The following is a 268,120-nucleotide window of genomic DNA, read 5'->3' on the forward strand; positions in this document are numbered from 1 at the left end:
TCTTTGTGACATCTTACATGCATCAAACTTCCTGCCAGCAGCCCTAAAGCTGCAGCTTTATGTCTTCCAAGTGTTTATCCCTGCATTATGGCAGCATGAGTCACTCTGTCAAGCACTTGTTTGGAATGCAAGAGACGTAGGGCTCTTTTCTTTTGTCTCAAATCTATTTGCAGTATGGAGCTGGGCACTGCCGGGGCAGGTCAGCCTGGCCAGCAGGGTTGTTTGGTCCCTGCAGAGTCTCAGCCAACAAAAAGCATCCTGTGAAGGGCAGCAGAGGCTTTTGCTGGGAGCTGCTGACCTCTTAAATTATGTTTTTTCAGGCAATTTATGAGTTTCAGCAAAAAGTCTGTTCAGAAGCAAACAGTCCAGAGAAAAAAGGCTGGGAGTAGAAAATGAGCAAATAAATGGTTTGAGATTTGTGCAACCAGTTCATAGGTTTATCTTTAGTTCGTACATTTATTTTGTTTGCATGCATGGACTTTGCATAACTAATGCCTTTTAAACTGCTAAAAAAATATATGCTCAGTCAATTCATTCAATTATGAACAGCTTTGAATTTTTTTACTTTTCATTCTATGCCACCCACATTACAGATGTCATCCTAAAAAACATAAATAGCTCTTGATTTTTCTGCTTTATTTCTACTATTTACATGACAAGCTTTAATGTCATTGATCCTATTTTAAAGACAGCAAAAAATCCCACATCCATCTGTCAATGCTGTGACATTGATTGACTGGCAGCAAACCAAGAAGGATGCATATGTACATTTTTTAAGGGATAGTAGATAGAAACAACCATTAGGAGGCCTGACAGCATTTACCTTGATTCATTAAAAATAATACAAGTTATCCACTTCAAATAGTGGAAGCTGTGAAATTAACTGTACAGGGCAGTGGGAAAAACCTTAAATAATCTGTGAATTACCCCTGATTCTAGAAACTACTACTGAGATGCTGATGAAGCAGGGGCCCTGCTGTTCTTCCATGTGGATAAATTAAGCTGAAAAAATGAAGTTTTTTAGGCGCGACCAGTGTGTTTCCAGAGCCTGAGCCTGTCCTGCCCTTCCTTTCTGAAGCAGTTTGCAAACCCTTAAAAATGTGACCATCTTTGGATCAGTGAAAGGAAAAAAGGAAAAGGGCCCATATGGAAGACAGAAATACAGGGGTAAGCTCCATTTAGAGACCTCCTTGTGGAGACATCACTGAACTGGGGGCAGGCAATTAAATTTTTTTCCTCTAAAAACATTTATTCAAACTGGGTTTTATTTGACCTTTGATAGACATTAAATCAGAAGCAAAAACTCAAGTGCTGTGGAAACCATAGTGTCTCAAGATAGAGCAGGGGCCTTGCCTGGGCAGCTCCCTCCTCCCCCTGCAGAATAGGATCATAAATATGATCCTTCACCTCTAATAACTTATAGTAGGAGATATTTTCTACTATACCTCATTCCAGACCAAACATTTTGCTTGAAATGTGTTTAAATATCACCAAATGGCTGGCTGGGGAGAGAAGGGAGTTTGAACTTTCGTTTTTTGCAGGAGAGAAATATGACCGTAATTGGTTATCTCCCTTTAATGCAAACTCTGTCAACTGCATGGAGGGTTAGTTTAATTTTTTTTTAAGTATCTTAGTAAAATATTTCCTCTGCATGAAGCTTTTGAATGCCAGATGTGCACTGAGAGGTGCTCAACCATACCTGGGGGAAGCTGCTGCACCCTCTGCCCTGCGGGTGTCAGGGCAGCATTTACTGTGGCTCTTGCACACACACTGGGCAAGCCAACAAGACTTGAGAAATCCAGTGATTGTTTTAGATAAGACACCCATGCCCACCCCATTATCACTCTATTTATTTGTGCTCTTTTGGGGAATATGCAGTTTTGAAAAGCAATGGCAGCACTCAGAACTTTTAACTATGATTGTTGACCATCCATCACAGATCATCCATCTGGCTGGAAGCTTTCCTGGCAATGGCTGAAGAGAAAATCAGGTTTTAGCTCCTTTCCTTAGTGGTTTTGATGTCTCTTTCAGTGCAAGAGTTGAGAGAAGCTGCATTCCTTGGGAGCTTTCTTGCATTAGCATCTACAAATCCAAACCACAACTCTTAAATCAATGTTCAAGCTTCCTGCAGAATTAATACAGAAACTTGGGATAAACTTCTAAAATCTTATTTGAAGCCTTAGACAATCAAAAAGACAACATAAATAAATAAACCAAAAATATTGATCTAAATATGTTGGGCAAGAATGTTTCTCTGAGATTAGGGGATAAGGTTTTTGAAGGCTGAAGTGTTTACATGGACTTGAGGTGGTCCTAAGAAAAATTCTCTCAAATATGGTATTTTTCTCTCTACACAAAACCCCCAGTCAGTATAGACCACATCTCCTAAAATGAGATATATGTTGATTTCTAGCATGGAGAACGAATTGCCTCTTCTGTTGTTGATAAAATCATCCAAAGGTCTCTTTTGAAGTCCCTGCCAAACTAAGCTTGTTTTTTACTGATTTTATAGTCTGCATGTGAAAGACTTGATCTGGAATGGAACCCCAGCCTGGATCCTGATTATATTCCCCCAGGTCTAAAAGCAGAAAACTTGTGCATGCAGGGTCTGATTCTATACTGGCTAAGGAAGGTGCAACAATGAATCTAGTGGAATTCTTCCAAACTGGCATTTACTGCTGGGTCCACAAATTTAGTCCACATTTTTGTGTGGAAAACAACTGTGAACAAGAAATGTCAATTTAATCAATTTTCAGTTATTCTTACTCATAAAACTCAGAAACCATACACTCTTCAATTAATGTAATTTAGATTTTAAATTGGGATGAAGGAATCTCTTTCTTGACTCAGCTAGGACCACATTTTTAGCTAATTGAAGAGTTTTTTCTCCAAAGGTTACATCCTGAGTTCTCACCCCCATCAGAAAGACATCCCAGTGGTAAGTTGGTTTTGTTACAAAATATTTAATTTCGAATCAGCCCATTAGAATGCAGCTTCTCAACCTCCCCACCAGTACTGTGAGAATGAGGGGCCAGCAGCAGGGACAATGGAGTGGGAGATGCCAAGGAACAAATCAGATATTTGGGGTTACAGCCCCCCTGGCAGGGCAGCTCAGGAGCTGGCAGCACCCCCTGGCCACCTCCATCCCCCCGAGGTGCTGGAGATCTCTGCACAGTGTCTGAGTCCCTGGGCTGGTCCACAGAGCCCATTAGCCTGCTCTAGCATCCCCTGAGCCTCCTCCTCCACAGGCTGTGCAGTCCTGCTCTGTGGGGTTTCCTGCATGGGCAAGATCTTCCCCGTCCCTGCTCTTGCCTGAACATCTCCTTGTGGCCACATTTCTCTTCACAGAGAAAAGCAAGGCACAATTCCCAAGGATATTTCCTGGGAATTGCAGTGAGGAACCTCAGAGAAAGAAAAAACAATTCTTATCTCATGTGCTGCTCCTCTTGTTGTGCTCATGTGGAATGTGTTCTGGAGATTGCTTACCTGAGGTGACCAGTTGGATCAGCTGACAGTCACGGGTTTTTCAGAAGTTAGAAGGAAGGTAGAAGTTAGAAGTAAGCATGATATGATAGAGTATAGTTTAGTATCTCTCTTTAATGTAATTTAGTATTATTACAATATAGTATAGCTCTAATAAAGTGAGTGTTCAGCATTCTGAAGCAATGGAGTCAGATGCCAATCAATTCCCTGTGTCAGGAATTTTTACAATATTTCCTTCCTAGAGGGAAGGCACCAAAGGGCACACAGTGCTCAGTACATGGTTGATACAGCAACAAAACAATGTTTTCTATTGAAATCTAGAATTGTTCCCAATTCACCCCTAACACTTGCTTTTTGCTTTTCTGCCTCTTTTAAAAGCAGAGGCTGGACTTCTCCAGGGTTGCAAAGACCCAGGCAGGTTTTAGGCTCATGTCAAGCAATGTTTAAATTTGCTATTCCTTGTGAGAAGATGTTAAAGTTTATTTTAAAACTTTATGGTATTTTTCTCTCTACACAAAACCTCCAGTCAGTATAATATGTGTTAATTTCCATGTGTTCACTTCAGCTCAAAACAAACTAACTGGAATTTTAATATCTGCATATATGCAATAGTATGAATGCAAAACAAAATCCCAAATTCTGCATCTGTTTCTCATTCTGAACTGATTCAAGCACATATACATAATATTGTGGTCTGAACAACAATAGTTGTTTCCAGCTGTCTTAAAAAGAAAAAAAATGTCCCTGTCATTATCAAGGACAAAAACTTGGCCACTTTGAAGCTGATGACAAAAATTCTTAACCAGCTTCACTGGCTCAGGATTTCATTTCAGAGATAACCATCCCTATTTTAACTCAAGGTTACCAATGATATCCTGAAATAAAATCAGTAACTGGAATGTGTACTGTGTCTTCCAAACAGAGTTCCCAAAAGGACTAAGTAATCTGTTAAAGTGATTCCATAGACTGTGTCATTGCAGTGCAAGGACAATTTGGGCAGCATAAAGTAACTGCCCAAGAGCTAATAGCCATGCTGGCATTCACTAATTACTCTAATCACAATTAATAATAATTATTAATCTTGTTTTTATACATTTTCCTACCCAGCTGCTTTACTGTGGCAAACAGAACCATAATTTTGAGCTCCAAGGTGCCACTGAGCACCAGCAGTTCCACATCTAAAAATGCCCTGCTCCACAGAAATCCCTCTCCTTGCAGAGGCTGCTGCTCCAGCAAGCCCCAACAGGCTCTGCCAGCCCCACACTGCATTCAGCACCCAGTGCTGGATTAAATTTTCACCATTACTCTGAACTGCAGAAGACACAGTGCTGGCTAAAACAAAAGGCTTCTCTGAGGCTTTCCTTCTTTTTCTCTTTTTAGCTTGTTCCTTTTTGGGAAAAAAATAAAAAAGACAACAAACAAAAAACCAACAGTTAAATCCAAGAATGAAATTCCTGGATTCTTGATTCAATTATATCATCACCACACAGTTTGAAGAAGTGCCATTAGCTTAGAAGAAGGTAAATTTTACACAAATACATTTGTTTCAAAAGCTGCGGACAACTTGGAAGACTGCAGCAATTTAAATACTGTTTTCTAAAAGATTTATAAAATGTATAAGATTTATGAAATCCCTGCAAAGACCCAGGGCAGATCTGCCCTAACACAGTTGCTGCTCCAAGGAGCCATCAATAACGTGCCATACCACAGGAGATGGGAACTGTCTTGGAGCTCTGGAGCCCAAACCATCCAACCTGAAATTCCCACGGGCTGGAGCAAAGCCAGGTGTGCCCAGGGGACCCCAGATCCACCTCTGCCCAAACTGCAGAGCCAGCCCATACCTGCCATCAGCTCAAACATTTCTGTGGATAGCACATCTGTGGGGATCTCTTTGTGCTGTTCAAGTTTAGCTGTTGGAGGAGATGCACCTGCTGGACATGCCCTCACAATTTCAAATGGTCCCTCATTATTTCTTAACAAAAGCTTGTAATGCAGTTGTAATGCAGGGATGTGCTGAAAACACATTATGGAAAAGACATGGATGGGAACAACAAGAAATCATTCCCATCAGAAATTATGCATCACCCCCAGGTTTAAGCCCTCATCCTTTTATTGCCAATAAAATTTGGCATGAGACTGACACCAGCCAGAGTGTGTCTGTGCTTGGGGCTGCAGGTGAACACTGTGTGAGGAGGAGAAGCTGAGACCTTAACCCTGGAGAAAAGAGGTGAGTGGTCAGCAAAGGTCTGTCCTTCAGACATTTCTCATTTCCTGAGCCAATTGAAACAGGACAGTATTTAGCAGATTGAACACAATAAAGGTTTTACTGGTAGGAGAGTGGTGTCAAACATTGCATCTACTTCTGCATCTTTCTTATTACATACATTAAGAGATTAACATATTTTTATATGATTGTGACTGATGTAGAATTGCTCATAATTGTAATCCATTTTCTCTTTTTCAGCTCCCTGAAATGGCTATTTTCAAATATTATTGAAAGTGAATGTTCCTTTCAGTACTGAATGCAACAGACCAACATGCAATAGCTTTTACAGAAGTTCCAATACAGAAAAGGTAGAAAAGCACTTTAATTATAAATTATTCAGAAATACTTTATATGAAATAAAATGTCAACGTGAAGAAAGCAGATGATGCAGCATCCTATTATGCAATGATGGGGCATAAAAATAAGACATCTTTTGCCACCCATCAAAAGTGAAAAACACTTATTGTATAAGAACACAGACTTTCTGGGGAATTAAACTACCTTAACATGACATTATTGCTGCAGGGGTGTATGTCAATATGTCCCTTATGAAAAACAGGAGGATTCTTCTATGAGCTTTTGGGCTTGACTCATTGATTTGTTAATTTATACTGTTACAACTCTTCTTAGACCAAATCTTGCACCAGCATGAAACTGGCACACTGCACGGGATAAATTAGGCCTGATATTTACCACACTAAAAATCAATTCTTACCAGCTGCAGATTAAGTGGAAAAATGTGTCTTTTGTAAGGGTTGTTTGCCACTTTTGCACTGAATTTCTAACGCAACTTCTGCTGAATAACATCTAAAGTCTTCTGTAGTGTTTCAGACAAAAGTCAGCCCTCAGAATCAGCTCAGACACATTCTGGGGCTTTCTTACAATAACTAATACATGTTTCCCACTAAAAAACAGTCCCTACAACCTGACAATCCAAAAAATAAACATTCATTGTCATTAAAGTGACTAAAAGAGATAATATATCTGGATCTCTGTAAATATGGCAACTTTTCCAAAAATCTGAAAAAATATTTCATCTCTTCAATTCGCTGCCTAGGAAGTCTTCAAATTCAGCACAGAGCTATTTCCCAGTACTCATGGCCCAGCTCCTCTGCTTGTGAAGGGTCACAGGGTCAGTCACCTGAAGGATCCAGGTAAGAAGCCACCTTTAATTGCAGGCTGGGCGCCCTCCCTGTCCAAGGGACTGAGGAGCCAGGGCAGCAGCGGGCACAGGGAGCAGATGGGAACCCAGAGCCTCCCAAAGAGACACAGGGGGACTCTGTCCTGCAGAGATAGGGCTGCCAGGGGCTGCCAAGCCTGCCTCTGACCCAGCTGTAACACACACATGACAGGATGCTGGACTGGGACAGGAGGGCTGAAATCATTCATGGCTTGGTTCCATGGTAAGGTAAATGTATGTAATTCAGCCGTGCTGTGGTCCCACCTCATTTCCTCTCCTGACCACACAGTCTCTGGCATTTTTCCTCCCACTGGCTGCAGACCTCATGCACCCAGGCAACAACCTGCTTCCCTGAGCTGTTCCAGCAGAAAAAACTTACTTAAAAAGTAAAAAGCATTCAGCTGGATTGTCTCCAAGAGCTGACTGGCCGTGTCATCACACGAGTTCCTGTGCTAGCAGAAGCACAAGGACAGAACCTGCAAGTGCCACTAGAGAAACAAAGAGGTGAAGAGGGGTTGTGCTGGTCCAGAACAAAGCAGCATCTCACCAGGAGTGAGGCCCATGCACTTTACATGCTGTGCTAAACAACATTCTCTAGGGACTGCACAGCACAAGATAACCTTGCTTGAGTGGGACTGAGTTATCCAGCACTGTGCTCACAGGGGTGATGGGGAACCAGGATGTTTCTGTGACCACTCACCAGTTTCCCCCATTCTTAGATTTAGCACAGAAAAGAGTAAATTTAATCCTAATTTTGCATTTAGCTGTTTTTAATGATTATTATTTTTTCAGTTATGCTCAACTTCCCCATCTATCCTGTGCAGTTTTCATGCCTGAATTACAGGAAGCTTTTCCAGTGCTGACTTTCACATACTTATTAGATGGAGTTTCAGTTGACCTCAAGGCAGATATCCATCAGATAAGAAAACTCAGAACACAAAAGGCAGGGGTGAAGCACTCTGAAACAGAAATGCAGCTGATGTATCTGGACCCTATTAAAGCATTTGATACAGTGCCTCAAAAAAAAGTACTTGAAATGTTAATTCATATTTGTGTGGATCTGAGGACTTTCACATGTTTTGAAAATTGTTGGAGGCTGTAGAGTTGTGAAAGTGGCAGTAATATTAAAGAAAAGGGCAGTGCCTGGGATAATCTGACATCTTTTAACAGTGAACTAATTAAATGGGAAGATGATGCTAACTGGGAAAGAGTAGCAAGCAAAAAAACCAAACCAAATCAAATCAAAATAAAAACCCAAAAAAAAAACAAAAAAAAAAAAAAACAAAAAAAAAAAAAACAAACAAAACCAAAACAGACAAACTACCAGAAACATACATTTTAGAATATAAGGATGTATGACTAAATACAAAGAGATTTCCTTTTAGAAAAGGAAGATACCAGAGGTAGATGAAAAAGTCCAAGTTCATCAGACAGATTAGCTCTGAGGTTGCAAACCAATGTGGGCCTTTAAACAAGGGTAATTTTTGACTGCACAGGCCAAGCAGCACTATGGACAGTAACAACAAAAGTCACCTTTCTTTTTTTTAGAGGCACAACCAACATTTTTAAAGGATTTTAAGACATCTCTTAGTCTTACATATAGATAAATTATAAAACAATGTCTCTCTGTACAGAGAACATTCCTACTTTTCACTGTTTGACTTTAGCCCATGATTTCAGTTTATGCTAAGCTGAGATATGCTCCCCCTTTGGCCAGGACAATCATCACATCTGTCATCACAGTTTACAAATACATTGCTTTTTATCTTTCCAACAAGTCAGTCTTTCTAAACAATGATTCCCCTGCTTTTCAAGAACGCTCAGAGCTCAAGAACAAAGCCCTAGCACAGACAGCACTGAGGAGGAGAGAGCTTTCAGAGCATTTGCTGTGAAGCACCCCTGATCCAGCATGTCCCACGGCAGAGGAGGGCAGAAGCATCCAAGATGACACAGCTCTCAGGCCAGAGTGGATTTGCCCAAGATGCAGCTTTAGCCAGACAGCAAGGCAAGGCAGAGTACCTGAAACACGGGCCTTACTTGCCTAGAGCTATCCTCGGAACTGCAGAGAGAAATAATCACTGTTATGGCCTCTGCTACACCTGAGATAAAAGAGTTTCTCCAGAGAGTTCCCTGAGGAGACAGCGCAGGCTTTGATGTAGTGAAATCTATCAGGTTGTTTAACATATAACATTACAGCTGTGGGCATCTCACTGTTTGGATGTTTTCCCTTAAACTGAGTGAAAGCTCTCAATTGTACAGTGATGTCAGGATGTAAATAACAACACCAGCAGCTCCTTCGGCCTCCAGCTTCCGGAATAAAATACCTCTTATTTCTCAGCGTGCACCATGAACGAGAATCACAGTGCACAAAATGTTCTTTCCGAAAAGCAGTAAAATATCAGTTAGCCTGTGAGCTGCGGTGTATGAAAGAGATGTCACCCTGCCTTCCAATATTAACCCTTCACCTGCCGTGTTCGTGCCTAACGAGCGTCATGACATTGTAACTGCGGGTCTCAAAGCATACTGACAGCGGGGAATCCTCGTCAGCTCTTAAAACCCGCAGAACGCTTTAACAACACGCGCTCCAGGATTAAAGGGCTGCCCGGCACCCAGGCGCGTTCCCCGCAGCGCTGCAGGGCGGAGGGACTGCGGGAGAGCACCGAGCCCCGCCGGGTCGGGCTGCGGGGGCGGCTCCCGCCGGCGAGCCAGCAGCGAGGCCGTGCTGTGCCGTGTGCCGTGTGCCGTGTGCCGTGCCGAGCCGTGCCCCGCACGCCGGGCGGGCAGCACAGAGGCACCGCAGCCTCCGCCGCGCACCGGCGGCCGCTCCCGGGGGCGGGCGGCGCCGATCCCGCCCCCCGCCCGCGGCAGCCGCCGGCAGCCCCCGGCACCGCCAGCGCGGCGGGCGACGCAGGCAGGCGGCCGGGCCCTCCCTCCGTCCCCCGCCCTCCCCGCCGGGCCCCGCCGCAGCCCGCGGGCGCGGCCAGGAGGCGGCGGGGTCGCGGCTGCCGCGGCTCCCCGCGGGCCGGCCCGGCGCTCCCCGCCTTTCCGCGGCTCTCTCCGTCCCCCTCCGGCGAGATGTTATGGCCGAGCCGGCGCAGACGGGCGGCGTAGGGCAGGGCGGGCGGCGGGAGGATGAGGCGGCGGTGGCGGCGGCGCCGGCGGCCGCCGCCGCCCCCAGCTCGGAGGACTACGAGTGCAAGATCTGCTACAACTACTTCGACCTGGAGCGGCGGGCGCCCAAGCTGCTGGAGTGCCTGCACACCTTCTGCCAGGAGTGCCTGAGCCAGCTGCACCTGCGCGCCGCGCAGCATCCGCCCGCCGCCGGCGCCGAGCCGGGCCCGGGGCGCTCGCCCGGCGGCTCCCTGGCCTGCCCGCTCTGCCGCCACCGCACGGCGCTGCCCGACCACCGCGTCCACGGCCTCCCGGTCAACACCAAGCTGGCCGCCGCCTGCCCGCCGCAGCTGCGGGCCCGCGACCCGGTGCCGCAGGACCGCCTGCCGCCGCTGCCGCCCCGCCGCCCGCCCCGCGCCCGGGAGGCGGCGGCCGCGCTCGCCCCGCCGTCCCCCGCCCCCGCCGGGCCGCGCTCCTCGGGCGGCGGCTACGAGAGCTGCCAGAGCTGCAAGCGGGCGGCGCTGAGCGCCGGCTGCGTGTGCGTCGTCGTCTCCTTCCTCTCCATGGTGGTGCTGCTCTTCACCGGCCTCATCTTCGTCAACCAGTACGGCGGGGAGGCCGCGCCCGGCGCCGCGGCATCGCCCTCGCCGGTGGGGCCCATCTGCCTGTCGGTCGCCAGCATCCTCGCCCTCTTCTCCGTGGTCGTCACATGGCTCATCTGCTGGCTCAAGTACCGGCCCGAGGCGGGCACCGGCGGGGCCACGGCCAACGGCTCGGCGCGGGGCCGGGCCGCCCGCAGGAGCGACACGTAACCACGGCGGGGCCCAGCGGGGCCGGGCCGAGCTCCGGGAGCCCCGGGCGGGGGTGAGCGCACGGGCGGGGCGGGGTGACAGGTGCCGGCCCCGCCGCGGCCCCGCTGTCACGGTGGCCGTGCGGACGGGCCGCAGGGTGAGCGGGCCGCTCGGCAGGGAGGGCAGGGCGCGCCTTGCCCGCAGAGATGCTGGAAGGGCCTCCCCGGGGAGCTGGAGCTCGGGGTGTGCGCGGTGCCCGCCTCTGCGGGAGCGCATCCCCGCGTGCTGAGCTCCCGATGCAGAAGGACACGGCCGCGATTACACAAAACTGGCTTACTGTTGCCCCCACCTGGAAGATAATTGGAGAGGTTCGCTGTGGTTAGGAGCAGAACAGGAACACGGTGTTGAATGCGCTTTGTATTTTCCCTTTTATGACGTTACCAAGTTAACATATAGAAGAAGCTGTAACTGAAGTGTATTATCTTAAAAGAGACTGAGCCAAAGTTTCCTACAGTGTACTGAGTATGGTTTCATTATAATTTTATTAGAAGGCTGTTGAGCCCTCTGATGGTTGCTTAAAATAAGCTGTATTATTTAATTCTTTAAAATTCTAATTTAATGTGGGAGACTGAAACACTACATTGAGCACTTAAAACAATTTGTGGAAGATTATTTAATTAATGGAGCTCTAAATTGGAGCTAAGAGCCTCCTGTCACAGGGATTAATATTTCACTGATTTCAATTTGTATGCGGTGAGAGGAGCCCACATTAAAGTATGGACTTTCAGCATCACTGTAAAAGTGGAATGCAGTAGTGTAATTTGTGATGGAAAATTCGGTCGAGGTAGCTGCAGTAAGACAATGGGTTTCCCTCTTGGCAAGTTTATCTTTGTTGGGAGTTTCTGTAACAGACAATAGAAAACGGTTTTGTTCTGTGAGGCTGGAACATCAAAGGTGTCATTGAAATGTGACAAGATGTTCATAGTATGAAATGGAAAAACATTGCCATACAGCTGGTTTTGTAGTATATTAAGGAGAGCACTCTATATAGATACTGTTCTATGTTGCAGGATAATTCATTTGGTGCCTGAATTTTTTAAACTTAATTAGTTGTTATAATCTATTCTATTGGGAATAAGATAATGCTGCTTATTCCGTGTTTCTACACAGTACTGTAATGGAATGAGGTAATTATTTTCGTGCTTAACAATTCAAGAATTTTAAAAGTGATCTTTTAGTATGTGTATTTTGCAAGCTGTCTGCATGATATTCTGACAAGTATCCTCTTAATAGACCTTTACTTGACCACTTTTGTTTATCACAAGTGCAAGGAAATTGACTCTGTAGAAATGTAAAGACAGCAGGTGAAGATGTGTGATGTGTTTCATGACTGCACAAGTGGTGTGTGCTGTGCAATGTCTTGATTATCACAGATGTGTGAAAAACAACCCCCTGACACCCAAGAAACCCCACGAACCAAGCAGTATTTGTACAGACTCTGATGAAGGACGCAGTTTGTGGAGACAGTAGACGATTTTTGTGTCACTTATGTCTATTGAAAAAGATCCACACCAGCCTTTTAAAGTTGTATACCATAATATAAAGGCCCTGAGGAGATAAATTACTGGGATCAACTGTGGCTCTGACTGAGATTTGTGTATTTAGACCAGTGTTTTCCAACTTGGAGTTGCTTGTTAGCTGTCTAAAAGGTTATGCCTCCTAAAATCAGGCCTGACCGTTAGCCCCTGTTGACTTCAGCAGTAGTTGTAGATATTCTGCACCAAAGAAAATCACAAGACTTTTATTTAAGCATCTAAATGAGAATTTAGGTGCTTGACTTCAGGTACAAATATTTGAAAATTTGGGCCTTAACCTCTCTGTTCTTCAGTTAATGCATCTGTAAAGTTTGATAATAGCATTGACCTACCTCACAGGCAAGATGTGAGGCTTTATTTATTAATGTTTTTAAGCAATTGGAGATCCTTGAAGAGGAGGTGCTATAGAAGTGAAAGTATTATTGTAAATGATACTGTAGTAGGAATAAATATATGTAAATTAATGGACATAAACAGCAGCAATGTTTTCTAAGAAAAATAAATATAGAAAATATGTACATGTGTACATCATATGCACCAATATCTGATTTCCCTTGTTGTGCTTCTCCTGCAAGTGCAGCGTGTGTGTCTGCAGCTCTGTTCAGCCGGGCCAGCTGCAGTACCTGGCGGTCCACGTGAGCCCAGCCAGTGTCACCACTGTGATTCAGGGACATCAGGGGTGGCTCTGAGTGCTCCTGGAGCTCAGCCTGAGCTCCCTGCACAGCTCTGCTCTTTGCTTTGCCTCGGTCCTGCAGGCAGCTGCTGGGTGTGCCGGGGTGCTGCAGCACTGTGGGCACACCAGGGGCTCCTCCCAGGTGGCAATGTGTGTGTGTGGGAGCTGCTGGCCCACTGAAGGTGTTATGGAGCTGAAATACTGATTACAGCAAGGAGTGTATACTCCATCTGTTTCTTTACTTCCCACATCATAGCTTTATTCTTGCCTTTTCTCTGTAAACAGTATTTGCCATTTTGTCTAAACCAATGGTTTCAACTGGGATCCATGGACTACTTAAAGAGCTGCAAAAGGTAAGTAAGAAAAGCAAATTGATCATCAGAAACTTAAATCTTTTGTGTGAGGGTCAACTTTAAAGAATTTAGAGGTTGGCACGTTACAAAAAGTTGAAGATCGCAGGCCTAAACAGGATTTTCAGGCTTATTCACATTGAATGATCATATTACATATCAGGTTCTTACTCATATATTTAAAAATGTATCAGAGCCAAATGAAAATGGACAGTCTGATCTTATGCCAAATCCTTCTCTCTGCTTACACAAATTTTGGGAAACTCCACAGGTTTCAGGAGCGTTAGTCTGGATCCACATCACAGTACCAGTCAGAAAAAATCATGCATTGTATAAATCTCTGGCTACTGTAGACTCCCAGTATTATATTTGTATTTTGGGTACCTTTGAGTGTACAGATTGCTTGTCCAAAGCCAAACTGTGCTCAAGTTTCAGTAAAAAAAAAGTTAAGTAAAAATACAGAAAGATAAAATCTGCGTGGCTGGTGGTGTTTCATTGTTGTAGCTATTTCAGTCACAACACTTGTGTGTTCTGGTTGTTTAAAACCACACAGACAAATGCAGCAGGAGTGTGCATCAGTCACACAATCCACACATCTTGCAGGAGGTGCCACTTTGGGGCATTCTGTGGGAAAGCAGGGTAGACAGGGTAATCCTCAACACCATGGGAGAAATCATGGGAAATACAAGCTACAGCCTGGGGGTTTTACTTTTGCCAGTTTTTTGGTTTTTTTTTTTTCCTACTGTGCAGTATTTTCCTGTGTTACTCAGTCTGAGGCACAAGAAATGCAAACACCAAGAAAAGAAACAAAGGTCTGATGCTTTGTCAAAAAATTTTTGACCTCTCCATGATCACAGTTTGAGTGAACTGTGAAAGATAGGTAGTTTCCCATTGTGCCTAAAGATCTTAACATTTTTGTGGCAATAATCCCCAGTTCCTCTGCCTAACTGAAGCGTACTGGACTCCAAATGGGAAGATCAAATGTGAAGTTTGAGATTTGGAATAGGCTGCCAGATGTCAGTCATGTTAGAGCAAGAGAAGAAGAGACATACAGGAGGGCAGAACCCAGTTAATCAGCACAGCCTGGGTGAGTAATAGTGTGCTGCAAATTGGGGTTTTCTGTCTCACCTGGGACAGGGGGCAACTTCTGCTGGACCAAACAGCAGCTGCAGGAGAAATATCAATATGTGCTATTTGTGGGCAGCTCCTGCCTTTGACAATATGTGGGGATGCATTAGGGCAATCACTACCACAGCTTCTTTAATGTTGCACTTCTGTGTAACTTGTGCTTGAGAGTTCAATTTTTTAAAAACAATTATGGTTTTAATATTAATCCTGTACCTTCAGTGACACAGTTATTTCTGCTCTCTCTTTTGAAAGTGTCTCTAATAAATCCCGTGGTTGCAGACAAGAAATTGTATTCCTTTTTTTACTACTAGCCCACAAGGAGTAAAGAATTACACAATGTTCATTTATAAAATGGTAGTTATTCATCTTGGAAAGACAGGTTTGACAGAAAAACACTGAAGTGTTTCATAAATGGAAGGAATATTGTCTAGCTGAATGGTTAAAAGGCCTATTTATGGATAGAATTTTCTGTTTTATGTATAAAGCAACATAGCAGTTACTCTCATGTTTATGATAATTTGAAAATTAGCACAAATCCAAATAATAAAAAAGTAGCTAACAGCAGTGGATATTGGGTTGTACATCCCTCCAATTAGAGCAATGTCCTGTATTTCCTGAAGTGACTGGTAGCTTGCCTCCCATCTAGTTTTGTCTGGGTTGAGACAGCATTTTGGACATATATTTTGAAAATCATAATTAATCATAGTACTGTGGGCTGAGAATTTCAACCTTATTACTCTGAAAAGTAAGTTTCTGTTGGCATTTATACTTCAAATAGCAGAAAAGAATAAATTTCTATTATTTTTTCCTTGTATTGTAAAAAAAATTAAATATGGTGAAGGACAAGTGCAAAGGAAATATTGTTGCTTCTTACCTTAATGCTCTTTCTTTGTAGCTCAAATCATCATTCACAGGGTGTATTTTCAAGGCTTGCATCCCAAGGTAGCTCACTGTGTGAGCTATCTATTTTATACAAAGTGTTACCACATGTAACACCTTTTATGTGTGATAGGAGAGTTTCTGCCCACAGCCACCACGGGCTGAGAGGTACAGGAATAATTGAAGGGTTAATGTGGATTCCCTGTTTCAGTCCTGCCTCTGAAGTGGGAGAACTCCTCCAGCTGGCTGTAGTGGTTGTGCAAACACACAAAAGCCACTGAGTGGGGATTGAGGTGAGTGTGAAGTGCAGTTTCTGTGTATGTGTGCATCCACCCCTGGGCTCACAGCTTTGCTCAGCTCTTGGTGGATCCCAAGGGAAGGGGCTGTTCTGCACCCTTGCTCAGGCTCATGATTGGTTCAATCCCATCTATTTCCCTTAACAGTGTATTCTCTGCATCACTCAAAATTTTAGCAGCTGCTGGGGAAGCCCATATTTAAACATGAATGTGTACAAGGGAATGGTTTTTAACCATCTCTGACCCACCAGTTTACGCATAAACAGTGCAGTTATTCATATGGTGAAATATGTTTCTGGACACAAAATTGAGAGCCTAAAATTCAGTGAAATTAAATGTGTCTGACTTTGTCAGAGCTCCTTGTGTGCACTTAAACCCTCCTGAGCTCAGTGACCCTTTTCCCTGTGTTATGGATGTTTTGTATCTCTTCTGTCCTTGTCTGTTCTACCGATCCAGAGGAGAAGCTTTTCGGACTGGAGATTAGTTATTTTCTTTATCATGCTGCCAAAGAGTCTAAAAAATAAAGAAAATATAAAGAAAAAAGATAAGAAAAAGAAAAATGTTGTATTTGCTTGTGATCATCTCTTCTCCTTTAAACCACATCAGAGGCAGCTCCCTGTCAGTTGTCCCTTGGTGCAAAATCTTCACACAAACAGTACAAGTGTTTCCTTCACATTACAAACAGGTCAAGGAAACAATGGGTTTTTCATGGCAATTATTCCTAATATTTCTGAAGGATATTTAAATTTGGTGCCTCACTTTTATTAAAGCTAGAAATTCCTGCAACTTAGCCTGCTTTCACATTTCATCCAGGTGCTTGCAGAAATGGAGATAGCTGGAAGAAATGCCTCAACTGCATTGACAAAATATGGTTTGTGTCATGGGGGAGTCATACATTCATACTAGACACATTCAACTAGGCTGATCTTTGATCAGTGCAGCATAAAATACTCCTGCTTGTGTTCAGGGAAGGAGCAGGGTTGGCCTTCTGCCTGTGTCTGGTCTTACTGAAAACACCTGGGTCTGAACCGGCTCCTCAGCCCCGCGCCTGAGCTGTCCCAGCGTGCTGCTCACATGTCATGCAGATTGAGAGATTTGGCATCAAGGTGATCGTAATCTCTTACAAATAGCTTCAAATGAGAAATATTTCAGCTGTTTTAAGAAGATTTTTACAGTAATCAAATACCATGAGGTTGATTAGTCTCATTGGATTATGAAATTTGAGGGGAATAATTTGAATTATTCTTATTCTTTTTTCTACCACAAAGCTACTTCTGATTCGTCAGGAAACCTAAATTTTAGACTTCAGCTCATTACAAATCTCGATGTAAACTACATTTCCCCATCGTTCCTCTAAACTGTTTGAGAGTTTAGCAAAATCTAACAAATCCATTGTAGTTATTATTTTGTGATATTTTTATTAGTAATAAATAGCAACAACAGCATTTGGGTTTTGGTTGAGGTTTTGTTTGTTTGTTTTTGTTTTTGTTTTTGTTTTCATGAGTGAAATTTGAGGAGTAAAGAGAGAGATAAAGATCAAAATTTGCTTTCCCTTAAAATGGGAAGAATGAAGCTTTTTATGACTTAGAAAAAGTGATAGTGAACAATATGACTTAGAAAAAGTGATAGTGAACAATAATGCCAGCTTGGTTTCCATGTGGAAAATAAGGACTCGTTAGTTGGACAGTTAATATTAGGAGAAAGAAAGTATTCCTCCGTGAAAAAAAAAAAATCTGAAACTTTTGAAAACTCTGAAGTAAATTAAACGACACCATAAAATAGAAAACACACTTTCTTCTAGTTAGGTGGCAAACCTTTCTATGTGACAATAAATTTTAGATCTCCCTGCATTATATAAGTGTCAACATTGCTCGGAAAATAGGTGACATTCTAGTTTGGAACTTCCTTCTGCTTTCTTTCTGAAGGGGAGGGAAAAGTCTATCTTTGGTGATGATTACTAATAAATTAGTCCAGATATTAATTAGGTGTGTTGCCCCCGGAAAGAAAAAAAAAAAAAAAATCAAACAGAAAAAAAGAAAAAAAAAAGAAAACACCAACAAACGAACACCCTAAGTTCTTTATTTTTCGTGGACAGTTGTTTAATTTGGCCCGAGGCTTCGGGACCTGTGACGGGGGGGTGCCCCCAGGGTGCCCCGAAGCCCCGCAGCTCTCGCTGTGCTCTGCTCAGCCCGGTGATGCTGTGGCGCTGGAACTGAGCGCTGGGCACTGACGGGAGCTGGGAAGCGGGATCCCTGTATTCCAGGGATGGGTGGCGGAGAAGAAAAAGGCAAAACAGCGGAATCAGCCAGGTCCCGGCCCCACTCGGGGATGGGCAGTGCCCGCTGCGGGAGCGGGGCATGGAGCCGGGGGATGGAGCCGGGGATGGAGCCGGGGCATGGAGCCGGGGATGGAGCGGGGGCTGGAGCCGGGGATGGAGCCGGGGCATGGAGCCGGGGCATGGAGCCGGGGATGGAGCCAGGGCTGGAGCCGGGGGATGGAGCGGGGGCTGGAGCCGGGGATGGAGCCGGGGATGGAGCCGGGGATGGAGCCGGGGATGGAGCCGGGGGATGGAGCCGGGGGATGGAGCGGGGGCTGGAGCCGGGGCTGGAGCCGGGGCTGGAGCTGGAGCTGGCCGCCCCCTGCCCGCTCCCCCAGCTCCAGGATTCGCCCGCTCCTACGGCGGAGGGCACGGCCGCAGCCCCGGCACCGGCAAGACCCTTCTCCGGTCCTTTCCTCTCCTTTCTGTTTCTTTTCTCCTTTCCTTCCTTCTTCTTTCCTTCTTTCTTCTTTCATTATTTCCTTCTTTCCTTGTTTCTTCTGCTCTTTCTCATTTTCTCTCTTTTTCACTCTCTTTATCATTGTCCTTTCCCAAATTTTAATTCGGTTCGTCTTTGAAAGAATAAGCGGTGAAATCATATAGCTGTGGGCGAAATACCGATTAATGAATTCAATGTCTGTGCTAGAAGGGCCGCTTCTCCCTTAATATCGTTAATTCCTGGCTCAATCGTATTGGACGGAGGGCGAGGAAGCAGGGAGGGAAGTAAGAATGTTCCAGGAGACATTTGGGACCTTTGGGACGGCGTGCTGGGTGCTGTCTGTTGGCAGCCCCGGAGTGGGTCGCGCAGGGCCGCGGGTGTCCCTCGTTTCTCCAGCCGCTGCGCAAACCCCTTGTTCCGCAGGCAAATATCTGATGGTCTGCAGGAGCTTCACGTTCCTGCAGCCTCATGGTTTCTGCTGCAGTGAAACTCCCGGTGGAAATCCATGGTGACACTGCTTGGATTAATAATCTCTGATGTTTTTACAGGTAATTAACGAGGATTGGAAATGGGGCCGTTAATTGCGGAGGAGGTGCGGAAGGCAGACCCGCGATTCCCGCCCGTGTGGGACGCGGCCCTGCCCGCCCGGGGGGACACAGCGCTGCCGCCGCTCTGCGACACGGACCCGAGCCCGATGGTAACCCCATAAATAAATGAGTTACACCGCCTTTCCTCCCGTGTGCTGGCAGGGAAGGACGGTCCCTTCCCAGCCCGCTGACGGAGCCCCCGGCTCTGCGGTCCGGGCCCGCAGCCGCTGCCAGGAGCGCAGATGTGTCCCTGTCCTGGCTCGGAGGGCACGTGGCAGCGCGGAGTGGCAGCTGTGCTATCGCTTACTGCAGGGTCTGGTAGTAGTCAGAAAGGTGAGGAGTTGGTGAAATACATGTTGTATTTATTGCAGTTTACAGGGAGACAGAGGGCGGCCTTCGCCACGGGCAGCCTTGACGGGGGGATGGATTCCGTCCCTTCCCGGGGCCACCTCTCACCCGCTGGGTGTTTGCTCCCTCTCACGGCTCCCTTCGGGGCCCCTGGGATGAGCTCTGCCTCGGATCTTCCCAACACAGAGATATTTATCCGTTCTCCTCCAGATTTCTCTTCCGTCCGTGGTGCTGGCACAGGCGATGCCCGAGGATGTAGCCCTCGGAGGAAACTCTTCCCAAGGAGTGACAGGGGCAGGGTGTTCTGTCCCCTATTCCTGGCCTTCCACAGACCCTCCTTCCGTACTGAGCTGCCCCTTCTCCGACTGCCCGGCGTACTGTGGCTGTAAATTAATGAAAACGTAACAACTCAAAAAAAAAAAAAAAAAAAGATGGTGCTGAAACGTGCGGATGGGACATAAAAGCGATGGAAAAAGGTTCAAAGCTTTCAGTGATGACTTTTCAACCTTTATTTATGTGCCTATTAATGCAATATCCATCATGGAGATACGCATCTTTATCCTTTCAACTGATATGCTGGGAATCAATTGGATATGCAGATTACATTTCATAAGTTTCCAAATGTTAATCTCCCCGGTCCTTTGCTGGTAATTTCTTTCTTTTTTTTTTTTTTTTTTTTTTTTTTGCCAAATAGTGTTATGTTTCTGCCACCAAAAAAAATCCCCCAAATTAAACAAAACAAAATTTTAAAAAATAATAAAACAACAAAACAAAACAAAACGTCAGTAAAAATAATTAATCTTTAGGCTACTTGTCTCTATTTATTGCTAAGGTTGGGCCCCGGTGCCGGCCCAGGAGCCGGCCCCTCCTGCTCGCTCCCATCTCAGGCTTTCCCAGGGCATCGCCCCCGGTCCGGGCTTCTCCGGGGCTCTGGGGCCCCTCTGCCCTCGCAGCGCGGGGCTCTGGGGGCCGGGGAAAGTGTCCGAGCGGGTGCTTCCCCCTCCTAAACTAGGGCTTCTTCCCTCCAGCCTGGCGACCGGGGAAGGGTCCCCGTCCCGCCGGTCCCATCGCTTCCCGGGTGGCTGCCCCAGCGCACGGCGCGGGGCTCCGTCCCTCACAGCCCCGGCTCCATGAGCGATGTCCCCGGACACCTCTGGGTCTATAAACGGGAGGGGTGATGTGCCATAACAGGGCACAGAGCGGCTTCCCTCGGAGGGCTCCGTGGCGGAGCAGGTTTCTGAGGTTGGCACTGGGCTGTGCGGCGCTGCCTGTCGCTGTGGCCGTGGCTGTCGTGCCGCGGGATGCCACCACCTGCTGCCTCCCTACCTGCTCCGCTTCTCCGTCCCACCGCCCCCGACACTGCCCATCGCGTCCCCTCTCCAAGCAGAGTATTCAATAATCGTTCATACTGCACTGACGCCAAATTTCTTGAACAGTACTGAAGTTTCTCTTCTGTGGCATTTTACAACTCGCCGTCCTACGGGGGTCACTCTGGTCCGAGCAGGTCCGTAGCGGTTTGCCCTAACGTGCCTCGGGTCCGGGGCAGCGCTCGCGTGTCCCCACGCCTGGCTTGCGGTGGGCAAGGACCCCCCTAACGCGGAGCACACGGCCGGGGCTGGACAGCGGTCCCTGGAAGCCGCAGCCCCGCAAGCCCCGCTGCCCATCCCGCCGGGCACACGCTCCCCTCCGGCGGGCAGCGGCTCCCGGCTCTGCCCCGTCCGGGAAGCCGTGAGCGGGCGGCGGAGGGTCCCCCAAACACACACACATCCCCTCGCTCTGAGGGAGGGGGAAAGAGGAAAACCTCTGTGAAGGGAAAGCCGTGAGGCAGAGGGAAGCTGAACCGAGCAGCCCCGAGGGTGTCCTCGGCCGGAGACCCAAACCCAGAGGGGGTATTTTTAGGTGTTTATTGCGAGGACAGCGTGGAGACCAAACAGCAGTTACAGGCGTCCATATTCAATAGTTATGTCAGTCATGACTTCCTTCGTTCTTTCTTAGGGATTTTTGTGTTGGTGTTTTTCAGTTTTCTTTCTTTCTTTCCTTTTCTCTTTTTTCCTCTCTTTCTCTCCTACTCCCTCCTCCGCTTTCTCCCTTTCCTTTCCTTTCCTTTCCTTTCCTTTCCTTTCCTTTCCTTTCCTTTCCTTTCCTTTCCTTTCCTTTCCTTTCCTTTCCTTTCCTTTCCTTTCCTTTCCTTTCCTTTCCTTTCCTTTCCTTCTCCAAGCACACTTTTTATGTATCAAACTGTGCAGTCTCCTCTCCACCTCCCTTGGAAATTGCCGGTGACTTCGCTTCGAAACCCGTATGAGAAATGAATTTGTGCACGCAAACCCGGAAACAGTGTAATTGATTTATTTCTAATAGAGGGGAGACCAACACTGTTTATCGTTCAGAAATGATTGCCTGTGTTCTTAATAGCTCTAATTTTCACTGTCCATTTGATGTGCTGCAGGTTTAATATAGAGCACTCACTAATCCAATTAAAAGTGCACCTGGCCTGGAAGAGCTCTGTAATTAGCAGGAGCGTTTTTAGCTATTTCCACTGGAAAACCGTGAAATCATCTCTGCTGGCCTAAAGGACTGTAATATGGGGGTGGGGGCGAGGAGGGGAGGGAGGAGCGGGGCCAGGCATTCGTGCCTAATCTTTTTGCCTTGAATTTTTCACAGTTCCCGTGCGGGAAGATGAGGCTGTTTCATCGCGGGGCACTGGTGTCTGGTAGCGCAGGACCGCGAGGGCGAGACTAGGTGGGTTTCACACGGCTTCTCCTGCCGTCCAGGCGAGCCCGGGCCGGGATCCTGTCCTGGGGAAGCGCGGCTCGGCTTTGGGGCTGCGGGTATGCGCTGGGTTGCGGGGCCCACGGCAGCCCCACGGGGCCGGGCGCGGAACGGGAACCGGAGCTGCGGAAGCCGCCAGCCCTGTCGGGGGAAGCGTCCAGGCCCTGCTCCAGCCCCGAACGATCGCGGGGGGCGGCTCCGGAGCTGCCGAGAGGGTTTGCGGCAGAGCTGGCGCGGGATGGGCCTGGGGCGGCCCCGGGCGCGACACCGGCTCCACGCAAAAACACGCGGCACGCACACGGAGGCGCGGCGTTAAAGGAGGGGGGAGCAGCTGGAAAACACTGCCCAGGCTGGCTCTCCTGCCGGGATGAGGGGCTCCGCTCCTCCTCCGAGGGTGAGGGGTCGAGACAGTCCCACTCCGCACCCCTCCTCGCGCGGACGAGGATTGCTGCCCACAGCATCACGGTGGCTACCAAGGGCTTCTGCTCCCGTGCTCGGGGCCGCAGCGGTGCCAGTGGGCAGTGAAGTGGCGCGGGGATGCTCTTAGCGCCGGGTGCACTTCGTGCGGCCCTGCTCCCCGTCGGGGGTTCCCGAGCGAGAATTAAACCCTGAGGAGTTTAATCTCTTTTTAAAACAACACTTCTACCGACTTCCTCCCTCCAGCTAAAGGCGCGTGGAGAGTGGCGCGGCGTGGTCCGTGGAACGAGGGCTCGGCCCGGCCGGCTCCTGCCGCGCCACGGGCCCGGCCGCTCCCCGGCAGTGCGGGCGCTCCGCCTCCCGGCTCGGCCCGGCTCTCACCGCACTGGGCTCCCTAACGGGTTTCCCAGAGCTCCGGCCACCGGGGGGTTTGTAGGACACAACCGCTTTGTGAGATACACGCTGATTTTCACTGAGCGTGAACTTTTCCTGCCGGCCTCTTCCTCGGGGTGCGGGAGCGTTCCCGGGCAGCAGCCGGTGTTTGGGAGTGTTTGTGTGCGTTTGAAAGCAATGGAAACCACTCGGTTTGGTGGCCGGCGCTTGGGGCTTGGGAGAGAGCGGGATCACGGGCCAGAGGCACCCACCCGTGCTGTGGGTGCCGCTCCTTCTGCGGAACCCTCGTCCCGCACTGCGGAGCGGAGTCCGACGCAAACCCCGAGTTTCCCTGGGGGCCGCGCCGTGCGCTGCCGGTCCCTTGACGGCCGGTTCGCTTATTATTAGGGCTCCGGATTTCTGCCTAAATAACGCGAACCCCCGCCCACCCTGGGGCCGGCTCCGGCCCCGCAACCATCGTCCGGCTCGTAAAGGGAACGCGGACTGGGAGCCCAGAAAACATTTTTCCCCTTCATTTCAAAGGAGGAAACCTGAGCGATTCTCATCCTTTTGATTGATTAAGGTCTTGAATAACTTGAAGCTCGGGAGTGACAGTTCCTGAATAGACGATTGCAAATAAAGAGCCCTGTGGAAAGCCGGGCTGGCACTTCGGAGTGTAAAGGAGGCGAGTTTGCTGGCACTTACCAAGTTATAAATAAAAGGCCGTGCACAATGGTACCTTCTCTAAGGACAGACAGTCTTTACAACACTCCTGGCGTCATATCCTGCTGTGGGCACTCCAGCTCCGAGGCAGACTTTACCTCTTTTATTTTTCCAGCAGTTTAGTTTGAATACTACAATAAATTCCTGGGAACAAACGCTTGTTAGTAAGACTTTAACATGCACCGCCTCGCACCCATACACATATAAACGCTCACGCACACGCGTGAAACGCAGGAACACCCTTGTCCCATCGGTTTTTAAACGCAGACATCCCCACGGAGATCTCACTTGCAGCTCTTCCTCTCGAAACCGTGAGCACCATTTGTTCCAGAGATGTTTCTTCTGGACGGAGAGAGATTTCGGATCAAAGTAAATAAGTAAAAGGAAAGAATAAAACAAGAAGTATGTTTTTTCTTTAGAATTAAAAATGTTGTTGCCCCGACCCCGCCGCTGATGCTCGGGGAGCGGAGCCAGGAGACAAAACGCTTCGTGGCAGCCAGGCGGGTGCTGTCCCGCGGAGTCCCGCAGTGACACGGGGTCCTGAGGGGTGCGGTGTCCAGGCCGGCCCGGTCGGTGCTTCTCTCCCGGGGCTGGGGCGGCCGTCGGGGAACCGAGTAGATCCCCATCGCCGGCCGCCCTCCGCTTGTGAAGAAAGGGTCCAGCGCGGCTGCGCCCGCGGGGTCAGCGCGGGGCCGTGCCGTGTCCTGCCGAGCCGTGCCGAGCCGTGCCGTGCCGTGCCGAGCCGCGCGGTGCCGGTGCCGTTCGGGCCGCGCCGCCGTCGCGCCGGCCGGGCCGATGGGCGAGAGCCGCCGCTCGCCCAATCAGCGGGGGCGGCGCGGCCGGGCCGGACGGCGGTGGCCAATCGCGGCGGCGCCGCCGCCGAGCCGCGCCGGGCACGGAGCCGATAAATGCTCCCGGCCCCCCGGCCGCCGCTCCCCGCCGCACCGGGGACACCGCCGCCGCCCCCCGCCCCGCGCCCGCCCGCCCTCCCCGCGCCCAGCCCGGCGGGGCTCCGGCCCGGCCCCTGCCCTCCCGGTGCGGGGCAGCGCGGGTCACTGACAAAGGGGCAGCGGCGGAGCTGCCTCCTCCCCGCCCCTCGGCGGCATCCCCCACCCCCTCCGGGACCGCTCCTGATTCGGCGGGGCCCGCTGACAGCGCGGGTCTCCCCTAGATCAGCCCTCACCTGGATATAACCCTGCCGGCCGCTGCCGCTGCGATGACAACTTTGGCCGGAGCTGTCCCCAGGATGATGCGCCCCGGGGCCGGGCAGAACTATCCCCGCAGCGGGTTCCCGCTGGAAGGTAAGGCCGCGCCCGTGCCGCTCCCGGTCGGGAAAGGGATAATCGTTCCGTGCCGGGACGCCGGGACAAAGCGGCCCCCCCCGGCCCGCCAGAACCGGCGCATGGAGTCCTCCAGGACAGCCGCTCGGCTTCCCCCTGCGCTGTCAGAGCAGGGCTTGCCCCAGGACAGGCTCGGACCGCTGAGGCTCCGGCCTCGCACCCCCGAGCGGCCTGGCCCGCGAGCGGGAGTTCGGCAGCGCAGCCGGCCCCGGTTATTTTGGTGGAGTGATCTGGGGAGCCCAAAGTTGGGGGAAAAGTTAGGAAAAAAATAAATTCGGGTAAAAGTGATGCGAATCGAAAGGAAGTTGAGAGCCGTGGGTCGGGCCGCTGCGACTGCCGCTCTGAAGGCAGCGGCGGCGTGAGGGCCCCAGGGCCGGCACTGCCAGGCCCGTGCCCGACGGAGGGCGGGCGGCGGCCGCGGCTCCCACCGCCGCTCCCGGGGCACTGCGGCCTTCCCGCAGCGCTTCCCCGTTATCCGCCGGGGTCGGGCGGGCTCTGGGAGCCGGCTCCGGCTGAGTGCAACAGGTGAAGCCGCGGCCGCCTCCCTGCGCTGCCCGCCGGGAGCTGCGGGCCGCGGGTGCGCGGCGGGGTGGGCGGGGGTAAGTTGCTTCACAGAAAAGCAACGACAAAAAAATAGTAACAACAACAAAAAAAGACGCAGCAGGATCCGAAGGAGACGTTAACGCCATTTACCCCCCTGCCTCCCTTCCCTCCTTTTCTAGTCTCTACCCCTCTAGGCCAGGGCAGAGTCAATCAGCTCGGAGGAGTGTTTATCAATGGCAGGCCTTTACCCAACCATATCCGGCACAAGATAGTGGAGATGGCCCACCATGGCATAAGGCCCTGTGTCATCTCCCGCCAGCTGCGAGTGTCCCACGGCTGCGTCTCCAAAATTCTCTGCAGGTACCAGGAGACGGGCTCCATCCGGCCGGGGGCCATCGGCGGCAGCAAGCCCAAGGTGAGCCTCTCCCGCCAGCCCAGAGCCGGGCAAACACCGGGCGCGGTGGCGGGGAGCGAGTTCCCATCGGGACACGGCCCAGGCTGGTCGGCACCGGGGTTTACAGCGGGGACGGCGGCCCCGGGAGGGCCGGGGGGACCGTGCGAGGCCGGGGGTGGGCGCAGATACACATGGGGCACAGCAACCCCGCCGTGTCCCCGCCTGTTGCTCTCAAACTTCCCGAGGTTTTAGAAAATATTGTTGGAGTTCTTGGAAATAATATTATTTTAATTAAGGAAATTCTATTAAAAAAAAAAAAAAAAAAAAAAAACACAAAAAAACCCCGAAAATAGGGCGAAAATGGCGGTTTTTTGAGCGCTTGGCTTCCCGGAGCCCCGGGTGCCCCACGCTCGTTTTCCCCGCAGGAGCGCGGGCGGGCTCGGGGCTGCGGGACGGACCGGGACGCGGTCGGTCGGTGCTGGAGCTGACCCAGCACGGCTGGACCGGGCCCTCCCCGCTTTCGTTGAAAGCGCAACAAAACGAACTGTATTTCTGTCCGTCTCTTTACTGCTCCTTCTGCTTTGTTTACTTTTTCTCTCTGCTCTAGGGCTGCGTGAATTTATAGCTACGCCTCCGAAAAGTTTGCGCTAACAATAACGGAGATCAAATTTACCCCCAAGATTAGGCTTGTCCTTCTCTGGCTTTTCTTTCCCACTAAAGCAAACTAAAAGCTTGCGTTTTAATTGGAAGTTGTTGCTAGATTCTCCCCCCCCTCCCTCTTTGATTCTTCTAAAGTAACGAAGCGATGCCCGAACTTTTCCTTTCCGTGTTAGGAGTAATTTTTTATAAGCGTGCTACTCAAACGTAAGGCTATTGCCAGCCGGGAGATCGTTCTTTTTGTTTGGTTTTTAGATTTTTTTTTTAAATCACGAGGCTACCGAAGAAAAATGCCGGTACTCGAACTTCTCCGCGTTTTTATTACGCTGGTTTTTGTTCGGAACTGCAAACTTTGTTCAACCGAAACTTTACTGACCTGGAGCTTCGTTGCCCGGAGTCCTCCGCTGGTCGCAGCCCGGTATTTTCACGGCCGCACGGCAACCGGTGCTGCCTAATTCGGGGTTTTGCGTGCCGAAGGCTGTGTCCCACCTTCCCGGTAACCCCGGAGGATTTTCTGGGACGTTTCGTTTACCGCGGGGTGTGTTCGTTTTATGCGGCCCGTTATTGCCTTCTGTGTCCCCCTCTCTTTACCCTGCCCGCTTTCTGGTGTTTGTGTCGGCGTTTCCGAGCGGGGCCGGTGTCGGCTCTCGCTGACGACGGCGCGGGCGGCCCCGAGCGCCCCGGGGCTGTGGCGGCGGCAGCCCCCGCTCCCCGGCCCCACAGACTGTGCCCGCTCGCCTTGTCTTTACTGAAGCAGGTGACGACGCCGGACGTTGAGAAGAAAATAGAGGAATACAAGCGGGAAAACGCGGGCATGTTCAGCTGGGAGATCCGGGACAAGCTGCTGAAGGACGGCGTGTGTGACCGCAACTCGGTGCCGTCAGGTACGGAGCGGTTCGGGGTGTCCGGGAGGGTCGGGGGCGGCCCGGGGAGGGCAGCGCGGTGTCCGGGCGAGCCCCGTGCCCTCGGGATCGGAGCCCCGGGCAGCCCGGAGCGGTGCCCAAGGAGCGGCCGCCGTTACCGCGCGGTGCCTCCCTCCCGGGAGGATTCCTGCTCTCGGCGGGGTGTTTTCAATTAAATCGCAACTGCCTCCCCCTCCCCTCCTCCTCCCGGCGTTTCCCCGCCGTCCCCTACGGGCTGCTGCCGCAGGAGGGCTTGGAGCCCGCCGGAGACGGAGCTGGGGAGAAGGAGATGGGGAGCAGCTCCCTGTGCCGGCGGGGTGTTTGCGGGATGAGGCAGGGGGCACACGGAGCCGGAGCAGTGTTTTTGAGGGCTCCGGGGGTCTTTATCACCCACCATGCGGGCTCGGGGGAAAGAAACATTCCCGGGAGCCGCTGTGTCCGCGCTGGAGTGCGGTGCGGGACGGTGAAACCCCCACGGGGACGGGAGTGACAGGCTGCCTGCCCTAAGTCCCGACTGGCAGTGGCCGAGGGACACAGGCCAGTGGCTCTGAGGGGGAACTCGGCTTCCCGGGCTGGCCCGAGAGCCGCGGGGGGCTGCTGGGGACGAGCCGGTCACAGCTCTGCACTCCCCCCTGAAGTGAGCTCCATCAGCCGCATCCTGCGGAGCAAGTTTGGGAAAGGCGAGGAAGAGGAGGCTGAGCTGGAAAGAAAAGAGGTGGAGGAAGGCGACAAGAAGGCCAAGCACAGCATTGATGGCATCCTCAGCGAAAGAGGTAAAGTCCCGCTTGCCCCTGCCCTCCGTGGAGCCCTGCGATGGCCAGTGCCAGTGGCTATCATTGCCCATCTCCCCGGTGCCAGTGGCTATCACTGCCCATCTCCCCGGTGCCCGGAGCTGGTGGCTGTCACTGCCCGTCTCCCAGAGGCTGTCCTGGGCCAGCCCAGCGGGAGGTGCAGGGCGAATGAGCCCTGCCAGCCTGGCTGCCACGTCCCATCGTGTCCCACTCCCCAGCAGAGCGACCCTGCAGCGTGTGGGAATGGCGCAGGGGCTGGAACAAAGATGGGAGGCACTGCTGATTTTGCCTTCCAGTAACCAGGGAGGGTTGGGGCCACCACAGAGCCCCTCACCACAGCCACAGAGCCCCTCACCACGGCCGTGCAGGGGCTCCTCTCCCAATCCCAGCAAAAGGCTGCAGCTGCACAGAACGGGCAGTTGCAGCAAAAGCCTGCGGAGCCTCAAGTCTCTGCAGTGTGAACGGGGCAGGGAGACACATGTTTTGTTTTTTTCTGCTCTTAAAACTGCTGGGGAGAGCATGTGCCGGTGTCTGGCCGGGCCTGCGAGGAGGGTGCGCCCTGCCCGAGGCGGAGGTGAGGGGCTGCTGCGGGCACAGCTGCCGCTCCCGCCCCGCAGCCTGGCTCCCGGCCGGCCGGGGTGCAGCGCCAGGCCAGGGCCCGGCCCGGCCGCCTCTGCGGGGAACTCGCTGCCCAGCACATGCACAGGCGCTGGAGAAGGCGAGACAAAAGTACCAAATGAGCTGGTCAAACATTTGTACAACTTTTCCAGCTTTTACAAAGAAGGCCTTCTATACACAATCTACACTTGGAGATGAACTTGGAAAACAAAGAGGGGGTAGTCCATTGAAACTCACACTTTGGCTTTGCACAGACAAAGCTTCAGCTAGCAGCAGCTTGATGTGAACAAAAGAAGGCAACCTTTTTATAATTCAAGGAGAAAAGAAGAGAAAACAGTCCCACAAAAGGCTGAGAAAAGACATTATGGGCTTGCAATGAGGGATGAATTATTCAATGAGCCCCTAATAGCTGATGCTCCACGCAGTTTTATGGACTCTCAAACGTGGAAAAAAATAGTTGTTTTTAGAGAGAAAATGTTTATAGCATTTCTAGGCATCAAGGGATGCTGGTGCTGTGCAAGGACAACAGAAATCCGTTCTTTGTCAGTAGGACATGTCCTTGTTTTGTTAGAACAAACCACTAAACCCTCCTAAAACTTAGTTTTCAACTGTTATTAAAACTTTCAGGGAAGCCTCATCTTCTGTGTGTTTGTGTTTGCAAGGAGGTGTGTAATACAGACATGCAGAAGACGCTAAAAAAATTAGAGATTTTAAGGCACAAGGCACAGTTTGATTGCCTGGTCGAGTTGCCCCCATATGATGGGTCCAGAGTTCCTTCCAGAATCTCCTTCAACAGGATTTTTCAAGAGGGATGTGCATCAAGGGAAAAATAGCTGAATTCAGTGCCCTAGTTGTCTAGCTTTGCTGCCTTCTTCAATTTCTTGACAGAGATTAGAAACAGGACATAAGTGAGCCTTGATAATATCGCTGCTTTATGGAAGAAAGAGTGGTTAATAGTGACAGCAAGAGAAAAAAATACTGTTATCGATACAACCCATCCTTCTGTTTCTCTTTCAAACAGTCTTCCTGTTCTTTGACTGTCTTCCCTTTAAAGTGAGGCTTCTGATTTATTATAAATCAGTGTCTGGGTGCATGGCTGCCTCCCACCAGCCCAGGGGAGCCCCAGAACTCCTGCAGGAAAGCCACTGGGGCTGGTGATGCCTTGCTGCAAGAGCGGCTCGCTCGTGCCTCCCAGCACAGTCATAGGAGGAGGCTGCAACGTACCCTTTCTTTCACTTTCTGTGGATGTGAATGTCTAACTTTATTTGTTTTTAGTTCAATCAGTAGCAATTTTCCCCTTGATTACATGGGGTAGTGCAGTCCTCTCCTGCCCTAGGCATGCAGGTTTTTGCTGCGTGAACGTGACCGGACAGTTGTGTGGAAACGGCAGCTTTGGTAATCCCATCTGTTCTGTGACAGTGGCTGGGAAGGCTTGGCAGTGTGAGGGAGAGTGTGCTCTTCCCCACAGCAACGCTGCTCCCCCTCCCTGACTAGCAAGCTGTTGCTTAATCTCATTACTGGAGTGCTGGGATACTGCAGTGCGAGCGTGCTGCTGCTCCAGAGAACATTGGTTGCCACCCTCGTGCCCTGCATGGAGTGTGGTTCTGTAGCCAGAGCACACCAGTGACACCATTACAAGAAAAGAATCACCATAAAAGAAGTCCACCACTACTTTCTGTATCTGACCAACAAAAAAAAGGTTCTGCCTCAACTCCATTGCCAGCCGAGGAGCTTTGATTTCACTCCATCTGTAAAAACAATCCTGGTCTGTTACTAAAATAACTGGCAGCACTCCTGAGGAGTTTGATGCTGCAGGATCATATTTGCCAGCACCCACCAGCTTGGCTACAAGGCTGTGGCAGAGGGTGCCTGCTGGCAATGCATCTCAGATGCCCTTCTGACACTCGGGTTGTTTACAGAATGTCCAAGGGTGTCCATGTGCTGGGCAGCAAACCCCTCGGTGCCAGCTCAGCGCTGAGTGCTCTGTGTTACAGAGGGGAAAAAAGTGCAGGGTTTTGTGCAATATGAGGAGTTTTTGTAGCTCTGTTCTTGGGGACTTGAGGTATCCTGGAGCTTGGGTGCCAGGGACGGCTGTGGGATAGGTCAGAAAGTGACTGCTGAGGCTGTTCACGATGGCTATTCTGCTCGGGAGCACACATTAGTGCTGGACTTTGGCTGGCGCTGCCTGAAATCCCCTCCTTACCATGGGCCTTTGGGTGGCTCAAGGAGTGGCATTTTTTCCAAGAACAAGGACAAGAGTTGTCGTTTTAATGTAGCTATTTCAAGATTTAGGGAGTATTTACAGCAGAGTGGGATTAGAGAGAATAGAAACATGATATTTTTAAAAAATGTGTGACAGAAACAGTGAATCATTGGAATCTCTCCCACCACATATATGGGTGTAGGTAAACTTTTGCATGGCTGGTGTGATTGCGTTTCATCCTCTCCTCTTGGACACTTACATGTGATTCTCACACCGTTTACAGATGCCACATGTGCAGCCCTGTAAGTGCTGCATTTCGGTGTTTCTGCCAGTGTCACCCTCAGCTCTGCTTCTGGGGATATATTTAAAGAAAACTTGATTGTCAGAGTGTGTATCAGGAGGCTGATAGTTCTATAACAGCATATCTGTATTTCTGCACATGTGATAATTTTTTTCTGAAAGGCACAAGCCATAAATATAGAACACCAGAAATTTTTGTGCCTTTATGTGGCACATCAGGGCTTATTTTTAGCATGACCACTACGGAAGAGGGACTCGCTTGTACCTTTGGGGGCAGTTCTGTGCAGCATGGTTTGCTGACTAATCCGATCGCTCCCCCCTCCATAAGATAGCTGTTGTTTGCTGGCAGCACCCAGCGGCTTTCAGCACCGCAGGGATGGGGCAGAGCTGCTCCCCAGGCTGCTGTGAGCGGGCTGGGGAGGGGGCTGGGGCCGGGACCCCCCCTCCTGGCTTCAAAAGGGGCCTCTGTTCCCAGCCAGCGGAATTGGCCCCCGGGCCCTGTCCCGCGGATCCTCCCCCAGTCATGCGCACCCTTCCAAAAAGGGCCCTACTCATCCCGAGCCTCTACCCTTGGCTCTACTGAGAGCAATTCAGGCTACAGCCGACTAAATTGCCTCCTTTATTTTCTTCTTACTTTCATCTTGGACCAAACCCTTCCCCCTTTCCCTCCCCTTCCTCTTTTCTTTTTTTCTGTGTGCCTGAGGCTCACATTAATACAATTTCGGCACCACCCCTATTTTAGTGTGTGTATGTGGGGAGTTTGAGGGGGTAGGAAAAAAAAGGACCTTAGCACAAAAGCCCTGCTCAGCAGCTCGAAAGTTCAAGCTGCTGCTGCCTCTCTAGCTGTGTGATGCTTTTCCTGTTTGTGAGTTTTTGGAAACATTTTTGCTTTGTACTCTAATGGAATTAGAGGACAGATGCTGACTGTAAATGGGACACGCGACTACCAGCCCCTAGCTTAAATATTTAGATGCAATGTTACAATTACTGACTTGATGCAGGAGGCTTTGAAGTGGTGCCACATGATCTAAAGGGTAGCTCGAGCTAGATGGGCTGGCAGATGTTTTGATTAGGGCTGGTCAGTATCATGCAGCCAGTTATTTTTGGATTGCTAAAGTAATAAAGACACTTTATTAAGGGAGAAGATTAACATGTAGGCACCAGATATCAGTTTGAGTCATTCATTTCTACATAGTAGACTGTTGGATTAGCGGCTGGAGCATGGGATGAGTCAGACGCTGAGTTAGAATTTGGTTGCAGGGGCTGTCTTGGTTTTATTCTGGTGTCCTGTCCCAAAGTGCAGTGGTAGGAGGAGCACTTAAGTGCTGTGTGAAGTGCTGCTGTGGGCAGGGAAGAACAGTTCATGGAAAAGATTCACTGATGGAGTGAGACGTGATGGCTGTGGCTACAGGCAGTTATCTCCTTGATAACTGAAATTTCTGATAATAACTGATGTCTCCTTGAGCCTGAGGTATCGTGCAGTACTTGATATATTTGATCTCTAGCAGGTCTAAGAAATCAACTCATGTCACTAGAACAGTGTTGTTTCTGGGGCTCTCAGAGCTGACAAGAAAATAGTACTTAATTAAGAAAAACTCCCTAGTGAGTCCAGAATCTGGCTCAAGGGAGACAGTGCCAACTATATTTTCTTCTGTCTGTCTTTTCCCCTTCTCTTTCCTCATATCTTAATAATGAGAGTCCAGGCCTGGGTAGAAGAGCCAGGTGTTGTGCAGGTGATTCCGTGCAAACCCAACACAGCTTTGTTTCTTCTGCCTGACCCATCATCACTGTGGGGCTCTGGGACAGGCTGCTTCTTCCAAATGATTATTCTGAAGAAATAATAACAATAACAACAACAACAATATTAATAATAATAATATTGCAAACAACAATAATAGTAATAATAACAACTGATGACCTCAGCGGTGAATAATGACCTCACCATCAAGTGAGAGTGTGATGTCCCAGCATGCTGAGCATTTTTAGAAAGGTGCTAAATGTTTGACTTTAGGGTGACTTCAAAGTGGAGTTTGCTCTTCCAGAGCTGCCGGGGGCAGCCCATTCCCTCCTGTCTTGAAGTGGGGGATTTTGAGGAGAGTGCTAATTGTCAGACTAACTGCAGGCTAATCGTCTGACAAAAGCACCAGTAATATTTCCAGCTGTGGGAAGAAAGGGTGTTAATCTAGCAGCGACTCTCTGAAGTAATACATGTACACATCATATCCTTGGCTTGAAATCATGATTATATTAGTGGCTTTGAATGTTTTGCCATCTGAGGGACGCTTTCTTCAACTTAGGAGTCAGCGCCTGTTCAAGCAGATTTGCTGTGGGCATCCTTTCCAGTTTTCCTAATTGCATATATCTAGAACAAAGCTGAATGTTATTTCAGGAAATGTCAGGATTGCTTCACACACAGCAGTCAATTATCTTCAATTTGTACCCGAGTTAGCACCTTATTTAGTTGCTTTGAAGATCTTCATCTATTAGACTAAAAGGGTGTCGTTCCAGAAAGGCAGAGGCAACAAACACTTGGTTGACTTCGGTGTGGCTAGGACTTCCTCTGAGAGTGTGATTTATGTATTTGGTTTCCAGATCCTCCTGTGATTGCAGGATCTGTGATGTCAGTAGGAATTTACCCTAACAGACATCAGGCTTTTCTTGGCACCAGCTCTGTGGTGTGCTGAGGAGCTGCAGCTCTGGGGGAACGCTCAGGTTTGGGATGTGATGTGATGTGATGTGATGTGATGTGAGAGGGGTTTGCTCACTGCAGCCCTGCAGATGCTGTGCCGAGGGGTCCCCTCAAAGGGCCTATTCATGTGTGCAGCGCTGCTCACGTGGGCTGCGCCAGCCTGCAATGGGGCCCAAATTTGTTCTCTCAGTAAAAGTACCCACTGCACAGAGTGGGACTTAAATCCCGAGTGAAACCCGGGCAAAACTCTCACTGAGGGCAGGGATCTTTGTGTCTCAGTTTACACAGAGGTAGCAGTGGAATCAGAAGACAGACAGAGGTTTTAATTAGATAAATAGCTAATTAGAAATTAATGCTTTAAGTAGTAGCCAATACCGATAAAATTCTTAAAACAAACAATTTCCTGTGTCTGAGTTTGAATAGTGATTCTCTGTTACATTACAACACTTTTATCTAACACTTATTTGGGGATCGTTTAGTTTGGTTTGGGTTTACTTATTGATAAGGGTTGGAACAGGGTTTAGGAGCGGGAAGCCAATAAAGCTGATAGTGATAAATTATCATGAGTCCCGAGAGCTGTGTAATAAAACTGTATTGGGAAATGAAGCAGAACTACAAAGTGCTCTCTGGTTAATTTAAGAAGAAATTGAGTGAAACACAAAGCAATAAATCAGAGCAAGCCACTCAATGTGAATTTCTCGATGTAAATGTCACTTAAAATCCTCTGTAGCAAACGTATATGGCCAGAGAAAGAACAAAATATAGAAATAAAAATGCAGGATACTTTCAAGTGGTCCCTGAACGCTGAGCTTTCTGGCTAATAAAAATGATGTACAGTAATGTAATTCACCACAAGACCTTGTTCAGCCTAGTGTGAATGTGGCATTTTACTTTACTTGCCCTGGAGTACTCCTGCCCCATGCTGTTAAACTAATTCAGTTTAAATCACTCTGCCTAGAAAAAAGTGAAGCCTAATGAAATTAAAACTCACTGAGGACACATTAGAGTTAAAGTGTGTCATGTGTTGAGATTATTTAGTTAGGGGAGTTTGATGTAATTGTTGACAGGTCGTTTATTCATCCTAGTAAATAAAGATTCACGAACTATTAAGAATGTGCATATATAACTAGTAAGACAGTAAAAGGCAATTAAGCAGTCAGTTTAATGTCTTATCTTGCTGGTTGCCCTACAGTTGTTTTACAACTAGGAATTAAAATTTGAAAAGAAAGTTTTCAGTGTTCCTGGCCAAATATTGATTAAGTAGTTGTTTGCTGATGCCATTGTGGCACATAAAAAGGCCAGTGGTTCTGCCCCTTGTTGTTCATCTTCCATTGTTGCTGATTCTTAACCTCGGAGATCAAAGGAGGATCATTTCAGTTTATCTGTCCTGGAAAATCCTCCTTTGCTCCTAAACCCGTATGGATTAATGGCCAAATTGTCTTTAATGAGATGTGAAATTTGAATGGAATCCTTATTTTGCATGGTCTGTTGAATGTATACACTGTATGCTCTTACAGTTTTGTGTTTTGTTTTTTTTTTTTTTTTTTCTTTAGCATTACTGGATTTGATTTTGTTTTAATCACTTTAGTATACAGTGCGTTGAAATGTTAGTATTGTAGCAGGTAAAATACAATGTACTTAACTGAATTTTACTAAAGCTATTTTTATTGCATATAATCTTTTTGATAAGCGTAGCCTAAAGGGGAAAAAAAAAAAGTTGTCTTCATATACCAAATCACACAGGAGATAAATAGTCCAGGGCTGCCAATAAAAGAAAGGGAGCTTGAGAAGCCAGCCCGTTCTCCCGACTGGGCTCTCAGAATACAGGGGACACAAGCAAGCTTGCAACATTTGTTTGGTGATTTTCTTCAGTTTGGATTTTATGGCCCCTACTTGCCTCAGCTAGAATAGTTGTGCTGTGCCTTCTCCCAAAAAAAGGGAAGTTGGATTGACGAGGCTGCGCAGAAAAACAAGCAAGAGCCCTTGAGAACAATCAGTTCCTTGTGCATGGCAGAAAGCTATATTTATTTCAGAGACAGTAAAATGAATCCCACCACATCCTCAGCAGAAGAGGCTGTGCAATCTGGATGAGTTTTCTTGTCATTATGACACAAGTTTTCATCTGAACTGTGAGGTGTGGGAGTGTTAGATCCAGGTCCCACTGCGTCCACCAGACGCAGTTTGTGAATTTAGCTTCACACACAGTAGTAAGAAGCCTGGTGAAACCAGAAAGCCTCTCCTGGTGTTGCATTTTTGTTGTGAAAAACAGCAGAGTAAAGGATAAGACAAAATTTTTAATCGTTTCACATTCCTTTTCTTAAATACATTCTGCTTCTATTCTGTCTGGTTACTGCTGATTAAAATATCAGTCCGTGCATGCTTTGCAGGTGCTCAGCTACTTTAGCAGACATTTTGTCCCAGGGTAAGAGCTACCACTCTTTGAAAGCATTTTAGATACAAATTTCCTCAAAGTCTGTGCACTCATCTTTTTTGTTCCCATAGAGAGCTGTGGTGAACACAGTGATATCCATGCTACTTTTGATTCTATTTTAACAGATTTTTGCCTGGTTATAGACTTTCTGGCAAACACAATCAATGTTTATATCATGCACAAGCCCATATAAGGACCAGTCTTAAGGATTTTTATATTTATGATATGCCTCGTGTTGGATGTCTGATCTAAAAATGACTATGCAGTAATTTCTTTATCAGATATATTGTCACATAGATGGCTGTGCTTTGAATAGTATGAGGAATAAACTGTCTGTGGCTGACAATTCTGCAAGCAGACAGCTTATTCAGCCCCTGTCAAATCTTATTCACCTTACTTAAATGAGCAGGACTGTTCATGCCAATATAATCAGAATCTCTTCCACGTACTAGCCTGGAAAAGCAATAGCAACCGCAGCTCTTTTGGCAAAATTACCCTGCACTTTGTTAAAAATGTAACCCATCTACCCCCTGCGAGGCAGTAGCACCAGCCGTACTCAGTGTAACCAAATTGTACTTAAAACTGGTTTTCATCTCTGTTTTTAACTGTCCCAGGGAGGGTGGAGATGAGTACAGACTGGCTTCACAGAAAACAGGCTAGCAAGTAGAAGGGGATGTTTCCACAGAAAATGGGTTTTTACTGAAGATGGTGTGGCAGGACTTCCCTTTCATTCTGACCTCAGGGCTGGCTGTTTGAGCCGGTGTGAAGTGCTGAAGGGTCAGAGCGTGGGGTGGGAGGATCTATGCCCCAGTAAATGCTCTGACACCTACCCAGCCCCTCCTGGCAGGCTGAGTGCTGAGAAAACCTCGCACGGAACTAGCTGGAATTCAGGACTCGGCTAGTTTCACAAACAGAAAAATAAGTTCTTTTCAGAAGGAAGGTGCTTTAAAAAAACCAAAAGGAAGTGGAAATTATTCAGCTAAAGAAAATGGGAAGTGAAATACACTGTTTCACAATGAAATCCTGAAAAGTACAGATTTTGAAAAAAAATCTCTGGAATTCCATTTACCAAGGGATAAATCAAGTAACTCCACTGCAGATGGGGAACTGATGCTGTTGTGTGAGTGAATGCTGAATTAAATTATCAGTATTTACATAGAAGAGAAACTTCCAAACAACTGCTAGCTAAGGAGTGATGGTATAAGTGAGCAGTGATCCAATCTTTATGGTGTGATGTTATAGATGAAGATCTACAAAACTTTTCATGTAGAATTTTAACACATGTGGTGCAGAGAAAGGCATCGTGTGTACCTCCCTTGCTGTGCGTGGTGGCTATTCCCTGTATGGTGTGTGACTTCACTGTGTTCTTTGTCTGTGGAACTGGAAAATAATAGAAGAAAACATTCAGGAATCTATTTAGAAGATTATACAATAGATGTCATAGTTAGGAAAAAGCCCTGTGGGTTCATCCTTGCTTTAGCACAGTTGATTTGACCTGCTTTCTTTTAAATCAACAGGCTCAAGCAAAAATGCTCGAACATTTGGCAGCTGCATAGAAAACCACACAAACCCCTGTTGCTTTAGTACCCACAACTTGTTTTCCAACAAATACAGTGTTGTCTTTTGAAAACCGCTTAAAGCTAACTGCTTGTCCACCTCTTCTGAGCAGCTCTGAGGCTGGTGTGAGCTGTGTGTGTGTACTGGGGCACGGGCTGAGGCAGCCTGGAGCATTGCAGGGTCTCAGGATGCTCACATGTCCTGGTGGAAATGCAAAATGGCTGCATACAGCAGGCATATTTTCAGGCTTTTTGTTATTTCCATCTCTATGTTTTAAAAGTTTCTTGAAACCAAATGGCATTGGCGTTTATATCAGAACAGCCCTGTGCTCTCAGCAGGGCTGTGCAGGGTATTTAGCATTGAATTTGGCCCTGCATGAAAGTTTAATCACATTCCAGATTTGAGGGAATGCCTTCACTTTCTCAGACTTAGCAAGACCTTACAGTGCTAAACATCTATTTTTGCTGGTAAAGACCTGACACAGCCAGTAAGTGTAGTTAAAATGCTGCAAGCAGAGCAAATTAAAAAAAGCTGCTTTAGAGAATGGCACTTAATTTTTCTAACATATGATTTAGCAAAAAAAAAAAAAAAAAAAAAAAAAAAAGCAAACAACCCCCCCAGCTCTCTGCTGTAAGGAGCTCTGTAACCAATCTGCTCCACCAGTCCTGGCAGGGTGGGAGGCAGTGCTGCTCCCTCTGATTTCTGGCTCCTCCCTGGCTGAAGGGTATCAGGAGGGGAGGCACACTCTGTCCCCATATGCAACATTCCTGTCCTTGGTCCCAGTCAATACAACAAATTAAATTTTTGGAAGGACACCATGTAATTTGAATGGTTGTCAAATCTTATACTATGATGGGTGTAAAGAGGGTTGGTCCCCAGGCTGTATGAGGCCACTTAGCCAAAGAAGAACTTAAATCAGAATTCAATGTTACTGTGCTTCTCCTGTACTGGCAGTCAAAAAGATGGAGTGATGATGATTGATGACATAAATACTTCTGTTAATCTGATATCAGAAACAGAATTTTCAGTTCTGGAAGACAGAAATTAAAAGTGAATATTAAAAAAAAATCATGACTATAGCCACCAGTATCTGAATCCTGGTAATGATAGTTATAAATAAAACACCCTAGCAAAATGTTATGAGGGGGAAAAAAGGTCCTCCAGGTGATGAAAGTGTTGAGGGGACTCACCTGCTCCTATTCTTGAGTGTTCCCATGCAGAAAAGTGACCCCTATTAAAGAAACAGGCCAGCTGGTGCTGAGTGCTTGGCTGCTGGCAGCACAGAGTGTCTGTGCAGCAGTGGCTCCCCAGGATGGCAAAGGGGGAACCCCTTTGGATGCACCTCTGTGCTGCTGCTCCTGTTTCAGCCTCGGGGTTTCTGTGAGTGCCGTGCCCTTGGGGTGCCTTGGGCCCCTTCTGAGGGCCAGGTCCTTTGGCTGAAAGAGCCATTGTGCCCCTCTGAGTGTCAGCTGGAGCAGTGAGCAGAGTGCCTGCAACTGAGGGCTGGGTGCTGGGCGGGCTCCCAGCCCAGGTGGGAGCTGGGGCTGCCCTGTTTGTAGCCCAGGCAGCTCCTCACTCTGCCCTTTCCTTCTGGGAGGCTTGCAAGTGATTTCTTTGTATTTATTGTGAGGTTTAAAGCTTGCACAGGACCGTTGTGCTCTCGAGGTGTAGCCAGGGGGGTCACAGTGGTGCTTTGCTCTTGGTGACATTCAGCTGTTGCAGTGGGCGCCTCAGGCCCCTGGGGTTTGGGCTGAAGGGCTTGCTCCCACCCTTGCACAGCTGCTGCTGGTTTGCTGCTGTAGAAAAGGGGCTGCCCAGCCCATCTTTCCATAGGCTTTGGCTTTCTTCTGACTGGGCTCTGGTGAGTGTGGTTCTGTGTCTTTGAATTGGGCTAAGGGATCTTGTTTAATACCCCTTTTGAGTAGCAAGGAGTGATCTTAGTGACTAATGTGTTTATAAGTAAGTGATACCCCCTATACAAACAAACAACAAAAATGTGGTTATAGCAAAATTGGTGCTGGAAGAGTTGGCTTTAGTTTGAGGGAGAACTGGTTGGAATTGGAATTTGCTCTGTGTTTCTTGCAGTGACTTTCTGCAGTGCTTGTGCCTGGAGCCAGCTGAGATAGGACTGCTTGCTCCTCCTTCCCTCTTACTGGTCTCTTGCTCCCCTGTGCTTAAATTTGCTACTTGTATCTGTGGTGGTTTTTCTTTTAGTGGTTTCTTTTTTGTGTTTTGGTTTGCTTTTTTTTTTTTTTTTTTTTTTAAGAAATGGGACCAATGATATTTTCCTCCCTCAATGGTATTTCCAAATGTCTGGTGTCCAGGAATCAAAAGTGTTCCATAGGTTCAGCTGTCATCATTCATCTGCTGAAACTGCAAATCCAGATGGAATGATACTTTAGAGTGAATGTTTGTGGCTAGAGAGGATTGCAGCCTGTCCTTGGAAGAGCAATTGGGCTTTCAGCTTTGGGGTTTGCAGAGCTGGGGAACACCAGGGGTTGTTTGTCGAGGGGACAGGGCTACCCTCAGGTCCAGTGGCCCATGGCATGAACCACTTAACTCACCAGATGCACAGAGCAGCAGGGGTGTGCTTTGGTGAAGTGGTAAACACTCTGCACCTTTAGTTTTAGTAGTTTTATGACTATTTTTTAAAGCTAAAGCAGATCAGTAGCTACTGTGGGCTGGGATTAAGTCCAAGAATCTGGAGGTGTCACCTCAATTTACACTGAGGCTCTGAGCCACCATGTATTTACTGGAGTACAGCAGGAATTGATACATATTTTTTGCTGAGTCTCCCATGAATACCCTGCAATTCTCTCAAATATGTGGTGTGAAAAATCTATTCAATAATACGTATAAATAATCATTGGTTCTAAGAAAGTATTCAATGCTTGAAATTTATGTAGTTGTGACTGGGTACGCAGGTCTTGCAGTGATTTCTCTTCTACAACTGCTCTTGCATATATTAAAAATGTGTATTTCCTGGACAACTGTTAAAACCTTTTTCTTCTTTTAAAATTATATTTATTTTTTACTGTTGTACTTGTTAAAACAGAAGCATGTACTGAGCAGAAAAAGGAGACAAAAATCATGCCTTGAGCATTCTTTTGTTGTACATTGCCACTATTTATAGTTTAAAACTCTAGCTTTCCATCCTTATGCAAGAGAACACATTCTCAGTGGTGGGATTTTTGTGTTACACAGGCTGACTAGAGATAAACTACTTTGGTTTGATTTTAAACTTTTATTAAATGAAATCTGTAATTTATTTTCTAAGCATTATTCTTGACAAAGAGAAATAGTCCAGCAACTTGGACATGAAGTTATGAGACAAAAATACAGGGAGCCAGTTGCAATTGATAGACTGGCTTAAACTTGTCAACAGGTCTTAAACAAAGAAAAGTTTTAAATCTCAAAGCTGCAGTACAACTTGCAGTAAGGCGAGCTTTGATTTCTAGAGTTGGTGAAACAAATATTTTTTACTGATTTCTAAAATTTCCAGGAAAATTGTATTGTTATAGTCTATCCTTAAACAGTAAATTTATAGGTTGGCTTTGTGTGTTTTTCTTCTTTCTTAGCACCACTAATTCCTCTAATTAATAGTGTCAAGCATGTGAGATTGCTCATAAATCTGAAAAAAGGCCTATTGAATTTAATAGTGAGACTTGCATTGTCTTTAAAGAAATTTGGTCAGATCCTAAACAGAAAGGTTTTTTTTCCCGTCTCTCTCTTTGTTTTTTCTTCCCCCCCCTTCCCCCTCTCCTTTCCTTGAGGCAGAAAAAGTTCTGAGTTTTTCTGAGGAAACTGAGGAATTCTAGCATTCCTGGGCATGAGAGGAGAATACTGATTAGAATCAGGCAGAGAGCAAGCAGGTGCTGAGCATGTTCATTGCTTAACCCCCTGCCCTGCTCCTGCATCCCGGCCTGACCCAGCGCTCAGACCCTGCAAATAGCAGCAAGTTGCCAGATGTTGGAGATGTTTTCAGTAGGGTGATTATTCACCAAGTCTTGTCTGAAACCAGGGAGTTCCTACAATGCCTGTATTTCATGTTTAAAGCTGGCCTGGGTGAGCCATGGGGGAGACAGTGCTGAGAAAAATACTGTATTTCTGGGAATGGGAACTGGCTGTTCTGTTGCTGGCTGCTCTGTGGCATCCTTTTGCAATAAACTAACAAGAAAAGTAGATTGCCTGAGGGGGAGAAAACTGTCTATTTCTGTTTTGTTTTTTGTTTTATTCTTTTTTAAGAACAGAAAAAGATTTTATGGGTTAGAAGCAGTGCACCCTAAAGAGAGGTGTGTTTAAAAGTTAAGACTCGAAAGCTTTTGTCTGGAGAATAATACACTCGGAGTAAAGAGCTGCACAATGGAAGTCTTTTCTTCCAGTTATGTATGGATGAGCATCAGTCAGCCAAGGAAGAACTTCAAAGGCCAATGTGAACACTTGCTAGGCTCTTTCTTTCCTGACAGGTTCTTCTTGAGGTAAGATGGGGAGAGCTGTTTGTGCTGGGAGCTGGAGCTCTCCTCCTGCAATAAATCATGTGCAAACTGAGGTACCAGCCACAGCCATCTCTGTCTCCAGATTTGTCTTTTTGGAAGTTGCTAAACCATCCCATTTCACAAGTCTTTTATTGCTTATTCATAAAGAAGTCTCAAATTCCACTTCTGCCTTGCTGGAAAGGCACCATGCCAGATGGAGGGGGAAGATGATCCATTTCTCTGCCTCCAAAAAGTCTCATTATTGATACACTGTAATTTGCTTTTAAGGTGGAAAAACCAGCCCCAATGTGTTTTAATATAAGTGGTCCAAGGGTATAATTGCTGTGCATTAAAACAGCAACCAAACTTCATGTCTGCAAGAAGACATGGAGGCATGTCTAGGGAGAGGGTCAGGGTTGGTAAAGGAGATGCTTCTCTAATGTAGGAAAGAGAAACTCCAAGTAGCATCCAGAGAAATCTCTTCAAGTTGACCTAATAATTTCATTTTATCAATTTTAAAATATTTTATTTTGGTTGGAATTTTTTTTTAATGTTAAATACTGCAGTCTAGAGTGATTTATCTCATTTTACAGTGGGTTTAAGGAGCAGTTTTAGTGTTACCTGTGAGGCTGTGCTCAGAGGCACTACTTTAGAGGACTCTGTGTGTCACATCAGTCTTTGTTAAAGGCAGACACAACAGAGAAACCAGAGGATGTCTGATGGAGAGAGCAGCTCTTGTGAGTTCCCAGGAGCACAAAGCAGAGCAGTCTGTGCTGCCAGCCCAAACAGGGCTGATGCTCCTGCTGATGTACACAGTGCCATTCACTTTTTGGGCAGTGGGGTAGGGAAGGCCAGGCCCCTTCTGTGACAAAAGAAACCCTGCAGCACCTTGTCTCTAATATCTGAGAAATGCTTGCCCAGGTGAGTGGGTGGCCCCTCTGCCAGGCCATGGCCATGAGCAGTGTGTGAGCATCCCTGGGTGCCCCTTGTGCTGCCACAGAGCAGGGGCCAAGCAAAGCTGTGGGAGCAGAGGGCTGGCTGTCCTTGCTCAGGAAATTTGTAGCAGTTCTCCTGAGGTTCAGGGAAGGGCCACGTAGGATGTTCTCAAAGTGTTTGTGGTGCAAGCTGGGATTTGGGAGCTGACTGCTGCAAAGACGAGGCTCTGGGTTTTTTTTGTGCTTTCTCTGTGTTCCTATCCTGATCATCCAGCTCTGCCAGACTTAACATTTGAGTCCCTTTCCATGACAGCCCTCATTCATTTAGCTATGCATTAGGCAGGGAAGAAGAACCAGTAATTATGAGCAAGTTGGCAGTGCTGTGTTCCAGTAACTGTTTCATGGTGTGTTTGAGTTGATGGCTGCAAGAATGGAAAATAAGTCTTTGGGATGATGTGGGAGATCTCTGTTTGCATGCTCTGACTCTTGGCTCGAGCCTGCCCTACGTGCTCAGGCACCCTTGGCTTCAGTCAACCTGTTTGAAGGAAGTGGGGTTTCTCTGAAAGTTGGGTTCAGAATAAATGATTTGCCCACAGCAGCAGTTGTGATATTCTCTAGGAGTGCATTGCATGACTTATCTAGACACAGCCTGTGAGCTGCTTTGAAGCCAGCCATGGAAGGTGGCAGAAAAGCCAGATTAGTACTGGCTGGCTTAAATTTTCTGTATAAGTCTTTGCATTCTTTAAGTGAAAAAAAGTTGGGTTCCCTCTGCATTAATGATTTCAGGTGAGTTCAGCCTCCCTGCTAAGAAAATTTCATTTAGTAAAGCAAAGGGTGTTTCACGAAACGAAGACCTGCAATTGTGGAAAAAGGTCATTTGAAACTATGATACTTTGTAATAAATTTCGAAATGTGCGATCCTGCAACCGATCTCTTTTTTTTTTTTTTTTTTTTTTTTTTTACTTTCAGTGTAACCCACTGCCACCTAACTCCCAGAAAATCAAGTATATGAACATTCACTTAAATTGAATTTTATCTTTCATTTCAGGAAAAGGGTGAAAGAATAAATAAGATTTAGAACTGAAAACAGGACAATAGAATTGAATTTGGTAGGGTGTTGTCAGCAGGATTTTAATTTTTCATAAGTAAGGGAAAGAGGAGCATTTTGGATTTTTGTGTTGTGGGCTGACAGTCCTAGACCATTAGTAGAAATCAGGTAGTAGTCCTTGTTTTGTATCTGTAGAGAGCTTGAAATATATTTGGGAAATTAAAGAATTTGGTTCTTGCTTTCCTGAAACAATTTTAGGCTCTTGCAATGTAAATGGAACATTTTTGACCATGATAATGTCTCTGTAGTCTCATCTTCAAAGTGCTTGTTTTTATAAAATAATAAATGTCCTTTGACTTCACTGCTGGAAAAATTCTAGATAAATTCAGGGTGTTATTTTTACCCTATTCCTTCTCCAAATTTAAAGCAGTCTCTGTTTGCTAGAGATTGAGATAGGGAAAGTTAAGAACCAGGAGTAATTCTTATTTTGCTGCCACTTTTCATCAGATGTTCATCAGTCATGGAGTGCCACAGGCACTTGTAGAATGAATCTTTAAAGATACCAAAATAGAATACAAACTTGAAAATTTGTCTAACAGGTTTCTGTCATGCAAATATTCAGGAGATGTTTGGGCATTTATCTGTCTCTGCCCTTGTTGCATGTGGAGGAGAGCTGAGTAAGGAGCTCAGCATCAGCTTCAGTCCGTGTAGATTCAGGCATTATCTGTTTTTTCCTGTATATTTCTGTAGTTGCTGTGTGTGTCCCTGATTTGAATTTTAGTAAAAGAAAAAAATTTAATGTCCTCTTGTTTATTTTGATGGGTTACAAAGAATAAACCAACAAAATCTGAGGTATTGTCTTAATGACTCTTGTGGAATGAGCAATAGTGGACTGAGGAATTACAAATTTGTATTTTCAGGTAGATTTTCCAATAAACTGTCAGGAAATAGTGCTACAGTATAGAATATGTATTAGACTAGATCCTGGACCATGCATCAAATCAGAGTGGTTCCTTTGTTGAAGTTCCTTGATTTCCAGGAATATAAGAGATCTCAACCTGGCTAATGGAACATTTTGTAGTTTGAATAACTGAGGACTCTTTCCTGAGTAAGGGCATGTAGAATGCACAGCCAGATATTGGATTGTCTGTTGTGAGGTTAAGTTGCTTTTTTAATTTTTCTTTTGGGATAATAGCTGTAGAACGAGAGAATCTTGTTCTAATTAATAATGTAAAACAAGTTATGGAACCAACAATATTCTATTTTGGGGAGAATCTGAAAGATTTCTGATCCCTTTCAATGCAGTTTCTGTAAAAAGATGGTAAAGCACACTTCAGTGTGATGTATGTGCCTACTGGTATGAGTCTCCTGAATGTATTGTTAAGGAATATTGCAGATTTTGAGGAATGATGCTCAGTAACTTCTGCTTGTTCTATGTGTGTCACATTTCACACACATTCTGCAGATACACACAAACTCTGAAGCTGGGTTTCAGAGCTAGGTCTGGCCAGGCACATTGTTTGTGCAGCCAGGAGAAATTCATGTACTTGGTACAAAAGATGAGTTTGTAACTATTTAAGCAAAGCTGTACCTCTTTTTATTAGTAAAAGAATGCAAATGGAGGATTTTATGCAGATTAAGAAACATTTATTTTACTGCTCAGAGGGCAGGCTGTCAGCACCCATTAAAGTCTCCAAATTAAATTAAAACAAACAGAGCAACAAACAACCCCCTCCAACCCTCGAATTTCAAACAAAACCAATCCTATGGATATGCTCTGTGTGGTAGATAATTTAGGAAAGTAGGTTATATCCTCAAGACATTGCTCTGGCACCCCTCCATGTGAACACTGCTAATATCCTTTGAGTTACTTGGTGCTATTGTCTTTCTAAATACTCTTTGGAGGTTGTGCTGCTCTGGAGATCTCAGAACTGTTTTTTTTCTGCTGGGAAGATACAAGTCCATTGAATGTGAAGCTCTGTCAAATCATGACAGTTATGGCAACATTTTGTTCTAAAGAAAACAAAAGGAAGAATTCAGGCTACATAAAATCACTCTTTTCAACATTTGGCAGAACAAAATATTTTTGTTCGTTAATTTTAAAATTTTGTTTGTAATTTAAAAAATTTTATTCTTAGAAAATGAAGATTAAAGACCTGATTATTATTCTGAATCCCTTTAAAAAACAGTTTTCCTCTGCAGTTTTCTACTGTTGAGACATATTTAGATTTCTCTTAGCCAGAAGGAAAACAAATGCTGAGACACAAACTCTTTAGGGACAGTTTCTCACTCCACAAAGTGTCCTTCAGAGGGCTGGCTGAGAAGAAGTGTCAGAAACAATCTTTTCACTTTTCCTTGCCCCAGCACTCAGACTCTGCTTTGCCCAGGTCACTCGGCCCGAGGGATGAGCAGAAGCCGGCAGCCCCTGGCAGGGTGGGGAGCAGGAGGGATTTTTGTGGTGCTGCTGAGCACAGGAGAGCAGCCCCGAGCGGGAGCTCTGCCTTCCCCAGCTGGGACGGCCCCTCGGAGGGAAAAAGAGGCTGTCACAGCAAACTGTAGGAGTACTCGTTTGCACCAGAGCAGCAGATTTTCCCCTCCCGTGCCGTGTTAGTATTGAGCTAATTTGGTGTGCACTTAGCTTAGAAAGAAGCGATTTATGCAATAACTGTAATGGCTTTTAAAGTTTGTTTTGCAGAGTTTTATTAATTTAAAATCATAGGAGCTGTTGAGGGAAATAGCAGATAACTTAGCAGCAAGGAAGTTAATTATGACTGTGCAGTGTTTTGGAATAGAGACATGAATATTAATTCTTTTAAAGCTGCTTGACGTATAAGCTGAGTTTGATTGGGGCTGCTTCTTTCTCTCTCTCCCTTTAGCATTCCTTCATTTTTTCATTCTTTTGTCCACTTGACACACAGCCTTTCTAAAGTGGTTTTGCAGAAACTGTTGGCATGATCCCTGAACAATTTTTCCATGGAGTAAATTGCTCCCCCAATGTATAGCCCGATTTTAATTAAAAGATCTTTCTACACTGTTTCAAACAGATGAAGAAATGTCTCTTGGTGTGAAGGTGTGAGTGGAAGGATGGTCTGATACTGGCAGTACTGAGCACCTCCGTGGCTTTTGGATGTTGGGGGTAAAAAGGTTTGTGGTGAAAAAGATGTGGAGTTTTTTTGCTTTTGGAAGATTTCTGGGGCTGCCAGAAGCTTTCTGTGAGGCTATATTCAGTGCCTTTGAAATTTAAATACAGGTTGAGAAATGAGTTTGTTTATTAACTCAAGTTATGGGTGCTGCCAGTCTCCTGCAGGGGGGGAAAAAAAGGAAAGAAAGGTGTAACTTTAAGCACACACTGATTTGTTCTTATTACATAACAAAAGTCTATTTCTTTATCATGTTATCATTCAGTTAATAAAAATTAGCTACAATAACAGCATCAACTTAGAAACCCCTCAAAGTCCAGGGGATTTTCTTTCACAATGAACATGAATACTGTTCAGAAATACAAACAGTCAAAGGATAACTTTAGGTCTGAAAGAGAAACCTGGCAAGGGTAATTGAATAAGCCTGGATCTCCTGAATATGTCATGGTGAGTGCAGTCAACATGTCATAATTAGGTTTATTGAGGGCCATTCCAACAATCTGCTTCTATTCTTCCTGCCTTATTGTCCACAGCTAGGCAAATAGCCAGGGGACAAAAGGAATCAAGTGCTGACAAAACATGAAAGAGGAAAAAGATTTAGCTGCTTTTATCAAAGAAACTGAGAAGGACTTTGTGTAAATAAAGTAAGTAACTGGCCATCCTGCATTTAGGCAATGCCGTTTTCATTAGAATTAATTCTTGACATATTGGAAGGGTTCCAAGGGAAGGATTTCTACTTCTGACAAGTTTAATTTGTAAATTAAAAACAGTTGGTTAAACATGAGCTGCCATCAACAAAACTTAACTAAAGCCATACATGGTCAAGTCCTAAGCAGGTGAAAAAGAGAATTACTTTGAAAACAAAGTATTCTCCAAAATTATGCAAATTCTTAGAATCTCATAACAAATGTTTTCTATTGAGACCTTCAGCAGATAGCTGTTTGGAAATCTTTGGATCCTGCTTATTTTGCTATTTAAATCCTGTTAGATTGCACAGTACCTGCTGCTTGCTCTTTATGGTGGGTAAGAAAAAGTGACCTCAAGGTTTTGGGATCTGCTGGGGTCTAATAGTGGAAGAAAAAAGTAGGGTTGATGCAAAATGCCAGTGCTTTGGGTAGGAAGTGGAGGGGAGCTTTTCAGGTGGGTTTCTCCTGCCTCTCCTTTACCTCTTCAAATGGTGGTGATTCAAATGATGGCTTTGTTTGGGCACAGGGACAAATGAAGTGTTCTCTGGATTCACACAGGGTGAAAGAGCATCTCAGCACAGCCCTCCTTGTCTGGGAGCTGCTCCTGGAGAATCCTCCTCTTACTGAGGTCAATGTGAGCTTCTTGCTGCCGTGGTGGGAGTGGGATTGGTCCCTCTGGGCTGAGCACGGGACAGATCATGTCAGAGCATGTGCTTTGGGGCCATACCAGTGGCCCCAAAGATTAAAGAATTAACATATGGTCACATTTTTGTTCTACTGTACAGCTTTTAATTTTCCTTTAAGAAAATTAGGTTGTGTTGTATGTGTGAAAGCTAGACACTGCTGTTCTGTAACTGTCTGAAGTGTTTGTTTTCTGAAAAGTTTGCCACTGAACATTTCCAGACCAAAAACCTCCAAACCCTTTTGTTAATTTAGTCTTAAGGTTAAGCAGATGTAGTATGAAACTTGTATGGGGAAAAAAAAAAATAAACACATGTAAGTCCCTTTCTTCAGAACTTTAGAATGTCTTGAAATTAAATAGGAAGACTGAAATTTATGAAATAAAAATTCAGTACAGAAAACTTTGTAAAATATGTCCAAAGTCTTTTGGTGCTTCCTAGGACTCTGTGAAGTTAGAACTAGCAGCTTTAGGAGAGCAGCTGTCCTGCAGAGGAGCTGGAATGCCACTGCACAGATCAGTTTATCTGGGTGCTTTCCCATGGATTGGAGTTTTGCTGGAATTTCAAACTTGTCTCTGGGTTTATATGTTTTCTGAGATTCAATTTAATTTTCAGCTTCAGTAATCTTTCAAGATTTTTCTTTTTGTTTTTTTCTTAAAAAAAAAAAATCCAGACACGGTTTCATTGATTTTCTGTCCAGAAACATCCTGAGCTGTTAAAGACAACCTAAAAGTTTTGATAAAATGTCTGGCAGCAGGTAGGGAAGCAGGATGAAGGGAGGAGATGAAGGAGGATGTGCCCATCTGCATCAGGCTCTGCATAAACCCCAGGAGTGCTGGCACTCTTGGTAGCAAACAGCAGATTATCTGACTTTTGGGACTGCATTCCCACCCACAGGACACAGATGGTAGGGGAATGCTGTTCTTCAAAGTTTAAGTTGGCTACTTTCAGTCAATTCCCTCAAGATAAGATTAAATGGTGCTTATTAAGCTCTAAAGTATTTTGGTTTATTTTTTTCAGTTTATGTATTTAATTTCTCCCCTCCCTCTTTTTTTTTTTTTTTTTTTTTTTTTTTTTTAGTAACAGTAATAAACCCACTGCCAGTATTAAATTACTTTGTATAGGATTTACTACTGAAGTTCCAGATAATAAGAAAAGCTGGATAATCAGACATTCAAGCGTGGTGGTGAAGCTATTTACATGGAAACCAAAACCAGAAATAATATTACAAATGACAAAAAGCAGAGAATAGCTGAATCCAGTTATTACAAAACGGTTTTGTGGTGTTTGTCACACGATCTTGAGGAGAATATTGTCCAGGAGCACGCATGCCCCAGGCAGTGCTGGAGGACAGCTAATTGTAGGGGAGCAGGGCTGCTTGTGTGCATGCCCCTGTCCAGTGAGAAGTGGTTTGTCTCTATGAATGGCTCTGTTCTGCTTTGTATCACCAAAGAACTGATGTAATACAAGACAAATCCATTTGCTTATGTTTCAAATTTTATGGTGGTTCTTGATAATTCAATAATGATAATGACAATAATCAATGGTCCCTTTGCTTCAAAAAACGTTGTGATTTATCTGTTTTTATGGTAGTGAATATGTAAGATGGCTTGACTAATATTTTTCTGGTTTGCCCAGCATTAGGCTATTCTAGAACTATTATCAAAACACTGTGTATGTTTTATGTAGTGGTAGAGGCTGGAGTGACAGATTGGACAAATACAGAATAAATTTAGTAGGGAAATAAATATTTCCCCCAATTTAGTGTTGGGGGGGTTAATGTATAAGGGTAAAGTAATTTACCAAAATTTGAAAGACTGAAAGCATCTAAGCTATTTGTTTTGTTTTATTGGGTTGATTCTTAACATATTCCAAATGGAAAGTTTATGTATCCTTGTTGGAGACTTGTGCTGTAGCTTTGCGTGTGTAATTTATACATTATAGTTGGGAATTATTGTGGCACTTTGCTGTATTTCTAGACTGTGTATAACAAATAAGAGCAGTTTGTACCAAAGATGTCTACAGGCTGTAAACCCAACTGTACTGCTAGTTAAGAGAGGACAGTCTGTGTGTTTAGTGCTTGTTTCAATAATGTAATAATGGTGGCAATTGGTGTGTGTGTAGATTAGCTGTGACCTGATGGGATCAAAATGCAGATCTCAGTTCCTGCAATGCCACTGTGGTGTCTGTCACGGGTGAGATCCCTCGTCCCTCCTGGAGCTGAGGCTGGGGCTGTGCCACCTTGTATCTGAGCCTCACCTTTGCCTCGTGAAGCAAACCAACCTGGTGGCCCTGGCTGGGGCTGCTGCTCTGCCCTCTGTGGGGCTGTGGCGTGGAGGAGCCTGCAGGGTGCATGGCTCAGCGCTGGGAGCTGGCTGAGCAGTCCCTCAGCCTGGAGCAGCCCTTGGGGACAGCTTTGCCGTCTCCAGCCCCAAGCTCCTGCCAGGTGTCAGGCTGCTGCACAACTGGCTGTCCCCACTGCACCCACAGCCTTGCTCTGAAGTGCACTGCATCTGGGAAACATTGCTGCTCTATGAGTGCAGGTGGCATATAAATGATTATTTCTAAATGTACTGGGATGCAGTTTTACTGCCAGTGCTCTTCCGAGGCTGGGATTTCTAGAAGAGGAATCCAAGTGGGGCAGAATATTTTATGTTGACGGCTAGCAGTCTAATCTAACCTGATGTACAGAGCTGCCTGTGAATATATGAAGAAGAGTGAAATTAATAATGTGAAGTATGGAAAATATATGGAAAATAAATTAGCTAATATTTTTGAAAAATGTGTTAGAAAATACAACATTTCTGAAACAGAAGAGCATCAGGTGTTGGAGAAGCACTGCAGCAGTGGTGTTTAACATTAAATGAAATAAATCTCTGAGTTAATCCAGAGTTTTGAGGGTCTTGACTAATGTTAAAGCAAGATTGCAGACCAGGGTAGCTCAAAAAACCCCATCCAAATTTCAGTAGAACCGTTAATTTAATGCAGTGCAGTTGAGCAGTTTTCTAGCAGGCTGCTCAACATATGGCTTTGTATTCCAAAAAAAGAGCAATTTAACCATGCTGGTGCTGGCAGTGAAACCTCAAAGTCTCTTCTGTCCCTCTTCTGCAGCTGAGACCTTTTCTTCTGTTGTGCATTTTCATTGCTGTGCTGCTTCTCTTTCCCTTCATAAATGCAAGATGCTTTTCCAGAGTTTGCCAGCACTGAGTTTCCAGCTGGATGTTTAAGGTCAAAGTTCTCCATGTTCTGGTGAGCAACAAAGATTCTGATCCAGGGCTGGGGTGATGAACACTCTTGCTAAGCAAGGCAGGGGTAGGGTAGCAGCAGAGAAGTAAAAAAAATAAATCCCAGGAAGTGTTGGTGAGGGAAAGACTTGTGACAGGTTGCACATAGAATTAGGCTTGAGGAGATGCAATATTAATGAAAAAACCTTTTTGAAGAAGCGGGGCTAAAAATGTGGTCTGTGTTTTTTCCAGGTTGTTTGTATTCCTACAGCCTTCTTAGTTATGGGAGATACCAGCACAATTCCTGGTGTGAATGCACTCATAAGTCACTTCAACACTGTTATGAGTATAGCTAATCCTCTTTCATGGGGGAGTAATTCTTCTGCAAGGAAACAACCTTGTATTTGTTAAGTAAATTATTTCTGTGTAAAGAGAAGTCTGAGTCTATAAATAATAAGTCAGAATTTATAAATAGGACACCTGGGTACTTCTTGTTTCTGTGTACTTGCATTGTGGCTGTAATTATGTTACATTATATTTTATGTTGAAGCTTCTCATTTCATTTGTATATTCTTGCTATTTTAAAGAGAAAATAGACTTCATAGGCAGAATTAAGAAGTTCAATAAGTTTTCTTAGTGCAGCTTCCTAAGTCTCAAATAATCAAAACTTATCAAGTCAACCTGACAAAATCCCCAAGCATTGTAATTTAAAACAAAATATTCGAGACCTTTAGGCAATTAAGAAAGTTGAACAGCTGCACATTTTAACACAGTACTGAATTAATTAGGAAAATTTAAATCTGTAATAATTTAAGTAAAGACTTTTTTATTCCTTAGGCGCTAAAATGCAAACTACTGAATGTGCTTTGTCTCAGAAAAAAAAAGCAAAGTTAACTTGCTGATTCCTTTTCTTTATAACCCTGGAAAAAAAACCATATTAAAACTATTTGTTTCTTTGGTCTGAGTCTAAGGGTGAAAGTTTAAATCCCGAAGTGTTTTTTGTGGAGTGTAAGGGAAACAAGCAGAGCCTGAGCTGGACCCCAGCATTTTGCCAAGGGTTAAGGTCTTATGAGCACAATGGGATGTTGATGCTTTTTTAACACATTCAGCCATATTAACTTATTTTCTGTTGTGGGGATGTTTGCGTTGTTTTTTGTTTGTTTACTCTTGTTTGTTTGAACTAATCACCACTTAAGTAAAAGCCTCGCTGCCTGCCCTGCCTCCTCTTCACCCAGCGTTTAGCCATGGTGACCAGTCAGGCATAAAAACGTGCTTATCTGCAAATGAATGGCAGCTCTTTGCTTCATTAAAGCCTCTTTCTCTTCTGGCACTCGCATTGTGACCCTTTGATATTAATTCAAAGGGCAATTAAAGAATGCGGCCCATCTTTGAAGTAGAGCATTCAGGGCAAGGAATGGGATGAACCTGGGACTCTGATGGACTGTGCACATTCAACAGGCCTTTTCAAGGCAGTTTGAAGTGACTCAAAGAAAATGGGCAGGAGAAGGTCAAAGAGAAAAAAGGGGCTAAAGAAACAGTCTGTATTTGTTCGAAGTATTAGCCAAGCAAACTGCAAATAGCAACAAAATGAAACAGTTAATAGAGCAGCCAGACAGAGGCATGTCAATCACTTAACTTGAACAGCATTGGGCTAACCAAGGCTTCGGTCCACTGTGTTACCTAATTATCTTGGGAAAGCCAGTAGCTGGAAGTAATAGTATTGTATTTCTTTCTGCTTACTGCTCAGAAAAGGTGATAAATACTCACAGCTTCATAATTATTCAACATATATACATAAAGAGTGGTGGGTTGGTGGATTGTAGGCAAGCTGCTAGTAGAAAACCAACAAAAAACCCTTCTCGATTAACCTGAGATGCAGAATGTGAGCATTAGCATGTTTAAAATCGTGTAAGGGTTTGCTTATGGAGCGAGCTAAGACACGCATGGTTTCCTCTGGAACAAACCTTAAAGACAAACACATTTACAGACCTTGGAGCGTCATTTTCAATCCTCCCTCCAAATATAGTTTTAAACCACACATAATGTGAAGGGTCAGACTTTAAACCACAATAAACAATGAGATTAAGAGCCAAGACTGCAACTCTCCTAACAGCATATGCTGTTTTACCTAAGCGATGTAGCGCACATGGTATGAGATTCCTGCCTTATTTTGCCCTAACAGGGTAAATTAAGGACAAAGTTTCACATTTGCCTCACGATTTTTTTTGGTATTGTTGGTTAAATTATCCCCATGGGGCTTGATTTTCCACTGGCCCGAATTTGCACATGAAAAGCATTTTATTTTATTTGCCCAAATGGATGTGCCCATAAACAGGCATATTTTAAAGTCCTGGCGTAAGAAGAGATTCCTGAACTTATCTTCATAGTTGCAATAAATTGTCAAATTATTGAAACAAGGAAATAATAATGAATTTGCAATGTGAGAAAGTGTTCTGGCCTTGATCCAGATGATACAGATGATTGTAAATAAATATGAGCAGAAGTGTGTGGCAAGAACCATCTTGAAATATGTGAAGTTTTGCAACATTACCAAGCTACTTGCATCTTGGAGGTGCTTTTTTGGTCTTGATATTTTTATCTTTCCTTTTTTTTTCCCCCTGTTTTTAATGTGAATGGATTTTAATTGGAAAGAATGGCTGTTGCTTTGTGCTGGTTAAATCTACTGCACAGGTATGCATCAGTTTGCAGGTTCTGCTGTGGCCGCCTTGGTGTAAATGCAGCTTCAGTCTCCAGCATGGTCCTGTTTGGTGGGATCCCACTTGTATTCACAAGCCCTAAGCTGTGTAGCAAGTTTGGGTGGTACACTTGGTTTAACATGGTAAAGGATTTGTAGCAAAAAATGCTCCACACACATGAAATGGACAATATACAATATGACTTAACGCATGTTAAAAAAATACTCCATCAACAGCTGGTAATGGTTTACTGTGGAGGAGAAGGAAGAAATAATTTTTTGTTGCTGTTGTTGAGAAAACAAAAGCATTGGCGCAGTCAAAAAATCACTTTTGTTGAGATCTTGCATGCTAAATTTTAACCAGAGGGACTATTTTTTTTTCCTGGCTACAGTGCACCCTCCTTTGAACTTCAGTCTAACAAATAATCTGAAAGGCTATTCAGTGTGGTTGTGCTTGTATGAAGGGTTTTGCCATCATACAAGAAGAAATATCATCTTTTCTTTTATAGTGGCCACTGTATTTTCTTTTTTAGGAGCAGAAGAAAGAGGAATTCTTGTATATGTTAGGCATAGCACTGTTTTGAAGTTACATAGTAATAGAAAAAATGGCACGGTGTGAACACTTCACTGTCTAAGAATTCCAGCTGGAATAACTGTACAGAACCAATGACCCTTGTTTTGTATGGGTCCCTCCTGATGTCCATAGGGTTTTAGCTGTAGTTCATTGGAGTTAAAGCCATAAATTATATTAGATCAGTTTTAAAAGATTCTCCTCTTGCAGGAGGGATAAGGCTTTATAAGGATCCCTCTGAATATATCAAGACTGACAAAGTATTATTTCATCAGCTGAAAATAGAGAGGATTTCTACAAGGAGCATAGAGCCTGAGCTGGTATAAGCTGCCTTGCCTGTATCTCCAGCTGGACTTGGACCAGGATCTGTGGCAGTGGCAGTCCTGTTAGGTATAGGTGACTAGTGGGCTGTTCTCATCATCTCTCTCCTTTGGTTTTAGCTGTTTCCAATATTATCTAAACTTCTTTCTTCTGCTGCAAATAGCAAGTGCACTGTTCTCACTCCCTGGGGTAGCTGTATTTGCCCAGAGCAAGGAAGGTCAGTGCATGTCCCAGAGGAGTGGTTCCTTCTCCTGCTGGATAGCATACCAGTTCAGTGGGCTCTGCCAAGGTAAAATTGGGAGGGTAGGATTGCAAAAGGAAGCAGTAGTCTTCATGTTGTGACCAGAGCAAAAGAAGGATGACTGGATGGAGTCAACTGACTGACAAAAGGAAACAGAAAGCACTGAAGTCCCATGGCATGTGTTACCTATTGTCTGAACGCACAGCAAACCCCTTGGGGTTTGAATACCCTGTTCTGTGGTAACTTGGAGAGTTGGGATATCTGCCCAAATCTCACTTGCATGAGTTTTGGGGAGCTTTGCTTCCTCCTTAGATTTTGGTTTCAAACCAAGTGGGCCCTGACTGCAACATGCCTTGGTGGGACAGGTGCTGCAGCCAGGAACTTGCTTGGAACTGGTTTTCTTTCTTCATTGCAGTTGTCTCTACTCATGGTTTTGTCCTACAGAAATCTGTCCAATTGCCTGATTCAAGGGAGCCATCAAGCCCCAAACCCTGAAAAGATTACTCCAAACCCCATATTGTCTGGGGTATGTTCTCTTTTGGATGGAGGAAAGAACATTTTGAGTCTTCTCAGGTGTGCTTAAGGATTTAACAAAAACCCAAATGCTTTATTTTTGCTGCTTGCCTGGTAGAGTTTCGTAGGTGCTGTGTGTGTGACTGAGTCCCCTCTGTCTGTGAGATGAGTGTGCTTTGAGGTAGGACACTGCCCTGAACCACTCCTGATTGTCAGCCAGGCAACGTAAGATGTGAGGTGAGTGCTTGGGATGCATCCCTCAGGAGGTAGTGGGATGCTTGAAAGCATAAAATTTATCTGGCTATTCCCCCATCCAACTAAACTGAAGTCTAGTTTAGCTGCATGGCAAGAGATAGAACCTGAGCATCTTTTCCATTTAACTAGAGCCTGTTTTTCCTCATTGGTGCAAGTACCTGATGTGCCCAGCATCTTTGATTTCTTCAGTGAATGTTGGTTTGTGCTATGTGGATTTAGCTTTATAAACACAAAACTTAATTTTCAGCTTCTTTTCTCTCAGAGCTTTTGGGAAATATTTTTGCCTAGCAAGAAAGCAAAGCCAGCTCTCAGAATATGAGGCTATACTGCATTTTCTGAACAAAAGTAACAGGTAGTCTCTTTACTTTGCTAAAACCCCTTATTTGCTGTGTCCCGGGGCTTCTCCTGGTGACTGGAGGCCTTTTTTTTGCTGGTGCTCCTTCCCAGATGCTGGTTGCTGTATGCTGTGTGCGCAACGTACACTCGATACATCATCTAAGCACTGGAAAGTGTTCATTCCCTTTGTGCAGTCTTTCAGGCCTGATGTAAAACAGGCAGAAGTGCAGCAATTCCTGCCATAATGTAACATGATTCCAGGAATTAGAAATTTCCAACTCTGAATGTACCAGGAAGCAGCAGCACGCCCTGTGCTGGCAGGGATGGGCTGGTTGTGGGCTCCTCAGTCTCTCCTTTTAGTGCACAGTGTGTGTGTATGGCTGCAAGAACAGAGGCTACAGAGGGGAGGAATACATGTCTGTATGAATGGATCTGTTTTTTTTCCTGTAGATTCTGAAAGTTCTTCCAAGAATTAAGTCTAAAAGCACCAAGTGTTAGCTAGAAAGTGGTTCTGAGTGCCTCAGCTGAAAGGCTGGATCCTGCTGACATGGGAATCTATGGAAGTTTTGCCTTCGGCTTTTTTGGCGGTGGGACTGCATCTGAAAAATGCCATAAAGTGATCTGAAAAAAGTTGTGAAGCTGCAGAAATACACAGACTAACCTGAAAAGCATGAAAGGAAGCTTTTTAGAATATATTATCATTCATGGGCAGGTTTTTGTAATGTCAAAGTGCTTGAGTGTTACTGGGAGTTTTACAAAGCTTGCAAACAAAAGATTAAACTCCAAAGGAGTATCTTTAGGTTAATTTTTTTTTCATCTGGAAATGCATTAAATGAAGAAAACATCAATTTTACTCAAATTCAAATAACAACAAGTTTAAAAGAGGCAAGAAATGCTTAATAAAACATGTCTAAAATTAATTATTACTAGAAAATAAGTTTTTTCCACTTGAAAACAATTGACAGGGTTTAGGAATCAAGTCTGGGGTCAAAGGGTCTTGATGGCCAAGTCAAAGGGCACCCAGAGATGTATATTAATGCGTGTCAGCTTCTAGATCCTAGAGTCAAGCAGAAGTTCATAAAAGAAACAAGGCATCTTAAGAAGAAGTGTTATTAGCAAACATCAGGTCAAAGTTTATCTTTGGGTCAGTGTGTACGGGAGGGTCATCCATTCATGCTCCTAACACAGGCGTTATCCTTAAAGCTGCCTTGGCACAAGGTGTAAAGGGAAAATAGAAAAACTGTGAAAACTTGGTGATTTATCAGAACACTTTGCAAGACTAAGACTTAAATTGAGCATCCTTAATGGAGCAAAGGGAAATAGGAATTTTATTTCAATTATCCTTGGTAGCGTTTTTTGTTCTTTTTTAAATCCAAAGATAAAACTTAATTTTTGTATGGACACATAGGATTCTCAGCAATGTCTTTGCACTCTTGCCTGAGTCAGAGTTGATGCTATAGGGGACAGACACGTCTTTCTTTTGAAAGGACCAGTATAGCCAATGTCAAACCCTTTGATGTGGAGGTATTGTAAATCTTTACACGTGATCCTTCCTGGAAGCCATGGATTTCCTAAGAAGCGTGTTGACCAGTTCATCCCATTTACAACGCTGCTTCTGCAGCTCTGCTTTCTCCTCTTCCCACCGCCTTGGGTGTGGGAACCCCGGCGCCCAGGGCAGCCGTGGCCGGGGGCGCTCCGCCACTCAGACCTGGAGGAATGCTCCTGCTGTGCCGGAGCACACAAAGGCTGCCTACTTGCTTTGACAAGCCCATGCTGCAGAAAATCCTTGCAATCTTTTGTGCTGCGTGGTGTTGACTTATTTTAGTTCCACGCTAAGATGCTCCCCATTGAAACAGGCCAAAAAAAAGAAAGAAAAAATGGAATACGGTTCTTTTAAAAACTGTTATTCTGATACCTTTAGGAGCACTTTGCCTGACTTTCTAAAGAGATGTGTTTCAACGGTGCAACTTTGCTTATGCTTTGGAGGGGAGGAGAATGGCATGGTTGTAGGAATAATAAATATGAGTGTTCACTAAAGCCCATTATGTTTGCATTGAATGGCGATTGGAATATAATGTGCAATGATAACTGAGTATTTCTGGGAACCGGTGTGACAAGAGGTGACAGAAGAGAGATTATCTGTTGGACCTTTATTTGTATAGTGTGAATATTGTAGACCTGAATTGTGCATTTAGTACACATCTGGTGCACTGGAAAGTCCTCAGCTCCAGAGACATCAGCATAATGGAAAGCCTTGGCATGCTCAGGAAAACAGTCATGTGCTTGCTGCTCTTCAGTGCAGTTATGACAGAGAGTCCCAGCCTCTTAATTAAGTTTTTCATTAAATCTTTCTGAATTTTGTGCTGGTAAAATATATGAGGAAAGTCTTAAGAAAAAGCCTTGAGCTGTAACAAACTTCAATGTTGTTTAGACAAAATGCTTTTCCTGTTGGATCCTGGCAATCGGAAAAAACTGACTTTTTTGGGAGCACATAATATTTGCTAGAAGTTTCTTGACTCCAGATGGAATTCCTGGTTGGGAGTAAGGGAGAAAGTGCCTGTCCTGTCTGCTATGAGCAGGGCATGTCCCTGCATTAGGAAGGGAGTGTGTTTCCCTGGCACTGAGGTAAAAGCTGCAACCAGACCTCTCTAGGTCCTCCAAGTTCCTCCACTTCATCGGTTTAGCTACGCTGTACTGGATGTTTGGAGTGTGGGAGAGTGAAACTCAGATGCTTGGGGCTTATTTTGGGGTGTGTGTTGGGTTTTTGTTTGGTTTATGATCTGTCTTTTTTCAAGCACTCATTGAACCTTCTGAAGAGTGGAAATATAGAAGGAGCTACTGGTCTCCTAGACTGTTCTGTTGGTCTCCACTCTAAAGCATCCTGAGTGACTGCCATGACCACATGCCTCTCCCTCTAGAAGACAAATGACTCCTTCTTTCTTTCCATTTTTCACAAAAGACTTTAACTAGATTTTAGGGTTTTTTCCGCTAGCACAGAATTGGGAAGGCGGGGGAGAAAGCTTGGAAGGAGAAATGTGAAATGAAGAGAAGGGCAAATATTCCCTTTCTGACCAAGTTGCAACCATGGTTTGAAAGCATGAAATGACATCAATTGGAAACATACCCAAAAGGCAGAGCAGCTGAACCTTTGCTGCTATAATCTGTCATGGCTCCACCGAAGTTAATTTGAAAGTCTGCCTGTTCCTAAATAGGTGCAAAGGCCTTCCAGTGAATTGTGTGTTACCACAGGAAATCACATTAAAGAGAGCAGCTTTTTGGGAGTCAGTAAGTCGTCACTTCTAATGGTAGCTGCATTGAGTTTGATAGAAGCTCTCAGGAAATATGTGGCGTTGACTTTAACTTTGTGAGAATATCTTTTCTGCTAAACTGAGAGTTGAAACTCTGTAAAATACTTTGTGCTAGAGCCTGGTCCTGACAGAGTTCTGCTAAAAAATGTGAGCTGTGTCATGGGAACAGACTCCTGAAACCACGTTGTACGTGTGGCACAGAATCAGAAAGCTAAAAGTTTGTTCAGTGTCTTCATGAACTCCAAGGCTAAGGAGGACTGTGGCAATCTTGCTTCCTTCAGTGTCCTAACACAATCAAATTTACTTCTAATTCTGGTTGAAAAAATTAACCAAGTAACTTGAGTTTATCATGTTCCTAATGAAGCTTATGGCAGCATTAGTTTACTACAAGATGGTGCCCACTAAAATAATAAACAATTACTTTAAAAGAGGAAAACAACTGAATGCCAATTAAGACAAGCATCAGAATGACAATGTTCCATTTTCCCACTGTACAGAGAATGATTTGTAGTCAAGGGATTACTTTTGAAATTGTTTTGAATTATGCCCTTTAATTTATTAAATGAATCCTTCTTAGGAACTTGATTGCTAATTCACTTTAATTTAGAAAAGCCCCACTGTCTTTGGATGTAGGCAGAGCCCTCAGGGGTCTATAAAACTGTCAATAGGGCTGTTAATTTGGCTTTTCTTTTTTCTTATGGCTTAAAGCTTAATTGTGGGAGCTGGGAAGATGCCACAGTTTTGGTTTGCAGGGACTCAGTGTCTCATGGGTTTCAGATCCCATCAGAAGTCATAGGAGCCCTCCTGCTGCTGCTGGCATGCCAAGCTAGCAAAGCTGCAAAAATCTGGGGTTTGCTGCAAGTCCCACCTGGTTTTCGTGCTGGAATCGGAGATGGACAAGAACCAAGTCACTCAGTCTAAATGTCCCTCAGCTTTGGGTGGGTCTGGATCCTGATCAGGATCTGAACTTTTTGTGCCTTAGGCTTGTCTCTAATTGAATCCATGCAAAACCAGACATTTCACATGACTTTGATGCAAAACCATAAATAGGCCCATTTTTTATTCAAAACGAAGTCCAGGTTTGCTTAGAAAGATCACAAACCTCCTACTGGACCTTGATGGTCCCAGATTATAATGAAAATTGAAGTCTCCAATGCAATAGCATTCCTGCAGGCAAAGATGCTTGATATTTGTCTTTCTAGTTAAATGTGTTACTGTTCAGAGGCAGGCAATGATGTCCCACTTGCTGAAAGTTGGACAGAAGATGGTCTAGACCCTTCCTTACACAGACCCTGGTTGTAATTAGGTTTCTTGGGTTAGATCCCAATAAAAAATAAATCTTAATGGCACTTGTAGTGGTTTCGTGTCTTATATAGAACTCTATAGGAATAATTCAAAGTGATATGGGATTAAAAATGCAAAACAAATTATGGAAGCTTGGATGAGATTTTGTCTGGATTGAAACACTTTTTTGCAAACTCTTTTCCTGAGTAGTCAGATAGGAAAAAAACTCAAAACTCTGGATGTTTGAATTCTGCAAAACAATTTTCAAGTTGAAGGTGACTTTCAAAAAGTGCAAGGATTTTGGCAATACAAATTCTAGTACCTGAGCAGCATGACTGTTATTTAATTTTAATGACAGATGCAGGCTCTTCTTTGAAGATCCCGATCTGAGCGTTCACTGTGAAATTTTCTACTGCACATTTCAGCTAATCCATTTATATGTGATCATGTATGTTAGAATTAAGTGGATGTTCATCAGAACACAGCCTGGGTCAAAGTTTGTTTGTAAAATATTGTTTGCAACTGCCCTTAGACTGTGATTTGGAAAGTCTGATTGGAGTGTCTGAATAGGCAATTGTCACTGAAAACATCAGAAATGTTTCCAGGCCATCTGTCACTCAGCCACTTGTTATTTGTATTTCTATGGTAAACAGGAGCCCTACTCATGGACTGCCACTGTGCTGGGAGCTGTACCAACACAACTCTTGGATTTCTCTAAAGGAGAAAGGACCTAATGATGTAAGCACATGAAGGTGCACAGACATGTTTAGACTTTTAAGTAGAGATGGAGGCTATTGAGCTCTATGATGAGCACTGGTTTCAGCTCACTGGTATCCAGAAACTGCAGCAGGTGATGGCAAGCTGTCACAGTAGCAAAGCCCCTCTAGAATTCCTGTCTCATTTGATGTCTATTGAGACAACAAATGTTATAGGCTTCTGCTGTGAGCCCGAAGACACATTTATATGCTACCAGGCACAGAGGAACACTCATTGATTACTTGGCCAACAGTAGACAAAGGCAAAAAGTCCACTACCCTCACAGGGCAACCCTCTTGCATTTGTTTCTGTGCTTTGTGATCCCCTTGGGCAGGATCAGACCTGGGACCCTGGATCTCCCTGTCCTGCTTGTCTAACAATAAAAAGGAAGCCACTTAGAAAAGCTGCCAAGAGCTGGTTTGTCCGTTGATGCTGGTTTCCCTTTGCAGACACGGGAGGCTGGCTGGCAGTGTGCAGCTTTTATTCTTTGCTGTCTCTCTGCTATTGTGCAGGGTTCACTCTGGCAGCCTCCCCCTGCACGCATCTGGGGCATCTGTCAGGCCCCTCCTCGGGCTCTGTCCGGCTGGCTTGCAGGCCAAGTTTTGACTTCCTAATCTGTATTAACCACTTTGATGTGGCTCTCAGCAGGGTTTGACCTAAAGCAGGCAGAGAATCACATCTCACAATCCATAGGGTATGAATTGAAGGAAAAAATTAGCATTTTAAAAATTTGCTGTCAAATAAAAAGAAAGCATGATTTTTGCTGAAATTCAGTTGGGCTTGAATGCTTGTCTTTTCTAAGCTTCCTAGAAAAGCCCAGCAAAATATGTGCTGCTTGTTTGCATAGGAAGGGAAGGCAGGCTCTGTGTTAGTGGTTGATGTTCTTCCAGTATTCATCATGGAGGTATTTCTCTTTCAGTCTGGATTTACAAGATGAGTTACTCAAGCTTCCATTTTAGGACCTATTATGTTTTCATATGGTGGCAGGAAAATGCTAAGCACTCTGCAGAGTCTGCTTTTGAGAAGACCTCTTGGTTTTGAATGTGCTATAATATGATGTTTTCAGGAGAAATTAGAAACAAGGAGGACTACTTTTATTCCCACCTAAGAAAGCTCCCTTGTTGTGTGTTTTGTGATGGAGCTTTTAGGACTCTCACTTGTGATGTTCCTGGGTACCCAGCAGTGCACATAAGAGTGCTTGCAGGCTGTGGTGCTCTTAGCTGAGTACAAGTGGAAGCAAAAAGGAACTCTGTGTGGTGCCAGAGCACTGAAAGGCAAGATGCAGCAGAAGCCAGGATTTTTACTGATGTCATGAAGCTTCTCCCAGATCTTCTCCTGCTTCCTCAACTGAAATGTTGAGGACTTCTGGGGAAACAGGGAGAGCCTTTAAACAGATGCTATCAATTAACCCTACAGCCTAACAATTTAAGATAGCTGATTTTACAGAGATGAAAGACTGTATTTTAGCTTTTCTGGATTCATCTGTTTGTATTTTGGCAATTTTTCCCTTCTAATTTTAAATATTGCAAATCTGATTTGGAGCCGCTTTCACTGTTATCTTTGAGAATTTGCCCTATTTCTGGAGGGTAAAATGATCATTTTTAATGAAACCATTGATTTTCAGTCTGTGGGAGATCATCAGAAAGTGAGCTCCTCTTCATTCTCCAAAAAAAACCCGCAGGGTTTTTCCATTGGGTTCCCCGTTTGGGTAAAAGGAACTAAAGTAAAAACCTTGTGTTCTCTGAGTGTGAACATTCCTGATGCCTGAGGGCTACATCTGAGTCTCAGTGGATCCAAAGACCACTGACACAATGTGGCTTGCATTTAATACTGGGAATGTAGAGCTGGATTCTTGAGAATATCTTTTCTTGGGAATGGCAGGGAGCAAATAAGTTGTATGTATGGTTTTGCACCTTGTATATCACTTAAATACTATCTTTAGACAGTCACATAATTTTAAGTCATTGAAATTCTGGATGCCTATGTTGTAGGGACACTGTGGGAGTAGAAAAAAAGGAAATGGGTGAACATATATTTTGTAATGTTAGTGTCCAAGCAAAGCCTACAGGACTCATCAACAGGCATCCTGGCACTTCTGCTGTATGTGATGGTGAACAGTTAAGAGAAGCCAGTGTGTTTATTGCACTAAATTTGGTGCAGAGTTACTTTTTCAGTTTTGGGACTGCAAATAATTCAGAGAGACAGTAATAAATTGGTTAATATATGTGGAGGTTTCAGAGCTGGTGATATTAAGTATGTGTATATTTAGTCAAATAATTTTTGACATCTCTGCCATTAAGCATTCACCAGCAACCATCTTTCCTTCAGGTTTTCAAGAGTATGTATCAGCATCTGTCAACAAGCAGTAAATGAGAGCAAATGTGAGGGAATTACATATGTCTGTGGTGTAGAGACTGGATCCAGAGTGGCTCCCAGCAGGCACATTTTCCATGCTATAAAGGTGCTGTGGGCTGGCTGCAGGCCAGCACAGCCCATCACTCCCTTTTACTGACTGCTCTGAGATCAGCTGGTGGGGGGCTTTGTTCTGTTTTTTTTTAAATTGGACTGAAAAATTGTGAGTTTTCTTTGGAAACGAAGCTCCCCCTGTTTCTTGGGAATAGATGGCAATCTGTATACCTTGCTTCATTATTAGCAAGCCAGGGTCCATGTCCTCAAAGCACTGTGTGTGTGCTTTATTTTCTTGTGTTTGTTTAACGCCTGTGTTATGGCAGTGCTCTGGTCAGGTGACATCTGTGAGCTCCAATAGCTTTTGTGAGGTTGGTAGAGGACAGTCCCCAGGAAATGTAATTAAAGGATGATGCCAGGAGCTCATGGGCGTGCAGACCTCACAGGGTGAGGAACAAGGAGCACCTGCAGGTGACCAGTTCTTGGATGGACTCAAGGTAATTACTGTAACAGCATCACAGGCACTGTAATGAATGAAAAAGCATTGTGTGCTTCAGGGAGTCTTGGGCACAGTCCTGCACCCCCCCATGCTGGCACCCAAAGTAGGGGCTGGAATGAGAAACCCCACAGGGAGTAACACAAAGAGGTACTGAGCACCCTGCTGCTGTCCTGTTGTAGGGTCCTTTTATCCCAAACACTGCAACAACCATAAAGGCAGGGGCTGCCTTTGACCAGTGGGACTGGAGGGCTCAATACCCAGTAGGACCAGGTTTCATGACAGAAGATGATGGATTTTGAGGTCAGCACCCCAATTCTTATGTAGTTGTGATGGAAGTGACCTAGAGTTACTAACAGCTTTGGCTGGAAAATAAGTATTTTGCAGGAGTAGGTAGTGCCTTTGGAAATCAATAATAGGAAAAATATTTGGTGAAAAATAAGGTATTTTTATTGACTGAAATCTGAAAAGTGGAGGGGAAAATGTCAGTACTTTTAGTTTTGTTTCACAAAAGTCTCCTGCTGAGTTAAGTAATTTCTAGAGGAAATGGAGTTGTATTCAATGACAAAAACCAATATTCTATTTAAGGAAAAAAAACCATCTAGAAATATTTTGGCCATTCCTAGTCCTGAAAGCGATAAATGGAGATGGTCATAATACTCAGTGTACTTCTGTAGTGGGTAAAAGTGGCTTGAGGGGCAGTCTGGCTGCAGCTGTGGGTTTAAGAAAAGATGATAAACTTGATTTCCCACTGAGACTTTGAGGACAGTAATCATGGCATGGAGATGAAGCTGTCTATAACAGCTTGCTCTGCTAGTGTTTTTTGTAATCAAGAATGTTATTAATTCAGGTGCTAGAACTAGTTGAGACAAATAGGAAGTTTATTAATTTTTTTTTTTTTTTTTACTTTAGCCATCTGTACAGTTTTTGTTTTCTTCAAAAATGTCTTAGCACTACTACCAGTGGAAGTAGTGAAGAGATACAGAGCTGATGTTGAAAAATGCTTGTAAGCATTTTCTATCTTGGTGTGATCAGTAGTTTGATCAATTCATATAACTTTAGGAGTTCTGTTTGCATGGTGTTGTTGCAAAAGATTGAGGCAAATATAATTTATAGATTTTTTTTTTTCTTCTGAAAAATCCACATTGCCTTAGACAATTGTGAGATTGCTGACAACTCAATTATTTGCAGTGCTTTAACTCACTAATACAGTCTCATTATTTATCCAGAGACTCCTTCATTTGCTTTATTTAATTTCTCAGCTGACAAATTCCATCTCCCAGGATACTCAATGTTTTCAGTCTTAATTGGTTATCAATCAGCTCTTCCATCAGCTGATACTGGCTTGAAGACATGACACCAATCCTTTCTTAATATGTTCTGGGATTTCTGCAAGAGATTGATTGCACTTTCCTCCTAAGTCTCCCTGTGTTATATTAAAATATCACCTAAAATTCTTAAAGTTTCTTGGGAGAAACATAAATCCAAATGAGGGTATTTGGTTTCCTTATTTTTTTTTTTAATTTAGGAGGCAAAGTTCTTTAATCCTTTGGAAGTCTTTCCTTGAAATGTCCTAGTATTCGTAAGTGAACAGACAACATGCCGCAACACTTAAATGCAGTTCTGAGCGTTCCCAGGGATGCTCCCGGTGGGAAGGGCTGGAAAAGCCCCCAGACGTGGGCACTCGTGAGCTCCGGGAGAGAAGCCCCGAGCGGAGCCTTTGCCTCGTGCTGCCGCTTTTGCGGAGCCGCTCGGGGCGCCGGGCCGGGCACGGAGCGGGGCGCGCTCGGTGCCGCAGCGCCGGCTCCGCTCGCTGCGCTCTGCCCGGGCCCGCCGGGAAAGGACGGACGGACAGACAGACAGACAGACGGCAAGGGGCAAAGCTTGCCTGGGTCCAGCTTTGCCCGTGTACCACTAGAAACAGCAGAGCAGTCTTTCGAGGCTAGTGAATGGAAACTCTGCGCAGTCAGCGAGGAAGTCTTGGCTTCGTGGGGAAAACTGTAGCGACTTAAATTTTATTTAGTCATTAAACCTGAGCTAACCCTAAACTTCTGAAACCACAGGGAAACCTCCCACAGGCTACATGACTTTTACCAAATCACAGTATTTATTTGACTTTTTTTTTATACGTGTGTATGTACTCCCTGGACATAGGATCGAAGTGCTAACTGCAGTTCCTTTATATTTAGTTGTCAATGTAAGTAATAAGAATTAATAATAGTAATGTCAATAATGATAATAAGTATAATTATGGTGATGACAATAATAGTAATAATAGTAGTAATCCCCCAATGCAAATTTACAGCAATGAAAGTTGGGATCAGACTCACATGCAAAGCTGGTAAGTACTTTAGCGTTACTTGTATCAACAAAGCAAATCTCTTTTTGGCAAAGGAGGTGGGGGAATAAGAAGAGATTTTTGTAGTTGTATTTGCAGTTTCCTTTTCCCTTCCTTTCACTCTAGAAATTCTTTATCCTTTCATGCACAGTTGAGAATTAGCCATTTATTCTTAGTGCTGGCGATGCAGTCTTTGATATTTAAAATGGAATGTGTTCCTTTTTGATGCTCTGTGATTTTGAATGAAGTACATGCTAGCAGATTAATGGTGCAGAACAGTTAGACACTGTGCATTTTTTTCTTTTCCATATTATTTCATCATTGCAAAAAAAAATTTAATATATTTTTAAAAAAGAAGAGTCTGTGAATTGTCTATTGTTTATGCGGTGACATTGTTTTCACAGTGTTGTCATTTTCTTCTAAGTTGAAATCATTGAATAGCTATGAGCTGTCACATTTTTTGTCACTTATAACTGCATCAAGCTGTGCTGACAAAATGTCCCTGCATAACTGTTAATATGCATTGTCATTTTAAGCATGAAACAGTTTAGCTAATGATTTATCTCTTATAATGCAGCACTTGGGGCAGCTGTATGATTTGTCTCTTTAGCAAGTCAAGTAATTTCTTTAACAAAATGTTAAGCACAGATGGGCCATAGGCTGTCAGTTAACCATTATTGTGCATGCATCTGCTTGCCTTCAATGCACTGTTTTATGTATTCAGCCACTTACTTAGGCACAGTTCTCTGAAAAGCGGAACCTACTCTGATTGGCAAATAAAATGTTCATTTGTCTCTTCTTCCTATTGTTTTGTTTTGGTAACACATGTCAGCAGCTCAATTACCCAGTTCATTAACAGCTCCCAGTGGACATGATGGCCAACCCATGATAAGGAGGGCGATTGTGGCACATATGGTCAATAATAGCCTGTCTCTTGGTAATTGTAAATAAAAGTCACTGTTGGCCTTTTCCTTTTACTGCAGCTACTGTTTTCCTTTTCACTTTGCCCTACAAAGCAGATTTCTCTATGTGAATCAGCCCAAACAAAATAAAAATACCATCAATTTTTCTCAAGAAGATCACTTTTATCACTGCTGTGGTGGTTGCTTCCTTTCTGTGCTGACTTTTCAGCTTAGAGCTCACAGGATATGGGCTTGATCTTTTCCAATTCCAGCAACGGATTAATTGCTCTTATTAACGAGTTTACTTAAGTAGCAACATATTTTCTCAACATTTCTCTCATTTTCTCACTGCAGACTTTTTTTTAAGTGCCTGTGGAGTTAAAGTAATTTATAATTTTTTTTGTAAGTATGCCCTTTACAAATAGCAGCAGTTTTCAAAGGAGTAATTGAAGTGTGACTTAATCCCTGTTAGATGAGCGATATTCCTGTCTAGAACAGAGGCTTTCTTTTTGGTTTCATTTCTCCTTCTTTGATATATCATAGTCAAAATGCCAGTAGAATTGCTTAAAAGCAATTCTTCTACTTGTGGCTATTTCCATTGTATGAGGTACTCTGCTGCTTTCTAGCAAGGTTGAGAATTTCTTTATATATTTCCTGATTCCTAAATTTTCACTTTTAATAGGAAAAAAGAAGCATGTAGCAGCAGCATTAGCATGTTTTATTATAAACCCATCTGAGAAATCTTTTGTGGCTTCTTGTTTCATTCTTTGTTTCTTGAAAGCTGATTTTGTTTTTCGTCTCAAAGAAAAGGAGTCCAGTTGATAAGTTTTGGGCTGTGACTTAATAGGGTGAAACTTAGGGTGTCCAAATTTCCCTTCTGTCCTCTTATCCCATGGATGCTGAAGCACAGAAAATGAACATTGAATCGGGTAAAATTGCAGCTCTGAGTAACAGTAACCTTGCCCAAAAGTGCTTTGGGGGGAGAACCTAAACTTTGGGGGTGCTCTCCTGTTCCTTGAAGCATGCTTTATCTTAGATAAACACAGCTTCAGTTGTGTCTAAAGAGCTCACAGGTGGCTGTGGGGTGACTCGGGACCCCTGAGCTAGTCCCCTGCTGCCTGCCATATTCATAACTAATCTGTAGTCTCCTCCCTGGGCTGCAGGCACTCGGGGAGTTGTTGAGTGTCAGAGTTTATTTGTCCTGGTTTGATTAGCACAGACCTGGCAGGGCGTATTTTCTTTTTAATGGCTCCTTGCTGTGACAGTGAGGTTTTGGGAGGAGGAGGAGGAGAGGGGGGAGCCTGGCATCATGTTTCCTCAGGCAAACACAGAAAAACGAAGGGCTGACGTGCTGGGAGAGGTGCTTCAGAGCCTTCATTATATTTTGTATGGATATAAGAGCCTGCCCCTAAACAGGACTGCTGAGAGGGAAGGAGAGGAGAGGGATAAGGATGCTGTTTTATCTTCCTGCGGACTTTATTTTGAGGAAGAAAAGGATGCTTGCTGTGTTTCTGTTTTGTTGACTATTAAAAGCCAGCTGCTGAAAGCCTGCCCTAACACAAACAACGATGCAGGCAGGAATGCCTTGCTGCTCCATAGTGGAGAGCCAGCACCAGCCGTGTGTTTGGGGAGCGCCTCGGGTGCCTGTGACACCCCCATCCTGGGGCAGTTCTGCCGCTCTCCATCCCTCCCCTTCTTCCTTAAGTCCCCCTCGGTGCGAGGAGGGCTGTTTGAGCCCCTCACCTCTGCTGGAGGAGGCAGTGTTGGAGGGACGCCTCCAGGTGCGGAGGTTTGGGGAGGGGGAGCTGGATTAACCCCTGCTGTGCATCCCCTTCACCCGGCTGCCCTCCCCAGCCCCCCGGCCCAGCGCCCCCGCCTCCACGGCAGCCGCCTTTGTGCCTCCCGCATCCTGCCAGGCAGGTGTCAGAGCCCTGAATGCGGGCAAAGGCCCCGCTGATGGATACCACAGATGGAGCGTGGAAATCGGCCCAATAGGCCTCAGCCACAGGCCATTTCTTAGGACCCAACAAAAGCCTCCAAATAAGTCAACAAAAATCCCAAAGATCACAAAGAGAAAGTGTCATTTGTCATTTGCTGTGGGTTTGTGTGGGGGTGGCGGCCCCGCTGCACTCCCCTTGCCTGCACCCGAGCAAACACGAGGAGGTCACTCGCCTCGCCTCGGCCAGGATGGCTGTGGGGATCAGACGGGCGCCGGCAGCCATCGCTGCCACAGGGAGCCCCAGGGTGGCGGAGAGAGCACCCCGGGGAGCCCCAGGGTGGCGGAGAGAGCACCCCAATGAGCCCCAGGCCTGGCAGAGAGAGCACCCCAGTGAACCCTAGGCTGGCAGAGTGAACACCCCAGTGAACCCTAGGCCAGCAGAGTGAACCACCCCAGTGAGCCCTAGACCAGCTGAGAGAGCACCCTGGGGAGCCCGAGGGCCAGTAGAATGAACACCCCAGGGAGCTCCAGAGTTGAGCAGTAGCACAAGGGGGAAGACCCTGTGGAATTAATCTTGCTTAAATAAAGAACTGAGAAGATGGGTGTATGGAGGGTAGCTAGCTAATAAACTGCTACCAAACCCCTCCCTGGCCTTTGCTATTTTAAATTTTTTTTCATTTGCCTTATTTTAGTGAGATCCCTTGCTAGACAAAATTCATAGTGGCTGTTAGACTAGGAGGAAGAGACTGTGTGTAATATGTTATTAAAAAACCTTACAGCGTGTGAAGAGTTGTGAGAGAGGTTCTGCTTCCCTGGGTCACAGATGATAACCTCTCCATGATAATCCCTCTGCCTGCTTCTGTCAGGTGCACTCTGTTACAGCCCTAATGCATGGGCTTTAAATGGTTGTCATGTTATTGTTATTTAATTATTCAAATGAAATGTCTTGCTGGGAGGAAGAACAGCCCACAGAGTGACCCCTCGTGTGTCATTTTGTTGTTGGGTTTTTGCCCCATGTGTCTATTTACAGTGTTTGGAAAAGGGATGGTTGCAGAACTCCAGGTGACCAAATGCCTGTGACATTGGGCAGTGGGGTTGTGCATTTGTGGTGATAATTGGCATGCAGCATTTCCTTCGGCCACCAGATAGGTCATGAGCAGTTAAGGGACAAATAATTTCTCTTTAATTCTGTAATTCCTTTTTAAATTACTCTCTGTGACTCAGCAACTGGTAATGCAGTTGGCTGTCTCTCCAATTTTGAGCTGTATAGTAAGAGGGGTTCTGGTGATCCCAAGGAGCCCAGCCAGGCAATCTCCCATGGCAGTGAGTCTCCTTCTATTTATGACTTTAGGGGCTGGAAAATTAGGATCAGTAGGACACATGTAAAGGTTAGTGATATGCATGTTTTGTGTTTGTGGAGGTGATGGATATAGAAATAACCCAGCTAAAATATCACCAGCTTTGCCAGTGCTGAATAATATCTTTGTATATCATGGAAGTCAGTAGAAACGTTAGTGAGATACTGATTAGAGAGAGGGCAATGCACTGTGACTATTGAACATATATAATATATATATTGCTTGTCTAAAGGCTGAGGTATATCCAGTTTTTGTGCTTAGCCAGTACTCTGAACCTTCTCACTATACAAAAGTCTAATAATCATATTTTGATATGAAAAAATAAGAATAAAGGCTTCCTTGATGATAGTGATATTTAAGAATACTTTGTAAGGAATAAGAACAGTACAGTTTGTAGTATAGACGTGTAGCTATCCTTTGAGATTACATTTGTCTGACTTTCTTATTACAGGGCAAATAAGACAAAAGAAGCCAATGTTTTCAATAAAGCTGCACATAGCAGCCAGGCCTGGCAAAAAGTAATGTCAATGAAAGCAGATAGATATGAAAGTAGTTTGATATGATACACATTTTATCCCTACTTTAATTTTACTATTTTCTCTTTAAATTCTTGCCATTGATTACACATATTGTTCCAGACTCTTAGATACTATAGTTATTTTTTTTATTGGTTTACCTTTGTGCCTTTCACTTACTGCTTAATGAAATATAAAATGAAAATGAATAAAGTGAAAATGAAATGAAGCCAGGGTTTTAGTTCTACATTCTTTTGCAGAAAGGAATGAGAGCATAGGGAAACATGTCAAGATTTTGCTAAGTCTTTATAAAACATTTTAAAAAAGGTAATGATATATCTCCTGATATTTCCCACTCAGTTGGTGAGGGAGTTCGTTTCAGTAATTCAGGGAATTCAGCAGTAAATATCCCCTTTAAATTGCACAGTTTAAGCTTGCTTTTTATAAGCATATACATAGATGTGTGTAGAGGTTGTACTCATACATGTGGAGTCTGTAAGTGCATTGAAAGTGCTCCTGACATCTTCCTGACAACTTCCTTTTCTTTTAACTCATTGTACACAATTAAAGACAGCTTTTGTCAGAGAACTTCTCTCCAAAAGGGACATTTCTGAGCTCTGTTTCAGATCTCACCCCACCAGGTGAGGGCAGAGTGTAGCCAGTGTGACCCTGGTAGTGTGGCTGGTGTGCTCCCCTCCAGCCCAGCTGGGCAGTAAGAGCTGTTCTGCTTAAGGTGGCTGATTTGTATCACAGAGTGACATTGGGGAACTACATTTAAAATAGTCTATATTTCTTTTTGCTCCTGGATGACAGTGTGGAGCCATCCTGCAGGGCTGGGACTTGGCAGTTGCTGAGGAAGGCAGGTGTCACTTGGGACCCTAGCTGAGAGGGTTTGGGATTTGTCACTAATTCAGACAATGTATGATGTTAATTTTGGGATACTCTAGATTGCCTGTTTAATAAGGACTGGACTTGAACTGTTTAGGATAGGATTTGTGGGATTCTCCTTTGTTCTAGAGAACAATATTCTCAAAAATAAGAACCTCTTAGTCCAGTCTTAGGACAAACCTTCACTGCAAATAAGACTCTGGGAGCTGATGTTTGTTCAATATATTGATGCTGAGATCCACAGGAGTTTTTCCTTATGTCTGTGTTTGCTGGGTCCAAGATATTGATGCTGTCTAGAAAATGAAGACACCTTTCACAAAAGAGCCACTGGTCTAGAAGTAATTGTTCTTTTTTTTTTTTTTTTTTTGGTATGCAGAAATTAATAAACTTTTCAGCTGAATTGTCTGAAAAAGCACTTTATGTTTCTCATGCTCTAAGTAAACAGATTAGCTGTATTTATTAGCTCAAACAGCTTGAGTGAAATTGGAAATGTGAGATAGCTAGAAATGAACCTGGTGGGGGGTTTTAGCTGGAGCTTGAGAAACAGTTTGCTTCCAAATAAATTACATTAAAAGGATTATATTAAATCAATGTCTGTATCAATAATTTCTTTGGCATTGCTGAAGTAGAAGCAGCAATGCTTGTATTTCCATTGAACAAGCAGTTTCAGCATCGCTGGGGAGTGTCTGCCCTCTTTAGGTGGTTTCCCTTGAAGACTCAGGCAAGAAGGAATGCTGGTTGCCTGGACAGCAGCTGGTGCAAGTGAAGACTGGCTTTGAAATTCTATTTTTTTGGTTCATTACCATTTACTGGAGAGAAGAGTGAGTGTGGTTGGGTACTGGAAGAGGTTATGCTGCCTTCACAGTTATAGCTCTGAGTTCAGCTGTGGCTGGAGTTCACTTGATGGCCAGGGGAAACAAGCAGGGCTGCTGGGATCTGTCTGGCCCTGTCTGTGACCTCCCTATCTGCATGTCTGTGAAATCCAGAAGGAGTTTCCATATTGATTTCTCTATAAACTGCTGATTGCAAGAGTTGAGCCTCTTTCCTGGTTCATGGTCATGTTGTATGTGGTTTGTTTCTTGCTGATTTTTCTCAAGTGCTCACTTAGGGTTTGTGAGGGGTCTTTGGTCCAAGACAGATATGAAAGGATGTCATTGATTGATTCAATATTTTGCCATTTTTTCTCCTTAATTAAAGCTAATTTTGCCTTTTTTTTTGTTTCTTTTTTGAGCATCAGCACCTCAGTCTGATGAAGGCTCTGACATTGATTCTGAACCAGATTTGCCTTTAAAAAGAAAGCAGCGTCGCAGCAGGACAACCTTCACAGCAGAACAACTGGAAGAGCTGGAAAGAGCTTTTGAGAGGACACACTACCCTGACATTTACACCAGGGAAGAACTTGCACAAAGAGCCAAGCTCACAGAGGCTCGTGTCCAGGTATGTATAATAAATAAAAGCTGCGTAATGAAAGGAGTTTCCTTTTCTGTTAGCATGTGATTCCTTTTATATTCCTACATGATCCTGCTCTAGAGTAGAAGGAAAATGTGAAGCAACACTGTTTACAGCTGTAGAATTTTTACATTTGTACATGGACTTTTTTTTAACTGTTTAAGAGAACTGCTTTGAAAAAACTTTTGTGTCTTTCCATTAATTGTTCCATACTTACCATGAATATAGTATAGAATCTTTGAAGAGGAAGAAAAAAGTCTGATATCCCCACTTGTTTGCTTTATGCACTTGACAGCACTCTGCATACAACAGCTCAGCTGTTGGGCCAATTTATAGTAACATAACTGATTTCATCTGTTGTTGTCTGGGTCTTCCAGGCATTAAAAAAAGAGAGAAAAACGTTTTTTAAAGGAAAATGTGTCTTCAGAGCCATGCAAGTCAGGAAGGTGGCTGGTGCAGAATCTACAGTTCACTTTTAGGTTAGATTTTGGTTAGAAGTTGACTTGGTATAAATCCTGTAATATCTTTTTTATCCCCACTCTCAATTTAATTCAAATGAGAATAAGTTCTCAAATAACTTCTAAGTCTTCACAGCCTCATGTATATCTGGGTTGTCTAAAGCGAGCTAATGTACCAGAGCAGTAACATGGAGTTGATTTAAATTTTTTTAAAAGTATGTGCCTGGATTTTTAGCTGTCTAAACCTAGGAAAGTAGCTGCCAAATTATCCTGGAATAAACTGCACCCCAGAGTTCAAGTTTTGATTAGGACTTCTCCTGTTTGATATCAAAGAAACATATGCTGTGAAAAGTTTAATACTACAGGCAGCATCTTCTGCTGCTCTTTCACCACTTGACATCTACAAATTGCTGGGAAAAGTATGCCCCTTTTAAATCAGTCTGAGTTGCAAGTGTTCCCAAGCCAATGTGTGGTTGGGTGACAAGCAAGATGTTGAAGCATGTGATCTAACAAAGGAAGAGAAATGAGTGGTGACTTGTGGTCTGACCAAGGATACAGGTGAATTTGGTTTCTTTGGTAAAACTCTTATTATGGTTTGACCTTTGAAACTCGGCCTGAGGCATTCAGACTGTGCAAACTGAAATAAACAATACAAAACACCTCTCTGACTTTTGAAGACAATCACACCTATTGCAGCACAGCTGTATTATTGAGTGTCTGTGTTGAAAGGCTCAGACTTTTTACCTGCTAAATGTTTTTGCAGAAAACTTCATGCCACATTTCTTGTAAGTGTTTATTATGACTGTGGGAAAAAATCAGATGTGTGGATGAATTTGTCTGGAAGGCAAGCTCAGTTGTGCATGACTCTTCTTAACATGTTTACTAAGTGAAATGCTTGCAAAACAGCTCCATAGATAGACTTGGGCCAGGTAAGAGCAAATCAAGCCTCAGGAATCATTTGCACACAAACATAACAAAGATAACTTGCTTCACAAGTGTTGTTAGCAAGACGAATGGGATCTCGGAGATGATGCTTTGGTCTATGTTACCTTCAGTGAAAAATACGATAAAATGAAAAAGACCTTGTTCATGTTTTTCTAAATCAATGACCCACGGCTAGAAGAAAAGCAGAACTCTCATTAACATAACAGCTGTCTTAATGTGGCTTTAACCCTGTGACTTTTTGCATTCCTCATGGCTTCCTTGGTTCCCTCGAGACGCATCCTGTCTCACACCGCTCGTATGATCTACAGCCTCACGAATTCCCCAGTACCTCTGACATGGATATTTTACCTAACCCAGCATGGAAGAGAGTTCCCAGTCAATCAATGATTAAAATACCAGAACAAAACCTTTCTGGATTAAAGATGAGCTGGGGTTGAAGTAACCAGCCTGTGGGCAGTTTCCTAGTGCACTCCATCTGTCTGGTATACTTGAAGGCTGGCAGAATGATTTAGCAGTGGATTAAGGGTTACAGGATTTGCCTTATCAGCATTCAGCACCTCTCTATAGCCCCTTAAAATAGCCACGTATTATGGGCATGAAATAAAAGACGACCTGTGAAAAGAAAATAACCCTGAGAGACTTGAGGCTGAGAGGGCTGGATAGCCATACTGAAGTAGCATTCAGGCTTTCTTAGTCACACTTCTTTTTTGGTAACATTATGATAGAGATCAGAGATACCAAATTTTATATGGATATATACACAAAGGTCTCTTTGACTGCTTCCCAATAAAGCATTATCTAAAAGAGCTGGCTCTTGCAGCCTGAATCCAACTAAGCCCAGAAATTTATTTATTTCCTTTGGAGCTGTAAGGTCCAATTCTGTACAGTAGTTTTATATTGCTTAGGCAGTTATTTAGTTGGTAACAACTGGATCAACCTTGCTATTCCCTCAGTCCCTCTGTGTAGTACTTGCATCTCATGTTTTGTTTTCTCTAGTCTGTCACCCTGTGCTTCCTGTTTCCTTCTGTTCCCTGAGGCTGTCTATTACTCTCGTGAAAGGAAGAGTCTTACACCACTGAACTGTGGTTTTCCTCACTTTCCCACTGCTGAAGGGTAACCAAATGCATATTTCTAACCTGGTTGCTTGGACATGGAGGAAAAAACTTGCCTCTGGTCTGGGATCAAGAGTTGAACATGTCAGCCCCTAAGGGGAATTTTTTGAGAGCAACAAGCAACTGAAAACAGACTTTACACTGTGAATGTTATTTGTGTACCTAATCATGGGAACAGGAAAGGCTTTTGGGGAAAGAAGTGTTCCAACAAACTCCACATTGTAAGAGTCACGAGATGTGTAACTGTAATCATGGCAAATATTTCAACCCTGGGTGTAAGAATGAGTTAAAATGCTCCCTGCAATTCCTCCTGCAGCACCTTTCCACTCAAGGACCGTTGAGTTTTTCCCCCAGTGGTGTTTGAACCTAGATGTGATATAAGCCAGGAAAACCTTTTCTGCTGCCTCTCCCAAAGGCACTTGCTCTTCTCTGCACATTAGATGCAGAAGGAGAATTCTTTGGTCTTGTGATATTATCAGATAAAATTCAGAAAGATAAGCACAGTTCCAAAGGAGGGCCTTTCCCTTAAAAACAAGAAAAAAAATAGTGGTACTCTGGGAACGTGAAGTTTAAGATTTGCATGTTTTGAGCAAAAATTGCAGTACTTTACCTGTCCAGTTTAAAACCTCATTAAAACCATCATTAGGTTGCAGTGCAGGCCCTTAAGGTCCATGGCCTGTTTTTACTGAGAATCTGAAGGCAAGTTTGAAAAGTGAATTTATCTCTAGTATAAATCAAAAGGCCTTTCTGAGCTGTGGAGTTATGGCATCAGGAATGAAGTGGGTAGTATCTTTTCTGGCCACCTATGATTCCCACAGCAGACTTGTTTTTAGACAAACTGGGCAAGCTTTGGCAGCAGCTTGGGCCCGTTTCAGATCGATGGTGGGGAGTGTTTGCGTCAATCTTTTGGCAAAGGATTTTTAAATAAGGTTCAGGTTTGTCCTGTGGCTGGCTAGGAACCTGCCTTGGCCAACAGGGGCTGGCCATGCTGGCAAATCTTTTGGGGCTGTGTGTTGATGGCAGGCATCCCAAATTGCCAGAAATGTGGGGCATTTATTGGATTGTATTTGGACCATGTTAAGGAGTGCCCCAGCTGTATGGATCCTTGGGGCAGGAGGCCCTGCTGTGAGAAGCAGCTGGCACATGGCTCCCCTGTTTAATTCCAAAATGAAATAGGAAAAATTTGTTTGGATTCTTTTTCATCCATGAATAATGGTGAAAAAGAAGGGCAAGTCAGAAATAATTCTGAATCATGACTATTTCCCACCCTGAAGAGTTTCTTCTCAGCCAAATCCCAGCTTTAAACTGATTTGCTTGCGGACATATTAAAAAAAAAAAAAAAGTTGTTTATCAACAGAGCATGTCTGAACATTTGGGCACATCTCTCCAGGCTACTAGCATGGAATTGAATGTTCCCATGTCAAGCTTGTAATCAGCTTGTTAGCTATTGTAAAAACTTTATAATAACCTCAACAAATAAGTCCCAAGAGCTCAGATGTCTTGAGTAGCTAAAAGAAGAATTATTAAGAAAATGTATTTTAAGTGTTGTGCCTGGATATTATTTTCTTTGCCTCACTGTGGTGCAGGGAGGGAAAGAGTTTGGAGAAGAGTAAGGGGAAAGGTGAGAGAAGTTATGACTCTTGGGCTAGTAGTAAAGTTTAAAGGCTCTGGAGTTCAATTTCTCAGCTTTAGTGGTATTTTCTCAGTAGAAAACAGTGAAAAGCACTCTCTGAGAAATCACTGGGGAGGGGGAATCTGTGCCAAAGCAAAGTCTTAGTTTGCTCAAACCTCTGAAATGGTTTGAGCTTATACTGAACTGCCCAGTCCTATGGGAAGATGGGGCAAAGGAATGCAGGATGGATTCAAGAACACTCAAGACTCACTTTCATCAGATCTTTAGTTATTCCTGATGTGGTTTTATGGAGGATTTATGATGCCTTTTCTTGTGACTGAATCTCTTGCATCATAAAAAGGCTAAAGAAAGAAACTGCTGTGTGTATCATTGCAGTAGATAACCCTGTAATTGCATGGCCCCCCTCCCCTGTAAAGGGGAAATTCTTATGGGTTAATTAACCAACTGCATTCATATGTGGGCCCAAGAGGACATTTTTAAATATAAAGGAAAAGAGGGATGTGATTTTGATTGTCTCTTTCTGGTCCCTGCTGCCTAAGGGCTCTAATTAGTGTCACTTTAACTTATAAATACGCAGCTCAATTTGCTTGTTACTCAATAATTTTTAGAACTATTCCACTGCAGAGTTGTAGAAGTATTTTTGTAGGACTGAGTCAAAGTTTTCTCAAAGAAACCTAAGAGATTGGAGCATGTTGGATCACACTGGGAGGTTGTTCGAAGTCTCTATTCCCTTTGTCACAGGCTAGTGACTTTTAGTCTGTGTTGTTTTTTTTTTTTTTTTGTTTTATTTTGTGTGTGGTGTGTTTGGTTTCATTTTGACTTTCTTTGGTTTTGGAGTTTTTTTTTTTTGGTGGGGTTTTCTTTGTTTTGTTTTGGGGTTTGTTTGGGATATTTTCCCCTTTTATTCTCTTCTCCCACCCCCCTGTATGTTTTCAAGTAACACTGGTTTCTAGCACACTGATAACTCGTAGTATCCTGAACAGCATCACTTCCCATGCCCATAAAGAGCAGGCTTTGACAGGCAGGGAGCCCCAGCTTTGTGACATTCCCTCTGGTGGCCACGGCAGGCTGCTCTCAGCAGGCTTTGGGATGCTGTTAGGGAGCATGGTGTGCATCTGTATGCAGTGGACCTTATCCCTATGAGGCTGGGGGTGTGCAGATGTCACAGTCATGCTGATTTTTCAACTAGTTGTGCTAAAATACAATTGTTTCTACTCTTTCTTCATCCCATGGCTGCTCCCTGGCAGTGCTCTCCCTGCAGCTCATAGTACTGATACCCTGGTGAGCCAGGATGGAAAGTCACCCTAGTGCAAAAACAAAGAAAAGGGAGGATAAGAAACTTATTTCCTGTGCATGCCCTTGAAGGGCTGCTGAAGTAAGCGAGGCCTGGCATCTTAGCGACTGCAGGAGCAGACCCTGGAGGTGTCTGTGGCAGTCACACTGCCGTGTTTTCCAGTCAGCTCTGCCTGGGCTGGTGGAGCTCAGCTGTGTTTGCAGTTTCCTCTTCAGCCTCCTCCCTTTCCAAGGCACCCCTGCTGCTTCTGGCACAGCCCACATTCTTTCCCTGGTGGAACATCCGCGGACTCTGGCTTCCAGGATGGTCAGACTTTGTTTTGAACACATGAATTTTGTGGGAAGGCAGAGGTGGAGAATAAGAGGGTGGGGGAGGCAGTTACCATGAAAAATATCATGAGGAAAAACCAAACCAATTCCTCCCTCCCCCCATCTAGAATCCATCTAAAATTAGAAGTGCCATTAACAATATATCAGTCTCTCGACTTTTGTGTTTCTGGCACTGGTGCTTGCAATGGTCAGGACTTTGTATAACAAAATATCCACGGGTTTTTTGCAACATTCACATCTTGAATGTTTTTCCCTGTTGAATCAGAGATCTTTTTGCCTTAAAAGCACATAGAGCACTCTGTGTTTATGATCAGACTGTCGAAATGTCAAGGCTAATTACAATAGTGTGTTCCCAAGTGAATAAATGCATCTTCTAAAGAATATCCTGTTGAGATCAACAAAATAAGATATTGGCATGATCACTTGCAAACTGCTTTAAGAAAAAATGATAATAAGAGGCAGGATCCAAATATAAGGAAATAGAGCTGGAAGAAACCTATTAGTTCACCTTATCCATCTACGTTGGTTTTTTACGTTCTGTGGCAGAGAGATTTCTTTTTGGGTCAGTCCAGTCCCAGCTGTTTGGAAAACTTGAGCTTCCAGTAATTAAAGTGCTGCTTTCCCCCCATTTTGTTCTGCATTTCATCCTCTTCAGTTCTATTTTTGATCTATAAATGTTGGCCAGACTTTGAGATTCAAGTTTGTTTCCAAATCATCTGGATCATTTACATTCCATCTTTGAAAGTGACATAGGAACTGAGGAGTCCAAGCTTCACTACAGTGAGTGTGACTTGGCTTCTGTGCAGACATAGTTTCTGAATGCTTGGGTCCCTCAGCCAAGCTGTGTTTCCTCTGTCCATTTTTAGATAGTTTAGAGTTTGATTTCTGTTGTGCCCACTGCAGGGTGGCACTTTCTCACAGGATGACTCTTGGGATCTCCTCCAGGGGCTGCTCTGTACTGGAAGCATCCCTGCAGCCAGGTGATGATTGTGCCCCTCAAATGGAGGCTGTGGGAGAAAGGAGCATCCTATGGGGGCCTGCTATATATGAAAAGGCCACTCATAAGATGAGAATTTTATTATGTTGGTGGAAGTTAAAATCTGTTGCACATAAGGAGACATTGCATTTAAATCATATTGGAAATGTATAAACAAAAGAAAATATTCCCCCAGGTTTTTACAATATGTTTCTAAGCCGACACACTGACTTGTGGTGACTGAATTTATTTTTAAATCTTGGCTTGAGATTAGCAAAGTTTTTCAAGGTTTCTTTAGTGGTAGTATTGTACATGAATTTTTCATGTTACATGAGGATTTAAGAAATGAAAAAAAATTCTGGACTCTAGAAATAGATCAAGGCAACTGACTGAGGGAAATATTATGATTAATATAGTCTAAGGGAAATATAATGATTAAAAACCCCAATAATTTTAGTTAAAATGACATTCTGAATATGTTCTGAATTCAGCATTCACAATTCTGTTCAAGCTTCCAATTAAAGTGTGGGATTTGACTAATTTTAATAAGTATTACATAAAATGTAAATAAAATACTTAGGTTTCAGTTATTTAGGTTTCAGTTATTTATTTTTTAGTAACTTTTTCTTGATTTGGTGGCTTTTGTATTTTTGTTTTCTTATGTACCTCTGCCATTCTGTAGTGATGAACTTGTGTGGTATTAGTGGCAGTAAGGCTTCCTCTGCAGTTTTGAACTTGCTCAAGGGGTTTTTGTGAGTTAATTTTGGACTAACTCTGGTGCTAGTCAGGTGCCATCTGCCCTCCTGCCCCCAGGGAAAGCAAGAGGCCAGTGCCAGAGGACTGTGCCAGTGCCACGTGACAAGGGTGCCCATCAAGTAGCACTCATTTGGCACATCGCAGTCACACAGGACTGAAGTGGCAGTACACAGCCTTGTTTCTGCACCCCTGCAGAGTCCCACTCAGTGTAATGGGGCTCCAGGTGGCAACAAAGCTCTGTGCAAGGATGTCCATTGTGTGGCTGCTGCAGACTTTTTGATACTGTTGGGTGTGTTCCTTTCAGAGATGTTTAATACACAGCTGCAGTTGTGGAAAAAATGTGAGTCTGCAAAATGAGCCAAAAATCTGACCATAAATAAAAAAAAGAAAACTTGTCATTTAGGCAAATTGCTTACTACTGAATTAAAATTTGGGATTTGACTCATTTTAATAACTATCTGAAGTTTGAAGGCAAATGCTTATCTGTAGAGAATATAAAATCTTGTTACCTCACTTTCCCGAGTGAAATCTATTCATGTAGCCTAGTTCTGCTCGTGTTGCCAAAGCACTTGGAGATCATGAGATAACCCTCTTGACCTGAAGAAGAGAGAGTGTCAAGGCAAAAAGCCAGAGTTAATGACCTGGGTCAGCTAATTACAACAAGGGTTTGCTGTTCCCTGGTCACTCTTTGACCTCCATTATCCTTCCTAAGTGTTCTCTGGATCTTTAGCAAGGTCTCTTTCTTGCTCTACAGGCTGAATCTGGACCCATCCTCAGCTACTGCTCATGGCAGGTTTTGCATTTCCACCCCGGTGCCTTGTTCCTTCCAGCTGCTTTCAGAAATGGTTCATGTGGAGACAGGGGGGTCAGTATGTACAGCAAAACAACAAGAGAGGGATTTGTGACGTAGAACACAGGCTCCACCTATCCCTCTGTCCTAGATCTTAAACTGGAGTGGGAGTGTATAATTGAGGAGTAGATGTTGTAGCCAAAGGAGGAGGCAGCTGTGTGCACTGAGCATCTCATTCTGAAAAGAGAATGAAGTCAGAGCAAACTACATGGTGACAGATGGCCTATGGCAGAAACCAGATGGCCCAGTGAGTCCCACCACTCCTGTCATGAAATAGCAAGCAGAGGAGAAGCCCACAGTGTAGCCCAAAAGGTTGTTACCCTCTAGTGTGAGGGCCACTCATGGTTTATAAATGGTGCTACACTTAGAATCCCAGTCTGTGATGCCTGATTCTTAAGCCAGCAAGGGCTGCTTGCACAAGGGTTACAGATCAGAGTCCCATCTTGTACAAACACATCTATAAGTGCCTCATCAGCTAATGTGCCTCAGTGGCTTTCAGGCCAGGCTGCCTTACAGGCTGTGCAGATCTACTTTACCAGGTATTAACACTCAGTTGAGGTCTTATCTAATGAATTGTATCTATAGATGAGCACCACAGCTGCTTCAGGGTGTAGGATTATGAGCAACTGGCTGCTTGTTTACAAATGTGTGCAGTCTCTGTTACCTGAACCAACCATTCTTTCCTTCAGAGCTCCACCATGGAGCTGAGAGCTGTAGTCAGGAGCTTGCTCTGACCCCACAACAAGGCATTGTGCCTCACCCTTCTCCAGGCACTCCTGCACTCTTTGGCCTTCCAATTTGTGATGTGCAAAATTGTTATAATATCAAAATCAATAATTAACGTGTTTTGCAACTCCAATTATATCAGCATGTGTCATGTCTTGCCTCTTTGTATCTTGGATGTAGTAAGAACTATGCAGGACTTGGAAAGCTTAAAACACAAACTGAGAATGATGTGAAGAAAAGGAGATTTATAGCTAAAATATCCCACAAATCCAAACCTCATCTGGTTGGTGTGCTGTCCTGGGAACGGATTTCAAAGTGGTTCTGAAATGCTAATCTAGTACTGAAGTTCTGACCTACTGTTTTGTACATATGTGAACAGATGAAAACTTGCTGGGAGGGATTTGTGTATTTTGTACATGGGGCTTGTATTTTTCTAATTAAAAGCTTGAAGTTCTGTTGGTCATTAGGACAATATATTATCCCAATATGTAAGTATGTGCACCTTCTAACAGTGCATTAAGCGATGCCACTAACTTGTCAGCAAGTTAAAGACAATACAGTACAGATGAAATAGCTTTGGCTGGCACTTAGATTAAATGGAGAGGTTTCCCCTTTGTCATTAAATCTGGAACAGTAATGATAGTGATTAAAACCACTAAAGCTTGAAAGAGTAGACAGCTTTTTTCTCAGGAGAGGCTGAATTTGAGAGGAAACTAGGGATCAGAATTCCTGTGTTGAATCTCTTGGACCATGGAAATGTGTGCCAAGGGCAACTTTCTTGTCTAGGAGCACTAAGTTCAGTGTGCATCTTCTGCATCCCTCATCTCAGACACTGCCCGTGTTTGAAATGCAATGCCATTCTTTCTGATACATCTGTACTAAATGTGCAGAAATCAAATGTTCATGTTTAAAACATTTGCAGGTCTGGTTTAGCAATCGTCGTGCCAGATGGAGGAAGCAGGCAGGAGCCAACCAACTGATGGCTTTCAACCATCTGATCCCTGGAGGTTTCCCACCCAGTGCCATGCCAACTTTGCCAACGTACCAGCTCTCTGAGCCCTCCTACCAACCCACCTCCATACCCCAAGGTACAGTAGCCCACAGGTACTTGGTTAAAATAGTGTTATTGGGGGGGTTTCCTGTGCTCATCCACTGTAGAAATATTTTCTTTTTTAATGAGTTGGCTAATTTATGGTCTGACTCAGGGAGGACTCTGCAAGCCTGTTTATTTTAAGCATGTAAGAACTGAGATTTGTTTTGCTACAAGAAAGGGGTGGTTCCATGGGAAGGGTGCTCTCCAGAGAAATAATCACCTTCTGCCCAGCAGGCATGCAGCTTTGGTAAAGCGATGGACACTCATTTCTGTCCTGTCACTGCACTGGCCTCCTTTGCTGGAAACGTCTGGTGTGATGTAGAAGGAGAAAGGTGCACTCTGTCTTTGTTGTGACTATCATTGATGGAGCATTGGAACTTCTGTAAATACTCTGAATATTTATCTGGGGGTGGAAAACACAGCTATTCAGACCACCTTGTCTCACATCAGTCAGTAGTCAGTCTCAGTAGGGTAAAAATTTTTCTTAATGTTATCAGAAATTCTGTGATCTTTGATGGATTTGAGTGGGAGGGAACAGACCCTCAAAAGTATGCTTTGTTAAATTTTAGTATTAAATAAAAACCTTATGAACAATATTTAATAAAATAATTTGTGTCTTCTTATTGCTTCCTCCTTGAGATTTGGATCCTAACTCTCAGTGGAGGTTCTAATTGATGGAATTTTTCGAAGCCCAGGGTTTCTCCCATCCATTGCTTGACTTGATACAAGCCATGATGGGATTTCTGAGCTGTGAGCAGGAGAGGAAAGCCAGTCTTATAATTAAATAAAATATTTTCCTTTATTTTTATATATAGACATATTTAAAAAAATATTGCTGTCAATATGTGCTCACTAAAGGTTGTCTGAAAACTGCATGCCTGTTGTTATGGTATTTACAGTCTGTTTAGGATTTTTTTGTGTAAGCTGACAGGCTGGTTAAATATCCAGCAATATTATAGCTTTACTTTTTTACTTAACCAGTATTTAGATGCAGGTTCTGATGCAGTTCTCTTAAGCTGAGCTTCACATAATGAACTTATTATGCCAGAATAAAGGAAGAAAACATATCAACATATTTCTTCTGCTTCCAGCCGTGTCTGATCCAAGCAGCACCGTCCATAGACCTCAGCCTCTCCCTCCAAGCACTGTACACCAAAGCAGCCTCCCTTCGAACCCCGAGAGCAGCTCTGCCTACTGCCTGCCCAGCACCAGGCACGGATTTTCCAGCTATACAGACAGCTTTGTGCCTCCGTCCGGGCCCTCCAATCCCATGAACCCTGCCATTGGCAATGGCCTCTCACCTCAGGTCAGTCCTGTGTTTTCAGACAGAGGATTTGCTGTATACCAGAACCAAAGAGTCTATTCCCTCAGGCCACAGTATAATGAATTGCCAAATTTAAACCATAATGTATTCTTTATATAAGCCACATGATTTCAGTTTGCTAGTTTCCTTTTTTTTTTGTTTTAATTTTTTTTCCTTCTACTGGCTGAATAAAGAGTCATAGCTTATATTTAATTTCAACTGATTTATAATGGAATCCTGCAGACTTCATGTTTGCATCCAATTGTCGAGCATTTGTAATGTACTGCTCTTCTCCTGCAGATCCATGACTAGGTACAGAAAACAGAGCTTGTATTTTTTCTGTGAATAAAATATCTCATTAAAATAACATCATCAAGATTTTACCAAGTTGTCCAGGAAAATTATGGGCAAGATGTATGAGAAGACTTCCAAGGACTGAGCAATGTGTATTGAGATGAGCTGTAATCGAGTTATAAATACATAAATTAGAAGTATTACTGCTCTTTGGCAATATATAAATGCATGAATACCATAATTGTTTTTCTAATTTGCGTGAGCTCTTTTAAGGAAATCAGGTTAATAAATTGCCTTGATAATTGAGTGTCAAAAGATTGGTTACATTTTCCTACACATGGCATCTGTCTGAAGCTGACATTATTAGTTAAAGCTCGAATAGATGGTAGTCTATTTTATTAACAAGAGCTTTGCCCAGGTGCTTGGAAAGAGATGTCCACTAAATTCTGAGGAGTCACAAAGAAGATGCAATCTATAATTACAATCAGGAATCTCTTCAGGGCTGAAAGTGAGAGTTTTAACAGCTTTATCTGCGTTCTGCCTTTTTTTCCTCTCAGTGGTTAGAAAAACAGAGAGAAGCTCAGAATGACACAAATGAAAAGTGAAAAGACAATTATACTCAATTACACACTAATCACTGACTATCACCACTGCCTAAGCAGGGAGAGGGCATTCTAATAGGCAGAAAATGAGATTTTAATGGCACAAAGGGTGGCCAAAATAACGACTCGTATATCTTTGCCTCCTTCGTTTTCTTCAACTTGTGGTTTGCATCTCGGGAGTGCAGTTCCTGGTTCCTGTGCAACGGTGATAACTCTGTGCAGCTGAAAAGTTCAAAGGCTCTGGAGTTGAAAAGAATGAATAACAAAGGCAATGAAATAAACATTTTTGCCCAAAGGCAAAAGTTCATAAACCCTTTTTTGTAACGGTAAATGTAATTAAGATTCACAGATTCCTATAGCATGGAGTGTGGTACAAAACTTCATGGCTTGAAACCTCAGGAAAAAAATGCCAACAGAAAAACAAACGGATGTACTTCCAACAAGACTTGAATAGATTTTGTTTGAAAGAATTCTGATTTCTAAATGCAAACTTCATCAAAATCCATGACATTATATTAGTTGTTTCTTTTTTTTTTAATGGCTAGTTTCATAGTGTGCAAGACTTCCACATTTTTGACATAATTATCTATCGGGTTTTCAATGTTAATCCATAAAAATTAGTTGTTATTGTCAGTTTAAATATGTGTTGGTTCTGGCTATGGAAAATGTGATCTCTTTTTTTCCCCTTTCACAAAGCTTTTATTGTCTGTGACACAGAAGTGGAGCACAACAACAGTAAAGAAATCTTGTGATGGCTGGGTGAAATGGGACAAAAATGTGAGGCCAGGTCTCCTCCTGCCAAAGTCTTGCTGATTTGAGGTTTGATGTAATCAAAAGGAGATTCTGTCCTTTTTACACCTAGCCCTGTCTTTACCCTAGGAGACTTCTGTTGTTTTATTGTTTGTTTATTTGTTTTCCTTAGACTTCTGAAGCCTTTTTCTAACCCAGTACTTAGCACTTCTGGCTGTGTCCAGCAGCTCTACTAACAGGTACAGCTGGGTTTAGGGGATGCTGACCCCTTTAAAATTGACCTCATACTTTCCTTGCTCAGTGCATAGAGGAGAATACTTATATCCATTTAGATTTGAAACAACTTCTTGGCAACTAAATGATTACCTTCAACAGATCTTAAAAATCTTCCCATCAAGAAAACAAATTAAAAACCCAGACCTGAATTCATGTGGCATTGCCAACAATTCCTCTATATCAGTTTTGGTGCCTAAAGAATGAGTTAGAGACATGCCTAAAATATAGAGATGTATAAAGTGACACATTCAGACTTTGTGTTTATATAAAGCAATAATACAGCCTGAAACATGTAAATTGTGTGCAGCAAATTGTGGGACTGTAGTAAACCAGTGAAACTCTTGATGCCCAAAGGAGCCTGAGCTGCTGGTCACAATGTTGGTGTGTGAAATGTCCCTTAGTTGTGGGGTGTGTCACTGTGCATCCCCTCTCCATGCTTCCTCAGGGCTCTTCCTGAGGTGCTGGAAGAGAGGCTGAGGTAAGGTAAAGTTGAAAGCCAGCTCTGCATTCGGGGTTTCATGAAAAAGGGAAACAGGAGTTTTCCTGCTGAGTGGGCATGATGCACTGCCCTGCCTGTGTGCATGGAATTTAGATGAGAAAGAGAGAGGGTCTATTTACTAGCCAGTGCATTTTTGACCACAATAAATCTGGGTGTGTGAGTAATTAACATAATGTTTCCACCCATCCATGTGTCTCTTGCTGGCAAGTGCTCCTGACAAACTGAGTCTAAAGCTGAATTTATGGTGGCTGTAGCAGGGAGGGGGAAGGGGGGCTTTGTCTGAAGCCCAGATAATATTTTGTGATTAAAAAACCCCATCCTTAGAACATACAGAATGAAATCTAATACTAAGATACACAGGATCGTATTCTTAGCAGACTTAAACCTCTCTCTCCTCTTTGTCATCAATTTATTACAAATGGGGGTCTGACACAAAGACACCAGGGAATCTTTATTTTCTATGTAGAATGGTTCCATTCTGACTTTTTTCTTGAATATGATGGACAAATATGGTGTTTAAGGCAAACACTGATGAAGGTAGCAGACAATCAGAGACACCTAGGGCGATGTTATTTTATTATTATTGTGTTAGCCTTGAATTTTGGCATGAGAGGGGACTGTATTTCTCAGTTCTTGGAAGAAAAATGCTCCACTACATAGCTGTCTTGCAAGCCGAGTGTTGAAAAGTTGTTGATCTTGTGTAAAAATATAAGAGAACAGAAAGAGTTCCGCCTTGTTTAATACTTTTTAACATCAAGACAAGATCTGCAGCTGTCCTTCAGATGACTGATTATTCTCCTTGCTCATCTGGTTTATTCATTACTACCTGGATGTGGTGAGAGAACCTCTGTCTTGCAGGCATGCAACGGGTTGACTTTTGCTGAAAAAAGTCAGGGATTAATGTCTTGGGGAGATGGCAGCCTGGAGTGTTTGTATTTCATGAAAAAGCAACTCAACTGCTAGCATGCCATCTCAGCCAGGGCTCTTTAAATATAATGTCAGAAAAGAGATTATTAGTGTGTAATATATGTAAATTGCATATTTTTATGTTTTCTATGCCTATTATGCAGCTTCTTGCCTTTCATGAATACATTTATGGCAATATTGTATTTCCTTTTCAAATTAGGTTTTACTTGCTCAGTGAATTTTCTTTTAACAAATGTTTTTTAACTCAGAATTATGAGGGGACAGCATATCTGGATGTTAATGTATGTACACAGGACTTAGGCATGCTTTTGGATTGGCATGGCACTTTATGATTAGTGGCCATCACTGACTTTTTGCTCTGAAGCAGAGCAGTGACTGCAGAAACACTTGTCTCCCAGCTTCAGGTGGATGGCCTTGGTGAAGGGCAGATTGTTTTAAAGACAGGATATCAGTATTTTGAACTGCTTCATTTAAGATAAGGAAAAAGGCTTTTCCGGTGTACATCAGCATCCCCTGACCTCCTCATGTGCTTTTTATTAGTGTCAGAGAGCAGAGTTTTCCCTACACCAGGTCAGGCAGTTTGCTGGTTTGGAGAGTGCTGCTCTGGCTGCTGTGGATCCAGGTGGAGCAGCAATACTCTGCTGGGATTGCTGCTTTGTGAGTTTGTGTGCTTCCTGTATTTCACCTGTAGGATATTTAACTTCTAGGATACTTAACCTGTCGGATATTTAACCTGTTTAACCTAGGATAATCCAGGCTTAAACAGCACTTCAGTTTTAAGATTTTACCAGGAGAAGAACAAACATGTGTAACCTGTCTCCTGCTAGGCATAATTGTTTTTCCTCCTTGTCCTTTAGAAAACTTCACAGATCTACTGTTTCCTCTTCTTTGCCTTCTCCCCCATAATTGAATCAAACCTGTAGCTTTAAAGGCTGCAGTTTGAAAATGGGAAGTGGATTGAATATTGAATTGGCTGTGTAGGAGATCATAACAGCCTTTAACAAAGTTTGCAGTTTCATGCCATTACCTGGAGCTCAGGAATAATCTTGATAAGAAAATCCCAAACTTTTCCATGAACAGTAGTACAGAGGCAAGCTCTTTCAAGGTTTCTTTCTTCTACTGTCAAAACATTTCACTGCCTGAGTTTCAGAGTTACCCTGAACTCCTTTTGGTGAGGTGGATCTTAGGCGATGGGCTTCTCTAAAGTCTTTGGGAGCACTTGGTTTTCATTAACCTGACGTATGGAACCGATGGCAGCTGTCGAATCGGTTAGATATGTTCATATTGTCTTATTAACTCTGTTTTTAGGGGAGCCACAGGAACCAGGGCTAAAAGTTTTCATTCCCTCATTAAGGGGGACAAGAGCAATGAAAAAAAGCAACTATTAATTCATTATACTTTTCCCCATACCTTCTGTTGGATTACCTTGAGCTGGTTGCCCACAGAAACATTTCATTTGGGTTCAAGTCCCACAGCAATGAGAAGCTTATGATCTTTGGCACGATGCACTTGGCTTTGAGAGCTCTTTGCTTATTGACCCAAGAACATGAGACAGGGCATGGAATCCTTAGTGAGTAAGAAAGTTAATTCACATGATATAATCTTCATGACCACGAGTTTTTGTTCTTTCTTCTTTTTTTAAAGTTCAGACAATGGGGTTTATTATTTGTTGTTTCTCTGAGAAAAATAGATGAGATTCAATAGTATTGTAATTGTTAGTGAGTAAAAAATAACTACAAGTACTATTTATTTTATATTAATTATTTATTTTATATACTCATATTTTATATAAAATATTCTATATTTTATAGAAGTATATATTTGTAAATAACATATTTACTAAATACATTAATATAGCAGAAAAATAAACAGGTGACTGTTTAAACTGTATCTTTTTGAATGTCCACCTTAACTTTTCTCTTTTGGTTTGTTTTGCTTTCAGCCATAACAAATCCATACATCCCAATTGTTGAGGGAAGGTGTGTGAGAGCTGAGCTAGTGACAGCTGGGCTGGTGTTCAGAATAGCCAGAATCCTTCTTTTGTGTTTGGGGCTGAATGGAAGGTGGAAGGAGGAGAGTTCACAGGCAAACAGCAACCTAATACCAAATTTAGGCTTTTAATGAATTCTTTTGAGTAATATTGCCATAGTTGAGCATTTAAAGTCATGCGACTCCAGTCTCTGGGGCTGCCTGAAAAAGCTGGGAGATGTTTAATTGCATAGATATGCTTATATATTCATAAATTATATGTTCATCTTTGAGCTTTGTTTTGCCTTTTCAGTGATCTTTGGTTTCTTTTCAGGGGCTCAAGAATTAGCTGATCTTAGAATTATTTTCGTGATGTACCAGGTTCTGGGACTCTGTGATATAGCACTTTAAAAAGACATGAGTTTTGTGACAGACTGTAATAATGCTTTGAAAATTGGCAATTGTCTGTAGGTAAAAATGTATTTGATGAAAGAATCAAGTTATCCTCTTAATTATCCTAAATGAGCACCAGTGCACCTTCTCTAATTCCAGTGTAGGTACCAGTGGTACCTGGTGGTGTGAAATCAGTATCAGGTCTCATTGATATGAGTATGCAGAGCGTCAGATTATCAATGTCCAAAGTCAGTATATTTTCTCTTATTTTCATTAACCAAGCAAGTGGTTGCCAGGTCTTGCCATTTGGCAAAAATTGCTTTCTGTCAGGTTTCTTGTATTCAATAGAAATATTCATATATATAAAATGAATCAGCAGTGTGGTTCTAGGATCCTATAGCTATAGATCCATATAGCTAATTAATTAATCCTCTAAAACCACTCATTATAGTGAGTGATAACAATCCTTTTTTTGGGTTCATTCTTAGGCAATATTTTGTTTTTTGAGAGATTTCTCTACAGTGAAGAGAGCTAACAGCAGGTAATGCCATTCATCTCGGAAGGAGTTTAAAATTTTCAGTGTTAGTGATGAATGAGGGTATCTGACCCACATCTGTTTTACATTAGAATGGAACATTGCCCTGACATTGTTAGGAGCATTTGTCAAGATTCCCTGGACAGAGCTTCTGTAAATTACATGCTGCAAATGTGTCAGGGTCAGATAAGAGGATATCATTAACGGTGCTAAAGTTTACTCATGGTTCTGTCAGTTCAACTTAATATGTTAACTGCCAGCCATTTTCCTTGAGCTGTTTCATTAAATCTTTCATTCACAGGAGGGGAAAAATAGTATCACTGTACCCAAAAAAATATTGCACATGTTCTTTTCTCATAAATCATATTAATTGCAGGCATGGTCACAAAGCATATTAAACACAAGCATGCGTAAATGAATTAAAACATATGAGAATTTTATTGTGCCTATGGAGGGTCCTGCATTCTCAAATACTAACCATGTTAACAGCCAGAATGTTTCATTTCAATAAAATAAGCTTTTTTAAAATGTAGTTTAATGGCCTTTATTTTGGTGATAATAGAATTATTTCCAGCAGCTGATAATGGACCAGACATTGTATTCATGCCTTTAAGGCTTTCATCCCTCGTTCTCTTTCTCGATGGTACCCTCAGCTGGTGATTCCATGCTGACTCCACCAGCAAGGGATTTGTCCTAATGAATATTTAGGGTTGCTTCAGATGTGTTCTCTAAAAACTTTCCTGCAGACTTTGGTCGGAGCAGTCCACTGTGTTCCCTTTACTTATTCCTAATTTCACCTTTGTTTTCTAATAGAGTGATTTAATCAATTATATACTGTATTTTATTGTATAAGCACAAAGACTGTGCCTTAACATTCCTATGTGTGTTTTGTAGAAGGTGAGAGCAAAATATATGTAGTTAAAAAACTTCAATCTGATTTTTGTTTTGTGTTTATGGGAGTTTTCTCTAAAAGAAATAGAATAGTTATTGTATCACTTTAATGCAGTGTTAGCTCAGCCCTTGGATTCTGGGTCAGTGAGGCTGATACTTACTAATTTAGCTTTCCCAAAGTGATTTAGAAGGAAGCACATATTTTCCAGTAATTTGGATGGTATAGAGATTGAATAACTTTATTTTCTACCTTAACTAGTCTAAAGCAATCATATCCGTTTACTTAGAACTATTCTGCTTCATACCCACAGAAGATCTGAGCTGTAAAATCCAGATCCTTGTGTGTCTCCTGTGCAGCTAAGCTGAGGATGCTGAGCAACTTGCAGACATGGCCCGTTAATGGATTTCTAATTGATTAGGTGAAAGTTAGCCATGCCCTTCCTGTAACTCCTTGTATGGGTGAGAAGGTCATGGCACATACCGTAGCAAAGGCTCCTGCCCTGGGGCTACTTCCCTTGGAGCTTTCAAAACAGACATGACCAAAAATCGAATTATTTAGATACTAATCAACTGCAGGATGATTCTGAAGGCTTCTGAGGAAGATATTTCTGGGAAGTTGGTTACTGTTCAGACTTCAGTTTTCTCCAGCTCAGCGACAGACAGCTCAGTGAGTTCTGCTCCAGAATATTTACTAGGTGCACACCCACTTAGTAAAATTATGCCTAATTAGATTCTAATTTAAAAAGTTAAATAAATCTCACTAAATGATAATTTTCATTTTTCAAAGAAAAGAAATCTCAATCCAAATAGAGTTGCTACTGATGTTTGAGTGACATTTGAGATTCTGTATGGACTCAGTTTAAATTCCAAGACAAATCTCCAATTTTAAAATAGCTTCCAATCCGAAAGTTTTTGAGCTCACTCTTTTTGCTGGCAAAGTCCAAATTTTGTCTCAGGCTTTATTCTATTGAAAACATTAAATTAAAACAAACCTCTGGTTGAAATCCGCAGTTGGTAAAATAGTTATTTACCCAAATTAGCAATTGGTTCTAAAAGTGCTGGCAGCCAAGGCAGCGATGTGAGAGCCCTGAGGCACAGAGGAGCTCCCGTGGGACATGAGCCCAGCCCAGCCCCTTCTCTCTGCTCTTGAACTTGGAGCAAAACGTGGGGAAGTCCTGCAAATATCGGTGTCACACTGGCCCTGCACGGCAATGCAAAGGGCTGTCCACTTGAGATTTCTGACAAACCCCTGTGCAATTTAAACCGTAGTCAAAACCGTTATACTCCTGCCAACATAAATATTTCCCAAAGTAGTAATTTTCAATGTAAATGTTTAAGTTATCCCTTTATTTTTTTTTAGTTCTTTCTCTTTTAACTCTACTAGTGTTAATTTCAAAGGACAAGGATTAATAGAACCTGAATGAACATCGGTTCTAATGCTGTGTCCTGCTGATGCATGTCAGGTCATTAACCATGCTACATTTTGGACCATATCAAATTCCAAAGTTACAAGAAAAATATTTTGAAGTTCTGAAAGAGAAAAGCTTGCTAAAATAATAGAAATTTTAAAGTTTTCACAACGAATTATTAGAACAAAAACTTGAGAGCCCAGTATTTTCAACTTTTGGGGAGTTTTGGCACAAAATGTACAGATAACATGATTTTTCAATCTGTGGTGATTTCAGAGTTGTTTTATTACTAACCACAATTATTATCTTTATTATTATTTATAATTATTTATTTATATATTTATTATTTTTTCGTAAGAAAAAATATTATTATTGTCTTTTAACAGTTTTTGGGCATTGAATGTATTTGTTGAAGTAAATAGAAAATATCTTACATCCTAAATCCAAATTAATCTTGTTTTTATAAACAAAAGTTTATAAAAAACTATTTGAAAGTCATAAGATTTCAATATCTGAATGCAGTCTTTAGATATATTTTGTAATTTGTTTTTGCATGAATACTTCAGTTTGTGAAACATTCAGCAAATACCACTGGTTAAATTAATGTTTTTCAGCCCAGTGAATCAGAAGTGAACATTCCAGTGCTATGTGTAGTAACTGAACTTCTTTCTCAGCAATTTTTTTTCAGTGAGATATCTTGGGTGCATTTGATGCAAACATATTGTATGTTTTCAATGCAGGGATCTGGGTTTCTCCTTTTGAGCTGCTCTGTTTCTACCGCCTGCTCTTTTCCTAATCAGATGTGTAAAAACTGGGTAGGTCTTCTTTCCTACCCAAATCACTATCTCTGGATCATATTTCATCTGTTTATTAAATAAAAAAAACCCAAGCTAACAAAAAAGCAAACAACTCAGAGCTGGAAGCACAAGCTCCCTGCAATAACAATACTTTTTAGTTTGTGATGGAAAATAAGTACAATTTCAGGAGGAGTATCAGAACCTCAGGAAACAGATCTGTTTTTATGAGGTTTAATTTAGTCTATAAAAATAGACTCCATTTTTAAAAAACTTTCTTTAGTTTATGGCAAGAATTGCTGCAAAGCAAAATGATTATCAAATAGCACATGTCAGATAATTGTAATACTTTTTTGGAGCAAGAACAGCTTGTAAATTATCACAATATGCAGTTTTGGCAGAAGCTGTATGTCACCCGTCTATTAGAAGCTGCAGAATGCTTGTCAGGCTCTGAAGTGCAATTTATTTCAGCAAAAAGTAAGCAAATCTCAGTCATACGCTTACTTTTAAAATGTTCTACAGTGGTGTACCAGGAGAGGAAATGTTCAGCAACTTATAGCGGGAGAGATTTTTGAACAAGAAGTTTCTCTGTAGTTTTGTGCTTAAAAATGCAGATGCTTTTGAAATTATTTCTTGCTCTTCTACTGGAAATTATGGCCTGGGGGGCTGGGCTTTTATAGGGACAAGCATGTATTTTCCAGTAAACTCTTTTCAGCTACTGATTTCGTAACTGTCCCTGTAGAAGCAGTTTAAGAAAGGAGTCACAGCTAACTTGAAGTTGCTCTGGAGTGCCTGACCCTTTCTGTTGTGTCATCTAACTCAGATGTTGGAATCAATGACTGCTTTAATGATAACCAGCACTTTACTCTTGCACACACTTCTTTACAGCTCACAGGGCATGCAGCAGTGGGGGTACAGCTGCTCTGCCCCTTTCCCTACTCCAGAACATCAGGATTCTGTGGTGTTCTTTGTTACCTCCACCAGTAGTGCTACTGGGATGTGCTCCAAACTGATTTCACTGTAATGGTTGCTGATCTTGGAGAAGAAAATTGTGTCAGCTTTTTCACAGCTTTTTATGTTTGTAGATCATGCATGACATCATGGTTAAACTTTGTTCTCTTTCTATTCTCTTATCATTTCATCCTCAAGCAAGAACATCTGCAGAACTCCCAGCTGGGGCTGAGATCAGGCACTCTAAAACCATAAAAGTTAAAATTTATTCCTTATTTGCCCCAGTATCATGTCTTATTGCTTGCTAGCCATCAGATTTTCTTTTGGTGGATGATGCAATCGAATTCTACTTCCTCTTGGGATTAGCTACTCAAAGCACAGTTCAAGTATCAAGTCTACCTGGTTTAGGAAATCAAATTATAGATTTGAGAACTTCTGTGGTTCTGAAAGCAATGGAGTTCTTAATCTATTTTAACTCTTTCTATTTTTCTACTTTCTAGGTAATGGGACTCCTGACTAACCACGGTGGTGTGCCTCACCAGCCCCAAACTGATTATGCCCTGTCCCCTCTCACTGGGGGCCTGGAGCCCACCACCACTGTGTCAGCCAGCTGCAGCCAGAGGTTAGAGCACATGAAGAGCTTAGACAGCCTGCCCACATCCCAGTCCTACTGCCCACCAACCTACAGCACCACGGGATACAGCATGGACCCCGTCACGGGCTACCAGTACGGCCAGTACGGCCAAAGTGAGTATGGCACACTGGCACTGGGAAGGGCACTGAGCTGCCCACAGCCTGAGCTAGCTGTCTGTCTGTCTGTCTGTGAGGAAGGGAGTTCTGAGCAGAGATCCTCAGGGCTCACTGCTACTTCTCCTCCAAGCCATGCACTGGTGAGATAGCTGATTGTTCGAGCGGGATTTCTGCTGCATAATTATTTTCTTAAGTGATGTCAACAACATCTTGATGTTATTAATTGTTGAGACATGAAACCTGATTGCCATTAGGTAAAACATAAGAGTTGTCCAAAATGAAATAACCGCTGGCATTCCACTATTAGAAACACATGTTCTTAATGAGGTCAGCTCAAGAATCATTACAGTATATAATCCCAGATACATAGAGTTTTGTCAAACTTGTCCTAGGAATAAAAATATTAGTCCCTTTCCTTTGATACATCAGTATTAAATATGACATTGTCAACCTGTAGTTGGCATGGCCCCATGCTGTGAGGTTGTCACAGCATGACTTAAAAAGCTTCTTTTGCTTTTTTGCAGGTGCCTTTCATTATCTGAAGCCAGATATTGCATAAATGAACTGTCCACTTCAAGTTAAAGCTGGTCTTGTTTTCCGGTTTCACTCCAAGGCTTGGATATGAGGGATCTTCTCAACACGGTGCAGCCTAAACTGGGGCAGTCCCACTGAGAGAAACAAGCTTGTTATATTCTCTCCAGTCATAGCTTTTAGTAGACTTTTGAAGGCTGGACAAAGCTATTCAGAAGACAAAGGCCAAAAGCAATAATGAATAAATGTGACATGCTTCATTATGAGTGGGTATACAAAACAGAGCAGTATTTAACATCACAGCCTGGCAAACATTCCATTTTTTTGTTGTTGTTGAAATTAATGTGCATTGATTGGGACAAACGGAACATTTTGAAACTAAACTTAGAGCAGTTGAGCTCTGTGTACTCTGACTCATCTGACATCCAGTGCTGACTTTAGTCTAACTTTAAAACAGCTCAGTTTCTGAAGCAAGGTTGGAAGAGCCTCTCACTGTACACACTGGAAATTGCCATCAAGAGGAAATGCCACTGTCCTTAGGAAGATGGATAAGTGTGAAAGATTTCCCGAGCAACTCATTGGTTACCTTGCTGTGCTTTGTAATCACCTTGTCAAGAAATGTCACTCACAGGTTTGGCTTTACCAAGAGAGGAGATCTTGTGTAACATGAAATCCAGATTTTACCTTTTTGTATGTGTTTTCCCAGTGTGTTTTACCTTTTTAAACAAATAGGGGAGACAAAAAACCCCGCCAACAACGCGACTGATTTTTCATAACTGCCTAGCAATGTGCAATACTGTGTACCTCACACAAACTTTGGGATCATCCAAAGTCATAGATATAGAATCAGAACTATATTTTTGCAGGTACTTTTATTTTTGCAGTGCATAATTCCTGATGATAAAATACAGAAATGTTGCAGTCTGCTGGATTACTGAAATCCAGCTTGCTAACCATGATTTAAAGGTCATCTTCAGGAAACAATAGGAAGAAATGATTAAGTTTACATGTTTTTTAGTGCTGTACAGGACATAGACAGAGATGGACCTGTATTTGAGACATCTGTTTAAATTATACAGCAATATCCAATATAGACAGTATAATTATAGGAACCAAGGTTTACAAGAAGTTTGCATTGTGACATTTTAGAATGTCAATAAATTTGTGTTTTGTGATGTTGAGAGGAAGAGGATGATGGAAGGTGGGATTATTTATTTCTCTCTATTCTTGGAACAAAGAGGGAGGCAGAACACAAATACATTCCTTTTAGAGTTAAGGACTATGAAGTAGTGAGTTAGACTAGGTTCAGTACAGAGGTTAGTTCACACAATGGTCTTAAGGGTGATGGAAAAATGAAATATTATCTTTGTGTTGCAGCCTCTACAACAAAATGTGTTGTAAAAAAAAGAAAAACCCAAACAAAGAAACAAAAAAAATCAAAAAAAGAAAACAAAAAACAAATGTCTTTCATGTAAAAAGTTCAGTAAATATTTACTATTTATAATGAATAAACATTATGAAGACTTTCAAAGCACTGATGATTTTGTCCTAAAATGTAGTATTGTGATAAATACATTGATACATTTTAATCTGAATATCATGAAGAAATAAACCATGTTATCTTCGATGCAGCCTGTGTTCATTATATGAGTGTATTCTGCACACATGCTGGCCTGGGGGGGCATTGGGCAGCCTCTGTGCCCAGGTGCTGCTTGTGTGCCATGTGGAACTCTGTGTGTGCCTGGCTGTGGGTGAGATAATGAACTTTGCTTTTTCTGAGTGCTGTGGGTACCGTTAGTGCATCTGCCTAACAAGGGAAAAGCCCTTGCCATGCATTCAAAATGAAATAGCATAGGTTTAAACCCAGCACAAGTGGGCCACTGGGATGGCTTCAGAAAATTTAGGGACTTAGTAATCAGTTATGGGTGGTATCTGTCCTGAATTATATTTTTTTTTCCTCAGAAACCTCAAGAATTTTTAATAGGCCTACACACAAACTGATTGTAACATGAGGAAGACCCTTCAAAATTGGTGAAGTAAATTTTAGTGCCAAATCACTGGGCAAGGGAATTTTACTTCACCCTAGGCTTGGTGAACATTTAATTTCCTCACTATTTTGTAGGGGATGTAACCACCTCTAATTTCTTTCTGCCTTTTTTCCTATGTGCATTTTATTTTTATTTTGTTCTTTTAAATCTAGCCCACTTCCATTGGAAAAAGAAGGAATATGTTTCCTGAACAGAAGACATTAAAAAGGGGGAAAGGAGATTTCTTTTTTTTTCCTTTGCAATTTCTGTTTCTCTGATACACTTTTTAACTTCTGAGACAATTGATATTTAAAACTGTCTTATTAACACCTGTTCCCTGCTCCAAACTGCTATTTTTTTATGATTTTTTTCAATGTTGCTTCCAAGGACTTGGCCCTTGGCAAGGGCCTCATGTCCTTGCTGCAAAGGCCATGTAAACTTCTATTTCCCACTTGCAATCCCTTTCCTGTAAACCACTGGATAGAATCCTGCTTGCTTGCACAGTTTGGAACTGGGTGATGAGTGCTCCTTTCCAAGAGGAGTGTACCCTTGTCGCAGGGAGAATGAAAAATGTCACCTTCCTTTGCTGTCCCAGCAGCTGCAGGGTGGGGGGGCTGTGATTTCTCCCCATCCCCCCAATCCCACTGAGGTGCTTCACTGACCTCACATTAGGGAATTTTGGGAATTTTGGGCATTTTGGCTGCTCCATCCTCTTCTCAAGGGTGCCCTAAGCACTTTCCTGTGTGAGAGCCTAATGCAGAGCAGGAGAGATTGGAAACAAAAGAGATAGGGAGGAAAGGCCCTGTCCCTGCCCATGGCGGGGGGGTTGGAACTGGATGATCTTTAGGGTCTCTTCCAACCTCAACCATTCTATGATTCTTTGAAAATCATCCATTCTTCTCACAGTCAGGCCACGTAGTGGAGAACTAGGAGGAGCTCTTGTCATGGGAAGGGAGGAGCCTGGGCAGAGCAGTATCTTGATTTATTATGTGCTGCAGAAATCTTTGACAGAGCTATAGGGATAACTTGGGAGCTGTTGATCCCTTCTTGTTATCACTGTCAAGACTGAGGAGGTTCTTGGAAACCACATGTGCTTCTGGGATATGAATCCTGAATGCTCAGAAAGTCAAAGGGGAATGAGCCTGCCATGGATATTGCATTTGACAGAAAAGCCATGCAAAAGTTGGGAGGAATGTGCTCACAGCAATGGATTCCAAGCCCCACTCACTTATGAGTGCAGAAAGGGCAGGTCTCAGGGTCCCTCCTCTTATTTTTCTGCGTGTGAGTGTGCATATTTTACAAGATGGAAATAAATCACCACAGCTGCTTAAACAACTGTCTGTCATCTCATTAGAATGGGAAGCTTTTGAGAGACAGGTTTTCATAAAAAAAAATTTCATTGTGTCACAACCATGATTTTAAATTTATTAAGTCTTCCTTTATCTAGAAATGACTTCTACTCCCATCACAATACCTAGTATATGCACTTTGCCATACTTTAGTATCTCTTGCTATTCCTTTATGCAGGCATTAATGAATGAGCTAGGAAAAGAATAATTTTTAATGACACTTATTATCCTTTTCCCTAGATATTTCAGTGTTTCTTGTTTAAATACAATCTAGAAATAAACATTTTTCTCCAATAATCTCACAGAGTTTTCTACTCAGTGTTGCTCAAAAGTCTCTATCCAAATAACAAATGCTGTTGAAGTGTATCTTTCTGGGCTATTTTGAAAGGTACAAAATGCCTATCCCAATCTACAAATCTTCACTAAAAATAGCTGACTGTCAAACAGGTTCTGACTGTCCTCAGAAATCTGCTTCTGCACCTATATGCAGAAGAGTTAGGTTTTTAATCTCTAACCCCAGGTTAAGGTCTGTACAAATTCAAACACAAAATATCTGGCTACAGGTCTGTAACCTGTATCTCTAAATGTAATGAAAAAAATATAAAGCTGCTTAACTTTGCAGTTCCAAACCCCAACCCAAATTATCACATGCTACTAATATTTTTTGGTAGCAAGGATGTCTGCATTTTCTCAGAAGTATGGCAGACAGCAGCATGTAAACTATTTGTTATGTCTGAATTCTGGGCTTTATCCTCGCACATTTAAGAAATGCATTATCTCTGGTTACTGCTGATGTGTAAAGCATACATTTTTGCTGTTTTAGTAACCGTGAACATTCTCAACATTTGCTATCCATAAAGTCTTCTGGCCTAAAGTCTATAAAGTGGATTACTAGAAGATACCTTTTTATGAAATAAGAAGAAATTAAGGCAATATCAATGTGACCATCAGAAACCTGGAACAGCTTGAATTTATAAACTTTTTTGTATTGCTCACTTCAATGTTCTGCTTAATTGCAAGGAAACCTGAATCCTGATTAGAAGATCCCATTTTAAATTTATTTTCGCTTTTCCAATAACATCTAGATATTCCCTGGAGCAACTGGAGAGTCCTAGGGTTATTTAAAGAAGCACATGAGTTGATTTGAATCTATTCAAGATATTTGTCTATTGTACAATAATAAAACTTGCAGTCTGCTTCAGTGGTCATTGCAGGTGAGACACATTGCATTTGATGTGTCAGATTTTCACTCCCAGCACTTCTGGGCAGCTCATCACAGGCTGGGAAGTTCTCATCAGTCTTGGGGAGCAAAATGCTACAGCTAGAGGATTAGTCAGGTTCAAAACCTGACAGGTATTTACCATAGAAACAGGCTTCAAAATCAGGATGTGCACACAGTGCTAGTGCTTGGCTCTGTTTTGCCATCGTGGTTCCCACAAAAATACTTTGCAGTGTTCACACAGAGTTTAAATCTTTGCTTAGTGCATTTACATCGCCTCAGAACCAGTGGCTGATTAACCCGGGGTGGCTGTGGACAGCTTGGGCACTACAGCATTTTGACATGCACTGTTTATTATTCAGCTACTCAGGCAATGTCATGAAAAATCATAATAAAACTAGGAAGACACATCACATTTGACCTTTGCTGAATAATTTAATAAAGCCAGCTCGATACACAAATATGAAAGAGCAGTTGCTGGTAAGAGCGGAACTATTGCTTCCTTGTCTGAGAATTGGAAACAGTTCAGAAGCTTTATTAACCATTCAGTGTCTTCATCCTCAGCAAAGTTTGTCCCTTAGGCCATAACCAAATGTTAAGCTACTTGTTTCTCCCCACACTCCCCTCCTTTCAGTGCTCACACGGGTATCTTTGCTTATGCTGTACACAATTATGGTCTCAGTTCTTCTCATGGCTCTGAACAATTATCCAATTTTTTTCCTCACAGACTCAGTTTTATTTGCACAAACATTTTTCTCCCCATATATATGCATTTATTCATAATGATCTCAAATGTACATACCTTTAAAATTTTAGCTTTAAAAGGGTGATGGTTACAGGTACTCTGCACACTCAAACAATGATGTTTTATAATTCAGAAATTCAGAGATGGAAGAAATGTTTTTGGAGACACTCTCCTGTGAGTGTCCCCATGGTCAGTACCAGAATAATTAACTAGGGGTACAAATCTCCTGAGTGCTTTGAAATGCTGTTTTGGCTGTATTTATCCTGGGGAAGGGTCTGTCAGGGCTGGGGGTGGTGTGGCTTGCAGGGACCACCTGGTTCTGCACTACATGAGCCATAGAGCATCACTGGAGTCTTGCCCCTCTGTAGAGTTCATGACACAGTGTTTGAAACCTTTTTCCACTGTCCCCATCTGAAGTCTCCAGGTGGTGGAAGATACACATTGCCCTCAATATCATGGTTTCTCCTCATGGCATCCCTTTCCCGTGTGGCTCTCCAACAAACTTGAGTCCTGCCACTCTGCAGGTGTCCAATAGCCACACCTTTTATCCCAGTGCCTGCATTAGCTCAACAGAATTTCTCCTTCCCTTGCTCTTTCCAAAGACTGACCAGCAGCACCACCACCAACTGCAGCACTCCCAAAAAGTCATCAGTTTCTCCTGGCACTGAAACCTGAGGGAAATATTTGCACAGTCATGGCTGCCTGATTGAAAAGGGGATAGTGAATGTGTGTGAAAAGGCAAGGTGGAGCTCAGCTTTTCCTTTAGAGCCCAAAAGGGTTTCTGAGTGCAGTGCAGGGCAGTGCAGCCATGCCAGGCATGGGCTGGGGATGGTGGGGGGTCAAGGGGAGCAGCCAAAATATGGCCCTCACTGTGGAAACCCAGGGCACTGGGATATTTCTCTGTCTGCTCTGGGGTGCCCTGACCCCCAGGGCAGCACTGACTTTGACCCTCATTCATGGGGAAAGTTTCCCAGACTAGAACCCACAAAAGTGGGAAATAGATTATAGAGAGCAGTGTAGGTGTATCGTTGGTGAGAAATTTAGAATTTGGGATTTTTAGTATGTGGTGGATGGAAGCAACGTGGAGGGTGCAGGGTGTTGTCCTGGGTTTCTTCTTCATGCTGCTTCTTCCTTCTTCTTGGGTTTGGGTGGCATTTTGTAATTGAGCAGAAAAGTCCCCATTGCAGCTCTTTGGGAACAGTTGTTGGGTTAAAAGGGAAAATAATCTAGGTGTTAGTTCTTTATTGGATAGTTTAGTCTTAAAAGACCTTGTACCAAGAGATTGTTGGCCATTCTGTGCCTTCTAATAAAGAGCTGCCAAACTCACAGCAGAGAGACTGTTTTACTGATAAGAAATAATAAACACCCGAGTCAGAACATGAATTCCTGTCTCAAGTACCTTCAATCCAGACCCAGGGAAACCCACAACCGGGACGCCCACACCTCACAGCTGTGAGGGGAGCGCAGAGCACTGCCCGGAGCAGCCTGTGGCCTGCTGGGCCTGGGGCACACCCAGGGCCTGGGCTGGGGGTGCTGGGCTGGGCTGGGCTCGGTGTGTGGCGGCCATCTGGAGTCTCTGGTGCCAGCATGTGCAGGAAACAGCCCAGCTCTCCCCGTGGGTGGGTGCAGAGACAGCAGGAGCCCTGCTGGGAATCCTCTGAGGAAGCTGAGGGGATTTTTCTGCTGAGGGTTAGCCCCTAAATTCAGTTTTCCACAGGGGTGTTGCTGTCCAGTAGGTGGGAGGGGAGATGGTGCTGTGACCCCTAAAAGTGCATTTTTCTTGTGTTTGTGGGGTCAGCAAGGGGTGGCTGAGGGGAGCAGCCAGGGCAGAGATGTTCCCAGAGGTGCTGCCTTGGGGCAAAGCTCAGTTGATCCTTTGAGAATGGCTGGGAACAGCATGTGCCATTTCTGGAGTTGGCTCCTGGTGCATGGAGCACTGTGAAAATTAAAGCCCCTCCCTTTCAGGTGCTGCTGGGACATGGCAGGGCTGTGCCGGTGCTGCAGAGGCCCCAGGTGATCCATGTGGGAGCAGCAATGGTGGGGACCAGGATCTCTGGGGGTTTGCTCTGTCACTGCACTTGCCAGGCTCACTCCTGTGAGCCTTCACCTTAGCCTGGTTTGGTTCCAGAGCATTTTGTGGAGCCAGCCATGACCCAGACTGTGCCTGCTGTGCTGAGACCGTGCTGGAGCCTCAGGGGAGAGGTGTCTGCCTGTCCCAGCCAGGTGCTGACCCTGGGGACAGGGACAGGCTGCAGGGCTGGCCTGCCCTGCTTTGAGAACCAAGCACAGCAAAACCACCTGTGAGACTCAGTAAAGGTACTTGGTTTGGCTAAAATAACCCTGAAGATTCTGTAAATAAATCCTGGGTTTAGACAGGCATCAAAGTTGTGGCAGAAACCCTTACTCACCTCCTTTGGTAATCCTTATTCATAAAGGGCAGCATAAGTGTCAGATATTTGAAGGATCTGGAAGGAAGCATTTTCTCCAGCCCCCATCTAAAGGAAAATATCTCTCCTAGTGTGGATAACATCACAAGTGCTCTTGCCAAAGAGGAACTTGGAGTTGTTAATTTTTTTACTGCTAAATAAAATAAAAAAATTCCTAAAAAATTACACAGAATAGATAAGGAGCTCAATCTTATGCCCATGTGCACCCATTTTCCTTTGATTTTTAGTGGAAAATTTAGGTGTGTGGGGACCCAGAGATAGCAAAGAACAAGGCAATTTTAATCTGTGAAACTACAGTTCTGTTACTTCTATTCTGATTCTGCTCAAGATCATCAGAAAAGATTAACTTTGGCAGCTTGTTCAGTGACTAAATCTTGATATTTTTGTGGCTTAATTCATAACATAACTGTAAGCTATTGCCCTGTGTTTATATTTCCCATCCATTTCTCACATTTCCAAAGCATACTGATATGTGATCCTGGCAATTTAGCTACCATAATTGGCATTTTTCTAGGGCCAAAAGGAAACAAATTCCTTATCCTCCATACTTCTTTAATTTCTGAAAAACAACAAGTAACATGGTTAATCCTCTTTTTTGATCTTTTCCCCCCCTTTGAGTTTTTCTTATGGTCTTTTCCTTTTAATCTTTTACTTTCTTTTTAATCTTCACTCATTGTCCCCCTGCATTTGAAGAATTTCATGTACTTACATCTCTAAAAAGAATTGGATCACTTTATGGAAATAGCTCTTTAGGATCTTGTTCAAAGCACCATTATGTACTTTTAACTGTTTGGGGGGAGGGTGAAAAAAGGAGAGAAAAAGCAACTTTAAAAGCCCTGTTTGTTTGTGGAACCTAGCAGAACACAAGATGCAGAAACAGTGTCTGGAACCACCCCAAGCTAAAATAAGACCAGGCTACTCTAGATGAGCAGGAGGATGAATAAGAATCTGCCTTTGATAGGGGTTGGGCCCATCACCTGGCTCCTGGTGGAGGTGTGCTGGGGCAAGGGCCTTTCAGGAGGGCCAAGCAGAGCAGGACAGGTGAGCCCTGTGTTCACCCTGAGCAGCTCCTCCCAGTCTGGAGGGGATGAGCTGTGCTGTGGGCATGCAAACCCCTTAAACCTTCCCTGCAGAGGCCACCATGACCACCCCGAGTAAGTCTCCCTGTGTGCAGCAGCCTTTCCCAGGTGGTGTGGGAGCAGCTCTGTAGCAGCCACGTGGAGCTGGTGATGTGTAGGGTCAGTTTTGCTAAGGGTGCTCTGTTTTGCTCTCCTCTGGGTGACCTGGGCATATCACAGCCCAGGTGTGGGACAGGGAATGTGTCACACTGAGGCTGTTGGGCCAGGATTCTGGGTTTGGGAGATACCAGCATGGCCCAGTGTAAACACAGTAATTTATCTTCCAGGCTTAGGCTGATGTGGTTCTGACTGTCTGAATGCTAGAGGAAAGAAGGGTTTTTGTGCCTTTTGTCAAGCACTAAAAAACTGCTTAGATATGTGAGAATACCAGTACATTGCATAGCATAAGATGAGTTAAAATACTTATTTCTAGGAAATAATGAGTATGAATCTCAGGAATCAGGTGAAGCTGTTTTAACAGGGAAGGTGAAGCACAGCATTCCTTATTCATTGCATACCCCAAACTGCCACTGTGAATTCACTGGTGGGATTTTTGTCACTCAATTCTTGACTCCATTGGGGCGTCCTACCCCTCAAAACCCCCTTTAATTTTTTTTTTTAATTTTATTTTGCCAATCTCAAAAGCCCCAGAAACTGGCCAACAGAGGTTATGTGTTTCTCAAGCAGGCAAGAAATTTACAGGAATTAACATGTGTCCAACTTAATTTATGCAGAATTGCAGGCTTCTTTTACTGAAGCAAATTCCTTAAAAAACAAACAAACAGTAAGAATTTACAGAGTTCTGGAAAAGTTACAAAACCTAAATGAAAATCCTTTTCCAGTTACATGAATATAAATTGGGCATAGTTCCCCTGAATATTTTATACTAGTTTAATGCATGTTTTTTATTTGTAGTTTGACTGCTGATAAAATTTTTCTTCTGTTGCCTCAAAACAAGATTCAGTCCCCTGAATCTCTTCTCCTTTATCAACAAGAATAGGTGAATTAGATCTGTCCTGTAACTTGGCCCCAGCCAAGAACAGGATTTGGCATTGCTCTTTATTGGAATTTTAAATCTTTTTTCTTTCTATTATTTTCTTTTTTTTTTTTTTTTTTGAGGGCTGATTTTAAAACAAATAGTTAAAATGTGGATCTGAGCATTTCTTCTAGAAGTTGCATATTCTAAATGTACTTATACCATAGTCTGCTGCTCATATAAAATTACAGACTTCACTTTCATCTTTCTTTTTACAAGGAACCCTTAATGACAAACGCAGGCTGTTTAGTGATACCGATATACTGCAATCTTAGCATGTGAATTAGTCATCATACAATCAGTTCAGGGGGTCAGGCCTAAAGAAACAGTGCAGAGTTGGCAAACTGCTAGTCTGGTGATGTGCTCTCCACTTCAAAGTCATGGTGCTTATTCCCCAGAATTCAGATCACAGAAAGAAACAGCTGGTATTGTCGTTTGTGGCAGTAAGGATTTTTTTTTTTTGTGGCAAGATAAGGTTTCACTACTTTGTAAAACAACAATTTACTTTAGAGTGACCCAGCCTGTAAAACACAATAGGAAGCAGGAATCCACGGAGCACTGCTCTGCTATTATTATGCAAGTAGACATGACCTGTGACAAACCACACTGGAGAAGACTTAACCTCCTTGCTCCTTGTCTGAAAATATTCAGTGTAGTCCACTTGTCAATGGCAGTCAAAGTTTTCATATTCCAGAATGACTTTATAAACAGTTCTTTTCTGTTTGGATATTGCTCTCTCGAATATTTCCAGTGTGGCACGTATTTTTGGCAGCACACAGCTACAGACTACCAGTCCTAACACTCAATGCAAACACATTAAAAATTTCAACTTTACACCTAAGCTCCAAGGCTGTCAAATTTGAGTTCAAATTTAAGTTTTCATGTTCGACTTGTAGATAGCAGTTGACTGAAATGTCTTTTTTTTTTCTTTCTTCCCCTAAACCCCCACTGGTGCTTTTAAAGTCATTTCCCCTAGTAACCTGAGCAGATTTGTTGCCCAAATATTGTGGGGGTAGGGGAATAAAAAATTAAATCACACATTTTAAACTTTCTGGCAGATGAGTGTCTCAGGTTTTTGTTATTGTTCAATTATTGTTATTATTCATAGACTTCAGAGGCAGACAAGGCAGGCTTATCAGCCAAATGCCTCATTATCAAATGACTGAGACCCAATAAGTGCTTAACAGCATTCCTTACCAAATGAGGAAATGGTTCCAGGCCAGATCCAACTCTGCCAGAGCCGGTGGACAGAGTCCCACTTCAATGAAGCATCACTTGGGGCCCCTGGATGCTCACTCCCCTCTACTTTCTGACATGCTTTTGAACTCCCCAAAATGAACCAAACAGCTTTAGCTTCTCTCATCTCGCAATGTGTTCTGCAACTTCTGGAAAGGAACCTGGACAAAAGGAAAAATGCTACAGAACAAAAAGAGCTACAATACAAACCATATGACAACGCCTATTTCTTCATCCTCTTTGTCATGTTGTTTTACTCTTTCCTGGCATTAACTGTCTTCTTTGGTTATGTACGCTCGAAGAAAGCGGTTTCAAAGCAAGATCCTTACCAGGAGTTCATGGAGGACGGGAATCGAAATAAGAAGTGGAACATGACCCGGCCAGCAGTGATGAAATTTGACTTTGAAGAAGAAAGTATTCTTTGAACTCCTTAAACCAAAATACTCTGCAAAATGCACGGGGCTGTCTCTGCTGCCAAGATCTCAAGTGAAGATCTACACATTTATCTTGCTCAACCGTTACCCTCACAATAGGGCAGAGTATTGCTTGGAATAGGTAAAGGAAAAAGAATTTTTTTCTTTTGTTTTCTTGTAATCCATTTGTTGCTGGAATATATATTTTCTAAATTTTGGAGAAATCTTATAAACTTTAAAATGAGGGTGAAAAGTGGACATTTTTGGCTTTTGCTTCTGCTTTGATGCAACAAGAATAGGAATCCATCCTACACAGAGACCCTGAATTTAAGACAAAGGACTATGCATATACCCACTCCAGTGGAATGCTGTTGCTTCTGAGTCCTTCAGACCTGGGAACTGGAGTGTAGTATCCCTGGGAAGTGCCTCCCTGGAATAGCAGAATGCATTTTGCCTAGACTAGCAAATACTGTTTAACATGTAAATATAGAAAAGCTCCTCTTGCATTCCCTCCCCTCAAAAATTAATTTCATATGCTATGGCAAAAGATTGAAAAAAAACATCTGCAAAATGTAATTAAAATGCATCTAGAGGAAAAACAGGTTGTGTGTTCAGGGAGTTTAGAGTCCTTGCCTTGTCCATGTTTTGTATGTATTTATTCTTCACCAGTTTCTAATTGAAGTGTATGTTTCATTTATAGAGAATGGTAAATACAGCTGATCACAAACCTAACATGGGAAGGGCTTCTCTGTGTCTGCAGTAAATATTTGCTAAAATATTGCACAAGCTTTGCTCAGAGTTGTACTGAACACATCAGCCTACATCTGATTTATTAATTTTTCTCCTGCTTAATAAGTATTGAAAAAAGAAGAGTTCTGATACAGAGCATGTTGCTGTGTTTAATACAAAAGAGCAGCGCTGAAGTGCTCAGTGATGTCCTGCCTGTGCCATGACACACTGCTCTGTGATAGCACACGTGCTCATCTTCTGAGCCTTTAACGCGAGTCCCCCTCAGCCAAGGTCTGCCATTAATGCTCTCCGCTTGTATCCTGTGTGTAACTGCTTGGATACATTACACACAGGCTGCACCACAGAGCCCCTGGCTGCTCACAGCCTCTCTGAGCATGCTAATCATTTCCAGGCAGTAGGTAGGCTCTGATTTTTCCTTTCTATGTATACAAAGCCAAAGTGGGGCAAATAAATTTCCATGTATGTATTAAATTTTCGTGCTAGTGGAATTATAAGGTTAAGGATTTGGTTTTTCTAAAGTGTGTGGTGTTCATGATTATGTATGAACTGTTTCAGGGATATGTAGATTTTTAATTTTTTCAATATTCAGAGAAAGATTTTATATCTATTCAGCCTGTGCTAAATGTTCAGATGTTCCTGTTTCCTGGTGGGATGTGTTCTGGTGTCTGTGCAAGCAGGGAAGTTGATGCTATGAATAACCCCTTCTCATAAAATGAATATTTTGCTTCCTGCTTACCAGCATGAACGTTTGTAGATGTAGGTGTTGATTCAGCTCAGAGTGCTCTGTCTCTGATAATAAGGAAGATAATAAGAATAATATAATAATAATAGTAAGATAATAAGAATAAGAAGAATAAGATGATACTTTCCCAGTTGTACTTGCTCAGCCATCAAGGATTTGTTGGTCAAGCAGAGGCCATCTGAGGCAGAGGCCACTCCTGTTGCCTAAATGCAGGGGTGGGATATGTGCAGAACACTGATGTGGAAGGGATGAACACAAGCTTTCAACAGGCCAGAAAATGTTCACAGATGTACTTTTGCTCGATCCATCCAACTCCAATTTAAATGGTTTTGACTATATTAACAAGAGCAGAGCTGCAGTTCTTGCACAAATCACTGTTTGGTCTATGTTATGCGTGTCCTGGCTGCTCCATCTACAGAGTTTGGAGTGGAAAAATGAAAGTTCAAGTTATCTGTGTTCACATCATGCTCCTGACTTTGGAGTATGTGAAATTGAAATCACTCTGAATTAAGTGGCTTTTTAGGGCTTGGAGCAAATGGGCAGACAGACTCTTCCAAACACAGAATTCTGGCTTCTTTTTGTGCTCTGAAAGTCTGGGTAAATGTGCTCTCCTGACAGAAGATTTTTTACTGTTTTTATCTTGTAGTCAGTGGGTTTTTATTCTTTGCACTGTACGCTATATAATCTTAAAAATTAAAGCAACTTTCTTTCAAACTCATGTCCTTTATTTCTGTAAGCCATTTCTGCTTTTGTCTTACCAAGCAATTATCAGATTTGCCCAAATCCCTTAAACATTCTTCGGCAATGTGCTGCCATTGTCTGGAGTTTAGGCTTTTTGGAAACATTCACAGCACACTTAACAACAAGACCGGAAGTTCTTCAAACAATTTTACATCTTTTGTGCCTGCCTGTGTGTGTTCATGAATATTATTTTCCTATCCTATCTCTGTGCAGTAGTAAAAATGTATCTTTGTCAATGTTAGACACGTTGGTGGCATTATTGGCCTTTTTTCTTCTGTGTGTCAAAGCCTGTTCATCCCTGCCCAGGAGACCTTATGAGTAACACATGAGAAGGACAATTCCATGCTGCAGCTCCATAGGCAGATCCTCAGCCACGACAGCATTTCTGAGCCTTCAATGCAACCACATCCCTCTGCCCTTCCGACTATCCCATGAACCAGGTGCTGCTGGAGAAGCTTTAGGTTTGGAAGTGTGGCACAAGATCTGTGTGCAGCCTTGGGAGTTGAATGCCATCTTTGTAGGACAAGCAAGACCCCTGTCTGACCAGTGGTGTGCACAGAGAAGGAGGTTAAAAGGTACATTGTAGGCACACAGTTTGTGGTGATTGGGATGGGGCTGTGTGAGCCCATCCCCAATGAGCTACAGCTGTGAGCAGCAGGTGAATCCTATTGGAGCTAATGAGCCATGGAGTGCCCAGGGGCACTGACCAACCACCAAAGGGAGCAGAGGGCACACAGGGGCAGGGCATGAACCATGAGGGGCACACAGGTGCAGTGCATCAACAGTGAGGGGATAAAAGGCTGGGCTAAAGAATGAGAAGGGCAGTTGCTTGCAGCTTTCTGAATTGTCCCGATGTTACTCCGTGTGGGCAGAAGCCTGAAGCCTTCTGATAAGGTAAGGTGTTTTTTCTGGATGGGTTGAAGCTTTCTGAAGTTGTGTGGTGACACTCTGTGTATTGTGTATCTCAGCTGTGACATCTGCTGTGACAGTACATAACCTTCCCTCAGCAGAGGGCTATGTGACAAGGCACTGCCATTTTGGTGCCTCCATAGAATGATGTGTTGGTTGTCTGCTCTGGAAACAGAAGGTGGTTAGGGTGGTAAGGGCAGGGATAAAGGACACACGCACACCATGATGTGAAACTTCTGAGGCAGTTAACCCACTGCCTATAAAGTGAGAATTGTTCACCTCATTCTGTTTTCTGTGTATGGAACCAGCACAGTGCTTCCAGAGCTCACAGAACCCTCTGATGTGTAACCTTGTCAGTCTCCTTTACAGCCACCTCTGGGTTTTTTTTGTGTGTGGGGTGTGAAACAGGACTAGAAGAGCCAAAATAACTGCATTAATGGTGAGCTCTGGGCTGTGAAGTATGATTTACACCTCTGAGATAACCAGAATGCTCCAGGCCAAGGGCTGGAGAAGGAAGGGGTATGGGGAAGGGAGGGCATTACAAGGCACTGTGGTGCTGTGGGAAATGGAGCTGGAGAGCTGTTTGTGGCATCAAGACTCAGTTGTACATGCTAATAAGTGCCTTGAACTTTAAAAGTTTTAGCATTGCAAGAAGAGAGGGATTCATTAATTGTCTTTGCTTCCTATTTTTTCTCTCTCTGCTTACTGGTGTTCTGAATTAACATCACTCATCTGGCGATCTCACTAAGAACCTTCATGTTCCTCCTTCCTTGCTAGTAAGAAACATGCTAAAAGCAATTAGATCATGGGTCTTGCTTTATTTGCCCAACTTTTTACTAATTCTTGTGGCTCTCTGTAACACATTGCAGCTGAAGTGTGTGGGCTGCTTTTGGGGAGGAGTCCGCTTTGAATTTAGTTTGAGCATTTTGAGATACTCTAGGAAAGGCTTCACTGAAATGCAGGCATGTTGCAGTTTCCACCCAGCCTTTGTCAATTAGCACTGCAGCTTTCTTAGCCTGCTTTGCAAGAAGGTCTACTTCTGATGAAACTCCTGCAGAGAAATATTAGTGTCTTCTCTAATTTTATTTGACTATGTGTATACCCTTGTGGCACATTTTACTGTATTAGGGTTTTTCTTCCTTTGAATGTCAAAAGTAAGCTGGATCAGCTGGAATGGCAGATATGTTGTGGTGCCCTCATACTGGTGTAAATCTGGAGTAAGTTGGTTTGGCTGTGTAAATTCTGGCGTCTGCTGGTGTGTGTTACATCTAGAACAGAATCTTATAGGTGTATTTTGACTACTTACAACTCTGAACTCCGCAGATGAAGTTCTCTGCACCCATGTGGAGCCTAAAATACATTTGGGTGACCAAGAGTTCCTGCAGTCTGTAGGCAGCTGAGCATTCTTTTGCTGTATTTACCAATGCATGGAGAACTTCATGGCAGGAACTGCTGTTACATTCCAGAAAAAAGAATGTAACATTGCCTGAATTAAAGCAATGTTGGCACTGTATATGTCTCTGCCTTGTTTAGTTAGCATGGCAGATGCTGCAAACTTTTGGCACTTCACCTGCAACATACCTTTGTGCACAAACAACAAGAGCCTGATGTTTAGTAAGGAAACACTTTTCTCGTCACAGGAAGACATAAAATGACTTTATGGAATTGTTCAAGTACCTCTGGCCTGGATTCAGAGGAGCACACAAGTCTACCCTGAAATCTTCTGTCAGTCATGTGTACGAGTGCAGTGAGGCTTGGAGAGCACGTGCTGGAAATGGAACACATGCTGCCATGTTCTCCTGAGCTTGCCTGCTTCCTGAGCTGGGAAACTCAATAAGTGCAGCAACCCGTACTACAAACTTTAGCAGCTAAAATAGCCTGATTTTTTTTTTCTTCTTTTTGTGTGGGATGTGCAATAGGAAATCCTTTGCCTTGTAAGTAAGCTTAGTAAATTAATAGACTTGATACTTCTGGGAATAAGTAAATTCTGGGGGCTTGACTTGAATCAAATTAATGTGAGCCCTGCAAAGACTCTTTTCCTCCGTAACAGAATGACACAGTTGGAGACTTTCCATCTTTTTTGGCTATTCTGAAAAAAATAAAAAAATTGGAAGGCACAGCAAGCCTTGACTGACAACTTCTTGTAGTATAACTGCACACTACCTTTAACTTGTTTTATAAATTCTCCGCAACAGGGCCTTTTTTTGCAGCCTGGGAATGCTATGTGACCTAGCACATGAAACTGCAGTAAATATAGATGACAGTGTCCCCTCCCTGCCATCTATTTGCTTTCATCCCCCAAGACAAAGGACAACCTAAAGGGTCACAAAATTAACACAAAGATAAAATATTCTGCTAGTGGAGGTCATGTGGCTGGGTGTCCTTGTGTGTACAAGGAAATGCTTAATGTATATTCAATAAGTCAAAAGGAAGTTGTACTCTGGCTCATTTGGAAGCCTGTGGTCAGACCCAGAATATTTGCTGGGGTAGCTGTCCTTGTTTCCTGCCCTAAGCACACCTTACCTTGTATTGCATGTTGATTACACAATTCCTACCTCTGTGTCTGAAGAGAACTAAACTTGGATATAATTTTGGTGGCATAAGTGTCAAAAGCTTTCAAGTGATGGCTTTGTCCTTTGACTGGTGTCAGTGTGGTAACAGAGGCTTGTTGAGCTCATGGTGTGGCTGCCCAGGCTCGCTGGGAGCTGGTTGGACCCTGGAAAAACCCTATAAAACTTGGGGGTTTTACAGACAGGTCCAAATCTGTGATTTGGAAAAGGCATCCCATGAGGGGTAATGTGCTCCTGGTCTCCTCACACTGAGCATGGGCTTTGCTTCAGCAAAACATGTAAAAGCCGTGTGGTCCAGTGACCTTGATGAACCAAGGAGTTCCACAGGAATTTTAGGAGAAGGGAAAAAAATAAATCAGTTTGACATAATGCCAAGACGCTAGTTTTTTTCCCCCTCTAAATAAAATAGCTTTAAGTAAAGCTGTATTAGTTTTATTTTGAGCAGAGCATTTTTACTGAAGAAATCTTTGAAAGTTTTTGATGCATAGAATCATTAGATAATCACATAAATAGCTTGGTCATGCAGTGTCATGTGGTTTTACTTATATACACAAGTTCTGTCAAAACCCTTTCTGTCTCTTCTTTCTTCTATCTCTGTGGTATTTGCTGATTCATGCAAACTGCTGTGCATTGAGGGAGGGAGGTAATTGCAGTGGAGTGGTTCTGTCAGAGCCTCACATGGCTCCTCTCCTGTTTGCTTATCAGTGCTGATCCCGATGGGCTGGAGGAGAGGGAGTGTAATCTGTCCTCAGCACTGAGCACTATCAGCCTGGCAGGGCTCCTGGCTTCCACAGGAGCTCTCTAGAAAATGACAGCTCTCATTTTGTGGTCATTTGAAGAAAACTTCCCTGCTGAATGCTGAAATTTGCTTCCAGTCTTGGAATTGTGAGCTAAATGGGAACTGTTTTTCCCCTAACTGTCCTCTCAAGTTGCTTAAGTGTAGAATTTTTAAAAGTTTTTTTTTTTTAATTTTATTTTTAGGAAAGGAGGGAAAAAAGAAAAATGTGTTTTTCTAACTTTCAGCTGTATGCTTTGATCCTGTATCTTTCTGTGGGTAGATTTGTTTTGTTGCTGCAAGATCAGGATGTGGAGGATATTAGCCAGCTTTTTCATACAGCTTTATATTGGTGTCAGCTCAGATGATCAGCTCATCTGAGGAGGGTGAAAACCATTTAAATTTGGCACAGGGATGTTGCTCATAGCAACCAACTTTAGGCCCTGAGCAGAGTGGGCTGGTGAGGGGCAAGGCTGCAGCTCTCACCTGTTCCTCTTTCTTAGTGACCCTATAGGATAAACACACTAAATCCAAATTCACATCTCTAGCTGGGACCTAAACTTAAATATATCCCTTCTGGTAGACAGGTAGTGCTTTTCTTTAATAAATCTTTATTTATATCAGCATTTTAATCATTATTTGTATTTTAATGCTTTAAAAATTATCTGTATCCTGCACCATGTGATGTGCTTTGAACTGCTTTCTTATGCACAGTTACTATACAGCTACACAGAAAGCTGTAAATCAATGAGTTTAATCAAAAAGGCAAACTCTGCATTGAAAGAATCTCAGGGAATACAAGTTTTTCAGCTGCTCATTCTTGAAACTTACTGCAGTCAAAATTAAATGGTCCCAATCTCAGAGCATACCTGAAGTGCCCATGTGCTCATTGGAGTGTGTTTAGTGTTTTAAGCTTATCACAAAAACTGTAGTCAGGATGTTGTGTCAGTTCTGAATTACACCATTGTGCCATGCAGAAAACAAATTTCCTTTAGCTGAAGAGAATGAGCTGGATAGGATGAGTGGGAGGCATCACACAGGTATCACCCATGATTTGTGTCTGACTGCACAACTGCACTGGAAGAAAGGATAAACATCCCAACTCTTCTAATCATATTCTCAGCCACTCTCAAGAGCTGTTTAAACAACAGATTTCTCTTTCAGTTGTGTATTTATGTCCTGGCATGACTTGTGATTAAAGTTTATACACTCTGTAAAGAAGAGGTATTTTAGCTGGATGGGATTTTTGCCTCTTTGTGTGTGACCACAGTTTTGTGCTTGCACAGTTCTACTGGTTAGGTCTCTTTTGTCAGATTTGAGTTGCTTCAGGTCCTCTGCTGGAATGAAGAGATCCTGGCAAGCATTGGTTATTTGTGTCAGAGCTGGCTGTGTTGCTGGTTTGGCTCCCCTGTGCAGGTTTAAACCTCTGTCCCCTGCCCTGCTTGTGGGAAAGCTCCACTGCAGCACTCTGGGCCCTCACTGCCACCTCTTCACCAGTCAGGTGTGCTGAAGTTGGACTGGTTATCTTGATTATTCAGTCCATTAACTGCATTTGATTATCCTCATTTCTTATGGTCACCTGATTGCTGGACTTTGCTGCGCACAATGGTGCCATGTGAAAATCAAGAGATAATTGGGCCCATTTAGTTTGCCTTTTTTTTTGTCTGATGAAACACTTTGATTTTTTTTTCCCTCTTTTGATTAAAATTTTCAAAATTTCTATTGGAATGGACAGTGGGACCTCAGGAGAGGTTATGTCTGTCTTACTCTTATGCTGCATTTAGTGGAAATTTGGTCTTTTTTTGGTACATTATTTTGAAATACTTGGTACTTTGCAGAGAGACAATAAGCAGGATTATGTGTACCAGACAGCATGAGGATTCCAAATCCAGAACATTTGTAATTTCAGTTAATATTGTGTGACTGAGGGAGGAATTTGATCTGTTTTAGTTTTGAATCTCTCAGTTCTGTTGCTGACCATTAATTTTGCATCAGCATAGACTAAAAATGCCATCCTTTATAAATACCTACTGGAGGAATAGTAAAAAAAATTTTAGAGGGCTGTGTTCATTATCATTTTACTCACATCTCACACACTCACATCTATTGCAAATCGGTCTGCTGTTCCTAAAGTCAACCTTGCATCCTCAGTTCACACCAGCTAAGGATCTGTCCAGTGTTGCTGATTTTTGAAAGACATTTCCTTCACTTCCAGTGAGTTAACTATTTTGTACATGGGGTATGCTAAATTGTGTGTGGCTTTTGTTGAAATGAAAGAAACTTTGGGTATTGTTTTTTATTTACTTCTATTTTTCCATAAATTCCTGCAAGAACTGCTTATTTGTCTATTACTTAGTTTATTTTTAATCTGAGTCTCAGCTCTTCCTTCTTTCCTTCATCTTAATTCATTTTTCAGTCAGAAAATAGGACACCTGTTAGCCAACTGTGAGCTGAATTTTTGTAATTTACAGAAAGACTGGTCATAAAGTGCTCAAAGCTCTGGGGACTTGGGTACCACCCACTGCAGAACAGATTAATTTCACAGTGTTTTTCTGCATTTGCACAAATTAAAAATGAGAATCTGTACTTTGTTTGTTTGAACTTCTTGAATTAAATTTCTTCAATTCATTTTGAGCTTGGGTTTGGGCAGTCAGCATTTTCAAAAGTCTCCAAATTCCAAGTTCAATGCCAGTTGGATGTGCAGGCCTCTTTCTCTGCCTGTATCCCATTAGTTTCTGATGAAAAAGGATTAATTTCTGTAGCTTTGTTCCTCACCAGTTTCCTCCACTTGGACATTACCCTTGTTTGCACGTGTCAGCCCTGTTGCTCCTGTATTACATGTTATTGCTGGATAAAATGCTAATCTCTGGGACTTTCAATTTGTGTTCACTCCTCCCTCAATCAATGCTGCTTCATGTTGGAATTGGTGTTTGAAGAAACAGAGCTGTGGCTTCAGGGATCTCTCTTGGTTGTTTTGGGGAAACTTTGCTTTGATTAGCAGTGAGTCAGTGATGTAATGTAATTCAACCATGCTTAAATTTAGCCAAACCAGTCCAGATCTTTGGGGATTTTTTTTTTTAATTCTCTTGTCTCCTTCCTTGCAGTGAGAGAGGATAGAAGTGTTCACCCCCTTGGCCCTTGTGGGAAGTTGCCATGAAAACAAAACTTTTCAAACCTGCTGAAACGTGGAAAACCCACACATGGAAAACTTTTGGGCCAGAAAGAATTGCTGTAACAATAGTTTGGTAACTCAGAACTTACTGAATCACATCTCCCTCTAGGGTTTAGATGTCCCTGGATGGGGTCAGGCTGCCAATTGATGACTCTGCCTGTAGCAAGTTTTGCCATTTATAAAATGTTTCCTTGCAGTTCCCATGATGTTTTTACATGCAAGAAACTGTTCTGAGTTACAGCATCCCCTCATTGCTGGCACTGTACAGGAGTTAACCTGAATCATCATCTTGATGACTGAACTGCAGATTTTGGGTTTTCCACAAAATTTTTGTTGGTGATGTGGGTTTTTTTTTTCCTCCCTAATTATTTTTTCTACTTTGGTAAATTTAGATGGGTCTTCTACGTTGCACTGAGCAGTTCAGTCAGAAGTGCTCAAGTAAGGCTGAGGATTAGCATTAACTCTCTTTGGTTAATGAAGTGAAATAGGAGCCTTCCTGAAGGCATTTAGACTGAATTATATAAAAATTTATTTTAAGACTGGTCTATCAGCTTCTGGTGTATCTTGGCCCACTGACCAGGTAGGCTAACAATTATTTACTTCACTTTATCAAATTATAGGAAGAAATTTTACATATGAAAGAGCAAGCAGTAGTATGTAACACTTAGAAGGGCAGATTATTTTTATCTGATATTTCTTCATAGTCATAATTTCTTTATATACTAAACTGAATAGATGCAGCAATTATTTGAGGAATTAGTCTGGTTTTCTGTTCTGAGAGGTGGATCTTGAGGGCTGACAGTGCATCTTTACTACAGGAGGATAGTTTACAAAATATCTATTAGCTGTTGCCTGGTTTCATGCCTCTCCATTCCACTGTAATTGGATAAACTACAGAATATTGTTAACTTATTACCTGTTTTGTTGAAATAGAACTGAGTCAATGGTGTGATCAAGGCCAAAGCAGGTACCAATCTGAATTGGCTGTTGCTACCTGTTGGCATAAATCACTTGAATAGATCAGCCCTGGGGTGCCCAGATTAAATTAAGACAAGTTGGACATGACCAACATTTCAAAGGCTGTTCTGAAATTAGGAATGAATTCTTTTGTTCTTGCTGCCTGCTCTTTAAAAAAATCACTGCAATGACACTGCTCTCCTTGTACTAATAAAGAGTGCAAAGGTAAAGGCACAGTGGTATGTGGATGGATTTTGCAGACTTCAGGAATAGACTGTTTGCCTTTCCTGCATTTATTCCATAAAGGAGGGCTAATCTACTACAGTGCTGCTTTTTTTTCCACAGACCATGCCCAACTCACATGTACAACTTTTCCATTCTAGAACTAATTAGTTTTGGTTGAGTAAGTCATCAACATTAAGTAACAATAAGAATCGTATTTCCAGGAACACTTTCCTTGTTACAGAAAGTTGGAATCAACTGTGGAAGTGTGGTTACTGAATCTACTTACTTTTTACAGAGTTTTATTTAAAGACAGAGCTTCCTCCTGTAATACAAACTCTTGAAATGATTGGACTGTAGTTGTAAAATTTTAGACTGTGAATGTAAAGTTTTGTTGCTCTCTGATTTTAATAGAAAGATTTGCATATTCTGAAAATCTTCCCAATATGAGGGGCAGTTCTGCTAACAGAAAATTTTAAGAAAACTCTTCTCTGGAATCTTTTAAGAATAGATTAGATAAGTGTTGGCTCGGGTGGAGCTCTGAAAATCCCTGCAGTTTCACACTTTCTGTGAGCCATGCAATCTATTTAGTCCATTTGTGTTACACAGGACTGCAGCTGGTTTCAGTTACAAAAGTTTTGTTTACCCTGCCTGGGCTTCAACCTTCAGTTTAGGGGCAGATTCTGCCACTGAAGAACCATGTACAGTGCCCCTCTCCCTGAAAATCAGCCTGGGCTTCCTTTTTTCATCCTCTAAGGATCAGGCTGGTGTCTACCACCTGCTATTCCTTCTGTACCAGAGAGAAATTTCAGCCCTTCCCCTCTTGTGCTTATTTTCTCCTCACACTCTGTGCCAGAGGATGCACCTTCTGCTGGTTTTTACCTACCTGAAGGCTGCTTGCCTCAATCTCCTCCTTTCCTCCGTTATTTCTGGCCTGTCTCCAAGGAGGATGCAAATATGTCTGTCCTGAGGTCTGAGTTTTGGGCTGTTTGATCACTCTTAGGTAAATGATTTCTGCATATTCTCCCTTTTTGGTCTCTCTTGATAATCTTCTGCTGCAGTTCTGCTTTGATTTCACACTCTGTACATTTACAGTCAGGCAAGGTTCCAGTAAAATAAATGGATTCCCCCGATGCACTGTGGGACATGTTTCTTTTGAATGGTGTCATGTTCTTTCTGACTTGTTTTTTCATTACTCAGAAAAGAGGGAGAAAGGTGAAGACCTTGGGCTTTTACATTTCTCAGTTGTCTCCTTGCTTTTCATTTTAACTTTCACTTCTTGTCTTTCATCGTTCTACCACCCAAATGTGCTTGGGTCAAAACAAAATGTTTCACCCTTTCACAGTTTTACATTCAGGCTTTGCTGCAGAATCAGCACATTAGCCTCATGGCAAGGGGAAGCAGGTATTGAGGAACAAAAGAGCCTAATCACTTTTTTCTTTTTTCCCCCCTTGCTTTGACTGTCTAATGTTGTTAGTTTACTTCCCACTAGAATATACAAGTGAGGAGCTTATTGACCCACTGAGGCCTGCCCTTATTAACCCGGAAAAAATCTAATCAAGCAATCCATCAGCACTGTGAACTAACAAGTTCAATTGGTGCCTGCAGTTTCTGGTTTCTTTCACAAACATGGATCCAAGGTTCTTTGAACTGACCATCCTTGTTTACTTTCCTTGCTGAGTGTGTTCATTTGTTTCTCAACTCAGCTGTGTGATGGGTGGATAAGTTTTGTCTGTCCCTTGCTACAGCCTCATGTTTAGCTTTGTGCTGCCTTCTTTTTTGGCAACAGCTTAATTCAAAGAGTTGAGTGATATCAACTTGTCAAGTTCCTTTAATGCACGTGTACCACGTTCATTTCTGGGGCAGACTTTGGTACATGCAGATATAAAACCTCACTGCAGTTACCCTGACCTGACCACACTCATGATTCCACTTTCAGCCTGGCAATCGAGATCCGCTACAGTGGTGGGCAGCACAGAAAAGGAGCACAGTGACTTTCTAGCAGCTCTTGTCTTGGGCTCTCTGTGCTAATCCAGTCAAATCAGGCTTGAACATTGACATTTCTGAGACTGTCACCTGTGTTGTGCTCAGCCCATCAGACACAGCCCCAAGCAAGCTGCAGTTAAAAGAACCCTGAATTTTTCCCTGGTTTCCTCCTGTTCATTCCACAATGCCCAACATCTTCTTATTTACAGAGCCTAAAGGAATTGTGTTTCCAGAGTTTTAAATCCCAAAGAATGCTTTGCAGTGGAGAGGAGGGTTGTGTAGCTTTAACTTTTACAGCTCTGCCTTGGTGTGACAGTTTTTCCAGGAGAACAGCAATGTCACTAGCTGAAGTTGGGGTTAATGTAATGATAGCAAGTCCTGCTGTTCTGACTGGCTCTATGGATGCACTGTGGATCTCAGGCTGTGTTTCAGCTGGAGTCCAGGGAATCTTGTTGGGCAGAGAGAAGAAATCATAATTAATAAAAAAAAAAACCAAAAAACAAGGCAAGAAAGCACAAATGTAGACCAGCAGTTTTCCTGGGCACTGTAGGTTTCCAATACTGCCCAAGAACAGTCACACCTTATCTGTTCTCACATCTGGGCCAAAGCTTTACTTCATGTGGAAAGGGTACAGCTGCGCAATGCCAAAGCAGCAAGTGAGGATCCAAATCCCAATTTTCCTTTTGCTGGTTACTGTGCATTGCATGTCATGTATTCCAGGCAATGTGTTTCCTATTTGCATAGCTGTTTATATTTTAAACAATCCTATCTCAGAGCAACAATGTGTATTTGCTTTTTAAATATTTGTTTTGATATATTTCCCAGTTTCTGGTCCTGGCACATCAAACTCAATAGAATACACTCTGGTTTTGGGAAGATGAAATCAGCCAGTGATGTAATCTTTGTAACTGATGTCTCTCTTTGCTTCATGGCTGGACTAAGTTTGCTTTTTTAATTTTATCTCTTATAAATTCAACAACAAAGGATAGACAATAAAACTTAGAGATTTCAGACGCTCCCTGTATTTTAAATTTGTAAGAAAATCATCTAAGTGACTGAGCTGGGATAGAAGTCAGTAAGAAACAGAGCTAAGACAAACAACCACTAGACTCAATGCCTGTCACTCAGCAGAGATATTTAATGTGGAAAGGGATTGTTACTCTAAATTGACTGCAAAATTCTCCCTGTTTGCAGGAATCCCCCTTATCCTGGTGCTGCAAACCATGGCTGGTAGCCAGGATACAGTGAGATGAGGAAGCTTTCCTCTCTGCTGAATGACAGGTTTGGATTTGATGTGTCACATGTTACTGTCCAGTGGCAGTCCGGCTTTGGTGCTGGCAGATCAGATCCTGGGTGGTTATTCTTATTATGTTATTAATATGGTATTTATTAATTATTATATTATTTATATGGTTATTATATTGTATAGTTGCCATTGACTTTACAGCTGACACTTGCAAACCTGGTGAGTCCTGACAGAAAAGCTGAGGGAGTGTAGGAAGTCCTGTCAAAGCAAAACCTTCAAGAAGCTTCAACACTGTACTAAAAGGAAAATTATTTTTTTTCCTAATTATTTTGTTAATTTGCTCATTTTTGATAAATCAGTTTAGGAAGCTCACTTCAATTAATTTTCAATCCCCTCCCACTGCTGGCACACTGTAACATGGGGATCTCTGTATCAGTCAGGATCCATCTCAGGACAGCAAGATCTTCCTGACTGTTGAACCATTTATTTATGTAAGAACCACTCTACTGTTGGAGATGTGCATTTAACCTTTTTCTGGTTTCAGAAAACGGACCTAATTCAAGAGAGTGAAGGTAATAAAACATTTTCTTACTACAAATGTTATTTCCCTTGAAATATCACCTCATTCAATTTATTCATTTTTAATTGTTATGCCTGTACACACATGTGAGAAGCAGAACAATCTTTTTTTTCCTGTAAGGAGAGAATACCATCTTTTTTAGCAGCATACAAATTGTGAGATGCTTTGAGTGATATTTTGGCCTAGGATTTTATGGGAAGTGATGGAAAATAGCTAAAAATATTTAAGGAAAAACAATGGCAGACAAATAACACTCAACAATACAGCTTTTCTAATTATCTGGATTTCAAAAGAACAGATGTTAAAAAGAATAATTTTTTCCTTTATTCTTTCCCTCACAAAACCCCTAATTTCTAACTCTCTTCAAAAACCTAAATGAAACAAAAGTACTACTGAGGCCAGAAGTCAACCAAACTCATTGGTTTAAATATCCTAAGTTGAGTGGAAATTCTGAGATGCTGTGAAAGGAAACCTGAGTTGTGAGACATCATATTAAGGATGGAGGAGCAATAACTGGGTGCAATGGCAGTGAGGGGTTGTTTAGTGGTATCTGAGCAGACACTCTGAGTAGGTGTCATTGTCACACATTCAGCATTTCCCTTTGTGTTGCTAGAAGCTCCTCTATGAAAAATGCAGGCCCTTTATGTTGCTTTGACCCCAGTAATGATTAAGGTAAACACTTTCAAAGTCATAGGTGAATGGCCACATGTGGCTTCTGTTGACTTTAGTGGAGCCTCTCCATGAGCTTCTGTGCTCAGTGTTTGGTTTGTCTGTGAGTGTGGAATCCTGCCTGTTCTGGTTCATCTTGGGCTGGAGACCACAAAAAATACATTTTTGAAGTAGTGGCCTAAGAAAAAGCCACAGAAACATATTACAAAGTTGCAACAATATTCAAGGACAAGTACAGAGATGATATGACAGATGGAAATGAAAGCAGAAAAAGGAATGTGGTCTGGAGACCAAATATGTTGGGTAAGTTTAGCCCACAATGGAAATTTTGAAGTTCAAGCAATCACACCAATCCCATCATCCACAAAGCTTGGTTAAAACTTTTGATAGAATTCCAGTGGTATTTGTAAAAGGTTGATTTTAGTCCTAGCAGCATTTTTCCATAATGAAACAGGAAAAAAAAAAAGAGAAAATAGAGTGAGATTTATAGTTATGTTTGACATTGACAAAAAGCCCCCAGTGCAGATTTGCTGATCCTTGCCCTGGAAATCCATGGAGTCTGTGAGTTCTTGTTAAATGGGACTCACAACAGCTCACATTCTCTCCCCTGGACCTCCCCCCCCCTGCCTTTTGTTGTTGCCAGCTTTGAAAACAAATTCCTGAACTATGTGGTCAAAAATCTTTGGAGTATCCCACACAGCACAGGTGTAACTCAAGAATCCTCCAGCGAGCTTCCCACCCCTGCTCCATCTGCTCCTGGCACCTGATTTATTACAGCACACAGGTCAAACCTGTCTCTGCTGCTCGACTGCTCATAAACTCCTTTTTGTCTGAGGAAGAGGGGATAGTATTAGCACTCAATAAATCATAAAGTGAAAGAGGAGTAGGAGTAGCAATATCACAGCTTTCAGCCTGGCTTTGAAGCCCCACGTTGGGCAGTAGAATTACAAGTGCGTTTTGGCCAGAGGCATCTGAGGCCACCTTGGCTCCTGAGGTTGCTGAGCCTTGGTTGCCCTCCCTGGGCTGTGGGGTGACCCTGCCCTGGGCTCCCAGAGCAGGGGAAGGAGTGCAGGGCTTGGGAGCTGCCTCTCCCCTCCAGCACGAGCAGCTGCTGCAGTGTTTGGATAGCCAGGTTGGCTTTGCCACAAATGGCCCCCAAGCTCCTGGTGACCCAAGCTGTCAACACTTCCCTGGGAATTCGGGATGGGATTTTCTGAAGAACCCTGTAGAGACCCAACTCTGTTCCCTTGAACACTGGTGGTGATGCTTGTATTGTTTTTTGTGGGAAGTGCTGCTTTGGAGGCAAAAAAAATTCTCAGTGTCTTTGTGGTTTTGGTGGACAAAATAGAGGTGCAAAATGCTGGTGTTTAATCTCACATTTCCTTTTGCTTTGGTGCTCTGGTGAGTTGTTTATTTTCAACCTTTTCATCACTGGAGGAGTAGCTGGGAGTTTTGCCTCAAGCTGTCATGACACAAGCTGAATAAATAGAGCTGCGGAGAGCTTTATCCTCACTCTGTTTTTTCACAGTGCTGAAGAAAACTACAGATTTAGGATCAGATCCAAAGCAGAGGGAAGTCAATGAAAGCATTTTTGTTGTTTTCACTAAAATTTTGATTGGGATGCCTCTCGTAAAAAAATGAGAAGCTTCCTGTACAAAAATTCCACCAAATTAATTAACTTTGCTTAGCATCACACTTTCCTGTAGTGTAGTAAAATCAGAAAATTATAGTGATTTTTGAAGGATGGAAAGGTGTCAAGTCCAGCAATTAATTTTTCACTCCATTCTCATTCTTACTAAAGACTGGAAGAATTGCACAACTGTTCAGTGTGAAGTTTGAAGACTGAAGGGTGGGTAACAGGATTGAGATGATGAAACTTAACAAGACTCTGAGATTGAGTGGATGCTGTTAATTCTGCTTGTTGGGTTGGATGGTTACAAAATGCTCAGATAGCTGAGCTGCCTGGCTGTATTCTTAAAAACAGACATAAACAACCCAAAACACAAGCTCTGATATGTGCCTGAGAGAGGATTTGATAGATCTGTTTAATATTCCTTTCTCCAAAGGTATTTAGTAGCATTTTCAGACAGATATTTTGTATCATGAAAAATTGTAAAGAGGGCAGGATTGCTCTTCAAGGCTGAAAAATGAGCTTGCAAATGTCATCCTGTGGTTCTGTGTGCACTGAGGCTCTGCCTTGGGAGGCAGAAAAGTTCTCCTTCTGGCATTCTGGTAACCTTACCACAGCTTGAGAGAGTTAGTTCCAAACCCTGGTGTACTTGTGCACAGATTTTCTTCTGTCAATTTCGATGATAAAACAGGAAATTGAGTTTTGTCTCAATGGCTTATAGATGCCTTAAGTATGAGGTGAGGTGGAACAGCTTCATTTTGTTCCACAACTGGAATTGAGGCATTTGCTTCTCTGGCAAGAGAACTTGTGGAGGGACCAGAGCTGAGTTGCTGTTAGATTATAGTGTGTGCTCTTATCTAATGAAATTAAGACTCTTTGAAGCTACTATGACACAGTTGCAAGCTTTTATTTGGAGTTAAACACAGGTGTAATTTAAATTAATATATCAGGTCCCACTGGAAATGTGGTTTGGAAATTCTGTTAAAATTTCCAAAGGAAGTATCCCCATGGTCACTTTGCCACTTGCTGGAAATGATTGGCAGTTGTACCTCAAAAAAATGAGGTGGGTACTGCAAGATACTGTGGAAGGACAGGCAAAATGTGTGAACCAATCAGGCTTTACCATTCAGGTGATGGAAAAAATCTGTTTCACAGTAAATATCCATTTGAACAATGTGATCTAATTTTTGCCAAACACAGATATTGGTGGATTTTTTAAGTGATAAAAATATGTATCATTAAAAAAAACAAAACAGTCAAACAAAACCCCCAAACCATCCAGAGTACTTTGATTAGTTCACTCTCCCATCTCATCTATTATACATAAAATTTCTATGTGTACTTCCATGGCTGATGGGGAATTACCTCCTCTGAGGAGGTAAAAGAAAGCTTTCAGAGGCATGGAGATGTTGTATGTTTTAAATTTGAGTAGCTCTGCAAAAGGTATGCAAAGACAAGTTTATAAACCATGTATTCAAGGGGATTGCAACACATCATGAATTTAGATAATCTAGTGTGGCCATGGATCACAGTGCTAAATGTCTGGGAAAAGTGGAGAAAAGGCAGCAGGGGAAAAGAAAAAAAGCTGTGTTCTGACTAATCAGTCCATCAGGCGCTGCACTGGCGTGGTGTGCCATGCAGCCACGCTCTTCCCAGGCACAGAGACTCTCACATGACATGAGATAAGCCCGGGGCTGTAAATCCTAGCAGTCACATTATACACCAAAACAAGAGATAAATGCATGTTGTATTTATCTTGCTGCAGCCTGGAGTTTACAGTTGTTCTGTCTTTTACTGCAGAGTCTCACTTCAGCCTTTCCCAGCCCCATCTCCCACATGAGTGATTGGTGCAGATTTAGAGCAGTAGTGAATATCTGCTTAGGTAAATGGTGAGATCTGTTCAGGCTGCCAGAGAAATTGTACACACACCTCCATGGAATAAATGGGCTATAAAGAAATATTCAATATCCTTTTGTCCGCTTCCCTTTCATTTGGACACACAGGTTCAGTGCTTTTTTTGGGTTTTTTTTCTCAAGGATAGCAGTACTGTGGCTGAGTCAGGCTATGAACAATATCTGTAAAAGCTGCAACCTTTTACTCACACCAAGGGGAGCTTGAAACAAGCCCACAGATACTATCCAACTGTGTAATCACAGATGTTTCACTGAAAAACCTTCTGTGCAGCCTCTCACTAAACCCTGTTGGAGTGACAAGAGCATGAGGTGTCAGTTGTTCTGCTTTTTGGGACAATTATGAGGCACATTTATTCTCAGGCTGGAGTACAGCAAGAAACTTCTCTGTGCTGTGGAGCACCAATACGAGGTGCTTTTCTGTGATTGCTGTAAGCAAAAGCTGTGAGTTCCACCAGCTTTCCAATGGCTGTCCTGACTCCTTGTGGCCACTGAGGACACTTGCCATGCTTAAGCTAATTTTTCAGACCACAGGCTTTTCTCTATTCTAAATGTCGTGCAGGTCAATGTTTGGTGTATTTAATTGAAATATGTCACTTATTCTTCAATTCTGTAGAAATCTCCACCTGCCTGACCAGAGGGCTCTGTGAGTTAGGGGATGACTGTAGGATCTTCATTAATGCTGAACTTTTGCTTGCTGTAAAAGCATTCAGGGCAAGGTAGAAAATGCTGTAAATGTTCTTTGCTGTTAGTCTTGCCTGTCCTGTGTGGTGAGTACCCCTCCCAAAGCTACAGGGGCAGCAGGTATAAAAGATGGAGAGAATCAGATATTTTTGTCTGGAAAGCTCTGTGATACAGGGATGTAGTGGAAACCACACAAGTTTCCATTCCTGAGTTGTCTTTTTGCCTTAATATTAATTTGTTGGATTGTTTAGCAGGACTGAAATTTGACAGAAGGGAAATAATCTATCTATGTAATGCTGACAGGAGTTTTCCCTTGCTTTATGGGATTAGTGTGCAGTGGGAGGTTGGGTTGTTTTTCTTTTGGGTTCTTGTCTGTGTAAGAATAGATGACAAACATCCTGACTGATGCAGTTACCCAAACATCAGTAGCAGGCACTGCCTCAGAGTATTTCAGGATTAATGCAGCTACAGAGAAACAATATCTGAGCACTTCCAACACCTGAAAACTGCCTACACTTCTTTGGATGTGCTTGGGACAGCTTCTGGGAGGGGAGCAAAACAAAACAAAGGAGATCTTGCTCAGGGCCATTAAATTAAATCCTAGATTTGGCAATGTAAGAAGCTCAGCACAGTTCTGTTCCTACAGAATTGTGGGTGGTTTTTCCTGGAGCTGACTGTTGTAACTAGTTCTGGATAAAATGTAACACTCAGGAACTGCTGATGGTTGTAAGTGGCTTGTGTAGGGAATTTGCTGTTATCTTCACTCCCCAAGGTGCATTGACATGAAATTACACTCTTTTAAAACAAACTCACCTGTGACTTTCTCCTCCTTCCTCAAGAGCTGAATATAGCAATTCGCAAGGTAGCAATATAGAATTCAGGCAACATTTTCCACTTTTCCTGGCTTTTACATGTGTGATTTGTAAACTAAATAGCAACCTCTGAGTTATTTTTATGCATGTTTTCTCAAAGTGGCATTTTAGTTGCCACAAGTGAATACTTACTATCTCACTTCTACTGGATTCTGATGAGGTCCTACTTCATAGGTATGAAAACATGAACCACTATAATGAACATGGTGCAGTAGAAACGATCCCATTGGAAATTAATGCTTTAATTTGGCAGCTCAAAATTCAGCTTTTGCAAGAACCAAGTGAATGTCTTATACTTCTTTCTGTAATAAGGCAAAAGAATTGCTGACTTACTCCCAAAGTGATTTCTTTTTGTGATAAATCCTCTAAGTTATTGCTGGGAATGATATAGGTGGGGGATCCATCATAAATACCTGTATGCTTTATGGAAGCACAAATTCTTCCTTTATTGCCATCTCTGCAGTCCTCTGGTGGAGAAAGTTTTGGAAATAAATTGTTTACTGACTACAGAGCTCATAGTTAGCCCTGCTGAAGGGCTCGGTGGAGTATAGAATAGCCTACTATCCTCAATGTGTCCTGGGCACTCCAAATGTCTGTCCAGAATCAGATTCAAGTTTGGCTTAATAAGAAGTTTGCCCTTTTCTTTTGCTGGCTGCCATCCTGCCAGCTGCCAGCTCCCATCAGCATGTTTTCACTCCAGCATCTCACATTGCAGGTGCTGCAGTGCCTCACACGGTCCAAAAAGCTCCATTTCACAGGCAGCCCCCAAGATGTGCTGAGCAAGGCAGGGATGCAGAATTCCCTGTGGTTCCCCAGCTCTCAGCTGGCAGGAGCTCACAGGACATCCCTGGAGTGACACTCGTGTGTGTGAGGGGACAGCACCAATGGTCTGTGCAGCTGTGCTGCTCCTGCACGGGATGGGCACAGGGCTGATGGGAGCTCAGGGCCCTGGTGCCTTAGGACTCAGCTCTTGTTTTTCAGATCCTGCACTGCTTTTGTGTGTAACTCTGTCAGCTCCTGTTCTCCCACTTTATTCAGACAAAACCACTCCTCTCTATGCCTGGGGCTCAAGCACACCTCACTGTCTCAGGCCCTGAAAAGTGTAAACAAAAGTGAGTTGGGGGGAGCAAACTGGGGGTAAGGGACTTAATTACCTGGAGCTGTAATGGGAGGATTAACCCCTGATGTATAAATGGACCAAACTTACATCCATCTGAAAAACCTGTGACCATTGTCCATGCTGGGTATAGCCCCTTGGAGGCTTTGGACTGCCCAAGGTGCACCTAGTGAAGGCCTTTGATAAATACCCACTTTTATTCTCTTGCTCTCGTCTAGCCTGTTTCAGGTTGCCACTCCAAAACATCAGCCTTCATTGTCCTATTTAAAGAAGGAGTGTAACCATCAGAAAATGAAAGGTTGGCAGCAAATTTTACACTCCACCTTCTGTCTTCCCTACAAAAATCTAATATCACAGCAACTTCTTTCAATGACTTTATGGGGAGAACTCAAAGACACTCAATAAGAATCAGGTATATAAGAAGTTGCTTCTCACTAACTGTGTTAAAAAATGGTGGAGCTTTATTTTGTTTATAATGGCCAGTTTGAACAAGCCAGAAATTTCCTTCTTCCACTAGACAAAAATCTGAGGTGGACAGGAATCATGGATAGGTAGAGGAACACTCCAGATCTGTAGCAGGGCTAGAAAGCAAAAGAAGAATTTTCCCAAGTGTGAGTTTGTAGTATATGAATGTACCTTTGGGTTGGTTGCATTGGTCCATTTGGGTTTGAAGGAGTCTGAAGCAAGGAGTTTGAGCCAGCACCAAGAGATGCAGCTGCCAGAGGGCCAGAGCTGCTCTTCCCCCCAGCCTGTGCCTCTTGCTGCCCCTCTCTGCTCACCCTCCCCTGGCTCCTCAGCCCTTTGGGCACCTGCAGGGACAGTGGGAAGGGGAGAAGATCTGGGTAAAAATGAGGCAGAGTTGCAGGTCCAGCTTCCCTGTGTTTCCCAGGAACTGGGGGAGCTGTGTTTGTGCTGGTGGTGAGTAGGCAGGCCCTGTGTGACACACAGAAACTTGAGGAAATCTGCCTGGCTCATTAAGGGGGTGTGGAGGTGGCAGTGAACAAAGGAAATGTGTTAAAGCCTGCTCTGAGGAGTGGGAAGCAGAGTGGCAAATGGGATAAGCAATTGGCAGAGGAGGCTGAAGAAGGGGTTTGAGAAACAAGGAAGTTTGGGAGAAGAAAAAAGGAGTGGCACATGCTTAGGGAAGAGGGGATTGTTCTTGCTGGGGCAGGTTTTAGGAAAGGAGGGGACTCTGGCCAAGTCTGTGCCAGAAAGGGAGGTCCTAAGGGCCTGGCAGCGTCCTGACCAAACCCTGGTAACTTCTCCATGGTGAGCAAGTGTTAGTATAGAACTGTATATATATATTTTAGACATAAATTTTAAAAAATTAACCTGTGTACATGTGCTCAGGGCTTGAAATTTTGCAAGACAGCAGGTAAATAAGGAATTTGCATGGATAGCCAAGGAAAGTGATGCAAAACATGAATATGTCCAAAATTATGATGGTGGAAACGGGGTGTTTCAATTAAAAAAGCAGCCCATGTTGCTTTAGTTGTCCAAAGAGATGTCAGCTGCTGTTTAATGTAACTATGGGGAAAAGGTGCCTTGATTCAGATGCCTGCAGTGCTGAATGTGTTGGGCTGCTGAGAGGAGAGTTGAGTGGTCTCAGCCCTTGCTTCCTAATTCAGAGCTCTGGCTTCACTTTAAATTGGTGTTCCTTGTGTTAAAAGAGCCATTTTCCTGACCTTCCCAGCTACTGCTGAGAGTTGGAATGTGTGCCCCATCTCAGAATATATCCCCTCTTGTAAATAAGGCATGAGAACCTTGGGGGTGGAAATGCTGTTTTGTGAAGAGTAGGTATGTGGAATGCCACAGTGCAGCATGTGTGCTGTGCTGGCTGGGGGTGACCAGGGGACCAGGAGCCCCTCTCAGCTGCAGTTCTGAGGGGCCTGCAGGGCCAGGGCTTGGGGGTTGTGCTGCTCCTCTGTGGCAGCCACTCTGTCCTTCAGGGGAGTCACAATTGTCCCATTTTCTGCTGTCACTCCTCTCCTTACACTGCAGCTCCTCCTGCTCTTCTTGCTGTTTCTGTTTATGCAATTAAGCCTCTTTAAAGACTGTGCTATGAGAAAATTTCTCCAAAACCAGATGTCCCATGTGAGTGCAGGAATTAACATGCCTTGTTTCACATCACAAACTGAGACAAACAAGACAGTCCTTCCCCTTTTCTGGCAGGCCACTGTTCTTCCTTCCCAGATATCAGTGCTCTAAACCCTGACAGCTTTTGCTGTGTGCCTCTCACAGGGCATCCCCACCCAGCTGCTGTGTTTGGTACCTGTTTGAGACAGCACTGGGGCGGTCACTGCCCCTGGCAGCAATGCTGCTTCTGCCTTTTCTAGGCTTGGAGGATCTCTGCAAATCTTAGGAAGAGCTTTTGCAAATGTGCCAGTCTCTGAATGCAGCTGGAAGGTGCTGGAGGGGTGGGGTGGTCCTATTCTCTGAGTGTCTCCTTGGCCTGCACTGGAGGAAAGAAATGGGTTTGTGTTCCTTGGTCTGACACTGATGACTCCCAATGCCTCCACAACTGAAAAGCTCTGAGTAGTGACAGAGAGAAGGAAAACGGTGGTGGGGAGAATGAAAAATGTACATTTTCTTGGGTAGGAAAATAAAGCATGGAATATTTGTTTGTGGAAAAATGCATATTTTAAAAGGAAAAACCTTGCTGTGTTTTGGAACAAGTTGCATGCAAGTCTTGGTCTTTGTTTGCTTGTTGCCTTGTGCAAGATGGTTTATTTGACCATAGAAACTTTCTCTTGGGGATTTTTGTTTTCTGTGCTGACATGCAAAAATATCTTGCATCTAAACCTTCAGCTGCTTTTGATGGCTGGAGCTGCTGTTGTGCTTTGGAAGCACAGGTAGCATGGGACATGTGGGAGATGTTCAAACCATGCAGTTGGTCGTAAAGACTTTCGTGCATGCAAGTTGGATGATCCTACTGAAGTGTTAGCCTAATTTTGTATATAATTGTGCATGTTTGTGTCTTGAACTCAGTATTTTATGTAAATATTCTAGACATAAAAATGCCTTCAGTTTAAAAAGGCATTTCAGCTGTGCTTTCTTTGTTTGCAAATTCTTATCAGTCAAGGAGGAAAAATTGAAAATGTGTAAGAGACTCGAGTGTTCTGCGCTGTGCTGGATCCTGCAGAGAGTGCAGGGTGGAGGGGGCATAGACGGACATGTCCATTAAGGTAACACAAGTGGTGAATCATTAAGGTCAGGGAATTAGTTATAAATAGAAGTGGCAGCAGAAGGTTATTTCTGTGGAGGACTTCAAAGTGAAGGCAAGAAGTTTGAATGTGATGCTGAGCAAGTCAGTCAACAGGGAGTGACAGGAATGGAGCACAGTGTCCTGCAGCCAAGAGACTGGAGCTGTATTTTTAACAACAGGAAGAGAAACTGTGGCACCTGATGGTAAATTGTTGGCTTGTTGAAAGTGACATCATTGAATCTGCTTAGATTTGGGGAGTTTGTTTGTTGAACAAGCAATTAATTTCTCAGGTTTATAATGGATTTAATTTTCTATAGGGTTCTTGTACAAACTGATGAAAGTCTAAAAAACATTAAAATATTATTGTTAATTATGTTTGCTGGCCCTTTCTATGGTTTCAGCCCCACCAATTAATTAGTTTGGGGAGGATTTGTCCCTCTCATGACAAGTTCTGACAGAATGGTTCTATCATGCCACTTGACAATGACCTCCTGACAGGCCAATGGTTCCACATCACTTTCTGAGGCAGTAAGAAATATTAAGAAATATGCCTTCAAATGAAGTCTGGAAAGCAATAAAGAAATATCATTACAAAATAATTAACAATTATTAAATGTGGTGATGTAACAGGTCCCTGTATGAAATTTCCCTAATGCATGTTGTAAAAGTGCATTAAGAATAATGTGATAATTCCAGTGATAATAAAATGTGAGGGGAGAAGACATCATCAAACAGCACCATCTGCTGTTCCCACTTGGACTGCAGTAAGGTGGGGAATGTTTGCTCCAAAAGGGACATTGTCACATAGTGGTTTTTCATATGGAAACTTTCTTAGCAGTCCCACTGACTTGTGCAGAAATGTGTGCATGTCATGATTTTATTTTGGTAGTTTTGATAAAACTCTTTCCCTAAAGCCTGAAAAGCTTTGGTTTTATCTGCTTATATATGACAGAGATCTAGTCATGGGAAAATCAGTATTTCCCTTCAGATAAATATATTGGAGTTAATATAGACTTATTTACATATTTTTAAAGCATACCTAAATTAATACTTCCTTTAGTCCATAAAACAAAGCATAAGCACATACAATAAAATATACATCAATGCATACAGTAATTAATACATACAATAAAACTTAGTCTTCTTGTGGCAGTTCACACAGCCTGAAAGATATGTTCTGCACCGAGGCTTATTGCCTATAATTTTGGTAATATCCAGCATTTTAAACCATTGTAAATACATCCAATTAAATAAGAACTGGAATATGAATAGGAATATTCACATTAAATATTATGGGGTCTGTGGGAGGAGAGATTCCTTCAGCCCCCAGTAGCAGCAGCTTGTGCACCCCTAGTGGGAGCATAAATAAAAATGGGATATTTAATGGCACATGAGAACAGAAAAATTGGCCACAAGAGCAGATGACTGAAAGAAGGAAGTCGCAGAAACTCCATTGTTACTCATGCTTGCAGTGAGTGGAGGATGAAGGCATGCAATGAAACGGCAGCAATCTGGAACTCAGGTTCCCAGCACTGAAAGGAGACTCATTCCTGCTGTCCTTTCTGGGATTGCAGCTGCTTTCCCTGGGAGCAGAGTGGGAGTGAGGCGGGGTGAGGGCCCAGGGCACAGTGCACCCTGCATGGTGCTGCCCTTGGCTCAGCATGGGCAGGAGCTGGGAGCCAGGGCTGCTTCCAGAGGCAGGTGTTGCAAGCACAGGGTGTTTGCTGAGGCAGGGCTGCAGGCAGTGTGTGAGCGGGCACTTAGCTGGTTCAGCCATGTGTGCACAGTTCCTGGAGCAGAAACTGGGCTGCCACGGCTGTTACTGGGCTCTCTGTGCCCTGGGAGCTGCCCGAGGGCAAGGTGTTGCCACTGGCACTGCAGCCTGCTTATGGCACGGGAACGGTGTGGAGCTGCCTGCAGCCAAGGCAGAGCTTGTTTGTGTCTGTCTGCACAAGGCTCTGTACACATCCCCTCAGTCTGCCTTACTAGAGAGACAGAGGCTTGCTGGGAAGTGCAAAACTGGGTCAAAACTCTTCCAGGCTGGTTAATGGTGGGATCTGGTTTTGATTGAGTTCCTATTCAAAAAGCACATTGAGTCCAGATACTTATTTTATGGATGAGATGATAGAGTATTTTGTATTTGAAGACTGCACAAATGCATTTAATTGCTTTAAGATGCATTTACCACTACAGTGTAGGGATTTTCAGAGCACACGCGTAACTTCAGGAAAATCCTCCAATATATATAATAATTCTAGTTCCATTGAAGTATGTCATTTAATAAGGCCATACAGCTGTTGAAACAGCTCTGTTATCAGCATCGCTCTCTTGTGATGCTCTGGGCTCTCCTATGGCTCAATGATGATGTAACATTGTCAGAAGCACTGGACTGGCAGAAAGGATGAAGGGAAGGGGTAATTTGTGCCTTCTGCAGCTCGTTGCTGTGGTTATTGTCACCTCAGTTTGGTTCTAAATGAACACCTTTGATTAGGGAGTCCCATTGATTGTGATTACTATTACTTGTTTTCAATATTGCTACTGTGAAATTCAAAACAAAGTTTAAAGGTATGGCCTGGTGACTTTATCACATTATCCATAAGTGCAACAAAGAACTAATATTTGATACTAGTGATAAATGATGCCTTTGTGATTTAGTGGTGAGAAAGTACTTAAAACCACATTTTGTCCAGAATACATGGAATGAATTCATTGAAGCATTTTAACTATTAATTTTCTTCTTCAATCAAACATGTGGTAGAAAACAGAAATTATTTAATTCAAGGTTTAAGCTGCCATTAATTTCGTTGGATGGCACATTAAGTTTTGGTTTTTTGTCTCAAATGTAATACTTTGTTTGACCCTCAAAAATATTTTGCTGAGAATGAGTGAGAGGATTCATTTAAATGTAAAGATGAAACATTGGCAGTTTAGATTATCTTCTTTAATTTTTCTGAAAATCTAATATTTGCACAGTTCTAATTACAAGCTCTGACATAATACCAAACTCTGTACATTGCTTTTCAAGAGGAATGAGTAGCTTGATTTAAGAGGACTGTGTCCTGTGAACAATCTGGCCCTGAAACTTGCAGTTCACACATAATTTCCAGTAATGTGCTGCTAGAATTATTACAGAATCTCTTAAGTGTGTGCAAGAGGGGAAGAGCAGTAAACAAGTTCCTAGCATGTACTTTTATGAGCAGGTGGCTTAATCTTCCCTTAAATAGAGCAATAATTTCAGCATATTCTGGTGATTACAGATAATAGTTATTCAGGTAATATTAGCTTTTTCAGGTGTGGCATCTTGTTCTAGGTGTTGTAACCTGTCGTTTACTCCTTCAGTGTGTTCAGGTTTACTTAGTAATTGCTTTGCTGAAAAACAGATTATGTATTATTTAGCTGTCAGTTGTGTTGGAGCAGTGCCAAATAACTCTTAAACAACCAAATATTAGCCAATAAACATCAGTGAGAACACTCATGCATGAAACAAGGATCTGACTTAGTTTCTTGTTGGATGGTTATTACTGGAGAGAAGTTCTGAATCAGGTCTTTCTGCCTTTGCCTCATTGTCCAAGTAGGTAATCTGATGGGCTTGAAGATATTTAACTCTGAGACAGCAGACATAGCTAGGCTGTCTCAAAAAGACCCTCAAGCAATTTAATGCAAGGGAAAACCCCAAACAGCCCTCAGATCAGCAAGGTGCTGTTACATTAAGTGCTCCTGCAGTAGAATTTTGCTGTAGGTTACACTTTCACAAAACTGGTTGGAAAGAGCTAGTGGTCAGTGTTTGAATGTGAGTCTGACCAAAGCCTGTTCAAGCTTCCCTTAGAGTAGAGCAGAGGAACTGTCTGACCCCAGCTTAACAAACAGCTGCTTATATTAACCTATATTTTTGTATTAATGCAAAATGGGGATAGTGGCCAAAACCAAGACTGCATGTGTGCTCACACTTAGAAGAAAAGGTTCTCAGCCCAATTTTATTATAAGCTACTGAGGTTTAAATTTGGCTTAGCAAGGAATCTGGCATTTTATAAGTGTCAGTGTGTGTCTGTGACTAGCAAATCACACAGGGTTTGGAGTACCTCTGTTATTATCAGCTCTTCGGGATAAGGAAATTCTATCAATGCTGTGATATGTCTGGGCCACAGAGACAAGACCCCAAAGGAAATAAGTGGCAAGGTAAGGACTGGGGATAGGTGTCCAGCCTTAAAGCCTAATTGAGACTTCTGAAAATTCAGTGGCCTTGGTTACACGCTTACATGGAAGGCTCTCTTGTAAGGGTGGAGCTATTTTGGGTGGAACAACTGAGCATCTGTCCTTCCAGGCTGTCTCTCTTCCTGCTCCCCTGTGTCGTCTCCTGCTCCCTTGAAAGAATGAGCCTATTTTGGGTGAAACAACTGAGCATCTGTCTTTCCAGGCTGTCTCTTTTCCCCTGAAGAGCTCTTCCCTGGGGCAGCTGGCAGCAGGGAGCCCATGGCAGGAGCTGTTTGCTCCAGCAGGTCCTTGCAGCCTCTTGTGAGCTTCACGTTGCAGCAGCTTGAGGTCAGTGAGCTGAAAGCAGGAGTGGAAACTATTTGAAGAGTGTGCTTCCCACCCTTCCCTCCTGCTCTGCTCTGCCTGAAGCAAGTTGCTTGATTCCATGTATATTATTTTCCCTGTTGGAAAATGACTCCCACTCAAAACAGGATTAGGGAGCTTGGCAAAGGAGGGTGAACTTAATTATAGGACAAACCAACATTCCCTGCCCCAGGAGTCTTGGCTTCACTTGTCACTTTGGTGCTTATTCTCTATAAATGGTGTCTCCTTGGCCTGTGTTCCTTTTCATCTGATAAGATGACATCTTTTTCACTCCTGTGTTGTTGCCCCAGTGTACAGATTCCAGATATTGATGGATTAACATAGGCTGTCAGCAGAACAGTGACTGATGCTTTTAACTGTACTCAGGTTATGGCATTAGGCTGAGATCCCATCTGACTTTAGACACTAAGAAGCACTAAAGTATGGGGGAAGTCCCTCCAAACTTTTCCCATTTGATGAAGCAGGAAACATCTCCATTCAGGCATAAGGAAGACTGAATAACTTTCTGCACATAAGCATTTTTCTGTCTAAGGGAAGAACCTACAGGAACAAGAGTCCTAAAGATTACTAAAACAAATCTGGATCCTATACAGAAATACTTAACATTTTGGCCTTGTTCCTGTAACAATTTTATGTGTCCTTAGCATTGTGCACAGCAAAGTAAACAAAGTGTTTCTAACATACTGTTTATAAACATAAATTATTTTGTGATTATTTTGATAGTCTTAATAATCATAATAAGTCATGAAGAAAAAAGCACCACAGGATACAGGGCATGCTTGTAGCTGACCTTCAGGTTGAAAGCTACATTATTTTGGCTTTTTCTGTCCTTAAATAGAAGAGACTTGTGGAATACTTTTCATGCTATCTCTGCAAAGAAGTTGTCTTCATTAAGCAGATATGGTCTTGCCAGATTGCACAGCTTGATAGATCTTATCATTATTGCCAGCCTTCAGTAAAGCTTTTCTTGATGTGTATCTGCTACTGAAAAGTAGTCAAAGTTAACAGATGTCTGCCTGTATCACAAAGCAGAAATGAATCAGAAAAAAGGGAATATGGACAATGATTGACATATAAAAGGGTAAAAGAAGGTAAAGAATAAAAACAGGACAGGAATTTAAACATTGCCTGATGGCTCTTGATTGGTTTTCCATTTCAGTGTACTGCCAGTGAAAGATCATGGTCTTACCCATCACTTGCTCCTTGCCCTGCAATAGCGTTGGTGCCACCCCCACGTGTTTGAGAGCGGTCAGTCCCTGTGCCAGCTGTGGGACAGGAGGAGGGTGACGTGTGCCTTACAGCCCTGGCTATGAACAGATAGCAGAGGGGTTCAGCTCTGCAGAGGAGCTTTAAGCCTGAGACCCCCCTCATGGTTCTGTTGTGTTTCTCTGCCCTGCTCTGGGGCTGCCTGAGCTAACGCAGAGTTCTCACAAATACAGTAGAATTTAGTAAAGCTGACTTGGAAGCAGAATTTGTCTACTGGTTTCATTCTGAATGAAAGCAAAAGGAATTTTAACCAAAAGAAGTAATAGGCTTTTTTTTATCCTTATCAGAATATTTGATAAGGATTCTATGGTTATTTCTTCTAATGCAAATTTAAAAAGTGACATGGTTCAATATTGTAAGTGAGAAAAAACATTTCTTGTGGGATATTGTAATTTAATCAAATCTGCATTTTTCATTGGAGAAGCTATTGTGTATGATCTTTTTTGGTCTTTGTAAGCTGAGATATTTCAAAATGCTGTTGTAATTTCAGAAAATAAGACTTTCGGTTAGTGGTGTTCTGGTTCAGAGTTTCTGCTATCCAGCACCAAATATGCTGAGCAGGAAAAGAAAGAAAATGACAAAAGTAACTTTGTGTTCTTTTCTTTATGTTAAAAAACCCAAACCAAACAATTCCACTCCAGAATTCCACTTTAACAATAAGAAACCATTTCTTTGCTATCTTCGTTTGCCACAAGAGGACTTGCCGTCTTCACAGGGTAATTTCCCATCAGCTGTGTTGGGTGCTTTGTGTTTTACAATGGTCAACTGTAGAATTATTTAAAAGTTTTTATTTGAATTTGAAACTTGACTAATCTGTGAGTGTTTAACATTCCTGTTTCAATGAATGAGTACTTGAGACAAAACTTATTTTATTAAACCTCATTTTATTTCTTTCTTCTTTGTACCCCATTTTTATCTTCTGTTTCCATATTTCAGCTGAATAGCCATAATCTTCATATTTACACTGTAGTAAATGTTTCCTCACATACAGTAATTACTGTAGAACTAAAATTATGCAAATTAGAAGGCAGGAAATATCTGTTTCTTTGTGTGTTGGAGGATCAAGAATGTGGATGAGTTGAGTTTTGTTACTTTTGTTACCAGGAAGGTATTGGGAGCTCTGAATTAAAGAATGCACTGGGACATGCAGTGTATTTTCTTATATATAGGTATTTGAGACAAGAGGAGGTTGAGTCTTAAAAATAATTTATATTACTGGCTCACTGATAGTGATCCTTCAAAGATCATGTGATACCAGCAGGGTTATAAGATATCTGGGATATCTTCAGTTCTGGTCTTGGCTTCCCCCGGCTTCCATCCATCAATGCATCTTTCAGTGCTTGTATTTCATTTATGAATCTCCAATACTACTTTTATCTCATAGATGTTTTATTTGGGCATCTTCCTACATGCTGTTCTTAGCATGTAATGAGGATTTCTTTTGTTGGCTGGCCAAGGGTAGAGACCTTGCTGGGGCTGGTTCTGGTTCCTCCCTTTCCATCTGTCATTCCCCTGGAGTGAGATTGGTTTAGCAGGAGTTGTCTTCTGGGGAAGAAAGGAACAAGATGACAAAATACAGAAATTTGCTGTAGCTATTTCCAAGAGGTAAGCTCCTAAACACATTTCTTATTTGAGCTGAGCTGTTATTGGCCAAGAAGGCCATCAGACACAGTCTGTAATGAATCCTCTGTGGTTAATTGCATATCTTTGCAAATGGGCAAAATCTGGCCTTGCTGGATGATTAAAGTGCTCATGATGCAGTGATGCTCATGTGGGTAAAAAGTCTTGCTTAAATACAGATGATTACAAGTTTAACTGAAATGTGTCACAGGAACTGAAATGTGTCTGTGGAGCAGACCAATCCAAAAATTTATTTCTATCTAATCTAAGGATTTGAATGGCAGATTAAAGTGGGGCCCCCTGAGGCTCCTGTGCTGGGCAATGTAGATGCACTCAGCAAAAATACACTGCCCTGAACAGAACATTGCAATTGAGAATAAGGGAAGAAATAGAAATATCAATGTGATGGGAGGGCAGAGGTCCAAGGAATCACTGTTGCTCTCTAATGCCAAAGAGTCGTCACCCTAAATCCATATCTGGTAACCCCTCTTTGAACAGAAGTGATGCCACTTTTGGTTTGGCTATTGGAAAGATTTGCTTCTGTCTTTGCTGCTGCCTGAATGTGTATCCCCTTGTTGTGGTGATGAATTGGGAGCTATGGTCACAATTCAAAAGTCAGGAAGTGCTCTTATCAACACTGAGACTTTAAGTGCCAAAGTGTAAAGCATTGTAAAAAGTTCAATTTCAGTACATAAGTATAGCTGTAGTGTGAATTTATACACCTCAGTTCAGTGGGATCTCATGTCACAAATGTTAAAAATATCATCAGCTGGGGACATAACATTGTTACAGCAAGTGAGGTGTAGGTCTTTCTCTACTGAGCCTTTCAAAGTGTCTTGGACTGAATGATATTTACTGAAGTTATTCTAAATGCAGTGAAGCTACCAGCAAGTCTTTAGCAGCAGAACTGGTGGTGGTGTTTCACTCTGGGGACTCAGGGCTCCAGCAGAGGAGCTGAAAGCCACGCTGCATTGCTCAGGGGACAGGTTTTGTGTCACAGCCTGCTGCCAGCAGCACTAATGGGTGTCCTTTTCAGCCACCCTGCAGAAGTACAACACAACATTTCCCTTCAGTCCCACAAAAAGCCTTGCCAGAGATGTGCCCAAGCAGAGGGGGTGGCTGTGGAGGAAACCTTAGGGGTCTGTCAGTCCTGATGAATAGATAACCTGCAGGTAGGAAAGGAATTTGAGGTTGCAGTGCTGCTGGTTCAGTGCAAAGCCTGAGCACTCCAAAGGCCTCAGTTCAGTGGGGTTAATGCAGGCAGTCCTCAGAAGAGTTACCCCTAAAGACACTTGGGTCTAATTCCCAGTGTTGCTGTAAATTCACTATATTCGTTACCCTTTAAAATTGAGGTTGCAGGCTGTGAACAGACATGAACATTCCCTTACCAGTTTCAAGTTCCCTTTGGAGCCATGTCTGGTTGTTTTGGATTTTTTTTTAGTGCAGCATTAATCCAAATAACCCAGATGAGAAAACAAAGTCTGCAATAAAAACGTGTGACTCTCTGAAGGCTGGGTGCAAACTATCAACAGCTGGTACCCATAAAAAATGCCATAATTATGCTATCTAGAAGATTTATGGTTCTGTCTGGTATGATCAGACATCTGAATTTTTTTCCCCTCTGTGGAGAGCACGGAATTCTTAGAATAAGGGTCAATTTTCTTCCAGAAAGCAGAGGGAGAAGCACGGTGCTGCTCCTGATATGCTGGAGAAAGGCTGCTCTCTAGTGTTCGCTGATGGGGAGTTGAGGGAACACTGGAGTCAGGCACATTGCAGCAGCCAGGCAGGGCTCAGGTCTCATTTGGGCTTGTTTGACTTGCAGCAGTCACAATTTGATGAAGAACATTCAGAGGATATATTTGCTGAGAATCTGAGACACTTTATTTCTTCTTGATTTTTTTTTTTTTTTTTTTGCAGTATACTTGGTGGTAATCCACCTCTGAGTGATTAGGGAAAGTGAAATCCTCCTGCCAGTCCCAACTGGTTGCTGGAATGTGACGGGTAGGTGTGGGCTATGCCAAGATTTTATTGTATATTTTAAATAGGAGCAAGCAAAAAGAAAAGAAAAAAAATCACACCATTCCTGGAAGTGTTGACAGGGATTATAAATTCTGTGGGTGAGCAATTGTTTGCATCAAGGCAGAGAGGCAGAGCTCCAGGGGAATCAGAAGTTAAGCAATCCTAGCAGAAGGAAAGCTGTCGTATTCAAAGACCTAAATAAATTTTCACTTACTTTCTGCTTTGCCTTCTTCAGAATGTGATTCTACTTGGTCCAAGCAGTTTACTATTTGCTGCTATGTTGATGGCTATAAATTAGTATGAATAAACAAGGATAAAAATGAGAAATATTTATTAAATAATAACTCATAACTGGTGCACAGGTTTTGGATCATTCTTCCCCTACTCTCCTGTGGGGCCAGGGGAATTTAGAGGCTCAAACACAAACTAAGCTGAGTTTAGTGGAGTGATAAATTGTGCACAGGGGTACATTTGCCTTGTGCTCAGTTCCAGTGCATTGCTCTGCTTCTCCCAGGACTTCTCATTGCTAAGGAATTCCCAAGCATGAATTAATCTGGTGATGTTTCATAGCATATTCAGTGATGCTCTACAATATCTACTGGATAAAATAAGATAATTGCTGTGGTTTCTGCCATCCAAGTACAGATACACAGAATTGTAGCGACTATGGCTGGTAGCAGCAACTCATCCCTGTCTGATGTTGCTTGAACTGTAATGGAAAACCTCCAAGGACTGCAACACCACAATTTCTTGGTGATCTGTTAATTATCCCCACCACTGTAAAGCTTTCCCTAATGGCTGACTGAAATAATCTTTGCTATATCAAGCTTACTGCTGCCTGCAGATGTAAAGATGAATTGGTTCTCTCTCTTTTACCAGCAGTCTTTGCAGCAAACAATCTGAGAATATCTGAGCCCTTGTCCCATGTGTGAGTGGGCTTTATCAGGCCAAACAGCCAGGATGGACAGGCTGATCGAGTCAGACAGCCACGTCTATATGTACCTCACTAGAGTCCTACTTGTGCAATTAGGTTAGTGTTTAAAACTTTCCTTATAAAGGAAATTTGCATGGTTTAATGGAAAAGACACATCCTTTGTGACTGGCTGTGCTTCTTCTTCTCCCTCTTTTCCCTGGATTTTCCTATTAATTTTATATTTTTTAATAGCATGTACCAAAATGGTAAAAGTGGCTAAAAATGATCGTTGGAACTCCTTACCAGTGCCAAATCCAGCACTTGGAAAGCTGTGCTTGCTGGAAGGATGTTAGCTGAAAGGGTAATGCTCTCATGTGGGATGTTAGCGTGTAAGGTCAGGTAAATTACAGAGCTTGGAGGTCTGAGGTGAAGCTGTAAATGTGGCTGTGATTATGCCTGCAGAGGAGAATACAAGAGTGGGATAACATTTAGGACAAGACAGGGAAACCTGCAAATTGATGCAGAAACAGATATGTTTGCTTTCAGCCCATTTGTTGTCTGGAACAGATTAAGAGCAGCAAATCTCCTTTTGAGGAAACAGAGCAGGTCAAACTGCAGCTCGGTTCAAGGGAAGCAGAGGATCCACGTGGAGCTGGTGAATTCCTGGCTCCCAGCCACGCAGAGAATTGAGGAATCACTTTCTGATCATTTCAGTTGTTGCCCTGCAGGCTCTGATGGCATTAAGGTGCATGTAATTCAAAAATGCAGGTATCCTTGAGAGCAGAATTCCCAGGGAAAAGCTGTTGCCACTGCTCTCCTTCCTGCTCAGAGTGGCAGTGGATGTCCCTGGGGGTCAGCCAGGTGCAGTCCCAGGCTGCAGAGCTGAGCAGGGAGTGAATTCCTGACTGGCAGCTGGGAAAGCAGAAGGCAGCAAGGGTTGCTGAGGCTGGCTCTCCTGCTGGAGGGAGCCTGAGGAGTTTGGGCTTGTTGGGTAAGTAAAGCAGGAGCAGAGCTCAGGGAGAGCACGTCAGAGCAGCTGCAGGGAGTGTAGAGTATCTTTTCCAAAACAGAGCAAATGTTGTGCTGAAATGAGTTGACCAATAATTCCCCCCTGTCCTGGTTTCCCACACACACAGTCAGCTTTCTCTCTGAGTTTTCATGGCCTGGCTGGTGTTGGTGCCATCATCAGCAAGGCTGAGTCTTCCTCTTTCTGCTCTTGGAGAAAAGAACTTTTCTGTTCACCTGCCTCCAGGAGATGGAGGGTGACTCTGGTGCTCCTCAAGCTGCCTAGTCCAGCTCAGACAGAGAGAAAAGAGGACACTGACTCTGCTGGGGTCATGTGTGGCAGGTGACAAAGCTGCTGTCATTGCTGGCTCTGGAGGTAATTTGGTTTCATATGCAATTTCAATGATTCTGTAGAATCAGGGAAGCCACTGAGCAAAGATATGTCATATCAGAAGGAGCAAAAGCCTAAGTTGGCTATGTGATCATTTTCCATTTCAAGGATGAGAGAGTATGTGGAATTAGTGGATGGTGCCATTAGAATTAGCAGTTCCATGTCTCAGTGAGAGTTTGGTGGGGAATGTGCCAGGAGGAAAATGTTTACTTCTGTGTAATTAGAAAAGCAATCTGCAGAAAATCTGAAGATATCTGGCTTCAAATTAGTTCCAGACTCTCTTGCTGCCTCTTGAAACCATTATTTGTCCATGGAACAGAGTCCAAGCACTGCATTTGATTCACCACGTGTCTGAAGTGTGGAAAAGAAGAAAGCAATGCAGAAAGCATGGAAGGAGTATATCAGGAATGTCTTGGCTTCCAGTCACTGTAACCTAGGAACCTTGTGCAGCCCATGGGGAAAAGTGTGGGCCAAAGGGGATTCACCACAGAGTCAATATGGACTACAGGGAATTCTGTTTGCTTAGGTAAACTATTAACCACATCTGCCAAATGCTGACTGGCCTTATTTTGTTACACTAGTGTGAGAAGGTAAATTCAAAATTAAGAGTTTGAGACAACTTGGAAAGGTGTTCTAGGCAAACTTAGTCAAGAGTCAGGGTATGGGTTTCTGTTGGGTAGCTGAGGTCAGTGGGTGGCACCACACCAGCATGGAATTTGGGAAGGATACACTCTCTAAATGCTGCTCTCTGCATTGTGCAGGCTTTGGGGACACCTGATTGTGATGTGAGAGGAATTCAACAATTCCTTAGCAAGAGAAAATTTTACCTGAATAAATCAACAGCCACCATGGTGATGTGTGTGTAACCCTTTTTTTGCCCTACCTATAGATTGAGAGGGGGAGCCTGCTCTCAGTTTGCTATTTTCTATACATATAAAACACCTGCCTTCTCTCTATTTAGGCAAAAGTTCATAATTTAATCCATAGGGTAAAAATCTTGATTTATCTTGAGATGTAATCAAATCCCACTGCATTTGTGGTCTGTGATGAATGGACTTGAGACAATACCTTAGTGTCATCAGAGTAATTTGTGTTGTGAAGTCAAAACCCCACTGAAGTCCAGTTTAGCTCTTAATTTGAAGGTTCATACAGATTTGGAGCTCTGCACAAGACTTGCATTCAGCCTGCCAATGAAGCATATTTAATATTTTTATCTGATCCTACTAAAGACTATTTTTTCACCTCTGTAGCTAAACAAGAAACAAATGGCCATAACTGGAATTTAGTGTATAATTACTGAACAAATGTATATAAATGATGTTTTGTTCTGTTGCTTGTAGTCCTAAACATAATGTTTGTCATTACACAGGCCATCAGAGATCTGCTCAGATGTTTTTATTATTATATTTGATATTTTGTTTTAATCAAGCATAAAGGTCAATTGGTTTGATATCTGTTGACAGTGGAGTTATGGTTCAATTTGCTGTTTAGTAAGGTATTAAAACATGATAACATTTCAAGGAGTACCTACAGCGACAAAATTCCAGGTTAAAGGATGTATTCTTGATTTTTTTTCTTACTTAAGTTTGCTCATTTTGATCATATTACATAGTTAAATGCCAGTGCTTACATATTTAAATGCACAGAAACATTGCAATGATTAATACTGCTGTGTTAATGGGAAGCAAAATGTAGATGCTTTTTGGTTTTCTAAGTAATTGGAGCAAAAAAAGAACTAAATTCTCCAGTGACTCAAATACTTCTTGTAATTTGAAACATATTTATCTGGGAAATGTGTTATTGGCACATTTATTATAAATCTCTGGTTATTATTTCAGACATGCAAATTTCTGGCTCAGTTTCCATTAGAAATTAAAGACCTATCAATGTTTATGATCTGGAGTATTTTTCTTCTATACTGTGATTTTAAATTTCTTTTAAACCTGTACCATTATGGAAAGATCTTGCTTTCTACTTTTCCAAGTAAAACTTGGATTGCTTTAAATGGATTTAGAATTAATATAATTTTTGAGAAGCAAAAACAATATGCACATTTTTAAGTTAGAAAATATGTGAACACTAATGCAGCAAAGAGCTGCTCAAATATTTTTCTACTGGATAAGAGATTTTGGCTTAACATCAGGAATCCTGATGCATTTCTGCACTTCTACAGCCTGAAAAATTGGGAAGGAAATTTATAGGAGTGAGCTTTGTGAACTAGTGCTGTTGTGAAACAGACTATCTTGTACTTCTGCCCTGGCTGGAATGATGGTTTCACACTTTTGTTTTGGTAATTGGATTAAATAGAGAAAAGCAGAAACACTATTGAGGGGTGCAGTACAAGAGAATGACCTTGTTAAGGCAGTTCTGAACACAACAGAAGCCTCTGCTGCATTGTTGTTTGGTCAGGTGCTGGATGGCAGGGCCAGGTGAGCACCTAATGCTGGAAAATGTCTTTGCACAAACCAATATTTTCTCTATCTGTTACTTGGAAGTATTTCTGACAACAGTAAAAAGTATTTGCCTTGGGTTGTTTTCATAAAGGTTGTGGTAGTTTGTTAGTTCTTCTATTTTAAAGTTAATTTGATCCAATTTAAAAGGGTTTTTTTGACTGTATCTACAATTAAGTTTCAACCTTGTAGGCATTGCCTTCTGGAAATTGTAGTTTTTTATTGCATGGAAGAAAACGGAGAGTGATGACAAGAATTGCACTGATTTCTCTAAAGTTTTTTGGGAGGAGTGTGGCAGAGTGCATTGGGAAAGAGGAAGTTTGCTTTGAGAATCTAATGATTGGGAAGAAAATGGTCTGTTTATTTATGGAATTTGAAGTTCAGGAGTCATGACTCAGTGTAAGGTTAAGTCAGTTCATCAAAATGTCAATGAAATACATGGATTTAAGAAATGTCAATTGCTTGTTTTTCATGAAATATCAGAACGTGACAGTGCTTCAAAAACAGGATATTCATGTTTTCTTGACAAGCAGGACTATGCAATATGTAGAGAAAATGGACCTTTTGGTCTCCAATTTTGGCAGTGGAACAAGGCAGCAAAACATCTAGCATGTCTATAGAATTGGAAATTCCAATTCATGAGTGAATTTCGTAGCATTACACAACAGTTGTCCACATGTATTTTACACATATTTAAAAGACTGCGGTGCAGAACAGAGCAAGCCACAACTCCAGGTCAAGAGCTGCACAGAAAAGTTGGCTGGAGTTGCAGGAAATTACAAGGAAGAGCCGGGCGTCATCAGTGGGTTTTCTCCAACAGCAATTGTCCATATGTCTGAATTTGCACAATCACCACTTCCATGAGTTTATCTCACATGTATCAGTGACTACACCAGGAGAAAACAGTGTTTGAAGGACCAAGATCTCAGCATCTCTGCTGCAGGGTAACCCAGCAATTGCAGCACCAGAAATTCCAGATGTTGCTCTTTTGGGTTCTGTTCTTCACAGCTGCTGCTGAGTCAGAAAGAGCAGGGTAAAAGTACAATGCCTTTTGCACAGGGTTGGGACAGGTGAGAATTGTGCTCCAAGGATTGTTTAGTCTTATGAGTGTGGTTTTATGTAAGCTACATCAATATTCTTTGAGCAGACAGTTACCATGTTTCAGGTGATGGTTGTGGGCATCCATCACCTGATTCTCTTTTAGTTCTCTTTTTGCCTAAATCTGTTTGACAGGGCAGCATTGTCTCATAAAGTTAGGGGATATCAATGAGGATTCTTACTATTTTTTCCTTTTTTCCTTTTTTTCCCTCTCCTACCAATGACATACAGCACTTGGCAGTCTCTCTGCCTTTGTCTCTCTACTGGTTAGGGCTATTTTAATATTCTCCTCAAATAAGAGAAGCATATTTAATATTTATTAAAGCCTTAGAAGTCTTCAAAGAAGGGTACAAGAAGAACTTGAAATAATACAAATTCAGTTTTAAAGGCATCCAGCATTTTCTGTGCACTACAAAGGGTTATTTTGAAGGCTGCTGGGGGATGCCTCCTGCTGCTGCCTATAGGGAGTGCATTCCACTGAGTTCTATGAATGGCTATTGAATTATAAAATGAATTTACAGTGCAAAACTCCACGGGCACATATAGCAGATGCCTCTTGCCGTGTTTCAGGATGCCAGCCTGAACTAACTGGCACATGCAGGAGATATTTGAACAGCTACAAAAGAAGGGAAACTTTCAGCTTGTCTGTCTTTCCATCCATTTCTGTCAATGAGGATGCTGTACAGCATAAAACTTGCAATACCTGAGGAAAACTGGCAAGAGGTGATCCTTGCTTTTTAATTTTGGGTGCTGTTGGTAGTGACTGTCCTAGGAGGGTACATTCACTGACTGGGCTCCCAGTGGAGGATCAGTGTTTTCCCCACCTGAAAGTTTCCAAGCCCTGGTAGGTGAAGGTAAAGCTGCATCTGAACTGCAGCACAGTCGCATCAGTTTGAGCTCATGCCTCAGACCCAGAATCTCTTTTTGCCAGAATGCAATTTTTGTGTTGCTTTGTTGCCTCTTGGGAGGAGACCCAAGAGGTGAAAGCATCAAACCACACATGCACTGAGGGCATTTCGTCTGGGGCCAGATGAAATCACAGGCAAATCTGAAATTCACAGAATGCAGATGTTGTGGGTGGAGCACCAGCCACTTTCACTACTGATTCATTGCCAAAATACTCGCTGATGTGGACCTGGCCTAGTGGTACTTAATCTGGACAAAATCTAGGACAGCTTGGGAAGGGGGATGTGTGACGAATTACATTCTTGTAGGTGCTGTGTGAATGCAAAAGGTACCCATCAAAGCTTCTGAGGAGCTGGTTATTTATTCAGCCTTTCTCCTCCATGACGTCAGTTTTTCAGTAAACAAGATGCTGAGAAAATCACCTCTATTATTTATAGGGTGGTGGGTTTTCCACTGTGTGCTCTCACCAGCAAAGGGAGATTTACAGATTGACTGTGTTCTGCTGTGGCTCTTCTCCTTTGTAAATGTCAAAGATAAAATGGCTTTTTAAAAACTGGCTACTAAGTAGGTCAGTATTTGTTTCAGGATTGTCATGTGTGGTCTTTAAGGCATGATTTTCCTTTTGAAAACCTCCATTTTTGAGCATTGAAGAGTTCAGCAATGCTGGTTTATATTGGGTCCTTTTAAAAGCTGCATACTTCAGTGCTAAGGGGATTAGAGTTGAGCACACTTTAATGAACACCTGTGAAGAGAGTGAATCTGTTCAAAAGAATAGACATGTTGTGCTTCAAAGTAATCCACAGAGAGAAATATGGAGAGCCATTTAAAAAGAATACTGTGCATTTTAACTAACTAATCCAGTTAAAAGAATGAATTTTCAATGCCCAGAAAGGCAAAATACAAGAGGGAGCAGAGGAGAAGGGCTGTGTTACACAGTTATATCTTCCCCTGCTACCTTTTTTGTTCTTAATCCTAATAAAAGAATACTTTAAGCCACCTACCTGAAACAGATATTCAGGGTGCAATTTCTGTGGGGTTTCTCTATGGCAATGGGATTATACACATTTAATGGGTGTCAGTTGTACTTTCTCTGTGCTTTTTAGCTAATAGTTGTTCTGATCCCTCAGGAAATGAGAAACTTTTGAGTGAGGATGTAATGATCACATTTTCTAAGGGAGAAGTAATAGAATTTTTGCTGACTGATTATTTTATCACCGTTAATGCTTCCTTAGGATGGCAATGAACATGCTGAAATATTCAACTGATGAAATGGTTTATGATAAAGACTGAGCCAGTCTTTTGCAGAACTGTATTTGTGAGCTGGCAGTGGCTTTAGAAGGCTCCCCAAGATGGCAACAGTGAAGTACCCAATGCCAGCAACAAATACTGAAATGAAGGGCTTTAGCTGCTTTTCCAGATTTGTATCTTGTGCTGAATGTCTTTTGTGTGAGATACAAACAGAAACTCCTGTGCCTGGGCAATGCTTCTGGAAAGGACCCATCTGCTGTGGTAGGAAGACCAATAATAAGAGTTTGTTTTTCAAGATGTTTTGGTTTTAATTAGATGTCCTGTATCAGCTCTGTTCTTCAACCAGCCATTCATTTTTTTCTGCTGATGCACCAAAATGTTTCCTGGAGTGGGACTTCTCAGATGTTTTGATTGAAGTCACACATCATCTTGGCCTCCCCAAATAACTTTTTGTATTGAAGGTATTCTGTGTCCTCAAGCATAACAAATGTACACAGAGATCAAATCAGTACAAGTATAAAAAAAGTAAAATTTTGCCTGTTGCAGCCCTTACTGTCTCAGCCTCGTGAAACACTTTGCAAACTTCAGGTCTTCTTTGAAGTGTGTGGTGTTTGTGAGGTGCCCAGGATGAGGTGAGAGATGAGCAATCTGACTCCATGTTCTCAGAAGGCTGATTTATTATTTTATAATATTATATTAAAGAATGCTATACTAAAACTATACTAAAGAATGAGAAAGGATACAGACAGAAGGCTTAACAAGAATGAGAAATAAAATCTCATGACTGACTCAGTCCAACACAGCTGATGGTGATTGGTCATTAAGTTAAAACAATTCACATGAAACTAACCAAACGTGCACCTGTTGGTAAACAATGTCCAGACCACATTCCAAAGCAGCCAAACACAGGAGATGTGAACCAGATAATTATTGTTCACATTTTTCTCTGAGGCTTCTCAACCTCCCAGGAGAAGAAATCCTGGCAAAGGGATTTTTCAGAAAATATTATGGTGACAGAAGGGAGCACTGTTCTCTCCTTTTTAAATACAGGGAAATGGAACTGAGACCTAAACAAATGAGCTGATCTGGAACTGAAAGTTCCACTTCCACACAAGGCCAGGAGGACTGGAGCCCCCTCTTTTATATTTGAGTGCACAGTAGGGGGGGAATCTGCAAGGGAAGGCAGTGTCACATCTAAGTGTGATTCTAAGTCCCTGTAATTCAGTGTAACCTGCTTTGCTTGACAAATGCTCCAGGAGCAAGGGATTGGAGTGAGGATGTTCCAGGTGTGGCTGTGTCCCTGTAAGAGCCCTGCCGGTCACAGCCCTGCAGGACCCTGCTCTGCTGGCAAAGGGGCTCTGCTTCTCTGGGGCACCAGCCCAGGCTGGAGCCTCACTGACCGAGTCACATCCCTGCCATTCCCTTTGTCCCCAGGGAAGGGCACAGTACAAGAAGGTTCCTTGGGTTTGTGCTCCAGTGGTGTGAGTTTGAAAGAGTTTTGGACGTCTTTAGCAGTTTTGCCTCCAGGATCTATTGCCTTTCAATGCTGCAGAGTGCAATCATTGATGCACCTCCTGAGTCTGGAGACCTCGATGTGTCCTGGTATCCTTCTTAAAGGGAATTTCTGCTGTGAGGACTAGCTCATTAAAAAGTGCATTTAGATCAATTTAAGGGCAGAATTTTCTCTTATTGTGAGGTTTCTAAGCTATTCTGAGGAGACCTAGTTCACCAGACACAGAAACAAAAGATCAGTGTAATCACAAAATGTGTAAAATTAAGGGAATGAAAGTTTCTTCTTAGATAGTGTGGAATCAGCTTAAAATGGGCCTAAAATAAGTAGGATTTAAGAGATGTACAAAAGATCAAGCCTCAGAAAAAAATTGTAAGGTAATTTTAAGAAATCCTCTTTGCTCCTTGTGCTGGTGATGAGACTGCTGTGGAAACTCAGATTGCTGCTGTTTGGGAGCACACATCTCTTTATCTGAACAGCTGATCTTCCTCTCAGAAAATCACAGCTGAGCAACCTGTAGTGGTTGGTGACTAAAATGTCCTCTGGAATAATAAAACTGATCTCAAAGGTAATGTGAGATTGTCTTCTTGGTAACTTTGATCATTTGAAATGGGGTAAAAACTCAGTTCTCCTACTAAATATGGGTGTCATTCCTGCAAGGCTGCTTTGTGTTTCAGTCAGTTCTCTGACTACAAATTTTCCCAGCTAGAAAAATTGTCTTAAAGTACTGTAAAATTCAATATATGATAATTAAGTCTTTTAAGACTTTAGCTAATGGGCATTAGTTAATGGGCAAATGGGAGAAGAGGCTGCTTGATGTGGGTTCTGGGGATGGTTTTGGTGCAGAAGGGTGCACAGCAACTACGGTGTTTTATGGCTGCAGTTGAGAATATTTAGAATTATTGCATGGTGGGGAGGTAAGCTTCTCAAAAGTTATATTTTCCTACATAATTTTGAAAGTCAGTCTCTAAATGAACAGGTACAGGGGAGGGAAGTGGGGAATAAGGAGGGGAAGAGGAGAGAGGGTTTTTGCGCTGCTTTCCCCATTCCTCCCGTGTGCAGGGGAAAAGCCTGGAGCCCCTGAGGCGGCAGTCGGGGTGAAACGCCCGGAGAGAGCCCCGGGAGGAGCCGGGGGAGCGCTCGGGGCTGCGGGGCCGCGGAGCGCGGGCAGGGGGCGGTGTCGGGCCGGGAACGGGACCGCGGCAGCGGAGAGGGAGCGCAGAGCCCCCCGCGCGTCCTCCGAAACCCCGTGCGGGAGGGGAAATAAACGTCTGGGAGCCGCTCCGGGGTTAGGGTTTAATGCTGGTGCTGGAAAATGCCTTGTTTCTGCACGGGGGGCTTTCTCCCCCAGCACGGGCTCCTCCGTGCTCATTGTGAATGCGGGTTTGCGGGGCCGTGGGATGTGGTTTTGGAGGGGTTTTGCGCGGTCATTTTCGGGGATGGCTGAAGGCATCTCGGGTTTTGTCTGTGAGCAGTCGGGGTGTGCAGGGATTGAGGTGCCACACAGGGTACAGGTGTAATTCCCACCTCCCGAGGGACTGCCCGGGTTTGTGCTCTATGTCATAAGGGTGTGCAGGGACTGAGGTCTCACTCAGGTTACAGGTGTGATTCCCACCTCCCGAGGGACTGCCGGGTGCCAGCCCAGGTTTGTGCTCGGGGCAGTCGGGGTGTGCAGGGATTGAGGTGTCACTCAGGTTACTGGTGCGATTCCCATTTCCCGGGTGCCAGCCCAGGTTTATCCCTGTGCTCTGGGCAGTCGGGGTGTGCAGGGATTGAGGTGTCACACAGGTTACTGGTGCGATTCCCATTTCCCGGGTGCCAGCCCAGGTTTGTGCTCGGAGCAGTCGGGGTGTGTAGGGATTGAGGTGTCACACAGGTTACAGGTGCGATTCCCATTTCCCGGCTGCCAGCCCGGTAACGTCCCTGTGCCCATTCCCACACCCGTGGGATGTGTCATGGCTCTGCCGGGCTCAGCACGGCCGTGCTGGCCGGGGCTGCGCTCTGCCGGTGTGCCCTGCGCTCAGCGAGGCTGCAGCTGCTCAATGGGAGCAAGAGGATTGCACTCTGACCCGTTTCGGGGAGTGTTCTTGATGTTTTGGGTTTATGCTTTTTTTAAAATTTTATTTTATATTTTTTTTTCGTAAGCTGCAACACTATTGTGATTCAGAACTGCGATTCAGAACCGAGTGCAAAGAAAAGCAATGCAGCTATTGTGATTAACGTACTAGAGTGAAATCCTTACCAACCAGGAAATCTTGATAATTATTCTACCTACACGTCTATCATAAAAAAAGTCAACTCAAGCTCTTTTGTTTACTGTAGTTAAATTTTCTGGTACTGCTATCATCTTATTTTTGCCTAGATAAGTGAAGCAAAGGCATTCTAGTGGTTCTTGCCTTTGTATATAACAGCGTTGAGAGTTTTTCAATGAAAACTTCCAATACTCTTGCATTTACATACACATAGTTATTTTTTAGGGATTCTGCCACTGCATAGTTTTGAATTTATTTATTTTTATTTTTAACTGTTATTAAAGAATAAGGAGAGATTTTCCAGGCTGCTGCTAGTAAATTCTATTAGAAATGAAAAAAGATGCTGCAGGAAGAAACTTTGATGTAATGCATAAGTTGTGCCATACTTGGGGGATTGAAAGGAGAGGGTTTGCTGTTTGTTAGTACAGCAAGTGTCTCACAGGTGACTGTTTTGCAAGCATGATAAAGCTGGTTCATTATGTAAAACATGAGGTATTTTGTTGTTTGACTAGGCTGCTCAGTTTGTGAGACCTCGTGTAAGTATTGAAGAGAATACGTCCTGAAAAGTTGGTGCAGGAGGAATTCTTTTATATATAAGGGAAAATACAGACTTAAAGGAGGGAAGAGCTTTGTGCGCTGCATGAATCAGGCCGTACTCAGACTATGGGAGCAAAACTTTTTCCTATAGTGTAAAAGTGGAGAAAAGGTAATGTAGTTTTGCTGGTGTGGTGGTTTGGGCAGAAAGTCCCAGAGTATATTATGCTCTTGCAGCTCAAAAAGCTGAAATGAACTTTCAACTGATCCTGTGAACTCACTGAGTATAGAAGACCCACAGTAGAGTTTAGCCTTAAACAGGTTTAAGTAAAAGTTTCTTTGCTCCTTCAATGTAAAGAGGAGCTCTGACCAAGCCAGGACCTGGCTAAAACTGGTAAGGCAGGATCTGGGTCAATAATTATGTGCCTCAATTCAGTACCTAACCTGCAACCACTTAACAGTCTGGAAGAATTGGGAACTGACTTGATGAAAATATGAGAGCTTGGTGTGCAGGGAATGGTACAAAAAGAAAACTCACCTTATTGCTTGTGTGCCTTGCAAAGCCCTGGTGTGCCCCTAAATACAGCAGCTCTGCCACATTGAAATCTCAGTCCTTATCTTGAGTTCTTTCAGGCTTAGGCGTGGCAAAGTATTAGTGACCAGTGATGCTGCTTAATGAAAATGAATTTTTGTTTTTCTTAGTTATTATGTGCTGAATTTGCTCTTCTGGTCCTTTATGAATGTATATGGTGTCTTTAGCAGCCAAGTGTCCTCAGCAGTTGAAAAACTGTAATAGTTGGGCTTTTCTGTAGGATAAAGCAAAATTTCTGAGGTTACTTTGCAATCCAATGGCTTCAAAATGGTGTTAAGGAACTGGCTTGATGCTAGTAATTGACTTTTTGTTTCATTAGATAACATTAATTTCAGTGTTGCCAATAAATTCTGAAAAAAAAAACCTTGAGCAGAAGCTTAGCTGAAGTAAAACAGATATTAGGAACAATTTGGTTGTAAATTTGATTTCCAGCTTTCATGGCTGAAGTTTCAGCAATTCTGAACAATATATCTGGCCTCTCTTTATTTTGCTCTGTCAATATGACAAGCCCAAGCCATGTTACACTTGGAGCTCTCTGGGACCATGATGTTCCTGAAGCAGAATCATCAAACCAAGTGCACAAAGACAGGAATACCTGGGTTTTCTTTCTGCCAGTGAACTCAATCCCTAGACTCTCTGTTATCTGCATGAAGGGAAACAGCAAAAGGTTGTTGGTTTAACACCCAGGAGTCAGATCTGATGGTGATGGGAGCTGCAGTTTTACAGGTTAGATTTGGCTGTCATTTAGACTTGTTGTACTGACTTTAGTCCAGCCTCTTTCCTCATGGTTTATCTCTGCTCACACCTAAACTTGGAAAAGGCTGGCAGAGCTGAGCAGTGTGCACAAGCCAGTTTGGAGGAGAACCTTCATCTTCTCCAGGGGACCAGCACCACCACATCTGCTGCCTTCAGTGCTTCACTCCCTGTGAGTGTTCTGGTTGGCAGAGCAGCTCCTTGGCTGCCTTAGTTAAGGCTAATTTAGCTGACACACATTTCTGATTTTTGGAAACTGAAAATAACCCTTTAGGCTGTTAACAGACATTTTTTGCAAAGAGAAGGAAATGCAGGCATGATTTTTAGCTAGAGGAATTGCACTGTGGTTTTAGAGGAGAATATTAGGGGAACATGATTTCACAAATGTATTGCACAACAATACACTAATTCTTTGTGTGTCTCCAGAGGCCTCAGCCCAAAGGTAGCTGAAATTCTATACCATAATTGCATTCTTTCAAAATTGCAGCTATAAGAGGCCGTAGTTGTTTCCAGAGAAATGTTAAAAATGGGATGTGCATTTTTCTCTACATACATTGCATATGTTAGCATTCACTTATAGATTACTTCATTAACCTTTGCTCTTCAGAAGCCTTGGAAAGAAGAAACTACTTGAAGGAGAAATGGATTGGGAGAGCAGGCTGAAGGGATTTCATCAAAGGTCAAAATCCACCAAGCTGGCTCTCCCTGCCCCCTCCCTCAGCTATACAGCTTCTGCTCCTTCTGTCTCCACAAAGAAACAAATAAGTCTTGCAGGTGCTGCAGAAGCAGAGATTATTTTGGTGTTTGTTCCTCATGTGTGTTTTTAACTATTTTATAATGCTCTTTCATAATTTGCTTATTCAGATTATAATTCAGGATATTATAATATTCAGGATTTTTCTTGTTCTTGAATGGAAGCTATAGTAACGACCAAAAAAGAAACAATTCAAACCAAAAATCCAGATAAAAGGTACTTTTTTGTCCACTCTTTTGTTTTAAAGACAGCAGAAAATTACCTGAGTGACTTGGGCCTGAGATGCCTCTGGCATTGACAGCTCTTCAACTCTTCAATACACCTGGTTTTAATTTAGCTGGTTTTTCTTTTATTTATTTCTATTACCTATTTTTTGTCTCCACATGGTGACAATAATATACTGAAAGTAGCTAAACTCACTCTGTATTCTGGATTCAATTTTAAAAGTGACTTCTCATGGCCAAGTCATAAAGCTTTGAAATATGGGATCATAATAGAAATGCTGACAGTATCTTCAGTGTCTGCAGTAGTGGGTGTTTCTCTAATATAAACAAATGGTGTTATTGGACTCTTTTTCCCCCACGCTCCCTGCTTTCAATCAAAGGTGGTTTTATCACTCATTAACTTCAAAACCATCATCTTTTTGCTTAACCCACAACAGGGTTTTTTTGTTTTGTTTTGTTTTCCTCTTTGAATCTGGAGTGGAACAGGACAGACAGGAAAAATTTAGGTTGTAGCTTATCCAGACGACTTCCCTGCTGTCTGCTATTATGTACTTATGTTCAGTAAGTGTGTAAATAAACACTTTGAATCTAAGCCTTGAAGGAGACAATATTTAAGGAAAGCGTCATGACAGCATAATTAAAAGGATGAACCTTTTAAGATGCTGTGTTTCGAGTCTATTTTATTGATAGAAATTAAGCCTTTTTTCCATAAAGGAATAACAAAAACCTCTGTAGCTTGTTTAGCTGATACCCAGTGAAAGGCTTACCCATTGCATTAACTCAAAGCTCTCTCTAAAAGCCATATTTTGGGCTGCAGGTGCATGGGGAGATGAAGGTGGAGGGAGCACGTCCTCCTCTGTGTGGGGACAGTGCTGGGGCTGCCACAGGAGTGTTGCTGGCACACGGCAGAGAGAGGACAGAGGTGGGGCAGCGGCACTGATGCACACAGAGCCCAGGGAGGTGCCTGAGCTGCCTCCTTTGTGCCTGCTCCCATCAGTGGAAATACCCACGGGCTGGGGGCCGCCCTTGGAGCTGCAGGATGCTGAGCAGCTTCCTGTAAACGCTGTGTTAATTGAAGTGTGTCTGCGTTTTCATCTGGGCTAGGTAGTGTTTTCTCCTAGAAAGCCTACCGCACACTGTTATTAACTGGCAGCCGTTGTGGATTCCTTTTCTCCAGCTATTTCCTTTAGCTAAAAATGCAAAGCTGCGCTGCCCTGAAGGGTTGTTTAGCAAGAGTTTTAATGAAATAATAGAAATGTTGCACTCTAGTGATTTCCCCCATGCAGGGAAATGTCACAGTCCATTGGTCTTTCCCAGGGACATTACATGAGATTACACCTATTTTCATTACTCTGCTCAAGTACAATATTGTAAAGTAAATATTTGCACAAAAATGTGGCCATCCTAAGGTGTGAGCGGTCCTGCAAGGTAAATAATTAAAGCATGTGCTCTCTCTGGTAGCAGAAACCAGTGCTTGATACAGGTTTGATCATTTCACATGTCCCTTTGTTAATCCATAACTGTCTTCTGCAATTATTTTCATCGCGCAGCCGAGCAAAGATAAAAGGTGGAACGTGCCCCTCTCGCCTGCTCCCAGGGAAACTCCATTATCCTGCCAGGCTCACGTGGCTGCAGCAAAGCCAATCTGAGTGGCAAGAGGAGCCCACAAGGACAAGCTCAGTGTGAGCAGAAAATGAAGTTGTTAGCAGACAGCAAACTGCAGCCCTCGGTTCTTATGAATATTTGAATGAGTGACTAAAAACAGCTCGGTGGACTCTAAGCAACTGTGACAGCTGAAACTGCCTGGGAAACCAGCAGTCTACAAGGACCAGGATGAAAAGATCAGCACTCACATTTCCACCTATACCGCCAATATATTGTAAAGCATGAGCGGGTTCTTAGTCCCCAAATATTGTTTAGAAAGAAAAAGACCTTTTCCCTCTATGAATTTTCAGAAGAGAGGTATGTACTGAATCTGGCAAGAAATTTTGAATCCATTGAAGTCCAATGATTTCTAACAACCTACTCAAGGCAAGAGAATAGCCACGTTTTCAGACATTGAAATATTGATGTTGCTTACACTTATAGAAAATTTGCCCTAGTGAACCTTTCATTAATATTTTTCAGCTGGCAAGAACGATGATGAGAACAGTTTCCCTGAAGCTAATTTTTTCTGAATAATCTGCACTAGGAAGAAAGGGTGAAAGAACCATAATAAGCAAACTAATGAAAGACTGGGGTTGTTTTGTAGCATTTGGAAATAAGAGCAAGGGTTATAAAAAGAACAAAGCAGCTATATCTGTTTTATTAAAAAAAAAGATGAAGAAAGGGAAAAGTCTATTACACTAAAGCACAACTTTGACAATGATTTTTTTTGTTCCTTTTATTCTCATATATTTTATAGAAGTGCTTAAAGATGTGTTTGGTATGACCTTGATGATATAGACCACAGTTGATATGTCCTCTGTTGTGTTCATAATGTGAACATTCCTGACTCAGTTGTTTTTGCTGGGATTTTACTGCTCCTTACACAGGAGGAGGCTCCAGAATTGGTTTGGTGTGGAGTCTAAGGTGTTGGCTTTACAGCAAAACTTTGAGGGTGACATCTTTCTCACATTTTTTATTGCTATTGCAAGTTTACACTATAAATCTGATTTGAGAACCAGATGAATTGCTCAGATAAAATGTAACTGGCTTGCCGTAAATGAGTAACAAAGAAAGGAGTCTGCTTTTAAAATAGGAAGATGAAGAGCCTTTTTAACAAAAAATGCACTTCCATCTGTCAAATGGCACTTTGTCCTGGCACTTGTGCCATTTGGTAGCAGTGATATTGGTTTCAGCAGTGCTGGAACTGAGCCCTTTGAAAAATTGTGGAGTTCCCACCAAACCTGCTCTTGTGCATTCACCAGGAATGATGGTGGAATAATTGATCCTGTAGCAATAAAACACAGCTATTGACTGGCAGCCCTCTTGAACTCCTGCCCAGAACTCTTCTCTGTGAGCTCAGGTTTTAGGGATCCACAGCTGAGCCATGTCAGAGCAAGCTGCAAGGCTTAGGTCTGATTCTACATAGATTAATATCTATCAAGGAAACTGAAGTTTCCCAGAAAATGTGAAGTAAATACAATTCAGGGAGCATGAGTGAACTAGAGAACTGAATTCCAAGTTCTCTGGACATTTCTGTTTCAAATCTTGCATTTGTTATGATTTCTTTAAAATTTGATCCTTTTATTTTGATTACATCATGAAAACCTTACCTGGTTGTGATTAACTGGTGGGATTTAGCTTGCATTATGGCATAGTTACTTAATTTTATTCGGTATTGCATATAGGTTCCTGTCTGTTCTTGTCTTGGACTCCATGGGGAATGTTGAAAAGAAATACAATTTTTCCTCAGGAGCTGAGGGGTTGGGAAGTTCTGGCTCAGCACAGAGGCAGGAGGTGCCAATGGCATCCCAAAGACCTGGTGTGCCCAGTGAAGGATGGGCAAAGACACAGGTGTGCTGTCCCTAATGGTGTTCCCTGCCCTCTGCTTCCCACCACAGCAAGGAAGTCTGAGTCAGCAGCCAGGGCTACTCTGGTTTGGGACACACTGATGATGCAACTCTTGAAAAGATGACCAGGCATCACTGTTGCACCTTTTAAAGGTCCTGTTAAAAGCAGCAGATTATTCAGTTAATCACCTCTGGGTCATTTATTTTCTCAGTATTTAAGTTACTGTCTGCATGGAGGACTGAACCCCAAGGAGACTATTTTCTTGATTCAGTCCCACTGCATCAGCTCTGATCCAAGTTGAAAAGTTCTTCAAAGAATTAGGGAAGAAATCTATATGTATATATATATATATATATATATATATATATATATTTTGGGTTTTATCTCAACTGTCTTTCAGCATCTCTTTTCCTTTAACCACATCAACCCGAGCAAAGCAGGTGGGGGTGTGTTGGCTTCCCATGCTTTCATGGATGAAGACTGAAGGACACACCGTCAAAGGCTCATCCCATTTTCAGGTACCCCAGTGAGATGAGGAGCTGTGGAATGAAAGTTTGCTGTGCTGTGCAGTGAAGAGGAGCTCTGTAGGGTGCTGTGGGGTTCTGAATGCTTTCTTGCCTCCTTGTTCAGGCACAGGAAAGGAGTCTTTCCTTCAGTGCTGCTCAGGCCAGGTGAAACATCACAAATCCAAAGCTTTCCTGAATTTCTTGTAAGGCAGCAGTGTGCTAAGCACACAGCTAAATGCTTGCAACAAATAGGAAAGTATTTGAAACAGTTTGCCTTGTTGTTTTGTTTTCCAGCGTTTTGGACAGCAAGGAAGCTCTTTAATCTTGGTGCTCTCCCATTCTCACCTCTCCATTATTGGTACTCCGTTTCCCCCCAGGAGGTTGCAGGCAAGGTTGATCAGAGGCTGTGGCTTCACGAGGTCTAGCAACAGCAACAACAAATTGGTCCTTAAAAATAGTTTTTCTTTCTGTTTCATGTTTTTCTGGGAAAATAACTCTTTATTTTCTGTTCATCCTTCCCCAGTAGACGGACACAGCAGACTGAACCCAGTTGTTATGCACAGAGATCTGAGCCTGCCCCTAACGAGAGGCTTGCTTCCACCAGTGACTTTCACTTAGCCATGACAGGGAGGCAGCACTCCCGAGATCCTGGTGTCTCTGTAGCTTCTGCCGCTTGAGAAGGGTCTGTTTGGGCTCACATTAGCGACCTCTTCACCCACAAAGGAAAAATAAGGATTTGTATCCTGCTCTCCACTGGAAACATTTCAGCACTTATCACTGACTCTGGAACTCATTTCCTCTGAGATTTTCTTGGCTTTGTACACAAAAAGTAAGACCTGAGAATTGCTGTTTTCCCCCCCACCCCCAGGCCCTCCGCACAGTAGGAGACAATAGCCTATTTCCTTTTGTTATTCTCTTAGTAGGTTCTGGAAGGCTTTTTTGTCTGTTTTTTATAGCCAACAGTTGGAAGCTTTTATTTTCTCTCCATGGTTCTTCACATACAGTGGGGACTTGTGTTTTCATGATTCAATGATATGCTTGTCCATTTACTATGCTTGATTACTTTTTGAGTACATACTGATTTGGGGGGGAGAGTTCTTAAGTTCTTGCTTTTAATTTCTGTTTGAAGCAGTCATTTAAATAAGGCAAAAATAAAGTGGACTTTTTGAAATACTGGGAAATGGAATTACTGACGTTCATAAAGTCACTGAAGCAATGGGATTCTAATTGAATCAACTGATGGAATAAGATACTTATAAATCTGAACTATTTGCTTTTGACAGAATTTTAATTTTTAAAAATTATTTTAAAACAGAATAGCAAAAAATATTTTTAAAAACCCTTTTATATCTATAAGGAGTTTCTTTTAAATAAAGACCTTTTTCCACAGATATTCTTTACAGGTTTTTGGGCATCTGTTCTGAATCCCTTGAGTCTTAACTGCAACAGTCTTTGTAGACATTAAAAATAAGCAGCGCACAACATAAAACCCAAACTCATTCTGTGGAAAAGCCTGCTATGATTAGAATTCTCAAGGAAATTTTGGATCCATACTGCCTTCTGAAGATTAAAGGGAATCTGATTTGTCCCTTTGAAAAGGAAATTGGGTCAGTGTCTTGAATGGTAGCTTTCTGGAGTACTGAAAATATCATGTTCTTTATTATTTGGAATGTGAATTTAGAATACTTTTGTTTTTTTCTTCTCCATTGAAATTAATGTTACTGAAGACATTTGGGAGGGGAACTTGTTCCATGAGAAGTTGTGTAGCACTGGAAAGTGAATAACCTGAGGCAAAACAAGAAAGAAATGGGAACAAGTTCAGGTCAGGGATTGCTGCTTTGGGGATTAATAGCAGAGAGCAGCGTGGCAGGAATGAGGTGAAAGTAGGCAAAATACTTAAAAGCTGCAGTCAGACCATACCAGAAGGACTTGCAGAAACATGGCATGTTAATCAGGTTTTTGCCAGCAATGATGGAAGTGCCTGTAAAGGAATGGTGTGGAAACTTATATTTTATACTATATTCACAAAGAAAAACCCCAAACAACAAATGAGCTTCACAATTGCTGTAAAAACTGATCCAGTTAAACTTGTGTGAATCCTTAATGCCAGTGTGTTTAAATACCTTACCATGTTCTGGCAAACAGATCCAAGCCTGTTTCAATCCTGTTTAGGTACATCAGTGTTTGTACAAGTCAACATCTTTGATTCCTAAGATTCTTAAATGGCTGGGCTAAGTGGATGCAATCCTTCTAGTAAAGCTGGGCTGTGTAAAAACTGCATGACTGCCTGCTTCAGCTCTAGAAAGTAACCTTGATAACTTCAACTTGTTCTTTACCTGATACTCAAATGTGCCCACATTCTTGTGCTGGGCTTCCTCAGGAATGTGATGTTGCAAAGTGTTCAGTTTGTCTGCTCCTGCCCTGAGTGTTGAGACTTTGGCCCTTGTTTGAGATCCATAGGGACCAGCCCAACAAGGCACCAACTGTGCCAGGATGAGCTGCAGCCTTCTCCAGCAGCACAACTGCATCAAGGCCCCATTTTCTTGTCTTGCCTGCATGGTGTATTAAACATGGTGAGAATGAAACACTGTGTACAGAGTTTACAGCATGCCATGATTTGGAAGGAACCCAAAGGGATCATCAAGCCCAGCTCCTGGGTGAATGGCCCATACAGGATTGAATCCATGACCTTGGCATTGTTGGTGCCATACCCTAATTTGTCTTCCCCTTAAGCATCTTCTAGTTGTAAGAAAACTAGGATTTTTTTCAGAAGAAGCAGTTTAACTAGTGGCTTTATACAGAAACCTTGGATTGTCAAGGCTTGGGAGGTTTGGAGTGCAAGTTGTGGAGAATGTGGTCTGGTAGCACTTCACGCTGAGGCATTGTGTCCTCAGCTGTGCAGTGTCCAGCCCCCTGGAAAGTCGTGCTGTGAGCAGCAGCACAGCTAAAGCAGATATTTATATCTGCCATGGAAGGGGCATGGCACAGTGAGGGAGCCAAAGGGAGAAATTCTGTCTGTACAGTCTGTGCCCATCTGCAGGGACTGTCATTCTGGATCAAAGAGATGAGTTTTCTCCCTTCAAAGACTTTTTCTTGTCATAGATAGGCAAGCTTGCTTTTATGTAAAAGGAGGAGACATACCAAAACAGGATAACCGAGTTTACAAATCTTAACAGTGTCAGTATTAGAAAAGAAACCTCTAAAATCTGGTTAGCCCCTAACTTGTGACTGAAGAGTGATCCAGTACTCTGTATACACAACTCAGTATTGTGTATCCAGTGTTTGATTCTAATTTTCAATGTTTTCCTTTTAAGTGTGGATTTCCTATGTGTGACTATGGAACTGCCATCTATCATACTTTTATTCCTTCAACTCTAGTACCTTGTGAATATGAACTGCTGCTTTTGAAATTGTTCCCTTTCTATCATTGACTGCTCAGTGATTTATTTCTTACTAGGATTGCAGATCAGATGTTGTGTCTTTGAACATTAGCCCTCCATGGGAAAGATGATGAAGGTGGGCAAATGAGATCAGCTTTAATTCTGCATATTCTCACAGTGGCTTGGTCTTTGAGCAGCACTGCTGAGTACCTGCTGAAGCAGTGATAAGGTCTGGATGTGTAATGGGAAGCCAGCAAGCAGCTTGTTATAAGATGTTTGTTTGCATTCTACTCTAAGCAGCTGTAAACAAACATCTTGCAACAAGGCCATGGTTCTGTCTGCAATTCAGGAAGGAAGAGAAGGAGGGGTTCAAGCTGTTTTCTCCAGGCTGCTTTAGTGTTCCAATCTGCCTAAGGTGGTGAACTGCTGCATGTGCCTGTGAGCAGACCAGAGCGTGCTCCTTGTTATTGTCCCTGCAGTTCCTTTCAGAAAGCCCAACAGCCCCTCACTTTATTCTCAGGGTAAGACACTTCACTCCTTCATTTTTTGAACCAAAATTCTCTTTTATGCGACCTGAATTGATATTCAAGGAGATTATTCTGAGGCCCTCCTGTTGCCAAGTCTTTGCCAAGCCTCATCTGTGTCTACTTGCAGTGCAGAGCTCTTGGCAACCAGCCCTATCAACCTTCTTCCTCCTCCTGCTGCTGGTGTAAAAGCAAACACAATGGAAACAGATCACATTCTTCTTATCTTTTGATCACTTTTTAGCTCACATTGGATTTCTGCTTTGCCAGCACTGAAAATAATTAAGAGCTGGTAATTCAGCCATGGTTAGTACTGGGTACAAGTTATACCATAATGTTCATTCCCTTGTATTTTCACTTACATCCTGTCCCCAGGGAAAGGGAAGTGACATTCATGAAAGAAGAAAAGTTAGGTGGAAACTACTCAATTTTCCAGCAGAGCTAAACTTGGCTGCACAAGTCCTGAAGGACGGGTGTCTACTTTCTAGAAAACAAATGATATATTGATTTCCTATTAAAGAGAGCACTGACAGGAACCTTCAAAACAAAAGCCTTCTTTCAGCAAGGCATTTAAATATGGGACTGCTTAAATTGTGCAGCCTTAAGAGCCCTGTTGGAAGAGCTCTTCAGTGCCTGCTTTGAATCCCTGTGCCAGCCTTGCCCTGGCCTCACCTGGGCTCTGCCCCGTGCTCAGGGGTCACCTGCCACAGTGATAACATGCACCTGGTATCTCTGAGCAGACTGCTGAGACTTTGAATTTCTGAAGAGTGTCAGAGCCCACTGAGGGCTTTCTTTCCTTTCTCTCTTTATTGTTTTCCCCTTCTTCTCGCACAGTCACGTACAGCGTGAACTTCAAGATTCATTTCAAGTCTTCCTCGATTTTGTGAGGACAGGGAAGAGGTTAAGCAAGCTGATTTTATTTTTAAAGCCGATTTTATTTTCCATTTTCCTGCTCTTGTATTGCAATTCTCATTTTCCCCAAATCCTGACCAAAAAATGTCCTGGACAAAGGCAAAAAGAAGTCTATGCATTTTAGATTTTTTAATTACTTTGCCAGATGAAGAACAGCAGCTTTCTTGAGATGGATATTTTTATCTTGCTGTATGATTAGTCTGCTTGTACCTTTGCACATGTGCAGGTACTATTGTTACTGCTGGTGTAAGTGGTGATAATTTAATTGGCCTGGAACACAAAACAGAGTCTTGCCCCTTTTTTTATTTTTAATTTTCTATACTCAGTGTTTTCTCACAGGATTTATTCAGCTCACAATATCACTTCCCAAGTGAGTTTCCCCTGTGTTCCACAGGTGATCCCTGCTGAGGATGCCTCCCCTTGTCCTGGCCTTTCAGGATGAGAGGCTGGCTCCTGGCAGGAGCTGCTCCTGCTTGCCCCAGCAGGGAAGAATGACAAGCTGAAATGGTGACTCATGGAGAAAATATCTTCCAAGTACAGGAAATGAGGAGACAAAATATCAATCTTTTCCAATCATATTTGTCAAGAGCTCTGTGAAAGAGAGGGGGATGATAAACTTTCAGGTATTTCTAATTTGAAAAATACCTGTAGGACTTGCTCCGAGCAGATTAATTTTTTTTTTGTTAAGATTCTCAGGAAGCTATAAAACACAGCAAAGTGATGGCAATAAGATCCCACCAGTTTCTTAAATAGATGAAAGGATGCTTCAAAGCCTATTTGTTTAGCCAGTCTCTCTTTTCATCTTTGTTAATTGCTGAGAAGGATGAAGTAGCATTACTATGCACAGCTTGTGAATTATAATCTTGAAAAGCAATCTTTTTTCTTTTTTTAAGCATAGGTGTTAACCTTAATTCTGCTTTCCCACAGGTGCAGCATATGTATTTGCTGACATACTTATAAATTTAGTGCCATAATGATAAAAAAAGACAAAGTAAAAGAATAGGCTTGGAAATTGGTTTATTAAATGAGAGGTCCTGTTTTCAGACATTCATATTATTTTTTTGGTTTTTGTTTATGTCCCTTGTAATAATGTATATAATCTTGAAAATTTGGAATGGTATTAGAGTTCATGCATTAGTTGGAAACAATCTTAGTATTAAGTTGTCCAATTCTTTTACTGCTTTTTACTCTACTATATGCAGTAATACATGAAAAAGCTCTCTTTGGTAATGAAATCCAACTTTTGAGTTTTACATGGATATCTAGCAACAGATCTTGTTTCTAATCTTCCAGGTTTATTCATGATAGTCTTAATCTCTAAATTGAGACTGAGAGGAAAACTTTTATAGATGTATAAATACATATATGTGTGTGTTTGTTTAACAGAATGGGCTGTGTCTGCATCAGTGTGTTACCCAACAGCATGATATCCATTCTGTCCACATTGTTATAATGCTGTTTCTGGTGTCTGAATGAAAAATAATTTGTGAGCTCAGGCTTGGTCACCTTCAGCAATTGGAATGCCATATGGCAGGTGACTAGTTTATCACTGCAATGTATTTGAACTCAATATCAGATAGCCCGGAAAAAAAAAAAATTGGTGTGAAATTTGCAGTTGGAAATGTGTCAGAGCTGGCTTCTTAAAAGTTGTTTGACATGTGTCTTTCCAATCCATAGAAGAATTTCTTTAGCCTTGTTAGCAGCTGGTGTGTTTCAGTGTGCTCCCCCTCCAGTTTGGAAGCATCAGGGTGGCATTATCAAAACACAGACAATCCTAAAAAGAAAATAAAACATGAAGGGGGGAAAATGAGCTGGGCTGTCAGTACACACACAACTCTCTCAACCCCACTGAACCAAAGGCTGCCTGGAGCTGCAATGTGTCAAGGGCATTTCAGTTTGGCTCTGGTACAAATAACACCTAAACCAGCAGAACCATGGTGGGGGGAGGATTCTGCTCTCTGGTAAGCTGGTTTTTTTGGGCTTTGAGTGTCTTACAATTTTTAAGTGTCAAATAACCTTTGGTAGGTAGATTAGCAGGCATGTGGGATTCTTCTCCAACAAGGCTGAAGTGGCTTTTTTTTACTCCCTCTGTACCTGAAGACTCGTATTATTGCGCACAAATCTTTTCCTTTCATCTGGTGGCCCCTCAAGAGCTCTTAAATAGGCCTGTTTCCACCTTCCTTTGACAGTGGCTGCATTCCCAGGTTTTCTGCTGCAAACAGAAGAGCCAGTTTATAAAGATATAGAGCCCAGTGAGCACAAAGGAGCTCGGTCTGTCAGTTTGTCATGCTTTAAAGGATTGTGGGCACCCTGAAGGGAAGATTAGTGGAGGATTGTCCAAATTGTCAAGGTCCTGAATTCTTTTTTGGCAACCATTCTCTTGCATCAGCTTGCAGAAGAAAAACTGTTTGTGGGAGGAAGGTAGTGAAGGAACAGGAATGATGACATTCCCTCTGTTTAGGACACTGATCACAGGACAGTGCAGCCCAGTTTCTCAATTCCAGATCTGAGTATGTGGCCTACCCCTTTGAGACCTAAAGCATGAACTTTGAGTGTTTTGTGCTTGCCCAGAACCCGAAATCAAGGAACCTAAATATTCCACGTGTCTTCTTTCACAGGGCTGCCTGCTCCAGCTTTGATAAAAAATACTGAGTATCTGTCTGCCATTCTCTAATCTACACCTTATTCTGTACTCCTGCTGTAAATGTCTCTCTCTCTCTTGGTATTCTGAATTAACATCAGTTTGTTGCCCTCACTGTTCTGTTTGTGTCCCCCCTGCAGCACAGTGATGCTGGGGTGTACCAAGGTGTAAAATTCCTCTTGATTAAGCAAAGTCACTGGTCAAACATGAAGGGAGAGTCAGATCTCACTGCCACATGGTCAACACAAGCACCATGACTGCAGTGCTTTTGGGACATGCCATCCCGGCCCATTTCCATGAGTAATCTGTCCAGCACAGGCAGAGTAAACCCACTGCTCGTGGACAGGCTCAGGTGCACTGTGTGGGCTGTGCAGGGGATGTCTGTGCACTGCTGACATGGCTGAGCTTTCCAGCACACACTTATGTGTGCCAGATGCCCAAAAGTGCCCACAAAATGTCAGACTCGGGTTTGATTGGATCAAATTTTCCCTTGGGAAAGCTGGCTCTGTGACAGGAGGGAGGTGAGGTGTTGCTCATGGCCGTGCTGGGCAGGGGTGATCTTTGGTGGTCTTGTTTTGCAAACCTGAAGCACAGATAAAGAGCAAAACTGCAACTTGTAGGAGTTTGATAGGAATTAATGATTTTAAAAGAGTAGATCTTAAAAATAAAGTCGGGCTGAATTGCATGACATTATTACAAAAGGTGGATGTTTTGAAGGTCAATACTGAAAAGTCAGCGTCCTAGTAAGAGTTCTGAGCTCGTTCCCAGCACAGCTACTTTGCATCCTATTCAAATCGCTGACTTATTTCAAGCATCATTGCTTGTTACTCTGTAGGCAGCAGGAGTGTAACCCGATTTACCACTCACCATTGTTGTAACAGGGAGGTTAGTGATGCACAAACCTGGCTTTGGCCACCTGTGCAGGCAGGAGTCTCCCTGCTCCCCTGATGGGATCAGCAGGGAGAGCTTGGCCTCCTCCCCATTTCACTTCCACTGTGGCCATGCTTGCCCTGAATAAACTGGTGTGAGCCTGTTCCCAGTCTGAGCAGGAGAAGTTCAGGTAAAACATACAGAATTGGTATGCGCAGTGCCTGGAAGAAATGGAAAAGTATTTGTGGTTGAAGAAACTTGGGCCAACAAGCTGAGCAGCCATGGGCTCTGCATTCAGGGCCAAGAATAAAGCTGATGAGCCTTTTATATACTTCCAGCAGCTTCTGTATTATCTCAGGTGCATTTAACAGTACAGCTGTAAATTACAGCGAGAAGAAAATTCAGCCAAACAACCTGTTTTGTGGTTAATCTATTCAGGCTTTGTTCCTCCAGGAAGTTGTCTGATGTTACTTTATGTACTTGCTGCTGTGGGAGATGGCACCTCTGGGAATGCATTTCTGGGTCACTGGGTATTGCAAGGATACACATGATTAGAGAGCACCAGCTATGTGTCTACAGTATCACTTGTTCCCCGTCCCAGCAGGTAATAAATAGTGCCACAAAGCACAGCAATAGTCAATATACCTACTAAACCATCTGTTCAGAGCTGCTCAAATGGACTTGGTTAAGCAATTATCCCCCAGGGGCTGTTTATATGTTAGAGGATCTGCATATCCTTTAGATCCTTAACCTTTAGACAGGTCCACATAGCAATGCCTTGATTTATTTTCTTTGTGTGGTCTTGACCTTCCCCTGGCAGATTTAACATTGCCCCTTTCAAGAATGTAGATCATGCTGCAAATGAATTTCTGTCCTTCCCAACTGCTGGTTTTATGAGTGAGTTTTTGTAATCTCTACTATTAACTGTGGTGTTTGTGAGGGTCCCCAGGACGAGGTGAGAGATGAGAATCTGATTTCAAGTTCTCAGAAGGCTGTTTTATTATTTTATTATATTAAAGAATGCTATACTAAACTATAGAGAAAGGATACATCAGAAAGCTAGAGAAAGGATACATCAGAAAGAATAATAAAAACCTGTGACTCCTCAGAGTCACAGCTGGCTTTGATTGGTTCCATGTGAATTGTTTTTACTTTACTAATGACCAATCAAAGATGCACCTGTTGGTAAAAAACTTCCAAAGCACATTGCAAAGCAACAAACACAAGAAAAGAAAATTAGACAATTATTATTTACATTTTCCTCTAAGGCTTCTCAGCTTCCCAGGAGAAAAAATCCTGGCAAAGAGATTTTTCAGAAAATATCATAGTGACAACCTATCAGACTCAGGCCTAATAATCCACTGAGGCTGGACAGGACTCATGCAATATAGGAACTGCACTTTGGGATAATACTATTCCAAAAATGCTGGCTCTCCTGCCTTTTCATTTTCTATGCTCTTGCCTTTTTTCTCTCAAGTCCTGAAAAGCTGTAGAAATCATGTTCTCAGCAAATAAACTTTCTCCTTAGGAGCTTTCACTCCCTCTATTTGAAACCAAGGGAAGAAATCTTATAGACTGGAATGAGGCACAGCAAAAATAAAGTGGATTTTTTCATTGTCTCCTATTAAATAAATACTGCAACTTTGAGTGGGTAAATTTAGCTGGGCTGGCAGCACCCAAATTCCCTGCATTTCTAAAGGAAAGCATCCCAGCCTGCAGCTGCATTGGGTGGGCACAGTGAGCAGGGGCCTGTGAGCCTGTGCTCTGGCTGCCTCACAGAGAGGATGCTGTGGCATGGCAGGGCCATCGAGAATGGCTTCACCCCCTGCTTTAGGGGTGCTGATCCCTGTGGCTCCCAGCTGAAATGAATCCTGCTGGGGCTGTGTGGGACCTGTGCCCCACTGCTGCCGCTGCTGTTTCTGTTCCTGGGGTAAAGGAATTGTGTTGTAGTCCATCCACTGGGGGCTTCAGCTTTTCACCCAAGGCAAAGGGAGATGGTGCTGTCAGGAAGATGACCTGGCATTTCTCTGTGTGCTTGCAAATAAGCTAAAACTGTTTCATGTGTATTTTAAATGAGCAGTATGATTGATTTCTTGGGCTCTGAACTTGCTTTGTGGCTTCAACTTTTGAATCACAGTAGAGGCTTGATAGCCTTTAAAACCATATCTGTGGGCTGCTTAGAAAAACTGAATCTGTCGTGACATCCGTAAAGCAGTCAGGATTTAATGGGCAATCCCCGATGCAAAACACTTTGAGCCTTTCAGCAAAGAGCTAAACATGTTTTAAAAGGTATATAAAAAGAGAGGTTACAAAAGGCCTGGCAGAGTGTCCTTCTGTGTTCATGAGGAAATTTCTAGTTCTGGGGCCAGGATGCTGAAGTCAAATCTGAGGTCCTGGCCTGCAGTGGATAAGTCCCAGGGCTGTCCCTGATGCTTCAAACAATATTTGGCCTGATTTTTGACTATGAAATGAAGGCTAATGATATTCTGGCCTTCCTATTCTACTCTTTTATCTGTACAATAAAAGGCACAACTCTTGTGTTACCTGCTGAGGTCTGCCATGGCTGCAGAAGACAACAGCCAGCTTCTGGAATTTTTAAAATTTAATGTTTTCTAACTAGAGAGGGTTATGAATTATGAGCTGCTGTTCACTTCAGGCTTGCTCATGGAAAAGGAGGTGGTTTAGCACTGGCAGTGGTGGCAGCTCCCCCATGGCTTGGTTCCTAGTTGCTTGTTGTGGTTTTACAAAGAATATCTCTATTCCTAGCAGGATGTTTTCTGGTTTTCTTGCCTTTTTCTCAAGAACAACTCTCTGTATGCTGGGGCAGAAAAAGATGGTATAACTCCTGTTTTGTTGCAGAGAAACTTCACAGGATTACAGTCTAAGGAGAAAGTGTATTTATTACGGCATCTTTTTCATCAGCAGATGTCAGAGGAATGCAGAAAGAAGGTCAACACCATTATCTCTTTTTTAGATGGAGAAACTGTCTCTGAGTTTCTGCAAACAGGGAAGCTGTCTCGCCAGACAGACATTGCCTGGAACCTGCTCTGTAGCCCATAACTGAATTTAAACTTGCATGAGAATTTATTCTTTTCAATTGCACCTTTGGAGCCCATTTGACCTTTTTAAAGGATTCTTTCTCCAACAGTAAATATGAAATATTATTGCAGAGATTTCTGCATCGCTCTTATTAATTACTTTTGGTCTGTATTATTTGAAATGAGGGTCATTTAATTAAGCTGCTCAAATTTTTAAAATTGGCAGTATTTCCCTACCAGTGCCATAGTAGCCAATGATCAGTAATAGTACTGCAGTGAGGGCTGTGTGTGTCCACCCTTTATGAATAACTTTCTCAGCACAGAAATTTGCTTTGAGGAAAGGTAAGGATTAATTTTTCAGATTCATTTGAGCTCTAAATGTCCAGCAGCCTCAGTGGAGAAACTTTGTGGGGCAGACCAATGATGGGACATTGCACACCAGGCTGCTCCCTGCCCGTGAGGTCATGCTGAAACATGAGGCTGATGTGCTGCAAGCAGCTGCAGTGTTTTAGCTTTCAACTGGTGATTTTTACACATGACTCAAAAACTGATGGCTTGTTTAGGGCTGGCTTAAGACAAAGCAGTTTAAATAGAGAGCTGGAGATGAGTAAGATTAAAAGTGTAATTTGATATAGGTATAGGTGTCAGGGTCAGCAATATTTAGCATTTAAAGGACAAGTTTTGGAAGGAAATTGACTTTCCTGCTTCAGGATCCAGCCTATTCTTTATCCAAAGGCAGGACTCCCATCAGTAGCTGCACGACCTTACTTTTGTCTGGCTTACACTTTTCTCTTCTTGAAAATCTGCCTTTAACTTTGGGAGGAAAAATTAGAAAACTGGGGAACCACCAGCATATCTTGTTCTTTCTGTGCTTGTTCAGGTGTGTGTGGAGGGAAGGAAAAGAAAAATGCATGTACATGTAAAATACACACAGTCAGTGGCTCTGGTCTTGGCTTTTGGAGCTTCATTCACCATCTGAAATAAGATCTTTGTGTTTTTTCCAGCTACAGTGAGCATACAGTCTGTTAATACATCTCTTTCTGTCCATAGCTGGGCAGGACATGTGCCCCCTCTCTGGACTAACAGCCAGAGTAAGGGAATGTCAAGGACTGACTCCCCTCTCCCTGTGAGGAGGAAACAGGAGCAGGGAATAAATCCAGCAACTGACACAGGGTTTCTGTGTTCTAGTAAGGGATTCAAACCATGAATTATTTACAGTCATTAAGTTTGAATTTCAGTCCAAATCTCAGCAAATTTTATGCTGCATTTCTCTTTTGCACATTAAAGATAAACCATCAGTGTGCAACAGCAAGATCTCTTCTGTCTGCTCCAAGCTTCTGAAGTAGAGAAAGCTAAGACAGAGCTCATCCTTGGCAAAACATCTCTGTTGCAGCCAGGGCTGTTTGTGGCTCAGGTTCCTGTTGCCTGCCTGTCTGCTGCCCCTCGCCCCAGGGATGACCTGGAGCAGCTTTGGTTTGGAGAGGGGATGTGGAGAAGCCTTTAGGGAGGGCTGGGTACCTGGCTGAGCCAAGTGCTGTGCTGTGCAGGAGACTGGTGCATCTGCAGGCTGCCAGCTCCAAAGGTGAGCAGGCATCTCCTGCCCGTGCTCCCAGGGAGCCTGTCAGGTTGGATATTTCTGTCCTGGCCTGTCTCTAAAATCATAATGACTTTTATTTAGCATTAATGTGGATGCCTTGAACGTTTCTATGGGACTTCCACTGTCAAGTCAGCATTAAAGTGCCATTAAAACAAAGTGTTACTGTAAGAAGCAGAACCTGCCAAACATTTCTCAGAAGAGCACGGTGCTTTACACGATGAGTAAGCGCTCACTCCTCTCCATTTTCATGTGAAAGTCAGTGATAAGTCCTTTTATTGATTGGACAAAACAATAGAGACGTGTGAGAACTGTTGGCAAGACTTTTTATGACAAGTGGCAGATCAGTGGATGTTAATTCGCTCTTCATTGCACTGCAATGTCCAAGATGATTCTTCATTGGTAATCAGGAGAACATGATATGACACTGCTCAGAAATACAGGGCACTTCCTATATAAAATAACCAAATAGTTCTGACTGTAATGGTGACTCCTGGCTGTAAAACCACACTGCAAAACTCTTCTAACAATGTTTAAGTTAATTGAATATTTCCACGTAGCATTGACTATATCTTTATTCTAAATTCCCTTTGAAGAGCAACATTACCAGTGAGGCACAAGTTGCACTGAAAGCTCAGGGGTTAGGCTCCTATGTCACTTGTGTGACTTCAGAAAGTTTTAGCTTGAAAAGATCAAAATGACCAAAGAGTGCTCAGGTTTCCATAGGAATCTTCTGTATTCTGCATCACAGAAACTTATCCTGCAAAAGTGGTGTAATAAATCCTAAGATCACTTTACAGCCCTCCTCCACTCCATGTAGACGATTTACAGCACAAGTGGCCAAGTGATAAAGACAGGAAAAAGTCAGGAATAACATCAGAGATCGTGAAATTGACTGAATAAATAAATCCTGCTCTCTTTGTTTGCAATCCTCAAACAACACCTTCCAGGCTTGCTCTGCACTGTTTTAAAACAGAATATCCCACCCCATACCAACCCAATGAAATATATGACAGAAGCGTGGGCTGACAACAAAGGGGACATGGAATTTTAATAAAAAGTGTTTAGGTGCAAAAAATCAGGATTTGTTAGAATTATTTGCTCTCAGTAAGAGACAGGAAACAATAAGATTTCTTAATTTGAAGCTGGAAATTTGAGAGGGGTTAGCTGCACAGAGACCTCTGAATGACCCAAGTGAGATGCTCTTGTAGAAGCTGGGACTGCTCTACCCAGTTCAGGTTGGGAGTCCGAGCTCTGCATTTCCCTCATTCTAGTTTTTGGTTAATTTGGTTGACTGGTCTTTGTCTTTCCTGTTGGGGAAGAGGTTTGAAAGGCCTCTGCTGTGTGTGGTTGTGAGAAGGAGGGAGTGTTGTGAAATCTTGGCTTTGTCAGACAGGAAATCCCTTTCCACCCTACCTGTAGGTGCCTGATGTTCTTGCTCTCTGCTGAAGAGAGATTTTGTAAGGGCTGGAATGGGAATGTCAGACAAAAGAGCCTCTCATGTTTTTGATGGCTCTGGAAACTTCATGTTTCCTATCATAGGAAGAGTACTAAATGGGGCTCTTTTTTCATGCCACTACAGCATTCCCAAGGAAGATTCATGATTGGATTATGTTCTTAGGCATTATAAATCAGAGCTAATGGCAGAGATAGGTTGATGGCTTGAAGTTAAGTGGAAAAATAAATTGGTCAATGCAAAGGCCTAGGGCTGAGAAGACATAAATATAAAATTTACACCCCCTAACCCTACCTCCAAAGAAAGTGTCAGACCTCCAATTCTTAACATCACTTAACCAAACAGGAAAGAAGTCAGTTATACATAATCTTTGCTCCACTGATGGGAAAGTTGAAATCTGGGACAATGCAAAACCTGTGTGAAGTTTTTGAAAAAGTATAATTTCTGTGTTTCCTGAAAAATAGACAGGTATGTAAAATGAAACATCAATTTTGAAACAGCATCAGGCTTTTTCAGGGGACACATCAGAAGACATAAAAATCTTTGTCAATATCATATTAGAATGAAACATTAAAAAAGAGAAAAGCTTATATTCAGTCTCATGGGGTTGGGCTGTGAGAGTTGAATGCCTCTATTTGGCCTTGATAATTGTTCTTTTATCCTTTGTGCAGTGTTGGTGTGTTTTCACCCCCAGCTTGCTGCCTGTGTCCTTGTCTTCTCAACTGCCAGCTACCCTGGCTCAGTTCTCAGCTTTGTTCTCCTTTATGACTCAATCACAGACTGTAAAATCTCTGCTGAGGCCATGATTCATCACCTGAATGCACTTTCTTTAAAATAAAGTATCTTTTTGTGATAGAAAAAAGATTAAAAAAATGACTTTTCAAAGTAATTCCAGAGGCATTTTCAGTCTAGATGTCTTTCCTTTTTAAAGGTTTTTTATTTCATTTAAAGCTATATAACAGTATTTAAAAATATAGAGAATATGTAAACCACTAAGAATATGTTAAGCACTAAGGATTATATAAAAGTGCAAAATAATATTCCCAGATGTAAATTAAAAAAATAATGATTCCAAGTGTTGCCACCAGTCTGTTTTGCTGTTCAATGTCACACTGTTTCTGATCCTATTTATATTGACAAGTGTTATAGCAACATCTCTGAAGGGAATGGAGCTGTTCTGAGGTGCAATTGCCACAGGTGAGATGAGAGTTAGGATGTTGGTGCAGACAGGAATGTGTTTTATTTGCCTCATCTGTAATGGAAGCTGGGCTCACTCTGGCCCTCTGCTCTTTTGGATGCCTTTAGAAGAATCCACTCTTTTGTTAGTGCCTGTGAATGAGAGTCTTGATTTTATTGGGAGAAACATGATCTCCCTGCTAATAAATGCAGATGGCAGAGGACGGATCCTTTGCTCCAGAGCAGCTTTCTTTTGGAGAATGCTGAATGTAAAAAAATTTGCTGATAGCCCTTCATTTGATGAACCCTATTGTTTCTTTCCTGTTGGTACTCTTGGGATGGTTTCCTTCCAGCTCACTAACAAAAGCTATGGCTATAATACTAAGATTTTTAACATGTTTACTTACATGAGGTGTGTTGTGGGTTTTGTACAGTCTTGCTTTTGACCAGTGAGAAGGTCTGTAAATAATGACCCCATGAGCACTGTGAATCATCTGAGATTCTGAGAATGAACCTCCTGAACACAGAAGAGAGAAGCTGGCTTTTCCAGCTGAGACATTTCTAAGCCATTCAACATGGACCAAAGCTGGGATCCAGAGCTGAAACCTTTACTGTGGCACTTGCAGTGCAGGAGCTGTAAGCACAGGGAAGCAGAGCAGGTCTGCTTTACTCCTGCCCCTTTGGACTGTCATTTCCCCCACTTCCATTGTCTAAATGTGTTGCATAGCTCAGCTCAAAAGCAATTCCTAAAATAATGCTGGTGGTAGTGCTGGATTGAAAATATCTGTGTGTGTGGGAGCAGGGAGTATATACACGGGTTTTTCTGATTCACCACTTGCTTTTGTGACTATGCCAGTGGGGCTTACCTATGGGAGTGCTGTTGTTTGATTTCTTCAGCTGAGGAAGCTGCTTGTGAGTAATATGAAGAGGGTGAGCTCAGTGTAGGAAGGAGAGAGAAAGGGGAAATTGTGTTTGTGGAGCTTGAACCAGTGCATGCTTTCTCCTGCTCCAGTATATTGCATGTCTTTAGTAACTGGGGGCATTGTTGCCCTAATAATGCTTAGAGCTGCAGGTGCATCCCAGAGCTGCATTGAGCCCAGTCATCTGTGCACCCCTTTGGAGAAATTGCAGCACTTTCATAATGGCTTTAATGGGACTTTCAGTGAAATAAACTTACATAAATAGTCTAGCATTTTTGTGGGCTTTCTATTGATCTTTATTTCCTTTTTTTTTTGGGAAAGTAATTCAAGGACAGTGACCTAAAGAGGTTGGAGTTTCTCTTGAAGCACTGAGTCTGTGACACTACCATGATAAATAATTCATGTAACATGAGGAGAATCCCCAGTTCTTCTAAATTGTTCACACCCTGTGAAATCAGAAACTAAAACTGTCAGAAATTACCAGGTTCTGCACATGTGTTTCACCTGCTGAGATTGGCCCTTGAATGTTACCACTTATGAATAGGCTCTAAAAGACAAGGTATGGAATTATGATAGCTTTAGAGAGGCCTAACTGGATTGTGTGTATATATATATATATATATATATATACAGGTATATTCATTCTGATTCTGAGAGTTCCATGGTTTGGAAAACCACTTTGCCACACTTGGGAAATGGGTTCTAACTCTGGCTCTTCTCCATTTCTATATTGACCCTTGGTAAATCTGTTATACCTCTTGACTTGCCTATCAAAGGAGGAATGGTGCTTTTGCTCTTTATCAGGTACTTTGAGATCTAGGATTGAAAACCCTTTGAGGAATTTTCCTCCTGGGATTTTAAAACGAACTTTTTCTTAAACAAAAACAACTGCCTTCACGAAGAACAAATGTTTCTTGTTTTTACTGTTCTTTGCTCTGACACCCCAGAATAGTATCACAAATATTTTGGTTCTCAGCTAATGATGTTTGTGCTCTGTGCAGACATTTGTGCTCACAGAAGTGTTGCTGGCAGGAGCAGGCTGTCCTGCCTGTGCAGGGATAGCGTGACAGCAAACTGTGCTCCCTCTGCACACCCTGACCCTGGCAGGCAGCCTGACATTTCGGAGAGGCAAGTCCTGACACAGCCCTGCCAAAGCCAAGGGGAGCTGGGACCGTGAACTGACTGAGGAACTGCCGGAAAATCAAGGGGAGCTGACACTTGTGCAAGCTTTTCATCTGGTATGGAGCACCTGGAGTCAATCCATCTTCCTTCCTCTCCCTCCTTCACAGCCATCAGCATCACCAGGGCTCAGGGCTGAGCAGCAGCAAGGCTGATGGGAGTCCCATGGCTTGGGACAGGGGCATGTCTCCTGTTTCCCTACTATTATTAATGCTATCACTGCTGAAATGTTATTCTGATCTGCCCCAGGATTTATGTGGGATCAAACTAACTGTGAGCACCTGGCAGCTGCAATGGAGCCACTAAGCAATCATCACTGTGGCACGAGCAGCCTGTTGTGATTGAGAGCATTTTCCTGGTGGCCCTAAAAATACCGAGCTGTTGTTAGCACCCTGCACTCTCTCCAGGTGCAGTCCTTTAAGAATTAATCTGCCAGGAATTAAAGTAGCATTAGAGGGTGGGAATTAAATTACAATATTGATTATGCATATGTATTTATACCCTGCACAAATCGAAAAGCAGCTGCAAGGCAACCTGGAGTGAACAGTTTGGCTGGCTGTTTACAAGGCTGCTGGGTGGTTGGAATGATTGATTGCCTTGCAGTAACCTTTCTGTGTTCCAGAGAGCATTCACTGTGTGCAGAGAAATCGCTGTTCCCTTAGGGAGGACAGAGTTTGTAATGCAAATGTCAAATAATTTTTATATTGAAAACTAAGTAAAAGGCCACAACGATTTTTATTAGTAGCTTGTTTAATGAATTCACTGTCCTTTGAACCTAAACAATTCCAGTTTTAAGGACAATCCCCGAAGTGGTATTTTATAATCTCTGTCAGCTTTCTCTTCTAGACTTGGTAGTCTTTAAACTGTCGATTCTGGTCCTTACTTGATCTCTATCAGACTAAAAAGTTTCCTGTGTAAGGAAAGCAAACAAAAGAGGAGCATTAGATCTTTAAAATAAATTTGTTTTATTTTTGAGCTTTTTACTGACCTAAAAACATACAATGGGTTTACTATTTTACTGCTGGAAAATTGCCAAGGAGACAATGAACTACAAATTGTATAGATTATATATCCCACTGTATAATTAGGACAGCAAACAGTCTACTGGAAAATATTTTACTGACTACTTTATATAATGGAAAGTTCGCAGCAGTCTAACAGAAACCAGCTAATATGTCTCTTAATATAAATCCTGCTAGAGATTTAAATTAAGGTTGGAACACTGGTGCTTTACAGTCTATCAGTCTTTGTAATGATTACACCTGCCTGCACAGCCTAATTTTGAAACACTATTATTGTTCAGAATTTACCTACTAGAAAAACTCAGCAGATACATGATGTAGTTTTCTCTGTTTCCTTTGCTATGTGAGCAGCTCCCCTGGACACTGCCTTGGAACTTGTTCCTTGCTCCTTTTCTGTGACTTGTGATGACCAGTTTGTCATGTCTTGTGATAATTCTTCTTCTGATCTGTGATGAGGGAGCTGCCACAAGTTTTTGAATAAGATACTATTTAAGGATGGCAGACAAAAATACACTCTGTAGATTTCCATGGAAATTCCTCTGTAGCGTGTGTAACACAGAATTTTTATAGAAACATATCCCTAATGAAATAATCAGGAATATTCATGCAGGCCAGGCTGGATGGAGATCTGAGCAACCTGGGCTAGTGAAAGGCGTCTGTCTATTGTAGGGGGCTTGGAACTGGGTGATCATTAAGGCCCCTTCCAACCCAAACCATGCTGTGATTCTGCTGGTTTGACTGATACAAGGAGCATTATCTTTGTGGGATGTTTTATCTCACTGTCCCCACAGAGTGCATCATTTTTCGCTTGTGTGTGAAATGTATGTTCCATTAGAAAATGTGTCTTCCATTACTTACTCTGGAGTATCTGATTTTTGGTACTCTGAACTCTTATTTTTGTCTCAGGCCTCACCCAAGGAATGTTGTTTTTGCTGCAAGTTTCTACTCCCTGTTAGTTGTGGGTCTAGTTACTCAATATTTCGTGAGTACTATTGATAGAATGAATTCTGCTTTCTCCTCTCCCTGTGTGAGCTGGTGGTACTGCAAATCCTTTTGAGTGTTAATGAGAACTTGTCTTTGTGCAAAACTATAGCCCAGAAAAGGAGCACACAAGAGATGTCATTTGTTTTCACTACTTGCTGTTTTATGGCCTCATTTTGTGGCAGTACTCTGCTTGTTTTACTGGAAAAATGCAGCATGGAAAGAATGTGGGCTTTAATAAAAAGGGTTAAGGAAACCCTTATGGCCATGTTTCCTGATTCTTGGTAGTCACGAGACCTCTTTGCTTTCAATCCACACAGACACATTAATGCATCTTGTATTTGTCATAACACCAACATCGCTGGACTTGTTGGCTCCAAAGGTCTCATAAAACCCTTCATATTTGCTTTAATCACCAGGAGGGGGGAAAAATGGCCTGAACAGACTGAAAAGTGGGTTCTGGCTTGGTACAGCTGGCTCCAGCCAGAGGGCTCTGAACAGACTTGGTGTTTCTGGAGGCTGCTCAGGAAGAGGAGCTGCACCAGCTGCAGAGGGGCTGCTCCTCACCAGTGCCCTGGGAGGGACTGGGGGCTCAAATGGGACATATGGGATTTCTCTGGTGTGTCCTGAAGGGTGGCCAGGCTGGATCCATGACCCTGAGAGCCACCTTCACTCCCACTGAGCTTTCAAGCAATGTGTCAAAAGTACAGCTCCTTCGCATGCTGTCTGCATTGACCCACCTGCTGGAGAGTTTTGGAGCACTTTGTGACTGCCTGAGGAAAGCTGGCATCCATCCTGACTGGACAGCCAGAGGGATGGATGGTGTAACCATTTCTGACAGGGTCTTTCTAGTAAATGTTCTCTGGCCAGCCTGCTGATAGCATTGGAAAATTCTGAATGTGACACATAAAGTCAATTAAATGTAACATGTCTTTCAGAGCTGCTCAGAAATTAAATTCTCTTAAATAACACCAATGTTTTGCTTATGCTACTTATAAAATCTAATGAGAACTTGAAAAGACAAGGATTAAAAAGAGTTATTTGTCGATTGGCAATTCCCAAGGCTAATTCTGCTTCACAAGATGGAAATGTATATACCCAGGAAAGCCTTAATACATCTCTATACTGATAAAGTTATTAAAAAAACAGACTATTAAATCTGATGGCTGCAGTGTGTTGAAGTTTCCTGGATTTTCTTTCCTTTCAATCCCGCTTGCAAGACTGGGCTTGTAGGACCCAGGACAGCCCTGCTGTGTGCACCATCAGGTGCTTCCTCTGGTGGCTTCTTGCTCTGTTTTTTTTCAGCTCCTAGGTAGAAGCAGGCAGCATTCCTGGGAGGAATGGCAGGTTCTCCTCTGGCCACTCAATGGGGTTTGTGCTTGCTGTAAGAAGCTGAAAAAGGAACTGAGGCTTGGAAAGCACAACACGCATGGTCCTCCGCTACAGGCTGAAATTTCTAGCAGCTCTTTCCACATAATAAATGTGCAGCTGTGTGTGCTTAAACAGCATGGTGACTCTTAGGAAGGGACAGGGATCTACAGAATTGAGCTAAATGGTAGGTACTAGTTCTCTATTACCCTGGTTAAGAATAAAAAAATCCTGACAGCACCATATTCTAGTGCAGAGAGGGAAAGCAAAAGACAAACATGGTTCAGGAATTGAATGAAAGTGAAGGAAGATGAATTGGAGATTATAATTAGAAAGCAAAGAAGCAGGCAGGTTTTCCAGCCTCAGTGGGAAAAGATGATTGACCTGAGCAGCAGGAAAAAAGAAGAGGAAATATTGCTGACAGCTAAAATGCAGAAGCTATTACTTGAGACTGACCTCTAAAGGAGAGTGGGGGAGGGATTAACAAAAGGGCCAGACATGAAACGTGCAGTGCTCGTGCCGGAGTCAGGGAAGGCAGAGAAACAACATGTGAAGGCTGGAGTACATGGAGCAAAAATTGCTAGGGCTATTACACACATGTTGTTTCATGTTCTGTGCTAACATATGTTTGTAATGTTTGTATTTAATTTCTCATGTTTATCAGAGTTGTCAAAACACACTTTACAGTATTTGGTAAAGATGTTGAAGGTGCTATCTAGGGTCTCCTCTTCCCATGCTTGCTGCTCCCATTCTTTGCTCAGCAAATCAGTGCAGGAGGAGCATTTGCTCAAGAAAAAACTTATTGTGGTCATCAGCTATTGCATTCATCCCAGATACCTTTTATAAGGTATAGACACAAACAATATCATGTTATGTTTTCTTGAAAATATAAAATAAAAGTCCAGCTCTTCAGCCAGGGTAGATGGGAATCATGCTGTAAAATCTCTCTGGACAGCTTATTTCTTTCCTGAAAACTGCCTGAAGTGCCCCTGGGAATCCCCAGAGCTTTCTGTAACCTCTGCTTTGGCAGTGTGAAATGGTGTGAGTTTCTGAGGAGTGAGGCTGAGTGGTTTAACCCGCCCCACCACAGCCCTGCACACCAGGTCAGAGGCTGAGTGAGTGCACACAGCTGCACAGGAGCTGCACAGGAGCTGGTTTGCAGCCCAGGGGCTTGGGGAGACACCACTGTGCCCTGATCCTGGGCTGGGTGTTTGCCATGCACACAACCCTTGCCTTTCTCTCTCTCTAGGTTACCCTTGTACTTAATCATGACCATTTTCCAACAATTTAAATTTTTTTCCCCTTCTGGTTATGAGATTTCATTGATAGATTTCTGTCCTTTTACAAATTCCATATCAAAAGACTCTTCCAATTATTACTCATTTCTGGGCTTTTAGTCCTATTTCCTGTGCCCCTTCCTTTACTAACTAAGATTTCTCTTACCTGAAAATACATCACCTATAAACAGAACTGTGCATTTAGGTGTCTAATGAGGCACTTTCCAAAAATCCTAATTATGTGTAACAGTTTTGAGTATTGTTAATGACTGCCTTCTGCTGTGGAAAATTGGCCTTCTGAAAGACCATGTGAATATGTGAGTGTATAAAATAATTACTTGTCATACTAAGTTTTTTTTTTTTTCAGATAGCAAATTAGGTTCTACTAATTAGATCTTGATCACTGACATTGTGGCAATGATGTCATTACCCTCACCCCCTCTTTTTTTTCTTTTTTCAAGTATGATAATATAATTTCATCCATGAAAATGTAGATTTATCCCAAGCATGTGTTCATCCAGGTAACAGTCAGACTGTGGAGCCCATGGATGATTCAAAGGCATAATGGGCATACTTGCTTCCTCAGGCCATGGTATTTGGAGGCCTAATGATGCAAGAAATCCTGCTAGCTCCTTATTAGGCACCAGCATACCTTTAAAAATCCAGCTGCTATTTAGTCCTAGCTTGAGGTTGGATTTTAGCCTCTTTCCCAAGATAACTCTGCTTGTTTTCAGCACCACAAAAGCAGTTGCTCTCTTCCTTCACTGCCTCTTTGCCCCCTGCTCTCATACTGTGCCTCATGCACCAGGACCTGCTGCTGCAGGACAGTTTTACCTTTTGCAGATGGATGGCCTTGACCCCCACCCAGGATTAGTTTTCCTGTGGCAGATGCATCATTACAGATGAATAATGTTGGCTGCATTTAATGTGAGGGATAAAAAAAAAAAAAAGAGTTTAATAAGGAGCACGAGACCTCCAACCTCCGTGCAGGCCATCCTATAACTGCTGGCCTAAAGGCTGCTGTGTGAGAATTGCACTGCTGTAATTCCAATATATGAAATTATCCTAAAACTGACAAAAATGTAACACCTGGAAGTGACAATGGCTCTTTTTCCACACTGTAATGAGAGATATTTGGGGGTAGCAGGATGTGGTGCTTTTACCCTCACAGCTCTCATCTGTCTGCAGAAAACACACAGCAAAATCCCTGTGGCATTCCCTGTGGCTCCAGCCCAGCAAAGTAGCTCAGTGTGTCCTGAATTTCAAGTGTGGCTCCAGAAGGGTTGCTCATATGCTCAGTGTTATGCAAAGTATGTGATTATCTTGTTAGGAGGAATAGAAAAATACTAATCTTGCAAGACTTCAGACACAAATGTGTTTTCTGCATGTGCAACCTCTGTGTAACCAGTCCTAGACCAAAGCCAGGTCAAACCCCTCCCATGGAGACCTTATCTTGTGCTGATTTGTTTGTTTTACAAAGATGCAAGATGGTCTTCTCTTTGTGCTAAATTTTTTCCCCTGATAAAAATATTTGAGTCCTGAAGTGAAACTCCAAAGTGAGCAGCTATTATTTCCTCTTTGTCAAGGACCTGTTTTCTTCTATTTGTCATTAACATTTGTCAGCTGGTAAATTATGCACAGTTTTCTTTTGGCTCTGCTGTTTTTTAGCCAGCCATAATTATGCTAGCTGATTCCTGTGTAGACTTGTTTTCAGCTGCATTGCTTACATGCCTTTTTAATAGACTGTAATTTTTGTTAAGTAAGTTATGTCAGATTAACTACTTCCGATAAGATGCCGTATTATACTTGGGTTTTCTTTTTCTCCCAGCTGGATGCACAGAATATGTCACTGCTGACTCGCTTTCTCCTGCCTCCCTCCAGCTAAATGGCAATATGCCACTGCAGCAAAACTTCTGTTTGAGGATTCATTGGCTTTTTTTGTTGGCTAGTAATGAGGCTTTGAGGTAGCTCGCTGCTCCTGATTAGCGACAGCGCGCACAAAGAAAGGAGCAGTGCAAACCAGTCATTAACTCATAGTGAAAGCCTCAGCATTTAACTTCATAAAGATGAGGAAAGACTCTGTTAAACCCTTTCCATTCACACTGGGCTGGTTTGGGGGTGTTTGCAGGCGCCTGCCTTGGTTTTGAGGCAATACCCAGTTGGAGTGTTGATCGTGCTCCTGCTCCGGTAGCGCCGCTCTGGTTCCACCCCGTTCGTGGTGACACCAAGGGGCTGGGGTGGCTGCAGGTGGGGATGGGCTTTGTCACTGGTGCTCGTGGGGGCCTGGAGCCCCTCTGAGTGCACAGAGGGCAGGTGCCAGGGCAGCAGTGCTGGCTGAGAGCTGCCACACACCAGCCCTGCCCCATCTCCGTGTCCTGCTGGTGCAGGGACAGCTCAGGGCTCACATCTCTGAGCGCTTGGGATGCGTCCAGAGCTCCCTGCTCAGCCCTTGGCTGAAATTCCCCTTCCCCAGGCTGGCTGCCACTCCAGGCTGCAGCATCCTGGGGGACTCTGGGTGCGCTCACAGCTGTTGAAAGCAGCAAGGCTGTAGATCCAGGGAAGAAATCTCCCGCTATTCCCTTCCTTTGTTTTGCTGCTTGAAGAGAAAATGAAAGGTTGTGTGAATCTTCACAGGTTGAAATAGTGAAATTTCAGAGAACTCTCTGCAAGAGCTTCAGCACAGTTTCTCAGCCTTGCTGCAGAGTTCCTTTATCTCACAGATTTCGGTTTCAGTCACGGTGTTAATAGCTTTGCCAGGTTTTGTTGTTTTAATGCAGCACAGTGAATTATATTTCTGGGGTCTCATATGAAAGACGATTAGCTGCTGGAAGCTGTTTATTTGCCTTGCAGTTTCTTTAAAGAAGTAAATAAAATGTGAAAATAATGGGACAGCACATTGCAAATAATAGGCTATTTTCTGCCCTGGTTTCTTGATGGAATGGATGTCATTTAATCAAGTGTGAGGATGAAAAAAGGAATATTATAAGTTCTCTTAAATATGATTTGCCACCTGCCTGATTGTTCTGAAGTGTATGCATGCTTAATTAATCTAATTAGTCAATGCATATATAAGAACCAAATTTACAGGCTCTCTGTCATCTTAAATAAAACATTTTTGTTTTTCTAGGATAAATAATTCATTATAGAGCTGAGTCTGTAATCCTGGAGAACTGCCTTCTTGTATAACAAAAAAAATAGAATTATGATGTTTCTTCCTTTTCTTTTTGGCTTCTCTTCAGTCAGGGACTGCATGGAAGGCAAGAGCAACATCCACACTGGAGGAACATAAATTTCCTTCCAAAAGATAAGCAGAGAGCCTACTAGCCTGGCCTCCATGAGCATTTTTGTGTGAGAGATAGTTCCTGCTCTGGCACAGAAGCACACTGCAATCAATGTGTGCATAATTATCCCTGAAAGTGAAATAATTAACCTGCTGAAAACCATGACAGAGTTCATAGCGCTGGGTTTTTCTGCTTCAGAGGTTGGCCCACTAATTCCATGATGTGAGTGTGCTGTCAAGAGGCCAAGGGCCAGCAGCTGTGTCCCTCTGGCAGGGACAGGGCTCCACAAACACAGCACAGAGCAGGGCACTCAGGGGGAGCATTTGGGTGTGTGGACAGCCTCAGACTGCTAAAGTCACATCAGCAGCAGCTGGGAGAGACAATATCCAAATCAAAGGAGGCCCTGGATGTCAAAGGCAGCAAAATCTTGAAGGTTTTGTTTATTAGTATATCCCAGCCTATGTACTTTTCTAAGTGCCCAAAACTTGGCACAACGAGGGTGTCCATCTCCACAAGAAGCTGCCAGCAGATGTGTGGCTAATTCTGGGAACTGGAGCTGTTGTTTTGTGGTGATTTCTTTTGGGCCTGGTATGGTACTGAAGAGCCTTTCTGGGGATTTTCCTGATATCTGCTGGGAGGAGCAGGATAGAACTTGGTGTGAAGATTGAAAGAGAATTAATGAGCTTTTAATAGATTGGAATAAATGAAATATTTTGATTTAGGTTTTGAATTTCTTTTTTCTTAGTGACTTTGTAAGTAAAAATATGAAATTAGTTAAATACATGTTCTTTAATAATAACTGGTAAGGTTTGCCCTCAAAAACACATAATGATGCTTTTTTCCCTGATTATCAGGTGTAGTCCAGCTTCCTGGCCACCAAATCCACAGGAAAGCTTCTGAACCTGATTATCTGTTGAAATACATGGCTTGGGGCTGCCAGAGCTGGGGGAATAATTGGCTGTAATCACTGGCTGGAGCTGAAGGAGGCTCGAGGCTGTACCCTGGATGAATTTGCACTGCTGTAGTATTTACTGCTGGTTTCTACAGCTCTTTTCACAACTCCTCAGCAGGTTTGACCACTACAACAGAATCTGTGGTGAGAGAATATTTAAAGGCATTTATTTTTCTCATTTTTCACACACAGATGGATGAAGAAGCAAATTAGTATGAAACTGCATCACTGATGCATTAACACCATGAAGATTGCTGTAACTCCAGCTAAAAGTGAAAAGCAGTCTTTTTCCAGGTGTCATGGCCCTGTGCTAGCAATCCTGTTTCATTCTTCTGAACAAACCTTTAACAGGGAGATGATCAGAAAGGTGAATTGTCCCAGGGCCTTGCTTCCTGTGCACTGGAAATTCCTGTGCACAGTTTCACAGCTTGTTTGTCCCAGTGTTGGTGCTGCTGTGTGCTGTCTGTACAGTGTCACATCAGCTGCCTGCCTGAGCTCTCAACCATTGCAGCAGTGTGAAACAGCCCATTGGCCAGGCCTTCTGCAGCTCTGGGGCACAAGGCTTTATGGAGATGTTCTGTTAGCTCCCCTTGGTGTCCACAGAGGTCTCAGGAGTCCTGTGTCTGCATGGGCTGTGGTTTTGGGTACACATCTGTGCCACAAAGGTGCCCAGACGTGGCAGTGTCAGACTCCTATTTTCACAGGTGGCAATGGGGACACTCCTGGGAACTGCCTGGAAGCTGAGGCAGAGGATTTCAGATCCATCAGTGTGGCAGCCCTGACTGTGATGCAGTGGGGTCTAGTGATGGGCTCGACAGCTCTCAGCGAGGTTCTGGGAAGCAAGAGGCAGAGTTTGGGTATTTCAGGGGGTCACAGGGATTGCTAACCCCAAATAAGTGCATGGAAGAGGGCAGAGGGTGAGTGGGGCCCTCGAGAGGCAGGACACACAGGTGCTTTTCTCAGTGCTGCCAGGAGGTGCCTCTCTCTACTTGGGATTTATGGCCCCTGAAGGAAATTGCCATTGCCTCTTTGCAGAAACTGCTGGGGCTCACTCCTTGTTTTTTCTCTCCAAGAGTCACGTTGGTGTAATGGACCACAACAGCCCAGTGGCTAGAAACCTGGGAGGAGAGAGAGGAATGTTTCTGTTTTTTTTTCAGTAGGGAAAGTCAGAACTTCATGTTTTGAGGGTTTGTGTGTTTCCCTGAGCCAGCCAGGGCCACAGGGCTGTGCCTGTAGCTGGCTCTGTGCTGTGCCTCTCAGGCACACGTGGGGATGCAATCCACCCCTCCACACACCCTGCTCTCCTCTGGAGGGACCCCAGGGTGCTGTGGGCCAGGCTGAGTGCAGGGAGGGAGCTGAGGGGCATTTCAGCAGGTCTGGTGTGCTCACAGGAGAACAGGATGCTCACCTCCTGTGCAGCCTTGGCCTGAGTGCCCAGGAGAGGCTTTGTAAAGCACAGGGCTAGGCAAAGGGTGCTAACTGCTATGTGCCCTAGTAATTTGGGATTTTCCTTTGGCAAGGGGCACACTGCTCCCTGCTCCATGGGCTTTCTGTGTTTTCTTTAAAATTGCTTTATATAAGATACATCCAATGAGTGGCACACCTTTGACACCCTCTTTCTTGCTCTTCATTGTTCCTCTGCTGCTCAGCCAAGCCTTCAGGCCTGGAGAGGGGATTCCCAAGCTGCACATTCTATCATTTTCTAACAGCTCTGATTGTTGAGAGCAGCTGGAGTTTTATGATATGGAGTTTGTAGTACTGGTTGCTGAAGTTTTACAGGAGAGCTGCACAGAGGCTGAAAATCAGTGTCTGTACCAGGCAGGTGTGGGTGGGAGCTCCTTGAGCTCCTGTTGCTGGCCAGAGTGGCCTGTTAGGATCTAAGCTAGTGCTCTATTTACTTGATTGCTTTTTGTTTTTCCATCTGTATCTCTTGGTTCAACCCAGAGCTATGATAACTGCATTGCATTCCTTGGTTTATTGCTTTGTTTTCTGGTTTTATTGTATTTTAGGTCAAATTTTGGACCCATTCTATCTGGCAATGTCACATTCCAAAAGGGAGATCTCTCTTTTACTGTTGCTGTATCCCCAGGGCTTCCTGTGCATCTGATCCCATTCGCTGCATTTAACCTATCAAAAATGCAAATAATGATAATTAGATGGTGAATAACGCTATTAAAGATGCACTTCGGTGCATATTTCACTGATTGGGCCAAATCAGAAAGCTTTGCAGCGTGTGCTGCCAGCTCTGCGAGTAAAAACTGCTTATTACTTATCTCAGATTGTAATGTGCTATCAATTAATTACTCCCAAATCTCTGGTGTCAGTTTGTGTGGCTTGTGAGGAGCGATAAATCATTAACTTGCAGAGTTGGAATTACGATGCCAGGCGGGCAAGGTGGGGAATCTGCAAGTTTGATGGGGTGGGAGGAATGCCTTTGTCTGCAGCATCCCGCTGGCAGGGCAGGAGCAGAGCCCACCCGGGATGGGGACAGCCATGGGGACAGCGATGGGATCGGCCCGTCCCTTATCTGGCACATGGTCCTACCTGCAGGAGGAGCCCTGCCAGCCTGGTGTCGGCCCCCTCTGAATAGCAGCAGATGCTGGAGCCAAGCAATGCCCTGGCAGGCAGCAGGCTGCTGTGGGATCAGCAAATGCTGCGCGGCTACAAAGCCCAAACCAAACACCAGCCGTGACAATAAAGAGAGATGGGAGAGTGCAAAGTGATTTGGCAGCTGAAATGCAGGGCAGGATGGTGCTGCTCAGTGCCCATGTTCAGATCAGCTCTGAACTGCATTTGTTTCCAGGAGACACAGCCATGGGGACAACAACCATGCCTTAAACCATCAGCATTTTTTATTTTTGTATCTGATGTTAATCGTGTTGAGGGTTGTGCCAAGGGTTGATTTATGTTTTACAAGAATTGTTATTCCCTTTGTGCCTCCAATCTTCTCTTTCCCAGAGCTTAAAAGGAATCTTGTCACAGAACTGGAGGGAAAAAACAACAGGTCTCATGAGTATCATTCTCTTGTGTTGATTCTAAAGGATTTTTATTAATCATTCAATGCTTTGAAATCAAGCAATGGAAATTAAATAATTAGCTTTCCTGTTCCAAGTATCAGTGTCATCTTTATGGTGGGGACCTCGCTTGCTTTATTTCATTGTGGGGTAACCAGTATGTGTCAGCAATCTTCCCCCAGAACCCAATGAAAACAAGGCTCTGTCATTTTAGCAAAAAGAGGAGGCTGCTGAAAAGGCTCCATTGGCATCACCTCACTGTTTTGCTTTGTTTCCACAGAAGCATCATGCTCTACATGCCTGTTTTAGGTTAATCACCTCAGCTAGAAATGTTCTATGGCTGTAGTAAAGGCTTTAATGTTCCTCTGGTGTGAGCCAGGGCAGTAGATGAGTGAATCCAAGGGCATTGTTGGGCCATTTTGTGTCTGATTTGTCCAGCTGTACAAAGCCAGAGCCCAGGGCACACTGCAGTTGGGAGCAGCCTGCTGGGCACAGGTGTGGTGACAGTGCTCAGCACCTCACCTGGCTGCTTGTGGTCTCAGGCTCCCGCCCTCACTGAACTGGGCAGTGCAAATCTCTCTCTCCCTCTGCAGCAGTCAGTGGTTTCCCTTTCTCTGCTCTCCAAAGAGTGATCCTTGTGCTCCCACTCAACCTGCAGTGATGGAGCTCTTTGAAAGCAGGGTCTGTCTGCAGCTCCCTTTCCCTTTTACTCTTCTCCCAAATTTTTCCAAGCAGATCTTATAAGCTCAGGTAGAGTTAGAGGGTGTCTGGTGTAATCCTTGTTTGACACATCTCATGATGGATACAACAATTCTGCTCTGCCTTTAACAGCATTCACACTAGGGAGAGGTCCAAAGTCAACATGTGCCATTTCAAAATGTAAGGGATGCTCTGTTTCTGAGTGCCCAAACCTAAAGCAATCTTATTTTCTCAAAGTTCAATGCTAAGTAGAAAATTATATTCTTTCCCACAGGTCTGTCATGTGCAGCTGTGCTTTGCTGCATTTTAGCCATGTTCCTTCCTAGGAATCTAAAAGAAGTCCCTCTAGTTTGCAAGGAAAAATCTTTAGAAACCACTTACTGCCTTTATCTGTTATTTAAAGCTCATCAAACCTCATGTGTTCAGAGGACCCTGTGGCCTGACCTGCTGCTGGAGACTCTGGTGTCTGCTGCTCTGTGTTTACCTTTGTAAGCATTTTTGGGGAATAATTTATTTTGCTGAGTTTTCCTGGCCAAACCATACATTTGTGCCCTGTGGCACTGGAGCACTGACATACAGACACTGCTGCAAATTACACACCAGGAGTCGAGGGCTTCAGAGCAGGAATGCTTTGACCTGAAGTAAATTTCTGTGCAGATGAAGTAAGAATATGTAATAGATGTACATTTCTACTACTTCAGAAACGTTTTGTTGATGTGGGCAGATGTGAATTGAGCCTCCTAATGAAATGCTGTATTACAGTTTATTACCTTTGGAAAAGGACAAGCAGGGCTAAACCTTCAAATGTCTTTTCAGTTTGTGTGCAGGTATTTTCAATGTTATCTGATCTATGAATAGAAAAGGAAAAAAAGGACTAATCAGGATAAAGACTGCTTAGCATATATGAAAGCTGATGTGCCTTTCAGATATGCCAGTCAAGAGGGAATGCTTACTAAAGAGCAGCAGTGATTATTACAAAATTTGTGTATGTAAGGGATTTTTTTGTGTATAACTGCAAGGCAGTTGTTAGTACCTGCTAAGAGAATCTTCATCCTTTTCTGCCTTTCTCTGCAGTCTCATCTCCAGGACAATCATGGCTAAATTCTCTGGGTGCTCTGGGGCTGGAAACAGCCCTGGTGCCACTGTCAGCAGTGAAGGAGGGCCAGTCCTGCTCTCAGGTGCAGCAGTGGTGGCAGTTCTCAGCCCTGGCTGTGGGGCTCATGCTCCAGGCTCTGCTGGGGTGCAAACCATGAGGCAGTGCCTGCACATGGGGTGTAGTTCTGGCCCCACAGCTTGGGGAGCCCTCTGTGTGCTGCAGAAGATTTTGTCTTGTCCTCTTCAAGTGAGTGTAGGGCTGCAGCTGCTGCAGCCTCCCCAGATAGGGAATGGGAAATCAAACTGCCCTATCTGCACAAAGGAAAGGTGGGACTACTCACAGTGAGTCCAATACTGATTCAAATAATAGAGACTTTTATTAAAATGTAACTCTATCCACTCTGGTGCTATTAACTACAATAAAAATGTTTTATTTATTCTATCTGCAATATTTCCACTTTATGATACATCTGAGGAACTCTGATAGGTTCATTTATTTGTCATTTGAGCAGTGAAATATGAAGGAAGGGTTGGAATCTATAGTGTTATTATGTGGGAGTTATTTGTGCCTTGTGTTCAATATTGCAGATCATAATGACTCTTCTTTGGTTCCAGTCTTTCGTCTGGCATGAAGGTTGCTGAGCCTGGCAGTCATTTTCTGAATGAAAGAGGGGAAGGGAGGAGAGCTGCCATGTCATGCTTAGTGTGGCCTTAATAATACCTGTGCTAAGCAGATGTTACAAAATAAACATAACTGGGTAAGTTCAGGTGCATAGGAACCTTTATTTTAGTTTAATCTGTGCCATTCTGTAAGCTGGGCTCCTTGCTCAGGCACAGCAAGTTCAAACAGCTGAGGGACCAAGCCAGTGCTAAGGCACTGAGCAAAACTCTGACTGAATTCCCTCCCAGCAGGGAAAAAAACCAAAATCCCAAACTAAGTTTGCTAGATAAATTATTCAGTGTGAATCATTCCCTTAATTCTCATAATAAATGGTTTCCTACCCTTGGTTCTATTGACTAATTACTGTGTTTAATGTTTTTGCTGGCTTTTGTTTTCTATGCAATTTAATTTTGCTGGGATGAGATAGTCTGGAAAAGTCCAAGTGAGGGAATGAAAGCTCTGTGTCTGTGCTGGTGCAGCTCCAGCTGAGAGCCAGGAATTCAGCCACAGATTTTGCTGCTGTCATTCCCAGCTAGATCATTTTTAGTAATAATAAAGCAAGAATTGGGTCCTGAGTAGTGCAGCTCCTCCTTGGGGTTCTTGTGTGGAGGAGACCATGCTCCTTGCATTAACTTGTACTTTTTCCTGCTCTTTCATTGTCCGGCTTCACTGGGATGCTGAAGCAGCTTAGAGCTGCAGCCCCGCTCCCTTTTTGCTTCTGTTTCAAGGCTCTGCCCTGCACACTGTGTGTGAGCAGAGAGCACAGTCCTTTGTGCCTCCAAGGCACTCCAGGCTCGCTCTCTGCTGCTCCCAGCCACTGGCACAGGCTGTGCCGAGGGTCACTGGCAGAGATGGTCCCAGGGACTGCCCAAAGAGGCTGGTTTGGAGCTGGAGAGAAATGGTGCAGATGGCCAGAGCAGCTTCTCACACATTGCACAACCCCTGCCTCCCCTGCTCTTGTGGTGAGGGTGTGAATTTGCTGCCTTTGGTGCTCACAGCAATGCAGGGCTCTCAGCACAGGCAGGGGTTAGCAGATTAAGGTAATTTAAAGTTATGAAAATATGCTTCAGAATATATCTACAAGCAGTTTTATTAAAGGAACTTAAATTCTACTGACTTTCCAGTACCAAAAGTACTACCAGGATTGGCATATCACCAGGACTGGAATATATAGGGCAGCATGGAAATGCCCGAGTCAGGATCTTGGGTATCTCCTCTGCTGTGCAGTCAGAGGGCAGAGCCCTGTCCCAGAGGCTGCAGCCAGGCATTTCCCTTGGGCAATGTTAGAGGACTTTAAGGAGAGATTGAGCTCTGAACTGGGTGCCTGTACTCAGGGTAACACTGGTGAATGAGCCAGAACAGCCTGAAGGAAACCTGAGATCCTTGAGTGTGAACTCACTGTGACACTTGAACAGCTTAAGGTGATGCTACAGCAAAGGTATTGCTGTGTCCCCCGGGAAGCATCAGGGTCATGAGCAGGAGAGGAAAGTGCCTGTTACAGCTGCATTCAGTGTTGCTTTTGTGCCTATAGATACTGTACAAATGGATCTATTAAAATGAACACATCACTGATAATTGTCCAGTAATGGATATTAAAAAATACTTCCTCTTTCTTTCTAAATGTTAATAATACTGCATAACACCACAAGGAGCAGTGAAACTCTAACTGGTATTACTGCAAGAATACTGAATTTGAAGAATTTAAAGGAATGTGAAACTGGAAGTGCAGTTTAAATAAATCTTTTCAAGTGCTCTTCTCACAAAAGTACCTTTGACTTCTGCTGCACACAGATTATTTGCATGACCTGAGGAAAAGTCTGGAGATTATTTACTATCTAAGTTACAGAGTTCTGTTTGAGTTTCCAGCAACATGTGCCAAAATAAGGCAGATACAAAGCGAAATAGTAACAGAGATTTTCTTTTTTCACTGAATAGAAGAAGCCTTTGTAGCTTGTTACAAGTCAACTCTAGCCCACTGCCTGGAATTTGATTGGCTTTTTTTGATAATTTATCATGGTGCAATTTTACGGAGTTTTATCCTTTTATACAAACCTTCTACAATTTGACATTGAAATCATCATTTCTCATGTGTGGCGTTTCCTTTCTCTCTCTCCTTCTCACTCTGTCTTTCAGTTTCTCTTTAAATAGTAATGTGATAACAGTTAATTTTTTAAATGCATAAAACTTTATATGTGTTTTCTGGCTGGCACTGAAGCTGGCTTTGCCTTCTGGAAGTGTTTGAGGATGGGAAATCAACTTCTCCCGTGCAGTAAGGTCACAGTAACTGTGTCCCCTCATGGTGATGGCAGTAAGAGCTGGCAACCTGAGCCCTGCTGCCACCTGAAGTGATGGCTCTGTGCTGGACACAGAGCTGAGTCCCTGTCCTTGGTGTTTCAGGCAGCAGGAGCTCTTTGGAAGACCTGCAGAGCTGTCCATGCTCCCTGGGGTAAGAGTCTTGAATTCTCCATTGTTAGCAGGACGTCATTCCTGGCATAGTTTTCCATCCTCTGCGACTCAAAAAAGCCAAATCCCAGCTGCAGTGGTGATTTCATGTGGATTTGGATGGGGCTGTTTCCTGGGTGGAGTACTGCTTAACATCAGAATGGCAGCAGGGGTGGGTGTTTCCGGTGTTCGGTGTGTATGAGGGTAAAATGGACCCAATAATAATTATTTACCACAAAAGGCATTGGAAGGCTCATCAGGTAGAGCATTTTCCAGCTGGTAGCAACAAGCTGTTAGGAAATATCCACCTAGTTAGCTCCTAACATGTGAGAGTTGAGGCAAATTCTAACAGAATGGGTTACTGGTTAATTATAATAATAAGCAGAACAGTATTGCAAATAGTGCACTAAATCAGAACAGTTTCAAAAGCATACTCTGGTATGTCTATAAAACTTGAAAAGAGAGAGAAGCAGGGCAACCTCATGAGAATTTTCCTAACATCTTTTTACTGTCTTTCCCTTCTTGTCTCAGGCTCTATTTGCAGTGATTCATGAAAAAAGCCCTGAAGAGCTGACATTTGGGCTTTGGTCCTTGACACATAAGTAAAATACTTTAAAGTGTAGCTTGGGATCTTTAGACTCCTTCCTTCCACTCCTTCTCTCAAACACTTTTGAAATAATGAAAAGGGCTGCAGCGGATGTTGGTTTTCATTTTCCTTTCTTCCCCCTCGGTCTGTTCTGGGGGTGCTTGTGGCGTTTCAAGGCTGCTGCCAGCCCTCTCCGAGCTTGTACACCCCAGGGGCTGGGGCTCTGGCAAACACTGCCACTCTGTTTGTTCAGCTATTTGAGTACAGTCACTGAGTGCAAGGGCAGCGAGAACAGCTCTTTGTGGAGAGGGAAGTGGGGGAATGCACAATGAAATTGCTGCAGCTTTTCTGCTGCCTATGAAACTCATAAAGATACTTCTTCGTGCATATGCAGGGCTTTGTCCTCAAAGATCCCTACAAACATTGCCTAATCCCCTTCTGAAACATCTGTAGAAGTGACTGAAAATAATTCAGAGTCACTGTGTTTCCTGGATGGGAAGGAAAGGCCTTGGAATCCATGGGCAGGGCCTGATGAGCTGCTTCCCCATGGCTCTGTGATGGACGGGCAGCAGAGCCAGCAGCTCCCAGGCTTTCCTTCAGCCTTTCTGCTTGTATCTGTGTTCAGTGCCACATCTAAGGATGTGTCAGGGCAAAGAGAAGGCTGTGCTTGATGATGTATTCACACACAGAAACCAAGGTTATTGTAAATAATTAATAATAATAGAGCAGACCATGGTCTTGGTTACTGTGATGTGACTCCATTACAGCTCACTGACTGCACTACATGCATTTCCCAATTAGCATATTTTTTGTTTCACCGTTAAATAACATGATATGTTACAAGGGTCAATAATGTCTCATGCTGACAAAGTGCTTTTCCAGCCCTTTTCATCTATGAGGCTGTGGGTAGTGAGTTTCAACATGTGTATACTTCAAAAACATTTGGGAGGCTGCATCTCAGCAGGAGCTCTGGGGAATAGCCCTTGATCCTAAGAGCATTAAACAAGAAATACACAAGGGGTAATTAGGTGGCAGCAGCTCAAGTTTATATGAAACATCCTGCAGCTGTATCAACCCAATTCTCCTGTCTGTGTTGGCTACTGTGGATGTCTCAGCTCCTCACAACCCAGCTCTTTATACAGAGGTTAGCCATGGTTCTTGTAGAAGTGACGATTTCCACAGCTGGAAATGGCAATTTCCACAGGTCCAGACAGCTCAGATGTGTCACCTCTGTCTTCTGCAGCCCAGCATTACCCAGGCTCCTCCAAGGGAGAAAGGATATATTTGCTTATGATGACTCCAGGATTGCAACACCAAACAGCTGTACCTGGAAAGAGAGAGGTGTCCTGTCTGCTGTGGGAGTGAATGTTTTGTCAATGCCAAATCCACTTGGGCAGAGCCCAGAACCCTATTCCCACTGATCTGTTTCTACTGAGAAAATAGCTTTTTGTTTTAGAGTCAAAGCATTAGTAAGTGAAATTGAAGTCCCTGCAAAAGGTTGTGAAGCCATTCAGGGGTGAAATGACTAGTCCTATGTGAGGTAAAAAATTAAATCTTCTTTGTCAACATTTCCAAAGCATCATTTCACATGAGATTGCTGAAAATAAGCATAAGAGAGTTCAGCAAAGTGAGGTGATCTGCTTGCATCGCATCTGCTGGCATGGTTGTCTGCAGTCATTACCTTTCCATCAAAGATGTCAAATGGACCTCAAAGGAAAAACCAGAACAGAATATTCCAAATATTTTTTCCTAATATTTTAAAGCCAAATTCTGCTCTTTTCTCCATTGTTTTTTTCTGGTGTGACTTTTCTTTTCCTGCTCAGAGGTTTTTATTGGTACATTTGATTGCTAAAGACAGATGAGACAAAGGTCTACATGGATTTTCCATTTGTAAATGAGCAGTACAAAGGAGAAGATATGACAGAAACTAACATCTCCATCTTACAATAAACAAAACAAGCCACTATACAATGAAGAGAATGACAAGAACATGTTGTATGTGTCAAAATGAAATAGGACATCTGTGTAGTAAAAAGTGCTGCTAAGAAAGCCTTTCAAGTGTTTAATGAGGGAAAACAGATCGTTAAAGTATGGATTTGATTGTTGGAAAGAACAATGCCCACTGCTTTTGACAATGGCTCTTGGCTTGTTTATAATCAATACATTATCACACAGCTCTTCCAGGCCCTTCTGCTGTTGTGTCAGTACCTGAATCAGAAAGAAACTGAGCCTATTTATTGATTAACTGCTTTGTAGTGAAATCATCACCTATCAAACTCCAGCATCTAGAGGTCACCCGATAAATCACCTGCTTGGCTCTGCCTGGGCCTGTGTGCAGGAGTGAAATGAGGAGGGAGGGCTGAGTGTTTGAGTTACCTGAACTTGGAAGGGCATTGTCTCCTCCAGTTCACTGTGCAGCAGCAGGGTGGTGTAGCCGGCAAGGAATGCAGGTAAACAAAGTTCAGCCAGCTCCAATCTGGGCAGCGAAGTATTTACAGCATCTCCTGGGAGCCCAGAAAGCAAGGCTGTGCCTGAGCTGTGCAATCCAGCTGAGCCCATGGTGCCCAGCTCTGTGCCCAGCTGCCTCCAGCTGATGCTGCCCATGATGTGAGCATTTTTTCACTTCGAAGGAAATTCTCCATCCTTTGAAACAGGGCCTTTTGGCTGGTTTATTTTATGGCATGGAATACATCTCTAGCTAATACCCCTCATTATGCTTTTCCTTAATTATTTGGTTTCCCAGTGGCTTAGTAATCTAATATGACTCTAGGGACAAATCCTTGCCTGAGATCACAGCCTAAATATCTAATGTTCTATGGGATCCAGAGATTAGCAGAACTAAATCCTAAATCCTCTGGGGTTAGAGAATGCCAGTGAAATTGGTGGGGAGCTGCCAGAGTGTGGCTGAAACCACAGGGAACAGAAGTCAGATAATGGTGCATCCACTCCAGCCTCTCCCATCTCCAGGTCTTATTTGTTATCACAGGGTCACTGGGGTTTGAAAATCAGAGCAAGGTTTGTTAGAACATCACCACAGGTCGCTTGCAGGGGTTGGAAAGGGTCTTCTGTTGTCAAACACAAAGCATTAGTACTGAGCAGGGGGACGGGGGAAGGAAGAGCTCTTTTTTGCTGTGCTGTGTTGCTGTTCTCTCCTGTTTTTTCTGGCTGTTGAAACATCCATCATCTCAGGAGCTGCTACTGTTATTTGTCTGATGCAGAGGAGAGAATCACAAGCAAATCAAAGGGAGGGTCCCAGGTTTTGATTGAATCCCAAACCAGACAGGTCCTATTATCCTTCTTTTTGTCTCTTATTCAAACATGCCTGAATCATTGTAGATTTTAATACAAAGGCACTGAAATTATGCAAATTTCTGTAGAATTTCAGGCTTCTGAGATTCCAATTTTGCAAAACCAGCTAGTAGATTTCAGCATCTTCTCCTAGTACAATGCTACCTGCAAATCTGCTCACTGAAACAGACCTCTTTTTTTCTTTTTTTTTTTTTTTCTAGAACAGTTTGAATTACAGTTTTATTATTCCAAGTCTGGAATTTATTTTGTGTATACATATGGAGTCAATTTTTTTTATCCCATCCTATTTGATAGTCTGGGAAAAAATTGTTTATGGATTTCAAGATTTTCATCACAGTAGTTCTGAGAGTGGAGCTCTGTCACCCTGCATTTCTATGGAATACTTACAGACGTGCACTCCACCTGTATGGATGCTAATCCACTAAAGCCCTTGCCATGGCTTTTGACATTTTAACTGCACCAAATATTGCTGGGTTTAGTGGCCACTTGGGTCCCTCCAAATCCTGGTAGTGGAGAGTTGTCCTTAGGTCAGTGCAGTGTGTGTGCAGCTTTGTGCCATATAAATGGCTTTGCATTGGAATTATTGTTACAGCATCACGATTGTTTTGGGGAGGGTAATGAGGTGCAAAAGAACGGAAAAAGTTCCTCCTTTCCCCCTTTGTTATTAGTGTAAATTTTCACAGCTCGTTCTAGCAAATTTTGTTGCTGTCTTAAGATTTCCTCTTCAGCAAAAAGAGAATAAAGCATTAGGCACATCAAACAGTATTACCCTGAAGTGTTACCCTTTGCTTTTGTGATAAAGGCTTGTTGTTCCTCTCTGTTTGGAGAAAATACCAGTGTTTGGTTGCTCAAACCTAACGAGTACCAGCTGGGACACATCTCTGTGTATACAGAGGAAAGTAGCTTTAACCTTTGTACAGTGGGGTTCACCCAAATTATTCAGCCTTGGGGATATTCTGCTGAGTGGCAGGATCTTGCCAAGCTGTGCATTGCTCATTTCTGCCCCATTTGTCATTGCAGTGCAAGGATGTCTCAATAAACAACATCTGGAAAGTGACTTGAGAAGTTCCTTGTTAATCATTTATTGGTTATAGGCTGGAGAGCATTTGGTAAACAGGGGCTGATGCCAATTACTTGAAAAGAATTTTGGTTTGTTCAGAAGATCTGAAGGGTGCTCTGATCGTTAAATTCTTTCAGTCTCTGCTCTGGAAAAATATTAACCTGAGAGAGGCAGAACGATTAAGTGAGAAATTTTAACAATTGACAAATGTATGTGGCAGCCTCTTCACACACTTGTCTGCTGAATAAAATGTTTGCACTTTTTATCATTGGTATTGAAAGCCCAGTCTGTGGAGTTGTTTGCTCAGTCTCCAGAGAACAATCAGTTCAGATCAGTTACTTCCAATCCTGATATTGTACACTGCACAGCACCTCAGAGACATCACTGATGTCTAACCAGGGGCATGGGTAAGAATCAGAAATCTGGGTAGCAGCCTGCAAAGGCTGTGCTCAGTCTGTTTTAGGAGCATCCCTCTCTGGCTTCCCACAATAATGCAAATATTACATATTGCTTTTCATAATAGTATGTCATTGTGCTATGAATCTTAACCACATCTTACAAAAAGCATTGATGCAAACACATTTCCACTGTGTCATAGCAGCTGCCTCTATGGCAGGGTGAACACCAGGTGAGCTGGAAAGCTCTTAAATAACTGTGACAAAATGGCTTTGTTTTGGGGTCTGCACTAGTCTGCTCACTGCTGGGAGCTTGGGTGTGCTGGAGCACAGACTTGCTGCAGCTTGCATGGCAACTGTCTCTGGTTTTTTTCAAAATAGAGAAAATATTCAGAAAATAAAAACAAAGTATACAACTCCTGCAGTTTTAATTTTCTGGAAGTGCAGACAGAATATTCTGGGTGGTGGTGAATTCATTTAAGCTCTCCAGATAAGCAGTTTTCTTAATGTGTGATTTTTATCACAAGGAATGCTCTGTCTCTCTTGGCCTCTCAGGACTACTGTAAAACAAACAATCACTCACTGAGTTGATAACTTTCACCTTTTCTTAATCTTTGACCTTTACTATTCTAATTTACACCTGTGTATAAATTAAAAATTTAGACCAGCAATTCTGGTAGACTTGCTCTTGATTTACACTAAGCTCAGACAGGTCACCACTAGTTCCTGAGAGCCTTCTTTCCTAAAACTGAGTGTGAGAAAAATGTGATCAGCAGGGCCTGTTAGTACATTGCTGGGCTTAACTGATTTACTGATTCCACAAAAATTGCATTAAAGAAAATAAAATATTTAAAGATTATGGATATTTTGGTGATTTTAGTGTGGTCATGAGGGCTCTGTAAGTGTTCACCATGGAACTATAACTGTACATTCAAAAATAGTACATTGATCAGTGTCTCTCAGAGATGTAATGAAGAAATGGGCTCAATAATTATTTAAATGCATTGTCAGTTCTTCCTCTTTTTAGAAATTATATTTAACATTATGTGGATTCTCCACTGCTATAGCTGAGGTCTCCAAATTGCAGAAAGAGAAGAGAGGGAGGGTGGCTAAAAGAGGGGTCTAAGCCAATTTAGCACAGGGTTAGTCCAGCTTAATAACCAAGTAACACAATTAAAAAGGACTCTGTTGTCCACACTTAAGCTCTGCAGATCTCTCATTTTCCTACAATTAGAATGAAGTACAGAGCTATGTGCCTCACTCACCTACATTATGCAAAGTCATTTTTCCCTCTCTTTTATAATTACAGTGCACAGCTTAAGAGAGTGCCAAGAGCTGAGAGCAGCTTTGGCTCACCTGGCAGTGCTTCCCAGGAGGATCACATGGACCTGGGGCTGAGTTGAAAGCAGGTTGTGGAGATGGGAAGGTGATTAGGTTCTCAAGCATTATTTGAAAGTTTAGAAAATGAGAAATTTGCACACAGGACCTTTCTATTTCTAGAAATAGCATGGGTTTTCCAAACAAGCTAAGGATTTTAAGTAAAACTGTAGAGATTCTATTGGTTTCTGAACTTAGCAGCAATTCAGGAGCTGATTTGGTATCAGGCTTTCCTAATGCAGCACTTTTCCTAGCTGCTTTTATTTTTATAGTTTGCTTTTGTAATCTCCCAATAAAGGATTTTGCAGTAAGTCTCCAGACAACAATTTAGCCAGGTGTGCCAGATCTACTGTTATAAGGAGCAGAGCATGTTTTTAACAGTGTCTGTTCATCATCTGCCTTTATCCTACATCTCCACCAGCCTGGGACGTTCAGATGCTGCCTGTATGCACATTTCTCAGTACAGGAGCCACGGCAGGCTTTGAGCCCAGTGCACACACCCAGCTGGTGACTCTGCCTGTCTGGTGGTGTAGTGAGGGGGTCTGTGTCTCTTTGGCCTCCAGGTGCTCAGTATTTCTGTGACAGCTGTGAAGAGGGCATGGAGAGAGCTGAAACATTCTTGTCAGAGAGCACTTATGGTACTTCCTTTCAGGAGCAGCTTGTTTGCCTTTGGAAGGGCCCAAAAGGCACCAAAAGGCACTTATTTTCAAAGCATTCCTAGGAAGAGATATAACAATTCTGTGTTTTCTTCCTTACTCAGGTCAGAGTCAGCATCCCACAAAAACAAACATCGCCTGATGGGTTGCCTGCATTCAGCATTTGGCAAAGCTTGATCAGTTTGCCAAATGTTGGTGCCTCTTTTCATGGATGACCTAGCAGAGGAGAGAGGTTTTAAATTATTTCAGATGATTAGATCACATTATCCATTGAATTTAATAAGCATTTGCACTAAATCCCAAGATTTTCCATAGGAAATAGATTGCATTTTGATGTTTTTGACTAAAGCATTGGCTGCTTATAATTGTTTTAATCTGCTTGACTGAGGTTTGAAGTGCATTTCTCAGAGTGAGAGACCACCCTCAAAAGGAGGGGAGTTTGTGCACAGTGAGTCCTGGGTGCCAGCCCTTGGAAAGGGGGTTCAGCTAATAGTGGGGTGGAAAGCTTTGGCTTTGCATGCTGCTTGATTTTTCCAGCTGAGGGGGAGATGTACAGAAGAGTAATATTCTCTTCTGTGTCAGTGCAAATATGAGAGAAGGCAGAGGTGAAATGTGGGTGTTTTAATAAAACCTGGGAGAAGGGAGGCTGTAGTGACAGACCCCACTGGGCATCACCTCCTTGGCAGCCCTGCCTGGAGCAGGCAGGAGTTGCTTGTGAGCTGCACTCAGGCTGTGTCTGAGCTAAAGCAGCTCAGTCATTCAGCAGAACCTTGCCCTGGTGTGTGCCACAGGAGGTGAGAACAGAGCAGGGTAAGGTTTGACAGAGCTGTGTGCTTGGGGGTGCCTCCTGTTTCTGGTTGCAGACAAAATAGGTGATGAGTCTTCCTCTGTGTGCCTTTATTTGTGAGTACTCACACAAGCAAGAAACATGTGTGTGTACAGAAAGCTTCCTCAAGTGTCTGGAAGTCACTTCTACAATGAAAAATCTTCAAGTGAGGTGCAACTAAACAAGATGTGTGTGTCTGTGACAGTGACCGAGCTGCCTCCCAGCCAGAGCGAGGCTGCTGATTGAGATTTCACAGGGCTCTGTGGCTTGCAACAGCTGCAAAATCCTTTCATGCAGGCAGTGGGTGTTCCCTGCTGGAATTCACACTCCTTTCCTGCTGTATTACCTACTCCAGTGACCTGGACAGTTAAGGCACTGAGTGCTGTATTGATAATCAAGGGTAAAGATTGTTCTTGCCAGGCTGCAAACAGAACCCCCGTGTCCTGGGTATAGAACATCCCCTGAGCCTGCTCCAGCTGCAGCAGCTTCCCAAGGACCTGAGTCAGATCAATCAAATACCTGCCTTGATTCTGTTCCAAGTCTTCAAAGGCAGTTCCAAGTGTTTTTCTGTTTCCTAGCTCAGGTTCTCCATGCATGGTATCCTTCCTTTCTAACAGGAAAGGAAGAGTTTTATCCCCTGTAACTGTTCTATTTTTCTGGAGTAAATTGAAACAATTAAGAGTCTGTCCAAGAATTGGACTTGATTATTGTGTAATCAAGTAGTGGTGGTAATTTAGTCATCTCAGAGAGCATAAACCTTCCTGGAATCATCATTTTGGGGTAACTTCAGTATCTGCAAAGCTTGGGATTCTGGAAATGGCTGAAGCCTTGCTGCATTAGAGAGAGGGAGATACCAAAGTATTTATCTCTCTTACTTTTGAATACAAGGCACAGTCTCACAAAACCAAATGTGTATCTTCCCCTGTGGGCCCAAACTTACCAGTAGGTCTGAAGATTTCCAGTGTCCGATCCTGGTGCCACTGTCACAGTGGTGGTGCTGATGAAGGAAGGGAGGTGAGGTCTCGTTCTGTTCAGAGTCCTCCACAGGCACAGCCCATGCTTCAGATAAACTGCTCCTAACCCCAAGTAACTTCCCTGAGCTGAGGCCAAGGGTGTTGTGGCAAATTCACATGGGAAGAGCTGAGACCACTCTTTTTCACAAGCAGGAATCTGAAGACAAGTAAAGTTTACCTTTGCACTTCTTTACAGCAACATAAACCAGCAGACAGAAAGGTGACAGTTTCTCCATTATTCCTGGGCAAATGTACTGGCCTGTCAGTGTTACCATGTTGGAAAATAATATCCAATAGTGCTTTCCCATAAAGGAGTCAGTGATCAGAGTGAATGCAAGGGGTGCACCAGGCTCTGAGCACAGCGCTGACTTTAACCAATGTAGGCAGGTTACTGGAGGTGTGAAATTGAAAAAGTCACAAATGCTTCCTGCCTTATCCTTTCTAGACAGGTTTCTTGTACTTATTTAAAGGCCAGGAGTCCCAAAGGACAGTGTTACCACCTTTATTACTTTCTCTCTAATGAGATTTTTCAGATTTGTGGCAAAGCCACATCCCATGACACAAATGAGATAGCAGCATTTGCTGCGCTGCTCAATGTGCCTGCCAGGAAGGGGCAGCTGTAACTCTTGCTGTGTTTCCTCTTTCTTTCTTTAATGCATGTAAACTTTGTCACAGGGATGCTGTCCTTTCTGAAAGGGAAAAATTCAGCCTTTGCAAAACTGTTATATCAGTCAGGCCTTGGGAAGAGGGAAGTTTGCTCAGAACTGTTGTTTCATACCAGGCTGAGGAGTAGACTGGGCACCCTTTGCTTGCAAAAAAAATCCATTAAAAAAGTAAGGAAACCTACTCTCTTAGGTCAGTACTTATACCAGACTGCCCTTAAGGGCTTTAATTCACTATTACTTAATCTCCCAAGCATTTATATAATACTATACTTCACTTACAACTTCATACAGTACAGCCTTTGGTACCACTATTTTTACTTTAAAAAACTTGTGAGTCAAGTGAAGCCAACTTGAGCTTACTTCTATGAAGGACAATAAAGTTATGTGGGCATGGTGACCATTTAATATTTTTGGAGGTATTTAGCACAGGATAGAATGGCAACTTGAAATACTAGAGCCAGGAAAAACACAAATTTGATAGGGCAAAAGTCTTTTTCCTGTCAGAGATGTGTATTTTAGCAATCAATAGTGACTTGTACAAAGCCAGACTGTGTAATCTATATATGAAATCTATTTTATATTTTTGCAATTTTACATGGCAGATTTTCCTATGAAATATTCACATGGATGGTGGTTTATTTTCCTTGTGACTCTGTCTCTCAAGTGTGCATGACTCTCACTCTAGGAAATGCTGCTGCATTAATAAACCCATAATGAATTTTATCTCTGTGCCATTTTTCTGTGCAACAGGACTCAGTGTTGTTATTTTCCAAGATACTCCTCTGCAGCACCTTTGTGCTGAAAGTGTGAGAAATCTCATTGCCTAAGAGTGTGACATTCACATTCTCTGGAAAAATCCCTTCACCCAGGAATTTTCTCCTGGGAAGCTGAGAACCCTCAGAGAAAAGGAAAACAATATTTATCTCATTTGCTTCTCCTGTGTTGTGCTCACATGTGGAATGTGTTTGGAGATTGCCTATCCAACAGGTGATTGTTTTATTGGTTTCTGCTGTGAGTTGTTTTCACTCTTTGGCCAATCAGGGCCAAGCTGTGTCAGGACTCTGGAGAGAGTCACGAGTTTTCATTATTATCTTTTTAGCATTCTGTAAATATCCTTTCTGTGTTCTTTAATACAGTTTAGTTTAGTATTCTTTAATATAATATAGTATCATAAAATAATAAATTAGACCTCTGAGAACATGGAGTCAGATTCATCTTTCCTTCATTCATCAGGGCACCCCGCAAATACAATATAAGAGCTCAGTTATGGGGCTGTGCAAGGCAGCACTTCTCTCACATGCTCTGTGTGAGCACTGCAAAAGAAATATGCCAGCCCAACAACCCTGAATAAACTTGGCCTGTCAAGCAGACAAACAACAAAAGTGGGAGGGAAGTAGAGTGAAATAATGAATAAGTGAAAATCCTGAAGGCAGTATGATGAAAAATTTCCCTTTTTTTTTCTTGTGTGTGTGAGACCTGAGGTGGACTGATACAGATTTTGGAGGGAACACTGCCCCTGCTTCCTGGGCTCTTGTAGAGGTGATCTGGGGAAGGAGGAGCAGTGTTGCACCCCACAAGTTGGAAATGTGAGCAGAGCTGAGGAAGGCAAGGTTGTCCTTCCCTTTCTCAGCCAGGGACATGCCTCTCCAGGAGTGAATTGGTGCATCCCATGTTCCTCCTGCTCTCCAGCTTCCCTCCCTGGCCCAAGGGCTGGCTCCTCCACCAGGCTGCTCGTCTGGGTGCCTCCATGGGGGCTGAGTGCTGCTGGCTGTGCCTGTGTGCTCTGGGACCCTGACCCACATCCCTCTGGGCTCCTCAGGTCCTGCCCTGGCTGGAGATGCTGCAGGTGCACAGGGAGGGAATCAGCAGTGATGCTTAATTGGTGCTGTAAAGGCATGAGTGACTCTTTTAGTGTCCATGAAATCAAGGCAAATGCCACAGAGGAGCATTTGTTTTTAACAGCCACTTGGCTGGGGAGATATCTTGCATTGATCTGGTGCTGTTGGAGAGCCAGATTGTCAGTCATGAACTGGTGGTAAGGAGTGCTTGGAGGGCTGAAAAAACTGCAGCTCTCCAGTGAAAATCTCACCACAGAGAGAAAGGATGGTTCCAACACACATAAATATAGGAAAATTATGATCTGCAAACAGAGTCCTGTTGCTTGAAAGGCTGCTCTCTGAGATTTCACCTCTGCTCATTCTGGCAAGGTCCTGGTAGAGGAACCTTGTAGGGTGTCACACTGCACTCCTCTGAGCTGAGCAGGGGATCTTTCACAAGAAAGATGAAAAGTTTAAAAAAAAATAGATCCCATGACTGAAAGAAGAGCAGATAATTGCTATTTGTCTCTCTGAGCTTTTGTGGGCAGATATTGAATAGAAAATGGTTCATATAATTGTATTTTTGGGAGCCTAGTTGCAGCCAAAGATTTATAGGAGTTTTTTTCCCTGCAAAACCCCTGCTCTTTTCTATTTTAAAAAAGGGACTATCACCAAGTGTCACCCTGAAGAATTGGAGCCATTGCAGTATTTTGTTACATATCAGAAAACGAAGTGCAAGGCTGGTACACTATTAAGCAGCAGCAGCGGAGATGCCACTCTCAACCTCATTATTCAAGGCTCTCTTTAGTTCAATTATACACCTCTACAGCTAAGGAAGATAGATGAAGGTCATTTGGGAGCTGTAAACCACAATGCATTGAATGCAGAACTATGTTCTTAAGCTGATTTACACCTTGTTCTCTGGTGTTGTACAGCATGGGGCTTCGATTGAAATGCAGAGGCAGTGATTGAAAAGCCTTTTTCCTCTTCTTAGCTCCAGTTCCTCTGCCTGTAATTATTGTCTCGATTAGATGGTGAGAGACAACAGCTTCTGCTTCCATACCTGGGTGGCAACAAACCCCAAAATCTTGGGACTTGGGCAAAGAACCACCAGGGATGCACAATGGTGTTTGCATCTGCAGTCAGTTAATTCTGGGTTGTGTGTATTGGTCCAACAAGGAAGAAAACCAGCAATTGAGGGAAGCAATTTGCTTTTTCAGGAGAGACAAAGAACTGCCGTCTTGTGCTGATTTACCTCCCATATTTCTCAGCATGAGGAATGGCAAGTACATTGAAGAAAGTTAATTAACACTGCAAATGCACACAAAAAAGAGAACTCTTTCATGACAAAGGATTGTAGGCTTCACTCACAGGAAACAGAGACATTTTAAGAATGACATAGTCTGAGGTGTGCTGTGCAAGCCTACCTGGGACCAGATCCTGCAGCAGGGAATCTGTGGGTGCTGATGCTGCCAAACTTCTGATTCCTCAGTAAGGCCTCAGGGAGAGACCAGTCTGGGTTCTCTGGCACTTTGGTAAGGAAAATAAAAAAACATTGGTAAAAAATGTAAATCAGTCTCACTGTCCCTAAGCATTGTTCCAGACCCTGTGCAATGCAAGCCCCTTGCTTTGTACACTGAGGTTAAATTGCACATCACACTTTCACCCATCAGTGGAAGCAGATGCAGCTCTGAGGATTAGATCTAACTAAATATCACCTGCAATTCCAGGGCTGCCTTGGGAAATATTTTGTCAGTCTAAGCTAACTGAAGAGGGGAAGATAGGCAATAAAAGCAAAATGATTTGAATTCTTTTCTGAAATGCGGTTTGCTGAACATCCTGCATCTCTAGCAGCTCATATTTATTTAGAAATAAATTCTGACAATACTCATGCTTTTGTCCATTTAGCAGAGAGAACAGGAATCAGCACAGAGCCACTAGTAGTTATGACAGAGAAATAAAGACTACTTTAGCAATATTGTATTTCTATCTGTGGACTAGAGTTTGCTTTATTAACATTTCCTCTCTTTTTATAGCAAGGTAGAAGATTAAGCACCATAAATGCATATTTGTTTATAATATTTCAGCTGGAGATATTTTTTTGGGTATTCTTATTTACTGGAAATAACCACAGGAGACTTTTAAACATTAATATTGTATGAAAAGATTTTTGCTCTTAAATATTTAAACTTTTACACATATTTATAGATACATGTTTAATTTTTAGAATTAGTCCTTTCAAGTTAAAATCATGCTATGATTTCAATGTTGTAAGTCTGTAAAAACCTAATTCTGTCCACAGATGTGCACATGTGGTGCCTATCCATTTCATGGTAGTACCTTCACCTGAAGGCCAGCATTTCTTCTGTGTTGTCTGCCTGAGTTTTTTACTATTTGCAGCACCTGACATCCTTAAAAAAAGAGTTTTCTGACAAGTGCATGTCAGGTTTTCCCTGCTGAGTTTGGCCTAGGAACAAATATGCATCACCCACTTCTAGAATGGCCCCATACTTCATTAGCTCTAATTGTACACGAGGCCACTCCTGCCTCGTTAAAAATCAATGAGAGCACCAAAAGGGCCTGAGGTTGTTGAAAATTGGGATCTCTAAGAGTCCATCAGGGATAAATGTAATGATAATACATCCAAAGACAATAAAATTGCAATTATATAAAAATTGCTACTAACTTAATTATAGATATTCTACACAAAAATCTGGACTCTCCTTTTCTCACAGGAGAAATCCTGCATTAGTCAATAAGGCTGAGGTGTAAAAACAAAAAGCGGGACTTGGCTGGGATGCACATGACTGCAATTTGCAGTTTATCTGAGATTCTGCATTGATTTTTCCCTGCACTGAAGATTTGTGCTGCACTGTTTATAATCCTTTATCTTCTATTAAGTATCTTTTTAAAGGGGAAATCAAGTCTCAGAACTAGTCCCACAATACTTCACAATACTTTTGCTATGAGATACTGGACATGCTGGATGTGCTTCTCAGCAATCATTGCAAATGCAATGAGCTGCAATTGTTAAAATGAAAGTTCTTTAGAGTTAATCCAAAACTTTTGGCATTAACATTTAATAAAAACTTTGGGCAGAAATTCCCTCATATAAATTGAAGTTTGTTCCCTGGTAGGTTTTTGTTAACACAAATAACAATTTAGTTGCTGTCTTATTTTTCCCCCTTGGTTGTACTGATGCAATTCTTTCCAGTGCTGCCTGGTAAATCAGATTAGGGAATGATCTGGATTAAAAATCACATCAAAAAGGCTCTGAAAGCAGTGGAGGTATGGCAGGAGAGAGAATGCTTGGGAATGCCTGGGGAAGGATGAGCAGGAAAGCTCCTTATGCCAGGATAGATGTGACATCTTTCAACCTGGAACTGAGTCTCAGCTGACCCAATGCCAGACCAGGCACTGCACTCTGATTGTGAGGGTGGGAGCTACCCACACATTGCAGGCTGATAATGATTGATTTTCTTTCAGTCTTTCCCCCCCTTGATTAATTAGCAATTGTACTCATGAGGCAAAATGAATAACTTTGAATAATCCTGGTTTTCTATTTTTTTCCCTTCTTCTGGAAGTAAATTTTGAATTGAACATTCCAGCTGAAATGCTTTTCTGAGGCTGCACTGGCATCCTGCACATTCTCTTGGAAAGGTCAAGGCGTGTCTGTGCTCCAAATTAGGGGAGCAGGGAGGAAGGGATGTAATCACTCTGGGATGCATGTGCTGTACCCTGTGTGCAGAAATTCCCTGCAGAGAGCACTTCAGGGTCCATTTTATCTGCAGGGGTTGGCTCAAATTCCAGATTCTTCCTTCAGGGAAACTCTGGACACCTGGAGGTGTTGCTCTCCCTCTGATGCTGCTGGGTGAGATGACAAACCTTAATTTCAGGGGTTGAAAATGCAAGATATTATTGAAATTTTCAAGCCAGGGATAGACTAAGCCTTTTCCATCCAATCTTCCATTTCCTTCCCCCCTTTTTTTGGGTTTCACCATGAAACCCAGCAATTTCAGCTTCAGAAATGATTGCCTCCTCCTAGAGAGGGCATTGAGTGCATTGCAGAACTGGCAGGTGATGGCTTCTAGAACCATGCTGGTGCCCACAGCACCACATGTGGATCACTGCAATGTTTGCACCTTCCTTCTGCACCTTTCTTACAATATAAATGTCTGCAGGACAAATTGTGTGTCCTTCCTTCTGCTCCTTTTCCTCCTGCAGAAATCCTTGGGGTTTTCAGTTGAGAAGGGACCAAAGTGAAATCACCCTGCTGGTTTATTGGGACATGTGGCAGACATGAGAGCTCTCTCCCCTTGTCCATTTGGCCCTTGGAAAGGCTGTGCCTGCCAAGGCTGGGCTACCCAGCAGCTCTTAGCTGGAGCCTTCTGAGAGAGGATATGGCAGGCTCAGCTCATTCCAAGAACTATTGGAAATAACAATCCCCTGCATGTGTCTGAGTGCTTAAACAGAACACTTAGGGGTTTATTTCAGTTTTTTCATGCAATAATCTTCTTCAGCAGCAACATCTGATAGCTTTACAAAAAATCAGAATGAAGTACTTGAGCAGATTATCCAGGCAAGCTCTCAATTAGCTGAGACATCTTGACCTATGAATCTGAATAAAAGGTGCTGAGCTTATTGTTGTGACCTTTCTAACAAGCATGAAGCTGCTGTGGGTAGAGGAGTCCCTGAAACAGCCGTAACGTGGGGCAGTAATTCTGAAAGAAGGTTACACCTACCCAGTTTTCTTTTTTGCTCCCTGTATGCTGCAAAAGGGTTTATGAGCTTTGGTTAATGATCCCAGCTGTTCCCAAGGAATTCTGCTGCAGATTGGCTTGGACTGAGAAATGTAACATAAACAAGGAGTAGCTCTGTGTATCCGTATCTTAATCAAGCTGGCTGTAAGGCATTGCATGGGTACACACTGTGCACATCATTGAAATGCAGAGCTGTGTAGGCACCAACCAATCAGTAATGATATATCTTATCAGAGAGATGTATTATTAAGCAAAGACATCACTGTAAACTTTGTCTGTAATCAAAAGTACAAGAAGTCAAGTTGAGGCACCTGCCTTTCTTGGGTCTTAGGATAGAAATAGTCTTCTTGGGTCTTATGCTAGAAATTTGCATGCTCTACATTGGTTCTCCTTTTATTTTTTGGAAGGTGTTGAGCTGATCCTTCCAGAGCCTCAGTCTGCTCTCAGCTGCTCTGTCCTAGTAAGGGTCTGTTAATTTGAGTGTGCAGACCTCCTTCCACGCCCTTCCATCTCAAACAGCCTACTTTGTATTCAGAATTCTTGCTGCTGCCTGACGTTTTAATTGAGATAGATTTAGACTAATACATTCCTGGTTTTTGGATTCTTGCTGTCTTGGCCATAGCCTGATTTCTTAGAAATTACAGACTCCCATGGCACAGATGTATTAATGTCCTGTGTGCAGCCAGAACCAGGGCTGTTTTTCCACATGTCCTGGCCCTGGTTCCTGATTCCTCTTTGCATTAACCATCAGGCTTGAGCAACAAAAGGTGTGATTCCACCTCTTGAGGGCCCTGACAGCAGGACCCTGCTCCATCCTGCATGTGCTCTAACCCCAGGAGCTGCAGCATCTCCTTCTGTGCAGTGCCACAGTGTGTGGAAGGGAATGAAGCATTCTGAGTGTGCCAGTCTGGGACTGCACTGCTCTCCTCTGAGACATGAGCTCTTTGGGTCCTGCAGGTCCTCTGAGACACCACCTCTCCTCTGACCATGCCTATTTTGAAAAACAAAGGCACTACAGATACATTTTGCAAAGTTGTTATTCCTTAGATCTGTTTTGTACATGGCAAATGGAAGGGGCACCTTCAAAGGACTGGGGTGCTGTGTCTGCCTGCAGATCGTCAGCCATGCTCAGGCTGGGTGAATAAATGCACAAGTAAAATGTAGAGAGAGATTTCACTTGCAGGTGAAATTTTAAAAATTACTACATTTAGCTGCTCCTGTGCTGAAGTGCTTGTTGAAATATTGAGAAAAATGCAGGTGGAAGGGAGCTCTGGAGCTCATCCAGTCCAGTCCCCTGCCCAAGGCAGGGCTGTCAGAAGCTCCTGAGGGTAAGAGCACCCAACACACAGATCACAGAACCAGCTTCCACAGTCCTTGCTGGACCTTTTCCAGCCCAGGACCCTCCTGTTACCTGTGCAAGCAAATGGGTGGAGTGGGGAGTCCACAGCTCTGGAGAATGAGCTTTATATAACACAGGAAAGGAAAAGCCCTGACTGAGTTATGTGGGAACACAGAATTGCAGCAGCGTGTAGTCTGGGTGCTTTTAATACAGCCACAGGTTTGAAGCCAGAGGGGAACATTAAATTTGCCTGTTCTGACCCTCTTCATGATGATACAGGTGCATTGAATAGTTCTAATGCTGGAATAAGAGCCTGCTTAGCATTACTTTTCTATAACAATTTCTAATTATTATAACATTTTTCTGAGTTATTCTCTAACCCCTAAATTACTCTTTTTCATATAAGACTGTCTGTCAATCTCTTCTTTACTCCTCTGACAGCTCATCCCCACCTTCCAGTGTCTTGGGTGCCTTTTTTTCTGCTGTCAAACTCAGGCTAATTCATTTTCAGTTCCCTTAAGAGACCTGTCTGAGCACTGAAAGATCTGGACTCTTGCTATTTCATTAGCTCTCATTATTTTTCAGTTAATGGTTAGCTGGCAGCATTGGTTTTGATTTTCTTTGTAATAGGAATGAAGCAGGTTTGTATCTTATAGTCCTTTCTCATCAGTCTCTGGGAGAAAAATATATCTGCCTACCAAGATATTACAGTCTCCCTGAATGCAAGCTTTATTGTTATTTGCATCACTTTCAGTTATGCACAATTTTAGTGGGAAAAGTAGAAGAAGTTGGAGTGCATGCAGCTGTGCAGGATGCTGGCAAATCCTGCCAGAGATGCTCCCTTCCCTTTGTGACAGGAGCATCATTTTCTCAGGGCACTGAGAGGGAACACACTGGCAGAGACAGAGCAACAGCACTTGCTTTTCTCATAATGCTGAACATTTTCTGAGACTTTAAAGACACAGCAGAGCTTTTAGGAGTAACATGATTAATTTTGCTACTTTGGAAGAAAGCACAGAGAGTTATTGACTTCAAAGTGTCATTGTTCATGCTGGCTTTGCAGCCAGCCGGGGCTGAGCCGTGGTTTTCCAGCAGGGGCGTGGGAGTAGCATGCTTCCCTGATTGCCCTCCACTGATGTTATTAATTAATCAAGCACAAGATCATTACAGTGACTGAGGAATGACTCATGAACAATCATATCAGCTTTTAAATTTTTTTTTATTTTATTTTGGGGAGGAGAGAGAGAGATATAAAAAATATAACAGTAGCATTTGACAGTATTTTCCTGAAGACAGCAGGTTCACAGGGAAGGAAAGACTGAAAATATTCAGGTCATTAGCCTGAAGTTTACAGAATAAATAGGGGTGCTAGATTCCCGTGTTTCCTCACCAGCTTTGGTAATCTCAGCTAATGCAAAATCTATCAGAAAATCAGCTAAGTATATCTTAATTCAGAGGAGGCTTAATCGTCCTGTTGAATTTACCTGCATAAAATCATGTCTGCAGGGTGACTTTCCGTAGCTGATCCAGTGAGAAACAGAACTTTGGGGCCGGGGATTTGAGGAGCACCACTAATAGCCCTTGCCTTGAGCAACAGTTTCATGTGAGCAACCCCTCTCAGATCAAGGTGCTTGTCACTTTTGATTCCTTCAGCAATAATCTGAGTGGTTATCTGTAAAAATATATTATATTCTTCCAACCTGGCCAATCTCAGAATTGATACGAATTCCCCATTTTTCATTCCTTCTTTCATTATTTGTTCTCTGTTGATCTACCATGGAGAAACCATCTCCATAACTGAGTTTACATGGAATGTCAAACCTATGCAATTAACATTAGTTAAAATTGTGTTTCAGAGCTGATGGGGAAAATGGCAAGGAATTTGTATTTAACAGAGAAAGGAGGAGATGGAGAAAAGATTATGAGTAGTGGTGTTTGGTAATGAGGTTAGTGTCATAAAAGAGTTATCCAGAATTAGCAGCAGGAGCAGCATTTGCTTTCCTGCTTTTCCCAGAAATGGTTCTGCTAATAAAACAAGCACAGATGTGGAATGGTTTTATAGCTCATCCTTAAGTATCCTCGTGCAGTGTCTGAAACCTAATCATTACAATGTTTTGCATGAAAGCCAGAAAGTGAGCAAGTCATTATGTTGCTACGTGTTGACATGGCTCCTCGGTATCTTCCTCCTGAAATAAATACAGCCTCTCTGTAGATTTGCTATAATTGGATTCTACTGCACAGTAATATGTAAATTATAAACTTCAATTACCAGTGTATAAAAATAGAAAGTCATGTAAAAGTCTCAGGGAAAAGTGTTTGAGCAACTATGAATATTTAGGATTACCAAAATGTGTGCTATTTTGTTACAGTTGTCATTATCCCAAATCTTTAGGGTGTTTTTGTTTGGTTTTTACTTCTTATTTTGCAGTTCTTGTTTGGTTCAGCTGTGCCAGTGAGCTGTATTTCACCTGTGTGGTCCCATACAGCTGGCTGGAGGTGTGCTGGCTTTTTAGTCTGCCTGTGGTACTTTAAAAAAAAATAGGTAAAAAGATGTTTTAATTTGTGGTGTTTCGATATAATCTGAGTGTTTAGCTTGCCATTTATTTTCCTGAAAGCTCTGTGGTGAGTGACTTCAGCAGTTGGTACATGTGGCTTTTTGAAGGTATGAGAGTGGGGATGGCTTATGCAGCACCTCCCAAAACGAGGTGTTGGTGCAGTGAGGCAGATCCCACACAGGACACTCATGCTTGCTTCTCCCACAGGTGACACTCCACAGGTGTGCTCTGCCCCAGCAGAGCAGACTTGGTCACACAATAAGGAGGGGAATTAGGGGACAGGTTTTCTTGGAGATGGAATTTCCTAGCCCAGATGTGCTGGTTTCACCACAGCTCACTGCTCGTGCCGGTGGAGAAGCTGCTGTCTCACAGGGCCTTGGCAGGGAGCAGATGGGAACAAAACCTGCAGCAGCTGTGCTGCATCAAAGGATGGAGCCTCATGCACAAGGCATGAGATTGCACTTGCTGATGGAATTTGCCAAGTACTGTTTAGAGGCAGCCAGCAGGAAAATGGGAGAGGGGTGAGTTCATCAGTGCCAGCTGAGTTAAAAGAACAAAAGAAGCAGTCTTTGCCCCTTCATAATTTTATTTTATTTTATCAGTGAAGCTCACTTGTCTTGATTCCTTAAATAAGGAGGACTAAGCCTAAATTCCATTTCCATCTTTCCACACAGTTTGTGGTAAGGGTTGTGGGGCTGCAGCCTCATCCCCAGTGGGCACAGCTGTGAGCAGCAGGTGAGCAGCACTGACAGCAATGAGCCAGGGAGTGCCCAGGGGCACTGAGCAACCACCAAAGGGAGCAGAGGGCACACAGGTGCAATTCATGTAAGATGAAGGGTAGAAAAGAGGAGAACACGCAATGATGAAGAAGAAGAGCCTTTGATATGTTACTCAGTGTGGTGGTTGTGGCTCTGTCCATCTTGACTGCAACAAGCTACCTGTAGAAACATGCTTCATCTACATTCTGTCTCCTGTATCAGCATGCAGGATTCAAACAGCTGGGGTGAGACCTCATGGCTTAAGGTGAGCTTTACAACTGGTGTCTATCACCATTTTCTAGAGAGATCATTCTATTATAGTCAAATTACCTTTACTTTAACGATGTGAGTAACACCAAGCCTTCTGTGGTACAGGTTATTCTACGTCAATGTGTCTCAGAAAGTCACATTTTATTTTCTTACCCATCTAGAGGATTTCAGTAACAAAGAGAACAAGAAGGGAATGTGATTATCTTCTACCTACTTCTTGATTCTTAATTGTTTTTTTTGTCTTGGTGCAGTTTAATGTTATGCCAAAGAAATCCAGCATTCTCTTTCTGTAGAAAATGTGTGAATTCAGCTGTTGTCTTTTGTTCACCTCATATTCTGTGTGTAGGTCCAAAGAATAATTAAGGAAAAACATTAAAAAATGCCTTGAAAGGGCTTGATTTTCATTGAATTCTACTGTGATATTGGTGTCTAGCTCTTGAAGATTCTGTGTAGCCTATGAGCCTAAACAAACTTCTGTTACCAAAGGGGCAGTACAAGTTCAAGTAACTTTAACAAACTCCTGTATTTCTCCACTGTTCATTAATGTCAGATGATACTGAAATTTGCACTTTGAGAGGATTGAGTGCAATGCCTAAAATCCCATGATAAACCAGGCCTTAGATCCTCAGTAAGAAAACAGACCAAGGAAAGCTTGCTTAAAAGCAGTACTGATTTCACAAAACTTTTGTACTAAAGTGAAAGAAAGAAAAACCTGCTGCTCACTTCATCAGAGTTTACAGGTATGGCTAAAGGGGAATGCTTTTATTGTTAAGAATTGCATTTCCAGGGAAAGGCCTTTGATACTAAAAAATAAAAAGAATTGGCTATGCAATGCTGGAAAAAAATCCCTTCACTTCTCTCCAGCTAGGCCTGAGCCTGTAATGCAACAGGAGACCATCACAATCTTTTTCATTCACTGAGACCACTATATTTTTTCTTGACAGAGCAATTACTACTTAATCTCATTAGGATAGATGGTAATGGAGCCTAGTTGTAAAATATCCCTTTGTGTTTTTCCTTCTATTTTGTTTTGAATATATTGCTTTGATTTTTATCACGTTTATGTGCACATTAAGGCACTATTATTCATTGTTAAAGTCAATCTGCAATCAATGTCGTTTTCTGTATTTTGTTTACCCAGATTAGAGGTTTGATCCTGCTCATTGACTTCAGAAAGTGCTTGACTTGGCCTCTCCCCCCTCTCTCTGGGCTCTCCATTTCACAGAGGGGTTTGTCCTTGGCCCTGGCTGGGTGCACAATGCCAGGGGCCCCTGGTGCAGACTGCTGTGTGCTCTGGGGGAGCCCTGCTGGTGTTTGCTGGGCTGGGCAGGGCACAGTGTCACCCTGACAAGTCTCCCTGGCTTCCAGCAAAGGATAAATGGAGGGCAGGGGCTGGGAGAGACGGGAAGGGGAAGTGCAAGGAGGGGGATGATGGATAATAGCTAGCAAATGTTTAAGAAAGAGACAAAGCATGGCATCCCAGCGTAAAGGCTTTGTCACACCGAGAGCTGGCACTGGGCTCTCCTGTGGGTATGAAAACCTGCAGGGCTTCTCTGAGCTCTTGGGACACATGTCTGTGTATACGGAGAAATTCAGGCAATGAAGGCAGCTGGAGGGAGGAAAAAGGAATGTTCTCAGTGCTTCAAGGGACACCTAGAAGGATGAAAGCAGTCCTTTCTGACCTTCAGATTTGTCACTTCTTCACAGTGGTGCCAGTTTCGAGCAATTTTCTTTGTGTTCACTAGAAACCTTCCTCCCCAGTGATGGGATATTTGTGCTCTCCACATTTTCCTGTGATTTTGCCACTTGTCATATATCCCCTTCCTTAAGTTACAAATAGGTAGTTTTTTCTCCTATGAGGTGCATTCCTGCTGTGGTGAACAAGAAACTTAAGGTAATATTAAGCAAAGAAAGAAACTCATTTCCCTATCTCTCCAACCTGACTCAAGCTATCAGTTACCCTGGAGTAAAGTGGAGATTAATCGACCCCATGTGTACTTGCAGTATTTAACAATAACAGTCCCCTTGTCTTATCAGCCTCCCTGTGGAAGTTTTGATCACAGAGCTGGAGGAAGAATAAGCCTGTGTTTATTCTTGCTGAGGATCTTGACGTCTGGCAGAGTGTTTGCCTTGCTGGTTCTGTGCCAAAGCCTTACAGGCTCCATGGCTGTGCTGGGGTGGGGGGAGACAAGGGAGAGACAGCCCCATGAGGGAGTGCTGGGAGAAAAACCTGCAGAGCCCACAGGGTGGTTTTGCTGCCCAATTTAGCTGGGAGAGGTGGCATAGGCAAAGCAGGGTATTTCCAAAGGCAGTGAGCCCTGCCTGCCACAGGGACCACACCAACTTAGCCAGGCTGTGATGTTTTCAGTAATTGAAGTGTGTTACTTCTGCTATTCTTGTTTTTCTCTGAAGCCAGACTATTTTCTGATGCTCCAGGTGAGATCACATCTTCCCCTCACATATTTCAGTGTGAGGACTATCCAATTACCTTGATTCTTGCCAATCTGTCCATGGCAAAAAGAAATGTTCTTCCTTGAGTGATCTGAAAAGTCTAAATCATCTCCATCACTTACTCCTGCCTTAAGAAATGTGCTGTACACAGGAGTTCAGCTGTAATGTGCTGTGCAAAGGAGTTCAGCTGGTCAGCTCTGTAGATTAGTGCCACTTAGCAAAGAACATGTTTCATAGAGAGTTTTTGTTTAATAAATGATAGTGAAGAGTGTCCTGGAGTGTTGTAACTGCTAATGTTGCACTTCCTCTGCCACTGCCCTAATTTAATTTCCTAGAAAAGTACATTTTGAACATTTCAAGGCACTGAAAGTGCCTGATGAATGCAGCTATGTAGAGTTTATAAATTCATCCTGGACCGTGAAATATTATTTCACTTAAATTACAATTAATAACCTTTGGATAACATTCTCAACTCATATGTATGACCAAAAGTCTGGTGCCAGCCTGTCAGCAGTGACTGTGATTTTGCACCCATAAATTGAAACTAATCCCCAACTTCTCTTCAGTACCAGTTCTGTGGTGGAGACCATCTCCTCCCTGTGGCTCATGTGTGGAGCACCATGTCCCATAGTTTGGGAATGAGGGGAGCAGGGCAGCCCTGCAGGCTCCTGGGCCTGATGGCACCCAAGGCTCCTAATGAGAAAGGGAACAGGGTGAGCAGCAGACATGCTGCCTCCTGCTTTGGCATTTCCATAGAGGAGCTCTTGTATGACAGCTCGAGGCAAAGAATGCAAAGTTTAGTTTTTAGGGGGGAAAAATAAGGATAAAGAACACTTCTAAAAAAATAAAATATTATTGTTTGTACTCGATTTCTGTCAGTACATTTCTAGCTCTTTTTAAAATTAATCTTTATTCAACATTACAAATATATAATTTTCATTGCAAGCTATAGTTATTTTGCTAAGTTCTACTTTTCCCCTCTATTGATTTTGTTCCTGTCTAAAACCTCTTTCTGTCACTCTGTAATAGAATAAAAATGGGCTAAATCAAGCACTTTATCCAATCGATGGCTCTTCATACTTGACCAAGAATCTCTGTGCCAGAAATAACATTCCACAGTCTGCAAGTGATAAGGATGAAAAGGTCCATTACAACATATTAATCACTGTTCCTCCATTTTTCTTTAGGCAAGACAAGTCCCATTGCTGTTTATTTTGTGACTTGTGATGGGTATCTCTGGAACTGCCTTTACAACAGCAGTGACCCTAGGCTCTACAAGATTTATTTATTTTTTTAACTGCTGTGCCATAATATATGCCCTGCATAATTCTCATGTGCAGTTCCAGGAGTGGACACATTGGTTGGTCATTTTTCTGAGCCTGGCCTGAAAGAGCAGGTGTGGTAAGTGGATGGTGAAATGAAATTCCAGCCATGTGTGGAAATGCTTGGATGGGAGATATTGCCTGTGCAGGAGGTGAGCTCTGGGGTGGAGCAAGGAGGCTGCTAAAATCCATCTTCCTCTGCATGTTTCAGGAGAAGGGAAATAGGCAGAAAGGGTGAGAGGTCTCGGGGTGGTGAGAGCTTATCAAAGAAACACAGTCCAGCTGCTTCTGTACCAGACAGGAGAAGCAAAACTTGTGCTTGATTTGGAGTAGGGCTGCTGATGCTATAAAGTAAATGCCAGAGACACAGTAGAAGAAAATCTTTTCATTTTAAGCTGAGTGTTCATCTCCTACCTTGCTACTCTGAGCTCTTTCTGTCACATCTGTGCTAACTGGGACGTGCAGCACAAAGTGTTTGTTTGCAGTGGGCAGGTTGATTGCCACAAACACTGCTGTAGCTTTTCTCAGTTCAGGAATAGATCTAAGAAAATATTTCAGAGTGGCTGCCCTGCCTTGGGCTCCCAGACAGTGCATGGGAAAGCACAGGGCAGTTTCAGAGTGTCAAACAATGCACGATGCTGAGCATGGCTGTACAAACAAGGCTGCAGGAAAATGGGAGAGAGACAGTAATTGTCAGTCATTTTCTTCAACTGCAGAGAGACTCTGTGCAATGTGTTATCCAGAGCTTGCAGATGTCTCCTGAAGGTAGGGACTTCTCAGCCAAGCAGGGCTCTCCTCCTGCTTCTCATTCCTCACTTCTATAAAATCAATCAGAAGAAGAAAAGGAAGAGTGGTGCTGCTCACTCTTTAGTGGTTTAACCACAATCAAATCCTCCTTCCGCCAGAATAAGTTCATCACACATCTCCTGGAAGGGTTCTCTGTAGGCAGTTGTGGAGAAAGATATGGTGTCATGAAGTCAAGAAATTGGGATCAGGAAATCAGGCAAGGCTGTGGTAGAGGCACTTCCCATCCACATCTGTCCTCAGTGTAACCACCACCAAGATCACATTATATTTATTTGACCACAGGCTTTCAGGACAGAAATTTTGGCATCACCTGAAACAGAATTTTGGTACTTGAACTTTATTCAAGAACTGGCTCCTGATCAGTGCAGAGGTCATGTGTCTTGCAATCAAAACTGGATCTTTAGAAAGAGTGTTCTGCTGCATGTGCTGAGTGGACGACTTGACCCATAGATATTTTTAGCATGCAGAACCTGGCAGTTTAATTCAGATGCTCATGCACTCCCTCTGAAATAGCTGGACAGCTTATACTGCTTCCTCTTTACAGCAGTACCTACAAAGCTGGTAAAATTGAACATTGTGGAGTGTAACTGAGATCAATAATTTACTACTTTACATAATCTCAGTCCATGAGCACAACTGTTGTGCATTTCTCATAGAAGTCTGTAGAATGTTCTTACTTTCTTGTGCTTAATGTAACCCGTGTCTTGGTGTTTCTGCACAGACTTGTTGAGATAGATTTTTTTGGTGTATATTCTACCATTTTCCAATTGATGTGCATCCCCATTTCTTGTCCATTTAGTTAATCAGAAGTTTTGCAATGACTTATGCAGCCCTCAAAACCATGGTGGGAAATATTTTCTAGGGTTTGTTATTTTTAAATGAGGCAGATTTTTTAAAAGGCCAACATTTCCGATACTGAATCACATGTTGTGAAGTAGAGATACACAATGTGGTGGCATGTCTTTTATTCATGACAGATCTATTTTGTAAGGACGGTTATTGTGAGAAAATGCAAAACAAACTGCCACAAGAGGTTATAACAGAGATAGATCACAGGTGACATTGGTTTCTGTAAAAACTGTAGGCAGATAAACCCAAACAAATTAGTAGAAGAATGTTTCTTTTCTAGTATTGTTGTCAGAAGGATCAGATAAGTTATTTACTTGTTGCCTAAAAAATAAAGGAACAGAGGAAATGTCATCAGGAAATATTTTAGACTCTAGATCAAGTGCTTCTATAGTCCTAGAAGGAAAGCAAGCAGCAATATAATCAATCTAAAATTGTGACGTATTAACATCAAACATTCATGCTTGGATACTTCCATGCTCCTTGTGCTGAGCAGAATCTTTCAGGAGCCCTCAGGTGTCCAGAACCAAGCCTGTATGAGGAGCACAGTGCTGGTCAAAGACAGAATCCTGCCCCTTAGAGCATCCCCCTGCCATGCAGCAGCTGGCATGGTGCAGTGCCAACATGGGGCTGCCATGGGAGAGCAGCCTGAGCTGCCACTGCAGCATCCCTGCCCCTGCAGCATCCCTGCATGAGGCTGGGGCTGGGGCTGGCATGGTGTCTGGGTTTGGAATGACAGGAGTCTGCTAAGGAAGGCAGGAGCCTCCCCTGAAATGGAGAATGTAAACCCTCCCCACCCCTCTGAATTGCTATAAATTTTAAATTAAGGGGCTCTCAGGCAAAAATATGGGAGCAGGAAATAACAGTTCTTTAATTGGGAAGAAAAAAAAAAGGATAAAATAAACAATGCAGTACACTAGAACAACACTGACAGAGTCAGAACCCAACCTGACACCCTGTGGGTCAGGGTGTTGGTGGCAGTCCCATTGGAAATGTGGCTGCAATCTTCCTGAAGTGTCAGGGGTGGTTTTGCTGGAGCAAGGGTGTCCTGTAGAGAAGGATGTATTCTTCCTCTGAAGATCCAGTGGAAGAGGCAGCTGCTGTTCCTCTGGGGAATCCAGTGGAGAAGCTGTGCCAATGTCTCAAAAACCTCTGGATTATATCTGGGTAGCAATGTTTGGCTCCTCCCTCTGGGCAGAGCATCTCTCAATGGGATGTTATAGTTCTTATCAGTCATGCAGCGACATTCAATAGTCTGTTATCAGCAGATGTCCCCTCCTCAGGGAGGTGTGATTGTGGTCACTCAAAGGCAAACTGCCCACTTGACAAAGGTAATCTGCCGTACAGATGGTAATAGAAAACAACTTGCCTTGCAATCTGGGCTCTTCTCTGGGAACAGAGACTGGGAAAAGCAAAACCTGCCCCAGGTGAGCCGGGCAGTTGAGATGCTTTAGGAAGAGCTGTCTGTGCACTGTCACAGCCCCAGAGCACTCCCCACATTGCCAGTCCCGAGCAGGGGCTGCCCTGGGAGCGCCCTGCCTGCAGGTTGGGGTGGCAGCAGTGGCTGCCCCTGGCTCTGGATAGTGACAACAATCTCTCCTCCACATTACTTCTGATTATCTCCTGTGGCTGGAGGGTCCAGGTTTTGTGAAGGATGTTTCTTCACACATAGTGTAACAGATATCAAATTGACCTAAGGGTTATTTCCTCTAAATTTCCTTTGGGTTCTGTTTTTGTCGGCTGGCTGAAACCAGGTTATTTCAAATGAAATTAGCCTGCCATAAATCTTCTTTTGCCTCCTTTTCTGCCACAGGCTCTTGCTTCCATGTCTGTGGTCTTAGATGCTCTAAAATATATTTGTTTTAACATAGCTCTTAAGCTGATTATCACAAGAGTGTAAATTTCCAAACTCCTAGTATGAGTAGCATGAGAAGTTCCTAGTAACGAGAAGTTGCACCCTGCCCCCAAGGATGTTTGCCATCTTGCTCCTCTTTTGTTGTGAAAAGTAATTTTAGCATGTCTTTGTCACTATCCAAGTTTGATATTCTTTCTGAAGTAATTCAGAAGGAAATGATTGAGTTTTCTAATGCAATGGCTTTTAAATGAGCTGGCCATCCAAGAGTTAAATGAAGATATTTCAGCTGTTGCTTTATAGGTTCTAAGTGCTTGGTTTTCATCAAAGCCTTAAAGGTTAGCCTATTCCAAGGGGTCAACTGCTATATTAGGTATCATTTATCAAGGATTAACACAAAATTAAGTTTTAATTGTACAGTATGAAGGAAAGTTGGATTAGTTTAAAAGAGGTAATAAAAGGAAATTTATGTCCCTAACGGAGTATCCGAGTGGGGTTGGGTGACTAGAGAATGCCTAATGTTTTCTCTAGGAAAAGTGAGGAGGTGAAGGCAGAAGGGCAGACAGGCACTGTGCCTGCTGATAACCCTCCCAGCCAGGGGAGCTGGGCTGGGCTGTCGTGCTCGGGTGTTGGGGGATGACACTGCCATGGGATTTCATTTAAGGCAAGCCCCACAAAGATTAAAGCCACTTAGGGAAAGGCCAGCTCGCCAGCTTTTCTTCCATCCTCAGCTGGGAGGGAAGCTCACTCTTCACTTGTGTTCCCAGCAATTTGGGGCTTGACTGAGATTGAGTTTGACAGTAAAAGAGATAAAACTTATCATTTGGTGTCATGATTCAGTACATAGCCCAGAAGATAAATGACTCATTTCAGAGGTTGATAAAAATGTATTTGTTCATTTGCCATTATATGATCTGTTATATTTGCAAGCAATCTTACAACTGAAGGAACATCCATTAGCTCCAAACAGCTGCGCGTTGTCTGCAGAGTTAAAAGGAATTAAAGCACAGTTGTGTTTAGAAAACATATGTGTATTTTCAGATTGTAGCCACAGCTTGATGAAGCACCATTAGGTACTTGGGTGGCCAGAAGAGCAGTCAGTGCTGACATGGACACCCAGGGTAATGTCAAGTGAAATTCATCCAGGAAATTACCCAGAGTGTGCCAGTGCCTGGCCAGTGCCCAGCCCCACAGAGAGCAGCTAAAGCTCAGCCTTCAAGGAGCCCAGCTGTAATCCGGGGGGATCCCTGCCTGTGCATTTGGTACCCAGCCCTGTTGGGAAAGATGGCAAAAAGCCCATGTGAATATGCAGAGATTATAGGAGGATTATCTCTGTGAGTGAGAGTTCAGCAATCTTAAGGGGGTTATATGTTACAAATATCAAACCCTTGAAGCCTAATTTTAAACCAATGGGAGAATATTTCTTCCAACAGGGCTGAAGTAAATGGTATCTCTTCTGTCAGAGAGCTCTGGGCCATTTTCTTCATCTTTTATGCACTCCCTTTCTTCTTTTGCAATTTCCTTCGTTGCCTTCCTTAATGGACTTTTGCCAATCTTGCCTTTGAGTGTGGGAGACTTCGACTCCTGTGCTGTTTTCCACAACTGTCAGAATGGAGAACAAGCTGCTCTCTCCTGTTTTCCTACCACTGGACTCACATTAGCATCCTTTGCACAGCTCCTATATCAGGAGCCAGCACTGTTCTGTTAAATCCTGCTGTGAACAGTGCTAACCATGGCCTCGAGGTTTCTTTGGCTTCTTCCCCTGCTTCTTTGGAGGAAAAGACATTGCACACTCAGAGGAGCCAGTTTAAACCATTGGGGGATTTATCACCAGTAAGGCATTGTCTTTAGGTCTGCAGATGCAAAAGTGATCTTAAAACCAAAATAACTCTTGGCATGCTTTACGCAGGTCCCACAACAACATGCATTCCCTCAACAAAAAGTTAAACTTCAGCTCCCAGCTCAGAAACACAGTTAAGGCAGTGCTTCAGTTCTTTTTTGATTCATGTTTCAGCTTGCATTTTCTTCCCTTTTCCAATGTACTTACACTAATAACTCGATGGGAAGATGTTTCACAGGATATATTTTTGTACCTGAAAATAACTTTCCTGTAGCCTGTAAGATGCAATATGATGCATTTTCCCTGTGTGGAGAAGTTTTTTCCAAATGTTCTTAATAAAATTATTATTACAAATGTAAATCCTTGAAACAAAATGAGATGACAAATGAGAGGAGATTTTATAGGTTCCTCAGAAAATAAAAAATATTTCAATGAGCACATTATTTATCAGTCCCATATATTTGTATTTATACAGGACTTCTCATTGTGAGCTGCATTAATTATCCTTTCAAATACTGTCCTCTAAGCCAGGGAGTACTGTATTTTCTCTTAGAAGAAATCTGCTGAGAATTCATGTGGTTTCAACCACTTCTTGAGACCATACATATTTTTTATCCATTTTAAATATCCCTTCCATAGCACAGAAGGATGTTTGATTTGTTTCCCTTGGTTTATTTACAAGTCAGTACTGTTTTCACTTTCTGATGATGGTTTTGTAATTAGATTTTTGTCTTCTTTCTCTCCCCCTGATTTTTTCATAATCAACTCCCAAACATGCAGAATCAGTTATTAGTAACATCATCCTCCTTTTCCTTCCATTGTCACCTTTCTGAGCTAAGAAGTAAATCTGTTGTCTTGTTAATAATACAATGAAAACTTTTGTACATGCATGATAATAAATAGTTTAAATTTTCCTGTACATAAGCCTCAGAATGATGCAGTGCTGGGTTCTCATGATGGATTTGGGCACTGGCAGCATCACAGGAGGCAACCTGGGCAGTGTGGTGCCCGTGCTCTGCAGCAGCCCTGCCCAGCCCCGGCTGCCTGGGGCCCCCCTTTCTTTGGCAAAAGCCCCCTCAGCTCTCCCCCTTTTCCCTTAAAGCTTTCTGTTGCCTTTTCTCTTTTCACACCTTGTGCCACCTCTTTGTGATACAAAACAGGGGTGGCAGAACTGAGGAAAGATTGACCTTTTGTTCATCTGCACTTCTCCTGCATGATTTTTAACCTATTTTTGGATGAAGAAGAATTTTTTGTCTACTAGGAAAGAGCTCAGTTTCAAAACTGAAGAAAATATTTCTGAGCCATGTTCAATTTAACTTTCCAGTGCTTCTTGACTTTTCTGTCTGTCCCAGATTTATCCAGACAATTGTCTAGATGTGCAAAGAATCTCCCTATTTAATGAGAAGGAGATTTCTTCCTAGTAGGAGTGAGGCAGACCATTTACTGCAAGCTTATTTTTTCGTTTGGTTTTGGTTTTTTTTCCTGCTTACACCAATCTGCTGATCCCTAGTGGTTATTCTGTAATATTTGGTACACAATATATTTGTTCTTTTCTCATCTGCTTGCTACATTCACCTGTGGCTGTTGGGGAAGGATTTACCTTTCTCAGGGACTTAATGGTGCAAAGAACAACGTGGTGATGTTCTTTAGGGATTAGCCCCACCTAAATAATACCCAGCAGTGAGCTGGCTGTTTAATTAGCTGTGAGCAGTGACTTTGTGTTACTGCGCTCTTTATGAAAGATGGACACAAGACAGATGAAAGTATCATCAACAAAAACCCCATTACTCCTGTGCCACATTTATCTGTTCTATTGCTTTTGTATCCTGCCATATAAGAGTTAAATCCATGCAACACAGTTCACCTCCAGCACCTTTTTAGAAAATCAGAACAAGTCTTGTTTTGTGTACAGCATCAATTAACCCAAAAGGCAAAAAGGCACTGTCATTGATTGAATCTTGCTGACTGAGTGAAGGTATAGCAGAGCTTTTCCTGAGAAAACACCTATAAATACCCTGTGCTGTCAGGGGGAAAAGGCAGAGCAGGGTTCAGTCTGTCCATGTGCACCAGCTAATGTCTCTGTGACTTTTTATAATACTGGCAGGTAATTATTCAAAACACAAGCAGGTTCAGGAGCATTTTCCCCCAAGAAGGTAAAAATCTTCAATAAAAATTAGTGTAGAGAGTAAGGAAATTTTCAGTCATCCAGTCTGGACTCGGCTACTTGTTTCATTTATAGCTGTGACTGAATGTCCTGGATTTTCTTCTTACCTCATTCTCCTCCTTTTTAAAATTAAAACAATAGTTTAATGACATTCATAGATTGCTACTTAGCATATTTTTATTTCTTCTAGAATACAGCAAACTTCAGAGACATGTTTCAGTCCCAGTCTGTTACTGTGGCTGGTACCATTTTTGTAATTTATTTCTGCAGCTGTACAATGTGGATTTGTGACAAAAGGTTCAATCTATTTTGATAGTGTGGAGATTGAAAAAAAGGGTTATTGTGGTTTTATTTAATGACATTATTTCTAAAAAGAAAGCAATAATGGTTTTTTGGTTTTTCCCCCCCAAACAGAATATAGAGTCCATGTTTCAATAAAAACATGCAAGCCCCTTTTTCCTTAATTATTGTCCAGAAAAATGAAAAGAAATGAAAAAATATTTCACTCAGGAGCTCAGGGATATTTGCCACAAGTCTGTTACCACATCCTGCAGGGCAGGTCACAGCCATCTGCCTGCTGTGTGCACCTCACAATTTTGGCAGCACCTGCAAACAGGGAAACCCCCAGACAGGGGGGGTTGCATTCCCCAAACCTCTCCCATCCTTTTCCCTGCCCTCATTTTAGCAGGTTGGTTTCCCTGCAATTCTATTGATTGCAGAGCCATTGATCAGAACTGATCAATAATTGGCAGCCTGGATTTTAGTGTATGCTGCAAGGCTTAGAGGAGGAAATTCTGACGTTCTCAAAGTGAAAAAAATTATTTCAGAAAAGCCCCACCTGCCCCCAGTCATAGCTTGGTTTCCATGCAAGGTCCACCTGAGAGCCTCAGCTTGGCTGCCAGCCCCAAACTCCTGCAGAATTCAATGGCAGCTGCAGATGGAGCTTCCAGAAGCACATCCTTAAATCAGACTTGGAGGGGAAAGTGCTTTCTCCTCTCCCTCCCCTGCTCCTACCACTTGGAAATGCTGTACAAAAAGGTCTGAAAAGATGGAGCAGGGAAATCTTCAAACTGAAGCCTTCTGGGTCATCCTTTTAGATCTTAAAATAAGGTCAGCAGCAGAGACATTGGAAGGCCTTTCCTTTTGTTAGGCTGTTTTAATGAGAAGTGTATAAACTGGCACTGTTCTCTCCACATTAGGGTTTATTGCCTTGCCATGCTGGAGATGTTTTTAAGTGATAAAGTTCTGCTCAAGTGCTCACTAAATAAATGCAGTACTAGAGAGATTTGGCTTATGTCAAGAAGAGATGAACCAAACAAAATGGGCCATAATAGTCAACATTTTAATGAAAACATTGGGGTATTACAGGAACAATGGAGTTTGCCAGTGTCCTTTGAACTCCATGAGAGTGGGTTCTGTGTGGTCTTATTTTAAGGGTGGGGGAAATTGGATCAGGTCTAAGAGTGGCTTTCTACATTCTCCTCTTGGCTCTGCTGTCGTCTGCAGTAGATGCTGCTAAGGCAGATCAATGTTTCTGTTGATGTAAAGTAATCTTGCCATTGGAAGAAGTCTAATTTAGACACAGCCTAATTTAATTTGCTCTGTTTGGACATGCTGTTTAATCCGGTGCTGAAAACCAAATCCTAGAACAGCTTTTCTTGACTGTACTGACAATTACACAAGTTAAGTGGTTGTGCCTTTTGGGACAGCGTGTTCACGTCCTTGTGGCAGGTCTATATTTGTTTTATTTAGGTGCTATGTCAAGCCAGGGCTTATGTGATAACCACTCAGGCAGACAAATTAGCTGTTTCTGTTCTAATTAATCTCAAGTAACTTTTATTGGACGTCTTCAGGAATATTACTAATGAACATATTCAAGATAGATTACTTATAAACAAATACTTATGTCTTTATCCCTAAACCATCATTTAAGTTTGAAAATATTGTCACACAATTTCAGAAAGTTGTGCTCTATCCAGTGTAAATGTAATGATTACATTACCATCACATTCACAAGCTGTCAGCTGTCAGATTTTACTGGTAAATATATTGAAGTAAATAGAGAAGCAGCATTGCAATTTCTTATGTTAATCGGGTTCTGTAGCTATTAAAACAGTCTAAATACATAATAAATAAATAAAACTCAACTTTGTGTGAAATGCTGACATGAGGCATGGTCTGTTTGCCTCTCCAGCAGTTTGTGGCTCTTATGGAAGCATTAGCTTGGGACACCCCACCAGTGGGTCTGAGATTGATCCTCCCCTCGTGTGTTAACACTGGCAGGGCCTCTGCCAGCTCAGGGGAGTCTGCTGGCTCTCAGAACTTCAGAATATTTTGGGTGCAATTTGCCTTTGCTGACCTCTTGGAGGGGGTGGGTTTCTCTCTTGCCGAGTTCCTTGGGGTGGATGGAAAAGCTTGCATTGCAGAAATAAGCAGGAGAAAAGGCAGTTTTGTGTTTTTCTGGTGCAGTGGAGGGGAACGTGGGGCTGGCAAGGTGCTGGGATGAGCATAACTCTGGGTTCTCTTTCTCAGCTTGTAAGGAAAATGACCCATCCTTCCCTCCAGGTGGCTCTTTCCTTGCTGCAGGGCTGGGAATAACACTGAAGTGAACAGTAAAATATAAAGTGCCCCATCTTACAGTGTGTCATATCATTTTTCCCTGACATCTCATAACTTACCCTTTTCTACATCTTTTTGTTCTGAGCCAAATGTCACAACTTAACGCATGAATAAATGAGGATGGCTCTCACCACTTTCATGATATGTTGCAAAATATACACAGGTGGTGCTTTAAAAGCTGCCATTTGCCTCAATAACTAAATGCCATTTGCATTTTACTGGCTTCTCTGTGTGTCAGATCCCACACCTGTTCCAGACTGAGTTCAGCAGGCATTATACCAGAGCCTATATTTTACTTCTCTCCAGTGGTAAATAAGTCAGTATTTCAAGACAGAAATCTATTAGAGAGAAAGTAAGTGTTCTGTCTGAGAGGAAATATGGCCTGTATGAAGTTAAATTAAAAATAAATTGGGTAATAATCAGTCAAAAATTATAGAAGTGCTGGAGAAATCAGTCCAAACAGGAGAAGTAAAAAAAAAAAAAAAAATGCAAAGAAACCCCAACCTCGAACTCTCATGTATCAAATTCCTTTTTCCATAAAACCTGTAAGTATGTGCTTAACTCAGATATATGACTTGCCCAGCTGTAATCAAAACACATATGCTTGAAGTTATAGGTGTTGTTATGTACCTTGCTGATCTGTAGCTGAAGGGGTCAAGCTTAGTAAGTATCTCTGGAAAACATAGCTCTGATTACATGCAAAAAATTCCACTTATGTTCATAATATTTGTTCCAGTGAATATCCCTTAAAATACAGTGAGTTTGACCATGATTAGAGGCATTGTGACAGTGGATGTTGTGAGTGTAAATGAACAATAGCAACAATTGTTTAAGGGTTGTTCTGAATGCATACGTGATGCAAAGGATAGTGGCTTTGGGGAGAGGTGATTTTTAATATTCCTGTCAGCACCAGGGGCTGCTCTAAGAAAAACTCTCTCCTTTCAAGGCATTATAACCTGTCTGGAGGGATTGCTGGTGCTTTTCAGCTTGCTGCACTCCAGTAAGGTGCTAGGAGTGGTTCCAGTGCAATGTGAGCATTGCCTGCCTGAAGCCATCCATCAGCATTCCCAGGCATTTCATCTTGTGCCTCTTGTGCCCAGCTAAGGGCTCAGAATCAGCCTGAATGAGAGTGTTCATGATGTTTACAGTTTACATTAAGCAGCTTTTAGGAAGGAAGAAAAGCTTTTACTTCACAAATTAATCGCTCTGTATATATTATTAGGATGTACTAATAGGGGCTAGTGTACACAAGAAAGCAGAATAAAAACACATCAGCTCTCTTTGTCAGGCAAATCAGAGTTTTTAAGAGTTGCATATACACAAATTAAGTTAAGAAATTTATAATGCTATTAGGTGGCCTTTACAGGCTTTAAATTTATAGAGCAGGGTTTAGGCTTTCCCATATCCAGTTGTCAGTGGTATGTGTGCACACTGAGGGCTGTAATGAAGAGAATTAGAGACCAAGAGCAGAATCCAGCACACAACTAGAAAAATGAACTACCAGCAAAACCCTGGGGTAGAGTCAGGTGCTTTGTCCAAACTGTGCTGTCCTGAGGCAGCTTGTACAGTATTTGCTAAGGAAATCTTATTGTGGCATGCCTGTATGTTGTGATGTTGAGAGGGTTTCTAGGATGAGGTGAGAGATGAGAATTTGACTTTAAATTTTTAGAAGGCTGATTTATTATTTTATGATATGATATATGAGAGATATGAGAGAGATTATATGAGAGATATATATTATATGAAATTATATACTAAAACTATACTAAAGAAAAAGAAAGGATGCATCAGAAGGTTAGACAATAATGAATAATAAAAACTTGTGACTGACCAGAGCCCTGACACAGCTGGACTGGGACTGGTTATTAAGTTAAAACAATTTACCTGGAACCAATCAAAGATGCACCTGTTGGTAGGGAAATTTTAGCTCACATTCTAAGCAATCAGATAATTATTGTTTACATTTCTTTTCTGAGGCTTCTCAGGAGAAAAATCCTGGTGAAGGGATTTTTCAAAAAATATCATGGTGACACCTGTACTCCTGCCACAAGGTGCAGGTTTCCCCAGAACAAGCTCTTGGAGTGGATGTTTGTATCACCAGAGACCCTTTAAATCAGTGTCAGAATAGAACAGAAAGGGATTGGTGACATGGTGACCACAGAAAAATACTGAAAACCTTGGAACAGAGCTGGAGTGCTGTGAACCAGTCCTTCAGCACCACCAAGAGATTTATAACAGATGTCCAGAAGGATCCTTGGGAACATCAGAGCCACAGCACTCCATCCTTCATAGCTTTCCTCAAGGCATAGTAAACCAGTATATTTGTTCATGAAAAAGTAGAAACAATGTGACTTTCACTCAGATGTCTGTTTGTTCTTCAGCACTAAAAAAAGTATGTTTCAGAAATGTGCAGCATTTTCTGCAGGAAGTTGAGTCTCAATTAAAATAACAGTATTTTTAAAGAAAAGGTAATGAGAGTGCTCTCACAGTATAACATTTTGACTTTCCTTCCTCAGCCATTATGAGGAATCCAAATATTCATCTGGGACCATTGAAAAATACCATTTATAGAAATAAAATTACTCCATCTCAGTTGGCTGAACCAACACCTTAAGTGCCGAAGTACATTTATGCCTACTACACGAGGAAGGGTGTTTTATAGCCTAAAAAAACACCTTCAAAATTACCACTGTAGAGTTAAACTAAATTTTCCCCCATTTTGCTGTAGTAGGAGGCAGCACACAACTGTGCTGCCTCAATGCAGACCTGAGAGGTGCCTGGTGCTGGAGGGAAATGTGAAAATTGTGGCCATTTTCATCACCCAGGGGCAGTGGTGTTTTCACAGGTGGGCTCCTGCTGCTGGTTGCTACTGGATGCTGTTGATGGCAGGTGGAGTTTCCCTGCGCTCTGTCAGCCCCCTTGGATTCCCTGTGAGTGACCCTTTGCTGCTGAGCTGTGCAGAAAGGTCCCAGCCCTCCCTTTCTTGCTGGCACTGGTGCCTCTGGCCACAGCACAGCCCTCACCATCACCTCCTTGGCACGATAAATCAAGGAAGGAAAGCAGCTACACAAATAAAATCTCTGTGGTGCTGAGCTGTTATTCCTGAATGAATCATGTGCCAGCCCCAGCCCAATCTGGGCACAGGTCTGAGGGTGCTGAGCTTTGCAGTGGGGCTGGGAAAGCTGTGCAGCTCCCCTGGCTGCTGGGGGAAGCTGCAGCGGGGCTGTGCCAGTCCCTGCTCCAAAGAGCTCCCTCAGAACCATCACAGAGCGAGGCACAAAGCACACAGAGCTCACATCAATCCAGCTGCACCCTGCCTGGCTGCCTGCTGCTCCTCTCACAGCTGCACTGTCTCTCAGAAGGGTTCTGCTCTTACCTGTGGAGGAGAGTTCCAGCCTGTCTCACACACCATGTGCATCTCTCTTGGCACTGAGGCTTCCTGAGGAGACATGGAGAGAGATTTTTGAGAGTGGAAAGGAATTCTCTGCTTTCCCAGAGTGCTTTGGGTTGGGGAAAGTGCTTCTCTGTGCACAGAGAAATTCCAGGTAACCTCACTGTGCATGGGCCATGCTGCTGTGCAAGGTGCATTGCCAATTCTGCCATTGGGAACCCACCCTGCCATGCTGCTCCTGGCTCTGTGATGTCTCTGGAAGAGACCTCTTGGCAAAGGCAGGATGTGCTGTGCTCTGATTCAGCCAATTTGCCTCCCTGCATGCGCCCCTCAGGCCATCCCTGGGGAGCCAGTGTGTGCAAGTCACTGCTCCAGCAGGAGCATTTCCTAATCCATATTTAACAGGCTTTTTGGCAAGTAGGCTCACCTGTGACTTCTGTTGGCTTTGAAGGGATGAATTCATGATGTTCCTTAAAGTTGGATGAGTCTTTGATTCTTTTGGCCAGCATTTTAAGCTCAATATTTTAAAACATTTCTCATGTCGTATCATGACCATATTGTAGGAAAACTATGGGATGAAAGCTGAATCATGGACTTCCAGCCATGTATTGCTTTATTCAGGAATGTTCCTTAGCCTGTGCATAACTGTCCAGCCTTCCAAAAGAGCAAATTTTGTAAGTATGCTTAAAAAAAGAAGCTAAAACTAATGTGTGTTTTCCTTTGCAAGTTTGGATTTTAGTGACCTCCATTTTCCAGATGAAGTCCTTTCTGAACCTTCCACCTGCAGATTATGGTGTACATTTTCCATGAGTGTAACATTTGTTTGGGGTGCTGCTTATGTGTAGTGATCATTTGTTGTTGGTGTCATCACATGTGCCAAACATCAGTATCTTCAGATTCTTATCACCTGTTCTCACAAATGCTCTCAGAATCTGGAGGTGCCAAAATCCTTTTGAGTGTTTACCTGTTCTTACATTTATGAGGCTTTCCAAGAAACACCCAACATTCCTGATGTGTTTGTTTGCTTTGAACAGGTACCTATTTTCTAAACACTGGCTGTTACACCATGAAGGATTGGCATGGTTCTCATAGCAATTAAATCATGTTTTTTCCAGCTGAGATTAATTGTCTGCATTTCTGCATCAGAGTGGAAAGCCATATAAAGATAAGCCCTTTTAGAGTGGCTGTTGCAGAGTCAGAATAGTGGAATGTGGAGGGTGTTTAGCCCTGGAGCTGAGATTTCTGCAGAACCCCAGTGGCACTCAGAGCCTGCCCAGCTCTGTGGTCTCTGCTCTAATGTGCTCCCCTGCCCCAGCCAAGGATTTGGCCTTGGGATTTGTGTTTGTTTGAGTTGTGTGCTAAGGGAACGTGCAGGGATGTGGGCATTGTTCTGTTGGCATGGAAGTTACCCAGACTTATGTATATTTACTTTACTGAACCAATGGGATGAAGCACTTGAAACTGTTAATTTATAATGAGACATAAATTAGCTAACATGGTAAAGAACTTACTGCAGAATGATGGACAACTTGTATTAGAATTCCCCTACTAATGCAGTGCAACACTCATTTATTATTATTATATGTCCAAAAGTGCTTTTGGCACAGCTTTGACACACTTTGCTAACAGACATCCAGTCCAAATTTATTGCCAAAGATAGATCCCCAAAGGAATGGCAAACTATCCACACTGTTCCTGTACTGTCAGATACCAGGCTCTGCCAGCTATCCAAACAACTGCAGGCAGGGGGCCAGGGAAAACATATTATAACATATTATAAAACTCTATTTTGACTTGCACCTTTGTTAAAAAAACAGAAGGCTGGATTTTAAAATAATAATAATAGAAGAAATGCTTTTGAATTGGAGACCTAGTAATCTGAAGGTAATTCAGTGACCCATCAGACTAATCACATATAAAATTCTGCAGTCAGTGCAAGGATGTGAAATGCAAACTCCTACACCTCACCATTAATTTATCCTTTCCTTTATGATTTAATATTGAGCAATGATGAAATATGTCATCCATAACGGGAGAATTGGATGAAGTGATTTTCCAGTAATTAAAAAAATGTATGGAATCTGGGTCAGTTTTCCAACAAAATAGCCAACATAAATTGATTCAGAGAGAGCCTAATCCATGAAACATATGATTTCAGTTCATTATCTGATTTCTGCAAAGCTGTAGTACCTGAGGATCTTGTTTTCATTATCTAGGCAGGTGGAAAGTGATCCAGATTTATTTTAAAAGGAGAGGGGTGCGTTGCAGTCTCCCCGTGATGGAAACCATGCTGGGCATGATTGAAGAGAGCGTCAAAACTTCAGGAAGTCCAGTGTGCAGGGAGGGGAGAAGCATGTTAAATCTCTTCTTCTGGCCCTTCCCTGGAAGGAATTTTCTGAGTTGCTGTGGTGCTCCCTGCCCCTCTCTAGCAGTGATAGGCCGAGTTCTGGCCATGCACTTGCTTTGCTTGAAGCCAACAGAAATATTTTTCTAAGTAACAAGAGTGGTCTCTAGCTGCACTAATTGCACTCTTTTTTTTTTTTTTTTCTCTATTCATCCAAAAGGCTGCCCTCTGATTTCAGTGAGCATTAGATGTAGATTTTACAGCTTATTTCTTTTTTTACTATAGTAAATTCCTCCTGGTTTCTGAGATGCTTTTCTGGCAGAAAGTCTGCAAGATCATCCAGACTGCAAGTAACTCCCTGGTAGGATATTTAAAATTTGGTGTTTGTTTGTTTTGGGTTTTGAGGTGTTTGGGTTTTTTGTTTTTTCTCTTCTTTGTGGTAACAAGAGCTATAATCTTATTTGAAGCCAGACAGTTCCCCTGTCAGCAATTTCAGCAAAGTAGATTGTGAGATTTTGTTTTTTAAAATTAGGATCTCTTTATTCCTATTTCATTAGAAGAATTACAGATTTGTAATAAAGGATTTGAAATCACCCTAATTTAATGGAAGCTCTTTCTAATATGAATGATAGAACCAGTACATGACTAATCAAATATATTAGTGCACAGAAGGGAGATTGCACAGGCTCATTTGTCTTTTTGTCCATGTTTTATACTGGCTATATTACACTATTTTTTCCCATTTTCCCTTTACCTTTTTACTGAGCTTCAACTGAACAAATTCACTTTGGGTTCATTATAAGATGGTCCAGGAGTAGATTACACAGTGCTTAATGGATTGTATTTCTGCAAGACCATTTAAAATGCATTTATTAGGGAGGTTAAGTTTGTAGAAAATTAATACAAATATCAAAAGATTTGTAGCATTACATATGATTCTGGGGTCTATAATTTTAACAGTTTTGTGTGGAGGTCCACCATCTTTGCAGAGCATGCAAGTGATATGTAAGTGAAACAATTGCTGCTTTCTATAGAGCTTTCATGTTGTACTGTTTGCTCAAGATATTTTAAAAATCAAGAAGTCTTATAAAAGTTAATTAGGTCTTTAAAAAAGTGAAGTGTAATCAAAGAGTTTTCATGGCTGGATTTCAGTGCTAGACTACTGCATGATTAAGAGTCACTCCTCTAATTTAGCTATTAGACAATCATTAGCCTGACTACCACGTATTGACTGCTGCACTTAGCTCTGCCATCATACTACAGGAGGGGAAAAAAAATATAACAGCAGCAAGGAATAATTTACTGATGACAGCTCTGCTTAACAGTTCTCAGAGCTGTTTTGGTTTTTAAATCATTTTCCCTTTCATGGTAAAGGCTCACCTTGGCATTTGGGGATGTAAAGGCCTGTGGGTTGTTAGAGCAGACTGTGTGACTGGGGCTGGGTTTCATGCTCTGGATGAGGCCAAATGCTCCCTTTGTATCTCAGGCTCTGAAGTCACTCCAAAGCCAGGCTGTATTTTTATAGAAGAAGGTAGAGTTTTATTCTGCTTCTGAGACCCAGAAAGCTTGAAAGCCATACTTCAGAAACATTTCCCAGCTCCTATTGAAACCCCTGTATGTAACAGCTTCCTACCTGGAAAGCAGGGCTGATGTTAATGGGGTCTGTCTGGTCCTGCAAGGCTGCAAACCCTGGCAGAGGCTGTCTGCAACCTCAGGGTTGGGCAGTGCCTGGCATGGGGGGACCTGATTCCAGCTGGAGCCTCTGAGGACAGCAGCAGTAATATAAAGTAAAAGGTAATATGAAGGCAAATATGCAGGCAAAAAGGAATTTTTGACTTTTTCAAAGGCAAGGGGAAAATCTGTGACCTTCAGGTTTGCTTTCAGCAGCAGTGTGGTGGCACAGCCAGCCTGCTCTCCCGAGCTATGGATGCAGGGAGCAGTTTCCCTCCTGCCCTCCCTTTTCAGGGACCCTCATCTGTCTGAGCTTTCCAAACATCTCCTCCCATCCCATGCACCCCCCTGCACTGGGCAGGAGTGTGCTGACAGAGAGGAGGCAGAAATCCTTCATCTCCCTCTCTCCCAAGGCTGCTCTGAGCCCATCAAAGCCCCCCTTGCCTGGACACCAAGGCACAGGCATGGGCTGGCAGGGGAAGCCTGGGCTCCTCCTGGAGCCAGGGCAGTCCTGGGCAGAGCTCTGCTGCCTTTGCATCTCTTGTAACATTTGTGCAAATGAACTGGGCCAGTGATGGACAGCCCAAACCCTGCCTCTTGTCAGTGCAAGAAATGGGTTCCAGTGAAATCTAATCAATGCCTTAATTGAATTTGGGGCAAATTTCTCCCTTCTGAGTTTGTTTTGTCCTGATCAGGCTGTTGGAAGATGAAGCCCTGGGAACAACGAGTGCTCTGTATCACCTGTGTCAGGGCTGATAGCTGCTGCTAACAGCCAACACTTCCATTCTTCCTCAGCCTGGCCCCGTGACCACTCTTTGTGTCAGGCTGTTTGTGCTGAAATGGAGCTCATCATACCTAGCATGAGCACTGAAAGCTTTATCATCCACTGCTTCTCTGAGGCTTGTTCTGTGGCTGCACTCAGCAGCACAGTGAATATCATCCATAGTAAGTAGCTAATTTAGCATCTCCTTTCTGAAAATGTGGTAGTGATGAATAATCAGCAAAGATTTAAATGATCAGGAACTTAGATACTTTTTTGAAAGGCTGAAAGATGAAACTGAGATCTTCTATTACAATATTCTGTATATACTATATAATGCTAAGTGCCTATACAGTAACTTATGTTAAAAGATTACATGAACATTGCTGCAACTTAACCCCATATAATGCATTTTTATTCTCTCTGCAACTAATCTTGAATTATTTTCCTTGTCAGTATGATTGACTGATCCTGATTGAAGAATCTTTTATCATTAGAGAATACCTTTTTGTTTTATAATTTCCTAATTAGCTCTAAATCCTGCTACTCCTCTCTGTAAAGAACTGATGTCTGCCAGACCTAACTGCCCACATAAATGCAGACCCCTCTGAATATTGCCTCACAAAACTTTCTTTTCCATATCAAGAGACATATGTGCCACACAATAAAGCTAAATGGCTTCAGCTAGGAAAATTATAAGCATAGAAACACTTGTCTCAGATAAAATACCAACCTGCCCAAGCCTCCCTGGCATACTCATGCCAGCCTGGGCTGCTGCTGTTGAATGTGTTCTGCTGGGTTTTGGGGATGATTTACAGCTGTAGGGATCCTTGTGAGCAGCATCCCCCCTCCGTGGTTTTCAGTCCTGAGCCTCAGGCTGTGGGTGAGAGCTGCTGGCTGCTACTGGTGCCTATTTTACATCTCAATCCCAAAGTATCTCAGTTCTCTCCTACTTCTACTTCCCTTCAGGTTCCTTCCTCGCTCCAGGGGCTTTTCCCCTTTGGTGGGCAGTTTGCAGCTCAGGACGGCTGCAGAAAGCAGAAATGGTCACTGTTTAGAGGCCATGCCATGGGCAGAGGGGCTGGTGCCCCAGAGCCCTGATGGGGATGGGGGCAGCTGAGCCCCCCTCTCCCCCAGCACAGCTCGGGGCTCCTCTGGCCATGCCACCAATTGGGGCTGCTCCTGGAACGGGGACCTGACCTGCATGAGACTGGAAAATAGCACCAGTCGTGGTTTTCTGAGGCTTTCAGATCCATAAAGGGTTTAGATCAGCTTTGGACAAGTTTCTGAGCTGAAGCTTTTGTGGGGCATGAATCTTTTTTCTGCTCACGTCAATGGGTTTTGGATCAGGCCCCTGGTTGGGATAGGCTGACGCCTTTGATATATTAGCCTGTTGCTGATTAAATGTATATTTCACTTTTTAATTTTCACTTTTTGGGGTAGCCGTCACTCTAATGGAGACCCATTTAGTCATTGCTATAGATCAAACACCAAGCTTGCTCTGTGCTGCTATGGATTTTCCATGGAGCTACCCATAAGAGCCTTGTAGTTATTAAATCCTTTGTTTTGCTGTCAATTAAAGATGGGTAAACATCAGTCAAGGAAGGGTGGGTTGTGGTTTTTTTGGCTTGTTAATTAATCAGCGAGCCCCTTCTCTCTTTCCTCTATGCTTTCCCTCTCCTTTCTGTGCTTTATTTTATATCTGTCCTGGATTCTTTCTAACAGTAGCAGGCAGCTGTACATTGTGGACTTCAGTGCTTTAGCAGCAGCACTGTGTGCCTGATCAGTCACAGCCTCAGCAATTATAACAGCCCCTGTATGCATGTCCAAGCAGGAAAGAGAACAGCCCCTATTTAATTTTATTTTATTTTGCAGTACTGCTTTGCACACAGCACACACAATGTCCTTTCACATTAAGAAATGAGTTATGTTTCCTTGATGACTCACCTTCTTATTAGGTTACATTTGGTATAACTGTTTAGGGCTACTTCTAATTATTCATATAATATTGTCTTATGTATGAGGATGGCCCATTTCCCACTAATTTCTCAACCCTGTTTTTCTTTCTCTAATGGCATATGACCAGCTCCTAACGTAAAAAAGAAAGAAAGGAGGGTGAATAAAAGGATAGGGAAAGAAAAAGAACTCTGCTGTACAACTGAAACGGGTAATTATGCTCCTCTAAGCACATCACTAGAGCCCAGCTGGCACAATTAAAGAAATAGCTGATCAGTTCCAGTTATTGATTCTGCTAACATGTTTGTTCACGGCTGCTTCTTGTCTAATTAGTTTTTTCTGCTTTCTTAGTCTGAAAGCATACCTTTTCAGTCAAATCTGTTTTCAGGCATCAGATAGCAATGCTTTATTTAGACCACTTGCTAGCCATTTATTTTAATGCAACAGTACTTCTGTTCACTTTTTCTTTAACCCTCTGTGGGGCTGGTTCTTTGGGACGGTGTTGAATTTCCTGGAGCATTTTGAGATAGTCTAAAATTTAAGATCAGGCTTCATAATGGTGCAATGAACAGATCTGAAAGCAGGGGTTAGGGGATCTCTTGGCAGCACCTAAAAACATTTAGATACCTCTTGCAGGTTGTCAGAAGTTAGTGGCTGTACTTGGCAATTAGGGAAGAATGAATGCTAAGGCCCCGTGCTCACATTCTAACTGCATGGGTTGGCAATTTTAACTGCCCAGAGACTCTTCTGTTTACCTGAATTCGTCGTTTTTTTCTCTCTTTTGAAAAAACAGATCCTATGTAGAAAACAGTACTTTGGCAAAACGGCCCTTCTTCACAAAATGGGGACTGGACAAAGCAAAGGCAGCAGGAACTTGGTGAGAACCAGGTTTTGCCATTTCTGAAGTGCAAATATATAGCTATAAAATGCTTTTTATTTAAAATATGAGTTTTACATAAAAGTGAAGAGAATTGATATAGCAAACAAATAATAATTTCCCTCCTGTAAACCTGGATGAAGTGAAAACATTTAGAAATACAGCTTTTTGCCCTTACTCAAACAGCAACAACAAAAAAGAAGAAATCTTGGGCTGTTTTGGAGGACATCAAACCTATTTTCTAACCAGCTCTAGTTCTGGTGTTCCATTGTGCTGCTGAGCAGCTCTCACGCTGCACCTCAATCACAAACGCATTTCAGTGCTGGATAAAGCTTTATATATTTCAATGAACAGTAAATAGATCATTGCAGTCTGAATAATTTTTATTTTTAAAAACACCAAACAGAGAAGAATATCCTGCAGTCTCCATGACACAATGTGTGTGTCTGCACACATGAATGAACACAATAGTCTAAAATGGATAGTGGTAGTCTGACAGACTTAAAGGTGCAGAACATAGGAAAGATGTCATAATTCTCTAACTTAAAAGTGTTCAGGCAGGGATTCCTTCATAAGAGAGAATTGCTTACTGCTTTAATTTGAAGAATTGCAAAAATCTGAATTGAGAGAAAAAAAATCCTTTTATGTCTGTTTGAATCATGCTGTTCTTAAGATTTCTTTTTGTGTTATTGCGACTGTATAAATACAGGTTGATTTTAACTGCTTTCAGCACCCAGAGATATATACATATTTTAGATATTGCAGTAGTCCTTGTCTCTGTGATTGACATTATTCATTCCTGATTTCCCATTTCCCACTAAGTGGGGAAGCCAAAAAGTATTTAAGCAGTCAGGAGATGAAACCTGCACCCTACCAATCTGTTTCTCATTCCAGGAGCACACACCACAAATATCCAAAAGTTTTTGACACCTCTTGGCTCTATCACTTCTTTCCTGGCTGAAATATTCTGTGCAGCTTAATCCAGCTCTTGTGCCAGCCTCGCTCCCTCTGCTCCCTGGGATGCTGTGCCTTTCCTGATACCTGAGGGCACCTTGCAGGTCCCTTCCTGCAGCATCATGGCCATCCAAATGTAGAGGGGAAGGGAAGGGAGGGAGGGAAGAGGTGTTGAATGTATCTGGGCTAGGTGCTGGAAGGGCCTGGGGATGTGCTGCTGAGGGACCTGGGGGATGTGGGATCTGCAGAGGGTGGCTGAGCTGGGGACAGGGTGTGGGACAGCTTTATCTACCCCTGGGGACTTGTGATGTCTGGTCTGCCCAGGGTGCAGGTGACTCACTTTGCCACAGAGACGGGTTTGCTCAATAATAGCTGCTCATGAGTAGCTCACTTGGGTTTCAGGATGGCAAACTTAAATTCATTTTGCTTGGTTTTTCTTGCTAGACCATGATGCAAAAGGTACAAGGGCCAATCTTTGCTGTTTATAGCTTAGTTTTCATCTTTCCCTTACGGTACGTAGTCTCTGTCACACCAATGGTGTCTTTTCTGTCGCCTATACTGGGACTAGTAAATGCTTTAGTTGGGTGTGGGGAGTAGCTTTGTTATTCCAGGTCATGTTGATTGGGAAGGGCCAGCAGAGAGACCAGGAACAGCCCCCCAGTTAAAGAAGGGATTTGGGAAGCTGAGGTTCAGCTCCAGCCCTGTCACAGGGGACCTCGAGCAGGTAACCTGATTTCACTGTGCCTTGGTTTGCTGTCTGTAACATACAGAAAATAGAGCAAATGTGCTTTGCACTGCCTGGGGATGTTGTGGGGATGGGAGCTTTGGGGTGCAGGGATGAGAGGGGCAGGATAGCCTGGGGAGCCAGGGAAGAGGGGCTGCCTTTGGCAGGGGGCTCTGGCAGGGCTGGGCTGTGGCTGTGCATGGTGCTCAGCCAGACGTGGGGCTGTCTGACCTGCCTTTATTGAGCCTGCAGCTCATTGTGGTGAAGCTTTCTCTTCTGCCTACCATAAAAAAGAGATGTAAATTGGAAGGGTACAGCACTTCTCATAAAAACTCTGTGCATTTATATTTAAACGCTGAAGTCACACCACTCCCTATTGAAAAGCCCTCGGCTCCATTGTTGCACATGACTAGCCCAGAAAGAGGCCATTATACTCAGCAAAAATGTATTTTCCTTGCTCATTTTCCTGGAAACAAAACCCTCCTGAGCTCTGGTGGCACAAGCCTCACCAAATGGTATTGATAAAGAGGGAGAGATTGCACATGGCACCGAGTCACCGGCTCCGTCTGAGAGGGAAGGAGAAAAGCTCTGAAATATGGCAGCAGATGCCTGGGAGATTGCCTTTGTGGCAGAGCAGAGCAGTTTACCAATAAAGCTCTCTCTGGCTGTTATAGTTGTGTTCAATAGCAATGACAGCTGTCAAGGAGCTCAGGGACTTGCTGGGATGCCTTCAACATTTTAATCACTCCAGCAAAGGCACGGAAAAACTGTTTGTGTTTGGAGCACTGCTATTGTCATATGATGCTTAAAAAGAATTGGTAATTATTATTTACCTGAAAATGAGAAGGAGCTTTTAATTGTTGCAATACAGCTCTTGTTTCTGTAAACAGAAAGGACAGGTCCTCTCTCATTTTAATTCTGAGCAGTTAATTGGTTAAATACGTAGCCCCTTTTACTATCACACTCTGTATCTTCAGATGATGAACTATTTTTCCCTGTGAAGCTCAACTGACAGATTTTAATATTCCATTAACTTTACAGTTTTACTATAACATCGCATCTTGAGACACTGGGGCACTTTGATTCAAACTGCAGGAAATTAATTTTCTCTCTTTTATTATACCAACAGTAACTACCTTAAAAAAAGAAACTTTAAAACTCCTGGTGACATGAGTATAATACGTAAAAATGACAGGAAGAATTATGAATTTTATTTCCATAAGAGAAGGAAAAGGGGGGGAGGGTGTAATTATAGTGCTGAACCATTGTATTCAATCTGAAATTAAGATACTTTTCTAAGACATGAAATTCACATAGTCAAGAAATGATCATGATGGAAATCTTTGTAGTTGAAAGGTATTAACAGTTGTTAACCCCTTTCCTTGCAGCCAAAATGTTTTGACTGAATATCTCTGCAAAAGAGGGGAACAAAAAAATCACAAAATTTGGTATTGGGAGGACTGAACCTTTAGGTCTTATCTAAAATGACCACAATTCTTCCTGGGAAGGAAAAAAAAATATATCTGCTTGACTTGAATTTTAACTCCCATCTGATTGAGAGTTCAGTTTCTTGGTGATATTCTATTGTGGCAAAAGTTTGAAAATATGTTGAAACATTGGTAGTTCTGGCTGGGTCTTAGCTTTTATTTTATAGGCAAATATAGAATATATTTATGAATATAAAATATTGCTTCATCTATATTAAGCAGGAATATATATTTTAATGAAAGAGTATTTATATATTCCCTGAACACAGGCAAAAAATGGTTAAAATTAAAATACTTTCAACTGGAATAGCGCATTGTTCTTCACATATCAAAAAAAAGGTAACAAAAAGAATTAAAATTAAAATGTGCTTTATGCAATTTCCCCAGGCAGCAGAAATGCTGTGAAGTCAAGAGGCTGCCTGGCAGCTTTCCACACTGCTGGCCTCACTTATCTCTGCTGCCACACTCCAATCTCTGTCCCCTGCCAAGCCACCCCCCTCCCCTGTCCCATGCTGGGAATTCCAATGGCAATGCCCAGGCACGGCTGCAGTGGGTGCTGCCCCCACAGCTGGACACACAATTTATTTCTAACAATTCAGTGATTAAAATGGCACAAGATGTTTGGGTTTAGGGAAACCAGTCTGGCCCTAAGCAATGGATGAGGAAAGGAAAGTTTCTGAAATGCAGTAGTGTAACCCATATTGCTGGGATCATGGAAAAACATGAATGGGAGGATTCAAAATGCCTTGGTTCTGTTTGCTTTTTAATTTCAGCTCAAATGGGGATTTCCAGGCTCCCATGCCACAGAATTATTTTTCAAATGGGATTACGCACATGAAGGTTTCATTCGATTTACCTTAAATTTACACAGAAAGGACTTTCCCATGGAGTGTTGGGTTGGGTTGCACAAGGCTGGGATGTCTGCACATCATCAAAGACAGCAAGTGCCATAATTGCTGCACAATTTGTGGCTCAGGTTGAGAAGGCATTTCAATTGCAGGGGGAGGGCTCCTGCCAGCAGAGAGGTTTTGGTTGCAGAGTGTTCACTGGTTCTGCTTTAAAATGAGAGTAGCTTGGGGAAGCTTTATTATTCCACAATAAGGAAGTGAGATTTCTGCTATGTTTTTAGAAGGCAGGAGAAAATATGAGCATAGCTTCTGAGGAGATTCCAAATAAACACTGTCTCTGTCTTGTTGGAATTAAGGCAAATGGAGACTAAATAATTTGAAGGTTCTCTCTTCTCTTTCTCAAAATAGTAATATCCTAATAATATTGTGTCCTTTTAGCTCTATCCTAATGAAAAGATTGCTCACCATCTTAATTGTTTAATTAATGTTTACACATAGTTTAAAAAACTGAAGAACATATTTTGCTCATACTTTTTGTGACACCTAATCCATTGCATTAGGGATGACCTGGGAGTTGTAGCTCCTGTCTGCTATTTTCACACAGCTTTTAGCAACCAATCCCTGCACCTTTATATCCACGGGTGAAGGATTAGTCATGTAGAGAGGAACCTGTGCAAAGTAAGCAATGTGACACTAATATTCCCTGCTGAGATAACAGCTCCACTTTCACAACAGGATGAGTGGAGAGGTAATTGAGATCTCAGAGAAATTAGTTCCATGCACATTGCAGGCAGTGACTCTGGCTCTGGTAGCTCTATGTTACCATAACATGAGAGCTTTAGCATAACTTCTATGTGTTTCATAGGAAGGAAAACAGGGATTTACTGCAGTGCTACAACATAGCAGGATCATACTGGCTGCTTGAGAATTCCACTGAGGTCTGACAGATAAGCATTAGCATTTAGAAACAGCTTGCCCAATGAAGTCTCCTGCCCCTAATCTACATGCTTCCCATAGCTTGAGAAATTCTAGTTTGAAAGTGTTGATTAATCTATATAAAGTCTCAGATAAAAACTGTCATTCACCTTTAACCAGTCCAGTAGCCTCTGTGATGGCTCTGTATTTATTACTGGTCTGAAATGTTGTCTGTGAGGAGATAAGGGAGAGGAGCAGAGAATTCTTCCATGGCTGTGCCACAACACAGATCTGCTGTCAGGTCTCTGCTGTTCCAGCCAAGCCAGCACAGTGGAAGTGAATTATAAATGCAACTGTTCCACAGTAAAGAGTTAGTTGTAAATTTGGGCTGAATTTGGGGGTTGAGACAGTTTTTTTAAGTAGCTCTGACCTATCCATGCATTTTCTTTCATAGTTGGAGATTGAGCTACTCTTTCAGCTTAATCCCCATGAAATGCTGCAGTAAATTCAGGTCATCTTACTATGGTAATTCAGAGCCCTGGAAATGTTACTCCTCTGCTCTGCTTTGATAACTAGTGAAGAACCATCTTTAGCTCTTCACTAGTTATCAAAGTAAATAGTTTTAGGGCTTCAAAGTTATCATGCATTTTACACATGCCTGTGTGCCCAGTGATGAGTTCCTTGCTCAGCACCAGAGCCACCACTGTGCAGGATGCTGACAGGACAGATATTTCACTATTTTAGTATTAACAGTAGAAGCACTGGAAAAGATACACAAGTATTTATTGCTTCCTTTGATATATTTGTAAATGCCTGTTGTGAGTCCAGTCTGCTGCAGAGGTGCTTTGGGGCACCACAGCTGCAGAGCCTGGCCAGGGCAGTGGGGCTGTGGGACAGCATGTCCCTGCTCCTCCTGGGGCTCCTGCCGGCCTGTCCCCTGCCACGCTGTCCCCTGTCACTTGCCTGTTGCCATGGAGAGCAGATTTGGTCCTGCACACTCATGACTCCCGTGTGGCTCCTCTCTGCCAGGGTAATCTGCTGTCACTGTGGTCATCACAATAACTAGCTTTGCTTTTTTTTAAATATACTTTTCTCTGTACCACAGCTTGTTTTTCAGCTGCCTAGATACACTCTTGGTGTCAGCAGCATGATGTGATGCTGCTCATTTAAACTGGGAGACAAAACCCTGATGTGATGCTGCTCACAACATTGCTCAGTGCTCCCGTATATTCTGCAAGGTTACTTAGGATACACACAGCACTGCTTCACCTTTTGTCTTTAAAGTGATGTAGGATGAATATCTTTCAAATGGAAAGACAGGCAACTGGAAAAAAAGGGGGGAAAAACAAGTAACAAGATCAAAGACATAAATAGAACAAAATATGCACAAGAGATCTCATCTGAGATCAAAGATGTGAACGTAATTACCATGAATAAGACGTGCAGAGCTCACCAGAACAGAATGGTTTGTGCCTGGAGAATTCTGCAGAAATAAACCATTCTGTGGGAAATTGAGTGCTCCACAGAGTGACAAAAGGACATTTATTCTGCACTGGAGGGGGAATAGCAGAAACCCACCAGTACAGCAGGGTTGCTCATTGCTGCCTGACCCTGTGTGGGGCTGCAGCCATCGAAGTAGCTCAAAAGAAATCTCTGAACCTTTTATGTTAAAAGATTCTGATCTGGGGCAAAAAAAACCCCAAATTCCAGCTCTTTAACCCTGGGAGGTGTGTTGTTCTTGGGCAGACATTTTCAAGGGCAAATGAAGAGATTGTGTTACAAGTGCAGTTGGAAGAAAAACAATTGCTTCAGTTAAGCTTAACACATAGAGCAATTTTGCAGAGCATAAATCATTTCTTTTCACTAACCCTGTTTGGTCAGGGATTGTGATTGTATTTTTGATTTTTATGGCTGTTATGTACACGTGTCCACAGGCCCTAACAGAAAATCCTTAGAAATGCAATAAATAAATAAGAGAAGTCGAGAAGAGGGTGTAAGGAAAGTTACAGTGACTGAGCTGAAATTGCAAACTGCTGATTCTTCTTTATGAGCTATATGCTGGTCATAGATACAAGAACATAGTTCGATTTTTAGTGGAGTTACTAAATAAATGCCACTAAAAATAGAAAAGAAAAAAATAAATCTTTATTTTTCTTTTTCTGATAATGCAGATCTGGACACTGATCAGTCCTTCCTGTGTTTCCAGATAAGATGTGCTTTTGCCATGAATATCTGAAACCTGATGAGAACATTAAAAGTCAGAAAGTTTTAGGAGTGAATTTTGGTTTGGTTTTATTTTACCTCTCTCTTTCTGTTGACTTGAAACAGAAATTCAGACACAGGTCTACATATCAGGCTTATTTTCACTGGGGAGAGAGGTCAAAAAGGAAATCCTGGATGCTGAGCCTACTGTCAAGGCTTATTTTCACAGAAACTTTGTTAGAACTGTGTTTAGCATATAGATGATTTCGTCAGCAGCCTAGTCCATCTTTGCACAGAAATATCTCCTGTAGGGAACCTGGAAAGCATGTGCAGCCACTAGAAATGAGCATTTCTGGCTGCTTTGTTTCTGGGAAGAGCCCACTGCTGTCCATGTGTTCTGCTGCCTGTGACTGAGTCAAACAGTGGGAGTAGAACCATTGTCTGTATCAGATCTCACGTGGATCTGTGAGCTGCACAGCCTGGGATGGAGATCCTGCTTTTCCATGGAAATGGAATTCCTGTCTCCATTGCAAAATCCTCATCAGCAGCCATGGTGTGGTGCTGTGCCAGCTGATGCCTTCAAAGGGTCATTTCTGCACAAGGCACATTTCCTCTTCCCATGACAAAAACGATAAATGTAAAATTGTATAGTTTTCATCAGGCAAAAAAATCAGTTTTCTTAGTAAAGAATGTCCAGCTTCTCCTATTTTTTTTGGAAGAAGAGGCCAAATTCTGCCTTCAGTTGTATCCCCAAGTTCTTTGTGAAACAGAGGTATCGATATTGAATTGAGAGAATGCTGTGTCCTTTTGCAGGGGATGTTACTTCACAAAAACTGCTCTTTCTGTCTTTAGGCCAAAATGATGTATGATGTATTATCTTAAGATCATCAGTTACTGTCAGATTGGAGACTGAGGAGAGTTTATTTTGTGATGTTCATAACTGTTTCTGTTCTCCTGCAAGTCTTTGCTTTGACTTCAGTTCTCTCAGGAATCTGTAAACTTACTCATAATGTGAAATCTATTTTTTTTTTTTTTTTGCTTGGAGGTGTTTCTAGCATTCACATACTTTCAAAATAACAAGTATGGCCATGGTTGTGGGAAGCCTGTGGTAGGTGACCCTCCTTGAGAAAGGGGATGGATAAAATTCTCTCCACAAGTCCCTGCCGGTCTCAGTCAGGCTGTGGCTCTCTGTTTGTGACTCCTCAGTCTCTTCATTGGGATTCAGGTGATAGAGCAATAGAAACCTCTGTCCTGTTTTATTCTATAAATGTTATCCATTCTACAAAATGGACTTCCCACAGCAATGGCACTCACAAAATTTGTAAGTGTTTTAGTCCAGTATATACAGTTTTTTCTTTAGTTAATACTATGGATTTTGGCTCAACTTAGTGCTTAAATGCCAAAGGCAGGCACACAAATAATCTTGAGGAAGTCAAGAGAGGTGCTTTTATACTCAATACTTAAGCTTAAGTGCTTCGCTGCATAAAAGCCATCCTGATTTTCACTGAAACAGTACTGAGAAAAGCACATAGTTTGTGCAGCAGAGAGATGGGTGCATGTCATCTCTACCCTTTACACAGCCTTTGAAAGCCTGATGCTTAACTGATTGATGCACAGCTATCTCTCAAAACACAATTTACTGCTTAACAATGAAGTAAACTGGATTTTGGACAAACACCATCTTGCCCAATGACCAAATAGTTATTTCAGTTTTTCAGTTTTCTTTTCTTTTTTCTTTTTTTTTTTTTTTTTTTTTGACTGAGCTGTCTAACCTATTTTCTGGGCCAATATAGACAGAAGACAAGCTCTCCTCCCCATCACCTTACCCTGCTCTGCAAGTATTCTGTCAGTTCAAATAATTTATTCCTGCCTGAGAGCTGCTGTAGCTCATGGACTGTGGGCAGCCATCAGGGGATCACAAAGCAGCTTAAAGCAGTATGGCAAAAGAAAGCCATAGATACCCTCTCAAATCTCTAAATGTGTATACCTTTTTATTTATTTTTTTTACTCATTACATCCAGGTTGCATTGAATATATCTAAATTGTAAGATTAAGATTACCCCAAAGCAGTAAAAAGTAAAAGTTATGGGACAGTGTGAGCTTGTCCCACCCTTACAAAGGAAACCAGGACAGGGATCACTCACCATTGTCAGGGCACGTGGGCTCATCTGCCCTCTTTCAAAAATATTCACTGTGTTTTCTTGCATCTAAAAAGTTCTACACATCCACAGCATTTGGGTAAATGAAACCAATGAGAGCTGGGTTCCAGGACAGGATCAATACAGGTCAGGCCCTTGTGGGTGTCTCTGCTGCACGGGGCCTCCTGTCTGAAATGGCACTGTCACAATATTCTGATCTGCCCTCTCCCAAAAATCAAACCCTTCCTTGCAGTTTCAGCACTGACAACAGTTTTACAGTGGGTGTTAAGATGATGCAAACCTGAATTTAAATGAGACTCAGACCTGGAGTGAGTGTATTGAAGACTATTTGAATTACATTCAGCACTGTTCATGGGTTCTCAGGAGCTGCAGAGCCTGTTGGAAATGAAATGAAGCTTATGGAAAGGGGCTTATGTTTTCTACTGTGCTGAAAAAGAAATGAACAGGAAAACATATTTGTGCCTGTTCAAAGGCTGCCCAAGGACAGCTTTCATTCTTTGTGACCCAGTTACATTAAATGCTTTCACAGGAACTCCTCAGATACTTATTTTAAAAAAAAAAAAAAAAGAAAGAAAAAAGGAAAACACAGATCAGTGCTTCTGATCTTCACTCTGAGGACACATCCAGGCTTGGAGCCATTGACAGCTATCTTGCATCCCTTGTTACCTGTGCAAAAATTAAACAAAGCAAGAGATGAGCAGCACTGGAGGAGAAATTAACCGTGCCCATGGAACTATTAAAGCCATAATTTAAGATTGTTTTGTTTTTAAGAAAAAGTGCAATCAGTCATGACTTTGGCCAGAACAAGATTATTTATTGCTCTTACCCTCATTCTCTGGTATTTTCCCCCCTTTTTGGCACAATGTGAATCCTTTGAGAATTTTGTCTGGTATGACCAGAGCTCCCCAGTCCAGCTGAAAGTTTTCACTGGCTTTTGACAGAAGGTAGGAAATTCTGCATTGTATATACAGTGACAGTCAGCCAGGAGCCCAATTCCTTCTGAAACTGATGGGCCTCAGTGTACCCTGTGGCTTGACTCCTGACCAGGTGTATACAGGAACTGATCCCTCTACAGATATTGTTGATAAATGAAGTGTGTTATAGGCTGTGTTACATCCTACCTAAACCCCAAATTAGCCTGTGCTTTGAGGGACAAAAAGCAAAGCTCTTTCTGCTACTTCTTGGTATTGCATCTGCTTAATGGTGTTTGCTGCTATTTGAGGAACTTTAAGCTGGAAGGATTTTTTGGGAGTTGTGGTATATCCCTTTCTATGTGCCAGGGCTTCCAGAAGTGAGAGTACACAGAGCTCCAGAGAGCACTGGGCAGGAGTACTGCAGGTACACAAGTGACAGAAAAAGCCTTCTGTGGACTTGGAGTTCCTTTGGCTACCTTCTTGTCAGTGACTGAAGTAGTTGCAAATATTTTCTATTTGGTGGTGTTGTTTTCTAATGAAGGAGAAAATACAAATTAATTAAGTCTATTGTAATTGCTTGCTGTGATTTGAAGAAGTTGAGATATTTACCATCCACTATACTATTTCCCCTGACACTGTGCCCTATTAGATTTGCCAAAATCAAAAAAAAATTTAAAAATTCAATGTTTTCTCAAAACACTGGATTCTTGTGTTTTTCTGTCATATGAATATTGAGTCATTGATATTTTGTGTGTCACACAGAATGGTTGAGATATCAGAGAAAACTAATGATTTGCATAAGCATCCCAGAGGCATTTTTGGCTTCCCGGCATGCAGAAGCTTTAGCCTGTTGTCTTTACACAGACTCCGCTGTAATGCTGCACGCCAGGGATGATAATTCACTTTGTGAAACATGATCAGAAGAACCTTTATGGAGGTGTGACAGATGCAGCTGTAGCCATCACTTGAAGCTCTTTTCCATAACCTTAAAAATGCGTCTCCTTCTGATTTTCATTCTTGATGACTTTTTTAGGTATTGTTGAGTTGCAGCTGTCATGGGAAATGAAATTCCTAAGAGAGCAAGGAAATAAAAAGGTTAAAGTGCCCCCAGTCACAGTTTCAGGACTTAATTGGACACTAGCAACTCGGTTATGAGCATTCCCCCAAAGAATGGCGGAGTTCTTGCAGGCTTTAAACAATGGAGATGCGTGGGTTGATGCCATCTGCAGCCTAGGGCTGGTGGAACAAAAAGATGTTTGAAGAAGAGGGAAATTCTCAGAGATATGGTAGAATGGGACTGATGTGAAAGTAATCAATCATTAGGGTGACATAAATCACAACGCACAAGAGCCCAGAGCCAGGAGATGTCAAGCACCGCCCGCGGCGCATCAGTCTCTCTGGCATCATCACTTTTGTGCTGTGCCACTGGTCTTTTGTGGCCCATCCATTTTGTGGGGCGCTGACACCCAGGAATGCCGGGCTGCCCCTGGCTGGCTAACACAGCTTTATGCTTGCGCACCCTGACGTGCACCCGGGGCGCGCTCGCGCCCTGACCCGAGCCAGCGATCGATTGTGAGCCGGGTGCCAAAGCCGCCAGATGTGGCTTGATCTCATAATTACGTTAGCTCTGTCGCTCCAGTGCAGCAGCATCAAAACAATACCAGCCAATCTGGGGCACAAAGAGAGGCTGCAGCTCTCATGTGGTCATCCGGGCCACGTTTGACATTTTTTGCCTAAAGCCCTCAGATGTTAAACTTAATTTCTCTTCCTTGATTATAAGCAAAATGATCTGTGCGCATATATTAAAAAAACATTTATCAGCTGGAAAACAGCAAAAGGCATGGCATAAACTCATATAAATGTTAATGAAAGGCAGACAAAATTGAGCAATAGTATTGTATTCTTTAGGCTTTTATACACTTAAGAGAATCTGGGGGAGGAGGTCAGGACAGGATTGAAGGATAAGCACAGAAAATATTGGTTTGAAATGTACACCAACTCTTCTTATTGTTTAAAACCCTGGTCTGGAAGTCCTGTTAAATGGGACAAGTATAATCCTCGTTTAACTTATTCTGATATTGATCATCAGATCAATGTAAATCATAAATCCCTTTATTTCAATAGAAAGGCTCCATCTTTCTACTGTTGCCCATAAAAAAACCCATGAATTTTTGGCTGCCTAGCTCCTTTTAAGAAACTGTCCAAAGTGGTAAAACAAAGACTGTGGCGGTTGTCTAATTAGGTCTATTCCTCTGAGTTAGGGTGATGCTATTTGGATGGTCTACAGGGCAGCTTGAGCACTGGCCTCCAGGTCCCAGTACAAAAATACTTGAGTGCATAGGACTCAAATTATCCTTCCCTTTGTCACATTGATCTTTAATTTGCTAATGTAGAGCTGAAATACAGCAAGGGTGTTTTCATCCCATTTTTGTCAGCCCTCAGCCCCCCAATTGCTCACCAATTGCTCCTTTCCTTCCCCTGCTTTCCAGCCCACAGAGCTCCAAGACCTGTGCTTGAGTTGTTCAGCAGTGCTGCTGTACGTGGGGGCAGTAGGACTCTGCACAGTCCATTGTAATTTTCTGCTTTTTCAAATAAATGTAGTGAGTTCTCATCAGCAGCAACTCTTAAATTAAAGCATTTTCCTTCCTCTCAACTGTGAGCTGCAACACACATCTCAGACTAGGCACAAGGAAAATTGTAGTACAGGACAGGGACTATCAGCTAAAAAGATATTCTAAACAATACAAGTTGGCCTCAGAGTGCCCCACTAATATTCTCCATCTTGCAGTATTTTCATTTCAACTAAGAATACGAAATCATGCCACATATAAGAGAAATTTTATTTCCTGTACTACTGCAGTTTTTAGCATAATGGCCCATGTAGATCACTGGGCAAATATTACATCCTAAAGTTTCAAATAATTGCCATCTTTACGTTTCATATCTGATCTTTAATAAACATTATTTTACACAGTGCAATTAGACTTCAGGATGTAAAACTCAGAGTAATCCAGAACCTTGTCACAGAGCTGGGTATTTTCAGGGTGCACTGACATCTAGATTCTGATCTAACTAATGGCACAAATCTGAAGCAATTGCCTAGAAATCAGCGCAATTACATCAGCACAATCCCCATAAAACTAGGATGGGAGTCAGACCTTTATTTCTTTTCCAGCCTGCTCCAGAGATACAGTATTTTCCATTTAGTCAACTGAAGAGAACTGTAAAGGTATAGAAAGAAATGATAGAACTAAGTTTTACTATTTAACATATGGGAAAGTTGGTTATTATTTTACCATAAGCTTATGTAGGAAAAAGACTGTGCTGCAGTAAAATGGAAAAAATCCACCTCAGGTGCTGTATCATGAAATCCAAGGAAGTGACATCAAAGATTAAACCTGGCCCATTTACTTTTAATCTGTTTTGTTTAAGTATCAGATTTTATGTCTGGAGATTTTCTCTACTCTGTGAATTTTATTCCTTTTTGTAAGCATAAAACTGAATGAGGACCAAAAAGAATTTATTTTGTCGTCTCAATGCCAACATCAGAGCCTTGTGTTGGCCCCTGAAATTCTTCAGACAGTTTTGGGTGTTGGGTACAGAGCAGCTGCACCCTGGGGTCAGTGTGCACAGCAATTGTGGTGTGGGGTGGTTTTAGCCAAGCAGGAGACATTTCTGTATCCATGGGGAGCCCTGGCTCTCCTACTGCCAGAGTGTCACCATCATATCTTCTGAAAAATTCTCTTTGCCCGGGATTTCTCTCCTGGGAAGCCGGGAAACCTCAGAGAAAAAGGAAAACAATAATATCTCATTTGCTTCTCCTGTGTTTTGCTCCTTTGGAATGTGGTTGGAGATTCTTTATCCAACATGTGAATTATTTTTGCTTTATTGGCCAATTACGGCCAAGTTGTGTCGGACTCTGAAGAGAGAGTCACGAGTTTTTGAGTATTATCTTTTAGCCTTCTGTCTGTATCTTTTCTCTATTCTTTAGTGTAGTTTAGTATAGTATTCTTTAATATAATATCATATAATATCATATCATATCATATCATATCATATCATATCATATCATAAAACAATAAATTAGCCTTCTAAGAATATGGAGTCAGATTCATCTTTCCTTCCTGCCACGGGGGACCCAGAAAATACCACACCAGAGCAGCTTCTTTGTTCCAAGGACAATTGTCTGCACTACCTGGTCACACAGAGACAGTGTGGGATAATTCTGTGTGGGATAACGTTGTCTCCTGGTCATTGCTCTGTCTGGAGAGAAGTGGGAGTGCCGGGGCTGTCTGGGCAGGCAGAGGTGCCGTCCTGTCTCCTCACACCGCATGGAGCCACAGCCTGTTCCCAGCTCTGCTGCCTTCCTGGGCTCAGAATGGTTTCCTTTAATTCATTTCACTGGCTCAGAAGAGTGACAGAAGATGCTCGGGAAACTACAGGAAAACTTCCAGACTCGTATGGGAGAAAGATCTAAAGGGACACAAAAGGCTTTGTTTTGGATAATGGGAGCCAATGGGGAGAGCACATCAGGGATGGGTGATGTGGGGACAGTGGGAGAGCTGGCTCTGGGCCGACCCATTGCCTGCAGGCAGGAGGGTACATGGAGGTCTCTCTGCCATGGGCCAGCCCTCACCCTGTCCTGGTGCTCTCTGGAGCATTTACCTGGACTTTCAGGAGCTGGAGAACTTCAGAGCAGTGTGGCAAGTTTGGTACAAATAAGATGTATCTGTCATATGAAATTTTGTTCCCAGTCCAAAACTGAAAACTTTTTTTTGTAGGAAGAAGTTAACTGGAACTGATGAAGTTTCTTTTCATGGATTATTTAAGCGGTACAAGATGTTGTTAATTCTGAGTTTCTTCCATGTTATTTGGGAAAGTATGTCTGATTATGTAAATTAAAAGTTACTGCTTAAAAATATTTTGCTTGAGAGATTGCAAAGGCAACACAGTAAATGAATTAAGATCAGAGTCTTGCTCAAGTGAGAAGATTGCATAAGTAACCACACGTGGTATTGAAAAATACATACTGTTTACAACATATTCTTGCAAGATCCTTAAATATTTCACTTTGAGGTTTGCTTGATATAAAATATTGCATTTGTTCAAGCTGTCTCACAGGCTGGGACCTAAGCCGATTTGCAGCTACATGCAGATTAAAACCACTCTGCTGTCCCACTGCAATTTTGGATTTAATTTGGTTAGTTTCCGTCTTTTTAAGAGAAACAAGAGAGTTTTCAAACCAACAGGCATTGACTGCTTACCTAATTAAAAATGTATCCATCTGCTGGTGGCTGACTTGTTATTCAAAGCATGCAGATCTAAGTAGGTTGATTTATTTATGAAGACCTTATGACACTGAGAGATATGCACTCAAAAACATGCAAAAATAAATGTGGTTGCAGATGGGTAGACACACACAGATCTTTACGGGGTTCTAAATAACAGATAGAGAGAATTTGGAAAATGTGCTCTAAAGGGAAGATCCTTTTATGTTGCTTTCACGTGTTTAACATTTAGAGCTCAAATAACAGAGCAGCCAGAGAACATGTTGTGAGATAACTCTAGTCTAAATATCCTATAGTGCCTTTTAAGTTGCGACAATTTTTTTTCTGAAAGCTTAGTGTGAGTGATAGACTCTGAAGCAGATGCATTTTAGGCAATGTTTTATTTAGAGAACACTTTAAAGGGAATTTTAATTAAAGGAGAAAAAAAAATCATTAGCACTTACAAACACCATGCATTGAAATCAGGCTAAATGCTGTCTTATATTTGATTTCATTGGTGCATTGGTAAACGTCTCCCAAATTAGGTTTCTATGCCCAAGCTTTGGAAACTTTAAGTTCCAATGTATTAATTCTCAATGCTATAAATATTGTTGCCATCCTCAGGTAAATTTTATTCATCAGTTTATGAGCTCCAGGAGCTTCCCAGTGTGACGAAGCCATCAGGTATTTCCAGGTGGGGTGTGGAGCTGCTGCCGTCACACTTCACGTCACCCCTGGTGCAATTCCACTGCCCTGGGACTTGTGATCTGACACAGAGGGAGTGGTGCCCCAGCTTGCTCAGAGCTCTCTCCATGAGGCTCTACATGTAGGTTTGCATTTGCCACCTGAGAAGTTTGAGGAGAATGGAGAATGCCATGTCTGGGACAGCTCTGGAGTGGCTTTATGGCCTCTGGTTCTGTTCACAGCACTGTTTCTACTGGGCCCTTTTGGTTTTTCATTCCATCCACATGCTTGGCAGTGTGTTTATTCAGGTTTTGCACATTTGCATGCCTGTTTGTGTTCATTGGTAAAAAAATGTATCAAAAATAGACTGAAAATATTTCTTTACAGACTGCCTTATCATGCTGCTGTACCCTTAAATTGAAACTGTTTTCCACTAGATGATAAAGTTGCTTTCAGAAGAAATGTGTTTCTTACCAAACCATGCATTGACAATTGTGCTCAGCTTCTCAAAAAGATAATTCTCTAATCCCAAGGTCAGTTTAAGCTGATTCCCCTATATATACATTTTCAGATTCCCTTTGAATTGCTTTTATTTCCATGTCAAGACAAGCATGTGGTTTTTCTAGTGCCAACAAATATAGAGACATGCTTTGTATGTAGATTAGCTAAGGAGGATATTAGACTGAGTTGCCTTTTGGTAGGAAGCCATCCTGGCATTTCTTTGAAAAACTCTAGAGATGTTTAAATAATCCTTATACTAACAGATGTCACCACTGGGAATCTGTTTTACTTTTACAGTTCTTTGTTTGAGTATCTTGCTGGCATTTTTTGATATTTTGGAATGGGGTGTGGGTGTGTGTGAAACACAAACAAATCTATATTTTCTTTTACTTGATTTCTCCAAATATATATTTTGATTAAAGTTTCAGATTGTAAGCAAGGGAAGAAAACCCATAAATTTTGCTCTGGGTGTTCCTTTTGTGCAGAAGGGAGAGGACAAAAAAATGACCAAGAATCCTTTCCTTTAGTTTTCAACACACTGCAAATGACTGCTGCTTTCCTGGTCCTGTGCAAGCCCTGGAAATGGGGGACAAGGGATCACAATGGGTCAAGGCAAATAGTTAGTCACACTCTCTCTTAGAATTGAACCCATTGTTCAAGCAAGGCAAGCAAGTTTTCCACTACTAATTTTGCATTGGAAACTGTGGCCAGTGTGGTTGTGTGAATAAGGATTAGTAATGGTGGGTGGGCACGGGAGGTAGCTGAAGGGGTGGCATTTTTGTGCCTGTAAAAGCTGTAGTGGTTGCACATTTCTCCCCAAACCTAATATTTTTGCTATTTACCTCAGAATACTGCAAGGTGACTTCATTGGGAAAAAAATATCACTGGAAATATCAATTGCATACATGACAGGAAAGTCTTACAATTGACTGTCTCAGTAAAACACCAATGAGTAATTTCTAATGGAAACCTGGCCTTAAGGTAGAATTCAGGGAGATGTGTCCCTTCTCTTTATTGTTGTTACTGATCTGTTTACAAGAAAATATGCTCAGGGTTTGGGTCTGACTTTCATTAAGGGAATGAGATAGTTACTGCTGAAGGGAAACTCTGAGGGAAATGGGACACACAAAGAGTGTTTGCAGCTGGAGAAAAATTGTTTGTGGTGCCTTTGGTGCAGGAAATAGTAGGAACTGATTTACATGTCAGAAATGTAAAAATACTTAAAATGAGGTTGATGTCTATGAAAGGTGTAATGCAGTTATAAGACCTGTGAACACGTTTTGTTCTAAAGTAGCAGTGATGTTCAGCTCCTTGAGAGTGGATTTGAGGTCTGGTTGTGCTAAAAGCTGTACAAGAATATCTCAGTGCAGGACAAGGCCCAGCAGATGGGCATAAATAAAAAGAGAACAAGGAAATACTCTGGCAGCATTGCCCAGCACAACAAACTACTTTATTCTCTGAACTCTTCCAGTATCAGTGACAGCACTGAGAAAAATAATGGCTGCCACTTTTCTAATATAAAAGCAAGGGATGGTTTTGTTTTGTTTTTTTTTTTTTTCAATTGTCCTTGCAGTTTTTCATCTCTGTGCCTACTATTTTGCTTTCATGAAGTTAATCCAGAATTTGCAGTATTCTCCTACAAAATCAGTGCAAACAGTGAACTAGAGCACACGCATGTACATATACTCACTTCTTCCAGCTAGTGGCTCCCTAAAATAGGACAAGTAGTTCCTTAGCTAATAAACAACCATTCTTCTCTACCTATACATAATCTGAAAACAGGACAGAGAAACACAGGAATGCTTCAGATCCTCAATGAGCTCACCATTACTTAAAAGCTGGCCAACCTCTAGACCACAAGTTCCACACTTCCTTACAGATGTTACCACAAGGAATTCCACATCTCCAATTTTTGGCAATGATGGCACAACAGGCTCTGGATCCCTACAGATCTCTCTGACTTTATGTTAATTTAGCATCACAGTTTTAATGGGGCAATCACATACATTCAGCTTCAAAAGTGGCTATTTCAGGAGGTCTGTACAGAACTTGGAGTAGAGTGCTTCTCCCAGAGGTAAATTCACAAAATTCATCTTTCTCCTGTCCGGTGAATGTATCAGTCATGCCTGCATGCATAGAAAAAAGTTTCCACTTTGTGGAACAAAAAGCAATGATTTTTTTATTTAATTGTAAAGAAGGACAAAGAGTCTGTCCTCCTATTAAAAACAGCACACATTAAAAAAGAAGGAGGAGTTGATATTTTTTCTTACTTTACAGAGTTTTTTCCTATATGGTTGCCAATATTTTATTCATAATAATGGGTGGACCATCTCAGATAGGATGGTTTAATCTGAGTTAATTAGAATTTACACTCTATTAGAAGTGCCAGAAAGCTTCAGTGCTCTGTAGGGAACCTGTCTCTGATGCAGTTTGATTGGTACCATCATTGCATAAATAATCTCTGAAAAGATTGCTGTCTCTGAACACAGAATAAAAATGAATTAATGCTCTGACACTCTATTCTTTTGACAGTTTTACATAAAAGACAATTCAAAGATTTTTGCACAAAAATTATCTTTGTTTATACTGAACTTTTACTGGTGCAATTAAAGTAATGCTTTATTTTTTTTAATAATACCTGTAGTAAATTATGGCAGGAAACCTAAAACTCCAGTATGAAAAAAATCTGGGAAACACTTTGTTTTAATTTATATTAATTTTAGATTTATTCTGTTTTCACATGAAAGGCCCAATTCTACCTATATATTAAAGCATAGTAGCTAAGTTGCTGGTAAAATTCAACTTCAGAACAGGCTGGTGCAGAATCTTAAACTGCGACCCTATTCTTGACAGACAAAACCCAAGCCTGCCTGACTGATTGTTTTTCCCGGTGCAGAAAAATGTGTGGGTGCTTTTAAGGCAGTCTGGATGCAGTTTGCAGTTTCAGCTTTACCTTTCCAAGCAGCCAGGGCTCCTGTGGAGCTGCTGCGGGCGATTCCCGGCGCGCTCTGGCACGGGCTCTCGGGCTGGCCTTTGTTGCGTTATTAATGGCACACGGAGCCCTTGGGAGGAGGCTGTCCCTGCCTGTCCTCTCTGGCTGGTGGCCCTGGCCCTGCCAGAGCTCTCCTGCCTCTGGCACCGCTCCTGTGCCAGGCTGACATCACCATCCCGCCAATTTTTCATTTCTGGAAGCGGAGCCACTCCCAAACGCTCCTGAGTAAGGAGCGCAGCTGCTCAGGACAGGCAGCACAGAAAGGGAGATATTCGAAAGCAGTTTGTAATAATTAAGGTGTCTGTTAACCTCCACAGCTTTAAATAACCTTTCAGGGAAACGTGGGCAGGCACATTCCTCTGCAGGTTGCCAAGCATCTGTGCACTGCAAACAGCCTTACACAGTTATTTGCTCTGGTTTATTGGTCACACTTTCACAGGGAAAACCTGCAGGTCTCTGCTTGCCCCCGGCCTTGCTGAGGGTGAGAGCTGTGGTGAGCTAAGCCGACACCTCTGCTGCAGAGTGGGAGCTTGCACTGCTTACATTTGATCTGCCCATTCAGTGAAAAGCAGTAATACCTGTTCTGACATTTTGCTGCATTTATTTCTCTGCTTCATCCATACTGATTTTATCTTTTGCCAGTACCCTTTTGGGTTTATTTATTTTAGGAAACATAATCTGCATTGTAAACACTCCTGGATTTGTAAATAGCTTTGCTGATAGGATTTCTTTTCACCGACCTGGTAATGGCATATTATAAATTTTAGACTAACTATGAGATTTGAGTTGTTTTGCCAGGACCAATGTAATAAAAGATACTCCTTCAATTGTCATTAAAATCCTGTTACATTTCACTTACGCTTCTCTAGTTTCCCTTAGCACTGCTGCTTAGAAAAGGCAAAAAATCTATGCATCTGTCTGTCTGTATATTGTCAAGTCACGCCGTGTGCCTCCTCTGAATAAAGACACTGTCACAGGTCCTGTAATCAGCATCAAGGCAGTAATGAATAGGAAAATCTTGTGATGATGATCACGATTAACAAAAGGAAATGTAAATAATCTACAGTGCCTAAAGCTCACTTTTTTTTGCAGAGTGGATTTGCAAGTGAGCTATAAACCTGATCCTTTTCTTATTGAGGTCAGCAGCAAAACTCCTGCTAATCCCAGCTGAAACAAAATCATTCTGCCAGCTTGATGTTTATAGAAATGCATATTACCTTCATGGAATGTTCTCCCGCTACAGCTTTTTGTATTACAGCCTGCAACTTCATCTAAAGCAAACATGACCTGAGGAATGAAATCTTACACATATCAAATAAAAAGCTGTTATTCTGAAATAGCTAGCAATAAATTTTGTCAAGTAATCTACTGGAAATGTTTAATACTCACAGATCCAAAAGAATCAGTGAATCCAGGGAGGGGAAGGCTGGGCACATCTGAGCACTTGTACTGGGAAGGAGCCGGCGGTGACTGGCTGGTGCCAAGCCTGATAAAGGTGCACCTTTGGGGCATTATTTCCTTTGACAATGAGACTCTGTGTGTGACTCTTACACTTCCTGGGGTTATTTTACCCTCTTTTGCAAATACCCAAGTAGTGTGGAAGTCGTGTGGGAGTGGAGTAAATAGGATTGAATTTTTGTAGGAAAAGGCTTTTCAGAGGTGAATTTTTCCTTCAGGCTGTGGAATTGCATACTAAAGGAAGAGCTGCTTCCTTCCCCCTCCCCGCTTTCTTATTTTTCCTTTTTTTTTTCCTTTCCCCCTTCTAAATGTAGTGCTGGGCCTCAGGAGGCCCATGAACACACAGAGCTTCCTACTGAGGTTGTCACTTGACTGACAGCAAAAAGCTTCTGGGGAGATGGACGAGCATGAGTAGGTGGACATAGAAAAATGGAGAATGAAAAGATAAAATAAAAATAGAACCAAATGTTCATCCAAAATCACAGCCCTTTCAGGGGCTTAATGTAACTTACAAATGTTATGTTTGTGATTGGAAAAAGCATAAAACAACTCTGTATGTATAAGCATACATGTGTGTGAGACATTTGATATCCATTCAGTGTTCTGCTAGAAATTATATTAACTACAGGGATACATCCAAGACAACGCCCTTGTGTCAGTGCCCAATTATTTATACACTAATATATTCCCTCAGTGCTTTAAAATATGAGGAGAACAAATTGTGAGTGAGTAGGAAATGCAGCAATATTTCAGTCCTTACATTTCAAGATGATTTACAGTTTCTCAGAGGGTCTGTGTTTGTGTGTCCAGGCCTGTTTGTCTGTACCACTCGAGTCCTGATCTCTGAATAATTCAGCTGAGCTTGAGCTCTCTGAAGCAGACAGGATCAAACATTTAACACACTGTCATAATTATTGCAATGTCTGCTGCAAGTGAATACAATCTCACCGTGGAACTGAGACAAATACAAGCTCTGAGACAAATACCAGAGATGCTGGCTGTGCTTTATTGAGCTGCATTAAATTGACCATTTAAATGGTGTAAACTTGATGATGGTGCAAACATGATTAGTTCCCATCAAAGCCAAATCACTCCTGATAGTGAGTTACAATAACATAAGTTGTCAGGTTGGCAGCAGAGCAGGCTGCTCAGGTAATAGGCGTTTAAGAGAAATGTAACAGCTCCAACAGCTGTAACAAAATTTTAAGGAATAAATTTTGATGTCAGATACTTTGTTGAAGGGTGGAGTTATTGGCTGAAACTGAGAACAGGATTTAGTCCAAGTATCAATGACATTTGTTAAAACCAAGCTGGGCTTTTAGGATTCGTTGAAATGACACAAAGAAAGGAAATTGTGATTATTTTGGCAAGACTTCTTAAAAAAAGCCCCACATACTGGAGGCAAAATATAGTAGTTTTGGTAGGATTGCAAACATTTTATTTGATGACATTTGCAGGCCTTTTTTACATCGTCTGTGTTTATTTTATGTGACTTTTTTAACAAATTAAAGTTGCATTAAATTACAGAAAAATTTTTAAGATTTCAAAGCATTTTATATATATTTAATGACGACTGACTTTTCTGGCATTGCCACAAAAATAACTTTAATTAAAAAAAGAAGACGTTTTGATGCTTTACCATTCCCATAAAGTTTATCCTGACTAGTAGTAGATCTGTCAGAGGCATCAAAGATGTGAAAAGAACATTCAGATAGTTTTAATTGAGGACTGCCTATATTTCTGTGTAAATAATAAAAAAGGCACTAAACCTTTTCTTCCTCTCATTAGGCCAAGAATTCTTGCAGATAATTAAAGTCAGGAAGTACAAGTTTTAACAGTTGCATTCACTGTGCTACACTGTTTTCTAACTCCCATTATCCAAGCAGCCGCCTTAAAGATTTATTTTCTACGGAAAGAGAAAAACACACCAGCTATCTTTGCAGGGTTATCTTGAAAGTTCTGCCAGTGGGAGCTCCAAAAGAAATGTTCAAGGCTAAGGAAAACAATCTGAGCCTCAGAAATAGGAACCTCATTGTAAATACTGTGTTATCAAACCTTCTTAACAGCAGTTTTAAGAGCCAAAAAAAAGTGTCCTCCCAAGATCTTCGCCTGAAATTAAACCAGGTGAAAGATACTCTATGTTTTAAGCAAAAAGTGTCAGTAAGGGCGTGTTTGTAAGTATTATGTTTCAGAGATACTTGGATTTGGGGAAAAGTAGAGCGATTTAAAGAGAAAACAGCGGATTCTGAGCAGGCGTGTTTCCCGATGCACAGAATTGTTAGTCAGACTTTAAGCCGCATTCAAAATATTTTTCTAGCTAATCGGGCCTGTAAAGGGCTTCTGTGCGGAAGCTACAGCTAACTCTGGCAAGGATTCGTTTGAGCCCAGACGGAGGAAAAACTCCTCGGAGCGCCTGGGTGCGATTCCCCGAGTGCGGGGCGCTGGGACGGAGCCGGGGAAGGAGCCGGGTCCCGCAGGAGCGAGGGCAGCGCCGGGCGGGCCGAGAGGGCGCCGCAGGACAAGGGGGCTGCTGCTACCGCCTCCGAGCCTCGGGAAACTGAGGCAGTGCCGCGGGACAAGGGGCTGCCCCACGGGATAAGGGGAGCTGCTGCTACCGCCTCCGAGCCTCGGGAAACTGAGGCAGTGCCGCGGGACAAGGGGCTGCCCCACGGGATAAGGGGAGCTGCTGCTACCGCCTCCGAGCCTCGGGAAACTGAGGCAGTGCCGCGGGACAAGGGGGTTGCCCCACGGGATAAGGGGAGCTGCTGCTACCGCCTCCGAGCCACGGGAAACTGAGGCAGCGCCGCCGCCGGGAGCCGCGGGCGGGAGCCTTTTCCCTTTCGAAGAGGGACGCGCTGTGGGAACCGCCGGCTGTGGAGCATCCCGAGGCTCAGGCAGCGGTACCGATAGCGGCGGAGGGACGGAGCATCACAGGGAGGACAGCAGGGGAGCTGCTCGGTTTACCCCGGTCCCGCAGCGCTGTCTCGGCAGGCGGCTGGGGCGGCCGGGCAGACAGACAGACAGGTCCGGGGGCTGCTCTGTGAGTGCGGACTGTTCAAGGAGGTGCTCAGGACACTGACGCTGCCTGACCCACCCAAGGCTTAGCGGGCTTCTAAACTACGCTCTTATTGTCAAGGCGCGTTTAGAGAGCATTATTGAAGAAGTCAGGTGTTCGGAGCGTCCAAAGCAAAGCGCGGCTGTGGCTGCTCAGCGCAGGAGCCCGGGGACAGCCTGAGGGCACCAGCCAGCGCCAGTGTCCCCGGCACGGCTCGGGGGACGCGTCCCGTGTACGAGAGGGATGTGCACACCGCGAGCTTGTGCGTCCCGATGGATCTTGGCGTTCACAAGGAACCGCTCCGAGCCCGGCTTTCCCTCCAGCCCGCCTCGCCCAGCCGCTGCCCCGGTGCACAAAAGCGTGAACTATTGGCACCTTCGCGGTGAGCGCCGGGCCCGGCCTCTGCCGCTCACAAGGGAAGCGCTGCTGACGGTGGCCGCCGGCACTGCCTGCCCCCGCACATCTCTGTCCACCCCGGTCCGTCCCTGCCCGGCCACGGGGAGCCGCTGCCGCAGGAGCCGCTGCTCCCGCCAGGTGGCGCTGTTGCTCAACGGTGGCGCCGGGCCGGGCCGGGCGGGGCGGCGGCAGCTCCTGGGACGCTCCCGGGACGCTCCCGGGACGCGGGGCCGAGGCGGGCTCGGCGCGGGGCAGGTCCGTCTGCGCGCCGCGGCCGCGGCTCCCCCGCTGCTCTGCCTCTCCTAACTTTGTCTTTCCGCCTTTTCTATCATCTTTCGGAGTTTGGGCACTGTTGAGGTCGCAGAGCCCCGCGGAGGGCTCACCGGCCGCGGCCGCTCGCTGCCG

General features: G+C 42.8%; 1 protein-coding gene and 1 long non-coding RNA gene across 6 annotated transcripts; both read left to right on the forward strand.

Annotated features, from left to right (window-relative positions):
* The first annotated feature begins 24,842 nt into the window (after positions 1 to 24,842).
* Positions 24,843 to 99,553, forward strand: PAX3 (paired box 3). 4 transcript variants are annotated; one of them, XM_059479215.1, is made up of 10 exons: positions 24,843 to 25,025; positions 25,787 to 26,022; positions 27,413 to 27,542; positions 28,199 to 28,333; positions 42,926 to 42,934; positions 74,697 to 74,896; positions 84,910 to 85,075; positions 86,172 to 86,386; positions 97,173 to 97,419; positions 97,947 to 99,553. In XM_059479215.1, the coding sequence occupies exons 1-10, from the start codon at positions 24,941 to 24,943 to the stop codon at positions 97,979 to 97,981; spliced, it is 1,458 nt and encodes a 485-aa protein (XP_059335198.1). In that variant the 5' UTR covers positions 24,843 to 24,940; the 3' UTR covers positions 97,982 to 99,553. The 4 variants fall into 4 exon arrangements, with proteins under 4 accessions (XP_059335198.1, XP_059335195.1, XP_059335197.1 ...); XM_059479212.1 differs by lacking the exon at positions 42,926 to 42,934 and having other exon boundaries at positions 74,691 to 74,896; XM_059479214.1 differs by lacking the exon at positions 42,926 to 42,934.
* A 13,076-nt stretch (positions 99,554 to 112,629) lies between these two features.
* LOC132077683 (uncharacterized) lies at positions 112,630 to 147,942 on the forward strand. Of its 2 annotated transcripts, XR_009419094.1 has the most exons (5): positions 112,630 to 112,670; positions 123,562 to 123,648; positions 124,158 to 124,185; positions 146,389 to 146,595; positions 146,831 to 147,942. It is a non-coding gene; the product is annotated as an uncharacterized LOC132077683 (long non-coding RNA). The 2 variants fall into 2 exon arrangements; XR_009419093.1 differs by having other exon boundaries at positions 146,389 to 147,942.
* Positions 147,943 to 268,120: the final 120,178 nt, after the last annotated feature.

The sequence above is a fragment of the Ammospiza nelsoni genome, chromosome 10 (assembly GCF_027579445.1).
Source record: "Ammospiza nelsoni isolate bAmmNel1 chromosome 10, bAmmNel1.pri, whole genome shotgun sequence".
NCBI lineage: Eukaryota > Metazoa > Chordata > Aves > Passeriformes > Passerellidae > Ammospiza > Ammospiza nelsoni.

Bases quoted from the DNA above. Each gene is read 5' to 3' on its own strand.
- PAX3 (XM_059479215.1), top strand. From the start codon at position 24,941: ATGACAACTTTGGCCGGAGCTGTCCCCAGGATGATGCGCCCCGGGGCC. The intron at 85,076-86,171 runs GTACAGTAGCCC...TTCTGCTTCCAG, and splicing joins ACCCACCTCCATACCCCAAG to CCGTGTCTGATCCAAGCAGC. The intron at 86,387-97,172 runs GTCAGTCCTGTG...TCTACTTTCTAG, and splicing joins GCAATGGCCTCTCACCTCAG to GTAATGGGACTCCTGACTAA.